General features: G+C 55.7%; 3 protein-coding genes across 8 annotated transcripts; 2 read left to right on the top strand and 1 right to left on the bottom strand.

Moving 5' to 3' along the window:
- Nucleotides 1–2,366: 2,366 nt before the first annotated feature.
- Nucleotides 2,367–14,001, top strand: SAXO4 (stabilizer of axonemal microtubules 4). 3 transcript variants are annotated; one of them, XM_014577150.4, is made up of 14 exons: nt 2,370–2,479; nt 4,767–4,911; nt 5,593–5,710; nt 6,169–6,322; nt 7,994–8,122; nt 8,464–8,527; nt 11,087–11,190; nt 11,702–11,761; nt 12,142–12,228; nt 12,413–12,520; nt 12,608–12,702; nt 13,098–13,262; nt 13,368–13,455; nt 13,845–14,001. In XM_014577150.4, exons 2-13 carry the CDS (start codon nt 4,806–4,808, stop codon nt 13,453–13,455), a joined length of 1,278 nt encoding a protein of 425 aa, XP_014432636.3. In that variant the 5' UTR covers nt 2,370–2,479; nt 4,767–4,805; the 3' UTR covers nt 13,845–14,001. The 3 variants fall into 3 exon arrangements, with proteins under 3 accessions (XP_075784560.2, XP_014432636.3, XP_025042691.3); XM_075928445.2 differs by lacking the exon at nt 5,593–5,710 and having other exon boundaries at nt 2,367–2,479; nt 6,173–6,322; XM_025186906.3 differs by lacking the exons at nt 2,370–2,479; nt 5,593–5,710 and having other exon boundaries at nt 4,725–4,911; nt 6,173–6,322.
- Nucleotides 14,002–26,087: 12,086 nt separating this feature from the next.
- On the top strand, nt 26,088–28,418 carry LRRC10B (leucine rich repeat containing 10B). The gene has a single exon (XM_075928448.2). It carries the CDS (start codon nt 26,448–26,450, stop codon nt 27,324–27,326), a length of 879 nt encoding a protein of 292 aa, XP_075784563.1. The 5' UTR covers nt 26,088–26,447; the 3' UTR covers nt 27,327–28,418.
- Nucleotides 28,419–50,203: 21,785 nt separating this feature from the next.
- On the bottom strand, nt 50,204–215,109 carry SYT7 (synaptotagmin 7). Of its 4 annotated transcripts, XM_075928449.2 has the most exons (13): nt 214,808–215,109; nt 134,079–134,182; nt 123,203–123,282; nt 117,851–117,982; nt 116,544–116,759; nt 109,855–110,223; nt 101,185–101,307; nt 91,474–91,609; nt 74,675–74,945; nt 72,820–72,989; nt 71,577–71,691; nt 70,951–71,150; nt 50,204–56,648 (listed from the first exon to the last, which is right to left on the bottom strand). In XM_075928449.2, exons 1-13 carry the CDS (start codon nt 214,836–214,838, stop codon nt 56,544–56,546), a joined length of 2,052 nt encoding a protein of 683 aa, XP_075784564.1. In that variant the 5' UTR covers nt 214,839–215,109; the 3' UTR covers nt 50,204–56,543. The 4 variants fall into 4 exon arrangements, with proteins under 4 accessions (XP_075784564.1, XP_075784567.1, XP_075784568.1 ...); XM_075928452.2 differs by lacking the exons at nt 116,544–116,759; nt 117,851–117,982 and having other exon boundaries at nt 50,205–56,648; nt 214,808–215,105; XM_075928453.2 differs by lacking the exons at nt 101,185–101,307; nt 109,855–110,223 and having other exon boundaries at nt 50,206–56,648; nt 214,808–215,103.
- Between the last annotated feature and the right edge of the window lie 5,512 nt (nt 215,110–220,621).

Below are 220,621 nucleotides of genomic sequence, written 5' to 3' on the forward strand. Positions count from 1 at the left end.
CCAGGTCCTGTTGTGCAAGGACAGAACAAAATGGGCATTTCCTGTCCCATAGAGAGAGAGTTTCTTGGCCTCTTCCCCCCGCTGGTGCTCAGATTGTGTCCTTAAGGTAATGGCTGGTGTGGGAAAGAGCCTAGGAGGGGTTTGATGAGTTTAACTTGCTGTGTATCAGCTGGAAAGGAGGAGGAGCCAACACCTTGTAACCAGTAGATCTCAGCTACTTGAACTGCTGTCCCAGGATAGCCTGGCTATTGTGTCTCCTGTGTTATCAGTAAGGCCCTGTTGAATCATGGTTTCAGGGACTGTATGGGTATATCTACACAGCAAAGTTATTTCAGGATACCAGAGGAATCCCAAAATAGCGGACGCGTTCAAAAGACGGGTAGCTATTTCGAAATATAGTGGATGCACTATTTCGCTATCCCTGTAAACCTCATCCTACGAGGAGTAAGGAATGGCTTGAAATAGGGCTTGATTTCAAAATTTGGCACTGGGTAGGCAGCAGCAAATGATGAAATAAATAAGCTATTTTGAAACAGACTCGAAATAAGCTATGCAAATTACATGTTATTTTGAGTTTCGGGTGCTGTGTAGACGCACCCTATGGAAACTGTGAAATTAGCCCAGTGCTGTGTTTTTGCCAGTAGGGAGGGAGATGGAAGTGGACTTAGGACAGCTCACAATAATGGGGTGTAGGCTGGGCAGGTTTCATCAGATGCCACTGTACATCCAGCCCAGGCTGTAGCTACAGTTGCTTGCTTGGCCAGCAGGGAGAGGGGGACAGTGACAATGCCCCAGTCTGAAGCCCTGACCCAGCAGCAGGCCTAAGGGAGACACCGCAAGAACTGAACCACTGGGTGCACGAGTGGAGGTGTGAGGGGGTCCTGTCTCCTCAGGTACTGGGGATGAGGAGCCATGCCCCCATGGAGAGATGTAGAGGAATGGAACCCATGGTCTCCTTTGCCAGGGCATGGCCCCTTCACCCACCTGGTTGTTTGCCAAGTGGCAGACCCCAGGCTCAGCTCCTTCAGTGTCTCCCCTGAGGCTGCTGTAGGTTGAGACAGCCCAGGGCTCCTAAGCACCATGTGCTGTCCCCCTCACCCACCAGCCGGGCAGTGAGCAGCAACTGCAGCGTGGACCAGGATGGACTTGGACAGCTGCTGCCGAGTGGTGGGACAGCCCTGCTGGCCCACAACCCTACCTGCTCCTGGTGCAGGACTGACCTGTCCCCTGCTGCCTGAGCAGCTGTGGCCTCAGGCGGGAGGCTGAAGCCAGACTACCTGGGCCCATCATCCTGTTGGAAGAGGTGCAGGACAGGGAGAAGAGAGGCTTAGCCATAGCTGCTCCCTGAAATTCAAACATTGGGTGCTGATGTTGCCATGATCTAAAACCCCCCACCCACCCTGCAGTTTATACAGAGCCTTCATTCCTCCTTTTAAATGCCTCTGCAAGGGGGAGACCTAAGGTGCTGGCCAGGGGTTGGTGATGGTTTGCGGTGGCCTGGGGTGGTGAATAGAATGGTTGGAGGCAATGTGTCCTGTAAGCTGTGTGCTTGGACACCCACCCAGCTCATTAGCAGAGACTGTCAACTAGCAGCATGTGTTTCTGCTGGTGGTGCACATCCGCACATGGCTCAGTGCTCAGAATATTTATTCCACATGGGGGAATGGAAAAATTTGGAGGGAACATTGGCTGGGGGCATTAGGTACCTCATTGCTATAGAGAGGGGCCTCTCTTCATTGCAGGGTAGAGGAGTAGGCCAAAGATGGGACCGTTAGCAGGGAAGGAGGGGGAGCAGACACACACACAGCAACTGATCTGTTTGCAGCTCAGCATCGGGGACAGGTGCACACTGCAAGGAGACTCCCCAGGAGCTGTAGCGGGATCGAGGCAGGCTACACTCAGCTACAGTACCAGGGAATGGGTATATTGTGCTGCCTCCTGAATGCTGGAGGGCTGGGTGTTAAGGCTCCCCTGGGTGTGGTGAGGGGGGCTATCTAAGGCCAGCCCTACCATCCCTTGCTCTCAGCCAGGCCCCCTGCAGCTACATTTGCTTGGCCCCTTGGTTTTCTGTCTTCCTAATGCCCTCTCCCCTTGCTTTGGCCATGGCCCATTGGCTGCTCTCCCTGCTCCTGCTGCCTCATGGTAATGTTGGGAAGAGGGCGCAGCTGTGCAGCACCCCCTGTGTGACCCAGCAAGGCCGAATGCCTCTATCAGCTGCGAGCAGGGAGCAGGGCTGGAAACCACTGCAGCCCCAGCTCTCCACTGGGATGCCAGCCTGCATTGTCAGGGCTTGTAAGATCCCCCTGCAGCCTGGGCCTCCCCGCCCTCCTGCTGGAAGCTATCCTGTTTCCCCAGCCGGTTGCTATGCACTGGTCACTCGGAGACAGGCTGCGACTGGGCAGGCCTGCACATTCCTCCAGCGAGTGCCTACCTCGGCTCAGCCCCTGCCAGGAACTCGCCAGAGCCCCACTGGGGGCAGGTAAGGGGGTAGCGGGGGTGGGGAAATTCGTGTGGCTCAGCCCTGGCCCAGAGGGATTGACCCCAGAGCTGAGGGGATGGCTGGTTCTGTGGCCTCTGCTGAGCATGTCGACCGAAGGGGGATAGCCAGTGGCAATAGCCATGATGGGTTTGCACTGCTCACTGAGCCCCTCCTCCCCTGGGAATAATGGCTCTGAGAAGGGGCAGTATCCCCATCGGTCTACAGCTGTTAACTCTGAAGCCTAATAACATCATGCGTGTCAACGTCAGTTCTTTCACAATGGAACAAAGCAAATGAGAAAGAAGGGGGATCAGATGACCGGGCAAGTCTTTTTGTTCTGTTCGGCTAGCACCAGGCATGGTAGGGTCCGTTACTGGGGGTCCTGGGCACTGCAATCATACAAATAATGGAGAATTTCATAATGTAGTTGTGGTAGCACCCCCTGCCTGTGTCATGAGTGGAGGGGTGGAAAGCTTGGGTTGTGGGCAGAGCCAGGGAAAGGACCAGCACATCTCTTTCCTGTGCTGACCCCTGGATCTCTGAGGTGGGTACAAGCCCCCCGAGGCCTCCCCGTAGCAGCTGCCATGAGGTAGCTTTGAGGAGCCTTCTCAGGTACTTCTAGAGTTGACGAGGACAGCTCCTCAGCAGAGCACAGCACGAAGATGCTCAGTGTGGGCCACATCTTTACACATCTGTTGGGATGTGTGTTTGTGGGGGGGGAAGGATGCATGTTCCCCTGCTCTCTGAGCCTCTAGTTATGTTGGAACCCTGACTCTCCCCAGTACGTTCTTGGCTGGGATGGAGGCGCTTCCTGCAAATTTATTCTGTCAGGCCAGATCATCCTCTGTACAGAGTTTCTTGCTAATTCCCAGCTTGCATGGGGAGAACCTGCCCCAGAAGAGATGGGGTACATAGCTGGGCTTGGGGAGCTCCACCAAGTGCTGGGGAGCTGGAGCAGAAGGGAAGAGAAGCTGAAGGATTTCACGGGGGAGAGGAGGGAAGGCAGGAGCCCCTGAAGGGCCTGGTAACTCTGGAGGGCACTTAGTCTGCAATCGTCAGAGGCCCTCAATGCCAGCTGGCAAAGGGTTTTCCTCAGCCTCTCACAGGCCTGACAAACTCACTGCACCTAGTGCCCTGCTGTCATGGGATTTATCCAGAAATAGCGTTGTGCAAGGTGAGTGAAAGCCGGCGTCACGCTGCTCACAAACACTGGTGTGCAATGTCCGTACGGAGAAGATCTCTCCAATATGATGTGCGCCCCCGGCACTCTGTCTTAACGGCTGTAACCTGGCAGAGCTGATGCTGTGTTCAGCCAGACAGGAGATCCAATGTGCGTCTGTCAGATGTAAGTGATGCCACCTCTGCCTAGGGCATGAATGGGGGCTGGAGACCAGCCTGCAGGGGCTGCTGTGGCTAGGGGGTGTGAAGACCATGAATTTAGGGGGCCTCTGGGGAAGGCAAAAGGACATATTGGTTATCCTTCAGTGAGGTAGCAAAACTGACACCGCTTTTCCCATGAACGAAGGTCGGATCCTGGCCTTGTGGCAAGTGAGGCTAGGAAGTTCCCAAGAAGGGGATTTTCACCTGTTAAAAGCTTTACACCTAACGGACTCTTCTTATTCCCCCTGCATGCTAGCTCTTAAATCTTAACCTTTGTGACTGAACTGAGAGTGCTTGTCCGGGCAAAGATATGCCAACGCTGCCTGGCTACCCTGGTCTCAAACGAGCCAGTGGGTGTCCCGTTCCCTGGAGAGTAGCAAACTGAGGGGTCAGTGTCAGGGGCTGGACACCGCAAGGGGACGCCTTTGATGAGTCTGTGGTGCACCAAGTGCTGCCCTTCAAGGCAAAGTAGAGGCTGGCACAGCCCCTGAGGGGAGAGTGAGTGTGGCTGAAGGGCTGGCAGTGTCAGGGAGCAGACAGCTACCACAAAAATGCTCCCTCAGAGACCTGCTGAGGCAGGAAGGTAACAGGCGCTAGTGTCCTGTAGCCTCTGGGCTCAGCACGGTTCCCTGTCATCTCCAGGCCCTGGCAGGATCAGTTGGAGTCAGAACTGAGATCCTGGGTCTTGGGGCTCTGGGGCTTTCTCCGGATCTCCCAGGAGATCCAGGCCTCTCTTGTCCAGGGATCCCAGCTTGGAGCTGAGTTTTGTTCCTGCCCTCTGATGTCACAGTGTCACAGGTATGACCTCACATTCCGTTACCAGGGTGACCCCAGAGGATCAGTTGAGCTGGGCAGGGCGGGTGGTGAGCTGCCCATCTCCCCCGTACCACAGCCTCTGTTTCTATAGCTACCAGGCAGCCTGTGGAGACCCAGCCCTACCTTGGCCATGGGGCGCCTCCCCCTGGGTGGCGTCTCGCCCTATGTGAGGACCAGCACTGGTGGGAGTGTGGACCCTCTGAAGTTCTATGCCACCAGCTACAGCACAGCTTATGGTAAGGGCCCTGTGGGAAGTGTGGCCAACGTGGCAAATGTGGCCGTGAAGGATCAGGGGTGGGGAGGGTAAAGTGCATGCCAGGCCTGGAGCCTGCACCCTACAGGCCATGTGAATGGCCTTCCCTGCATCCCAGTGGGCTGGCCATCACTCCCCCTGGCGTCACCAACTCACTGGAGCCAGGGAACCAGTCAGCAGTGCCTCTCTGCCACCCTGCACCACTTGCCCACAGGGCACTGCCAGCCTGGCCCCGGTCTCCTTGTCCCACCAGGGACAAAGCCCAAAGCTGCATCCCTAACAGGGCCCCGTGTCTCTGGCCAGTCCCCCGCACTAACCCCTCTAAGGACTGAATCCACAGTGCTTGGTCCCAGGCCTCAGCCACAGTCCTGAGTAGCCTATGTGCTCTCTCTAGTACCCTCAGGAGGCCAGAGCCTGTGTAACCTGTATAAGTCCTGTCCTGGTGCAGTACTACAGACTTGCTGTCTCAGCTCCATCTCCTGGGTTTAATTAACCCTTGATGCCCACGGTTTGGCTCTTAGGGATTGTCCTGGAAGAGCAAGTCCTTTCTAAGGCTCTGAATGCACAAAGGGCTTGTCCACCCTGAGCAAGAGTCTCTCTCTCTCCATGGTCTCCCCACATTGTCTGCGTGGCTGATACCTGCCCTCCCGCTGCTGTTTGGCAGGGCAGGAGAGGTTCCACCCTCGCATCGGCCACCACTCCGGAGCTGGGTACAAATCCAATTACCGGCCTGTTGTCTCCTACAAGGACAGCCTGGATCAAGTGGATAATCCAGCCATGGGGTAGGCTGTCCATGTGCACCCTGAGGAGTTGAGGGGGTCTGGGTAGAGCTGTGTGCAGGGTGGGGATTGCCTCATGGGCAATAGACCCTCCCTTCTATCGTGGAGTGTTGATCGCAACAGGGCAGCCCTAGAGGGCACTCCAGCTTGGCGGGTCTCCCTCACTGCTCCCCATTCACCCCTTGGGGAGGACAGCATGTCAGTGCAGAACTGAGATTGCTTTTGGGGAAGGGCAGTCCTGCTCAAGGCAGCCATGTGGTTGAGCAGATAGAGCACTTGGCTGGGGCTCAGGAGTTTTCTTCCCAGCTCTGCCGTTCGACCACAGTGGGCAAGTCACTTCCCGTGCCTCAGTTTCCCTAGTGGTGATGATCTTGGCCTCCTTTCCAGAGAGCTGTGAGACCTACAGAAGACCTAGCTACTCTGACCATTATCCCTCACTTGTTCTCTTCCTCCTGCTCCAGACAGCTTCTCCAAGATAACTACGATACGGTGACCACCAAGCACTTCCGGCCCCTCCAGCTGCCCGACGGCAAGTACCCCCTGCCCTGGAGCGTCTACCAGCCGGGGAGCGGGTTTGTGCGAGACAAGCCCATTTCCTTCCCCACCACCAAAGCCGTAAGTGTCCAGTGAGCCCCAGGCTCTGGGCATGGGCTAGGGAGCCATCTGCCATTGGGAATGTAACCCAGTGACATTGCGGCCAGAGGGTTGTGTAGCTGGGACTTTCCATCCCAGAGCCAATGCTAGACTGTAGGGCTGGGGGCAGGGAGGACTTTAACCCTTTAATAACCATACACAACGTGACCCTTTTACTTTATAGACTAGGGGCAACCAGGAAAATGGAACTTACAACATTAGCTTCGGTTGTATCCGCCTGTGGTCTCTTGTCTTAGCACAGGGGTGGGCAAGATACAGCCGGTGGGCTGAATCTGGCCCGCCAAGCCGCTTGATCTAGCCTGCGGCCTGCCCTGTCGCTGTCCTGCCCCCAGACCAATCGAGACCTGGGGGCGGCAGGAGTGCGCAGTCATTCGCTGTTCAAAACAGCTGGCAGCTGCCTCTCTCCTCCAGGGGCATGTGCCACCAGCTGTTTTCAACAGCGAGTGACTTTGCGAACTGCCCCGTCCCCAGGTCCTGATTCGCCTACGGGCAGGGGAGCGCATGAAGTTCCCCCCACACACATACCACCCACTAGGAGCGTGCGGTGCCTAGAGGGAATCGCCCCTTTGCACCTGAGGCCCCGCCCATTCCAGGCCTGCGACCGCCTATTAACATTTGTGAAGTGGTCTCCCTACAAAAATGATTGACCACCCCTGTCTTAGAGCATAAGGTCTTTGGGTCAGAGCGCAGCCTGGCACCTTTGGGTATGTCCACACTGCATACGAATGGCAGGTTTGAGCCCACTTCCTCCTTCCATCCACTCCCAGATCAGACTTTGGGTTGGGGCCACGCCCGGGCGTGTTGCAGTGTGGACACCACTGAAGCCACAGATCCGAGTCAGCAGGGCTGTGTAGTGCAGTCCGGACAAGCTAGCCCTGCTGTGAGACCCTGGCCCAGCTTTTGCAAGCCCAAGTTTAAGGTGGATGCTCAAGTTTCCACCCTGCAGACCCAGGTTTACAATGCAGTGTAGACACCGCCACGGGGCCGGCCACACACACAATAAGCAGTCACATGCGTTGCTTCTGTTCTGATGGGGCTGTTAATAATGTGACCGTTTTAATGGATGTCCCAGGGCCTTTGAAGGCTGGGGACTGACTCCTGAGTGCAGGCTCTGTTGCAGGCCGGGCCCCATTGGCACGAGGTGACCTCAGAGGCACGGTCACCCAGTGACTGCTTTGTGGCCTAGGCAACATGAGGGCCTTGCAGGGAGGTCGCAGTCCGGACCTCATGCAGCGGAGGGTTGGCAGCTTTGGCGGAGAGGCCAAGGACTGAATGGGCATAGAGCCTGCCCTGCCCTCTTTCCCTGAGAGTGGGCACCTCCGGGGCTTGTCCTGCAGCTGGGGGCATCCAGAGGTAGTCAGCTGGGAGGGCTGATTTAACACAGGTACAGGGACTTGTGCCCAGGCATTGTGCCCACCTCCTTGCCACGCCCCCAATTTAACCCCCAGAACACGAACCCCCCATCGCCTCCTGCAGCAAAGGTCCATACGAACCATTCCTCTGCCTGCGCCTGCCCCCCACACTGTGGGGATGCAGAGGCTCAGCAATGCCCTGTGCAGCCTAGTCCTTCCTGGCTGCTTGGGGGCCTGCACTTTGCTGTCCTGGGACTCACCAGAGGGGCTCGCTCTGCAGGTGAAGAAAGTCCACTTTGATACCCGGGACCAAGGGCCGCAAGCCATCCCGGGGCTGGAGCCCAGACACCTCCCCGACCTGCACAAGCCGCAGGGGAAAGGCTCTGTCGAGGCGGAGAATGCCAGACACGTGAGTGCAGCCCTGGTGGTGGAGAAAGGGATCTTCCGGGTCTTGACCCACCACTGCTGTGGGGAACTGTCACTAGTCCTGGGCATCGCAGCAAAGCAAGGGGGAGCCTTGGTGTGCCCAGGGAGATCCACCCCAGGGGCAAAGTGATGGGGAGATGCCCTGGCACCAGACTGGAAGGCTCCTGCCAGGACAGGTGTAAGGCTGGGCAGGCAGAGGAGGTGGGTGAGGGTCTAGTTGGGTAGGTACTAGGCTGGGGAGGTGGGTACAGGTCTCCTGCCAGGGCAGGTGCAAGGCTGCACTCCCCGCCCCCCGATTCACTCACTCTCTCCTGCTCTTTGCAGGGTCCTCTCTACATGTCCACAGAGTATAACTCCAAGTTCCGCTTCGACATTCCCGGCCAGCCAGGTAGGGTCCTTCCTGCAGCCCCTCACACCCTCTGGAGCCATGTCCTGGGGTAGCCAACCAGGCCTCCTTGGTAGGCTCTCTCCTGGGAGCGACACCTGTACTTGTGCCATGTTCCAATCCCCAGCCATACCCAGGCTGGCCTTACCATGAGGTGAACTGAGGCAGCCGCCTCAGGTGCCAGACTGTGAGGGAACGCCACTAGGATCCAGAGTGTAGAAAATTGTGTCTGCTGCTGGTGCATATGTGTTCTCTCTGCTCTAGATGCACAGAGATGGTGGAGTGCTGTGCTGGAGGAAGGAGGGCACAAGAGACATAACAGGCAGGCAGGAGAAAAGGAGACATGGGGGGGTGGTCATTTGAGCTCCCCACCTCAGGTGCCAAAATGTTGTGGGCCGGCCCTGGCCATACCCAGCTGTGTGATGAGCCAGGGCTTAGACAGGCGCACAGGGTCAGAGCCAGTGCCCCAGCTGGGGGGTCATGGGCCGTTGTGTGGCTGCAGGACTCTGTCTCAAGTACCGACTGCTTGTGGTTCCCCTGGGATTTTGCTTTAATCCCGGTGTTCAGGCCAAATTCCAATTCAGGTGCTTACCTTCTGCCTCCCGAAATCCCCCCCAGCAGTTTCAGTTGGCTTTGCTTTTTGTTTCCCCTGCCTGTCCTATGCTGTTGTGTGGCTGTGAGCTGTGAACACATGCCAGCTCAGAGGTGGCTGCGTCACTGTGGTAGGGACAGGTTCCACAGTCTTTTTGGAAACCCCCTCCCCCCGGACCCTGCCCCCGTACCGTCTGTGGGATTGAAAGTGCTCTGTGCAAGATGACACCCTGCAGCCCGCCTCTTGTCCCCTGCCTGGGAGCACAACCCCCCAGCTCTAAGGGGTGGGGTCTCCCAACCCATGAGCTATCTGACCCTGGGGAAGCCGGGAGGGGGTGTTATTGGAACCCCTGTCATGAAGGGAGTCCTGGGTGAACCATGCTGTCCTATTAGCTAGAGCTGTCTGGGAATGGAAAGGGGTGTCTGTCTCTTTAATTCCAAGGCACTCAGGCCAGGGTGGGGGGGAATGTGGTGAGCACTCTGAATTGCCCCCTGGGCATGAGCAGTTCCTGTCTCTGGCACAGACCATGCCGACTGTACGACCTCAGTCGGGGCGTTTGAGTTGTTGGTCTTTACAATCGCTCGCACTTCCCATGTAGCCCCCTTGCTGTGGTCGGCTCTCAGCCCGGGCACATCAGAGGCAGGGTTTGCATGCAGCCCCCTAACCACTTGCAGCAGGCTCCCTCGCTGCTGCTCCCGAACAGCCCAGGGCCCGCCCTGCGATCTTAGCTACCCAGGGCCCACGCCGAGATTTTTTCTTCCCTCCGACGTGGGCTGGTATCACGGTCATGAGGTCAGCTTATCTCTGCCTGTTGGCTTGGCTCATTTCCCTGCTGCAGCTCTCAGTGCCTGTGCGCCCCTCATTTTCATTCAACCATCCCTCAGGGAGGTGTGAGGCAGATGGGGAGGGGTCTCTGTCTCCCTTTAGTGACTAGTGATTGGGGAGCCAGCTCTTGGCCCTTAGTCTGAAATAACACCCGCTCCCCCCGTTCGAATTTGTAAGTGGTGCATCCACACTACCAAGCCTGTTACCCTGGAATAAGGGACCTCAGAATTCGAACTCTGTTCTCCTGCTTTTCACGAGGAATAACGCTAATTCCGAACATATCAGTCCAAAATAACGTTAGTGTGGTCACGCCACGGGATGTAGTGGGCAAGCAGTACGCTCTGTTTGGGCAGGCATTCACTGGTTGCTGTGTTTGGGCCGTGAGGGACCCCTACTGGCCTGTGTCTGTAAGCACTGCCCAGCATGGGGGGCTGCCTGAGGTCATGTAGACAAAGACCCAACCAGTCCTACCTGTTGAGGGCAGGGACTGAACAAAGGATGCGAGTGTTCGGGGGAAGGTTCGGTTTCGGCTGGGGAAAACCATGAAGGGGACAGACTAAGCAGAGGGTCTAATCCCAAGGGGTCTGAGGCAGCCTGGCCCTGACTCCTGTAGCCACATCACGTCTATGCTGTATTGTACCCTGGAGAAGCAATAAGCCCCCTCTATTCTACTGGCTGGCGGAGTCTGTTCTGGCTGCTACAGGAGTGCAGGATTGGGGGCGAACCCCGACGCGCTGTCACACTCCGGTGCCCCTAATTCAAACTAATTAGCCTCCAGAAGGCCTCCCGCCGCTCCCCAGGGTGCATCCTGGTGCTGTGAGTCCGAGGTAGCGCGTCCATGTGGACGGAGCCTGCTTCAGACTAATTTCGAGGTTTTCCCCGTAGCAAGGACACGCAAGTTCAAATGTGTTAAATCGGGAGTTCTTAAGTCGAATTTAGTAATTTTAAAATGATTTGCTAGTGTAGACATGGCCTGGATGAGCTCTGGCCGGAGAGGCAGGTGGTTTTACAGCCAGCGTCGGAGGTTCACACCCGGAGGTGCTGCGTTAGGTGACTGTAGCTGGCTTGGCTGTGTTGGTTGTGGCACAGCGGGGTCAGACTCACTCTGTGAATGTGGGTGACAGCGTATCCCCCTCCCATTACAGATTTCCTACAGAGGAAGACCATTGGAGCGAAGGAGGAGACGGGGTTCACTGAGGACACCCAGCAAAACCCCATAGTGACCCTGCCACCTCCTCCAGGAGAGCCAGTTAGTGCTGGGTCCTGCCCACCCCCCACGCTGAACTAAGTGGAGCACAGCGCCCCCCCTTTGGACCTGTATATGAACCAGCTGTGCAAGCCCTGATTTACCCAGAAGCCTGTGCAATGGGCCAACCACCCCATCCTACTTCCCTCATCCTACCCCCCCCCCAGCCATTTTGTTCCGAACCGTCTCTGAGTGGCAGCTAGCATGAGGCCGAAGGCTCCTCTGCCTCACAGGAGCACATGCCAAAGCCATTTGGAGTCCAGCATCCCAAACACCGTCCTGCTCCCAACACACACAGTTCAGCAACGGGTGTGTGGTGGGGGGGGGGGGGGGAATTGCCCACAGCCTGGCCTCATCCCCATCAACTTCGGGCCCCCATGTCATGGGATAGCTCCACACACTGGTTCCTTACTGAGATCCCAAGGGGTAGGCAGGGCTGGCCCAGCCTGTCCGAGGAGTCCCGGGCCCTCCCCGAGAGGGGAAGGAGCCTCACAGCCCAGCATTTCCCTTGCAGCGAAGCCAGCCTGGCACCAGCATCACCAAGACGGACTTCGTGCCCAGCACTCTTCCCCATGTAAGAAGGGCCAGGGGGAGAGGGGCAGAGAGGGTGGCAAAGGGTAGGCTTCCGGGTGGGAAAGGCGTCACCCAGACTGGGGGAGGGCAGGGAAGGCAGGGTGGGGATGTCAGTAGAGATGAAGTGGGGAGGGCAGAGTTAAGGCCGTTCCTGGGCTGTGCCACCATGCCGGGGAAGCCATCTGGGCTGCCTTCTCCCAGAGTCCTCCATGGGCGGCCGAGTCCCAGTGCTTGGGGGGGCTTCCCCTGTGACCCTGCAGAGGCCGGGCTGTGGCGCCCTCTGCCCTGCTCCCTCTGGGCGGGTGAGCTGGGTGGCCACAAAGCGCTTGGGACAGGGGAGGCTCTGCCCCACGCTGGGTCACTCCATCCCACCCCCGTCAGGGCGACGAGTTCCTGCCGGTGCTGTCGAAGGGCTCCGAGCGAGAGACGGGGTTCAGCCGAGACAAAGGCAACAGCCTCCACGCCATGGTGAGCGATGCCTCCCTCCTGCCTGCGCCCCTGGCCTGCCCCCATCACTCCACCTCCCACCCTGCGTGCTGCCGCCAGTCCTGCCCCAATGCCAGAGGCCTCCTCGCCACCTGCAGGCCTCTCTGCCTCCTCCCTGCCTGCCTGTGTCTGGCCGGCCATTCACCTGGTCTCCTCCTGCCTCCAGCCCGGGGCCGAGAGGGCAGGACCCCTGAGTCACGATCAGTTCCGGGGGCTCCAGAGGCCGCCGCAGACTCAGACCAGCCTGCTGGGCCGGGAGTACGTGGGGAACAAGGTGAGTGAGAGCCCAGCCTGGGCCCCCTGCTCAGCATCCCACAGGGCCCCCCGGGCCTGGCTCCTCAGCCCCGTGTCCCTCCTCCAGGAACTCTCCGGATTCAGCCTCAACAATCAGAAGTACGTGTCACCCCCCTACGACCCGGACATGCCCAGCAAGTACCTCAGCAGCTACAACTCCAAGTGAGTCCGAAACTCTGCCACTGCCTGCCTGGGGCGAGCTCCCCTCGCTCCTTCCTCCCCCGGCCCCAGGGGGACCTGTCCCTGGGCACATCTGCCTCCCCCAGCTCACTCTGCCTCCCGGGGCCACTTCCCTTCCCCCTTCCTCTGGGAAGAGCTCTTACTGCTTCCCTCTGCCCCGGGGAGCTTCCCCGTGCCTCTGAGGGGCAGTCTCTCCTCCCTTCATGTGCATGCCCTGTGTGTCTGTCTGCCTGAGCGGAGGTGCCCTGCCTGGTACGTGTGTGTGTGTGGGGGAGGGGGGATGGAAGGGAGCCCTCCGGCCTGCGGGCAGGAGGCTGGGCACTCTCAGACCCAGCAGGATGCAGCGCTCTTTGACTCTGTTTCCTCCCCGCTGGCAGGTTTTATGACAACACCCTCAAGGGGGTGGACCGCGAAGGATGGATCCGTGGGGGAATCCAGCCCCAGCAGCCGGGCGGCTTCGCCACCAACAACCACATCACTGAACTGGGCAGGGACCCCAATGCCACGGAGACCCTGAGACGGGTCCATCCCCATGTCGGCAGGTGTGGCTGGCTGGCTCCCACTGCCCTTCACCCTGCCTTCCATCCTCCCCCGATGCCCTCCTGCCCCCCTCTTGCCTCGGTGACGCTCTCCCCCTCTGCTCCCAGGGCGATCACAGCGGTGGACCCGTTCTACCGTGATACGCCTCACAGCAACTGCTTCTCTGCTCTCTACCAGACCGCTGTACCCGAGTAGGTAAGGGCTCTGCGTGGGCTCACTGGCACCTCCCAGGGCGGCGGGGCTGGGACCGGACACACCCGCCAGAGACCTGGCCAGGCAGTGAGTGCTCAGCGCTGGTTCTGGAGCCAATGAGGCCAGGTGTCAAGATCTGCTGAGCCTGGATCAGGCTTTCTGCTCCCCAGGGAGGGCTTCCTCCAGGCCACAGCTCATGGCATTTCATTTCCCTTCAGGGAATGGTGCGAGGGGAGTCCCAGAGCCTTAGGAAGAGTGGGGAACAGGACAGCTTGGGGGCTAGGCTGCCTGTTCTCATCCCTGTTCTTTCCGTGTGTGTGTGTGCGCACGCGCGACCCCCATTTCCTGCCACGCTTCAATAACTGCTTTGCCTCTTTTTTGCTTTCCTGCAGCCCTGTCCTTCCATCTGGAGGGGCTGGTCTCCTGAGGCGAGGCAGGGGCTCTGGGGCTGCTCTCCTGCGGCAAGGCAGGAGCTTCCGCATCTCCCAAAGGGTTTTATTTTTCCAAGGACATAAAGAAAAATCATCACTCAGAGAAGGCTCATTGGTCTTTATTGGCCTAGCTGCCAGCCTCCCCCCAGTTCCCGGCCCCATCTACATCCCATAAACCTCTCCTCCTCTTTGCCATGGTCCCCATAGCCCTCCCCTTTTCCTTTTCTCCATGGACCCAGCGCCCCCTTCCCTCTTTGTCACCTGCTGTTCTCACAGGTGAGGCCTTCTCTGGGAGCAGACCCCAGCTCTCATCCCTCACAGGGATGCTCCCAGGGGGTCTTTGCACCTGAGGAATCAGCAGACGCCTCCGGGCACAAATGGAAACCCAAGCCCTTCTCCAGCACAGAGAGCAGTGGTCACCGTGCTCCATTCTGCCAGCCCCTCCGGTGCACATCAGCCCCGGCCTGCTCTGGCTGCCAGGGCAGGCCTGAGCCCTGCAGTTCCATTCTCCTGGCCTTCGGGCCACATCCCCCACAGTGCTGACCAGAGCCTGCAGCGGGAGAGGAGGGTGCTGGGCGCCATACAGGATCAGGCCTTTTGACCCAGGAAGGAAAGCTGGGCCCTGAGGTGCTGCAGCCACCACCACAGGGTCCCCGCAGGGCCTTTGGGCAACAGCGTTCCTGCAGGTTCCAGGCTCTTGCCACGGGGCCTCAGGTTGTTCTCTCAGGGCCTGGGGAACTTGGAGCTTTCACAGGAGGCGGGGCTGTCTGCATTTAGCCATTTCACCATCAGCGTCAATGCCACAAGGCCCAGGGTCAGCAGCAGAGGAGCCAGTGACGTTTTCTTCAAACGGAGCCCTGTTGCTAAGGCCGCCTCAGAGCCGGTGGAGGCTGCTGAGCTCTGCAGACAGGGGCCGGACCAGCCTTGCAGAGGTACACACCTCAACCAGAAAGGCTTGGTCACACAAATCTCCCCACGCCACCCCCCCGCCGGCTCGGAGACGTTGACGTCACACAGTGTCTGCTCTCCCAACCTAACTCCCAGGCCCTTCTCGGACTCCAGCTGAGTCACTCTGGGTTTGCCTGGCGGGATCCCCTCTGCCTGCCTGTTCCTCTGTCGCAGCTCAATCTGAACGCAGCTTGGGGGGTGGGGGCAGCTGTGCTGGGGGCCCTGCCTGACTCAGGGGGGCCAGCACAGCAGTAATGCCACCTCGCTCATGTACAGGCATTAGGAACCAACTGGCGAACCTTCGCTTGGGCCCAGAAAGGAGCAGCACTTGGCCACGCTGCACTGCGGGGGGTACCCTCCTGGGGAAGGGGTGATAGCAGAGTGATGGGCTGGAACTGTCTCTTCATTTGCCAGCTGGTACATGTTCATATGCAGCTTGTCACACCACCACGTTTCCTCCTGGTCCAGAGCAATGGCCCCCCTGCCCATCCCAAAGAGCTGATCCTCAGCCTGTCCCAAATTCACCGGCACTTCACTTGCCCCTGGCATGGAGTGATGTCCAGCTAATAGGAGCTTTTCCCATGCCCCATAATCAACTGTGCAGAGCTGTGTTGCCAGGCTCCCAGCTGGGTGTGATGCACACATCGCAGTGAGATCTCCTGGCATGGGGTGATGCAAGACGTCAGCCTTTCCCCCGTCTGGTGTCGTATTGTCCCTTTGGCCCCAGGAGCTGTAACACACACCCATTCTGCGCCTGTCCTGGCTCTCAGGTTCCATCTCTAAACATGATAGCTCCCTCTTTGCGGTGTTCAGGCTCCTGTCTGGAGGATCGTTTCCTTTCCTAGTGCATGTTTCATGAGCTGGGATGGGGCCTTCAGACCTTGCAATGCTGTGCATGCAATCAGCTGGCTTCATGTTGCAGGTAACATTACCTGGCTGCAGGCCAGTTTTCCAGTACACCTGAGCCTTCCAACACCTGATCCCCTCCCCTCCACATACACTGCAGAGGGGAAGCTGGCTGGGGGGTGTAGCTTTGCTCAGCGATCCTGCTACATCCCAGAGCTCCTCGGGCAACAGTTCATGCAGAGCCTTGGATTCACACAGGCAGCCCATGATACTAAAAGAACCTGCAAGTGTGTGGGGGGAAAGGGGTTCAAAAGAGAGAGCATCACAGCCTGCCTCATGTTTGTAGTGTGGGCGGGAGTATTTAGAGATGGGTCAGTCCTATTGGCCCTTCCTGCACATACCTGGGCTGGATTCTCCCCTTGCAAGAATTGAGGCTGGTTCCCATGTCCCAAGTGGCCAACCTCCCATGGTCTGATGGATCTCACTGCTGGGAACATTTTCCTGGTTGGCAGCCTACATTTTCCCCTCCTCCCATGACTTCTACTTCCCCCTCCCTTGCTCTCATCCACAGAACTTTCCCATCCCCCCCCCCTCCCAGGAATCCTTCCCTCCTCCATCAACTTGACATGAGTGAAGCTGTCACATCTTCCACTGCTGCCCTGGCTTAACGAGGCGGGACAGAGTGCAATTCTTCAGTCTCTCCTCAGAAACTAGTCCCTACAGCCCAGCTGGTTCTTTTTGTTAGGCCTGTCTGACCTCCCTTCAGCCTCTGGTGACGTGGGACCCTGAACAGACTTCCCTGTGCTTTTGAGCACATCAGAGCAGCCACACTGTGTCAGATCAAGGGTCTATCTAGCTCAGTGGCCTATCTTCCAACAGTGGCTAATGCCAAGTACCCCAGAGGGAGTGAACAAAACAGAATCATCAAGTATTCCACCCCTCTCACCTTTTCCCAACCTCTGACAGAGGCTAAGGACACCATACCTGCACATCCTATTTAATAGCCAGTGCTGGATCTAGCTTCTGTGAATGTATCTAGCTCTTTTTTGAACTCTGTTACTGACCTGTCCTTCACAACGTCCTCTGGCAAGGAGTTCCACAGGTTGTGCATTGTGTGAAGAAATACTTCCTTTTGTTTGTTTTAAAGCTGCTATTAATTTCATTTGGTGACCTCTAGTTCTTGTGATATGGGACCAAGTAAATGACTTTTCCTTATTTTTCTCTACACCGGTCATGATTTTATAGATTTCTGTCATATTTTCCCTTAGCCTCCTCTTTTCCAAGATGAAAAGTCCCAATCTTATTAATCTCTCACCATATGGCAGCTGTTCCAAACCCTTAATCATTTTGGTTGCCCTTTTCTGAACCTTTTCCAATGCCAAGATATCTTTTTTGAGATAAGGTGACCACATCTGCATGCAGTATTCAAGCTGTTGTCATACTATGGATTTATATAGAACAGGGGCAGGGAACCTTTTTAGGGTCTCCTGACCCACAGAAGAATCAGTCAGGGGCTGCACACAAGTGAGAAGCAAAAAAAAACAAACAAAAAAAACCCCAACACACCCAAGCCCTCACTGACATGGACCCTGCCTGAGAAGGAGAAAGAACAAAAAACAGTACTATGTAGCACTTTAAAGACTAACAAGATGGTTTATTAGGTGATGAGCTTTCGTGGGCCAGACCCACTTCCTCAGATCAAATAGTGGAAGAAAATTGTCACAACCATATATACCAAAGGATCCAATTAAAAAAAATGAAGTGAACACATATGAAAAGGACAAATCAAATTTCAGAACAGAAGGGGGATGGGGGGGAGGTAAATGTCTGTGAGCTAATGATATTAGAGGTGATAATTGGGGAAGCTATCTTTGTAATGGGTAAGATAATTAATGTCTTTGTTTAAACCTAAGTGTAAAGTGTCGAATTTAAGCATGAATGACAGTTTAGAGGATTCTCTTTGAAGTGTGGCCTGAAAAGGTCTTTGAAGCAGGATGCAGGTAATCAAGTTATTGAGACAATGTCCTTTCTGGTTGAAATGGCAAGAAACTGTTTTTTCTTTGTGATCCTGTCTAATATCTGTTTTGTGGGCATTGATGCTTTGGTGAAGTGTCTGAGACGGCTGTCCAACGTACATAGCAGACGGACACTTTCGGTGCATGATAGCATAAATTATATTTATTTCCCTTGCACACCAGAGCCCAGGGGCAGCCCGGCTAGTAGATTTTGTTTGCTCCAGCTCTATGGAGAATGGGGGGAGGGGGAACTGGAGCACCAGTGCAGGCTCCCCAGTACTGGGGGGGAGCCCTGAGCCTCGAGGGCTGAATCCAGGGAAGCAGAGGGCTGCATCAGGTTCCCCGCCCTTGATATAGAAGCAATACATTATTCACTGTCTTAGTCTCAATCCCCTTTTAAATGACTCCTAACTTTCTGTTTGCTTTTTTGACTGCCACTGCTCATTAAGAGGCTATTTTCAGAGAACTATCCACAATGACGCCAAGATATCTCTCTTGAGTAGTTGTAGCTAAATTAGTCCCATAATTTTATACCTAGAGTTGGGATGATGTTCTCCAATGTGCATGAACATTACAAGGACCATAACAGGAAGTCAGACACACTACCCCATTTTACAGGTGGAGAAATGGAGGCACAGACAGACAAGTGTAATGACCCACCCAAAACCTGCACTGATTTTGCTGTCCATTTGTGTCTAATGTGCTGTCCTAATAGCTCTGGATCCCTGTCTTTGCCTTACTGCCTGCTGGGCTTCTCCTTCCTGTTGAATATCTAGCCGTGGGGTTTTATTTCTCCAGCGGGACCAGCTGCTCACTCCCGTGATGGAGCTCCCTGCGCTGCTTGCATTAGCGTGTGAGTGAGCAGCGGTTCTGGGTCTCACTCGGCATGTGCGTGCCTGCGTGAATCCCTCGCATGTTTGTGTGTTCGCCTGCACGCAGCAGGTGCTCCCAGTGAATGACGACACGTTAGGTAACGGCCTGCCCGTTTCACGGCTGTTCAGAGCACCAGCAGCTCCCTAGCATGAAGAGAGCATATGGGTGTGGAGCTGAAACGTATGCTGGTTGTTGATTTCATCGCCGAAGACAGATAGGGCTGTACATAGCTCTGAAAAAAAAATCCCTGTTACCTTTACAACCATCTGGAGTGAGACTCATTCAGAGCCAGCGTTACTCATGACAACGGATATATAAAGGACTGAGGAGGAGTTAGGACCAAAATAACTAGCCTGGGGGGACAGCCACGGAGTGAGTGTGGATAAGGGGAGAACTGTCAAGGACAGAACCAAGGTACACTGTTCAGAGGGTGTAGGGAGGATGCTGAACAGCTGTCAAACACAGCCGTTGCCTGGGGTAAGGGGCCTGCTCCAGGTCCCACTGAGGTCAACAGACAACTGTCCACTGCAGTGTGGTTGGATCAGAGCAGTGCCTCCCACAGCACAGGCTCAGGAGGGGTGTGTGAGCTGCAGATGTGCACCCCTGGACATGTGTATTTCTGACCCGCCCCCATACTTGCCTGCGTGTGATTCAGTGTTTGTACGTGACAGCCCTGTATGGTGTACGTGTGCTACCAGGAAGGACAGGGTTAATTCCCGCCCCATACAGGTAAAGCAGAGACTCACCCAAGCAGGCCAGGAGAAGAGGATTCACCCTTGTTCTAGCCTGCATGTGGGTTTGGGTAATGAATCCTGCAGAGGGATGCTAGCTGGCGAGGCTGCTCTTTCTCTTTCTTTGGCTTCTTTTGCTGTGTTGAAAATGAAAACGGTTCACAGCCTGAGATGAACAGGGTCTGAGTTACAGAGCAGCTTGGCATCCCCTAGGAAAGCAACGGAAGACTGGGCTCAGAGCTGGAGCAGTCAAGAACCTAAAAGAGTGTTACAAGTGGGGGGTGGGGGAGGGAAATCATTCTCCTTGGCCTCTGATGACAGGACAAGAAGCAATGGGTTTAAATTGCAGCAAGGGAGGTTTAGGTTGGACATTAGGAAAAACATCCTGCCTTCAGGGTGGTTAAACACTGGAATAAATTGCTTAGGGAGGTTGTGGAATCTCCATCTCTGGAGATATTTAAGAGCAGGTTGGATGGACATCTGTCAGGGATGAGCTAGATGGTGCTTGGTCCTGCCGCGAGGGCAGGGGACTGGACTTGACGACCTCTCGAGGTCCCTTCCAGTTCTAGTGTTCTATGGTTCTAAGATCTGGGTTCAGTTCCTGGCTCTGCCTCTGACATATGAGACCTTGGACCAGTCACTGCACATCTATGGGCCTCATTTCCCCATGTGCCAGTGGAGATCATGATCCTTCTTTTGTCCATGTAGACTGGGCGTTCTTCAGGGCAGGGGCCATCTTTCACAGTGCGTCTGTGCAGCACCTAGTATGCTGGAACCTGATCTTGGTCAGTACCTCTAGATGCTGCTGTACCATGAATAATGATCTCTGAGCCTGTGGAGATCAGCCCCTTGGGGACCCAGGTTGGGCACTCAAAAATAACACAGTTCTGAAATTCTGGGGCCCCTAGTTTTGTTACAGGTTGTTTCGTGACTGCACGCTGTGAGTAACACCAGCTGCTCCTGGGCATTTCCTGGATAGCAGCAGTTCTTGCTCCCCAGTCAGTCTGTGTGACAGGGTAAAACCTAGGCAGAGATACCCCTTTCCTCCGCCTGAGCACACAGGCTGTGGGTGTTTGTTCTGGGTGCTGCTCCATTAGTGAGAGTGGTGCAGAATGTTGAGCTGACCTAGGGGAACAAGGAGAGGCAGGGGCTGACCAGATATAGCCTGGGGCAGTACAGGGGGCTTGAGGGGAGTAAAAGGGGTGCGGGGCTGTCTGACCCAGGGCTGTGAGAGCGTGTTGAGTGCCTGCCGAGCAGATCTTACATTTGACTATCAAATTGAAAACAGCTCCTCCCAGCCTGAATTCTCATCTCTCCGGTGTGTTCCTGCTAGTGACAGGGGTGGGAAATGGACCAGAGGCCGTTATAGCTCATCTAAGATGTTCTGCTTGTGTGCTCGTCCCACTGTTAGCACTGAGGTGTGGTGCAATGAGATGTGATGGGACTTGGCGTCTGCGCCCCCATAACCAGAACCCACGGCCCTTGCTTGCCCCGTCTGTAGCTGCAGCACAGGAACAAATCGATGACCTGTGTGCACTCTCTCTGTACTTGAGTACCACTCCCCTCCCCCCTGCATCAGCTGAGATCCTTAGTACAGGCTCCATCTTTAGTCTGGCAAACTCCTGTTGACATCCATGGGAATTTTGCCTGTGCAAGATAACCCACATGCACTCTATGGGAGACTGTCATTTGGATCTCTGCCACTGGAGGGCTGTATGAGTCTAATGCTTCCCAGGGAAGGTCTTCTGGATAACACGGCTGGGTTGAAGAGGGAACTGAGGCAGGGTTCCCTTATGGGAATGGCTGGGTACAGAATGCGGAACTGAAGTGTAAGCAGCAATAAGAGACACACAGCTGCTGATCAGTAACTTCAGCCCAACTCTTCTTTTGTCTTGGTGAGATAAAATGTGCAAAAAGGAGGGGTAGGAATTGGGATCTGTGGTGTTGGTTCCACCCAGGATGCTCATCTGTGACAGCGGGGTCTCCATGTGGTACGTCAGAGCCCACCGGCGGGGGTGGGGGTTAAGCTATTTCTCTATCCTGAGAATGAGGCAGGGGCTGGTGGGAGTGGTGGGAGCAGATCTAGAGGGGGTGGCTGTCTTCTCCTGTAAAAGATTGGGAGCCCAATGCCACCCACAGGGAGAAGGCGAGGAAAAGGGGAGGAGAACAGACAAGAGGCTCTCGTTCTGAACCAAAGTAGCTGAACTGTGCTGAGGAGGAGAAAAGGTAACTTCTGGAGGAGAGGAGATTTAGGATGGTCAAAAGATGAGGAGATGCAAGAGTTTCCATGAGCAGAACCTAGGTACAGAAAAGGAGACGAGACTTGATAATTTAAAAGACACTTGATATGAGCGAGGCAAGCAGAGGACAGTGGTTGGGGACATTAGTGTAAGAAGAATAGGTACCTGGGGCAGAAGAGAATTGAGGACGGAAAGGAATGCGCTGAGGGAAGGACCAGACGCTCAGCTGCACGTTAGCATAAATCCATGAACTATGGGCCCCAGCCAAGCATCTGGCCCATCCTCTCCAGCAGAGCCACCAGTTCTAGAAACAGGTATTGACACAGCCCTTTGAGGCATGTTCAGAATGGAGTGGACACAAGGGTCAGTGCAGGGCACTCTGAGCCCGGTGGCTCACAAGGGATAAGCACAACTGAGTCTCTGAAAGAAACCAGTCTGGGCGAGGCTGCAGTTAAGACTGTCCCTTAACAGGCACATACATGCTTGTTTGCGTGTGCACAGCTATCTGGCATGTGTAAGCCTCTGGATACCACAGTGGTGGCCTGGCCTAGGAACCTACCTAGAACAGAAGTGCATGCACATTTGCATATTTTTGCTGAGAGTATTTAGACCCATATGGCCACAAGTGAACACGCATGAGTTTTCTCTATGTATGTATGATTGGGCATGTAGGTGAATTATGTATCTATGCATGGCATATCTTATGATTATTCAGAAATTCAGTGTGTTTGTGCTGGCATGTGTATGTGCATTCTTTACATGTGCATATTTGTGCACAAATGCTGTCTATGCAGGCATGTTTACTCTGGGTATTTAAGGACACAGGTGAGTGTGTGAATGCAGATATGTTTGGGCATGGAAGTGATTTCCATATTTGTATATGGCATATACTTCATAGATGCAAATTCAGTGCCTTTTGTGTTTGCATGTAATTTTCATGTGCATGTGTGTTTTTATGTAAGCATATTTGTGCACAAGTACGGTACACCTGTGTGTATTTGTGTGTGCATATGCCCAGGGACATGGGGTGTTTAGGTGGTGTACAGATCTGCACACTTAAGCACATACAGCAAGTAGCTGTGTGTATGAACGTGCCTCACGATCTTGTTGGAGGACACAGGAGCTCGTGTACACAGCATGTGGCTCTCTCATGGGCTACATTAAGTGAACAGAAGAGGCTATTGAAAAGATGCAGGATTCTCACCACAAATGGGAGAATTTTGTTTTCAATGTGATTTGGTTGAAAATGAATGGAGATGAAATGAGGCGGGAGGGGGGAAAGTAACAGCAGCTGCTGTGACCTCTGGTAACCTCTGGGCTAATGGGCTTCACTCCGCTGGGAGATCAATGCACTCTTGTCAGCACAATTCCTATTCCAGCTTCTCACAGGAGCTCACAACAAACCTACCAGGCTTATGAGTAACCAACAAAAATACACCTCCCTCCCCAAAGAGCTGAGGCACAGGCCTGGTCCATTTTTGGGATCAAAAAGTTCCTACGGGGAGGGGGACAAACAGGGTTTACTATTTATTTGATCACCAGCCATGTGCTCATTGTGGTACAAGATACAGCTATGACAGGCGTGGGAAAACTACAGCCTATAGGCCACATCTGGCCCAATCGGATTTTATTCATCTAGCTCTCAGGCTTCCACTGGGGAGTGCAGTCGAAGGCTTGCCCCATTCCACCTGCTACTCCAGAAGCAGTGCTGGAGGCTAGAGAGCATCTGGAACATCTGGCATGGAGATGTCCATTTTTCCAGGGCTCCTCTACTGATTAGAGCCCCTGGGTCCAGTGGCTAATCTGGCAAATCTGCCACTGGGGGAGGGAAGGTGGGGTCAAGCCAGTGAGCATTGATGGCTGGACCATTTTGCCTACTCAGATGTGGCCTTCACACTAAAAAGTTCACTCTCCCCTGAGCTATAGAAGACAGTTCCACCCCTGAGTTGGTATCCTGGTGCCAAAGTGCCATAGGATCAACTGATAAAGGAGTGCCTCTCCTGATCAAAGGAACGTCCAGGGAACCAGCTCAATCCAACCCAGAAAAGCTGTTTGGGAGAACCTTGCCTAAGCACCAGCTGCATCCAACCCATGTGAGCTGGTTGGGAGGCTCTGCCTCCATGCCAGGCTGGTTGAGTGTATGGTTGGGGGCTTGGAGGGAGGACCTTTGTTGTGTTTGTGAGGAAGAATGATTTTGTACGTGCCCAGGAAAGCTGGCTGGTGGTTGCTGGTTGGATGTGAGCATGGGGGGTGGATTAGGTGGAAGTGTCATTGTAGCTGGAGTGGGGATTGTGTGGTAGTTGTGGGAGGGAAGGCGAGTCTCAGTGTAGCTGGAAAGGGAAATGTACGGACAGATTGCCAGATGGCTCCAACAAAAATACCAGACATGCTTGATGTTACATCACAATCTGGTGTGGATGAGGGTTGTTGCGGTGGCTGTAGCTGTGGATGAGGGTTGTTGCGGTGGCTGTAGCTGCAGATAGGGGGCTGTGTGCGGTGGCTGTAGCTGTGGATGAGGGTTGTTGCAGTGGCTGTAGCTGCAGATAGGGGGCTGCATGCGGTGGCTGTAGCTGCGGATGAGGGTTGTTGCGGTGGCTGTAGCTGCAGATAGGGGGCTGTGTGTGGTGGCTGTAGCTGTGGATGAGGGTTGTTGCGGTGGCTGTAGCTGCAGATAGGGGGCTTCATGCGGTGGCTGTAGCTGCGGATGAGGGTTGTTGCGGTGGCTGTAGCTGCAGATAGGGGGCTGTGTGTGGTGGCTGTAGCTGCGGATGAGGGTTGTTGCGGTGGCTGTAGCTGCGGATGAGGGTTGTTGCGGTGGCTGTAGCTGCAGATAGGGGGCTGCGTGCGGTGGCTGTAGCTGCGGATGAGGGTTGTTGCGGTGGCTGTAGCTGCAGATAGGGGGCTGCGTGCGGTGGCTGTAGCTGCGGATGAGGGTTGTTGCGGTGGCTGTAGCTGCTGATGAGGGTTGTTGCGGTGGCTGTAGCTGCAGTAGGGGGCTGTGTGCGGTGGCTGTAGCTGCGGATGAGGGTTGTTGCCGTGGCTGTAGCTGCGGATGAGGGTTGTTGCGGTGGCTGTAGCTGCAGTAGGGGGCTGTGTGCGGTGGCTGTAGCTGTGGATGAGGGTTGTTGCGGTCGCTGTAGCTGCAGATGAGGGTTGTTGCGGTGGCTGTAGCTGCAGTAGGGGGTTGTGTGCGGTGGCTGTAGCTGCAGATAGGGGGCTGCATGCGGTGGCTGTAGCTGCGGATGAGGGTTGTTGCGGTGGCTGTAGCTTCAGTAGGGGGCTGTGTGCGGTGGCTGTAGCTGCGGATGAGGGTTGTTGCGGTGGCTGTAGCTGCAGTAGGGGGCTGTGTGCGGTGGCTGTAGCTGTGGATGAGGGTTGTTGCGGTCGCTGTAGCTGCAGATGAGGGTTGTTGCGGTGGCTGTAGCTGCAGTAGGGGGTTGTGTGCGGTGGCTGTAGCTGCAGATAGGGGGCTGCATGCGGTGGCTGTAGCTGCGGATGAGGGTTGTTGCGGTGGCTGTAGCTGCAGTAGGGGGCTGTGTGCGGTGGCTGTAGCTGCGGATGAGGGTTGTTGCGGTGGCTGTAGCTGCGGATGAGGGTTGTTGCGGTGGCTGTAGCTGCAGTAGGGGGCTGTGTGCGGTGGCTGTAGCTGCGGATGAGGGTTGTTGCCGTGGCTGTAGCTGCGGATGAGGGTTGTTGCGGTGGCTGTAGCTGCAGTAGGGGGCTGTGTGCGGTGGCTGTAGCTGTGGATGAGGGTTGTTGCGGTCGCTGTAGCTGCAGATGAGGGTTGTTGCGGTGGCTGTAGCTGCAGTAGGGGGTTGTGTGCGGTGGCTGTAGCTGCAGTAGGGGGCTGTGTGCGGTGGCTGTAGCTGCGGATGAGGGTTGTTGCGGTGGCTGTAGCTGCGGATGAGGGTTGTTGCGGTGGCTGTAGGTGCGGATGAGGGTAGTTGCGGTGGCTGTAGGTGCGGATGAGGGTTGTTGCGGTGGCTGTAGCTGCGGATGAGGGTAGTTGCGGTGGCTGTAGCTGCGGATGAGGGTTGTTGTGGTGGCTGTAGCTGCGGATGAGGGTTGTTGCGGTGGCTGTAGGTGCGGATGAGGGTAGTTGCGGTGGCTGTAGCTGCGGATGAGGGTAGTTGCGGTGGCTGTAGCTGCGGATGAGGGTTGTTGCGGTGGCTGTAGCTGCGGATGAGGGTTGTTGCGGTGGCTGTAGCTGCAGGAGGGGGCTGTGTGCGGTGGCTGTAGCTGGGAGTGCGAGCTGTGCGGACGAGGCTCGTGCGCGCGCGGTGGTGTATTGGGAGCCGGGGCGCTCCCAGTGGCCGCTGGGTGGGGCTGTGCAAGGCGAGGAGCCGGGAGCCCTGCCCGCCCGCTCCGTGCCACGTGCAGCCGGCCCGGGCCCCTGCCCGGCCAGGTTCGCAGCGGCGGCCTGGGGAGTGGGCGTGTCCGCGGGGCGGGGCCTGGGCGCAGCCCGCCCCCGCCGGCCCGAGCGGCTCCGCCATAGGCGGGCGGTCCCGCGTGGGGGTTGCCATGGCGACGAGTCGCTAGGCGCCGGGTGTGTGGGAGCCGAGCTCAGACCGAGCCGGGAGCCCCGGAGCGAGAGGCCGGGAGGCGCCGGGGGCCGCGCAGCGCCAGGGCCGCTCCCGGGGAGGGGCAGGGGTCTCGCCCCGGCAGGGCGGGCCCGGGGGGCTGGTCCCAGCCCCGGAGCCGGGCGCTCAGTCCCAGCCCTGGCGGGGGGGCTCCAGTCCCAGCCCCAGGAGGCAGGGGGGTCCCAGCCCTGAAAGGGGAGGGGGCCCGGGGGGACACGGATCTTAGTCCCAGGAGGCCAGTGGGGGGGCCGCCAGCCTAGCTGGTTGTCATGCCCCCGGTGGGCCACCCCGCTGGAGGCGGTGGCTCCGGCTCTCCCGGCAGCCCTCGGCGATGAGAATGGGCAGCGCAGGGTCCTCGGGCAAGGAGGAGCAGCTGCCCTCGGGTGCGCAGGAGCAGCTGAGCTGCGGGGACCAGACGCTGGAACTGACCGGGCGGCACCTGAAGCGGCTGCCAGGCCCAGTGTGCGCCCTGGGCAGCTTGCAGAAGCTCTACATCAGCGGCACGGGCTTGCGGGAGCTGCCCGAGGAGATCGAGGGGCTGCGGGAGCTGCGCATCCTGGCGCTGGACTTCAACAAGCTGGAGGAGGTGCCCGAGGCGCTATGCCGCCTGCCTCGTCTCACCCGCCTCTACCTGGGCAGCAACCGTCTCTTTGGCCTCCCTGCGGAATTTGCCCAGCTCCAGACTCTGCGCTGCTTGTGGATCGAGAACAACTACCTGTACCACTTCCCGCGGGCCTTGCTCCAGATGCCTGCATTACAGTCCTTGCAGATGGGTGACAACCGACTCCGGGCACTGCCGGGCAGCTTGCCACGTATGGCTGGCCTGCGGGGCCTCTGGCTGTATGGGAATCGCTTTGAGGAGTTTCCACAGCCCCTGCTCCGCATGTCCCAGCTCCATATCCTCGACCTTGACCGCAACAAGATCATCGACTTCCCAGACCTAGCCCACCTGAAAGGGTTACGGCTCTTCTCCTATGACCATAATCCAGTTAAAGCACTCCCCAGTGTAGCTGACACTGTCACCCTGGTTGGTGATGGGGCTCAGGAGCTGATGGAGGCCAGGGAGGAACGTCTCCAGAACATCCGGGAACAGGATGAGCAGGAGAATGGCTCAGAAGCCATGCAGGGCACCCTGAGGAATGACTCCTCTCTGCTAGAGGATGCGGAGGGCAGTTTCTCTGCCCTGGAATGCTCCCCAGAAGAGACATGAGCATGGGCATTACAACAACATGGTTGCTGCTCAGAAAATCTGGTGGACATTCGTGGACTGGTGGATCCACTTCTGCACTGCATGGAGTGAGAGTTTGCATGGACCATCTCTGGCTATGGAGGCCACAGTCTCCCAGCTAAGGCCATGGGCAACTACCAGTCCAGGGAGTCACTATCTTCTTGCAAGAGACAGGAAAAGCATGAGTCAAAGCGGTCGCCGTCTCCTTGCTGAGGCCACAGACAGCGAAGGGGATCAGCATCTATATGCAGAAGTGTTGGGCAATCCCTGCACCCCTGAGGCATCCTGCCAAGCCACAGGACACAGGGGTTGGCAGGGGAAATTACCACGCTGTTGTGTAGGATAATCGGATTGGACCAGCTCGGTGGGAGGATGGTCCCTGGTTGAGAAGGGCATTGAAAAGAGTTGGCCTTCTAAGAACAGCCAGCCTGCGGCAGAAGCCTGGGATTGAAGGGACTTTAATGTGACAATCTCTAGCTGCTTGGTTAGGTATCTACGAGTGATCTCTGCTCCTAACCATCCGGCCCATTGCCACGAGACTCAGATGCAAGATAGGAAAAAGCCATGCTGTTTTGTTTGGTTTGGTGTGAAGGGGCTTATCCCCCTTGGACTTCATGCCCTGGAGGGCTACTGGGTTCTAGTATGAACAGAAAAGCTTTTTGCATCCTAGAGATTCCTATTCTGCTACTGGAATTAGACTCAGAGAGAAACATCCCCAAGCAGCTTCTTCCAGCTGTCAGCTTTGAAAAGAAGCTGCTAGGAAAGCCTTGTTTGTGCACAGAGCTCACTCTCTGGCCTGGAAAGGGTTTTTGACTCCACTCTTTGTATGGTGGGAAAAGGAGCCCCGTGCGCTGCTTTGCAGGCTGCCTGGACTTTCCATTCCCTTAAATGGGCACAGAAGCTAAAGCTGGTATGAACTGGGCCACCAGGACTGTGTGCGTCTGGGGCAGTGGGGTGGCAGGAGCAGGACTCTCTCCGACTCCGACTTTCCTTCTGGGGGTGGCAGGCTCGTTCTTCCTCCCCTCTGCGGGCTAGATTTGTACCAAATCTAAGCAATAAAAAGCAGAAAACTAAGCAGATCTGGTGGTGAGAGAAAGCGGCTCCCAGGCTGATTCTCAGGGAGGCTGCTCTGGGAGGAGGAAGTGCCAGGGTGGTTTATTTGGAAAGAGTGTTGTAAACAGAATGATATGTCCTGGGGAAAGGGAACTGGGTTCTCAGGCATCTGTGTTATTTTTAACGTTTTGGGGAATCCTGTTTCCTCTCTCTGTACGTCTCTGAACTGTGCTGTCTTCTCTGCACTCTTCCTCACTGGCCTTCATCCCTCCCCCTGCTGCTGTCATCTGTGACGCCCTCTGCTACTCCTCCCTCACTTGAAGTTAGATCAGTTCTCCTTCCCTCCTTTTCACTTCTCTCTGAGCTCTGTTCACCCTTCCATCCATAACTCTCTCTTAACCTTTCTTCCTCTCCTCCCCGCTACACCTCCCTGGGCTGTGTTCACTCTCTGATCTGTGTTTACTCTCAGCAACTTTATTGGCATGGCAAAGTATACCAGTGTTGGCCAAGTTAATGCACTTCAGTCTCTTTGCTTTGGTTGGGGTTTTAAAAGAGTAACTGGGTTTTATACCAGGTGCTCACTTTTTATTATGGTCTAGTGTGGTTTTGCTGCCTGGGGGCCAGGTAGAATTAAGACATTTCCACTCTTTTTTTCCTTTCTCTCAGAGTTATGCCATTTTTCTTTTTGGCTTTTCTGCAAGGAGTCTCGCTTTTGCTAATTGCTTGGAAAAGTCTCTTTCTCTTCCTTTGGATCTCACGCAGTGGAATAAATAGTGCTGGTCAGGGTCTATCTCTCCTGTCACGGTGGGTTTCAAAATTGCCCATCCTTGGGTTTCTTGTGCAATGTGTCCTGGTTTCCATTTTTGTTTTGGGTTCACTGTTTCAATATTTGGGCGAGAGTGCAGCTCTGTTTTATGCATTGCCTTTTAGGATGATAGGAGATCTCTGGTGTGAAGGGATCTAACTATACATACAATATGATCTTGGAGTCACTGTGGGTAGTTCTTTGAAAACATCCTCTCAATGCGCACTGGCAGTCAAAAAAGCAAACATAATGTTAAGAATCATTAAAAAAGGGATAGAGAATAAACCCATGGTACTCCCACATCTTGAATGCTGCATACAGATGTGGTCATCTCATCTCAAAAAAGATATATTGGCACTGGAAAAGGTTCAGAGAAGGGCAACAAAAATGATGAGGGGTTTGGAATGAGTCCCATATGAAGAGAGATTTAAAAAGTCCTGGACTTTTCAGTTTAGAAAAGAGGAGACTAAAGGGGGATATGATAGAGGTCTATAAAATCATGACTGGTGTGGAAAAAGTGAATAAGGAAAAGTTATTTACTTGTTCCCATAACACAAGAACTAGGGGTCACCAAATGAAATTAATAGGTAGCAAGTTTAAAACAAACAAAAAGGAAGTTTTTCTTCGCACAGTGGATGGTCAACCTGTGGAACTCCTTGCCAGAGGATGTTGTGAAGACTAGGACTTTAACAGGATTCAAAAAAGAGCTAGATAGATTCATGGAGGTCAGGTCCATCAATGGCTATTAGCCAGGATGGGTAGGAATGGTGTCCTTAACCTCTGTTTGTCTGGAAATGGATGACAGGAGAGGGATCACGCAATGATTGCTTGTTGTGTTCACTCCCTCTGGGGCATCTGGCATTGGCCATTGTTGGCAGACAGGACACTGGGCTAGATGGACCTTTGACCCAGTATAGCCGTTCTTACGATCTAGAGCAACCTACCAGCTTGTGTAGTTGATGAACTCTTGTCAGTAGCCAACATACTTTTCTTCTTAGAGCTTCATCTAGTGTATGGAAAAAGGTGGGAAAATGCTGCCCATATAAGAGTGCAGGGTGATTTTAGCAGTGTTCATGTCCCTTCAGTGCAGTATGTGGACCAATTTTTGTACTCTAGACTCCCCACCCATAAAGATCTAGCAGTAGCTTTGTCAGTGGGTTGAAGATAGCTGAGGATTTTAAAGGTCTGTAGCACTCCCTGTAGCCAGCTGAACCCTTCCTGCTGCATGACGGTGAGGCCAAGTTACGGATTGCTCAGATGGGTTCTGTGGATGTCTGCACAGTAACATGTTATTTTGCCTTTGGAGCTTGGAGCTGGTGATTTTTGGTCTTTTGTAGGTGAGCTGACAGGACCTGTGTGCTGCAGTTGCAGGTGTCTTTGTAACAGGTTCATGTGCCTTGGCTTTCTCTGCCCAGTGCTGATAACTGGAACAATGTGCCTCAGTATATGTCAGTATTGCTCAGTCCCTCTCTGCATCATTTTTGCTCCGAGGGCTGAATTGGGGAGGCCCAAACTGCATGCTCTTGGTCCCAGAGCTGGCCCATCTGCACCTGAGAACCACATCCTTAGTCGCTGTTGTTCTGTCTGTGCCATGGGGTATCTCTCTCTGAGCTATGCTCTCTGTCTCCATTTCAGCTGGGTGGTCTCTCTTGGCCATGTCCTCTCTTTCTCTCTCGCTCCCAACTCAGGGTGGCACTGAGGATGTGCCGGCTCAGCTTTGTACCCATGTTTGGCGATGGGCCACAAAGTCATGAGTAGAGAGGCTGAAAGGCCAGGCCAGGGGGCAGACCCAGGGGAGTTGGAAAAATGGATTCTAACTGTGCTATTGAAATGAAGGCGGGTGGAAGGGGAGAGAACGACTCCTGGCAGCTCCAGCCCTTAGTGCTTCCTGGCCCTTTGTATTTCAAAGGCCTGTACTGAACTGAGCTCCAGAGCTTTCCTGCCCTTCTCCCCTCCCCCTGCTTTGTGAGCTAGGGATGTATTATTAACTATCTTCACAGCACTCCACAGTGCTCACCTCTCTGAGCCAGCTGCTGCCGCCTGCCCTGGCTAGCTCTGCCTGCCCAAGACTTAGCACAAACATGGGATTCTTAAACTGGGTACACTGAGGCTAAACTACCTCAGTTTAAAGGAAGGGCCTTTTATTGCTGATTTTCCAGACTCCAGTGAATGTGGTGGTGGGATTCCTATACCTCTGAGAGGTGCTTGAATGGAGTAGTTAATCTCTTCCCTTCTTCCTCCCGTTTAGAACTCTTGGGGTACGTCTAGACTACATGCCTCTGTCGCCAGAGGCATGTAGATTAGGCTACTAGACATAGGGAAATGAAGCGGCGATTTAAATAATCGCCGCTTCATTTAAATTTACATGGCTGCCGCCCTGAGCCGACAAACAGCTGATCAGCTGTTTGTCAGCTCAGCGCGATAGTCTGGACGCGCGGGTGTCGACATCAAAGGTATTTGTCGACCACCCAGGTATTGATGTCGACACCCGCGCATCCAGACTATCGCGCTGAGCTGACAAACAGCTGATCAGCTGTTTGTCGGCTCAGCGCGGCAGCCATGTAAATTTAAATGAAGCGGCGATTATTTAAATCGCCGCTTCATTTTCCTATGTCTAGTAGCCTAATCTACATGCCTCTGGCGACAGAGGCATGTACTCTAGACGTACCCTCGCTCTGCTCTCTTTTTCTTGATCAGCTTCAAGTGATTTTATTAGGACTCTTAAGGGAACTATTTAAAATGATTTCCTTTGCTATTCCTTACAGTAATACCCGGAATCAGGAAGAGATTGCCAGGTCTGGGGGAGGGGAGAAGGATTGAGAAACCAGTTACCTCCTTCCCCCTCTGCTGGAGGGGGACATTGAACTAAGTTGCTGAGTCAGACCAGGAATCTGATGTGTGGTAAGGATGCAGGCACCCACAGGAACATTGTGCTGGAGGCTGGCTGGCCTTGTTTATCTTAATCCACAGCTTCACTGAGCCTGAAGTTTAAATCCTACAACCCATTTGGGAAGGTGGAGTGAATTTTTACTGTCCTGCTCTAGCCAGGATGAGAGAAGGTCTCTTAGGCTATGTCTACACAGCAGCATTATTTCGGAATAACGTCACATAGTCCGCGTCTACACACAAGCAGTATGTCAAAATAATGTTGAGCTGGAGGGCTGCTCGCTCCAACTCCTCATTGTACAAGGAATAAAGGAAGTTGAGGAAGAGTGCTCTGTTTCGAAATAACTGCTATGTAGACAGCGCTAAAAGTTGAAATAAGCTATTTCGACTTAAGCTACGCAATTAGTGTAGGTCAAGATCCGTAGCTCATTTTGAGTTTAGCCCTGCTGTGCAGATGTGCCCCAGATCTGAGCAGTGAATCCATCTCATCTGGTATTTTACCTCCCTGCTTCAGAACAGATCAGTGATCAACTGGGCTAATAAATTCCCCTTGTTACAATATACTAAACCCATGGGCTGTGTCTACACCGGCATGATTTTGTGCAAATACTTTTAACAGAAGAGTTTTTCCGTTAAAAGTATTTGTGCAAGAGAGTGTCTATACTGGCACGTGCCTTTGCGCAAAAGATTTGCTTTTGCGCAAACGCATCTGTGCCAGTGTAGACGCTCTCTTGCGCAAGAAAGCTCCGATGGCCATTTTAGCCATGGGGCTTTCTTGCGCAAGAAATTGTTGTTACCTGTCTACACTGGCCTCTTGCGCAAGAATACTTATCCCTGAGTGGGAGCATCAGAGTATTTGCACAAGAAGCACTGATTTTGTACATTACAACGTCAGTGTTCTTGCACAAATACTCGCAGCCAGTGTAGACAGGCAGGAAGATTTTGCGCAAAAGCAGCCGATTTAGCGCAAAATCTTGCCAATGTAGACACAGCCATGGTGTCTCTAAGGGTATGGCTACACTACCCTCCTAGTTCGAACTAGGAGGGTAATGTAGGCATACCGCACTTGCAAATGAAGCCCGGGATTTGAATTTCCCGGGCTTCATTTGCATAAGCGGGGAGCCGCCATTTTTAAAACCCCGCTGGTTCGAACCCCGTGCAGCGCGGCTACACGGGGCACGAACTAGGTAGTTCGAACTAGGAAGCCTAGTTCGAACTACCTAGTTCATGCCCCGTGTAGCCGCGCTGCACGGGGTTCGAACCAGCGGGGTTTTAAAAATGGCGGCTCCCCGCTTATGCAAATGAAGCCCGGGAAATTCAAATCCCGGGCTTCATTTGCAAGTGCGGTATGCCTACATTACCTCGCTAGTTCGAACTAGTGGGGTAGTGTAGACATACCCTAGTTTAGCATCCTGTCTCTTGTGGTTGCTGGTATTCTCCCTTCCATGATTCATCTAATTGTGTAATACCTTAGCAAGGAGGTTTGGGTGATAATGTTTCCTGATCCCAAAGGGTGATCAGCTTTCGCTGAAGTGTAAGAGCCAGTGGACCTGAGGCTACGTCTAGACTGCAAGCCTCTTTCGAAAGAGGCTTTTTTTGAAAGATACTTTGAAAAAGCCTCTTTCAAAAAAGAGTGTCTAGACTACAACCAGTACTTTCGAAAAAGCAAGCTGCTTTTTCGAAAGAGAGCGCCCAGACAGTCTGGATGCTCTCTTTCGAAAAAGCACAGTTTGCATTATATAGCGCCATTTTTCGAAAGAGCACTTTTGAAAAAAGGCGTTCTTCCTTGTAAACTGAGGTTTTCCGCGGTCGAAAAAGCTGCTACATTCTTTTGATTTACTTCTAGTCACAAGGGAAGTTTTTTCAAAAAAAGGCCACCTTGTTCGAAAAAACCCTGTAGTCTAGATACACCCTGAGTGAACTCTTTCCCGCATACCATCCTCCAGCAGTGAGTTTCAGACTTTACTTTCTGGAACAGCACATTTCTGTGGCACAGTCCACAGATTTCCGGCCAAAGGTTTATATTTTTTATTTTAAAAACAGTGAGAGTCTTAAGATGTCTAGAGCTGGTAAAAAAATTACAGATGGGATGTTTTTTCTGTCAGAAAAATCTTGTTTTGTCAAACTCAAAACTTTCTGTGGGAGCATATAGACTTTGACTAAATGTGCCTAAGAAATACAAGTTCTAATGAGCTATTTCAATAAGGTCAAAGTGGAATGTTTTGACCTTACAGAAATAGAACATTTTGATTTTTCATTTTGAAATGACTTTTTATTGAGAAATTTATTTTGTATTATATCCCTAACTTTTTAAAAAGTCAAAATCTGAATGAAATGTTTTGTTTGACCTGAAACTCATTTAAAAAAAATCATTACACTGTATGCAGATAGCTTTGTATGTCTGCATTTTTGAGTCACAGTATATAGCATAGGGTTTGTATGTATATTCTGTTTTGTTTTCATGTTGGTGTAGAGCGAAATCAAATTTTGAAATGTTGGAATTTCCTGCAGAATAAAAAAGCTGAGTTTCAACCATCTCTAACAGTAACCAGTAAAACTGTAGTATGCAAACAAATTAAAGTCAGGTGCACTCTGGGATATGGAATGTTTGTGAGCTGTGAAGTTCTAGAATTGTATGGAGATCTGGGAGACCAATACCAATATCGATTCTAGGGTGTCATCCAGGGTTGGTTTGTTGTCTACATATCAGGTGTTAAACAGCTAAGCTGCCCAGTATCATAAGTTCACATTCTATCTGTGCTGACTTAGTCTTTTTTCTGAGAGATAAACTAGCAGCAGGCATTAATCAGAGTGGTCTGGTCTGCTCTGTATGGAAAATAAGACTCCTGAGCATTTTTATAAGATTAGGGTTTTGCCCCTGCTCACTGGTGTTCTAGAACAGTGATTCTCAATCCAGGATACGTGTACCCCTGTGTGTATACAAAGGTCTTTCAGGGGGGTACATCAACTCATCTGGATATTTGCCTAGTTTTAACACACTACATAAAATGCACTAGTTAATACAGACAATGATTTGTTTATACTGCTGAATGTACAATACACTGAGATGTAAATACAATATTTATATTCCAGCTGATTTATTTTATAATTACACAGTAAAAAGGAGAAAGTCAGCAATTTTTCAGTAACAGAGTTCTGTGCACTTTTGTATGTTTATGTCTGGTTTTGTAAGTACTGTAGGTACTTTTTTATGTGAGGAGAAACTGGGAGTGTGCAAATCAGACTCCTGAAAGGGGTAAAGTAGACTGGAAAGGTTAAGAGTCACTGGTCTAGACATGGGCTGGATCCCAGCTGGATCCCACCTTTCATCTCAAAAGTGGACTCTGTTCAATGTTGCTGTCTGTATGGTTTATAGCTGGGGCAGTCAATTACTTTTTGTCAGGATGCAAATTTCTTGGTCGAGGTATGGTCAAAAAGTCCAGATTCCAGGAGGACCATTTTTCACATCTCAAAGGGTTGGCTCAAAAGTGTCTGGCAGTCTGGATTTGGCTCCCAGGTGGCCTAGTCACTATCTCTGGTTAAAAGGGTCTGAAGTGCATTGGGTTGAAAAACACTGGTAATGAAAGATAGTGTCATTCACACCTCTCTGTCTGAATGGGACTACCTGCCCTTAGAGAGAGTGGCATACAGCCTGTCCCCGACTTACGAACGAGTTACGGACCAAACATTTGGTCGTATCTCAAAGTGTTCGTAAGATGGACCCCATTCATTTACACGCAACTGCTCTGTTCGTAAGCACGGATCGCGTTCGTAACTCGGGGACCGCCTTTATGACCGCTTAATGGGAGGTTTGGTCATAAGTACCATCAGTCATAAATCGACCATTCGTAACTCGGGGACAGGCCGTATATGCACTCCACTGCTTTCTATTGAATACAATCAGAAGTGGAATCTGTATGTCAGAGGCACTCTACTACTGATAGCTAAGGGAGATTCTCCATTAGCTCAAAGATTATGCTTTTTGAAACAGGAGATCTGAGTTACTTCTATCCCCACTATTATTTTGAAGGTCTGATTGGTCCCAGTGTGCAACATGACAAAGTTCCTAGATGGCCACATCTTTGTTGCAAGCCCATGGAAAGGAATTTGGATGCAGAAATAAAACTGTTTCCCCTCCTTCTTGCCCTGCTTTTTAGGGGTGGGGGTGGGGCACTACTTTTGTTTCCCAGCTCATCTGCCTGACTCCCCCACAAATATGACTTCCCCTAGGCTCTGTCCCTCTGGCTGTGCACAGGGTTTCCCTGGTGGCATTAGTTGGCCTAGTTTTCATTCCCTTGGAGGGCATTAGTGGAGAGGGTCCATAGCAAGAATGGGATCTAATCTGGGAAGCTGATTCTAGGCACAACAATTGTATCTGCACAGGGTTCAGGATTGGGCCTTAGATTCCAGGAGAGAATTTGCAGGCCTGGTTATGAGCTAATCTGACGCTGCAGTAATCCACATGAGACTTTACAGCCTTCGCATTATATGCAGATATAGCAATGGATTTGTATGTATATAAGTGGCATATTCTCCAATATCCAGGGTGCACTGTTTTGTGTCTTGTTTGAATCCCAATTGTTAGGAGCAGGCTTCTGTTTTCATCTCTTCCTGCTGGCTGCACACATAAGGCAGCCTAGCAGAGAAGAAGTCTCTCTTTAGAAGGGCATGATTCGGAAAGGCTTAGGGTAAATAAAACTGGCAGGTTCACTGCACATTTTTTACCTCTCCCTTCAGAAAACCTTTTTCGTATGTGCGTGTGTTGGAACAATCATCTGGAAGAGAAATACGAATCACTCGCACTGACTGTGACAACAGGTTTTGTGTGACCATCCCACCCTTTACACCGAAACAATCCAAGCATATGCAAGATTCTCAGAAGGTATAATTTTGCCTACTTCCATTGAAATCAATGGGGCTGCAGCCATTTACTCCAGTGGATGGTCTGGCTTGCAACTTGTACTTCAGATGTATTTAATGTCTTAGGGCAATGATCCATCTATGGCCAGTGGTCGTAGGAGGCAATAGAAAATCCCTGAGTTTTGTGGGTTTCAATCTTTGGCTACATTTGGTACTGTGGCTCTCTAGGTATAAGTGTTTCTTCTTCTGGCTAGTAGGTGATATTGGTGTGGCTGGCACAGTACGTGTTGCCATAGCGACTCACAAATTGTGTTTGCAAATAGGAGATGCGAGGCTTGGAGGCACCGGCCCAGGGCTTTTTATCAGCTTCTGGTTTGCTCAGGTAGAGTAGGGATCCTATTCACAGGTTCCAGTGCAGCCCTTTCTGCCGCTGAGAAAAGGTGTTGGCAAGTGGACGGGTGGTTTGAAGTGTGACTCCTACTCTGAAAAGTGATTCTGCAAAAATGGCTGGGGGTTGCTTGGCAGATCTATCCCCCGGGTGTATTTAGAGTCCCAGCACGCTTGGGAGCACTTGGAAATAATAATCCTCTGATTGCTTTATTGGGAAAAATATATTTATGCTAGTTTCCACACCTCTTAGCCCTGTGGTGCCTGCACAGCTCCAGAAGAGTGAGCTGGAGTCTCTTCCTTGTGCATACCATCCGCAGAATTGTCTGCACTGTAGTCAAGGGTGCGATCACAGCATGTCTAAGCTTACCCAGGCTAGCTTTAATGGAGATAGATCAAAACTATCCAGCTTGAGTAATAACAGCAGTGAATATGTGGCAGAATGGAAGCTAGCTGAGTGTGTTCCAGAGCAAGTGAGCTAGCTGCCTGGCCTTCTGTAGCTTTGCTGCTCTTGTTATTTTCGTTAGACTAAAGCTCATTCAGATCTGTCTTCACCTGCTACCATGACACCTCCTGACTGCAGTGTGAACTGGGGATGTAATAGTATAGCCGCTTAACCAAGAAGCAAAAGCTTATAGGTTAATGCTATAGACTACACACATCCCTCCCCCCCAACCCTGCCAGTACATTTTTAGCAGGCTGGCCAGCAGCCCAGCTCAGTCCTGGCTCATGTTAAGTCCAGGACCTATACCCGCTGCGGCTCTGCATTTAAAGTGTATTAGGAGCTGGGCGGGCAAGCAGCCCGGCTCAGTTCTGGCTTGCACGGGGTCCAGGAGCTCAGACCCTCCCGGTCAGGGGTTGCTGCCACACCATACTGGAAGGCAGGAAGCTGGTCCGCAAGGAGAGTTGGTTTTTAAACTGGCTCCCCTTGCGGACCAACTCCAGCCTGGCACCCCGCACTGCTGCCTCTGATACAGTGGCAGCAGTGTGGAGTGGCAGGTGGCTCCTCGTGGGGCCGGAGCACACTGGCCCTGCCCCTGGGAACTGTTCTATAGTCCGATAAGAATTCATGAAGTTATTCAATTAACCGATATTTAACATCCCTAGTGTGCCCATGCCTTCAGTTCCAATCATTTACACACATGCAACCCCATTGAAAGTGAAGGTGCTTCACCGTCGTCAGTGAGGGTATAATCAGAAGAAAGAGGGCTGCAGAGACATCAACAAAGGTCTAAGCTGGCCTGCAGGAACCTTGCTAGCTGGTGGTCATGTATGAGGAGAAAGGATTCCCTTTCAGAGCCCAGGGTGAGTTTTCAGGGCGGGCTTCCTTTAACTGGTACATGGAGCCCATTTGATCTGGATTCACTGAGCAGAGACAGATGGGGAACATCATATATAGTGTCACTTCGTCAGAGCAGAGTCACACTTTAATCACTGAATCCTGATAGAGGTTGAGGAAGGCGCCTTTGCCATCAACCTCAGCTTTGAGCAGTACCATGTTCTGTCTGTCCCTCTGGGAGACTGCTGCTTTGTGGATAACACAGATTAACTGTGCTATGTTTATTGTGTCAAGCACTGGCAACGTTTGCAGATCATAGAATCCTAGGACTGGATGAGACCTCAGGAGGTCATCGAGTCCAGCCCCTTGCCCAAAGCAGGACTAAGCCCAATTAAATCATCTCAATCACAACGAAATCATCCATTGGAATAGCGAACACCATTGTCGTAGATAATCTTTTCTGGGAGTCTGTGTCTAATGAGTGTGGCCCTTACTTTGTGGTACTTTCAGTGGCGGTCAGGGTCTCCACGTCCAAGAAGTGAGTGTAATAATGCACAACGGTTGTACAGAGGTTATTGTTTCACACAAGCAAACAAACAATGCTCCATGAGTGACCATGATCTTGCTGGCATTCCAGGAGGTATTATCGACCAATTTTTCATATCTCTCAAAGCATATTGGACAAGCTGGTCAACTTGCTGACATGTGCCCACCCAAGGGAGAAGATCACAGTGTCTTTGCTTGCCTTTCTGCATGCCCCTTAGCCAGAGGTTATGGGCCTAGTACAGGAGTGGTCTGTTGACTGTCTTCCTTCCTTCCTTCCCACCTAGATAAAGGCTGGTTGGTGGCCTCAGGACCTTGGGCCTCTGTCCACTACAGAGTATCCATCTGGGAGTGCAGTAATGAGACACTTCTCTGAACTTGTTACAGCCCCTTGACACTGAAGTTAGTCCTGTTAGCCAGTGCCTTTGAGTTTGCGCTCCTCTGGAGCTTGCCCTTGACACCAGTATGCACATACAGTCATAGAAATATAGGACTGGAAGGGATCTCGAAAGGTCATCTAGTTCATACCCCTGCACTCACAGCAGGACCAAGCACTGTCTAGATCATCCCTGACAGGTGTTTGTCTAACCTGCTCTTAAAAATCTCTGACAATAGGATGCCACAAGCTCCCTAGACAATTTATTCCGATGCTGAACAGCCTTGACAGGAAATTTTTCCTAATGTCCAACCTAAAACTGTCCTTGCTGCAATTTAATCTTCTTGGCCTGGCCTCAGTGATTTAAGCAGAACAATTTTTCTGCCTCCTCCATGTAACAACCTTTTATGTACTTGAGCTATATATTCTGTACCTGACTGGCTGTTGTATCTGACAATGATGCCACAGCTTCTTGTGCGTTCCCTTGTGGCTGTCTGCTTTCTGTGACGTGTGAATGCCTGTGTGTGAAGTCTTTGAAGAGAGGCGATTCACTCTTTTGGCTGCTGGAGTTAAAGAGCAGGGCATGAAAGGTCACTGGGAAATTCCTTAGCTGCAGTGTTGATCTATCTGGTGCCTGATTAAGCCTTACATATTCCACAGTATCGTGGTGCAGCCTTTCCAGCCATTGGCCCAAGTGGTCTCCTCTGCCCAGTGGAAAAGATTTAGTGTATTAGCTATAGGCCTGTCCCTGCATGGCTGCCTGCTAGACGGATATGGGTGTAGAAGGCGAGGTAGTATCTCTGAAAGCTGACCTTTCCGTGTGCTTCTTTTTCACTGCTCCTCCCTTTACACCCATGTCTCACCTGTGGTCCCAGGAAGCCACTAAGATGTGACAACAGCCACATGCCCAGACATTGCTTTGCTTGGTGAGCTACACAGGGAGAGGCTGGCTTTGATGCCAGTTCTCCTGGGGGCCCGGGGCAACTAGATTTTGCGGGACCCTTAAGGCAGCAGGGAGGTCTAAAATGATGGTTTCAGAGTGCAGGAGAGGGCTGCGGGTTGAGGCAGGGGGCTGGGTGCAGGAAGGGTCTCAGGGCTGAGGCAGGGGGTTAGTGTGCAGGGCAGCTTCTCTCTGAGGAGGAAAAGGGGTACTTGGGGCCAATGGGAGTTGCAAGAGCAGAGACTTCATATGAGGGAAGCACTTGGCTGGGGAAAGGAGCAGTAGCAAGTGGGGCCATATGTGCCCCCGCCCCCAGGCAAGGCCAGAATGCAGGGACGTTAGTGGTTGCAGCCCAGGACTCTGGGCTAAGGGGACCCTGCAAAAAGACCTGTACTTTTGTCAGTCGGGGATTTTTTTTTGTGCCCCCCCCCCTTAGCCTGGGGCCCTGGGCGTCAGCCCTGAGATCCCCTTTCTTAATCCAGCGCTGGACACCAGTCCAGTAACTTCTGCTGTTCCCAAGAGACTGTCGTAAAAAGGTTCTTTGGATTTGCTGCTACGACCTGCCAAGGGCCCTTCGGTTCACAGAGGAGCCATTTCAGCCACTGTTGTCCAATTTGTCTCAGTTCAGGACTTGCAGGGCCCCCACATGGTTTGCTCCTCAGTCCTGTACCAAGCAGCACTGCTTAGGCGTGGATTTTCAGCAGCAATCCAGCTTTGCCTTCTCTGGGCTTCAGCTGCCTTCCAGAGCTGGGTACTCCTGCCCCTGGAGTGTTATTTCACCGGGATACGCTCTTGCAATTGTCCCACTGCTGCATTTTTAGGAGCTATCTTATTGCTCCGTGTTAAAAATCTATTACCCTTCTAGAGACATCTGTCCCTTGTGTCACTCAATTATTACTTCCCATTGCAGGCACGAGCACAGCGAGAGTTAGTAATTTAAGAAGAGAATCAAATGAGATTGGAGGACAGGAAATCACTTGTCTGTCGTTTTTGTTCTCTTCCCAATGGATTTCTGCTCACTCTTCCTTTCCACTGACCTGGCTCTGGAGTTTCTGCCTATTAGTTGTGCTAATCAACTGGGGGGATTATTTTTGCCTCTTGCTGTGAAAGGAACTGACCAGTGAGCAAGGAGAGGCCACCTAAGCATTGAGTGAGGGGGAAGTGGGTGCATGGCATGAAACATCCCTTTATGGGCACCTAACTGCTCAAAACTTCCCAGCGAGGAGACTTCCTTACTTTATACACACAAGATCAGTAATCCACTGCATGGATGGGCCAGATGCTGCGAAGGTGTAAATCAGCATAGCTCCAGTTTGCACTAGCTGAGGATATGCTCCTACAGCTTCAGAGAGCAAGAACTGAAAGGAAATAATTTTGGTCTGGATTTTAAAGACGACGCCATTCAAAAACGAGGCTTCTTCTCTGTTTCTATTATTCAGCAATGAAGCATGGGCAATCCTTTTCTAATATCTAGCTGTCTCCCTGCTACTGCCCATTGCAAAGTTTTTATTTTGCTCTTCCCTTTTAGTCGCCTCTGTCACTTTCTCATCACTTCCTGCCACTTCAGCATTTCCCATGTGGCCCTGCAGGCTCATGCCTTTGCTAGTGTTATCCATGATGGAGCTTTGGTTTTTTCACAGCCTCTCTGTCCAGGGATGACACACAGTGGATCTGCCATTGGAGAACCCTGCAGTGGATGGTTATTTCAGGATTGATCGAAGTCATTCATGGCTGGATTTAACTCTAACATGGGGATCAATACATCTGTCAATGAAAGTGCTTGTAGCCAAAACCGATTGCCTGCGGCTTCTTTGCTGTTTGCGCATAATGTTGGGGCGAATGAGTTTGTTGCATAATAAAGGGGTGACCATTCTGGTGGAACAGAGTAAGTTCATTGTTCAATGCATTGGCTTGTAGCATCAGCTGTTCCTTTGGATCAAAGCAGATAAGCACAGGCCCTAATTCCTTTCTGAGACCTCTGCGAATGAGTTTCTTCCTTTGTCAGAGACCTTTTTACCCTGGAAAGTAAAATGTGTTCTCAGCTGAAGTGTAGATACTCTGTGTTGTAGGGATGTAATCAGTTAACTGGCGAAACCTTAGGTTTAAGTGGAATCCTGCGCCTGTCTTCCTCCCGTACATGCTGGGCTGTTGCTGCAGACCTCCCTGCACAGGGTAGGGCAGCCTCTCATGCTGGGAGGACCGGCAGCAGGAGCTGACAGCCCAGTGTGCGGGAGGGCTAGGCTTCTGCTCCTGGCCTCCCACGCATGGGGCTGCCGCCGCTGGTTCCCCTGTATGGGGGATGGCCATAGCAGCATGGGGATGGCCCTCCCTCATGTAGAGATCTGACTCATGCTTCTGCCCCCCCACACACACACAGGCGGGCAGCTAGCTCCTGCTCCCAACCCCCTTAAAGGGACTGGGCAGGGGGTACTCCTGGGTACCCGGTAACAGGTTGCCCATTCACATCTGCTGTGTTGCGTAGCTTGCATTAATGGGTTGCCTCCTACCAGCAGCTGTCACAGTGGCGTGCTGCTCTTAGACAAGCTTGAGACAAAAGCGGGCAGGTTAAGTGAAACAGGCCACGGTCTGTTTCCAGCTCTGAGCAACAGTCCTGTGGCAGTTTCTTGTTCTTGATCATAGTGACGTTAGTTTGATCTCACCTGCAGTAAAGCAACAGCCGCACTTTTCATTCACCCGTTTGTTGTGCGATTTCCGGAGCATCCCCCAACTATTTGGGTGGTGACAGCAGGGAGTGCAGCTCGGCTGAAGGATTCGTGCGTCTCCTCTGTATCTCGGGTCCTGGCATTTCTCTTATTGCTGAACTGATGCCAAAAGGTGGACAAAGGAATGTGTACAGGTCAAAGTCAGTCGCAAATAGTCACGAGGCATCTTCAGGCAGTTGAATTGCTGAATATGCTGGCCCCTACCTCCAGCGCTTTGAAGGCAGGAGCGCCACTTAAGGGAGATGTAATGGGCCAGATGCCCAGCAGAGCCATGCTGCCTATATCAACTGGGAATCTTGCCGTTGTCTGCAAAGTTTGCCCTAATGCAGACATTGTGCTGCTCACGGACGCTGCCGAGGGTCTAGACAGATGGAGTTTGCCTGTGGGGGGCTTCTTTTCTCACTGGTAAATGGCAGTATCTGTGTGCTGGAGGGGTCCAATTCCTTCTGGAGGCGATCGCAGTTTGCAAGTGGTGTTTTTCTTGGTGTGCCAATAAGACGACTTTCCTCTCGTGGTCTGGGAGCCAGGACTCAGAGTCAAGCAAGCAGCAAGGCCCTGGTTTATTAGAGGAGATCCACCCCCTGGCGCATACTCATGTTAGTGGAAGCATCTCTCAAAGTCTCCTGTAGCTGGTGGAAATGTCTCCCAGGGCCTAGCTACATGGAGGTCTTGTTTAGGTCTGAAGAAAAGTCTGCCCTATTTATACCTCTCCTGCTCAGGTAATGGCCATCTCGGCCCCAAGCCTGCCCTAACATATGCTTTGGAAAAGCGGCTTGTAGTTGGATGTGCCTCTCTCCAAGTGGTAACACAAAATTGCTGGGCACCTTTCAGCCTAAGGGATATGTTGAGCTTTTCAGTAGCAAGGGCTGTGTTGCGTTTGTAAAGGAGACATGTCCCTGGCCTCTTTGTGGCTGGAAAGCTGGCCATGTTATATCAGTGCCAAGAGTCAGCCATTTCTTTATCCTCTTGTCCTAGATCAAACAGCCCACCTCCCTGGGACAACTGCAGGATTGTCCCCGATTGTAGGTTTGTAACCACCTACAGGCAGATGTGAACCTGGGACTTCGGTGTAGGAGCCTCTACAGCTTCAGCTATACAGCCAGTTGGCGCTCAACTTAGGCTGTAGAGCTCATTCATTCTTATCTCTTGCTGTAAGTGGTCTAAAAATGCCACTGCATGGGACAGCGAACCACACCCACTACGTGTGTGGGTTACACATTCATCAGCGTTAATTTTCAAAGAGAAGCAATGGGGCCTCTGAGTCTCTGGAGAGACTGTTCTTTCCCCTTTCGCATCTCACTCTAGGGGATCTTTTCCTGATATCCAGCCTCTCTCTCGTTTTAATGAACGTTATTTTGTAGCACCCTCCTCTTTGCTAGCTAGTCTCTGAGGAGTTACCCTGGATGTTTTTTTCTCCTGGTTTTGGTGTTTACTTCTTCATATATTTGTGAAGCATTTTGCAGCCCATGCGCCTGTATGTGCACACCCAGACTGCACTGACATCAGGGTGTGGGTTCTTTTAAACAGGTTAGACAAACACCTGTCAGGGATCATCTAGATCCCGAGTGGGCAATCATTTCCGCGGGAAGGGGGCACTTTATGTATTTTGGTACATGGTCACCAGAAGGGGGTGGGGCCTCGAGCAGAAGGGGGTGGGGCCTCGAGCAGAAGTGGAGGGGCTAGAGGCTACAGAGAGAGAGAACAAATGAGTGAATGCGAAAGAGACACTCTGGCTACGTCTAGACTGGCATGATTTTCCGCAAATGCTTTTAATGGAAAAGTTTTTCCGTTAAAAGCATTTGCGGAAAAGAGCGTCTAGATTGGCATGGACGCTTTTCCGCAAAAAGTGCTTTTTGCGGAAGAGCATCCGTGCCAATCTAGACGCGGTTTTGTGCAGGAAAGCCCCAATTGCCATTTTCGCAATCGGGGCTATTTTGCGCAAAACAATACCGCGTTGTCTACACTGGCCCTCTTGCGCAAAAGCATTTGTGCAAGAGGGCTTTTGCCCAAATGGGAGCAGCATAGCATTGCCGCAAGAACACTGACAATCTTACACAAGATCGTCAGTGTTCTTGCAGAAATTCAAGCGACCAGTGTAGACAGCTGGCAAGTTTTTCCGCAAAAGCTGCTGCTTTTGCGGAAAAACTTGCCAGTCTAGATGCAGCCTCCATGTGTGAGAGACAGACTTCGTGACATACACTGAACATATGTGGCACAGAGACTGGGAGAATGTGTGTGTGAGACAATGGCCGTGTGTGTGGCACAGAGACAGTATGGCACAGACTGGGAGGGGTGTGACAGTGACCGAGCGTGTGTGTGCTTGGCTGCTGCTGGGTACGTATCTGAGAGAAGCCACGTGCTGTCTCTTTAAGACAAGGAAAGCTGTCCTGCTGTTGTCCCCCGCTCCCTCGCACTGCAGAGATGGGGCACAGATAGCAAGAGAATCCTGAGAGCAGCTCGGCTGCAGGACCGAGCAAGGTGTGGGGAGAGGCAGCTGAACATACACTGCCGGCTGTACGTGTGCACCTCTGCTAATCAGCTGAGCAGGCCAGAGAGAAATGCTTGGTGGGCCAGATCTGGCCCCTTCCCCCAGACTGATTTTGCCCACCCCTGATCTAGATGGTGCTTGGTCCTGCCACGAGTGTAGGGGAGTGGATTTGATGACCTCTTGAGGTTCCTTCCAGTTGTGTGGCTTTATGATAGGGGGTGGCAGCTGGATTAAGATGAAGGGAATATTTACCTGCAAGAATATCCCATTTTTGAAAACACTGGCATGATCTGTAAGAACATCAGGCTTTGTAACCATAGCTGGAGCTACAAAGAGCCCCAGTGTAATACACTGAAGGGACTAGAAAGCAGCCAGATCTCATCAGCCGAGAATCCCTCTGGTGCAGGTATCAGCCACTCCGCCCCCATGTAGGGAGTGTCGGAGTTGGGAGAGACACTGGCTGGGCTCAGGTGGTGTAGATTAGAGGCGTCTGTCCCAGGCAAAGAGCAGTGCACCAGCTCTCCAGGGCCACCCCGTGCTGAGCTGGAAGAAACCTTAGAAGGCCATGAAGTCCAGCCCCTGCCCAAGGCAGGACCAATCCCAATTAAATCAACCCAGTCAGGGCTTTGTCAAGCCAAAACTTAAACACCTCTAGGGATGGAGACTCCACTACTTCCCTAGGTAACCCATTCCAGTGCTTCACCACCCTCCTAGTGAAATAGTTTTTCTTAATATCCAACCTGGACCCCTCCCACCACAACTTGAGACCATTGTTCCTGGTTCTGCCATCCATCACCACTGTGAACAGCCTTTCTCCAGCCTCTTTGGAACCTCCCTTCAGGAAGTTGAAGGCTGCTATCAAATCCCCCCTCACTCTTCTCTTCTGCAGACTAAACAAACCCAACTCCCTCAGCCTCTCCTTGTAGGTCATATGCTCCAGCCCCCTAATCATTTTGGTTGCCCTCCACTGGACCCTCTCCAATGCATCCACATCCTTCCTGTAATTGGGGGCCCAGAACTGGATATAGTACTCCAGATGTGGCCTCATCAGAGCCGAGTAAAGAGGAATAATCACATCTCTGGATCGACTGGCAATGCTCCTCTTAATGCAACCTAATATGCCATTAGCCTTCTTGGCTACAAGGGCACACTCTTGACTCATGTCCAGCTTCTCATCCACTGTAATCCCCAGGACCTGTTCAACAGACTGCTACTTAGCCAGTTGGTCCCCAGCCGGGTGCCTCATTCTCATGCCGTAATTAAAGGGGAGAAGGTGCTCAGGCTGTAACAAAGTCATCCTGTCCGGTGTCCACAGTGTTACTCCACACTGCGGTTAATAAAAATCAAGCCAACCTGAAAGAAGCTGAAACAATCCAACTCCAAGTCGCTGTTTCAGCTCTGCTTGGATCCTGAGCCACACCCATGTGAGGTCAGCAGAATAACACTAGTGTTTTTTGGTTCAGGTGCTTGCTTAGCTTTCAATCCCTGGGCTCCAGTGATGGCTACCATGTGACTGGATTTCAAATCAATGGGGTATCTTCCAGGTTTAGTCCTGAATTTTGAATGTAAAAAACAAGCAGCAAAAGTGCTTTATCAATCACAAAGGAGCAATAAAACCCACAAGCCCAGCAGTGATTCATCCTGGGCCCACCCCCTACAAGCCGGACAGATGTTTGTTGGCACGTGGATGCTGGATTTGAAATGTGCCGGGCAAGGGTGTTGGGTGTTGAGAGTCTGTCTCACGGTCTGAGTATCTGACCCTAAGGAGAGATCGGTGGGTGCTGAGCTGTAAATGTGACTTATCTGTTTTGGAGGCATTGTTAGTGCCGACTATCAATCAAACGCTCAGCACTGTCAGAAGCACCGTTCATGTCACCTGCGGCTGGCTGACAGGCCTGGGTCTGTGTGGCTCAGCACTGCAGACCTGTGCAATGCAATGGCTGTTCTTGCATTTGGCATCCTTCGGGCACTAGCCGGTTTCCTCCCTGCACAATTTCTATGCCCATGCGGGGGTGAGGTGTCTGCGGCTTGCTTGAGTCCCTTCAGCAGTGGGGACCTGGCCAGTGGTTTTGCACAGCCCTTCCTTGCCGGAATGCGCTTCATTCACTCATTCCCATTGGTAGCTGGACTTTTGTGGCATCCACAGGGTGGGAGAAAGCCCTGGCTTTAGCAGCCCCATTTCATCACTGTCCTTACCTGTCCAGGCTGGTGAGGTGCCGCAGTGACTTACTCCTTGCTCATCTTCCGAGACTCTTAACAGCACTAGGTTTGTGTTGGGCCTCACTTATTTTTCCTAACCCACCTTTGTGACGGTGACGTCCTCGCCATGTCTTTTCCCTCAGCCCTAAGGAGCAGCAGTTGCTCTTCCATGTTCGGCCTCAGGGGGCCCAGGCACGTCGGGTCTGTGAGGCGTCTGAATCTTTGTCCCACTTCTGGGCAGCGCTCAGATTTCCAGGCCCTTGCCAGTGGCCATTGGCGTGGAACTGGTGGGCGCTGACGCAAGAGTCTGTTTGAAGTGCCCTCGGAAAGGGCACAGTCGGTAGCAGCGCTGCCATTTCCATCTGCTCCTTGTCGAGCAGGCGCCTAAGTGTGAGCACAGCCGGGAACAGCGCTGCGGATCGGAGGAGCCCTTTCTGTCGCACAGGCGGGAGCTGTGCAGTGCATTGTGGGCCACTGCGTAGCTCTAAGTGTTTATCCTTGTGAGAATCAACTCCCTTTGCTGAGGGAGTCAGGGAGTGGGCTTGGCAGAGCAGTAGGGGTAGGTCTCCCAAATTATCTGAGCTGGGGCAGTTGCCAAGGGGCAGGGGAGGGGGCAGGGGAACATTTGCCTTTATCCATCCCAAGTCAGCACCGTGTCCTCTTCCAGCCAAAACACAGGACTCGGTCCAGTGAAGGACCAGGCCAGGGGGAAGAGACCTGGCTTTCTCGTTTGGCATCTCCTACCTGTGCACGCCCGGCCCCTTCACTATCCCATACTCCACCCTGCTCAGAGTCCGGCTGTGGGTTTGCTCGTCTCCTTCTTGCCTGCGTTCTGCTGCTGCTGGGATTTCTTGGCGCCTCTTGCCCCTCACTCCGCACGCGTCTCCTCAGTGTCGTTCCTTTGCCACGTCCATGCTGCTGGGTACAGCGCCAGTAGCCCACTGGGCCGTAGGCAGACACAGATAATCCACCCCTCCCTGCCATCGCTCAGGCGCCACACCCCAATCCCCTCTCCTGAGCGTCTCACCCCAGGGTTTCTGACACATTCTCCAGTGACCCTCCCTCTGCCTCCAGGGCCCAAAATACTTCTCACCATGGCTCAGGAGAGGTTGGGAGGTCTGGCAAAGACAATTGTGCCAAGGCGGAGGGGGCCTAGAGGCACATTGGTAAGCGGGTACATGGGAGCCAGAGAAGGCCTAGGGGGAGTGGGTATATGGATGGTAGGCTGGGAGCAGAGGCCTTGGGGGGAAGTGGGTGTGTGGATGGCAGGCAGGAAGCAAAGGCCTGAGAGGGTGCAGGTGTGAGTGGGTATGTGGGGGGCACGCAGGGAGCTAAAGCCTGGGGACCACGTGTGCAGACTGCAAATAGGGAGTAGAGGCCAAACTCTGAGCTGCAGGGGGACTGGCAGAGCACTGCTAACCAGGCCAGGTAGCACCATAGGAAGAAAGAGCAGCCAGACAGGCCAGCACGAGCGGCTGGATTTTTTGAGGTTCCAGTGGAAGTGGGAGCAATCCATGATACACGTGGGGCAGGAGGCCAGGGTCATTGCTCCAGCTAGACATTCCTCAGCCTTTGGAGGGCGTCACCGTCTGGCGAGGCTTTGTAGCCCTGTGACTGGCCCGTTTCCTTAGCCTGCGCCCACTGCGGGGCAAGCAGTGGATTTTGCACAGCATACTGGGTCTCCTTACAGCCCAGCCCATTCTCCCCAATGCCACACCCAGGCCCTGTTTTGACAGGCTGTTTGGGAAACTGAAACCACAGGGGAGATGAAAATACTTCAAGAGGACTCAGTGGCTGTGTCTTGGATCTTCCTGAGTTGACAACACCCCTTCCATCTGTGATGTAGTGTCAGTACCTTGCTGGTTGCTGTGCTTGGGCTGTGCTACTGGCCTCTGTCTGTAAGCACTGCCCAGCCTTGAGGGCCCCCATGACAGTGACCGAACCGGTTCTACCGGTTAAGGGAAGGGATGGAACAAAGGAAGTGAGTGTTGGGGGAAGGGAGTTTCTGGCTGGAATCATGAAGGAGACAGACTATGGAGTCCAAGGACCGAGGCACCCCATCTCTGAGGCATCCTGGTCCAGACTCCTGTAGCCATGTCATGTCTAAGCTGGGCTGTATCCTGGAGAAGCAATAAACCCTCTCTATTCTACTGGCTGGCAGAGTCTGTTCTCGCTGCTATGGGGCTGCATGATCGGGGGAACCCCAACTCGTCGTCACACCATCCCATTCTCCTACCTCGTGGCCCTTGGTGGGGCTGTGCATGAATCATGGATGGCCCCCCTCCTCCCACTGTGACTGCTCCCCTCCCGCCTCCCTGGTGGCGAGCTGCAAGTGAGCCAGAGAGAATGCTGACGCCCGAGTTATTTGCTATCCTTTATTATTCAGAAGAGAGGCCGCCTCCACAAAACGAGGGGCCAGGTCTCCAAAAATATGGTTCTTCAAAGAAAACACTCCTAGCTCGTAAACATCTGAGATGATGAAATCACGCTGGCTTAGTAATTAGTAGTTGGGTTATTTTGTGTCCCTAGATAGATAGATATAATTTTTGGTGTGTTTCCTCCCTTTGCTTTGCCTATAAAATGACGGCAACGCCATGACTCGGCCATCTCTTCAAATCCCAACATGCTAGAAATGAGGCAGCAGGTGCGTCTCACCCGGCTGCTGCCGTTGCAGCTCGCAACGAAGTCCACAGTTTAGTTCTTTTCCTGCCTTGTACACACCAGTTGGATGGGTATCAGCACATGAAGAAGAGCTACCTGAACAAGATACAGCAAAGAGCTCTAGAATTAAAAAGGAACACGCAACTTCTGGGGAAATCCAGCCATACAAAAGAGACCACTCTTGGGGAAGGGAAGGGGAGCAGGTTCACCCCGGCCGCTAAGCCAGCGGGAGCACGGGTGAAGAGGCCATTTGGTCAGTAACGAAAATAGTACTTTGCATGTCGCTAGCACCTTTCATTGAAGAATCTCAAAGTGCTTTACCCAGAATCTGGCTTTGCCTCCTCACATGCGTGTTAAGTAAGCACCTTGCTCCACAAAAAACGCCCCTGACATCAATGGGGCTGCTTGTGGCAGTGGGAGAACGACTCCATGCGACGATGGGGATCCAAAGCTGGCTCTGGTTGATTAAGCCTCACAACCTCCCCCCCACCGAGGTAGGGACGTAGAATTAGCCCCGTTTGACAAATGAGGAAACGGAGGCATGGCGCGCGTCAGTGACTCGCCCAAAGTCATGCAGTGAGTCACTGGCAAAGTCAGGGATAGAGTCAAGGAATCCTAGCGGCATGGCCCCTTCAGCACTAACCACTAGACATACTGCCTCCCAATTAGGTGACTGGCAAATGTTGCCCCTCCCCACTTCCATCCTGCTTATTATCAGCCAGTGAGCGCCACCAATGCCGTGCCGGCGGCATGAAGCCAGTTTGGTTCAGCTGCCCCTCTCCTGCCAGGCTTCTCAGTCTTTTCTTACAAAAGAAGAGAGAGAGAGAATATGGAAAAAAATACAAATACTCTTCAAGTGATGATTTCTGTCAAGAGTGTCCAGCACTTTAAAGAGGGACTTTCATCGCAGGCAAAACTTTTGTTTTGAGGCTTCAATGCCTTCCTGTTGTGGCTTACATCTCCACCCGGCATTTGCTGCGTATGTCACATGGCTCCAGGCGCAGGAACGGGAGCTACCCCTGGCCCTTTGCTAGCCCCGGTCTCTCAGTACATCATGAATTCAGCCTGGGCTGGAAGTAGGACTATCTCTGTTGTAACCAAGACGAAACAGAGTCCCGGTTGGGTGCAGCAGTGTGGCAGAGCTGGGAAGAGCCCGCAGCTTCCTTGTGTCTAAGCCTGGCGGAATGGGGGTGGGTTGACGGGTGGGCTGGTCAGCCTGGAGTCGGTTTCATGGCAGGTTTTGGATGCTGTGGAGACAACCCCCAGCCCCAGGGGTAGCGAGGAGCAGAAGGCTGCCAGGGAGCAGGTGTTCCGAGGGCAGCGCCACTTTGCAGACAAAGGACCTTAATGTCTCCCCAGGTGAGGAATTTAGGCTTTCCCAAGGGAAACTGGTTGGCACTGCACACGTCGTCCCTCTGTTTCTTCCACTGCCCTGCCACGGCCACAGTGTCAAAGCTGAGCCACCGCCATTTCCACCAGGGCTACAGCCTAGGATGTCGCAGAGGCAATTTGCTGGCAGGAGCGGGAGGACGAGTCAACCACACCCCCACCCCTTGAGTCCTGAATATTTTTGTGCCTGAACGAGCCTGATTCTGTTCACTCTGCTGCCTGAGGACTCGTAGGTTGGGCGCGGCTGGCGAGTCCCCATTTTAGCACAGGCCGGTGCAAAAGTCCATCCCAGAAAGTATGTCAGTTTGTTGTCTCCTGCTGCGCATGGTTCCATCATGCAGCCGGCGGGGGCAGAACCACCACGGTGTGACTTCAGTGCCGAGTGACACGCACGGCCGCACGGTGAGGCGTTGATTCAGTTTGTGACTCACTGCACTGCTCGGGCCAAAGAACAAATCGTGTGTATGAGGAGGACTGGGGCGCTCAGACTGCGCACAGTCATGCCACCGTTGGATTAGCTCTAGCTCTGACTTTGCTGGAGGCTCAGGAAGAGGGCGCGAAAGGGCGGAGGAGAGAAACCGTTCCCAGCGACACAGCTCGGCTCAAATCCCGCCCCGGGAAGCTGCGTAGTTGGAAGTTTGCTTTGGTGCGAAAGTCCCTCTTTGCAAAAAAGAATCCCGCCGGAATGTTTCCTGGCATCTGATTGGCTGCCGGCTGCATGGGCGGGGCACAAAAATAAAAAGATGCTGTCGCCCCCTCCCACATCAACAGAGTTTGGTTTTTATTTCGGTAGCAAATCGGCAACTAGTTCACCGACTGAGTGCGGATTGTTAAATGCCGGCTCGCCTGCTCGCTCGCTCTTGCTGCCTTTTTAAATGGTCTTCCCTTCCCCGTGGCCCCTGCCCCGCAGAGCAATAAATACATTTCCTCTGGGCTCAGCTGAGCAATGATGCCACAACATGGGGGAAACAAGGAATTCGAAAAACCACCCAACCCTTCATAGGGGAGCCCAATCCTTTCCCCATCACCCATCGGCCTCCTTCCCTCCTCCCTTCCTGACGCATTATGATTTTGACAAAAACGGGCCTCTCACAAATGTCACTCGGCACAGCGGGTAAAAAAAACACCGTAACACAGCAACTACGTCAACCAAAGAAAAGACTCTTCTGCCCTAAAAAAAGCAGTGCTGTACAGTAGTCAGCCCGTCAGTCCCCCCCACTCAGGGAGGGGCCGCGAGCATAGGCGGGGCTTACATCATGCCCACCACGTTCCGCGCTTGGCCGGATGGAAGCAGACGCGTACGCTTGCGTCGTGAGCCTCCCCCCAGACTGCCCCGCGGTGTTTTAAGCTCATGACATCCAGAAGCAAAGTGGCACCTGGGGGAGGGGGAGGCTCACGAGGCCCTAAGCCATGCTGGGGATTCTAGGTTAGCACTGACACCTTGAGTCACACCTGGAAGCGCGTGGGACTCTACTGCAGCCTCTGGAAGACTAGGTGTAACATTGTCACGGCTGACACAGCTAATGGCCAGTGCGCCAACCCAGGTGAGCGCCAAGGGACTGCCAGCGTAGCGCGCTCTGCAGCAATCCCCTCTGGAGGCCAGGAGTGCCTGCATAACAGCCACGGGAGATGGTCACGCTGTGTCACCAGAGGTGCAAGCCTGAGAGTGCAGGGGAGGCAGGAGCTCTGACGGCCCCACCACACGGGACCTGTGCTGGCAAAGGGCAGGGGCCACCTTTCAATTCCCCCTGGCCATACACTCTAGCTGGTATCTACCCTACCGGCATCACTGCACCAGGCAATGGGGCCCGCGCGCCACCTGCCACTGCCATGGCTTGCAGGCCTCACACACAAAGGGAACAGGCTCGAATGGAACGGTGCCGTGGGGCAGTAACTCACTGCCCCACACCCCGGCCCTGGGCAGCCCGACGCAGGCACCAGCTCTAGCTGCGCTCTGCAGCAGAATCGCTTGAGGCTGCTGGCAGCGCTACAAGGAGCATGGTGCTACCTGACCTTTGGCCATCACTAGAAGCCTGTCTGCAGGGCCAGCACTGCCCCCATGCCGCAAACGGAAAGGCATCAAGGCAGTCCCGGGATGCTGCAGGGCCCCCAACTGTCCTCTCGCAAGCTCTGCCAGGATCACAGCTGAGAATGGGTAGGCTAGCACGAGAGCCCAGTGAGCCTGGCGGTGCCGAGCAAGGCCAGCACACGCCCGGTCCTAGCCAGGCCGCGTGTGGGAAGCAGCTGGCCTCAGAGGTAGGTGAGAAGATCTCTCCTGCATCAGCTCGGCGCACGAAGCCATCACAAGGGAACCCGACGGGGGACCGTGGGACGCAGGGCAATGCGCACAGGGGACTCCACCACCAGCCAGTCATGTGCAGCGAGGCTGTAGCAAGGCAGCCTGGACGCTAAGAAACGCAGCACACTCATGGTCTAGGGGAGCGCCCCTTGCTCCTAGCTGCACCCCTGGCCCTCCCTTGCCCCTCCAGGTACCCTAGTACCCCCCCGATACCTAAACATCCATCTGGCCCCTAGACACCTCTGCACCCACGCCCATGCCACTCCTCCCACCTGGTAGCCACGGCGCAGCGCCAGCTCTGGCCTGCTGAACCGTTTCCAGCCTGATCCCCAGCAGAGCCCCTGGCTGCTGAGCAAAGCCTCTGCCTCAGGCCTGGTGGGATTGGAAAGAGACAGCCCCGCACTGGGGCAGGGGAGGGGCCCGGGCAGCTCCCAGCCCTGGGGCTGAGTGACGATGCGGGCAGCAGGCAGGGCCACGTGGAGGCAGGGTGCTCCTGGCTATGCCAGTGCCGTCCTCTCCCCGCAGGGGGCACTGTCGGCAGTGGTGTAGCAGCAACACCGGTGTGGGCACAGCCAGGCCAGTCTGGCCCCAGGCTCGTGGGCCATGGTGGGCCACGAGCATGGGGGAGGGAGGTGGCCACAGTGGTCCCATGGCCCAGGCCGTTCTTGTCACCGAGCAGGCTCAGCAAGGCCTTCTGGGTGACACTAGTTATGCTGGGCCCGGGCGTGGGTGATGTGCAGCAATGCCCAGAACTGCGAGGGTGGGGAACAGAGACCCCCCCCCCCAGCCAGCCGCTGTGGCAGACACGGGCCAGCGAGGAGCCCAGAACGGGCCACCATGAAATGGCTGCCTGCTACCGCAGCCAACCCAGGAGCAGCAGCACCACTGGCTGGAGGAGACGAGGGACCATACCCAGCCCCACAGCTATGGGGAGACAGATAGTAAGGGGGAGACCTCTGAGGCCTAGGTCAGGGTGGGGGAGGGGTGGGCTGTGGTGAGGGGGTGTTTGGGGTCAGGGTGGGGGATGGATGCTGGAGGGGGGCTGTGTTGGGGTCAGGGTGGGGGAGGGGTACTGGAGGGGTGGGCTATGTCTGGTGAGGGGGTGTGTGGGGTCAGGGTGGGGGATGGGCATTGGAGGGGGGCCGTGTTGGGGTCAGGGTGGGGGATGGGCGTTGGAGGGGTGGGCTGTGCCTCGGAGCATGGCAGTGTTTGGGAGCTGGTTGGGGGCATTTTCCCAGTTTATGCAGGGGGGTGGGGCGCTCACCAGTGAGAGGGAGGTGAAGACGGAGTCAATCTCTCATTAGCCCTAAAGCCGAGCCCAGTTTGGCTACCGATCCATCGGTTATGGCTTCCTATCCCAAGTGCCACAGCGTGGCCATGAGGGGAGACACTGCCTGGTGGGCAGCTCCTTCCATCTCCCTCCCTATCGAGCACCAACTGGTGACAGCGACTAGCCCCTTCCCCATGTGGCATCAGTTCCTTCAAACCCCACTCCCCAGACAAAGAAACACTCGGCTCCCGCACCGGAACTGCCACGGCCCTAAGGGACCGGGGCTGCTTCCCAGGCAGGGCAGAGAGAGCGAGCGAGCGAGCGTGAGGCGAGCAGCCCGCACGCAAACACGCGACACTTACAACACGCTTATACGCACACACAGCAAACGCACAGGAGGAGTGGCACGGCTTCCCCCGCCCCTGGCCGGGATGGGAGTCTAGCCACTATTACTTATATTATTCTTATTACTCTTACAAGTTTTATTGAATTAAAAATAAACGACCTCAAGGAGCTGGAGGGCGCATCCCCCCTCGCCGGCCCTCCTGCTAGGCCCACGTGCCCCCGAGGAGATGCTGGCTTCCTCAGGGGAGATCTACCAACGGGCCCTAGGCTGGAAGAACTCGTAGGAAGTCTCGTGTGGTGGAGGCGTCTCCTCCTCTCACCACCTCACGGAGCCAGTCGTACCAACAGGACTTCCCCGCCACCCAGGGCCAAAACAAACCGGCGCCGGGCTCCTTCCCACCTAGAAGGCTGGCGCCGCTCTCTCAGTGTCACAAGTCAGAAGGAAAGGCTAAAGCAGGAAGTGGGGCACTAAAGGTGCTCCCGTTGGTGCCGGGCGCCCGGTGGCCAGAGCGGGCAGCCAATGCTGCTTCCCAGAGTTTGGAAACGTCGCCAATTTCAGTCCCTCGGTTCCTCGTCCGCCCCGAGCGCGTCTCCTAGGAGGATCCCCGGGTGCCTCTGTTGTGCATAAAGTAGTGAGAGCATGGCCAAGAAAGGTGGACTTGGAGAAACCCAGAGAGAATCCTGAGCTGCTGCCGCTCAGGCCTTCAGCTGGTGCCACTGTGCCACGGCCTGCCGGGGATGAGAGATCATATCCTTCCAGTGCTTCACCTCGCCGGGGCCACTCTTCCAGGACAGGTAAATCTACAAGGAGAGAAACCCAAGAAATCACTGACTCGCCCTATTCTGTGCCTGGGCCACAGCTCCGCTCTGATCTCCTGGACCCCCCCAATCCAACGCCGTGGCCAGGTCACCTTCCTCCCTCCGGCTCTGACCCCACAGCCTCCATTCCTGGGAGCTCCCTGCAATCCTGCTCTGAGACGTGAAGTCAGAAGGGACCGTCATGGCCATCGAGTCTGACCTCCTGCAAACGCTAACCCATAGCACCTCACCCACCCACTCCTGTAATAGGCCCACAACCTCTGGCTGAAACAAAAGACAGGACCATGCAGCACTTTAAAGACTAATAAGATGGTTTATTAGGCGATGAGCTTTTGTTACTGACAGCCTCAAATCACGCTTTAAAGACTTCAAGTGACAGAGAATCTGCCATTGACACTAGTAGTGTCCTGTTTGGCTCCTCATTCTCACCTTTCTGGTTCTGCCCAGGCCTGTATCTCTCCTCTCCTTGGCTGTGTCCAGACTCCATGCCTCCGTCGACGGAGGCATGTAGATTAGCCAGCTCGGAAGAGGGAAATGAAGCCGCGATTAAAATAATCGCGGCTTCATTTAAATTTAAATGGCTGCCCCGATCTGCCGATCAGCTGTTTGTCGGCAGATCGGGAGAGTCTGGACGCGATGCCCCGACAAAGAAGCCTTTCTTCATCGACACAGGTAAACCTGGTTTCACGAGGCTTACCTGTGTCGATGAAGAAAGGCTTCTTTGTCGGGGCATCGCGTCCAGACTCTCCCGATCTGCCGACAAACAGCTGATCGGCAGATCGGGGCAGCCATTTAAATTTAAATGAAGCCGCGATTATTTTAATCGCGGCTTCATTTCCCTCTTCCGAGCTGGCTAATCTACATGCCTCCGTCGACGGAGGCATGGAGTCTGGACACAGCCCTTGTCTTGCTCCCTGCAGGCTCCTTCCTATGCCCTTGATGTCTTCCCTCTTTACACCCTCCGTCTTATGGTCCCCACCCTTGGACCTGCCTCCCCACTCTTGTCCCCCAAACAAGCCCCCGGCCCTTGTAGCTTGTCCAGCAAGAGGCATGGCCAGAGCAGGGAGGTGGTTGGTTGGGGGAGAAGAGGACCAGCTGGCTACGCAGGCCCACTGGTGAACAGGAAGGGAGGTGGCTCATGGGTCTGCAGCTGCAAGGGAGGTGTCCTTGAGATGCTCTGGGTCCCTGGAGGGGATGCAGGCTCTGAAGGAGACAGATTCAGGGGGATGTGAAGCGGTGTTACAAACACGACACCTCCTCTGCATTGCTAGCCCCTGGCAAAAAGCACAGACCAGCCCATCCCGACAATCCAGCAGGAGGAGAGGGTTTGCAAATTAGGCCCCAGGCTCTTCTTTGGGGCATGCATCTCTGGCCACTAAATTTCATCTCCATCCCTTTGGGCCTTGTTCCATAGACCTCCTGTGTCAACCTCTGCTGATACCTTGCACCCCCCCTTCACCAAGCAAATTACTGATGGAGGCGTCAGAATTAGCTACAAGGCAACGCAAGTGAGTGAAAACCCCTCCGCACGGGCTGGGCTATTTTTATCTACCGATTTTCTGTACAGCCACGTGGAAAATGTGCGTGTCAAACCCTTCTGCAAGCTGACAGCCAAGATGTGTTACAGATGCACTAATGGAGCCTTGTGATTGTCACTCAAAGTAACAGGATTTCATAGCTTGATTTAAGGTATGCTATACTGGTAATTATTCAATCAGAAGTTATTATGATGTTGCCAGCAGCAGAGCTGGGGTTGAAGTTGTGGAGGGCAATCTATTTTCAACCTCAGGCTGCGGTTGCCTGGAACATACTTGGCAATTTTCCTTTGCAAGTTTCTTTCCAGTTCTTAGCTTTATTGCTTGGAACTTTTTCAAGAAATTTCCTTCAGTGATGAAATGGCTCGTTTTCTCTCTCCTTGCCTGCCAGATCTCCTACCTACCTCTGACATAGACATGCCCAGGCAAATGCATTATATGTGCCCAACTATCCTCCTGATATTTCAACCAAAGGGTCTTGTGGAGTCCAAAAGCTAGATACCATGGTTATTGCAGCATGTTTGTACATAAAGTGGACACTCATATTTCCTGGGCATTTTGGGACTTCTGGGAGTTGCATGGGCCTCCCCCTACTGGCGTGACCCATACCTGCTGGTGTGTGCGTGCAAGCAAGGACACAGCCATGGGGGTGGAGTGGCACACTCTTCAAAATGGTGTCCTCCATCCAAAAACAGACAAAACCATGTCCGGTTTTGGCTCAGTACCGGGCAGGGAACAAATCACCCCAAGAGACAGCTCTCCAATGCAAAACTGGAGCCCAGGCCTCCTATTTGTATGGGACACGCTTGTAGCATTATGTCACTTGTAGAATCTGGGGCTCCGAAGCTGCTGGAGGTGAAACTTGTCACGCGAGGCAGGCTGGGTCTTCAGGAACGACTCAATCAGCACTGACAACAGTGGATTCAGACGGTGCTGGGTCCTGCCGCGAGGGCAGGGGACTGAACTCAACCTCTCAAGGTCCCTTCCAGTTCTAGTGTTCTAGGATTCCAAGAATGGACATCCATTGATCCAGCCCAGCCTGTGTTGGCAGACAGAGCGGTGACCGTTGATGAAGACAAAAGAACGAGGCAAGACTGTGACCAGGGACCATCAGGACCGAGTGGAAATTAATGAAACACCCCAATTCTGAATTGAGACAAACCTCTGTGATTGGACCAGAGAAGGAAAAAGAAAACCCTGTTTGGGAGCCTGCCGAAGTGCACGCCGACGGACCGCCCCAAAAGGCTCTGTTTCTTTCAGGAGAGGGCCATAGGACAAAAGACGCATTGCCAATGGACTACCTGGCAGAGCCCCGCGTGAATCGGCCGCTGCAGGGAAAAACGCTGCGGGAATGAAGTTTATGTTCACGGAACAAGGCAAGCCGTAGCTCCCGCAGGAACGAATGACAGCGCAGGGAGCGCAGGTGTGGACATAACTCCCAGCCTTTTGGCAGGAGATGGTGTCCCTGGTGGGGTGCTCTGGACTCACTCTGAATGACGTCAGACGGGACTCTAGTGCAGGACGTCTCGCACCAGGGCAAGCCTCCGCGGCTCCCGCTCCTCCTGGGTCTGACCTGGGAGCATTCAGTGCCCCTGTTCACACCACGAGCTCCCCACAGGGAGCCCCCTGCATGGGACACTTGGGGAAGCCTCACATGCCCCCAAAGGGGCCATGTGCCCCAACCCTGCAGTCAGCTGTGGGAACCAGAAGGGTTTATCAGACGCCGGGAACTCCGTAGAGAACAAAGTTTGTCAGCCAGAAACGAGGGGCAAAATGCGGCAAACCCTGAACTCAGAGTCTGGGCTCTCTCCTCTGCAGTGCCCCATCCACAAACGGACCATTGTCCAGCAGCCCCGTCACATCCACTTGGCCACTCCTCTGGCCTTTGTCTCTTTCTGGGGCAAACAAGTCACCTGAGCGCTACCCCTTGGCTTTACTCTGGCTGGCTCTGGCAGAGAATGGGCCCTGGCCATCTGCACAGGGTGCTGCCCATTGCCTGAGCCCCATCACACCTGCCCTCTGGGGGTCCCTGTAACGAACGCGCACACAGAGAAAACAGAAGCACAAACAGACTATTCAGACAAATCGCTAAGAACGGTCCCACCTCTTCCCAGCTCGGAGCTGGTGACCCTGGAGAAGGGACGAGGGCACCAGAGGTGAATGGAGGAGAAAGCGTGAAAGGGAGAAGGCAGCCCAGGAAGCTGCCCCCATCAGAGGCTGATGGACTGGAAGACTGAAAGATAGAGACAGGGAGCAGGAGCTGAGAGAGCTGCAATTACAGAACAGGGGCTCTCAGCCCAGGGGTAATACCCCGTGAGGTCGGCTAGCTATTGTAAGGGACGTCCAGGCAATGCACAGAGGCACAGCTTGGAGAGTACGCCAGAAAACGACCCCCCTGCTTCTCAAACTGTCTAGCAAAGCTTTACACGAGTTCCATGCTACGGATCTGGGGGAGGCTACGGCTTGTGATTGATCCCGGGAAACTATTGCAAACGTTTCAAATCCCCCAAGGGAGATCGCCTACAGTTGAGAAAGCTCAGCAAACGCCAGATGAATCACAGGGATGTGTTTATCAAACGTGCAGTTATGAGGCAAGTGGCTAAGGGATAAAGGGGCAGAGGACTGTAGAAAGCTGGTTGACATGTTTGCCCACGAGCACCCCTGTAGCCCTGGCAAAGTAAGGGCTGCAGCGTGGGGCAACACCCCAGGGGCTGTTAAAGGAGCTGCTGTATAGCTGTAAGCAAGGCCATTAGTGGTGCGTACACCACAGCGAGATGGGCAGCATCCCAGCCGAAAGGAGGTGCCCTGATTTTTCCCAGGGAAGACAGCAGGAGCAGTGGGTCTAAGATGACACCACCCCATAAACTCCCACCCGGTGGGGTGGCCCGCAGTTGCCTGTGCGAGTTCCCTGAGTGCCTACTGCTCCTCAAAGGCTTTGAGGGAGCCAGCAGATGCCTCCCAGAGGAACTTTGCCCGGATGCGTGAACGGATAAAAGAATGAAAGCAGGCCCCACAGTCACCCCGCCCCCCAGCCAAACGCTTCTCCCACAGCAGAGTTGGGAGGTGGGCATCTCACAGGACCTCCCCGTAGCCTACTTGGGACAAATAAAGAGAAAACAGGGACGGGTGTGAGGGTCAGAGAGCTAGAAGAAGGGAACGGGACGGGGACACCGAGAAGAGAACCCCGGGCAGTGCCCACTGCCCCTCGAAGGCCTCGAGAGAGCCAGTGGACACCACCCCATGGAACTCTGCCCGATGCGTCAGCGGATGCAGGAACGGAAATAGGCCCCAGAGTCGCAGGCCAAGCTCCTCTCCTGCAGCAGAGCAGCAGAAGGCCGATAAACTGGGCTCCTCTCCATCCTCCCCTCTCCACTACAGAGACACCCTCTGAGAGGGCAGACAGGCCCCTGTAGACAGGAGGATGAACTGCTCCTGCTAAGATGGACTGTGGCAGTTCTTCCCCCCCCCCCCACGGCCTATGATGGAAGTGGCTCAGTTGGCTGTGACCCTGGCTGCTAGGGAGAAGGGGGCTAAGTGGAGGGTCACAGTGAGCCCGTGAGGCAAGTATCATCTGCTGGGAAGCGCCAGACCCCCTGAGGCAAGGTCTGCACTTGATCATCGCTCTCTATCTGTCATCCGCCTGCCTGTCACTGTTGCAAAGTTTGGAAGCTTTTCTGAAAACTTGGTGCATAATCGGTTGATCTATTTTTGAATTAGAGAGGAGGGAAAAAAAACTCCTCCCGCCCCTTTTAAACAACCCTGAGTCAGCCACTCAGCTGGTGCAGCTGTGCTGAGCTCACCAAGGCGATGCAGATTTACACTAGCTGGGGATTGGGTCCCTGGTCTCTCAAGGAAGGCGATGGTTAGAAAAATGGCTTGTTTGGATGCAACAGACCTTGCTCACCCAGTCCCGTAGAGCCTCCCAGCCGGACTCCATGCTACCGCTTGCACTGGCCAAATTGTTCCTAACCGCAGTTTTTGTGGGAATGATGCTGGAGGCAGCCAGGCTGCCGTTGGGTTTCCAGATACCAGGTGGGGCTTGCAACACTGCTGACAGCTAGACAACTCAGCTGGGCTGTGAGACCCTTCAGAGTCAGTGTGGAGGCCTCCAATGTCAATGTGCACAGCACACAGCAAATGGGAAGGGTCTGAAGGACCAATGAGGTTACATGCTGCTCCAGCTGCTCTCGTGGCACAGATTAGGGAGAACTACCACTGAGCCCTGCAATGAAATGAATTAGGCCAGTGGGTTTCCCCTATTGTCAAGTACTTCCAAGAGACAGAGACTGTCCCATGAATGTCTCTTCTGCCCGGGGAGGACAGTGTGAACGTGATGCTAACAGGTTATTCTCATCATGCTTTCTCAGCATGCAGTCTCCCCGCCCAGCCTGCAGCCTCCATGCCTTGCATCTCTCCAGGGCAGTGTACACTTGGGTTCTGTCATGAATCGTTCTAAATCTTTCTAGTCTTGAATCAGGACAAAAAGTCAAAATCTCACAAATATTTGTGAACCCCAAAATGGTTTTTTTGGTCCCCCTCTTTTTAAAAGCCCTTTCTTTATTCTAGTTCTCTCAGGCCACGTCTTCGTTTGCTGTGCTGGAGATTGATCTGGCGTTGGATTTAGTGAGGCTAGTTAAGACCTGCTAAATCAAACACTGAGGATGGCCCTGGTCGGCGGTCATGAGGGGTAAGGGGAGCGTTTGCTCCGGTTGGCCTCCGTCTATAGCTCGGCTTAAGGTAAGCTGACTCCAGCTACATATTTTACGTAGCGGGAGTTGTGTACCTTAACCCAACCTTCCAGGTCTAGTGTAGACCTGGTCTCACACTCTGAAAGTCGTTTCACACCACTGTGCTGGAATCTCTTGGTTTGAAAATGTTGACATGAAATATTTAAACAATTTCAAAACTTTTTCCTTCAATATTTTGCCAGCTAGGAAATGTGTTGATCCCAATCCAGATAGCTTCAATTTCAACATACTGGCATTTTCGTGACAAAAAATACTCTGGCTTCCTGGTGTGTCGGTTTCAGTCTCATAACCAGATCTGACCCTGCCTGATTTTACAGGAAAGCAGCCCATGTTCCAGTGTCTACACTGAAGCTGGGAGGTGCAGTTCCCAGTTCAAGGAGTCATACCCAGGTTGGTGTGGGTCTAGTTAGCATGCTAAAAATAGAAGTGTAGCCGCGGCAAGCAGGAGTGATGGGAAGGGCTAGCTGCCTCAGTTGGATCCTGTCTGAAATGCTAGGTATAAGAACAGAAGAGTGGTCATACTGAGTCAGACCAAAAGTCCATCTAGCCCAGTATCCTGTCTGCTGACAGTGGCCAATGCCAGATGCCCCAGAGGGAGTGAAAAGAACAAGTGATCCTTCTCCTATCATCCATTACCAGCCTCTGACAAACAGAGAATAGGGACACAATTCCTACCTATCCTAGCTAATAAGTGTTGATGAACTTAATGTCCATGAATTTATCTAGTTTTTTTATCCCTGTTAAAGTCCTGGTCTTCACAACATCCTCTAGCAAGGAGTTCCACAGGCTGACTATGCTGCATGAAGAAAAACTTCCTTTTTTGTTACAAATCTGCTACCTCTTAATTTCATTTAGTGACCCCTAGTTCTTATGTTATAGGAACAAAGTTCACTTTCCCCATACCTGTCATGATTGTACAGACCTTTATCATATCCACCCTTAGTCTCCTCTTTTCAAAGCCTAAAAGTCCCAGACTTTTTAATCTCTCTTCATATGGCACCCATTCCAAACTCCTAATAATTTTTGTTGCCCTTTTCTGAACCTTTTCCAATGCCAATATATCTTTTTTAAGATGAGGTGACCACATCTATACACAGTATTCAAGATGTGGGTGTACCAGGAATTTATACAGAGGCAATAAGATACCCTCTGTCTTATTCTCTATCCCTTTTTAATGATTCCTAACATTCTGTTTGCTTTTTTGACTTTCGTTGCACACTGAGTGGATGTTTTCAGAGAATTATCCATAATGACTCCAAGATCTCTCTCTTGAGTGGTAATAGTGAAATTAATTCCCATTATTTTGTATGCATAGTTGGGATTATTTTTTCCAATGTGCATCACTTTGCATTTATCAACATTAAAATTCATTTGCCATTTTGTAGCCCAATCACCAAGTTTTGTTAAGATCCTTTTGAAGCTCTTCACAGTCTGCTTTGGTCTTAACTATCTTGAGCAGTATATACTTGCTGTGGCTAGCCTCACTCACAGCTTGCATCCCTGGGGCCTATGATCTGGATTGGAGGCTTGTTGGTTAAATGGCTCCTAAATCACATAGGTGCTTTGGAAAATCCTACCCATGATGACACTGAAATTGCAACATAGGAGAGTTAATGCTGCTGCAAACCTTGGATGAGACTGGCCTTGGTTACGCATGTGTATCCTCACTGATGGTCACCGGGTTGTACCGGTACAAGGGAAGAGAGAATTGGGGCTCTCAAACCAAGAGTCTACTTGCAGCCACAGGAGCTGGAATTAAGAGGGTGGAGGTATGCTGCAGCACCCCTGGCTTGAAGTGGTTTCCATGACATCAAGGGGTTACAGTTAGGTTCAGTGGCTCTCGACCTCCCCCACTTACGCACTGCTCCAGCGCCCCTGCTTGCATGACTATCACGGTAGCACCAGGACACTCCAATCAAGCTGCACACACACAGCCCCTCCTCCAGAGAGCTTACACCCTACACAGATGAAGGATGAGAGACAGGAAGGATCAGTACTCTCCTCAGACCCATGGAGAACTCAGGGCCAGCAAGGTGAGGTGACTGCCCCCGTCACACAGGGGGGCCTACAGCACAGTCAAGAAGCGAATGCGTCACTGCGGAGGCCCACACCACCAGCCTCCTCTTGCTTTGTGGCTTGACTGCGCTTAAACTCCCTGCTTCCCAGCACTGCCTTCATTTTAATTTAATAGACCTGGTGTTTGTTTTATTGCAGCCTGGCACGAGGGAATAATGGACTCCCTGCAGCATGTGGTAATAATAATGAGATTACCACATCAATAGATCGTCATTACACGAGTGGGGGGAGAGTTATAGATACTTAGTGTAAATCCGATTTACAACAGATTTTTTTTTTTTAAACCCTGCCTGTAATTTTGTCTTTACAAACAGCTGGTGTCAAGTGGCTGCATCTCCATTGGAATCAGGGAGCAGGGTTCTTCCCCAGCTGGTGTAAACCAGTATCACTGCACTTGAGTCAATGGGCCAGATCCCCAGCTGCTGTCCATTGGCTGTAGCGTCCCTGAATAATCACATGACCCCATCGATAGATGATCATCTGACGAAGTGGGTCTTTGCCCACAAAAGCTTATGCTCCAACACTTCGGTGAGTCTATAAGGTGCCACAGGACTCCTCGCCGCTCCTGAAGTCAGTGGCGCTCAGCTGATTCACCCCTGTGGAGGGGCTAACTCAAGGATGCTAACTGGTTCTCTGGAAACAACGCCGTCTTGGAACACGTGTGCAGCGAGTTTGATGTAAGATCAGAAGATGCTATAGCCAAGGTGGCACCCTCTGACTGGGCCTGATCGGGCTGCCATTACTCACACAAGCAGCCCCATGGAAGCCAGTGGAACCTGTGGTTCCAAGTCCTAGGAACGTATTTTTCCTCTCTAGGGCATCCGTGTGATAGGTGGAGATTACACTCTCCCAGGAACTACAGAGCACTGAGCCTTTCATTTGATCTCCCTATAAATAGAGTTTCATTAGATTCAAGTTCACCCTAAAGCAGGGCCTGCGGTATGCTGGAGAGCCGAGCGTAGTAGAAAAGCTTAGGCAGAGAGATTGATTAGACACAGTGGATGGCTCATTTCCTTGTATCCGGGTTGTTGGCGGGCTTAGCAACTCTTGGATCATGTCAAGTCAGGAGCTACCAGGAGGAGCTGAGAGAGCGGGTGGCTGATTGCAGAGTTTAATGCCAGATCCAAACTTTTCTCAGAACGCGGGTGGCTTCTGGGGCTTGTTCCAGGGTGGGCTGGAATACAGAGGAGTGGTTTGGGAGGCTCCGCCCACCCGCATGCAATGAATGACTAGTGTTCCTACCCTGTGGCCGTTCCAGGGCCAGAAAGACATTTTGGAAGGCCTCACGGCTGTGGGACAGACTCTCACTGGCCCACAGTGGGTGGTGGGAGCAATAGGAGGTGATGGGGAAAGTGAACAGACTGAGATGCTGAGACGAGGCTGCAGCAAGTGAAGTTGTTTCAGCCTGTTTTTTAATTGACTGATGAACTTTTTTTTAGGTTAACAGAGTTAGCTGAAGGGCTCAGTGCCTGGGTATTGGGCTATGAGGCCTTCGCACCAGTTTAAATTTAGGCTGGTAGGTTCCCGTCCAACATTTCTTTGGTGGCTGGGGTGGAATGAATCAGCGGTCTTGTCTCACTCCCCAGTGAATATGCATCTAGGTCAGGAAACCCATGCTCCCTTAATGACCGTCTCAAAAGAGAGGTTGAGGCTTGAATGGAGCAGGGACCCTGCATTCCCACCCTTCCCTCAAGTGATCCTTCCAGGTCAGAGATGAGGGACAGGGCTGTCTTCAGCAGCTGTTCGCTGTGGCAGGACGAGATCGGCAATGAGGATATTCATAGCTGAACCCAGAAACTGCTCCCACCAGCAGACTTATCAGTGTGGAAGACCAATGAATTATGAAGTGTGTTTGAGCTCCACCATGTGGCCGCTTTTTCCTAGGGCCTGGCCTCTCAATCGCTTCAGCTTTCCCACGGGCTTTTGGGCCATTTTCCCCGTTGGAACTGTGCACCGCAATCGCAGGGCTCCGCGCTCTAGCTGACGGCTGACTCCTTGCTTTCGGGCGTGCCGGGGAGGGTGAGACTTGCCATCCCGGTGCAGTTTAGCCATCCCCTCTGGAGGCAGCTGTTCTCAAACGGCTGTAAAGGAAGTGGTGGCTCTTCTGCCAGTGAAATCCTACCTGAGCAGGGAAGGGCACAAGGTGCATGGGGCCAAAATCAGCAGCAGCAACAGAGTTGGAGGAACAGCTAGACCAGTGGTCCCCAATACGGTGCCCGTGGGCGCCATGGCGCCCGCCAGGCCATTTATGTGCGCCCGTGGAGCAATCTGGGCTGGCCCCGCCCCCGGGTGTGCGGCAGGTGCCAGCCCCGGGTGCATGGGTAGCTCCTGCCCCTGGGTCTGGCACATGCCAGTGCCGCCCCCAGGCGCACGGCACCTGGGCAGCCCCTGCCTAGGGTCGCGGCACATGCTTGTCCTGGCCCCGGGTGTGTGGCACCTGTGTGACCCCTGCCTGGGGTCGCAGCACATGCCGGTGCCGGCCCTGGACCCGGGCGTGCAGCATATGCCGGTGCCAGCCCCGGGCGCGCGGCACCTGGGTAGCCCCTGCTCGGGGTCGCGGCACATGCCAGTGCTGGCCCCGGGCACGCGGCGCATGCTTGGCTCCGCCCCCAGGCACATAGCCTGTGAGCGGCCCCGCCCCCGGACGCGCCGTGCGTGAGCGGCCCCACCCCCAGGCGCCCGGCAGCCCCAAAACATTGGGGACCACTGAACTAGACACTTGGGGTCCAGATTCAGCCAAGGGCCCAGCACCAAGAATCCCCTTGCTAGTGTTGGGGATGATTTACTCACTGCTGTGCAAACACAGAGCTGTCCTTGCTGGTGCTGTTAGATCGCTGGGGAGGTGGGGATACCAGATATAGTTGGATGCGACTGCCTCGCCTAGATGATTAGCAGAGTAACACTGGCAATGTGCTGGACTAGGATCCGTCGTGTCTTATGGAGCTGTCCTGTGTGGTGTAATATCTCTGGATGGACACTTGCCAGGCTGTACCGGGATAACATGCTGTGCTCTCCACATCTCTGGGCTGTCTCCAATGCTCTTCCCATGTGGCTTCTGGGAAGGGTATAGATCGTCTGCGGTCTGGATTTCACTGCTGTGCCCTGCTCTAGCTCTGTTCTGCTGTTTGCTTCTTTGGACTCCATGAGGAACACGCTATGAAATCCATGACTAGATAATGTGAAGGGGGCTGAGACTATACCCTGGCCAGACAGCTGAACCGATGCAGGCTGGAGATACAAGGAGAGCAATATCTCCCTGGGCTACTCAGCCTTCCATGATGGAATGATGGTCACACTGTGATTTTTCAGAAAGGGAAGTTCCGACGACATTGGTGGCTTGGCCAAGAGCGGGAGATAATGGGAGTCATACCCAGGAGTCTACCATAGGGAATTTCTGGAGAGGAGGTGGAGAGACATTTGCACAAGCTTGCAATTTAGCCGAACCCAAGGCATGGGGCTCACCCTCCATCCGCTGAACCGGTATCGCACACATTGCTTGATGGGCGTCTGGAAGTTCCCCGGGTCTCCCAGTGGCCGGGAGAACTATGGAATTCCATTCTGCTTGGCTGTGGCTCTCTTGTACCTTCACCCACTGGTGTCTTATGCAGACAATGGCCAGGTATCCATCCTGGTGCTCAGACTTGGCTTCCCTATTCATGGCATTTTGCTCGCACGGAAAAGGGCCAAATTCCCCTGGGGTGTCATCCATTGATCCCACTGGAGCTGCCCCTGATTGTGCTAGTGATGGATGTGGCTCAGTTTCCCTAACTGGATGGGCAACTTTTATGGACAAAGCTGAGATGTTGCTCCTGTTTCCGACACTTGGCTCTCTACCCCCATGCGCCTGAAGATGGTCCTGGCCGCGGGATAGTGAGACCCCGAGTTAAACACAGTTTCTCACAGTAACTCAATCCCTGTAGCTTTCACCTGATTCCAGGATCTTCCCTGTCCAGAATTCTCTGTGTGGCACTGGGCACTTTCTGGCTTCAGCGCCATGAGTACGACAGTCTAGACGTGACACTGTTGGTGAGCTTTCCCCCCCGACAGTGCCGCCACTCCCAGTGTGCCCTCTGTGGGGGGGACTCCTCCTTGTGCTGAGAGATGAGATTTGCGCGTCTCTGATTTCTGTTCCAGGCGCTTCCTGACTCGCTTTTGGGATTCCCCCGCTGGCTCTGTTGGCGGTGGTGGTGTGATTCCCGTGGAAAGTGCTATATGGATCCCCAACCCCAGAAATGTCCTGCTGAACCCCATGAAAGCCACAGGCATTGGGAAAGGGCCACCACGTGTCGCTCGTATTAGCAGCTGGCTGATGAACAGGGAGCAGAAAGGGAGTGCGAAGGGGGAGAGCATTATCTAGAGAGGGACCCACGGGGTCAGTGCTTGGACTCCCATCACTTGCTCTGCTCCTTGGCAGGCCAGGGGAAGGTGAAATTCACCGGATTTGCCTCCGACGCCCAAATCACCCAGAGCAAATGCAGGGGAAGGGGAAGCCCGTGGGGAGATCAGCGCTGCGGGTGCCTGAGGTTCACGACGGCCGTGTGAGGCCATCCACCTTGCAGAGGAAGAAGTGGCACAGAGGCAAATGGGGGAAGGGATCAGCTATCCACAGAGCAAAGAGCGTGAACCAGCAGTGGTGGGGCGGGAGAGTAGGGCCTCTTCCCAGCCCCTCTCCTCCCCTGCCATTGGAGGCTCCGTCCCTCACCTCCTTCTACTTCCTGCTGAAGCAAAGAGCCCCTCCCTGACAGCTGCTTCTGGCCTCCTTGCCCCTTCCCCCCTCCTGCTCCAGGCCAGCACCACCACCCCTGACACCAATCCTGGAGTGCCCCTGACCCCAGCCCCAGAGCGAGTGCTCCCAACCTCAGCCATGGAGCATTGGGTTGGTGGTCCCACCGCAGCGCCCCTGACCGGAGTGCCCCGCAGGGCTCAGCCTCCCTCTGTCTTTGGCCCAGAGACTGTCCCACTGGACCAACAGACACGGCAGAGGGGCGCCGCCGGCACTTGATGGCATAGATCGCGTCAGATGTGTAGGTGGGTGAGTCCCTATGTGGTTACGTCCTGTGAGGGAGTCGCTGGTGTAGATACATGGACAGAGTTGGCTACGGGGTAGCCTGAACTATCACATCCTGAGTCCGGCCGACTACATTGTACAGCTCCTCGGCTGTATCAGAAAGGCCAAGCCATGACCCTCCCTTGCTCCCAGTTTCCACGCGTCTCTTTTCCCTTACCCCTCCCTGGACACTTCCAGCCCCTTTGCTGACCGAGCAACTTTAGACGGAGGGGGGATTGAATGCGCTTGGCAAGAGCTACCTTGGGCGCAGTCAGGTAGCTGAAGCCCAGCTCGGAAGCTTCAGCACCTTAGCATGGCCCAGCAGGGACGGGTTAACCGTGTTCCCCCGGGCTCCGGCCAAACCCTCTCTGCTTTGGCTGTGTCTCCCCTCCCGCTGGCAGTAGTTAGTGAAAACACCAGGCAACACCAGACCCCTGCAGGATCCCACCTGACACAGCCTCCCAGTGCAGACTGTGCCCATTTTTTAGACCGGTGGCGTGTTTGGATCAGCTGCCCTGAAGGCCTCTGCCAGAGGTATGTGCTGGAGGCCTCAGCCCATAGTGCATGTCCATGGCCTACATGCATGTGCGTCACCTGTGCACATGGCCTATGGCAGTGCTGAGAGCCCCTGGCTATGGCGCTGGTGGGAGCTGGAACAGGCAGTTTAATGGAAGTGATTCAAGGCCTAAAGCCCTCTCCCTGTCCCCCAGGTGGGAATACAAAACGGCCCTCGGAGGCCTGCGCTGGTTTGCAAGTGGAGGCCTAGCCTTGGCCTCCCGTAGCCCCGCCCCTCTCTGCTGACAGAACCCACTTTCCTGCTCCCCGTGACCCGCTCCCCCACTGGACTGGGCCTTGGGTCTGCGGGGCAGAGGACCCACCTTGCCAATGACGTCGTTCCGGCTCAGCCTGTCCTTGTCCATGACGGTGATGATGATGGTCGTCTCTCGCAGCTTCTCGGTGGGGATGTCGAAGATGAAGGACTCGTTGAAGATGGGGTTCAAGCAGCACTTCATTACCACCGTCTTCTTCTTCTCCACCCTCTTGTCCTTGTACATCAGCCACACCTTCACGTAGGGGTCTGCCACCGAGAGGAGAGCTGGTAAGCCAGGGCAGGGATCCTCCCAATTCAGCTCCTGACCTCGGATTGCCCTCAGGTCCCTTGCCTCCCACTCAGCTGGCGGCCTGCAGCCTCCTGCTCAGTGCAGGAGAGAGAGGCCTGTGGGGCTGCTCCCCCTCGGTGCAGGATGTCCCGGGGTGTCTGGGAAGCTGGGACGGGACAGGGGGACTCTTGGGTTCCTCCCAGGGTGGGAGAGGAGAGACTCAGAGGTGACCATTCCCTGGTGTTGGACAGAGGGACTCTGGACTAGTTCCTCCTTGAGGAGAGGCAGAGGGGACCACGATGAGGGAGAATAGATTGCAGTGGCCCTGCGCCTTGCTATGCTGGGCTGAATGCCCCGCCAGCACCCCTCCCTTGGTCCCGAGGCAAGGCCCTGATCTCCAGTACCTGATGTCCCCCCGATGTCCATGGCTTTCAGATTCCGCGCTTTGATGATATTCACAATGATGGAGTTAGCGGAAGGGTTGTAGCAAAGGGACAGGAGGAGCTCTCCCCGACTTCCCTGCAGGGAGGAGAGGTTGTTACAGCCTGGCTGAACTCCCCAGGACACCAGCTTGCCTACCCCCTACCAAGCCGCCTCGGTGGCCCCGTCCACAGAAACCACCGTCAGGCGTATTCAGGGCTGTGACGTGCTTTGCTTCTCCGCCACATGTGAAGGAGCTGGCTGCCTAGCGGTGGGGAGGGACCTGTAGCATCGCTTCAGCTAGCACCATTATCGGGCACCAGCTCCCGTCCACACGGGTCAGCGAAAGCACCCAGAGCTGGTGCCAGCCCACCTGTCTGCCGTGGGCTCTAGCCATGGCTGAGAACTGGTTTTTGCTGGCACGGTGTCCCCAACAGGGCCTTAAAGCCCTTCTCAGCTGACAGCAGGTAGGAGCCCCAGGCTTTTGGATGCTGGATAAAGAGAGGGGGCGATCCCCAGGCTTTCAATACAGCCCCTTTTACTGGCACAGGAACCGCTCGGCTCATCATGCCCCCAGCACTGCATAGGCCACAAACATGGCTCTGAGCCCAGTCTCCAAGGCTATGTCTACACTGGCGGGTTGTTGCGCCAGAAGTATGCAAATGAGGCTAAGTGTGGAATATCGCCAAGCCTCATTTGCATACCTAAAGAGTCGCCATTTTTGCGGAAGAGGCTCTTGCGCTAGAAGGAGCCGTCTACACTGCCCCTTCTTGCGCAAGAAAAACCCTCTTGCGCAACGCTGCTACGCTGATTATTTTCAGAAATAACGGCGTTGCACAAGAGGGCTTTTCTTGCGCAAGAAGGGGCAGTGGAGACAGCTCCTTCTGGCGCAAGAGCCTCTTCCGCAAAATGGCGGCTCATTAGGTATGCAAATGAGGCTTGGTGATATTCCACACTTAGCCTCATTTGCATACTTCTGGTGTAACAACCTGCCAGTGTAGACATAGCCCAGGAGTGTGGCTGGGACGGAGCTAGACCCCCCTGCTATCTCACAGAGGTGGGGGCACAGGGGTGTCCTCTCTAAGACCTTTGCTGCAGCAGCACCAGGGTGTCCCCTGGGAGCAGTGGGCTAGTCTGGTTACTGAGGCCAGCTAGTAGCCACATGCGCTCAGCCGCAGCGTTACACGCTGGCTCGGCCTCTCTCTGCGCACAAAGCAAAGGCCTTACGCTCCCGTCGCTGCAGGGTTTCAGCTCCTTCCAGAACGTCTGCATCTGGGTCAGGTCCACCTTGTTGAGTGGAATGGACACCTCTCCAATGGGGTCGTTGCGACTGAAGCGGTCATAGTCCAGGACCTGGAGATACAGCACCCGCTGGACCACCTTCTCGTAGGGGAAACCTGCCAAGGAGACCAAAGCAGGCGGTGGCTGCCCAGGCAACATGTCCCTGTCTGGCAGAGCCATTCGCCTACAGACACCCAGGTGGCATTCATGCAAAAGAGACCAATGCTGGCACACATCTTCTTGGCCAGCCCGGCTGGGGCACGCTGCTGGGATCAAACAGCCAGTGGAGAAGGGCGACTGGGTGGCATCAGACATGCTTCTTGGTAATCGGATGGTCCCTGCTAATATTTGTGGCTACAAGTAAGCAACCCCCATGCTTCAGGGCACTGGCTGGCCACTGGCAGGGCTGGGAAGGACTCACCCTGCACAAACACCATTGCACAGCAGGTGGCGTGCATGGCGACTGGCTCTGCAGTTGTGTCTCTCTGGGGGTGACCTGGCATTGCCTGTTGGCGAGAGGCCGGGCACAGAGCAATGGCATGGTCTGATATAGCAGGAGGGTAGATACCAGCGGTTTGATCTGACGGGGCGGAAGGCACCAGGGTCTGACACGGTGCAGCAGAAGCCGAGATAATGGCAGAAACGGGCCAGAGACGAGGCACATAACCAGGTGGGATAGTGGGTTAGTGTGATGGGTGGCTCAGTATGGGAAGGCAGGAGAGGGGATCGTGGATCCAATTATCCATTGAGGTGGCTAAGAGGGGGTAGCTCGCAGAATCCTATGCTGGCGGGACAAGGAGACAGGACCAGCCAGGTTTGGTGTGGGCAGGTAGGAATTAGGGATGTAAAGGGTTAACTGGCAGCCCAGCCAGCCTCTAGCCGCCCCCCGCCTGCGAGATCCCGGTTAACCAGCTCATGTTCTAAACAGGATTTTACAGCCCTTCTAAGAATGGGGGTAATGGTGCTAACTGCTCCTGGGTGTGACCCAGCAAGGTGGGGAGAACAGTTGTGTGCAGGGATCCACACAGGGACTCCCTGTGGGAAGCAGATGTGTACAGATGTGGTCTCCTCATCTCAAAAAATACATTGGCATTAGAAAAGGTTCAGAGAAGAGCAACTAAAACGATGAGGGGTTTGGAACGGGTCCCATATGAGGAGAGATTAGAGACTGGGACTTTTCAGCTTTGAAAAGAGGAGACTAAGGGGGGATAGGAGAGAGGTCTGTAAAATCATGAGTGGTGTGGAGAAAGTGAATAAGGAAAAGTTATTTACTTGTTCCCATAATATAAGAACTAGGGGCCACCAAATGAAACTAATGGGCAGCAGGTTTAAAACAAATAAAAGGAAGTTCTTCACGCAGCGCATAGTCAATCTGTGGAACTCCTTGCCTGAGGAGGTTATGAAGGCTAGAACTAGAACAGGGTTTAAAAGAGAACTAGATAAATTCCTGGAGGTTAGGTCCATTAATGGCTATTAGCCAGTATGGGTAAGGAATGTTGTCCCAAGCCTCTGTTTGTCAGAGGGTGGAGATGGATGGCAGGAGAGAGATCGCTTGATCCTTACCTGTTCGATTCACTCCCTCTGGGGCACCTGGCATTGGCCACTGTCAGTAGACAGGCTACTGTCTGACCCAATACGGCTGTTTTTCTGTTCTTACTGTCTCTCCAGGTGGTCACACAGCCCGCACCAGCGTAGAGAGGCCCGAAGCATTAACCGCACGCTAAAGACAGGGTCCCAAAGCACCACTGATTTCCCAGGCTCCTCCCAGCTCGTGCCCCGCCTGCCGCAGCCTCCCACCTACCTTCGAAGAGGAAGGTCTCGTTCCAGTGCGGGTTCAAGTTCTTCCTCTTCACTTTGGTCTCCAACTTGTGCTTTTTGTCAGGCAGCAGGTAGATCTTGACGAAGGGGTCGCTGGTGCCGCTGAAGTCCTTGGCTGGCAGCTCCTGAGCCTTCATGATCTTGACGGTCAGGGTGGATTCCTGGAAGTTGTAGCCGACGCTGAACTGGATTCGGCCGAGGTTCTCCCGGCTGGAGCTGTCGTGCCCCTCGTCATCCTCGGAGCCTGGGGAGAGCTGAGGGGGAGGGGAAGAGTCAGCCTGGAGTAAGCAGGATGGCCAGGGAGAGACCCAGCAATCTGCCTGTTGCCTAGCACGTCCCCAGGGCATCTGTGATTTATGTTCAGTCTCTGAGAACCTCCCCTTCCTCCTGCACTTTCTCCCCTTCCCTCCTCAAGACGGGAGCTGCCTAGTGGGCCGATTTCTCCCCATCAGGCAGCTCGGGACTGTGCAGACCCAAGAGACTTCTTTAGTCAGGGCAGAGCAGGGCTGGAGGCTCCTGGGCAGGGATATCTCAGCGCGCGCGCGCGTGTGTGTGTGTGTATGTGTCTGTCTGTGTCTGTCACTGGTGGGGGGGATGAGGCAGGTTTCCATTGCCTCTGAGCAACATTACAATATTGCTTAACTGCCCAGGGCCGTAATGCAGCGCCGGCTCCCCAGAAATAGATTTCATAGGCAGCTGCTGTTTCCAGATGGCACAGCGGGTCCATTAGCCCAATTGGTAGCAGCTCCTGCTTTCGGGCCAGGTCCAATCAGCTACGGAGCCAGGCAAGGGGAGGGTGAGAGGTACAGCCAGTGAGCGTGAGGCATGCAGGGTCAAGCTCTGTCGCTTCCTGATCATCAGCAAGGCCCCCGTCCTCCCCGCCCGGGCTTCCATGGGGCTGGCCTGGGAATAGAGAAGGTGTCTCTGGCCACCAAAGACGGTGAGTTTCCTTGGGAGCGTCTGGACAGCTCTGTGGAGCCGGGCTGGCATTTCACACCGGCTTCCAGCCCAGTGCTCTCAACACGGGACGCAGTCCCGCCCTTGCCTGAGATGGGCATCTGGGAGGTGGGGCCTGGCGACTGGCAGAACAGCCTCCCCCTGCAGGGCCTGCTGGGGACAGCTGCTGCAGCCACACAGCACGGCAGCCCATGAAGGCCGCCGGGGGGGAGGGGCTGAACGCAAGCCGCCCGTATGAAGAGCAGAGGCTTTTGTCCTTTGCGCTGAAGGGCCGAAGTGTCTGGCTTGCAGCCATAGCGAACGCAGCAGCCCTGTGCCTCAGCTGCCAGCGCCCTCGTGTGCCCTGCTTCTCACCCGGTGTGGCGCCCGCTCGCGAGCCAGCTTTGCACCCTGCCTGGCCTCAGGCCCCGGCAATCGGCTTCCCATGGGCCTCTCCAAAACCTCCTTGCTTCTCTAGCACCTGTGGCCAGCAGGGATGGTGCTCGCAGGCCCCCGCACCCTCAGCTCAGCTCCCTCCGCTTGGCTCCTCCGGGCTCTTTGGGATGGGACCTTCCCGGCCTCGCTCCACCGTCGGCGCCTCCGCCGGCGCCTCATCTAAACGTGCTCTCCCCGTGCTCAGGGCCCTGGCTGCCTGTTCAACTCCAGTCACCCCCCAGCTCGTTTCTATTCTCGCCGCTCCGCTGCTGGCACCGAGGTCACCCTGCTCCCTGCATGTCTTTAAGGCGCGCGGGCACGGCTCTGAGGCGGGAGGCCTCCCAACTCTCTCGCGCTCCCCTGTGCGCTCGCCCTGTTTTACTGCTCCCCATCACGCGTGGTACCGATGCTCTCCGTTGTACCCGGGCTGCCCCCTGGTGGTGCGCAGGGGAACAATCCCCTCTCTGCTTTCACAAGCTCCCGGATCGCTCCATGAGGAAAAGCTGCCTTCCCCTGGAGCTCAGGTGGAAAACGCCCATCGATCCGTTCTAGGGAAATGGTCTTAAAAGGAGGTTGTGGCTCAAACAAAGACAAGGCAGATCTCTAGGCCACCAGGGAAATCCAAAGCCAAACGAGCCCTTGAAAGGTTGCAAACGTCAACAGTCCCCATCACAGCAATTGCAGTGACCTGCTCCACCACACCCGGGGCTCCGGGTGCCAGATGGTTTCAGAAAAAATACCAAACAAAAAAAAAAACAAAAACACGCCAGGAAAAAGTTTGTTGAGCAAAAAAAAACCTCCCAACACATCGTGACCCCTTTAAAAACTGCCTGTTGAGGCTTTTTGGCCCTAGCAGGCCGGTAGGGTTGCCAGGCGGCCTCTGTATTGAGCTGGACAACCTGGGATTTTCACCTCCCAGCTGGGAAAAAATCAGAAAGTGCCGGACATTTTAGGTGTCTGGTATATTCTGATTTTTTTTACGCGGCAGGAGGCAAAGATAATGGACTGCCCAGTTCAATAACCAGACACCTGGCGACCCTCCTCGGGGCATGCACTGGACAAGCCAAGCCTGTTTGGCTGAGGCCCAGGCTGTGAACATCTTTGACCCCGAGTGGCCTAGGCCGTGGTTTGGACAATTTGCCTGTGCAGCAGAGCAAGTGTCTGGCATCCCCACATGTTGCCTACAGCTGGGGTCTGGGCAGGTAGGAGGGAGCGGTTGCTGTGTACATGGTCTGGGCCTGCAGTGAATCACTACCCTGCAGAGGAGTGCTGGGCAACCCAGGCTGCTGAGTGGCCCACTCGAGTGTCCTGCCTTCAGCTCAGTGGGCTGTAAGTTGGCTGTAGCCAAGACAGTCAGCAGAACCGCCCTGCGCCCACGTGCCTAGAATGTGCGAGGGGAGGGGCGTTGCTGACTGAACCGGAGCAGCGCTTTGAGGGAACGCAGAGGGAGCATGCGTCTCGCACAGGTAGTGTGGTGTGAAGCCAACACGCACTTCCCTTTGCTGTGAGTTTAAAAACTATGCTGATGGAAACCAGCAGTAACGGGCAGCCCTGTGCGTGGACAACGGGAAACGAAATGTCTCGTGGGCTGCACATAGAACCCCGCTGGGCCACAGCTTGCCCACCACTGGCACAGAGAAAGGGGGAAGCAGGGGAGGGACGGTAACAAAGAGGGGAGTCTCTGAACTGTAATGCCCCTGCGGTTTCTCCAGAGTTGGTGGCACAGTTGATCTACCACCCCTTGCCTAGGGTGGTGTTTAGGGGCCCAATGTAACCCTATAGTTACCTGCTTGTGTATGAGAGTTCACCAAAGAATTAGGTAAGTTCAGAGTTAGTCAAAATGGTCAGGGACATCTGCCTGAGCTCTGGGGTCCTTGGACCTCTCACTGCCAGATGTTGGGAACGAATGACAGAGGATGGATCACACAATAATTACCTTGTTCTGTTCGTTCCCTCTGTTGCATCTGTCATTGGCCACACTCACAAGACAGGACACTGAGCTAGCTGGACCATCAATTCTGACCCAATATGGCTGTTCTTTTGTTGTTAAGTATTTGCAAACCCTTATGCTCAATCTCAGCCTGAGGTGTTCTGGCCCCCAGCAGCTGGCTACAAATTGTGTCATTCTAAGGGTTTTAAAGAAATTCTAGTGTGTGTGTGTGGGGGGAGGGGGTAGTCTTCCAGACAGATACAAGAAAGGGTTGAGCTTCCTTAAGCTGGGACATCACAGTTTAAATGCTAGTTTTTTGAATGGTTTTATATAGATATATATAGATATAGATATAAAGAGAGAGTATCATGAGCTTTCATGGGCAAAACCCACTTCATCAGATGATGAGCAGGAGAGCAACCAGAGAAGTTATTTATAACAGGAAAAAAAAGGATCTGTCAATTATAGGACTGGTGCTAATGAGGCGAATTAAGTCAGCTGGAAGTGTCCCATACTTAGCTTTTGATGTAACAATGAGGCATGGGAAATGGCTTTATAATGTGACATCCAGTTACTGTCTTTGTTCAAGCTCAGGGAAACAGTGTTAAATTTGCAGATGAATACCAATTCCGTCCTCTCTCTCTCTGTAATTAGCTGGTGAGGTGGGCCAAAAATGGAATTTCCAGCCCCCTGAAAGCTGAAATTTGGTTTTGAGATAAAAATGAGGAGAAATTGTCAAAATCTTGGCATTCTGGGCAAAATGAAATATTTGAAATATCCCCTTTCGGTTCTGCCAAAACACATTATTTCAATCAGGTCGTGCTTCGTTTTGACGAAGAGAATGGAAGTTATACATTTAGACATCCTTCCAAATCATTGACATCATTTCAAATATTTTTTTCAAGTTTTGAAAACCAAAATGAAATGAAAAATTCCAATTAAAAATTAAACAAAAAAAAACCCTTTGAAATTTCCTGTCAGAATGTGTTCAGTGCAACCCTGGCAGGAAAAGGTTGTGGTCAACCTGTGACTACCTTTACAAGCAGGTTTTAGATGCTTGGGCCTTCTGCCCCCACTAACAGACATGCCCATTCTGCTGCCATCCCCCTGCTGTCTCATAGGTAGCTCTTAGCAGCACTGCAGCAGTCCAGCAAAGACTTGTGAATGGTGCATCTAATAACTCATGAGCCCACCAGCCTCTCCAAAGGCACCAGGCCTCACTGAGACCCACACAAACTAATGCAAACATGGAGTTTCCAGACCTAGCTCTCTTTGGCTGGGTCTGTGCCCACAGAGCTGCTTCTAACTGAAGCCAAAGAGGAGGGCTGGTTTAAGCACACTGTTCAATGTATCCCTGTTGTGGAGCTGCTACAGATTTTTCTCACATCCACACTGGCCTCTAGGTATCTGTCCCACAGTTTCCAGAAGCAGAGGATTCTTGAAGATGTGGCAAGGCCAACAGTGCCATGCGGGACAGTCGCGGGAGGACTCAGATATTTCTTAGACTGTCCCATCCCAGAGTACGTCTACACTGCAACACTATTTCGAAATAACTAGTGCTATTCCGAAATATCTTAATCCACGTCCACACAGCAGGCAGTTATTTCGAAATAGAGTCAAAATACTGTCAAGCTGGAGGACTTCTTACTCTGACTCCCGTAACCCTCATTGTACGAGGACTAAGGGGAGTCGGAGGAAGAGTGCTCTATTTCGAAATAAGTGCTGTGTAGACGCTCCCTATTTCGAAAGGAGCTGTTTCGAAGTAAGATACGCAATTGACGTAGCTCACTTTGCATAGTTTATTCCGAGTTAAGTCCTGCTGTGTAGACATACCCCTAATGTTCCACGGCAGGAATGAGCACTGTTTGGGGCATTTTTGGGTGCTGATGGGAGGAATTTCACAAGTGAGAGGCCCCGTCTGTGCTCTGAACGGTAACAGGCCTGGTCAGCCCAAAAAACCTCTCCAAGAAATGAGAAAGACTTCTGTTTCTAAACCTTCAGGTCTCCCAGCTGCTTTGTGCATTTTGCATTCAATGTCCCCTTGAATCTCCATGGGCCTCTACACAACGGCCTGATACTAAGCACGGAGAAGTTCAGGCCAAGAAGTTAGCAGCATGGTCCTTACTGGGTACAGTAGCAGTCACAGCTGGAACAGACACATCTCCTGCCCATGCAGAAGGCTTTCCTTCAGGGCATCCAATAGTGCTTGGCACTAGTTTCTAAAGGACTATCTGGTTCCTAAAGGACTCAAGTAATGAGGCTTCCACAGCTGCCTTGCAACCAGTGACCAAGACAGGGTGGGTTGATCTGGTGGTCAGCATGGGGCTTAGGAACCAATGAGCAGGTCAGAAGGCAGAAGCCAGGTTTTAGAGCTGAAAATCGAAGCCTGGAGGGACAGGAAACAGGAGCTGAAGCCAAAGGCCAGAGCTGAGTCAGAAGCCAAAGAGCCTAGTCTCTGATTAGAGCTGGAGCTGTCAGAAACCAGAGCGATGGAATCCAGGGGACTGGAAGGAGGCTGAGGGCAGGAGCTGGGAACTGGAAGGGGACGCGGAGGGGACAGCAGGTAGCAGAAGGCAGGTTCATTACAGAACTGGGTGATTTCATAGTGGTTAGGTCCATCAATGCTTATTAGTCAGAATGGGTAGGAATGGGGTTTCTAGCCTCTGTTTGTCAGGGGCTGGAAATGAGTAACAGCAGCAGCGAATATAGGGCAGGGTGAGCGGGGCGGCTTCAATAGGCCCCATGCACGTGCCCCGCACACGCTACTTCTGGTCGGCTGCTGCCGAGGCGCAGGCGCAAAATTGTGCCGCCTTGGGCCCCACGACGCTGCCCTGGGCCCTGCAAAATTATCATCCGCCCCTGAGTAACAGGAGAGGGTTCTCTTGATGATTCCCTGTTCTGTTCACTCCCCCTGCAGCATCTGGCATTGGTCGCTGTCGGCAGACAGGATACTGGGCTAGATGGGCCTTTGGTCAGACCCAGTACGGCCGTTCTTATCTTCCTATGGCAAGAGAGGAGCCACCTTTTCCCACAGACAACTTCCTCTGTCTCTTTCTGGCTTAAGAATGGTATGTGGCCCAATCAGGGACTCCAGAACTCCTCTAAGCAGGCTCCTGGGGCGGAGCGGTTAGTGGCGCATAATGTCCTTCAGGCTCCCCGCTCTCCAGTCACTCGTCGAGCTGTTGAGGGGTGCTGTGGATGTGGCCACAACCTGAGGACCCGGGCCCAGGCCCTGCGGATCCTCCCACTGACAGGCCTCATTGCTAGACAGTATAGCATATGGCGGGGCAGGGGCTGGATAGAGAAGTCATTAGTGGGGAAGAGCCAGCGATGGGGTTGGGGATGGGATGGAATAAGCCAGCTGGTCTATAGTCACCCTGTCTGGGTTTCTCAGATTCCTGTTCTGGCCGAACTGAGAGGCCTTGTGGGTGCTAGTAGCTCTGTGTTAAGGGTTGCCAGATGGTTTCAACAAAAATACCGGACACACTGGACATGACATCACAATCTACATCCCATCTTATTTAGAAAATACCGGACACTGATATTTTCTCATTTATATTTTCTCAATCTGTTTCCCGAACAGAAAGCTCAAGTACCGGACTGTCTGGTTCAAAACTGGACACCTGGCAACCCTATGTGCGTTCCTCCTTCATTCATGATGAAATCCCCTTCTCTCCTCTGGCTTCTCCGGATCCCCTGGGAGCCCAAGTCACTCACACAAAGCAGATGGCCTGGTGCTATGACTTGCAGCCCAGGGCCCGTGGGGAGGGCCAGCCTTGGCAGCTCTTGAAGAGCAAGGGAAGAGGGAAGAGAAAAGATGCAGACACAGGGGAGGGTGGCACATGCCTCTGCTCCCCTTAAGAGCAGTGACACTGCCATCTGAGGTAAATAGGATGAAATTTAATAAGGACAAATGCAAAGTGCTCCACTTAGGAAGGAACAATCCGTTTCACACATACAGAATGGGAAGCGACTGTCTAGGAAGGAGCACTGCAGAAAGGGATCTAGGCATCACAGTGGACCACAAGCTAAATATGAGTCAACAGTGTGACACTGTTGCTAAAAAAGCAAACATGATTCTGAGATGCATTAACAGGAGTGTGGTGAGCAAGACAGGAGAAGTCATTCTTCCGCTCTACTCTGTGCTGATTAGGCCTGAATTGGAGTATTGTGTCCAGTTCTGGGCACCACATTTCAAGAAAGATGTGGAGAAATTGGAGATGCTACAGAGAAGAGCAACAAAAATGATTACAGGTCTAAAAAACATGACCGACGAGGGAAAACTGAAAGAATTGGGCTTGTTTAGTTTAGAAAAGAGAAGACTGAGGGGGGACATGGTAGCCGTTTTCAAGTATCTAAAAAGGTGTTCAAGAAGGAAGGAGAAAAATTCTTCTCCTGGACCTCTGATGATAGGACAAGAAGCAATGGGCTTAAATTGCAGCAAGGGAGGTTTAGGTTGGACATTAGGAAAAACTTCCTAACTGTCAGAGTGGTGAAGCACTGGAATAAATCGCCCAGGGAGGTTGTGGAATCTCCACCACTGGAGATATTTTAGAGCAGGTTAGACAGACACTTGTCAGGGATGATCTAGACGGTGCTTGGTCCTGCTGTAAGGGCAGGGGACTGGACTTGATGACTCTCGAGGTCCCGTCCGGTTCTAGTGTTCCATAATCTGCAAGCCACTCCATTAGTGCAAGAGCAGCCTGGCCCAACACAGCTGTGGAGGCCTTACCCAGGAAGTCCCCGGAGACCGAGCAGAGGGAGTTGAGCAGCTGTGTCCTGTTGGTTCCGTGCTGTCACTCTGAATGCGCTGCAGAGTAACCTTCCCGCCATCTTGTCAGCAAAGGGAAATGTGGAGTGCAGCCCAGGCTCTGCCGCCAGCGGCAACGGGACCTGCAGATCCCTTCGAGACAGGCCGTTCTCTGGCCTGTGGTGCACCCAGCTCAATGAGCCACCTTGGCCAAAGGTAGGTGCGCTGCCGGGGAGGGGAACACCGGGGACACCTCAGGCCACGGTTCAGGGGCAGCTCTGGTTAATTCAGCGGCGCATCACCATGCACGGAGATGCCCTGTCTCCTCAAGTGCAGATGCTGAGGGCCCTCCTCGGCTTGTGGCCCTCACGTCTCTGTGGGCGTGTGCTTGGCCTTGGGACAGCGCATCCCTGTCTAGCCCCTGCCTCGGGCGTTGCAGAGAACAAACCCTCCATCCTAGAGGCTGTGAGGGGACTTGGGGGTTGGCTGTGTGCGTCTGGCTGACTCTTCTGGATACACAGCGTAGCAGCAGGTGCACACACACATCTGTGAGGAAGGAGCAATTTCCTTTGTGTCTTGCCAGGGCCCAGTTGTCTCTTCCCTTTCCCTCCATGTCTGGAGTCCCCCAAGCTCGTAGCGGTCTCTGGTGCTCTCCTCTCTGTCCCCAGTGGAGAAGCCTCGGCAGGGCACAGGGGACCATTAGATTTAAACAAAGATAATATCTTTTGGATTCCTGGCCTGTGGCTCCGTGGCTGCCCAGGCAGCTGTCAGAGGGGATCAGCCTCTCTTAGTCACCGCCGTCTCCTCAGACAGCTCCTGGCTCCACTCCACACACTCGCTTCACTGGGGTCGGGAGCTCCAATTAGCCAAATTCTTCCTGACAGCCTGCCTGTCACATCACTGCAGCTATCTCCCCAGCGCCAATCCGACAGCCCAGGCTGCGCCGGACAGCTTGGCCTCCGCGACCCAACACAATGGAGGCCCTGGGACCTGGCAGAGGATGGGACCCTCAAACACATGGTGGCTAATGGAGGGGCCCAGGTGCATGAGACAGAAGAGCGCTGGGTGGGGAGAGAGAGAAATAACATGCCTGGTTCTCCATGGGGAGGGAAGAGGAAGAGGTATCTAAAGGCCCCAAACCAAGCTGGGATGAGGCTCTTCGACATCCCTGACTCAAGATGCAAGGACAAGCGATGGGGGTGGCGGGAGATGGGAATGGCGGTGCCAGGGGAGTTCGAAATAGCTATTTCGGAACAGGCGTTATTCCTCGTAGAATGAGGTTTACAGATTTCGGAATAAGCCGTCTGGTATTTCCAAATTATTTTGAAATAACGGAATGGCCGTGTAGACGCTCATAGTGTTATTTGGAAATAACGCGAGTTATCTTGAGATAATGGTGCTATGTAGACGCAGCCTCAGTCCCACATGCTCCAAACATGACGCCTCCCAGCACCCACCAGGCCCTTTCGATGTGGCATTTGCCATGTGGCCCGGACAGCCCCCTTTTAGCTCCACATTTGTGGTTTCACTCGGTCACGTCCAGGGCTAAACACTGTCTCCCCACACTCACTCTCAAGGGCTGGATCTCACCATCGTACTCTCTGGTGCCAGTGTAACCTGCACGCCTGCTGGGTGTGGCTCACTGTGCCACGGAGTGGCACTTAGACCACTTACAGCAAGAGAATGGGTTTGCTCTACAGCCTTAGCTGGGAGCCAGCTGGCTTTTAGCTCAAGCCGAAGAGGCTCCAGCGGTCCCAGGTTTGGTTCCGCCTGTCGGTCTTACACCTGCACTCCCGGAGGCAGCACAGGAGCTATCAAGGAGCCCGTCAATTCAGATTTGTAAAAAATGGATGCTGGCTTAAGAAGCTGCCCAACCGCCTCTTCCAGTGTCTGTCCTGCCCCCTCCCTAGTGCTTGGAGAGCTGTTGGATGGATGGATGGATGGATGGATGGATGGATGGATGGATGGATGGATGGACATCCACCCACCCTAGTGCATTACAGACCTGCTGGAAGGCCACACCCGTCCATTTGAAAGCCAGTGAATGGAAAGACCCCCCCCCCCCCCCGCAAACATCAGTGCATTTGGGACTCACTGGATGCCTCTCCCCCACCACACACTGGTGCTTTAGAGACACAAGGGCCTGTCTGCACTGCAGTCAGTGTGACGGCAGCTCAAGCAGACATGCCTGGGTCGGACTTCCTCTCGCCAGCCTGGGGCTGGAGCAGTGGATCTGCAGCGGCATGGGCGTCTTCCACCTGGGACAGCCCCCGGGGGTGTGGACAGGCTGGCAGGACTGCTTCGCTGCTCCAGGACTCATGCTAGCGACGTCACCGCTACCTTGGCTAGGCCTGCACGGGCCGCAGCCGAGTGGAGACGTAGCCTGGGAAGCGGAGCGGGTCAAAGGCCGAGGTGTGGAGCGGCGTTCCCTCGGGAAGCAGTGCTCCCGCGGAACCTGGCCCTTTCGTAGGATCACCGCTCTTCGGCTGCAATGGTACACGGGAGAGTAGCAAAGCTTTTCACTTGGGTGGCAGCATTTCTGCTCTTACCCTGTAGCACTAAAGACCCAGGGAAACCGCAGTCCCTTAAGGTTCTTTCAAAATGTCTCTCACGAAAGATTTCCGACTCTTCATTCGGCAGTGAGGCCTGACACTCGGACTGGCCGCTCCAAGGCGGGGATCTCGAGATGGCAAGCGGAGGGGAAGTTCCCTTTCCTGACTACTCTGCTCGGATGCAAAGGACACGTCCCCACCTCTCACATCCCGAGCTCCACGCTCTTCCGGGGGAGGGGAGGGGCGGGGAGGCAGCCAGTGAGGCTGCTCTAGCTTTTCTGGGTGTCTCTCTTGAGCACACCCAAATTACAGCTCAGGGGGCACAACATCAGGTCCTCTGGGATGCTTGGTGAGGTCACAGTGTCGGTACCTCCTTGGATTACGCAGAGGGCAGCTTGCCATGCCGCTTAGGGACACCTCTCTGGGTTTGTTTGGACATTCCCAGGTCATCAGCTAGTGTTTTGCCATCTACCTGGGAAGCCAGTTGTGCAGGGTAAGGAAACTAGCATGGTACATTTAGGGGGCCCAGCAGCAGCCTCCCTGATCTCCTTGAGTCAAATCCACAGGGCCCCTCTAACTCAGCCCTGCCAACCACTGAGGAGGGTACAGAAACACAGCCAGTCAGTGAGCTGCAGGGAGACGGGGAAAACCCAGACAGCGCTGCCTTTTAGAGTTTTGCTGCCCTGTCTCTATGGCAGAACTGGCCCTGAGTCCACCCTTAACAGCTATTGAGTCGCAGTCTCAGCTGGTACATACCAAGGCTGATGGATGCCAGCTGAGAATCCGGCCTATCATCTCCTGCATCCTTGGGACCAAGCGGGGAGTTAAGTGGCAAAACAATTTTGTTTCCTTGTCCTTCTGCTGTTCTCCTGCTCTGCAATCAGGTTATGCCGCTGGGTAATGTGTTTGGGGAAGGATACAGCTTGTCTGAGAGAGTGCTCCATATTGTTAGCTCCAGCATCCTGGCCAAAGTCCAGCTGGGGTAATTACATTCCACCTCCCTCCTCTCTTCCACGAGACCCTGCCGGTGGCACAGGGACACAACAGGCTAGAAGCATCTGAGGCATGTGAATTTTGATGGGGGGGGGACCAGTGTTTACAAGGGGGCTTTGCAAAAGCAATGGGGTGACACGGACAAGCAGCGAAAGTCTCCTAATGGCGAGGAGAAGTCACTTTGCTGGGGCCAGTTAAAAATGGATTGGACAGAGCCCTGGAGAACACACTGCAGGGAACAACCTTGTGTTGCCCTGGGAGGGAAGGGGTCGGGGGTGTGTCTATCCCAGCCAGGACCCCACAAGCCTTGTTCATCTCTCATTTCTACACAGCTGTCTCCAGCGTGGTGAGCTTCCCCTCAGCAGTGCCCTGTCTTCTGTATGGTGCTGGCACTGCGAGGTTCCTCAGAGCAGAGCCTTCATCAATGACACCTTAGACCGGGCCCTGGCTAGGTGTAGCGAGGTCAATGGGCATCTATTTGTCGTGTGTCTGGAAGTCCAAGCATTGGTGCCAGGGAACAATGCCTTGCGCCTCACACGGATGTGGACTCTTCGGAGCCAAGGGCTAAGTCTCCAGAGCTTCAGCAGTCCTGCTGTAACAAACTCCTCTCCTGCGTGGGTCGGGCACTGGGGGAGGGTCACACCCTCAGCAGTGGCCTACACCCAGCCACCGATCTGCAAACCCCTGCCTGCCGGGCTGCAGCAAGATGCCAGGCCACGCCCCCAGCGGCTAATGAGCCCCGCCCACTGGGAGCTCCGTTCCCTGTAAGGTGCGCGCCTCTGTGCGCACTAAAAATTCTCCTCCCGCCCTCCCACAGTGAGCGGCGCTGCGGGCTGCCCCGTGTGCTATGGCTGGAGCCGGGCCGCAGTGAGGGTGTCCCTGCTGGGCCAGCCTCACCATGGTCCTGCTTCCAGCTCCGGCGGCAGCCACGTGGCCCAGCCAATGGAGCTGGGTATCAGGCAGATGCCCCGTGTCCTTTCCATTGCGGGCGGCATGTTCGGGACCAGGGAGTGGAGCCTTTGCAGCCACGAGCGTCCCGGCCTTTATCAATATGGAGGCGAGGAGGATCAGGTTAGAGGCACTGAGGCGTTTGGCATGGGGGGCTGGCACTGGGGGGGGATTGGGTGCAGGGGGCTCTGAAGTCAGCGGCTGGTGCTGGGGGATGGTAGAGGGGTGGGGGGCTCTAGGGGTTAGGGCTGGCGCTGGGCTCTGTCCCTTACTGTGCTCCAGAGCAGGCCTGAGCATGGGGCCGGGGTAAGGCGGGAGATGCAGGCTGCCGCTCAGGGCTCTGGCATGGCCTGTGAGGTTTGGGTGGCATCTTCCCCCAGGGCAAGTGTGCTTGGTGGGGGCCCAGTAGTTCCTTAGCTCCTGCCTCTGACTCCACCTGCGTGTTTAACACGAGCCAGGCCCTGTCCAGCACTAGGGAGTCAGAGGGGGGGCCAAGTAGAGGCTCTTTGCTGGTCCCAGCGGCCTCCACCAGGTTTGTGCATGTGGGTGAGCTGGTACACAGGCAGCCAGAGCATAGGGGAGCAGGGCTGCGGGTGCACGGCTAGGACACATGTGACTGTGCCCAGGCCAGGGTGTATGTGCATTGGCCTGGCTGGGTGGCTGCAGCAGGGCTCTGTGCTGTGTGTAATTCTCTGGGCTGTGTGTGGGCACTGCTGCATGTGTGTGGGCCACGGCCATCTGTGTGTGGGGTGATGCCCCCACCGCTGCTCCCCGGCCTTTAGGGGGAAGCGTATCCATTCCCTAGACCGTGCGGTCAGTTCCCTGCCCTGCCGCCTGGCTCCCCTCCACCCCCCGCCTGAGCCTGCCAGGGAAGCTGAGCTGCCTGTCCTGGAGCCAGGCGGGGTGGCTGGACTGGGCCATGTGAGCGAGGGCTCCGGCAGCAGCACTAGCCGGAGGGAAACACCCGCCCTGCCAAGCTTGAGGGAGGTGGGACTCAGGTCCCTGGCTGCCTGCTGGAGCTTTTCCCCCGACAGCAGGAGGTGACATCTCATTCCCCTGGGTGGGCCCAGCTACATGGCCCAGTCGAGCAGCTTCCCCCACCCCCCACCAGCTACATCTCAGCAGGGATGTTCCCAAGGGTAACTGGACAAGGGGCAGGCTCCTCCCTGTGGCCGGCCTCTATCCGCATGCACATGAGACCGAGGGACGGAGCCGGGACTGGCGCACCCAGCTCGTCCCCTTCCCCTGCCTGCTCCAGGCCCAGGCGCTGGAGTCTCTGGCTGCCGGGGCCAAGGAGCCTGACTCCCAAGCCCCGGCCATGCAACAGGGGTGGGGAGCAGCCAGCCTGTCCTTCCCTCTGCTCCCGTATCCCCTGGACGGGGCCCGAAGGGCGTGCAGGTGCTCGGCGGCTGGCTCTGCTCTTCCTAGCTATGCCACAAGGGGGCGCCGCACGCTGCCACAATGCCCATCAGGAGAGACAGAGCATCCCGCAGAGAGACAAGCCAGTTCGTGAGCATGGGATGGTGCAGGGGCATGGGGGGTGGGTAGCGTCTGTGCCCTGCTGGGCCAGGGCCATCCCTGCCACCCTGATCCCGAACCCACTGACTCGAAGGGTGGCCCAGCGAGGGTGGGGCGCTGCCCCTGTACAGATCACCCCAAGGGGAAGTTCACAGTGGGGTCCAGGTGTCTAGACCTGGGTTTGGGCCCCTCTCTCTTTGGCACCCAGCCCCAGGGGGCACTCAGCCCCAGGTCCCACAGGGAAAGAGCCAGAGGGGCAGGATTCCCACCGGAGCAGGGCACTGTGGGCTGGATGCCCCTCTGATCCTGCCCGCCCCCCAAACGCAGGCAGAAAAGCCCCACTGAGTCCCACAGGCACAGAACTGGACTCCCCCTGAACTCCGGCCTCCATGCCCTTGCCTGGCTGCCCTTCCGCCTCCTGCCCCGCTGCTTCACAGCTCCACTGTCGACAAACGGCCCTGGACAGTCAGCCTGACGCCTGCAACTCATCCTCACCGCACTGCCGCCTCCCCTCCACAGCTCCCTTGTGGCAACTGAGACCAGGGCCCTAGGGTGCCAGGCACTGCACCGACAGCAAGCGACAGTCCCTGCCCCTGCTGAAATTGGGGACCCATTGTGCTGGGCACTGTACGCACCCCCCCGTCCCAGCTCTAAGCGATTTACAGTCTAACCAGTCCTGAGGCACAGGGAGGCAAGCGGTGACCCAGAGAGACTGAGAGAGTGACCAAGGCCTCTGGCAGAGCTAGGAACTGAACGCAGATCACCGGGGTCTCAGGCCAGCACCTGCCTTCCTCTCCGTACGCTGCCTCCCCTTCTGGTCCGAACTCTCCAGAGCCTTGCTCCCCCAGCCCTTTCTTGTCCCAACTCTTCTGTGGCTTTGGGATCAGGCCCTGTTCTCGCCCTGCACGGCCATCCTCACCGCTCCTCTCGGCTCAGCACAGCCTCAGCAGGGAGGTTCCCATGCTTGCTGTCACGTCCCCGCAGGCGGCTCCGTGACGGGAATACTCTGGCACTGCAAGTCCCTCGGTCTGGGGTCCTGTCTCACCCCCATCCCCAGCCTCTCCCCGGGCCCTTCACTAAACATCCCTACTCCAGATTCTCCTCCCCGCAAACGGCTGGTATCTTCCCGAGAGCCCTTCTTTCCTGCCCCCGTCTCTAAGGTCAGCCCCCTCTCCGTCCGCCTGGGCTGCTTGCGACTCCCCCAGTCTCAGGGTTGCACACTTCAGCGAGTCTCCTGGAGTATTTCTCCCACCCCTGGAGTCAGGGCCTTCAGCTTTCACTTAAAACACAAAGCAAGTCTCCTGCCCTCCCGGGGGCACAGGAAAGGCTGAAAGCCGGGACCCCCTGAATGCTCCAAAGCCAGACAAGGGATGGAAAGAACCTCAACTGCAGCACTTTGAAACCTCGTGATTTCTGTAGCTAATCTCGTGATTTAGGGGGAGGATTTCTGAGTCCAGTGGCCGAACCTTGTGACTGTTGAATGCACGGCAAGGGCAAGCGAGACACCGAGTGGTTTTGGCATGTCATTGGCTCCATCAGCAGTGATGGCAAATAAACCCCCTCCCAAAAGCAACTGCTCCCCAATAAACAGATGTAGCAACCTCCATTCGGAGTGGTGCCTCCCGCTCTTCCCCCTGCCTTCCTGCCTGCTCTAGAGCAGAGGTCCCCTCAGCCTTCCCAAGATGCTTGGGATCTCCCTCTTCCCCATCCTGCCTCACTCTGGATTCAGCACAGAGCTCTGGGGAAGGGTTTCTGACTCACTTCATCTACCCCAGGCAGGCGCCAGAACACACTCAGCCACATCAGCTGCATCCCGGCCTCCCATGGCAAGGAGCAGCGTGAGAGTCACAGTTACTGATCCGACACACTGGCCATGTGTGACAAGGGGGTGCCCCATGCGGGCCACCAGGAATTTGCTCGGCCCTCACAAAAGAACAGAGAGCTCTCCGGGAGATGAATGAGCCTGACCAACCCTGTCTCGGGCTCCATTATCACCACTAGGCATATGGCTGGGATAGGCTCCGGGTGGTCTGCTGCCTGACTGGGGGGGCCTGTCAGGGGAAATAGATACACAGAGCAAGGGCTGGCCTGAACCCCCACTCAGCCATGTCTCCGCTCCAGCCCTGGAAGGGACGGCAGCTTGGGCATATCCCAGTGGAGATTCCCCAGCCAAATGCGAGCCGCGAATGACCTACCCATCGTCCCCAAAGGAACAGGGAGCCTAGAACATCTCAGCAACGTCTCAGGAGCCTAGAACAATCAGCCCACCAGCCACAAAGTTGTGAGTCTAAAATGTGTCCTCGATCCCTGAAGGGAGCAGGAGTCTGGAACCACCTGCTCTTTGCCCCCAAAGCGAAAGTCTAGAACACTTCGGAAATAGCTCAGAGCACAGCAGGAGCCTCGAGCAACTTGCCCGTCGTCTCTGCCGGGTTTGGTAGCCTTCAATGAATGTCTCAACCCCAACCCCTGAAACAAGGGCCTAAAACGCCCTGCCAAGCCCCAGAGGCTTCAAGTTCCCCGAGGGCGTAACGGGACCCATGGCGACTGGTTGCCAGTGGCGATGGAGCGAGGCTGCCGAAACGGGTTAGCCGTGCTGGCGGTGGGGGAGCTCCCAGCTACACCAGGCCCCGCTTCTCTCAGCACAGTGCAGGAGAGGGAGGGGAGGATGGGATGGGGTGTATCTCCATGTGAGAGGCACAAGGGCTCCGGCCTGCACTCACCATCAGCATCTCACTAGTCAAGGAGTTCACCAGGTCCGAGACGGACGAGCGAGGCTCCGTTTTGCGGTCAGACTCATCGTGCTGAGTCTGCCCCGGCACAGGGGCCGTGTTCACCATCTTGCCTCCGGACGGTAACCTGGGGAAAGAGGAGCAGTATGTAAGCGACGGGGGCAGGGTGCCAGGTCCAAGCCGTGGGTCAGGCCGTGCCAATGGAGCTCCAGCTGCCCTCCAACACGGATGTATCCTGATGCCAAGAGATCTCCCTCAGCACCACCTGAGACATCCCAGGGTATCCCTGACATCACTGGGTGACTCCTCACACGCTGGGCCCTGAGAGTTCCCCTCAGACCGCTCACCCATCGGACTCAGGACAGTTGGAACCAGGCATGCCCCTCTGATAGGCACCCACCCATCTCCCCCGCACGCTTGCCCTCAGCCTGATGCGGATCCCATTGGTCCTGGCCTCCGTCTTGCTCTGGCCCTACAGATGGAGGTCCCCAGTCTTTCAGTAGGAACCAGGGTTCCACTCCCTGGCACTGCAGGCCTCCTGTCTTCGACAGGGAGCGGTGGAGGCCGAGCCAGCTATTGTGTCGGCTTCTTTCTGCTGACACCCTCCCCTGCCTCTCAGGCCCATTAACCTCTGCGAACACACCCGCTGCCGCGCCCAACCAGGCAGCTAACCAGAAGCGTTGTCTGCCAGCCCCAGCACATGGCGAGCACCCTGGGGAACCTGAGTGCCGGGTGGCACAGGACGTCAGCTCTGCAGGCCAGTGACAAAGGGGCAGACTCCCCCAGCACTGACAGGCCAGCAGAAGGGCAGCCGCACTGCAGCGGTGACTCCAAACCAGTCCAGCCCCCCTACGGCCTGTGACCCAGCAGCCAGGTCCCGGCAACCCCACTAGGGCCTGTGACCCAGCAGCCAGGTCCCGGCAGCCCCACTAGGGCCTGTGACCCAGCAGCCAGGTCCCGGCAGCCCCACTAGGGCCTGTGACCCAGCAGCCAGGTCCCGGCAGCCCCCCCCTGTGGTGTGTAATCCGGCAGCAATGCTGTGGCAACCCCCAACACCCCCATGTGACCTCCCATTGCAATTCCTGGTGTGTTGGCGGCTCTCATTGATGGTGCTGGGGAAAACTGCCTGGCTATGGCTCCTCTGCTCAGCACCCTGCCATGTGAGCTGCAGCACCCGGACAGTGACTGAGGGCCTCCCACATGCAGACAGGCCTCGCGCATTGCCTGTCAGCAGGACCTCACTACCCCCCTCCCCACCGCCCCGTCCATGACTCCTCTGCCCATGCCTGGGAAGGGTCTGATCCCAGTCGGTCCAGGAGGCCTCTTTCTAAAGTGCTGGATTGCCAATACCACCCCCACCTTTCCTCTCCCGCTGCCTCCCCCCCTTCCCACATCTCCCTCTTCCTGCCCTCAGAGCTGGACAAAGCACACAAGCCGAAGGATTGTCCCTCCCTCCCAGGAGCCAAGTCCAGACTGGGAGTCTTCTTGTCCCTATTTGTGAGCTGGGTGGAATCACACAGCACAGGGAGCAGGGCTGGGTCATCCAGGGCATCTACCATTGACATCTAGGAAGCCAGATCCAGCCTGAGAGCCTAGCAGGGATGAACCTATCCCATAAAGAGACAAAGGAGAGGCCGTCACTGGTTCCCCTCCCCCGTCCTGACTGCAGTGACGGCACCGGCTCCCCAGCCTGAGACATCCAGGCCCCCCCGGCATGGTGTTCATTCACAGACACACATGGGTGGGCTCAGCTATGCTCGCCCTGGTCTAGCAACCCAATGGCCTTTCTGTGACTGCCGCTGGGTCGCTAGGTGCAGCGAACAGCAGTGCTGGGGGATGCGGCTGCAGCAGCCCCGGCACAGATGCTGCAAAAGGGGGTGATGTAGGTAGGACTGGGAGGAAGGAGAGATCCAAGGGGAGAGGGCCCAGCAGTTGATAGGGAGCAGAACACTGGAAAAAGCACGGAGGGGAGACACAGGCCCACATGCGGCTGCATGTACATGGAAAAAGAGAGACGCAGGCACATTGGGACAGTGAGACACACTCCAGAGAGACACACGCAGAGACACTGACATGCAGGGAAATACACACAGAGACACATGGGGCACCCCCCCCACACGCAGAGACCCCAAAACACACAAACCCCTCAAAGACACGCACAGATTCAGACACAAGATACCTACTGACACTCACAGACAGAGCAACACATCAGTCTAGGGGCACCCACACACAGTGTCTCACACACACAGATCCAGGCACACTGATACACTCACAACCCGCTCTAGACACACTGAGGCACACAGAAACAGGCGGAAACACATACGCACACACATAGGCCTAAACGCAATGACACGCTGAGTGACACACACAGCAATCCAGATACACAGAGACACTCGCAGACAGAGTGACACGCACACCGCTGAAGAAAGACTGAAACAGCTGGAGAGGTAAAGTCATGTTAAAAACAAAGAGCGAGCGAGCGAGAGAGATTGACAGCTGGAGGTGTGAACAATTCAGAGGTATTCTGTCAACCCCGGCCCCACGACACAGCTGCAAAGCTATCTGGGAAATGGTTAGCACCGGCAACGCTCACAGAACAGCAAGAGAGAGCGAGAGAGAGACAAGAGAAGAGCAGCGTCTTCCGCCACAGGGCCTGGCCTGCCTCCTGAGGGAACGGAAAACGGGGAGGAAGAGTGAGGGGAGAGGAGACAGAGAGAGGTTAGTAAACAAAATGAAACCACCACACTGACAGGACTAGCCACTGGATTGGCACCACCAGGGCTGACAGGGGGGACAGGGCTGAGCAGCAGCAGCAGCAGCAGGGCTGGAAAGAAGAAGCAGAGAAAAGGGAAAGGAGGAGACATTACAATGTGGTACACCGCATGGCCACCGTGGACAGGAGTGCTGGGATGGGGGGTAATGGGAGACAGAAAGAGACCGGGTCTTCAGGGGGCTTTCAGCACCCATCCCTCCCACCATGCCGACCACCACTGGCTATATCCACCTATCTCCCACCAAGGCTGGAGGGGCAAGGAGTTTTTTTGGGGAGCAGTCGCTGGGCTAGGAGGCACAGGGAGGGAGGTGGAGTGTGAGGGAGAACAGGACATAGGGATTGGGGGAACAGGGCAAAAGGTGAGGATGTGGTGGGGGGGGAGCAGGAGGTGGGAGCTGGAAGGAAGTGGGGGGAACATGGAGCAATCATTGTCCTCAATTCTAAGGCCAGAAAAGACCAGCGCGATCACAGAACTGCCCCCAAAGTAAATCGGAGAGCAGAACTTTGACCAAAAAAAATCCCATCTTGCTTTAAGATCCTCAGGGCTGAAAAATCCCCTAGGCCCCTGCGTACACTGTGCCACTCGCCAAATGCCCCCGCTCTCAAAATGTTATGCTGTAAGCTCAGTCTCAATTGGTCCAGCTTCAGCTTCCACCATTGGGCCACGCTCTATCTTTCCCAGACAGACCGAAGAACCTGTTATTAAATATTTCTTTCCCGTGCAGGTTCTCGTAGACTGTCATGGAATCTCTCCTTACCCTTTTCTCTGTCCAACTAACAGATTGCGCTTCTGGAGTCGAGGCCTGGAAGGCACCGTTTCTAATCTTTTCCTCATTCTCATAGCCCTTCTCTGAACCCTCTGCAATTTATAACATCCTGTGGTAGCGGCGGCTGGGAATCCCGGGCTCTTTTGAATCTAAGGGCCCGAGGACAACTACCCTCTTCCCCCCTCTCCCACGGGCCTGTTTCTGCTCCTACTCAGGATTCCTGTTTATGCATTCATGGATTGCACAAACTCTACTGGGTTCAGCATTGCACTGGGAGCTCCAGCTGATTATCCTGCCTGATACAAACTCGCTGCTTCCCCGGATAGAGCCCCACTTCCTGCAAGCATGGCCCACGTCCTTTGTTCCTAGCTGTACACATAGTAAAACACCTAGGCTATGTCTACACTCGCGGCTTCTTGCGCAAGTATGGCCGTTCTTGTGCAAGAATCCGCAGAGCGTCTACACTGCCCGCCCGCTCTTGCACAAGGAAATTGACAGTACGGCGTGGTAAGAGAGGGCTTCTTGCACAAGAGCTACGCTCTTTTTAACAGGTGTAAGCCCTCTTGTGCAAGAGGACAGTGTGGACGCTCGGCAGGGGTTTCTTGCGCAAGAAAGCCCTATGGCTAAAATGGCCGTCGGAGATTTCTTGCACAAGAAAGCATCCACACTGCCAAGGGAGCTCTTGCGCAAAAGCACATCATGCACATGGCAGTGTGGACGTTTTCTTGCGCAAGACTTCTTGCATAAGAACCCTTGCGCAAGATGTTCTTGCGCAAGAAGCCATGAGTGTAGACATAGCCATAGGCTGTGTCTACACTGGGCCACTTATTCCGGAAAAGCAGCCACTTTTCCGGATTAAGCTGCGAGCTGTCTACACTGGCCCTTGAATTTCCGGAAAAGCAATGATGCTCTACTGTACAAAATCAGCCGCTATTCCGGAAAAACTATTCTGCTCCCGCTCGGGCATAAGTCCTTATTCCGGAACACTGTTCCGGAAAAGGACCAGTGTAGACAGCTCAGTAGTCTTTTCCGGAAAAGCGCATCTACATTGGCCACAGACGCTTTTCTGGAAAAAGGGCTTTTCCGGAAAAGCAGCCTGCCAATGTAGACGCTCCTTTTCCGGAAAAACTGAAAACGGAATAGTATTCCGTTTTAAGCATTTCCGGAAATTCATGCCAGTGTAGACACAGCCATAGTGTCTGCTTGCCCTCAGTGATACAGAGCAATCTGTACCAGACACCTCTTCATTATCTACCGCTCTCCCAACATGTGTCACCTGCAAACTTTATCAACCAGGATTGTATTTTCATAAAAATGTTTAACAGCACAGAGCCAAGAATCAATCCTTGCGGGACCCCACCAGAAACACCCCCCGACCATCACCTTTCAAAGACAATTACACTTTGAGATCTATCAGTGAGTCACCTTTTAATCCACTGAATATGTGCCCTGTTAATTTTATACTCTGTTATTTTAATCTGCCATGTGGTACCAAATCAAATGCTTTACAGAGCTGTAAGCCTGTTACACCAGCCCTATTCCATTTATCCGCCAAACTTGTAATCTCCTCAAAAAAAGATATCAAGTTAGGATGACAAGCTCTATTTTCCATCAGCCCATGTTGACTGGCATGAATTATATTACCCTCCTTTAGTCCTTTATTAATCTAGTCCTGTCAGCCGCTCCATTATCTTGCCCAAGACTGATGTCAGGCTGACGGAATATGGGGAGAAGAGAAGACGAGTTAGGAGGGCATGGAAAGGGGAGCATGAAGGGTGGGCAAAATGGAGTCATTACAGAGACGTGGGAGGAGACAGGCTGTGAGGTGAGGGCCCAAGAGGCTGAGAATGGCAGGAGATGCCTGGGCCTATCAGAGGGGGAATACAGAGAGGCAGTGAGGGGGTGGGAGATGAGAAAGAGGAAGTTGCAGGGCATGGACAGTTTGATCCCCTCCCCAAGAAGTTCAGCTCCTGAGAAAACCCCATCCCATCCCTCCACTGCTCAGGGGAGGTGAGACTAGCCCAAGCGGCCAGGGTTCCAGGTTGCCTAGACAGGGCCCACTCACCTCTCCCCAAAGTCCCCTCTGCAGCTCATTGTTTTCATGAATGACAGGGTTGCTATTAGGTCCAAGGTGATCCTTCCTAGCAGGGAGACGATGCCCTATTCCAGCGGGATGTGAAGGTGCCGCTTCCTTCCCCCTTTGCACACGAGGCCAGCCGCATGCCCCCCTGCTTGCTAACTACCATTGCAGGCTAAGAGCAACTGCCTGTGCCTACAGGAGCCTGCAGCAAAGGCCCAGGGCTGGCGGGAGTGGCTGGGGAGGAGGGGGTGTCTCTGAACTGAGTCCTTTTGTAGGCCTGGGCACCCCAAACTCACTGGCCCTTGCTGCTTAACAGTGCTGAGAACTGGCCGCTGGGGATGATCTGGGTAATAGAGCGGGGCACCGAATGGACCTCGTCCTCTGCTGAGACTGAGCATCCAGGGTAGGCTGCTTAGGGTCAAGGCAGGGCAGGAGGCTTCGGCTGGAATCACCCGTCTACACCTCTGGGCTCAGGCTGGGTGACTGCAAGCACCGAGCGGCTGTGTGCCAAGTGGAAGTCAAGTCCAGCAAAAGGTTTCCATTACGGGCCACAGTGTAAGGCCAAGAGTGGGGCCTGCTACACTGCTGAGGAGAACCTAAGCACAACCACAGGACTGCTCAGGGTCAGCGGAAAATTGTCTTTGAGATTTACACACATTCACACACTCTCACACAAACACTCACACATACTTTCTCTCTCTCTCTCTCTCTCTCTCTCTCACACACACACACACTCTCTCCCCCCCCACATACTCACTCTCTCTCTCACACAAACACACACTCTCTCTCTCACACACACACACTCTCTCTGTCACACATACACACTCTCATCCTACACACTCTCTCACACACACACACTTTCTCATCCCACACACACACACACACACACACACACACTCTCTGTCTCTCTCACACACACACTCTCTCACCCACACACACACTCTCTCTCACACACACACACACACTCTGTCTCTCTCTCTCTCTCACACACACACACTCACACACTCTCTCTCTCACACACACACACACACTCTCTCATCCCACACACTCTCTCATCCCACACACACACACTCATCCCACACACACACTCTCTCTCTCTCACACACACACTCACACACAAACACACACTCTCTGTCTCTCTCTCACACACACACTCGGGGATGAGTGTCCACTGCAGAGTTGCTTTCCTACACGCCTTCCCCCACGGGTCCATCTTTGTCTGCTGGGACGACTAGACATGCCTGGTAATGGAAACCTTTCCTCAAATCAGGGGTGGGAACCTTTTTTGGGTCACGGGCTGCTGACCCACAGAAAAATCAGTCGCAGGCCGCACTCAAGTGAGAAGCAAAAAAACCCAACCCGAAAACCACTGACCCGAAAACCACTGAGAAGGAGAAGGAAAAGACACTCTCCACGCGCCCCTCTCACACACCAGAGCTGGGGGCGGGGCAGGCTAGTAGATTTTGTGCCCTCCAGCCCCACGGGGTGATGGTGGGGTAAGGGGCTGGAGCAGCAGCACGGGCTCCCCAATGCTGGGGGGAGCCCCGAGCCTCAGGGGATGGATCCTGGCAAGCTGGGGGCCCAGTGCAGCCCCCGGGGCTGAGGTTCCCCACCCCTGCCTTAAACAAATAGATGAATGGATTGACGAGTCCTCAGGCTGTGGAGGAGGGGCCTGCGTGCCTAGCATGGGCAGGGGGTGCTCTCACCAGCTCAGGAGGAGGATGCAGGGGGGGCAGGCTATTTATTCTCCTAGGACCAAGGGGGCAGGTATAGAACGGGATCAGCAGGGGGCGCTCTCTCCATTCTGTGCACCCCGCGGGAGAGGGGCTCCCGGGTCAGCCTGCCTGGAATGGACATGTGCCAGCAGGGAACGCTCTCCCTGGGCCGTGGCGGCCTCAGAGGCCACGCTCACCCCACCCCTGCCGAGCGCGTCAGAGAGGGGACAGACTGTGCAATTAGATGATCAAATTGGAAGTGCTAAAATATGTAGTGAAACATAACCACAGCGAGGTATAAATAGCGCGCGGGTGAGAACGGCGCCAGCTAATTAACACGCTGATCATGTGGAACCGGCTCCTTCCTTCTTCACACCTCCACGCAGCTCGAGATGGAATTTAACACACACCGGGAGCCGCTTGAGGCCGCTGCCTCCAGCCGGTCAGGCCCCCTCCCCTCCTGATCCCAGCAGAGGGGTGAGATGGCACAAAACCATACAGACGATGGGGGCTTGTGGCTGTCACCTCTCTGCCCCCTGCTCCCACCGCGAGGACAGCCGCAGGCCAGCAGGGGAGCCGCAGAAGGGCTGGTAATTTGCCGGCCACGTGGCTTAAGTCATGGAAAGACGTATTGGGGTGCGACATTCTGAGGGGTGCCTGCCCCCAGCTTCCTGCCCAGGAGGCTGGAGCAGCCGGAAAAAGCATGAATCTGCCTCTAGATTCACTGCGGAGCCTGGTGCTTCCCAGGACGGGACTTGTAGCGTCCAGGCAGGGCTGTGTGGCTAACCCTCAGGGGGAGATGTAGGCTGCAGGCGGAAGGGTGATGGCAGCGTGCGGAGACACAGGCGAGTGAGCTGTGATCTAGCCAGTGGGGCTACCGATAGCAGTGATGCTGTGGCAGCACGTGCCGGCCACTTGACGCCCAGCCAGTGTGGCTACGTACTCAGGCGACTAGCCAGCGCTACCGTCGCTTCGCGAACCAAGCTAGCTAAACCAGAGCTAGCGCCATTTTGTCTGCACATGCGGTAATCAGAGCCTTTGGAGCATCACTGGGGATGGGAGAGGGCTTGGAGCAGCCTGAGGAAAGGGGCAATGGGGAAGAGGGAGCCTGGTCTGTAGGAGGACCCAGAGAGGCTTCCCCCATCTGTCCTCCATTTTGTCCCATTGCAGCCCACCGCCCCCTCCTCCTTGGGAGCTCTCTGATGGCTGGGAGAGTGGCCGGTCTGCAGAGGTGGAACAGCAGCCTGCCAGCGGTGAGGAGGCGGCCAGCTAATTAGCACACTCCTCATGCGCGTGCAACCAGCCCTTCCTTCTTCACACCTCCCTGGTGCCCTGCTGCTGGCAGCAAGAGGGAAGGAAACCTGAGCCCCAGAAAGAAACCCTGAGCTCCTGGGGCACAAAGGTATTTCTCTGACCACAGCGCAGCAGCCGGGGCCATTCTGGGAGGTGTATTTGGCAACAAACGGGGAGGCTGTCACCTCCCTGGGCCTAATGTGCAAACACCAGTGACTGGGTGCGGAGGGCAGCATGAGAGCAATATAGACCCCCTCCAGTGACCCTGCCCCACCCCTGCAGTCCACGTCTCCCCTCCCCTGCGGAGCTAGGTGAATGCACGGGGGGGAATCTTGGCCCCACTGAAGTCAATGGCAAAGCTCCCGCAACTTACGCGGCTGCGATCCCAACCATGAAGAAGTTGGTTCTCCAGAGTGTGGGGCCCCGGGGACTGAATGAAGCCAGGCGCCCCCTGGCAGGAGGCCATTCCCTGGTGCTCTGCAGAACGTCCCCAGCCAACATCGCCTGATAACGCACCGAGAGTGGGGGACTTGCCATGAGGTCCCCCTGCTTATCCCGTGTCTTGTTCTCTGGGTCTTCTCACCTGCCCTGCCTCCCCCATCGCTTTTCTTGTCTCCCTTCACCTCTTTGCTTCCCAGCACCCTTAGCTAAGCAGGGCGAGGACGCGCCAAGGCAGGAATCCGTGTGGCCACCACCCTGCTCCCCCACACCCACAGGAAGAGGATGAGAGGGGGTGAGACATGGAGGTGAATGGGGCAGGGAAGATCCAGAAGGGAAGGAAGGAGGACGAGGACAATTCATTTCTGCCCAAGGCCCAGTGCTCCCTCCCTCCCCCCCGCCCTGCCAGCAGCGACATGAACACCAGGACTAGGAGCTAGAGAAAGAGAGGGGGACCTGCCACGTGGCTCTGAAACCGCAGTGTGCCCAGCCCCTGGACTGCCTGGCATTTCCCTCCTCCTGCTGCTCCCACCTTCCACTTTCTCTGGCAATGGGACCTGCCACCCGCCTCCTCCGACCCTCGGCGGGTCCTCTCTCCTCCTGCTGCTGCTGAAGTGTCCTCTCCCTTACTCATACCTCTTGTCCCCCTGAGAGTTCTGCGCCTGCTGGTTCCCAGCGGTTTGCAGATCAGGTATATTGGCAAAGTCGTCCTGTTCCGAGAGTCCCAGAACCAGGGATAACACCACCATCCGGCCTTCCCTGCTCAGGCGGGAGCCGGCCACGGAGAGGAGAGCAGGAAGCAGAAAGGAAAGAGAGGAGAACGAAGCATAAGAAACAAAAAAGAGAAGAAAACGGCATCTTAGAACCACAACACACAGTGAGTGCGAACTACTCGAGGTTTGGATAGATACCCGCAGCACAGAGCCACAGGCCCCGCTGTTGGGGTACATCCACACAGCAACATTATTTCAAAATAACTTAGCCCGCATCTACACAGCAAGCCGTTATTTCAAAATAATGTCAAGATCCTGGCATGTTGGAGGACTTCTTACTCCGACTCCTGTAACCCTCATGGAACGAGGAGTAAGGGAAGTCGGAGGCACAGTTCTCTATTTTGAAATAAGTGCTGTGTAGACGCTCCCAATTTCGAAACAAGCTATTCTGAAATAAGATACACAATTGACATAGCTCAATTGGCTTAGCATATTTCAAGTTAAGCGCTGCAGTGTAGACACGCGCTTTGGAGATACCATGGAGTGCAGTCGATCGTTGGACAGAGAACCTCCACAAGGTGGCACCTCTTTCTGGCCATGAAGACCAAGGCTAAAGTCAACCAGCCATGCTGCAATTTCTCAGTAGGGAAGAGGGGCTTGCATTAGCCCCGGGGCAATCCATCACCCATGGACACTTGAGAAAAGATTGACAGTCTAAAGCAGGGCGCCTCAGACATCTTCCTAGTGTGGATTGCATCTTAACAGAGAGGCTGCCTCAGGGGAAGTTCCCTGTCCATCCGTGATGACGTCTCCAACTCTTGGATGCCTGGAGTTGTGACTGTGTAAGGGTATGTCTACACTACCCCGCTAGTTCGAACTAGCGGGGTAATGTATGCATACCGCACTTGCTAATGAAGCCCGGGATTTGAATTTCCCGGGCTTCATTAGCATAAGCGGGGAGCCGCCATTTTTAAATCCCCGCTGCTTCGAACCCCGTGTAGCGCGGCTACACGGGGCTCGAACTAGGTAGTTCGGACTAGGGTCCTATTCCGAACTACCGTTACTCCTCGTGAAACGAGGTGTACCGGTAGTTCGGAATAGGCACCCTAGTCCGAACTACCTAGTTCGAGCCCCGTGTAGCCGCGCTACACGGGGTTCGAAGCAGCGGGGATTTAAAAATGGCGGCTCCCCGCTTATGCTAATGAAGCCCGGGAAATTCAAATCCCGGGCTTCATTAGCAAGTGCGGTATGCATACATTACCCTCCTAGTTCGAACTAGGAGGGTAGTGTAGACATACCCCAAGGGACGCAGGTTAGCGGAGAAGACAACATGGAAGTGAAAGCACGTAAACAGGGATGGAAGGTTGGTGTGGAAGGCAGGAAACACAGGGCAACATGGGCAGCACGGGCGTTAAACTAGGACTGCTATGGCTGTGGGGGCTGTCCTAGCTCTGAGAGTGAAGAGCGACGGCGCGTTGCGTAGGACGGTCCTTGGTCGGACAGCTGGGCTTGCTGACTACCAACGCGCAGCTGGCATGTGGATGACGCTGAGTTGGTATTTTAGCGTCGCATGAACAAGTTGCCAAAATGCAGCCTGGGCCAACTCCAGAAAATCTCCCATTGACTTCAGGAGGAGTTTCACCTCTGGGGCCACAGTCGGCAGACAGGACACTGGGTTAGATGGACCTCTGGTCTGACCCGGTGTGGCCGTGCTTATGTTCTTATGGATTTGGACCTCCTTCCGGAGCATCATGTATTGGCCACAGCAGAGGGAAGATACCACGGTAGACAGCCCAGTGCTCTGATCCAGGATGGTACAACCTATGATCCGATGGTGATAATCTTCAGCGGATAATCTTCTGTAAAGTCACCCCACCTCGGGGAACATTTCTCTCTCTCAGCCCAAAGGAGATGTATTTAGTGACAAGCTGGCAGAAATTCCCCTGGCCTGTATGTAAAATTATCACCATCTCAATCGAATCAAATCAATTAAAAACAGGTGTGTATAGAAGAGACGGTCATGAGGACCCTGCCAACAGCTGTGCGCTGGGCAGTGGCCACTGGGGACAGTGGTACGTGGGGTGATGGGGTACAGGGATGTTGTTTCTAGCCAAGGAGGACACAGAGCCAGGCTGGCTTTACAGCAGCTGGGCACCCAGGCTGGTGCTGGAGATGGACGGAGCCGGAATAAGGTAGGGGAGAGTTGCTACTTGAGAATGATTAGGGGAGGCTGCTGTGGAATCAGGGTGGGCGTGGAGACTGTGATGGGAGCAGAGGTGGAGGCTTGCGGCAGAGATGGGCCCAGTAGTGTGGGTAGGTTGCATCAGTGGGTAGGATACTGGAGGGTCTTAGTCGTATGCAGCAGATTCCCATGGGAGGCAGTGAAGAGAAAGAGCTGGAATTGAAGGAAAGTTGGCACCAAATGAGGAACCTCTGGGAAGGGCAGGTTTGCTGTGAGGGGAAAGGGCCTCGCTTAAGCCATTGGGCCCAAACCATCCCTATTTAACGCCTCGGTGGTCAAAGCATTTCCCAGGGCTGGATGGGTCTGTTGTCTCCCCATCTCAAGCCCCCAAGGCCTAAGGGACCATAAATATTCTCCACAGATCACTGCTGGGTGCTTAGAAGCATGGGCCTTCGGAATGAGCCTCAGCTCCAATTGACACCTCCCCCCCGTTGGGGGCACACGGACATTCCACTTGGGGGGGGGAGCAGGACTGCATGAGACCTTTGCCGTGGGGCAGTGGTTCTGCAGACCCCAGGCTGTTGTATGTAGTGGAGACAACAAACAGCGCCCCGACTCTGTTCAAGCGCTGTGCCTTCTCCGCTGGAGCGCGATGCAACCGCTCCGACACGCGCGTGCCACTCCTCATGACAGCTGACGAGAGCCTCTCACGGAAGCTTTCGCCTCTCTGGTCTCACCGCCCTCGGCTGGCTTCAAAAGGTGCCGGAGCGCTCTGGGCACAGGGGCTGTGCAATTGGATTTGCAGCTGCAGCGCGGGTTGTGTCTGAGATCAGATGATCCAGACAGGAAAGGCCAGCTCTGGGAGCAGGGGATGTCAGGACAGACGGCACAATGCTCAGGAAAGAGCCAGGGTAGCCCTCAGTGGCTCCTTGCAGTTCTCAGTGCCTCCATTACAGGCAGGCGGTTTGCTATTCCTCAGTGAGGGAGCACTGAGCAGCGGGTAAGGCACAAAGCAGGACTCAGGCCATCTGAAGTCCCAGCTCGACCACTGACTCATGAAGAAGCCTTGGGCAAGTGACTAAGGCCATTTGGGTGCCTAACTCCCATTGACACCAATGAGGGTTAGGCACCTAAATGCTTTTGAGGATCTGGGCCAATTCTTCTGGGAACCTCAGATTCCCACTCTATCATCCTACTATTCTCTTTCAAGCTGAGGCTGGGACAAGGACCCAAACTAGGGGCCCGAAACACAAATCCACCTCTAGGCCCCCTCCACAAACGTGCCGAGCCCCTGTAAATCCCACCGGTTTTCAAGAGGAGCCGGCGCCTCTAGGATTCACGCTGCTTCAGCAGCTAGTTTTAGGCACCCGCTTTTGCCAGTGTTGGCCCGTTTGAGTAAGGCACCCAAAGATCCAAAAGCCGGTCGCTTAATTCCCTTCATCGCCTTTGGCAAGCCTGGCCCTTGACCCTCCCCGAAGCCAGGCGTTTGCATCCTGCTCCATGGCGCGGGATGCTGAAGGGTGGGACAGCGCAGCCATGTGCCCCAGCTCACCCGGGCTGTACGCGCTGGCTCGCAGAAACCTACCTGCGCTAGCCTGGATCTAGCTAGTGTGCAAAAAACAGGAGCCACCCACGTGAGTGTGCACCTAGCGCCTCCCATGGGCTTGTGTTTGGGGCAGCTAGCTCCTCCCACTGCCTGCTGCTGCACTGCCATTTTTAGTGCACCAGCTCCCGCCGTGTCCCCTCCAGCAGGAACGGCCACGCAAGTCCCATACCCAACGCGAGTCAGTGGCAGAGCTGGGCTTCCTGAGCTGCTGGTGAATGAGCCAACGGGGGGAGGTTAGCCCCCTTGGCCGTTCCCTTCTGCCTGAGGCCCTACTCATTCCCCTCCCCTTCCCCATCGGAGCCCAGAGCACACATGGCCCAGGCGGGCAGCACAGTTCCAGCCCCAGGCCTTGGGAACTTCAGCCCCAGCCTGCTTGTGCCAACATCTTGGCCACAGAAGGGCAGGGAGGGAGGGGGGACTGGAAGCAGGCAGGAGGATGCCGGGGGGCGGAGTTTTCCCTGGCCTGTAATACCCGCTGCCTATGCTGGGGTTAGAACCCAGTCCGCCCGGCTCCTTTTAACCACTAGGCAGTGCTCCCTCACTAGGGTCTCCCATGGGCTCAGTGGAGGCTTGGTCTCGCTAGAGAACATTGCAAGTCAGGGGTTAGAAGATGCTATGGTCCCCTTCCTGCCGGGGCAGTGGGATGCGCTAGGTGACCTCAATTCCCCCTCCACGTCATTAGGCTCTGAGGGCGTTCAGCACCTTGCAGGATTGTGCCTCACATGGCTGGTTTGGGCTCTAGCTCCAGCACAAGTTCTGGGCTGGGAGGCTGGAATCTGTGGTTGCCCCCCCCCCCCCCCCCCGCTCTCTTCCATGTGCTGTGCAGGAGTTCAGATGAGCATGGAAGCCTCTGGGCTTAATGTCCATCTGTCCATGCAAAGGGCTGCAGGCTGGGACTGCGCCAGCCAAAGCAACGGCCACTAGAGAGAGAGAATGGGGCTTGCTGTGCAGAAACCAGTGGCAACCCCTCCCCTGAGCCCTGGTCCTGTTGTCTCGCTCCCTGTGTGTCACTGCTGCTTTCTGTTCCTTAATGGAACTAGAAAGGTTTCCCTAGGGGAGGGGAAGGCGGCTCAGGTGGGAAAGAGGACCGAGAAAGGTCACACGGGCTGAGAGGGGCCAGGCAGAGTGGCAGAGGGAAGGCGAGGTCACACGGGCCAGACGGCGCCTGGAGTGAGAATGGCTATGGAGGTTCACACCGGCCAGACCGAGTGGGAGGGGCTATGGAGTGGGAGGGGCTATGAATGGTTGCAGACAGAAGGGGAGGAGCTAGGGAAGATCATGTGTTGCATGCCCCTGCAACGTCTGGAAGGGTTGCTTCTGCTGCATGATTTGTATCTCAAAAATGCACTGCAATTGGCAGGATGAGAGAGCGAAATTGCTCCAGATATACACGAGAGAGAAAAGAAGGGGAGGGAGAACACGGGGGCTGGGGTAAGCCACACACCGTCAAGGTGCAGGGCACTGTCCCAGCTATTGGCACTGAGACCAGTTACAGAGAGAATCCACGGCTGTGCGCTACAGCCCACGTGGTAGAGCCTCCTGCACTGAGTCCCAAGTCGGGTTCTGCCTGTTGGTGTTACACGGGCGCGAGGGACCTCCTGGCTTGACATGGTTCCCGTCAGAGACAGGGTTTGCAGTTGGGACCAATGGCTCTCAGCGCCCAACTATACAAGCTGTTTCAGCGCCCCAGAGAGAGAGTGAGGCTCCGCCAGACTAAAATGGAGCAAGAGAGACCTGGAGCAGATACTGACCCAGGTGCGTCCTCCTCTCAGCACGGAGAGACGGGGAATGCAGGCTCACCTGGGGCACAATGGGATCAGTGCGCATCATCCCAACCGAGTTCCAGCTGAGCTTTCCCAGCACACCATGCCGTTGTGTCTCCTACAGATACTGCCTGCTTTAGGATCACTTTAGAGCCGTGGTGTCCCACACACGAGCCACAGGTGGCTATTTGGCTCGCTCTCTGTAGTGGCTACTGTTTCAGAACTGGCCGGATACCCCGGCTTCAGAGAATTTTCACACTCTTTTATTGGGTCTATATTTTGTACCCCTCCACCTGCAAAGCCAAGAGCTGTAGCAGGCATGAGCCTGGCTGTTCAGGGCTCAGAGAGAGCCGTCCAAGAACCCAAACTAGCACTCACGTGTCTGCACGTGCCACAGATTTAAAGGGGCTGTCTTGTTAAAGGGACGTCCTCAGTCTAAGGGTGTTTGGATCCCGGGGCTGGGGACCCACCAAGCTAGAGAGTGTTCCTGGAGCAAGTTCGTGAGTAGGGTGCCCGGGAGGGGGGGGTTAGATCCCAGCAGCGCCACATGCTTCAGGGGACTACCCTGCCCAGTGCGTGAGACGCACCGAGGGCTCTGTGGTTCACGGTGGTGGCGCATGAGCATGAAGAGAGAGACTCACAACTGCAGAGGGCTAGAAGCAAGTGATGGGTCCCATTGGGAAGCTGATGAGGATCGCCCCTTCTGGAAGGCGTAAAGCGAGGGCTCTCCAAACCCGGGCCACCTCTTCCTAGAGATTTACCAAGCTTCCCTCCTCTCCCATTGCTGAGCACATCAAGCAGCTCCCCTCTTGGGCAGCGCATCCACGTGTTAACCGCATCCGCTGCTTGCACGGGAAAGCAATACGAGGCAGTTATTTCTGTGCTCTGCCTGTCTACCAGAATAACCCACTCAGCCCCAGCCTACTGGGTATATGTGTGTGTGTGTGGGAGGGGGCCCGCTGGCACGCACGCCTTGCTATTTAAAGGCTCGGCTCCCTCTTTAGAAGCGCGAGTGTTTTCACTCCAATCCCAGGATGTTTTGCGCAGATGATGCAGCCTCGTTAGCGTGGCCTCCTGAGGTTAATAAATGCATGTGCATTAAAATGCTGAGGAGCAAGAGTTTGATGGTAAACAAGATGAAAAACAAAGTTAATGGTTTTTTGGAAGTAATGGAACTAAATGGCAGCGGCTCCTCGGATGGCAAAAGCAGCAGAGCCGCTCAGCTCAATCTCCTTCGGTGGGAACTTTTTTCCAACCAATTAAGGGTGGAATAAGCAAATGAAGCTGAGCAAACAGAGAGGTCTATAATCCCCTGAAGGGCTAATGAGATTCATCCATAAATCAGGAAGCAGGCAAATGGAGTCTGCTAGGACAATCTTTAAGGCGAAGGCCAGGAGGCGAAAGGGCCGTGGTGCCGAGCGGGGTGGGAACAGCCATGTGAGTGGTGGGAATGAATAACAAATTAACACAGAGGCGGCTGGTCCCCGTCAGGGCTCTAGCGAGTGGGCGTCTTCCACGCGTGGATCTCAAAGAGCACGACGTGGCTGAACGTCCACTCCATGCCCTGCCATGAGTCACAGCCTCAACTGGCGTCAGGCCGGGGAACGCCTTCCCTGTCCGAGTGCTTGCTGGGCCTCTGAGCCCTGCCTGCTAATGGGTTCTCATTTCAGCACACTGCTCTGAGGACAGGCAGCATTATCCCACGTCCCGGGGCAGCCCACGCTCATGCAGGGAGTCCATAGCTGAGCCCGAAGTGAAACCAGGTCTCCTGAATCCCAGGCCAGACTCCTAACTGAGTCATGGGAGCAGCGGGGCCTTACACCAGTTGGGGATCTGGCCCATTCACTCCAAGGGCCTTACAACAGTCCCCCCCAGCGGAGGATCTGGCCCAGCATGGAATACGCGCCCTGGGAGTTAACATGTGGCTCCTGCTGTGCATGAGCCCAGCTGGAGGAAGTCTGCACGGAAGAGCGCGGCGGCTTGGGAGAGTATAGGCAGGGCCAGGCAGAAGGGAAGTGAGACTGTCACACGGAGAGCTCTGCTGACAGTGAGGGACTCAGCTCAGTCCTCGGCACTGGGCACGTAAAAGCCCTCGCTGATAGGAGATGCATTTGCCACTGATGGGAGATCACACGCCTCCCGCTGCCGTGACACAGCCGCAGTTAGGGATCACTGCCGCGGAGGACTGAGGGGCTGACAGGCAGGGCTATCAGCAATAAACAACCAGCGACAACCTTGGGGAGGGAGCGCAGACAGCCGCGGAGGGAATGTCAGTTTCCCAGTGGCACCAAGAGAGCCTGCCCCATGGAGGGAAGGGAATCCCTCACCCTGAGCTGACAGGCTCTCTGTCTCCTGAAGGCAAGATCGCGTGCGGTCTGCAGCTGCCCCGGGGACACGGCCAGGCCGCACGGGCACTTTCTCATGGGGCCGATGCGGGATTTTGGTTCAGCCCATTCTAGAGCGAGGCAGCTGCTGGGTGCGGAGCCCAAGCTGACATTCCCCCAGAGTTGGAGGGGGGGGGGAGTTGAGGCAGGAACCCAGCAGCTCTGCTGAGACAGACTCAATGGGTCTGTTCTCTGGCTTTAGGAGGCGATCAGGGATTCCCCCTGGAGTGGATGGGACTTCCTGGTGCCCAGAGGCAAGTAGGCTGGGCTGCCAAATTGACAGAGGGCTCTTTCCTGAGATTTTACTGGCTCTTCAGGGCAAAGCCCCGGGCACAAAATAGAAGTGACTGGCTTTGATGGGAGAAGAGGGGGAGGGAAGGAGGGAACGTTTCCCTAGACAACACTTGGAGGGAGAGAAAGGAGAGAGATCCCCCACCCCTCTTCCTATGTGTCCCATGAGAGCGGGGACAGAGATCCATGCAGGGTAACAGATGCCTCCTGCCACTTGTAAATAAGCATCAGAGCAGTGAGCAAGCTGGCGGCGCTGCCCAGGCGGGAGGAAAATTCCATGCCCAGCACAGCACCGGGCGCTGGCCCCCAGCTCGCAAAGGAGCAGGTGAAACAAACGAGAGAGGGAGAGAAGAGAGAGAGAACTTACAGGAAGGACTTCACATCCAAGCCTCGGTTGCGAATCTGCCCCACCATGTGGTCCCAGCTCCCGGGGTTGGAGCGGCTCCGGCCGCCAGCTGGCCGGTGCTTGGAGCCAGCCGAGACCCCTTGCCGCGACTGGCCGCTCCGGGAGCCCCGGGGGTTGCTGCCGCTGGAAGAGGAGCTGGTGTGAGACTGTAGGTGCCCCAGGCTCTGGCTGGTGGTGGGCTGGCTGTGGTTGCTTTTCTGGTGCTGGCTAAGCGGCTGCTGGAGGCTCTGCTGGCGCATCAGCGTGCGAGGGCGCTGGCATTTCGGGTCGCCTGCTGAGGTGGGGATATACTCAAGGGTAGTGGCTGTGGACATGGTGGAGTCCTCGAAACTTAGGGAGGGGGAGGGCACAGGAGAGGAAAGAAAGGAGAAGAAGGTGAAGGGGCAAAATTGGAGGAAGCAAAAGACGAGCGTTAGAGAGAAGATGCCCCACCGTGGCGCACTCTCTGTCAGGGGCCTTTGGAGCCAGCAAGCCGTCCAGCTAGGTCTCGGCCCTGTCTCTGCCTTTCCGGAGGTGCGAGCCCCCTGCCCCGTGGCCATCTTGCCTGCCTGCCTGCCCCACTCCACGACTCCCAAACTCTGTCCGGTCCTCGCGGGCGCGTCGCGTCTGTGCCCCGTGAACAGGTGCTGGGGAAACCGCTGTCCCTGTTCCTTTCCCCGCTTGGCTCGTGGGAAGCCTGCGCCTTCTCGGCACGCCGGCCGACCTCCTTTCTGAGCTAATTAGGCTGCTGTGGGAAGGCGAACCCCCCAGTGTCTGCGCTGCTTCCCGTCACGTGGGAAACACCCCTCTCCCCATTGGCTGCAGCCAGGCAGCCGCTCAGTCCCCGCAAGGGACTGTGAGGTTGCGGACTCTCCAAAGTCCTAGGACCATGCTCCTCAGGGAAATGCAGCAAAGCTGGTGGCCTGGCCAGGCTGTAGCATCCCCAGTGAAAAAGGCGCATTCCCAGCCATTCAGGTTCCAAGTTCAAGCACCACAGAGGCCCCTTGAGTGTACAGAGCACATGCCACGGGGCGGAGGAGCAATATCAGGCCTGGCGCATGCCCGGAGCCAGGACTTCCCAGTATTCTTTTTCCTGATTGGCTGCCCCTTCCTCCACCCCCGCCACAAACACGCTGCGGACGGCGCAGTGCCAACTGGGAGGCAGCCCAAAGCCCAGCCATGAGGTGACAGCCTCTGGACTCAAGCCTTTCTTTGCCCTGCAGAGAGGTTGCAGACGCCCCCTTGGCTCTTGCATCTATGGGTTTTTTTTAACTTTCAGGATGGTTCTGCATCTCTGACTCCAAAGGGATCTGGCCTTTGCAGTGTTTGAACCCGGGTGGAAAGAGTTGGAGGAACAGCTGAAAAGCACAGCCAGCTGCCCAGGTGGCTATGCATGACAAAGCCCCAGGCTGGGGCCTCATCCAGGGATGAGCTACGGAGCCCCACGGCAGGCCCAAGACAGAGCGCGGGGTCAGAAGTTGCAATGGTACCAAGAGCTAACCATGCAGCCAGCCCCATGAGAGATCACATGGCTAAACATGCAGCCCGGCACATGGCAGCACAGGACTCAACAGGTAGCCAGGCCACGGCTAAACACGCAAACAGCACATGACAGGACACACGGCCAACCACTCAGCCAGAAATGCGGCCGAGCACGGCCAGACAAAGCTGAGCATGCAAAGTAGCGTACAGCCGGGCACACGATGGAACACGGGGCGGGTGCTACAGCTGGCAATGCAGGGGAGCCCCTGGTGAAGACACGATGGAGCCAAAGCTGAGCACACAGCCAGGTGTGTGAGAGTGCACATCTGGATACCTCACCAAACCCGTCGCCGAGCACACAGCTGTTACATGAGAGCACGCACTTGGAGCACATTGCAGAGCACACGGCTGGGACGCATACAGAGTACCCAGCTACACACGCAGCTGGACAGCCAATGAAGGTTGCGCAGCATGTGGCTAAACAGAGAAGCATGAGGCCAGGTACCCAATTAACCTCTTTGTGCCCCAGCTCCTGTAGCAGCCAGCTGGGCTGAGGCCAGGGTATTCACCATCCACCTGATTGTCATTTCAAACCTAAGACCCTGCTTGGTTCCCAAGGGTACAAAGGAAGCAGAACAGCCCAGCCAGAGTGACAGCAGATGTCACCTCCGTGTCATATGCCACCCAGGCACTGGGGGACTCGCGTTCACCATGGCAGCAGCAGGAAAACCTGGTCTAATTTCCACGTGGGTTTGGGCTGTAAGAATGGCTGAAACGCAATGGTGAAGCGGCGCCTTCGTGCATCACGCAGAGCAGAAAGGAGAGAGGGCGAGAAAGAAAAAGAAGAAAGACCGAGAAAGAGAGAGATCAGAAAAGAGTAAAGGGAAGGAGAAAGAGTGAAGACCCGAATAAGCAGAGAGCCGGCTTCACAGACCCAGGTACTCTGGGAAGGTGTGCGACCCAGCTGGCATTGCCTCTGCCTTGATGTGTATTTTGGGGTTCCTTGGCCAATGCGATGAGGAAGGAGCAAAACCCTCTTGGTGTCCCCAGCCCCAGCGCTGCCTGGCATGCAACAGAGATGGGCTTTTCCCAGCTGCTGCCTTCGCTTCCATGCTAGGCAACCTCATTTCAGTTTTCTATCAAATCCTAAATTAGTCCAATTTACAACCTCTCAGTCACAGGAAACTAAAATTGGCTGCTCCAGGCCCTGAGCCAGAGGAATAGATTCATTTGTGTCAGTGGTAACTGGCACAGGGGAGCGGCTTCTGAGGCAGGGGGGCTGTACGAACCTGGTATCAAGCACACCTGGCACTCTAGCACCTGCTAGTACCTACTCCCGCCCCCGGGATACTGCCATTCCTATGGCATAAGCAAGAGAAGGTCGACCACCTCCTGACAGACAATGTAAGGGACAGCCCCATCACAAGCACACAGGTGTCAGCTACTGGAACAGCTGTGTTACTCCCCAACAAAAGTGACTTCATTAAGATACAACCAGGTCTGTCAGGCAGATCAATTCCTTCTGCTAGAAACCTTAAAACAGTGACATTGTATTTAAAAAAGGAGTAAAGACAAAGCCAAGGAGAAATTCATGACAATGCAAAGGCACGACAGTCTAGAAATTCAGTTACATTTTCTCAAACAATTTAACTCTGCCCTATTCTAAAATGTGCTAGCCACACATCATAGACCGATGCCTATGCCAAATGCCTCAAGTCATCTATCTATCCGCACTTAATCTATCTCCATACAATCTCTCTCTCTCTCCATACACTCCTGTGTATCCCCATACACTCTGTCTATCTATCCATCCATCCCCATACACTCTATCTATCCATCCCCATACAGACACTCACTCACTCACTCTCTCTCTCTCTATCCCACACTATCTATTGATCTATCTATCCTTATGCACACTCATCCATCCCATCTGTTAGATGCATATATCCGTCCTTCCATCTATCCAACACTACTCCCATCTCCATGGTATCGGAACACCAAAACTTGCCTTTTGTGGAACAGATTATGAATTTGGGGACCACATATAGAAAGTGTGATGTGTGTTATCCTGTCTTGCTTTAGTGGGCATTTGTGGGTGGGAAGGAGAGGTCTTTCTTTACTCTGTATCAAATGGATCAGACACAGGTGCCTTGGCTGAAACAGCCCAGGATCATGGATTTGAGAAGAAATTTTAGCTGGGCATGTTGTTCCAAAGTAGCAAGAATTAATTTTGCATATCATAATATAGAAAGAGGTCTCTATAGTAGGGGCATATAGTTCATATAGGAAATATATGGAAAGAGCCATTGGAATGATGTCTCAGGAATACAGAAGTTTGTATAGGGACAAAGTTAGGGTTGTTTATTATAATGAGGAGTCCTATGCCACCTTAAAGACTAACAACTGTATTTGGGCATAAGGTTTCATGGTCTGGAACCCCTGAATTTCTTTCTTTCTTTCTTTCTTTCTTTCTTTCTTTCTTTCTTTCTTTCTTTCTTTCTTTCTTTCTTTCTTTCTTTCTTTCTTTCTTTCTTTCTTTCTTTCTTTCTTTCACCTTAACTTATAACTGCCTTGCTTTCCAATTATTCTTTATAACAAGAAGGCTATGTCTAGACTGCAAGCCTCTTTCGAAAGAGGCTCTTTCGAAAGATACTTTCGAAAGAGCCTCTTTCGAAAGAGAGCGTCTAGACTGCACGCGGAATTTCGAAAAAGCAAGCCGCTTTTTCGAAAGAAAGCACCCAGTGAGTCTGGATGCTCTCTTTCTAAAAAGCCTGTTTGCTTTCAAGAACGCCTTCTTTCGAAAGAGCACTTTCGAAAGAAGGCTTTCTTCCTCGTGGAATTAGGTTTACCACCGTCGAAAGAAAAGCCGCATTCTTTCGATTTAATTTCGAAAGAACGCGGCTGCAGTCTAGACGCAGGTGAAGTTTTTTCGAAAAAACCCCTGAGTCTGGACACAGCCGAAGGCTCTAACACAATGTTAAATAATATGTTTGAGTACATTATAATTACAATCTTACTGGTATCTTAACCAAGCATTTTGTCTGGGATTGCCTTAGTTTTTAAATGAATGTACACAGTGATAGGTTAAAACTCACAGTACATCTAGATATGTTCTTCTGAGAGACTATTTTTGCTTATTTCTAGTTAGGGTGTAGAATTAAGCACGTTACTCAGAGAATACAACACAGCATAGAATCTGAGTTAAATATTGCACCGTTGGAGTCTGTAGCTTCCTGGATCTTGGGCAGTTTAACCCATTGAGAGTAGAAATTTAGGGCCAAAACCTCAGTTTGGTGTAAATCAACGTAGCTCCAAGTAAATCAATAAAGATATGACAATTAACAGTGGCCAAGACTCTGGTCCAAAACCTTTAAGCCAAACTGAGTTACAAGTGTCCTAAAGAAACGTTGTTTTGTCTAACTGAGAAACCGCATATTTTCCCCCAAATTCCCCTGTGACCTCAGACTAAGGGAACAAAATTACAGGGTCCAAAAGTCCGGACTTCAAGAAGTCACTACTGCTGTGAGCCCCTCTGCGGTCCTGCCCCGAAAGGTAGCAATGGGATGTCCCAAGCTGTTCCACCACACAAACTGCTGACTGGGTAGTGGAGTGTTCTCCCATTGGAGCAGAGTTACCAGAGCCCCGTGGGTTGGGTACTGAGTATGAAAGGCATAGAAAGCCAGCTGAGTAGCCTCCTCCCATGCTCACTCACTCACCCCCTCCCCCGATTCTTGCAGAAACACAGGCCTGACCCCTAACCTGGCTGGTACCTGTAAGTCTCCCCCTGCTTCTGGCATGGAGCCCCGAGACAGCCTCACTTCAGAGAGATTGAACAAGGGGCAGGCAATCTCCATTTCTGGCCCATGGAGCAGGCGGTGGGTATCCCCAGGATTAACTGACTCAAGCGCATCGACAGGGATGCTCAGGAGGGGGGCGGGTCCTACCCCCCCCAACACAGAAGGTGCAGCTCTGCCAGCTGGGGGAACCAGCCAACTAGCATTTGTGACACAGGGATGGGCTCCTGTGTCTGGAGATCAAATGAATTCATCTGCCCCCCACGCTTCCTAAGCTCTCCCCTCTCAGTTGCCATGGACAGCTCCGCCATCATTCCTGTCACCCAGGCCTGCAGCCCACGCCTGGATCCTCACGTCCAGGCAGGGTCTAAACATCTCCCTGCCTACGGTCCAGCCTTCCTGTCCCATCCACAGTGTTAATAGTCTCACCCACACTCACCCCAGCTTGCCCAACCTCCTCCGCTCTGGCCTTGGCAAATGCAGCCCTGCCCCGTCTTCAAAACATGGACGCAAAGATCGTCTTCCAGGCTTGCAGCTTCGACTTTCTCTCCCCTCTTCCCCTGCCAGCGCTCTGCTGGCCCCTCCTCCACCACGTCAAACATAAACGACTTGTCACTTTCCAGGACCTGTGAGGCTCAGCCCCATCCTACCCAACGTCTCTCCAATGCCACCGAGACGTCAGCTCCCCCTCCGCTTTGCCAGTCGTGCCCGCCTCCATCACCCACTGGTTAAACGATTCAACAAGCCCCTTCAGGTGCTCTCCCAGGCAGCTCCCCATGCATGGGAGGAGCTCCCCGTAAGCATCCACAAAGCCACCTTGTGGTCCTCCTTCAAACTCTCCTGGCTAGATCCACCTGTGGTCCAAAGTCTTCTACTTGGGTTGTAAGCTCTTTGGGGCAGAGACCCTCTCTGCTGTTTCTCCAGTGCCTAGCACAATCACAGAGAAAGGGGGCTGGCAGGGCCCTTGAGAAGCCATCTGGTCCACTCCCCTTCGCTGAGCCAGATCCAAGTATACCTCGAACATGGCTGTCAAGGGGTTGTTAAACCTGGTCCCCAATGGTGGGGATTCCACCCAGGGGCTCTGGGTTATGACTGGGCTGCTACTGCCGTGGAGATAGTGACAGTAATACTTAGCCAAGGATCTCATCACACATAGGGGTTAAATCCAAACCAGGTGGTGACGTGTTTCCTGTCACCTCTGCTAATCCAGACTGCCCTGTCTGATCCCACTGGGGTGGGGTAAACCGTTCACATGCTCCCACACTCTCCTGGGCCTCCTGCCTCATCCCCCCAGAATAGGCCCCTCAAACAGTGATATTCGCCCATGCCCGGGCTCGGCTGGACCCCCGGCTGCAGTGCCTCGTGGGGCCGGGCCTGTGAAGTGCTCTCACTCACTTGGATAAGCTGAGCTTCCCTGCGGCTAGATGGCTCTGCACCGTGTGCCATCGGCCTCTCCCCGCCTTCCCATTGCTGGGCTCGCTGTGGGCAGACACGCTGCTCTTCATGCCGTCCTCTCGGAGCTGCTGCTTCTCCCCCAGCCGTCCTTCTCGCTCCCCCGCCAACCCCGAAGCAGAAGAGGCGGCCAACTTAGCGCCCGACAGCAGAGAGCCACTGGGGTGGGCCAGATCCGCCGGGACGGGCGCCAGGGGGGTGGCGGGGAGGAGGCCGCACGTGTGGGGAGAAAGAGAGAGAGAGAGAGAAAGAGAAAGACGGACAGACAAGAGACAGACAGACAGAGAGAGAAAGAGAGACATCAGCACTGCAAAAGAAAGGGCTGAGGGAAAGCCTTCGGCACCAGCGAGAGGAGAGGAAAAAAACAACAGGCGGCCCCGGCTCGGTGGTGAGTGTGTGATGGCAGCAAAGTTACGTTATCCCATAGACAACGCGGGGTTAAACAATGGAGAAAACTGTTAGGAGAGGCACCAGTACAGGCAGAGGGAGAGAAAAGCCATGTTAGTGAGAGCTTACCAGCACCAGAGTCACCACCACACAGTGCAAATGCAGAGTACACGCTGAGGGGGGACTCAAACGCGCAACCCCGTCCTGTGCTGCAGAGAAGGGGGCACGGGGTGAGGGAGGGAGAGCTGAGGGGACCTGGGGCAGCAGGAGGGGGGGCAGCGCTTGCCTCTCTCAGCGAGTCACTCGGGGCAGTGGTTCCCAGCCCATGGGGGCAGCCGTACCAGTCTAGCAGGGCAAGGGCCTGAGTGGAACCAATCAATGCCAAGCTTACCGATTGGCTGGTGTAAGCTTTGGATCGGGCCCGGAGGCCACGGCTGTGCCGTTCGGCGGGCTGCACTCTAACCTGGAGGCTCAGGCCCAGCCCCAAACGGGGGCAGCCAGGAGTGGGGCAACAGGGCCCCTGTGCAGCGGCACCTTGGGAAGGGCCATCAAAGTCCCTGGCAACGCTCCCTGTGGCTCAGATTTGAGCCTAAGGGAGAGAGGGGGTGAGCCCAGGGAACCGGCTTGGTGTACCAGTACTGGCGCCAATGCCAATGGTTGGGAACCACTGAGAGAAGGGGGGAAGGGCAGGAGGGGTTGCTCGTCTCCATGGCCGTCTGCCCATGGGGGTGGAGTGTGTGGGGAGAAGAGGTGGAGCGAAGAGGAAGAGGGTGAAGGGAGGAGCAGGACGAGGAGGGGAGGGCGGGTGGCGGGTTGCGCATATACTCACTACACATGATCAAACCAGGTAACGAAAGACTCACTTGAGGGAAAGTCGTGGATCACCGTATGGGGCGTAAGGTGAAATGTTTAGTATAAACTCCTTGGGAGGGTAGGAGCTCCATTTCTGCTGCACTGTGTTGTCATTGTTATTCCAAAAGTCTCTGTCTAGATCACTACATCGGCCGGAGAAGAGGGGAGAAAAGAAAAGGGAAATACAAGAGAGAGAATCTGAATTCCTGCAAGGGGAGGAAGGAGAAAAAAAAAAAAACCAAAATCAACCTCCGCACCTCCCCCATGCCCTCAAAACCAGAAAGAAGCCAGGTTAGAAGGAAGAGCAGCGCCATCTCCTCCTGTGGAAGAAAAGCCACAGCGGTAGCCTGCCACACACATACACACCCACACACAGACGGAGGGAGGGTGGACTGGGGACAGAGAGAGGAAGAGCTGCAGAAAGACGAGAGCAGGTGCCTCCAGAAGCTGGTAGGAGAGAGAAAGAGAGAGAGAGAGAGAGAGAGATGGGTGCAGGTTAAAGGAGAGTCTGCTGGATAAGGCGACCTGGTATGTATCATCAGGCACCTCCCGAGCACCCTGGCTCCAGGAATTCAGAAATCAGGAGGCAGGCCCCCAACTCATGAGACTGGCCTAAAATTGAGGTGATTGGGGAGTGTTAAGGGAGGGGAGAGGAGTCATGCTCTCAAGCTTTCGTGGCACCCAGAAGGGCTGGGTACGTGTGATCACAGAAGCAGAGACTCTCACCGACTCCGGAGGCCAAGAGCTTAGGGGTCATCAGGAAAACAGCATAGCAGCCCGAGACTCATGATACAACCCTGAGAGCTGGCAACAGGGCAGCACAAAACGTGGCCCTCTCCGCCAGCGGTGAGACCACGGCAGAAACCACGACAGTCTTGGGGCATAACTGGAGTGCTTCCGAGACACGGGCTGCGGGGAATGCCCCCTTCAGATGCAGGGGCAATGAGCCAGCAGGACTCCACACCCTGCTCCCCAAGCGCGGGAGAATGCGGGATGCAGGAGACAGAAAGATTTTAAGAACACTGGATCACACTAGGAGTCAAGCGAGGGTGGTTGTCCACCAGGATCTCCTAAGCTAGATGCTGTGGGACGCTGGGCCAGGACTATATTCAGACTGGCTCAGCTACTTTGGGATGGGCTAGAAGGAGCCGAGAGCAGAAGGACCCGGAGAGCAACTTGAGAGATACATGGAACTAAGATCTGTCACCAGCCACTAAAAACCAGAGGGGGATGGCAGATGAATCCAGCAGAGGGCTCTTATTCCCTGTCTGTCTTCCACCATTCATCTAATACAGCAGAGGTGAAGAACCAAAGCTAACACCCTGGTCCAGATGTGGGGCCCTTCCCTGATCCAGAGCTGCTGGCACCTGCTCCAGATGTGTAAAACCCCGCCCTGAAGGATCCAGAGTACTGGCACCCTGCTCCAGATGTGAGACTCTCCTCTCCTAGAGATCTTGAGCTGGTAAGTAGCCCCCTCACACTGATCAAATGACCCCATCCGGCAGGACAAGGTCAGTCCCTGCAGTGGGAGCCAAGGAGCGTGCTCCAGCCCCGGGCATGGCGTGCAAGGCGACTGCTTGTCTGTACATCTCCTCAGATGCTAAACAGCTCACCTCAGGCCCGGGAGAGATGAGATACAAGCCATATCTAACCATCACCTCCTGACATCAGCAAGCCGCCAATGGCTTCCCGGTGCCCGACCTGGAGGACATGGGATCCGACAAGCAGCACTTTTGAAGTCAAGTGGTACTGCGGCAAATTCATCAGCGACTTCAAAGGCCCCTGGCAAGCTGCGTGCCTGCACTCAGCCCTGGCTCCCCTCATTAATTCCGCCGATCCTCCTGCCGTCCTGGCATGAAACGGCCTCTCCACACAGAGCGAGATGAAAGGCCGAGGAGAGGGGCCCACGTGTGCCCCGGAGGCCGCTGCCTTTCACCTCTGAGCACAAGGCTCACTCACAACCCGATGGAGTGAGGGAGAGGGGGAGCGAGAAAGGGAAGGGGAAGGAAGGGTGTGGGGGGAGAGAGAGAGAAGGGAGGGTGGAGGGAAGAGGGAGAGACAAAGGCTCTCTCTGATTTGCAGCTCGCTCCCTCAGCGTGGGCCAGCTGGTTGGGCATGGGCGGCTGGGCCGTCTGGAGAATCTCTCGTCACCGATGCTGGGAGCTTTGTGGGACGTGGCAGCTTCTGGGTCCCGAGGAGAGAGGCGGAGCGTCTCATGCCCTTTGGGAGTGGGCAGAGCCCCCCAGAGAGAGAGGGCGGAGTGTGTGGGGAGCGGGTAGGGCCAGTGTCTGCTGGAGGATGGTGCGTCTCAGGCTAGCTCTTTGTCCCCCGAGCGCCTCCTCTCCTCAGAAGGCAGCCCTCCCACCCCCCAAGACTCACCGCGGACTTCGTCTCTCAACACTCCACTCCTCAGCAGGGTCAGTGATCTCAGCCGAGACCGGCGTGCACAACGAGGCTGCCACGTGGGCACGGTGCGAAGGGGGCACGTTGCCGGCTCACATGAGGACAGGCGCTGTCACCCGTGGGCCTATGCTAGGGAAGGCCCCATGCACCCAGGGAACCCTGTGCACACACATTTGATCCACCAGCTAGAGCACCACTGGCCGGCCCAGGGAGGGGCTGGCTAGTCACAGCGGGTGGGGAGACAGCCTGGTACGATGTAAGCTCTGCAAGGCACCATTGGCTTGGTGGGAAGAGGAGGCAGCCCCAGCAGCCGCGGCTGCTCCTCGGGAAGGCGGTGGAAGGCAACAGAGGCTCCTGCTGGAGGAGCAATAGACGTGACAAGGCCTTTGCCAGGATGAAGTGCGCCAGTCCTCCAGCCAGCCCTCCTCCCAGGACTTCCCCTCCCCGGCGAGCTGCCTCCACCCAGCCATGCCAAGGGGATGCCAGATTTCCAGGGCACGGAGGTGGGAGGGGGAAGGGACAGGCAGAGGGCTGAGCAATATCGCTGCCCTGGCATGGTGGGTAGGAGCAACCGGGGACCCAGCCATAGTGACAGGGCCCCGGTTCCCGGAGGGCCCGTCTTACTGCCCCGGTGGGCACTGCCCCACTGCATGACGTCCCAGCGTGCCGGGCCCATCGCACCCCTTTCTGCACCCATGTGCACATGGCCTAGGAGCACTCCTGGCCACGCAGCCCAGTCACACGACAGCCCTCGGCCGCATGGCCCTGGCAGAGCGGCAACAGGCACAGCCCCACCAGGAGGAGGGCACCTCTGCCTTCTGATGCCGCCTTGGCCTCTGAACAAAGGGAAGCCAGTGAAAGAGGTCCTGGCTGTGGCCCATATTCCCTCCCTCCCCCACCTCCCGAGTGCACCATGGGATTACTACCCCCCTCGGGGTGGGGGTGGGGAGAGACCTCATGGAAACTGCCACGTGATCAGCAAGGCCCCCTCTTGATGTGAGACAAAGAGAACCTGAGATGTCGGGGGGACCTGAGCTGTCTTTCCTCCCTCTGTGAGGCAGAGGGGACCCTGGGGCACCTCCCCCTCCTCCTGTGAGGCAGAGGGGACCCTGGGGCACCTCCCCCTCCTCCTGTGAGGCAGAGGGGACCCTGAGACATCACCTCCTATCTCTGTGGGGTAAAGGGGACCCTGAGACACCCCCTCTCCCTCTGTGGGGCAGAGGGGACCCTGAGACATCTCCCTTTCTCTCTATGGGGCAAAGGGGAGCCTGAGACACCCCCTCTCCTTCTGGGGGGCAGAGGGGACTTCTGGGTGCTGGGATATGAACAGAGAAGGATAAGTCCCATTGTGGGTGGTCCAAGCCAAGCAGGGTTCTGCAGAAGGAGGTGCCCGGCAGGGCCGGGGTGGTGGGCTGGAGTGAGCATGGCAGCCCAGATTCAATTGGTTTCCCTGGGACCTGTAAATGGGAAGAGCAGCCAGGATCCCTGTCCCATGTGTTCTGGCCGCTCACTGGAGAGCATGGAAGGAGAACCAGGGGAACTACCTGCTGCAGGACCTGGGTCTTTGATAGCATCGCCCGGCTGGCGATGACCTGCCCAGAGCAGCCCCTGTGGTCATGAGCCAGCGTGACGGCCACAGCCTTGCCACGCCATCACCATGGCAACAAGCCTGGCAAGAGGGAACCGATGCCCTGACTTGGCCTGCCCTGAGGAGGCAGAGCTCTGAGCGCTCACAAGCCAGGGGACAGTTGCCTGGGAGGGGGCTGCCTGCAGCCCAGGGAGAGGAGGGAGACCGGATGCCAGGGTCTGGCTTTAGCAGGCAAGCAGGGGCCGCTCTGGAGTGTGTAGCCTGGGGTGTGCGTCAGAGGCAGGGGAGAGCAGTTGGTAGGTCGCAGGGGGGAGCACCCAAGGCAGCGGGGCATTCGAGGACAGGCCTCGGATCCGTGTGGAGGACTGTGTGTCAAGGTGGTGTCTGGGCTAGGGAGGCAGCAAGGGGCTGTTCGGGGGTCAGGCAGTTGTGTGCCTTGGGGAGGTGTGTGCGCTGAGGGTGATGTGTACGCACAAGGAGATGGGTGAAAGAGTTTGGGGGTGCAGTGATGGGCTGGCGTGTTTGGGGCATGGGGGTGTGTTGAGGTGGGGCTGTACGAAGTATTTTGGAGTGCAAAGGTGTGTGTAGTCTCTGAGCATGGGGGTACTTCAGGGTGCAGGAGAGTGGGGAGAGGTGGGATGGGATAGTCTGGGGGCACAGGCATGTGGGGAATGGTTTGGGGAGCTTTGGAGTGCAGAGGCAGGGAGATGTTTGAAGGTATCACGGGTGGGGAGATGTGCAGGTCCGTAGATGTGTGTGGAGACTCTGAGTGTGTCAGGGGATGTGCAGAAGGGGGTGGGGTTAAGGCTATGTGGGAGTGGGGTGTTGGATTGCCATGGCTGTATGGGAGCGGGGTGTACAGGGCACGGTGTGTGGGGATGGGTGGGTGTTGGAATGTGATGGTTGTATGGGGATAGGCTGTTGCAGGGATGTGGATTCTGTGTGGGGGAGGGATGTGTGGGAATGTGTGGGGATGCAGAGGCTGAAAGGGGGTGAGGAACGGATGGGGCACAGTGCGTGAGGCTGTGTGGGAGTTGCGGGGCTGTGGCGGCAGGGAGTGGGGGAGCACAATGTGTGGGGCTGTGTGGGTAAAGGGGACCCTGAGACACCTCCCTCTCCCTCTGTGGGGCAGAGGGAACTTCTGAGTGCTGAGATGTGAATAGAAAAGGCAAAATCCCAGGGGTGTGGAGGTGGGGCATGGTGTGTGGGCCTGTGTGGCAGTTGCAGGGTATGGGGGCAGGGTGTGTGGGGACATGTGGATATTTGGGGATCAGGAATTCCCAGCTCCTGGGAAGCTGCTTGGAGCAGACCCGGCGCCCCAGGGCAGCACCTGAGGCTTCCATCCCTTCCCGCGCTGTCCTGTGGCACCTACTTGATGGTTTTCTTCTCGCTGCGCCCTCGGCTGGAATCCGGGGTCCCCACTGTCTCCAGGGAGTTTTTATAACGTTTGCCCTGTGGGAAAAGAAGGGGGATACGTCAGGAGAGGGGAGGGGCAGGCTCTCCCAGAGGCAGGTGTCACTGCAGAAGACACTCTGGGCTGTCTGCTGGCTTCTCTATGGTGGCACTTCTCACCCCTGCCCAGGATTACACATACAGCCCGGCAGGGTGAGGGTCCGAAATCCGGCCTACGGTGGTCACCCAGGCTGCAGCCCTGATCTTTTCTGGGGGCCCCTCACTCCTGCTGCCATGTGTAGCGTGAGGCGCAAAGAGTTTTCAGTCTGTACTTCTGGACACAGGCTCATTCGTGCTGAAACGTGTCAATCCTCTGGGATTTGTTAATGTTTTGGAGGCCTGTTTGCCCAGTGTGACCCCATGTACCAGAACTAATCAGAGTTTACATTCACTGTAGATCAGTTTTCTCCCTATTCGTCTGGCTCTGACTGTGAGCACAATATAAAAACTTCCTTAGCTAATAGGATGGTAGCCAAGCAAATTTCCCAAAGTCCTGCTAGGAATCTGTGGCAGAGCTAAGAACTGAACCTAGGTCCCCAGCATCCTAGTCTTAGGCCTTGTCTACACTGGCACTTTTTTTCACCAAAATCTGCCTTTTGGCAACAAAACAGTGAGGCTGTGTCTACACTGGGCCACTTATTCCGGAAAAGCAGCCGCTTTTCTGGAATAAGCTGCGAACTGTCTACACTGGCCCCTTGAATTTCCGGAAAAGCAGTGACGATTTACTGTAAGAAATCAGCTGCTTTTCCGGAAAAACTATGCTGCTCCCACTCGAGCAAAAGTCCTTTCTCCGGAAAACTGTTCCGGAAAAGGGCCAGTGTAGACAGCACAGTAGTCTTTTCCGCAAAAAAGCCCCGATCGCGAAAATGACAATCGGGGCTTTTTTCTGGAAAAACGCATCTACATTGGCCATGGACGCTTTTCCGGAAAAAGGGCTTTTCCGGAAAAGCATCCTGCCAATGTAGACGCTCTTTTTCCGGAAATACTTATAACGGAAAACTGTTCTGTTTTAAGCCTTTCCGGGAAAAGGTGCCAGTGTAGACACAGCCAGCGAGTGTTTATGCTACAATGCGACTTTTGTTGGGAAAAACACTCAGTTTTGATGACAAAAAATATCTACCCCTGCGAGAGACTTTTGTCTTTTCCCCTCCCTTTAATGTGGACAAAGACCCAGAGTGGACTCTGCTGTTTGCTTTGTCAAGAGAACTGGCTTCTGCCAGGATAGCACAGTGCCTGCCCTGATGTCTCTGCTCAGTGTTTTGTGATCTCTGCTGCCCTGCAGGCAGGCGCCTCCCTCCCCTGTCAAAGCTCCGAGAAGTATCTGACAGCTGAGTGAACTGCTCCATTTGGGGAGCAAACAAAAAACAAATTATTGGAGTGCTTCTGTTCTGCCCTGCTAGGAACACAGCGGCAGGCAGAGTGCTGCTGCTGGTGAAGGATTGGAGAGACTGCTGTGCTGCTTTGACTTTCCTCAGCACAGAGAGCTCATAGAACCACAAGGGAATCCCAAGAAGGAATCTCAAGAAGTGCAGGGATCGGCTCTGCCTTCCCACAACACTGCACTGTGGGATGCTTACCCACATTGCTTTGCTCTGTCGGTCCACAGGGGAACTAGCAATGTTGACAATGGGAGGCAGACAAATTGGTTTGACCAGTTTTCACTTTTGGCAACTTTTGCACGTTGGTAGCACTTTTGTCGCCAACCCTTCCCAGTGTAGACACAGCCTATAACACAAGGCAAGCCTCTCCCCCTGTGAGCAGCTCCTATTCAAAAACACTCATCTAATTAGGGAAAAGAAACAAGGCCATGTGCCTTAAGTGTCCATCCTTTCCCACCCCAAATAATGTCTAATTAATGAGTCTAGTTAATTCTTGAGCCAACAGGTTGCCCCTGAAGTTTTCCCTGGCGCCATCTCTCTCACCCAGTGTCTGCAGGATGAGGGGAGTGTGCAGTTGAAACGGATACAGGATTTGGCCACGATTAAGTCCCATATCCCAGATTGTCAGGCATGTTCCAACCTAGTTTTTGCTTATTCGTGGCTTCCAGGGTGCTATTCACCGAAGTGGCCCACCTGGTTTTGCGCGGGAAATGCCTGAAATTGCTCAGATGCTCAACATTTCTGGCGTGTTTCCCTCGACCGCTGAAACGGGCAGAGAGCGTCATGGGAAAGGCGTGTCCCAGAATGCTCCTCGCTTGGCCATCACAATGGTCCTCTTCCAAGGAGTCAGTCTGGGGACCTGGGTCCCCCCTGCTCCGTCTGCTTAAAGGATGCAAGTCCGAGTCAGTCTCCAAGCACTGCCTTTCGGCCCGCTGCCCCACTGCCACCGCAGCAGGGGAGGAACAGGCAATTTTAAGATTAATTGAACTTTAATTAATTAAGTTCGCGGGAACAAAAAAAAAATTGCCCATGTCACAAGATAATGAAGTGTGCATTTGTTCCTAATTGGGGCTTGATAATAAGGCCACTTGGTAGTGATTTCTGATGGCAGGTTCAATGTGGTGCGCGATTCCAGGGCAGACAAGAGCACAATTAATGCTGATTAGCAAACAATTAGTGGAGGATGCTGTCCCGCACAGGTGCAGGGAAAGGCTCCCCCCCCTTTCACAGCTCTGGGGGGAATCTGCCTCAGCCAACTGAGATGCCACTAGAGCATTGTTAAGTGTCAGCTGCATGAAACGTGCCAAGGTGAGGAGATAAGAGAGAGCAGCGAACACTCTGCTTCCAAAAGGTGCTCTGGATGGGGAGGTGGAGTGGAAAGGATGGGAGAAAACAGGACAGCAGCAGGGTAGCAGAATGAGGGGAGGAAGGGAGCTGGCTCCGGGGACCCAGACAGAGCAGGATAAAGAAAGGGCATGTGAGGGGCAGGAGAGAATTTGGATCTAGGTCAAGGTGGGGATGGAAAGCAGACGGGAATCTGGACCTGGATCTGGGTGGGATGAGAGAGTGGCCCAGCAGCAGATGTGCGTATGAGGGAATCTGGGTTTGGATTAGGTGGGGACAAGAGAGCAGGATAAAGTTGGTGTGTTTGTAGGGGGCGGCCAGCAATCTGGCTATGGAAAGGATCGAGGGGATGACAGAGAACTGGAGAATGACCAGTCTGATCAGGGTAGGGGCGGGATTCAGAGGAAAGGGAGGGGCAGGCTAGCGATGTGAAATAAGGACTCAGACTGACGGCTTCCCCTCTCCTTCCCCCGTGGGCCTTCACTCCATGCTTGCAGGGCGGCTGCACACCAGCATTGCTCCCTGACGCCACAGCTGGGGTTAGCGGTGAGGGGAGGGGTGCTTTGCCCACAAGTTAAGAAAACAATCAGTCTGCTAATCAGCACGGGACAGGCTGCCCACCGGGGAAGGATCTCATTTATGGAGACCACGCTGTGCAGCGACTCCGGAGCGAGATTGTGGTTTGTTTTTTTACATCCTGCCTACGCTGTCCTGGATCTCTCTCGGTGCCCTTCAGAAACGCCACCGTTCTGCCTCCACGTCCTCCTGCGCGGCCTCCGGGCAGGGAGAAACTTCTGGAGGTCACGCAGATGGACCCAAGGGGTGCCAGTGGAGATGTGTTTCTCCTGACCGGCCTGGACGCGGCTCGGCCTAGAAACTCCAAGCGCCCTGCACAGGAGCACGTGTCCGGGAATGTTCCCTAGAAGACCCAGTCGTTCACTTCAGAGCCAGTCACCACGAACGCCTGAACTTTGGAGAACTCTGCCAGGACCCAGCCGAGCTGGTAATTTTTGCCAGCGTCAGGCTGAAATCAGCATCTCCAGCGGATGCTGGCAGAGTGCAAGGTCCAGCAGGGGAGCTCCTGACTTTGCCAGCAGCACATCTCAGAGGCTTTGTCACCTTCGTTAGCCAAACAGCTTGGGCTGAAGCTACATCCAAGCCTGCCACGTTCCTTCAGCACTTCAGCAAGGCTGCAAGCACTCCTGGTGTCGCTCGTGAGAGCTCCTAGCTCAACTCGCCCACAGGTCCGGGTTAGAGGCAGGGACAGACGTAGGAGGAGCGGTCCGCAGTACATGGAGACTGTCCTAGGAACCAATCCTGTTCCAGGTGCCCGTAAGCTCTGTCGTTCAATCACGCGGGTGCCAGAAGGGCACAGTGTCCGCAGGCTCCATTAGCTGAACTGCTCGGCTGTGAAGGGGGTAGGAGACCTGCCAGCCTGGCCTTCGGTGAACTCCATTTGTCAAAATGTTCCCACCCCAGGAGGTGGCTCGCTCAGCCAGCGCAGCAGGGCATGCTGGTGAGACTGCGCCAGCCTCACGCCCCAGCTAGGGATGTAGCAGCACTGGGGGCTAGATTCCGGGCTGTGCCCATGGGAGGGTGCAAAGGGGAACACAAATTCCTCCACGGCCCTCGCTCTGCCAGCAGCCAGCCAAGAGCCTAAAGCCCACCCCAGCAGGCTTACAAGTGGGGACTTCAAGAGGCGACTGGCTGTTGGGCCAGTCCCCCTGAGTTAGAGGAAAGCGACCTGGGGTGAATGGCACAGGGGGGAACTGGCCACAAAGGGATGGGTCTTTGGGGGAGGTCGAAGAAAATGAAACTCGCAGTGCAATGTCCACTCGGTCCAATGGGAGCTGGACTTGCTTCCAGCTGTATCCAGCCGACCTGCCAATCTCGGGCAGACGGGCGCTGAGATACATGGCACGGCTCTGGACGGGCGGGCCGAGGGGAGCTCTGCTATCTGACATGCCGGGACAGCCACTGCGGGTCAGCTTCCCTTTCCCCTTTATCCCACTTTGTCCTGCACGCGCCCCTCCCCCGGCTCTAGGGGGACTGGGACAATGTGCATCGTGAGGCACTGACAGCCACTGAACCAATGGAAACCACTTCAGACTAGGGAGTGCGGCAGCAGCCCCTGCACCTGCTCTGCCCTTTGCCCAGGTGAGACACTGTTCCCCAGGCAGCCACGTGCTGAGGGAAGCTGCGAGGTAGGGAGAGGGGAAGCAGCAGCAGCTTCTCCCTGGCAGGAGCTGGGCTCCCCAGTCACCTAACTGGCTCTTTGGGTAACTAGCTAAGCAGACCTGCTCCTTGGGTAGGGCCACACCCTCACCTGGTGCTCGAGATCCCACGACTGCCAGGCCCCCTCTGGGGCTCTGGCCCGTTGGGCTGTGGAGGGGCAGTGCCCGGCTGGTCAGCCCCTGGCTCCCTCGGCCAAAGGGGTGACTGCTCCGTCTGCCGAGGTCTGAGGGCGGAGATGCTTCTGCGACTGCCGATTCCTGCCACCGCTCCCTGGCATCGCCTCGGAGCTCGCCAACGTCACAGGGCAAGGTGGGAATTTGATTTCCCAGACTCAGTCAGTAGGATAAAGGGGCTCCCCACGCCCCCTTCCTCCCAACCCTCTCCTGGCCCCTGCCACCCAGTCCAGTCCTGTCCACGCCCAGGGCCTCATCAGAGAGGGAGGGAAACAACACCCCGTGTCTTGCCCCTGGGCGGGGTGGGAGGGCTGTGATCCCACGACCATCCCTCGGTTGTGTTCGCCAGGCGTTCTCACGGTAGCCCCACTGCAGGGTATCACCAGGCCAGCATGACTCGCTGCAGGCCGAATCAGCCACAGAGAGCAAAGGGAGACCCAGCACAAGTCACTGGAGGACACAGCGACACTGTAGCCCTGACCGTGGTGGGGAGCCCTTTGGCACTGCAAGTCCAGCCCCTCCCAACAGGGGGCACTGCAGAGAAGGGGCTGTTGGATGTGGAAGGAGCCTCCGGCTACTGCCGTGCCAGCTGCTCCCAGCTGAGGGCGGCTGCAGGAAACAGAACAGGAGCGATACCAGAGGTTCCTGGCCTGCAGTCTGGGCAGCCTTTGGCATGGGCCATCGGGTAGTGCTGCTGCCTCCTTGTCCCCCGTATTGAATGACATTCAATGAAGCTAGAAGCACATACGCTCCTGCTCCATGGCGGGGAGGCTGGCGTGGCCACAGGGCCACAGTGCGGGGGTGACGTCCCTGAGACCATCTCCGGATGAAACCTGGGCTGTGCCGGGGACCAGGGGGTCCATCCCCTAGCTTTGATGCTACAGGCAGAGCAGGCAACCAGCCAGCCCACAGCCGGGCAGCCCTCACAAGGCCTCTGGAGCAGCCTCCCTGACAAGCCGGCGGTACAGGCGTGAGCGAGCCGGCTGCTGGCTGTGGACCAGCTGGGCTTGTTTCAGCTGCGTTGGGGTGGGGGGGGACGGGAGGTGAGAGGGTTTCACCTTCTTGCTTTTGCTTCTAAATGTAGCCGGCCGGAAGAGCAGGCTGGTTCGTTAGCATTCTGGGCTGCCTGCGCTCCCCGGCGCGTGCAGACGGACAGACTGCGGCGGCTGCGACCTTCCCTCCCTCATCAGCCGCGGCTCCCGACAGGTGGCACATGCCAGCAGCCGCTGCATTAACTCTCATTAGCCCCGGAGAAGCTAGAGGACCTGCCAGGCTCTTTCTCCTTAGCCACGCAGAGGAGGCGAGGCAGGGGAGGAGAGCATGTGATCAGGGGTGGCTGCTGCTACAACACAGAGATGCTGAGCCGACACAGCTCCTCCTGTGTCTCACTGGGTTGGTGGGAAGGGTGGTGCTGTCTTGCTTGCTGCCGGCTAGGCAATGCTCTCTCAGTGTAGGGGGGCGGGTGGGTAAGGGAGGCCAGGTAGGGAAGACCATGGTTGGCTGGTGGATGGCGGGGTGGGGTGGGGGGGACTTTGATTCAGGTGACATAGGAAGATAGGGAGACTTTCCTCACTACGGCACGGATCTTCAGCTGGCTGAGCGGACCAGCTAGGAGCTGTGATTCAGCGACCTTGGGAGAGGATTCCTCCCTCTGTCCTCAGTGCCCAGTCCAGCCACCCTGGCTTGGCCCTGGCTTGACACAAATCTGACCCTGAAGTGCTTTCTTGGACAGAACTCTCCCACCTTCCAGGGCACCAACCCTGGTACTGGGAACAGGATGCGTCTGAGGGAGGCAGGGTGTGGGTGGGGGGGGAAACAGATGGGTCTTCAGCACAAGGAATCCACCCTTCACCCCAGGCAGCTGGTCACCACAGCTCCCTGGCCCCAGGGAACCAGCCACCTAGCTCCACTCCTCTGCCTGCTACACTCAGGCAGTCTGGAGAGCTGGCCCCAGGCAACAGCCAGGACTGTCCTTCCCCTCCCAGCGAGTCCTTGTTTCTTTCACGTGGCTGGCTGAAGTGTTTTTGAACCTGGCCCCAGGCCCAGTGACGGCTGTATGGGGAGCTCTTCAATTCATCTCACTTCCTCGCAGGCTGCCTGGTTTATTAATTTGGCTGCCGGCCGCAGGGCTTTACTTATTAATGTGGCTGTATCGCTGCTTAACTCTCCTGTTTGTGAATGTAAACATCCTCGGCCCGCCTCGGCGTTCCACACACCAGCCTGCCCCGGCCATAAATCCCAGGAATCAAACAGCCTGGGCAGGACTGGGGGGGTGGGTTCTGCCACCTTCGAAGGAGCGAGCTGGTTAGCAGGCATACGCTAGGGTGGAGCCGCCCTGATACCTGCTGCAGGGCTGGGGAAGGAGAGCTGGCTGTGCGTGTGAAGGTGCAGTAGCCGAGAAGACGACCCCATGCATTTTCCTCGGGAAAGACAGATGCTGTCTCCTTTTAACGCCAGTGCTAAAAAGGTGCCATTGAATGGGTTCTGGTGCCCTGCCTCTCCCTCTCGGGCCCACAGAGGCAGGAAGGGGCGGCGCTGTGATTCCTAGCACTGTGTTGGCTGTTTGGAGAGCGAACAACAACAAAAAAAAGAATCAAAAATAGCCGCCTTCTGAGCACTCGAGCCACGTTCCAATCCCAGCCGGGCAGAGAGGCTCCACGGAGGAAGGAAATCAAACGGAACGTGAATCCTGGACAGGACGGCACTGGGGCAGACGAAGGGCGGAGGCCGCAGGGCACTCTGGGAAATTTGGCCAGGGACCATGTGGCATAGTGGGTAGGAAGGGCAGTGTCTATTCCTTAGTCCACGAGGGGGTAGCGGCGCAGGGCTGTGTAGCCTGCCTCCCTCTGTGCTGCTCATGCCGATGCAGCGCACGAGCAGAGCAGGAGAGGGGCCAGCTCATTACCATGCATCACCAATAGATATATTTATTTTGAAAACTTCCCTTGATGCCGCACAAAACATTGTCACCCAAACATTTAATTATCACGTCTTTGAAGGAGCAAAATAAAAGCTGCAGCCTCCACCGCGGAGCCTCCCTCAGCAAATGCCTCTCACTGGCTGCACCACCGTCACTGTGGGGTGGGAATCTTGGGACGCCGGACCCCAGGCTGCCCACACAGCAAGGGATGACACCTCGACTAACCCTTCTGTGAACCCCAGCGACTGCCCTTCTACCTGTTACTGACACCCCAAGTGGCTCTCCTCCCCACACTACCTTCCCTCTGCCTCTCACTGCATACCCCATTGTGTCTCCACACACATCTCATCCTGCACCCCAAATTAAACTCTTCTCTCATATACCCCCATTCCTCCTCATGCTGTGCCCTCAGTATTCCCCCTCTTATTCAAATTGGGTGCAGTTTTGTTTACACAGAAGAGGAAGCATTTTATCCCCCACGCTCACACCCCAATTTGTTTCTGCTCCCTGACTCTCTCTGAATGCAATTAGATTTATTTGGCTGTGGTTGATTCCTATAACAAGCAACTTTCTTTCTGCAGGGGGAAAGAAAGCAAGCGCTGCTGTTAGGAAAGTTACATTTTATCACTCTGCTATTTCATTAACAATCTGAATGAATTAATAAGTAAAGGACCTTGCTGATACTCCAAATTAATGAAACAGCAGCTACCCCAATCAGAGGTGAATGGAAGAGCTGCTACTTCTCAGAAGGCAAGTGCGTTCTTAGAAATGGGAACTGCGAGGCGGAAAATCAAGCCTTGATGGTTTCCAGTTTCAAGAGGCATAAAGAGCAGCATCAGTGCGTGTCCAAATGAAACATCTTATTCCCGGAGATTAGGCTTTGTAAGTGCAGAATTCTGTCAGAATAAAGTGGTCTTTTAAAGTAACATTAGGGGAAATTTGAATTAAAAAAAAACCTCTACAACTCAGGAATGGATGGTTAAATTTCTGACAATCCCCTTAACTCTGCCCCAGGATCCCTGGCCATCCTCCACCAAGGTCACAGTGGCTCTCAGCAGCTGTCACATGGGACTAAAGATAGTCCCATAGGTAAGAATTATCCAAATAGCACCTTCCAACCTCGCTTCCTGCTCTGTACAGGGAAAGAGAGCTCTGCAAGGTATTAGGTGAGAGCTAGAGTGAACTGAGGGCAGCGTTTTAATATTCTTCAGATACAAGACCTAGCCAGTAAGAGTCCTCGCTCCATCAGCAGGCAGCACACAGCTGATGGTGACATGTGCCAGACATTGCAAGACTCAGGAGGTGGCTGGGTGTGATCGCCCCCCTCCTTGGGTATGGATGTGAGGGACTGTGCAGCGGAAGGCACGTGCTGACTGAGGTGTGAGGAGGCTGCAAAGCCAGGAGCACCTGTCTCCTCCATAGGGAGCGGGGAACAAATACAGGCAACCTAGGGATCTGCAGCCAGCATGGGGGGTAGGTAGACCTGGGGTGCAAAGGGCAGCTGGAGACTCTGACCCCTCCAGGAACGTGGGGAAACCGCACTGGTCTCTCCAGCCAGGCTGGGGTGAGGGAAGGTATAGTCTCTGGGCTGCACGGTGACCAAAGCCTGTTCACACTGCAGGTATACGGCAGGCCTCGCCCAGGGGAGACTGGGCTGGGTTCTGCTGAGGCCTGGCCAGTATCTTCTCTTGGTCACCTATGTGCCTGGTGGGGCATTCCCGCTCCCCATGTACACTGCTCTTTTGCAGGACCTACGAGGGGCTGGGGCTCAGGGAAGCCTCAGGAAAGCTCGGCCCTTTCGCTTGCTCTCTCGATTGCTTTCTCTGGCTGTAAAGGAAAACCCAGTGGGGCAAAGTGGGCCTGAGAGGGGTCGCAGCTGGACCGTGCTTAGTGCTCTGACCCGCCCCCTCAGGCAGGAAATCTCAGCTGAGAGAAGGCTCTTGCTAGGTTTGGGGCTTGATTCAGGCTGGGAAGAAGGGAAGAGGAAAATTTTAAAAAGGAAACTGCCAGCCACTGTACCAGGTCAAGCTGTACTGGTGTCAGCGACAGCGGGGCTCCTAGCAACTAGGCCCCGCCCTTGGTAGCTGCTCTGAGTTTGGAGCTACTCCACGTTTTGTGGGAGCAGGATGAGGCTGCTCTGAGTCTGAGGCTGCCCCACATTCTGCAGGGAGCTGGGGTGACTGCTCTGAATTTGGGGCTGCCCCACATTCTGCAGGGAGCTGGGGCCTGATGGCTGGAGCCACATTGCCCTTTGGTGAGCACACATGGGGGGGACCCTAAGGCAGGGGGGGTCCCTAAGGCGGGGGGGCCCACCCTTGTGTGCATTTGGGGGGCTGGGCTGGAATCCGACCATTACGGGTGAGGAATCACTGGGACTGTGGGGCCTCTGCTTGGGGGTGTGGCACTGCTTATTCAGGAGATGTGCCCCCCAAACTCCCTCTCTGCTTTCAACCTGCAGCTCTGCCAGCCCCATGTCCTCTCTGGCTGAGCCCCGGCCCTGCGTGTCTGCTCCTCTCCCCACTGGACTGGCTGGGACACTGTGGCCATACCTGGTCTCCCTGTCCTGCCTCTCTCAGGGTTTTCACTAGGCACTGGCTGCCTGTTCTGTCCCCTGAGCAGCGTAGCTAAGTTACCTCGGTAAGCGTTGTGTGTGCCACACGGCAGCCCCACCGCCTCGCCCCCCAGCTCCGGACCCGGCCGACCCCCGGGCAGCAGGGCCTCCTGCCTCCGAGTCACAGCACTTACCAGTTTGCGCTGGCACCACTGGCAGATCCCGCACAGGACGATGGTGACGCTAAGGCTGACGGTGATGATGGCTGAAACCAGGAGGACATCGCGGGAGGGCACCCCTGGCAAGAGGAAACCGCAAGGTCAGGCTCCTTGGGGGGCACAACAGGGCTAGCAAAAGAGGGACACAAAGCTCCCGCTGGTCTGCTCTGCCCTGAGCCGACCCCCCCGCACAGCTCAGGGCAGCCAGCAGTGTGATACTTCTCGTTTCCCCAGACAGAGGGAGTGGCATGGAACAGCCAACAGCGAAATTCCCCCCACCCTCCCCCAGACAGAGGGAGTGGCATGGAACAGCCAACAGCGAAATTTCCCCCACCCTCCCCCAGACAGAGGGAGTGGCATGGAACAGCCAGCAGCAAGATCCCCCACGTTTCCCCACACAGAGGGAGTGGCATGGAACAGCCCACCCAGATGGAGGGAGTGGCAAGAGACAGCAAGCAGCGAGAGATGCCCACCCTTGCCCAGACAGAGGGAGAGGCATGGGACAGCCAGCAGGGGAGCTGCCTGCCCTCACCCAGATATGGTGCACTATGGGATTCCCAGCAATGAGAGCTGGTCCATCCTAACCCAGACAGAGTGCATTCTCCAGATCAGAGCCATTGGACCAAACCTAGAGCATGTGTGCCGCACTGGCATTCCAATCCAGATCAGGCTCCCGGTGGGACGGGCACTCTAAAAACACTCCCTGAGAACAGCCGCTGTCTAGGAGTTTACCATCTCGCTTACACAAAGCCAAATACAGCACAACAGGAGTCAGGCCGAGCCAGGCCAGCCTTGCTTCTTCGTGGCTCTCACATGACACTGTAGCCAGATCTATCCAACCTCCTCTCCAAGGATGGGCACGGAGTAGGTAACATTGCAGTGGGAGCGCCCATCTGCGAAGCATACCCCATGCATTGCATACCAGGCATTGTGGTGAGGACACACGCTTCCACATCTGACCTGTTCATTCTCTACAATGTGCCAGCCTGCAGGGGTGTGTCTGACAAAGTACAATAGGGACAGTTCATCCCTGGACAGTCTGAATTAACCTGCCTCTCCGATCCACTGTCATTCTCTAATGGAGTCAACAAACTAATAACACAGATATTCTGGGCCTGGCAGTGTGTCATCAATAGGTAACAGGCTACTGCAGTCCACGTGCCTGTTGCATATTTCTAAACAGGAGCAGGGGACTGGCTAGACAGAAGAGTATGGAAGGGAGGCATGGCTGATGGGCTTTCTAAAGAGTCGTGACCACGTGCCTCATGAGATGTTGTAAGGAAATTAAGTCATCGCCGGGCGAGAAGTAAACTTCTGTCCTTGATTAGAAACTGGGTTAAAGACAGAAAGCAAAGGGGAGGCACAAACGCTCCAATTCTGACACAGCTAATGGTGTCGTGCTTCAATGTCCCATCCATTTGGTCGGACATCTGGCTGGAATGTGAAGTGGCAAAATGCGCAGCTGCCACAGCCCTGATTTAATTGAGTGAATACTAGCAAAAGCCGTAAGGAAGGCTTCAGTGAATCTAGGAGATGAGGACAAGGCAACGGGCTATGAAATTCAGCAGAGATAAGTGCAGGATAATGCATGTTGGAAGGAACATTTTGAACTACTCCTACCCCGTGATGAGCTCTAAATTAACCATAACCACTCAGGAAAAAGGCAGAGTGCCACCGCAGCCGTTTCAGCAGAAACCTCGCAGTGCAGAGGCAGGCAGGCAGAATTGCAAACAAGGTGTTTAGGCAAGAAAGGGATACAGAAAAAAAATGGAGTATCAAAGTGCAGCTATTTCAACGCCATTTTGTACCTCAACAAGGTGCCCTCACCCGGAATCACGTGTGCCACGCTGGGCAATCTATCTGCTCACCACATTTGTAGCCCTCTGGCCCCACCGCATCTAGCTCCTTTGAAAGGACACAGCAGAGGCGATCCAGAGAAGGACAAAGGAAATGACCCAGTGCACAGACAAACTTCATGTGCATAGAGATTACAAGGATTAGGACGGTTTGGTTAGAGGGGAGGGGAATAAGAAAGGACGTGCCAGAGACCTATGAAATGATGAATACAGAGAGGGTCAAGTCAGTGCTCACACTTGCTCGGAGCAGGAAAGATCCAGTTCAGCTAAAAGGCAAGCCAGCTCCAGCTAACGAAAGTCAACACCTTTCTGCACAAAGTGTAATGAACCCGTTGAACTCCTTGGCACAGGATGTCAGGGGAGACATAAGCTGAGCAGACTCCCAAAGGGCCAGACATGTACAGGACCATGAAGCATCTCTGCTGTTACACCCACTGCGATCCAAACAGATCCTGAGAGGAGCCAAATTCTATCCCTGAAACATTCTCCTCTGCTCTTCCCCACTCCGTGATGAGCATGCAAATCTGCTCCCCTCCCACTGGCCGGCTCCTGGCTCTGCCTCCCCGCCCCACTGAGGATCACACAACTGCCGCCCTCCTTCACACAGAAGAGTCGCATTCGGAAAGTTTTTCATGTAGCTTGAGCTGGTAAGTTGCAACTGAGCAATGAGGAGGAGAAGCCCGCTCCCCACAACAAATACAAGGGACCTGATCTCTCATGTTTCAAGACCCAGGCCCCCCTCTAAGAGGCTGGAGCTAGGAAGAACCCTCCTCGAGGGGCAAGTGAGCGCGCAGCAGGCCGTTCGGGGGAAGCACGTGCAGCCGAGCATTGCTGGACACTGCACAGCTGGCTAGAGGCACCGGTATCCGGCTGGTTCTCGTGCTGCTGAGAGTCACCTCTAGTGCAATGGATCAGCAGGGAGCGGTCCCATTAATTTCATTGCTGGTCACGGTGCATTTCCCTAAGTGCCAATCCGTCCCTGGGGGAGGCCTGCCCCGGCAGCAGTGCTGCAGCACTCCAATCTCACTGCAAATGGGCCTGATTACTCGGCTCTGGGCTCTCCCGGCTCCTTGGCTTTGGAGAATGAGTCACCCTTGTTTACTCAAGCCTGAAAGCCGGAATCTCCCTGTCTCCTGAACCCTTCCATTATCTCCCTCATTGCTTCCCTCTTAGGGAACCCAGCAAGCGGAGGCGGGACTGGGAGAAGACGCTGGAAGGACGCCAGTCTGACATTTCTCTCCCCTGGGCATGGCACGGCATGAGTCACAGCAACACAAACTCACCTGAGGGCCCCACTACCCAACCTCGCTCTAGAGTAGGACCAGCAAGGACAGAGGGGAGGGCAGGATCCCTGATCCAGAGGGGCCAGTTGCCATGGTGCCCTTAGTGACATGCTTAGTGGAACCCAGACCTTCCGCTATCAGCCTCAGCCTGACCAGAAGCAGGGACCTAGGAGTGGAAGGCTCCACACTGGTGCTCCTTGTAACATGAGGACTTAGGCGCCTGCCCTGGAGAGATTCAGATGCCACCCCGCTGATTAGCAGAGTGCCCACAGCTGCCCGTAGGTGGCAGAATGTGTTTCTACTGGTGGTGCACATTCATACCTTCCTTGGTGCGCAGAACAAAATGTATTCCACGTGGGTGGAAAAAATCAGAGGGAACCTTGTTCTGCACTCCATTCCGCATCCGCTGAGCTGTGGCCTCCTCAGCTCCGAGGGCCTGTGAGAGCCAGAGACCTAACTGCAAAGGGGTCTCTACTCCAGGCCCCTCCTTATCACCCTCCCCTGTTGGGTGATTTACATTCCCATCATGGCGAAAGGCTGCCTGGGCCCAGGAGGGGGCCAGCTTGGTACTGCGGGATCAAGGCTGGCAAGGGACAGCCAGAAAGAACTGGGCGTCGGCACTCGCCCTGGGAGCCCACGTCCTACGACAAGAAAACCCGATGGCAGTGCAAACAAATCCGCGTCGGGCACCTGCGCAAGACCCAGGCCGGGCTTACAGATATGTGGGGTGTGAAATATAGAGTCACGTGCATAACCCCCCTGTCACAGCACGGCCCGACAATCCCAAACTCCCAGAGACTGCGTGGGCAGTGCCGGCGCAGGGGAAGCTCCTGCCTCCTGGAGTTGGTTTTCTGGCTTGATGACAGGCTACAGGATTTGGCACATAAGCACCGCTGGAGACACATTGCCGCCCACACCGAAGGCTGCTCCCTGCAGCCCTTTGCCCACGCCCTGTCCGGTTTTCAGACGCCCTGAGCCGTGGAGGGCAGTGAGGGGAGGTCACGGCGCTTTCACTGGGAGGTCACTCTGCGGCCTCGCGACGCACACTGGAGGCGCTGTCTAAATAATAATCAATGCCAATGCATAATTAATGGCTGCAATAAGAGTCTATTAATAATTCAGGACTCCAGACGCATGCCACTCTTGCGGCCACGGTCCGGCCACCCCTCAGCTCTGCTCCAGGCTAGAGCATGAGACCCAGTTACACCCCCCACCCACCTCAGCTCTGCCGCCGCTTCATCAGATGCCTCCATTGACTGGGCGGGGGAGGGGGTCACAGGGGCCATCGCAAAGCAGGAGGCTTCACCCTCATTCGTGCCTCATCCTCCAGGCCCCTGCGTCTCTCCAGCCGGAGACGCACGCTGCCAGCCACACGCCTCTGCCCGGGGAGGGAGCGGGACTGACGGCGGCGCAGGAGACGCCTGTGTAATTTGTCTGCCGAGGCAGCGGCGAGACAGAGAAGCCCAGTCTTGCTTATCAGCAGCGGTGGGAGAACCAGAGACTTGTGCAGCCCCCTGTGCTCAGGCAGGTGGCGATAAGCTAGGACTGAAGCAGAGTCCCCTACCCCCGCCTCAGATCACCCTGCCTGAGACTAGCTCTTGTGTCACTTGGCTTCCTCCCACCCAAAGACGGGAACACAAAGGGGACTGGTCTCAATAACACACAGCCTCCAACCTGCCGCCCCCGGCCCATGCAAGTCATCAGAACGGAGGCCTGGCTGGGATGCTGCAGGTGAAAAGACAGCCTGGGAATCTGACTCTTGGCACGCCGGCCTTGGCTCTCCCAGGCACAGCCAGGATGAGCCGGGTCAACACTTGGTCGGGAGACCTGAGCCAGTCGGCTGATAGTCGGCTGACAGCAGCGGCGGGCTGCCGGAGGCACTGCTGGGGGGATGCAGGACGCGACACTTTCATCTTGGAGCCTGTCGGGATCCGAGGTCCCAGCATGGGGTGGGGGAACCTGTGCTGCTGGAGACGCTGGGGCAAGCGGATTATTGATGCAGCCACAAGGACACGTCGGGGGGTCTCAGGCTGAAATCAGTTCAGGGGAGTCACCCCCTGGTGAAATCGGATCAGCAGGCGGAGTAAAGTCATGGTACCCTAGGCAGCCACGTGCTGTGTATGGGCTCTGGCTGCCCCCATCCCCATCCCACGTCCACCTTTCCTGGCTCAGCGCCAGACCAGCTGCTCCCCATCCCACTTCTGGCCGGCCCTCTCCCCACACGGATCAGCCCCGCTCACCAGGCAGAGGTGAGAAGCCCTCGTGGGCTGGAGGACTCAGATGGAGCAGGAGGCTGCTAGCAACAGGCGGCTGGAGAGAAGCAGCACTTCCCCCTTAAACGTGCCACTCCTCAATGGCCGGCTGTGCCGCCGCCTGCTGCTACAACGTGCTCCAGGCCGTCAGCTCTCCTGGACTGGATGCCACTGCAGTAAATGGTCTGGGAGAGTTGGCAACCCCCTTTCCCCCGCCGTGTCAGCCCCTCTACCCTCCTGTGGAGCGGCCGGGGGGCGCCAGTGCTGGGCTGCATAGGGCAGTGGTTCCCAACCTTTTTTATGGCACGGACCAGCAAACCCATTCACAAACTTTTGGCGGACTGGTAACCTTTTATTTGCATATTTGCATACTGGTGCAAATAATGAATATGCAAATATGCAAATAAAATGTTGCCCGTCTGCCTATCCCCAACCCAGCCCCTTGCTCCCCAGTGCCTAACAGCCTTTAACCTTCGTGCCCTTTGACCTTTGACCCCTACAGCCCATGTCAACACACTCTTGGCCCGTGACCTCCCCCCCACACCCTCACCCAACACCCCTTTGTCCCCACCCTCACGCTGCCCCACAGCAAGGCTGCCCCCAGGGAGCATGGCTGTTACTGTGCGCAGGCAGGGGGCGTGGCAGTTGGTGGTGCACCCCGTCCCCAAGCACGTCTTGCACCCCCACAAGTGGGGGAGAGGCAGTATCCCGGCAACCACCATTACCGAGGAGGGAGGGAGGCACCCCCTGCCCCACCGCCTCCTGCTGCTGCCTCAGCCACCACGGCTGCCGGTGCTAAGCCACTGCGAACAACAAGCTTGAACTCCAGCAGCCGCCATGGCCCGGCAGCCAGCGGTTGGCAGAGCAGCACTGGTCCACAGATGGGTGGTTGAGAACCGCTGGCATAGGGCGTCAGCACCGAGAGGGACGGCCCTGAGCATCCTGGCCTCTGGAGGTCACCAAAGCACCTCTGCCCAGTCCTTGGCCAAATTCCAGCCACACTCTTCACAGTCGGGGTAAAGTTGTGCAGAAGCCAGAGCTTTCCTGGGGGCCAGTCCCAGCCTGTGGAACGAACTCCCCTAGGAACTATGGACCAGCACAAACCTTCCCCACCTTCCACTCCCAACTTTTCAGGCGCCTTTTTGTCACTTTGCCTTCTCTGACATGACACACAGCAACATGCACAGGGAAACCGTCCCCCCCCCCCCACGCACAAGACTCCCCTGCGCACACTCCTGTCCCCTGGGGGAGGCTGAGAGAGCAAACATGGGACATATTAGTCACACTGGGTAATGCATGGCTGGAAGGCATCCAGACACTACGACGAGGAGAGGAGAGAGAGAAAACTCTTGTTCCCTTGCAGTTACAACCCCTGGATCAGAAGTTCTCGACCTTTTCCATACCGTGACCCCGGGCTACAACACAAAAAGTTTCAGGGATGCCCTCCCCTGCCCCCAGCTAGCCATAAAGACAAGGAGGGGTATTCATGACCCCCTAAAACATGGTGTGGGTCAAAATCCGCAGGCTGAGCACCCCAGGTCAGAAGAAACTTTTTCACCTCCTGGCTATGTCTACACTCACGGCTTCTTGCACAAGTATGGCCGTTCTTGCGCAAGAATCCGCAGAGCGTCTACACTGCCCGCCCGCTCTTGTGCAAGGAAATTTACAGTACGGCGTGGTAAGAGAGGGCTTCTTGCGCAAGAGCTGCGCTCTTTTTAACAGGTGTAAGCCCTCTTGCGCTGGAGCTCTTGCGCAAGAGGGCAGTGTGGACGCTCGGCAGGGATTTCTTGCACAAGAAAGCTCTATGGCTAAAACGGCCGTCGGAGCTTTCTTGAGCAAGAGAGCGTCCACACTGCCATGGGAGCTCTTGCGCAAAAGCACAGCTCGCACACGGCAGAGGGGACATTTTCTTGTACAAGAACCCTTGCGCAAGATGTTCTTGCGCAAGAAGCTGCGAGTGTAGACATAACCCCTGTCTCTCCACACTTATGTTCCTGAGACACACCTGCCTTTTCCCACCCCCAAACTGGCTGCCTTTCAGTCGGGAGCGAGTGACCCCACTTTTAATTCTACTCGCCCCATCCCCCTGATGAGACTTCCTGTGCTGGGCGGCTCTTAGGGAAAGGTGCAGCGTAAGCGCACAATAAAACAGGCAGGATCGCAGATCAGACTCGGGTGCCCCCAGGAGGGCCCCCCCGGCCGCACCGCTTTGCGAACGCTCCCAGCTTTCCTCCAAAAGAACGGTCTCTTCTCAGTTGTCAAAAGGGCTGGGGAGGCGTTAGCGTTGGGCTCTCTTAACTGACCAGCCCCAGACGTCGCATTGCTAGAACGCTGCCCAGAGATCTGAGCCGAGCCTCACAGCCCCGCGGGAGAGAATTATCCTCCCCATTTCACAGATGGGGCACCAGAGGCAGAGAGAGCTTGAAGTGACTTGCCCTGGCTCAAGCAACCAGCAATGTTACAGCCAGATCTCACCGTTCCGGGCCTTCTTTGGACATCAGACGGTCAATATGGAGGCTAAAGTAAGGTGACTAGAGAACAAGTGTGCAGCCTGTTGATAGGGGAAGGAGAGGGAGGCAAAGGGGCCCGGGGCTCCTAGCCACCACCACTGTTATTGCAGCAGTAGCTGGTGTCCTGGGTCCTTGAAATCACCACTAGAGTGCTGCACAGCATGGTCCAGGCAGCTCTGAGGGATGGCTGCACCCGCCCCTTCTGCCTGAGGTCCTGCTCCTTCTTGAAGCATAGATCTGGCCCCCAGGAGCCAGTGAGGCTGTTAACTCCCCTGACGTGTGAAAAATCGGGATGGGACAGGGCGGGTAATAGGTGCCTATATAAGACCAAGCCCCGAATATCAGGACTGTCCCTTTAAAATCAGAACAGGTCACACTAGGCTACAGGCACACTGGAAACTGGGTTAGGAACCATTGGCTCAGCTTTCTGAGAGCGGTGGGGAAGTCTCTCGCATTCACAGTCTCTACCTCCACGTGGGGTACACGCCATACTGCAGCTCAAAGCAGGGTTCTGAGCCAGATGCTGGAATCTCTGGGGGGATGTTCTACAGCCTGTGGCTCACAAGAAAGACTAGATCAGGGATCGGCAACCTTTTCAAACCCAAGAGCCGAACGGCGTCCTAAATTCAGAACAAGCGGTCAGCAGAGAGCCAACACGCCCCTTTGCAGGACTGTAAAGGTACAACTTCATGTTATTGGTAACTGACGTGATGATTAATAACAGCAGAAATGAAACATTGTGCGCACAGACTTTATTTAACGGGACTCTTGCTGCTGCATCTTTTCGCGCCTTTCTCTGTGGTTTACATCACAACTGGTCAAGTTCAGGTTCATGCAGGCATTCCAGCTACATGAGTAATGACATATTTTTTACATTCTGAATTCATTTTTCATTTGAATTTTAAAAGTTGCGTGTATTCTGGGAATGACAAAAGGGCCAGATTTGGCTCCAAACGGAGCCATATTTGGCTGGAGAGCCATAGGTTGCAGACCTCTGGACTAGATGGCCTTTTCTGGCTGGAAAAAATCTATTCATCTCCTTGCCCTGACTCGGCTAGGACCTCTGAGGTGCTTGACATGAGTCAAAATTGTGTCAGTAGCTGCCTTCCTCCTGCAAGGCTTGGAGGTATAAATAAAGCTGGGTTTTGAGTGATCTGAGCCCTAGGGAAAAAATCAAATATCTTCCATGGTGACTCTTTGTCCCTGCACGTTTGGGTCTCTTAATGCAGCAGCAAGTTTCACCGGGAGACACTTTAAGGACTTGCTGCTGAGTGGAGGGACAGCAGCACAAACCCCACCCCAACGGGGTCACTCTTCCTGGGGCTCAGAAGCGGGGCCTTGCAAACGGAAAGGCCCCCAAGAGCCGTGTGCTGTGGATAAATCACCGGGGCAGCTGGTGTTTCGTGCCGGGCTCAGAAGGAGACAAGGACCAAAGCTGCTCACAAAAAGATGTAATTTATCACTCCACACAGCCACTCTTGCAGTGTGCTGGAGAGCAGCCAGCCCCCGAGGCCCTCTCTGAACAAGGGTGATGCTGGCGTGGACTGACCGGAGACCTACACATCAGTGCCGGGAAGAGAGAAGAAAATTTAATACAGACAGGCCCGGACTGAGTTCAGATGTACCCTTGCAATCCTGAGCATCGGGAGCAGCTGTCTGCAGCGTGTCTACTGGGGGCTGAAATGCCCAGCGGAGGTGTCCGAGTGTCAGCCGGAGCTGGGCTGGAGTCCTTCTGCGGTGCCCACGTTTGCAAACCGCAAAGGGACAAATTCCTTTGCTCTACCTCACGGCGCTCCCCTGCAGTCAATGCCTCAGCCCCCAGACTCACCATCCCCTACGATGGGGGGGAACATTTTTTTGGTTGGGGGCAGCTGACCCACAGAAAAATCAGTCGAGGACCACACACAGATGAGAAGCAGGAACCACCCCCCCACTCACGTGGCCCCCAATTGAGAAGGAGAAAGACACTCCCCACATTCCCCTCCCACACCAGAGCCTGGGGGGGCCCCCGCCTACTAGACTGTGTGCTCCAGCCACAATGGTGGGGCAGCAGGAGGGCTGGAGCGCCAGCATGGGCTCCCCAATGCCGTGGGGGCCCTGAGCCTCAGGGGGCCACATCCAGGCAAGCCGGGGGCTGCAGCCAGCCCCCAGGCCTGAGGTTCCCCACTCCTGCCTTACAGCAGAACCTGCCTCAGTTTCCCCACAGTGAGCTTCAGCCTCGACTTGCCACAGAGATGACTTGCTGCGGTGACTTGGTTCTCTCAATCAAAGTCCACCTCCCGCCAGGACATCCACATCCAACACACACGCACACCACACAAAGCCTTTGCCTTCGCTTCCACCACAGCCCGGCCCCTGCTTCCCCAGGGTTCTGTCTTCTTCAGTTCAGGAACTCTTCTGCCCACCGCTCTGGGCTCAGCTTTCACCGGGCCTGTGGTCCTTCCCATCTCTCCCCTCAGCCACTCCTGGGCTCCTCTGGGTTGGGCAGCCACCCCCAGCCTCCTTTCACCCTTTGCCAGCCTTGTGCTGTCCTCTCCCGCCCACTCACCACCACTTCTTCCGGAGTCCGACCCGCCACGCGCCACAGAGATAGCAGGGCAGGGCTAATTAACAGGGCCGTCCGGCCCTCAAACCACTGGCCCGCCCTGCTGCAGCCCCACCCTCCTGCCCTCCGCTGCACCTTTGCAGGCCCCTCCGGGGACCGTCCTGATCGTCGACTCTCTCGTCTGCCTCACAGAGGCCAGGGAGTGTCACCAGGGATTCCTGCCCCAAGCCCGTAGCACCTGGTTAAATACAGCAAAGGCTTGGCTGAAGGACTGCAGCCCCACATCCCACCAAGGCGTGCGGGTCCCAAGGATCCATGACCCGCCCCCAGGCCCCCGGGTTCAAAATCAGCACGTGCCCAACCTGCGTCTGTCGAGCTCCAGCATCTAGCCACCGCCGGCTGGTGAGGGCTGGATTGGTCCCGTCCTCTGCACAGGTGTGGCCGAGCCCTCCCCAGACACCCCCCTTGGGCTCAGCTGGCGGGGAGATATTTACTGCCTCGGGGTTGGGGGGCAGGTTATTATTAGCGCACCAGTTCCGCAGGCCTTTCGTCAACGTCGGCAGTGAACTGCCTGGGCTCAGGAATAGAGATTGCGCTGTTTCGGGACAGGGATAACAGTGAGCACCAGGGACTGTTTTAAAATACCTCCTTGAACGTGGGGTGCCAGGGACAAGCCCACCTGGATGCTGGAACAGGAACCTTCCAGGGCCCTCGGGAAGGGTTAAGCCCAGAGATGGGCAAAATATGACCCTGTGGGCCACATACGACCCACCACACATTTGGATCCAGCCCACCCTGCTCTTCCAGGCTGTTAACATGCACCCAGCTGTGCCACCTGCTGGGAGCTGTCTCCCAGCTACGGCCTGCACCTGGCACCCCTGCCCCACATCATAACTCCCTTCTGCATTCAAACCCCCTCCCAGACCTGCATCCCCTTCCTGCACCCAAATCCCCTGCCTGGATCTCCCTCCTGCACCCAAACTCCATCTCGGATCCTGCACTCCCTCCATTAATATGATAGCAAAGTGCAGCCCATGACCACTCACCAAATACTTGGAAACCCAACCCCTGTGAAAATCATTGCCCACCCTGCTTAAGCCAGTGACTGAGGGAGGAACAGGCAGCGAGTTCATGCCCAAGAGAGGGCAGGAAGCTTGAGGTTGAGAGTTTAAAGGCCTGGCATGAATTTGGAGCAGGCCAGAAATAAGGACTTGATTCAAAGCCTGTTACTTCCATGGAAAGACACCCACCGACATCACTGCAGAGTGGATCAAACCCCACAGGAAAAATAAGTTGTCACTTCTCATCAAGGAAGGCTGGTCTAGCGGTTAAGCCAGCAGACTGGGCTCAGGAAATCAGCTTTCATTTCCCAGCCCTGACACAGTCTCCCCACAGGACCTTGGTCAAGTCACTCCGTCTCTCCATATCTAAGCTGCCCGTCAGTGCAAAGGGAATCGTCCCTATTCCAGTCTCCCACCCTGCGTCTGTGCAGCACAACGTGGCCCCAATCTCGGTTGGACCCACCAGGATACAAAGGAGCACTTTTGTCATCTCTGTGTGCCAGAGACTGATGAGTCCACCACAAGCTAAGCTGAACAAGGCAGGTGTTTCAGCTCAAGCACTTGAGCATCACACATCAATATGGAGAGATCCCTGGTACCAAGCGCATGGCTAATGACCCACCTAGGGCCTGGCCTACGTTACTCTGCCGTCACACGCATTACAGCAAGCAGGAATTCAGAGCAGCGTGCCCCCATGGCACAGAACTAGGACCGGTTTGTTAATGACTTGGATCGGGAGTTGAATATTAAGGCAGCCAATCTTGCTGATGACACAGAATGCTTTCGGTTCGCAGACTCCGGAGGGCTGCGCGGCTGTCCGAAGGGAGTGAAGAGAACAATGTAATTGGCCAACAGCGTGGCAGGCCAAATTCCTGCTAGACAAGTGTGAAGAAAGGCCCTTTGGAAGGAATGATTTAAACGGCTCACACCCGGACGGGTTTGAATTACTGATAACCTCTCCAGACAGAGACCCAGGGGCACAGCACACAGCTCAGTCGAGCCGCCTGCTGCTGAGTGCAGAAGCGGCCAGTGTGGGGTACAGGAGCAAATAACGTGCTAGGTGCAGTGTTAATATGAGGCCAGGGCATAAAAGAGCAAATACAAAAGGAGGCGAACCCATGACCCCAAGCAGCAGTGCGACTCCACACAGGGCACCGGAGCAGGGAGAGGAGAGGAGGCAGAAGGAGGGGCCCACAGGAAGAGCCTGCACCAAATGGCAGGGATCTAATGCACAGTGGGGCAGGGTTGGGGTGGCTTTCTGCCACTTTGTGATGGGAAAAGCTCTCGGTGGCTCCAGGCCCATCTGATTTACAAAGTCAACACCAAGAGTGCTGGTGTATACACACCCTGAGGTGCATGGGAGAGGAAGGCTTGCCCAGTGGTTAAAGCACCAGCCTTCCCTTTGGGAGACGGGGCGGCCAGTTCCCTGCCCTGCGGTATGCTGCCTGCTTGACGACAGGCAGGTCATTGCCCCCTCTGTGCCGTGGTTTCCCAGCCTGGAAATGAGGAGGAGAACACAGCTCTGCCTCACAGGGGTGCACCAAGCCAGTGAAGGTCTCAGGGATGGAGGGCTGGAACAGCCTGGGCCCGTACGGCTGGGGGGTGGGAGCAGGGCTGGAACAGCCCGGGCCCATACGGCTGGGGGGTGGGAGCGGGGCTGGAACAGCCCGGGCCCATATGGCTGGGGGGTGGGAGTGGGGCTGGAACAGCCCGGGTCCATACAGCTGGGGGGTGGGAGCGGCGCTGGAACAGCCTGGGCCCATATGGCTGGGGGGTGGGAGTGGGGCTGGAACAGCCCGGGCCCGTACAGTTGGGGGGTGGGAGCGGCGCTGGAACAGCCTGGGCCCATACAGCTCAGGGGTGGGAGCGGCGCTGGAACAGCCTGGGCCCATATGGCTGGGGGGTGGGAGCGGGGCTGGAACAGCCCGGGCCCGTACAGCTGGGGGGTGGGAGCGGGGCTGGAACAGCCCGGGCCCGTACGGCTGGGGGGTGGGAGCAGGGCTGGAACAGCCCAGGCCCGTACAGCTGGGGGGTGGGAGCGGGGCTGGAACAGCCCGGGCCCGTACGGCTGGGGGGTGAGAGCAGGGCTGGAACAGCCTGGGCCCATACGGCTGGGGGGTGGGAGCAGGGCTGGAACAGCCTGGGCCCGTACGGCTGGGGGGTGGGAGCAGGGCTGGAACAGCCTGGGCCCATACGGCTGCGTTGTGGGCGCGGCCCTGTGCCCGCACAGCAAAGTGGCGGGAGCACATCCACTGCTGACGGCTGTCATGTTTCTCTTCGTAAACACTCTTCTGCCGGGGGCTGGCTGTCACCCTCCCAACTTTGTCACATTCTCATGCCCTCCTGGGATGCCAAGACCCAAGAGCTGATTGGCCGTGACACACGGAGAGCTGCCCACGGCTTGTCCGCCTTCTCCCCGGAGCTCCCTATAGTCTGTGCTGATCTTCTCCCGGAGCCGATGTGTCACCACTTCTCCAGCGCTGGCCCGAGGGGGCAGCCTCTTGGGACCTCAGCGAATTACACTAATGACTCCGTCGCTGTGTCACCACAACAGAGGAGCTATTCCTAGAGCACAGACGCAGCTTTTATTAATAACCCTCTGCAGAAGAGCAACCTCCCACACCCCTTCCATCACGTTCTGGGTGCTTCTCGCTCCTTCTGTCCTGTTTAATCTCATCTTTCCGCTGCTCCTCTCTTCTGGGCGGAGGGAGGAGAAGAGAAGTCACACCCACAGCTTTCCAACTACAGAGACTTTAGCAACAATCTGGATGGCGCACACGCCCTGTGAGCCAATAACTTTTGCAAAGCTCTCAGGTCTTCTGGCAGGGATGGTCTCTAGAAGCATCAAGTATTACACCCAAGCCCAGGCCAATCCGGTAATGATCACATACATCCCGAGGGAGGAGGGGAGTGCAAATAAAACCGCTCATTCAGCACAGACCCAGGGGCAGTTCTGGTATAGGAAAACACGACCAATGTAATCTGTCCATCAGGGCTGAATCTGGCCCCTGGGATACGTTCTTGGGAGAGGAGAGCCGAAAACAAGTTCAGAAGAGGCGATGCGACTGAAGGGGAGGAGCCAGGGTGTTGTGGGAAAGCACGGTGGAGGGCTGAGAGGATCTGGCCAGGAGGTGGCATTCTGAGCAGGGTATGCTGAGGATGGGAGTAGGGATATGACGGATTAGTCGACAGGTTAGTCAACTAGTTGCTCCCCTGCTCCCTAGCTGCCTCTATCAGCAAGGGGGGCGTGGAGAGAGGAGAAGGTGCTTCAAAGCAGCCTGGGACCCCGGTCTCCACGTGACACTTTCACCTTTGAAGCTACACTTCAAAGGCGGAGGCACCCTATCAACTAATCGAATAGTCGATGCAAAATGCATCGACTATTCAATTAGCCCATTAGTCGATATTTAACATCCCTCGCTGGGAGCACAGAGTGATGCTAGACAGGCTATTATAGGCTGGTGGTACACGATGAGGTTTGGGAGGGAAGGGTTAGGGTTGCAGACTGACAGAGCTGAAGGGGTGGATGAAGACATGTGGCCTTTGGCAGGGTGTGTGAGGTTAGATGGGGTGAGAGATGAGCTTATACATTTATCCTCATTATGAGCTCAACTGTAAAAAGCAAGTGAAAGTTCATAAAATGTCACATAACCTATAACGACAATGGTTGATGGTCAAAGGTGCAGAGACAGACCGACTTGCGTCCAAACAATACGGCCTCCTGCCACTCCCGGGCGGTGTGAAGATCATGGCTGGTAAACAAGAGAAGTGTGAGACCAGAAATAAACAAAGTGACACAGGTGTGCTGGGAAAAAAAGGCTTAAGCACTGGATAAAATGAGGGGACGGGTCATTCCTCCCTCACTTCGTCTGGGCCCTTAAAGACTGAGACTTGGAGGGGAAGATTTCTGACAAGAGCAAGCTGCGCCTGGCTGCCACCTCCCCAGTCTCCTGGCGCCCTCACCCTGATCCTGACATGTCCTGTCCGACTCGGCCACACAGAGGGATACAGCCGACACTGCCAACTCCACCATCTCGGGAGCACCTCGGATGAGACTGTTCTCCTCCATGAATCCTTTCCCTTCCCCTCTCTAACCAATCTAACTTAGCTGGCCAAAATAGTATGTTCTGCAAACGGGCTGTGTGTAAGCCTGGATCAAGATGGCTGGGGCATGCAGGCCTGGGCAGGGTGTGTGGGGCTGGCTGGAGCGTGGAGGCCTGGGCAGGGTGTGTGGCTGGCTGGGGCGTGCAGGCCTGGGCAGGGTGCGTGGGGCTGGCTGGGGCGTGCAGGCCTGGGTAGGGTGCTTGGGCTGGCTGGGGCGTGCAGGCCTGGGCAGGGTGCTTGGGCTGGCTGGGGCGTGCAGGCCTGGGCAGGGTGCTTGGGCTGGCTGGGGCGTGCAGGCCTGGGCAGGGTGTGTGGGGCTGGCTGGGACGTGCAGGCCTGGGCAGGGTGTGGGGCTGGCTGGGGCGTGCAGGCCTGGGCAGGGTGTGGGGCTGGCTGGGGCGTGCAGGCCTGGGCAGGGTGTGTGGGGCTGGCAGGCCTGGGCAGGATGTGGGGCTGGCTGGGGCGTGCAGGCCTGGGCAGGGTGTGTGGGGCTAGATGCCACATCTTGCGCTCTCGGAGGCAGGCTCTGCTCCCCGGCTGTGCAGCGAAGCAGCCCCTGGCTGGGGTGGTGCGTGGTGGAAGGCAGAAGGCAGGAGAGGGGTACTGGGAGGCACAGCTCTTTCATACACTCACACCGGGGGGGGGGGGGAGCGGTGGGGTTTGGCAATGAACAGTAAACCACTGAGATAAACAAGCAGCCCACAAGCAGGGCTGAAACTTCAAAAGGAAAACAGCACTGAGCACAGCGCCCTGGGGGCACCCTGCTCCTGGCCACCCCTCTCAGCACTACAGGGCCTGGTAGGCCCAAATCCCTCCCCGGCCTCTGACTCCCCCTGAGCCCAACTCCCTGAGGGGCCGTAGGCTCAACACTCCTGAGCCAGGACTCCGGGGAGTGCCCCGACTCCCTCCGAGCCCCCCTCTCGGATGGGCTCTGAGCCAGACTCTCTGAAGGCCTCAGAATTTGAGTCTTGCTGCACCTTTCCCCCCAGCTCATCATGAGCCTGACTCCTTGAGCGCTGGGACCTCACGGCTGCCTGGCCTTAGTTAGCAAAGGCTGAGACTCCCTCCCGGACGTGCCCTGAGCCTCCCCCTGAATCCTGCCATGGGCCCAGCTCGCATGCTGGCTCTGAACCACTCCACATCCAGATCCTGCTGCCCCACCCGTCTCAATGGGACAGATCCTGTAGGAGAACGCAGCAAAACAGAGCCCGAGCCACCGCTGGAGGGTTTCTGGTGGCCTCTGGCCCTGCCCCGCCGCAGTCTCCGCGCAGAGCTCTGTGCTCCCCTGTGTGGGGCTGGCAGCGTGCTCCTAACTCCCTGGCACACACGCGGGCCTGGCGCTGGCAGAGCTGACAGAACACGGTGTAACAAAAGCGGATGGCTTGACTGGAGCCCAAGGAAGGCTGCAGCAGACGCCGCTCGTTAATGGGGGACAGGGAGAGCAGCAAGCATGTCCCCCACGGGAAGCCAAGGACTGAAGGAACTGAAACCCCTGCCTTGGGAGGGACAGCCCCTCCCCACGCACACCCCTGTGGCAAGTGGGAAATAGCAGCCACCAGGTGTGGCCAACATGGTCCATAGCACCCACTCTAGCCCCTAGGGAGCCGGTGAGTGTGTCAAGCCCGGCTAGGAGGCAACAGAGCGAATAAGCCCCGTACTAGAGGCCTCCCTGCAGAAGGGGCTCTCAGCACGGTGATACAGGAACTGGGCCGGCCCGGGCAAGGGACACGCGTCGTCAGGGTCAGTCGCAGTTGTGCTGTGGAAGGGCCAACGACGGCTGGTGCCGACCCAGCCCAGCCCAGCCCAAGGCGTCCAATTATGGGCCAGGCCCACAACCATCGTGAGATGGGCTTAAAGGCCATCTGAGCTTTAAACAGAGGCCTTTGGGCGGCAGGGGGGCTCCTTCGTAGCATGCGGGGTTTGGAGCCAGAGGGGCTCCCATGAGGAACCGAGCGGCGTTGGCGTGCGCCGGGCTTCAGGGGCTGGGGTGTGATGCCTGAGCCGAACGGACCCGACGCCCCCTTGGACGGCTGCTGTGCTCACAGCTGGGCTTGCCACGGATCTGCCGCAGCATCGGCACCTGCACTACTGCAGGAGAGGATCAGCCCCGCGGGGACTGGGTGGGGGAGGCTGAGACAAGCCCTGGATCCAAGCGGCCACAGGAGCAGGGCGCCACGGGGCTCCCAGGGCGTGGCTTTTAGAGGGGAGACACTTAGAGGAGAGAAAGGAGGCAGAGGCCCGGATCCAGTAGGTTCCTTGGACCATCTCAGCCCTAGGTGCCATTTCTGCCCCCTGGCTCGAAGCCTTCAGGAAACCTTGGCAAACGATTCCCCCTGGAGCTGTTGCCCTCCAGGATTCCCATCAGAGCTCTGCCTCCCTTCGGCTTCATCACACGAGGGCAGGGTCTGGCTGAGATGTGGAGGGTGACCGCCCCCACAGCCCTCCCTATGGCGGAGGACTTAGACCCGTGCTGTCCAACCTGCTAGCCGCTAGCCACACGTGTCTCTGTGGAGGGTAGTATGTGGCCAGTTTGCTATAGCAATAGCCACTCGAGTGGCTACTGCTTCAGAACTGGTTGGGCACCACGGACTTAGACATTGTGTCCCTTCCCCAAACACGAGGCACTGAACTGCTAAAAGGAGTGCCTCCAACACAGGCTGCATTTAGGCTACAAATGAGGGATTTGTCCCTGTGCTCATGAACCATGGGGTGAGGGGGAGAGATGAGCGCAGGGCCCATGGGATACAGGAGAGACAGATGCTTGGCTGCTTGGATTAGAGGCGGCTCTGCCTGTGTTTCCCCTGCAAGAGAATTTGTACCCACAGATGTTAAAGTGCCTGCTAGCTGGACCAGGGACTCCCCCCTCCCCAAGCCCACCCCCCCCCCGCCCCCAGTAGCTGCAGGTACCCCCTGCTGGTGCCATGGAGACATCGCCATTCCCAACAGATGGGCCAAGGGATGACTTCATCCCAAGCAACTGAGGGGGTATCTAGTGGACAGTGTGCCTTTCAGGCTCCCACTGTGCCCTGATCTGCCGTGGATAAGAGTCTGTTACAGCTGCTGCTAGGGAGTCCTTGGCTGGTCCACTCCTTGGCTTGGGTGACCACCCAGGAGAGGTTCGGGTGCCACCAACTAATTAGCAAAGCATCCACAGCTGGCAACATGTGTTTCTACTGGTGGTGCACCTCTGCACATACCTTAGTGCACATAACAACATTTATTCCACACATGGATGGAAAAAAAATTAGAGGGAACATTGGTGGCAGCTCATGCGTTTTAGTTCCGTAGGTTGCCTGTTCAGTCCCTGCAGCTGGCCACGAAGGTGGCCCTTTGCTTGCTGGATTTTGCAGCCCTAAGCTACTGAGAGCTCCCCTTGCTGGTGCCAGAGGGTGCGTCTAGACTGGCAAGATTTTGCGCAAAAGTGTCTGCTTTTGCGCAAAAACTTGCCAGCGGTCTACACTGGCCGCTAGAATTTGCGCAAGAGCACTGACTTTGTAATGTACAAAATCAGTGCTTCTTGTGCAAATACTTTCACGCTCCCGCTCAGGGATAAGCCCTCTTGTGCAAGAATACTTGCGCAAGAGGGCCAGTGTAGACAGGCACCTTAATTTTTTGCGCAAGAAAGCCCGATGGCTAAAATGGCCAACGGAGCTTTCTTGCGCAAAAGCACGTCTAGATTGGCACGGATGCTTTTGCGCAAAAGCATCCTTGCCAATCTAGACGCTCTTTTGCGGAAATACTTTTAACGGAAAAACTTTTCCGTTAAAAGTATTTCCGCAAAATCATGCCAGTCTAGACGCAGCCAGAGAGATACTGTGTTCTAGCCCAGTGTTTCTCTACCTTTTTTTTATAAAGTACCCCTTTAAAAAAATTATAATAATTATAAGTACCCCCCAGTCCCTACAGTTTTCAGACATTTTTTTCTACCATTGCAACACATTTGTTTAAACAACTTAATCGTAGCCGGGCAGGCGATGAAATTTGAGTGTAAAAAGTACAAAAATAATAAAGCACTGTAAAACTTAACACAAAAATTCAGTTTTCTCCAAATTTCAGTTGTGTTGTCGTACATCCCCTTCCAGATTTCTCTCGAGTCCCCAGAGGGTACTCGTACCACTGGTTGAGAAACGCTGGTCTAGCCCGTCTTCCAGGTCTGCCTTGTCTATTTAGACAGCAAGCCTTTCTGGGGCATCTACTGTACAGCGCCTAACACAATGGGACCCCACTTTTCATTGGCCCCACCACTCGGTCCTGGAGAAATGCTCTTCCCTTTGCATTAGAGCACAGACCCACGTCCGCCTCATGGGAGCGCCCCTGCTGCTAATAGGGCTCCAGCTTTTCAGTGGCGAGTCTCCTCTCCCCCAACGTTCTCAGAGCGCCCCCAGCTGGCGCAAGAGGGAAGTTTCCCATCCTTTAGTCACTGCTGCAGCCCTCTGTCCTGCGGTAGCGCCCCCTGCTGGCTCTGAACCACCCTACCCCATCAGATGCCCCAGGACCAGGGCTCAAATGGCCTTTGTTTCTCCGGTGCCCAGCTGCTGTTGCCAAAGCAGAAGGGATCAGAACCCCTGGAAACTGAGCCAGCAGCTCCGTGCCAGATGCCGCAGCCTAGCCCGCAGAGGACTGGGGAGGGAGCTCTGGTAGAGAAAGCCACTTCTGACACCCTCTTCCCGGAGCAGCCTGGTGTCTGGCAGAGGAAGAATGTGTCCAAGCCGATCCCTGCTATCTGTTCCGCCCGCGTTTTAAGGGGAGACAAAGGGAAGGGAAGAGACGGGAGAGAGGAGAAAAAAAAGCCCAGCCCGTCAGTGACATTTTGAAACACGGTGCAGATGATGGGTACCAAATGGAGACAATGGCTCCCGTCTGTTCCCCTAATGCCTCTGGCAGCTGCGGTGCCGCCTCCCCTCCCTGCCATTATCACATGGACCGTGGTGACATTTGAAAAGACGCACACACAAAAAAAATCAAGACGATGCGGGGAGGGGGCTTTTTTTTCCAGGTGGAAGCGCCGCCTGCCTTGATCCAGCAGGACGCGTGCAGTCCTCGGGAAGCTTAGGCAGGGAGCGGCTCTGCCAGCACCACAAGCCATTGAATAAGCAGGGGAGCAAAGAAGATCAGGCCAGGAGCAGCACAGCTGAGAGCTCCTGGAGCTGCGCACAGAGCTCTGAAGAATCGGGGCAGAAGGGAGACAGGCCCAGACAGGTTGAGGAGACCCAATAGGGAAAGGTGTGATGAAACTTTTTCTGTAAAAAAAAAATCATGTGTCCAACCCCAAGCTTGTCACAGGCGATCGGGTCCAATGATGCTTTCACTGGAAAGGGGCTCGGGTCCAGAATGGAATTTCTGGTCGCCCCACAGACACGCAAGACGGAGGAACCCGGGAGCAGTCACTAGGCCAGAGCGCGGCCACTCAGCAGGGAAATGGGAGCCCTCGTTTCCCCTGCGCTGCCTGATTCAAAGCCGAGGTTTGATCTGGGGTCTGCCAGCTGCGTGCCGGGATGCCAGGCCCTTGGCGATTCAGAGTCTCTCTTGTTTTTCCATGAAAAATTCGGCAGCATCCTGGTTTCACCCTCAGGGACAATGAAACCCGGATGTTCTTCCTAAGCCAGGATTCCTCTTTTCCACCAGCCCTACGGTGAAGGGGCTTGTGGGAGCACTGAGAGTCAGAGCCCAACCAGGCCTCACAGCAGCAGTGACCAGCCCCCGGCTGACCAGCTGCAATTGGCAGGCTCTTTAGAGAGGGCGTCGGTGTTTTCCCTAGCACGGAGAGAATTATGCCCGGCTATGCCCTGCCATCCTATCGGGGCAACAGGGAGCATGCACAAGCAGCACTTATCCTGCGGCTGAGCCAACTTGCTTCCTCACGAGATGATCTAGGCCGGGGATAGGATCAGCTCCAGTAGCCTGAAGCTAGACGAAGCCCGTTCTCAGGCCCCCAGGACAACCGAGATTAGCTGTTTGGGACTAGCCCAGGGGGAGCCCCGTTTCCCAGAGCCCAGTGCAGAGATCAGATGCCTGCACCTGAAGTGGCTAGGGACTGGTCCTGGGTTGCCTGATGTGCCAGGTTTCCAAGAGCCGGCCTCTGATAGCTGCAGGAGCGGGGAGGTGGTCTCCTGCCACGCCAGGTCTGGAGGAAGAGGTTTCCTGACCTCCCAAGCCCAGGGAGCTGTTCTCCTGTTGTCCTGACACAGCAGGAGACGTGTTCCCAAGGACCCAGAGCAACCGCAGACCAGCCCTGTTGGCCCAAAGAAGCAGGAAGGCAGGTCAGTGAGACCCGGTGCAGAGACCAGCTCCGAAAGGCCTAGCACAGAGGCCAGCAGCCCTAAGAGGAAGACGACAGGTGGACAGACACGGATCAGATCTTTGTCCTAGGCCTTTCTCTGCCACTGAATCAGTGTGTGGCCATGCGGGAGTCACTCCTCCACCACGGGCCTCAGTTTCCCTCTGAAAGGACACTCCTTGAGCTCAGTGGGATTGAGCCATCTCTCTTCATCCGTGTCTCCCATTGACGGTGAGATCCAAGCACTGCAGAGCACTGGGATCTCAGTCCCACCAGTTTGGCATCCCTCTCTGGCTTGCTATCTTTCAGGCCAGCGTGATCCTGCAGGGTGTGTGTGTGGCGGGGGGGGGGAACAGGAGGCCGTCTCTCTCTCTCTCTCTCTGCTCCACGATGCTCAACGGAGTCTTCGCTGGGATCACGTCCTCGCCTCACACCCGGCCTTATCATCAAGGTTTCTTCCCTTGTATGTTATGCGGTGAATGGGATTTATTTTTGAACCAACCCAAAGAGCCTTCACAGAGCCTGACAGCGCAGCACTGCTGCGGGGAGCGTGTCTTTCTGGGACAAGGCAGCCGCGGCGCTGGGGCTGGCTGGAGCACGTGCCCTTCCTTCCGCCTGCCCCTTGCGAAAGCGGCTTTGCTTTTGCGCACGTGGGCCGGGCTCTCAGAAGCGAAAGCCCAGGGGTTCTCTTCTTTCATCACCCATCTTTTAATCTCCCTCAGCACATCCATATTCCAAGCTTCTGCTTTTTAATTGGTGTGTCCGGAGATCTCTATTAGGCCTTGCACATCACACCCCGCTCCCTTTTCAAGTCGGCCTGACAGAGATTGGTAGCTAATCTGCCCGGCTGCTTTTCACTCCGCTCCCTCAACCGCGCAGTCCCATAATTCATCTCCGCATCACTAACTCCTCAATGGACAGGAAAACGACCACCTTGGCGAACCCGGCATAAATCAGAAGCCAAAATACGCTGCGGATCGTGGGGAGGGGAAAGAGAAAAAGAGGAGAATTTTTAAAGGCACTAATGAGCGGCCGTCAATGAAACTGTCAGCCTCGTTAGGGCTGGAGGGGGAGAGCTGGAAGAGCGCCGTAATCGCTAATAGAAAAAGTGTTGAGATTCAACGCAAGCGAGGGAGGTAAGCCCCAGCCTGGTGTGGAGTGAGCCAGAAGAGCGAGCGCTTGCTGGTGCTTCTAGTTGGCATCAGGGGGTGTTTTGTATGACCGCAGACAATCCCGCAAGTCAGAGGCAGGGCCTAATGGAAATCAAACCCCACCACAAAGCCAAGCAGCCCCTTGGAGAAAGGAGGGTTTCGAGCCATGCATTCCCCTCCCCTCCCTGTGCGTGCAGTACTAACAAGCTGAAGATGTAATCGGCAGTACAGGTGAGGGATACGCTGCCGGAGAGGCTAGGAAGGCAGGGCAGCGAAGAGAAACAAAGAATTGATTAAGCATGGAGATGCCCTGGCAACATGGCTTGGGCTGGCCGATGCAACTGGACAGAGGGGTTTTTTCCACAGCAGCAGCAGAACACAGTGGACCCCTGAGGGCCAGGCAGGCTACTGGGCTCCTTAGGAGAGTAATGCACCAGGGTCTGGGCCCCTCCCAGCCATCCTCCCCCACCAGCATGAGCTGGGGGAAAAGCGAAAAAGCCTCAATTGCATCAGTAATACCAAGGCTTTGTGTAAAACACACGTAGCAACTGTTGCCGGGAAGGGAATTGGGAGCAGCCCTTAATTTCAAACATTTATAACCTGAAACCAGATACGCTGTTGAGGGGGATGCTCCAGCAAACTCAACCAGCTGGCACAGCCAGTGAGAACAGCCCCCCACCCCACCTGGGGCAGGGGAAGAATGCAGCCTCTCTCCATGGTGCTGAACGGAGGTGGCGTCCCTAATTCGCTGTACAATGGAGCCGAGCTTGGAGTTACAGTGTGGCCTGCACTTGCATCGGGAGCATGCGTGAGGCTGGCTGGGGTGGGAGTGATTTGGAGTGGGAGACGAGTGGAGCAATACCCCCCAGTGCCGCACTGGGCACAGCAACATGCTGCTCTTTTGATCAGAGGGGCCATTGTGGTCATATAGGTCTTTTTTATAGAAGACAGCGCAAAGAATGCCCCCCCAAGTCATTCCTAGAGCTGAGCTGTTAGGAAAACAGCCTGTCCTGATGGAAACATGGCCAGTGTGCCATGTCCCCTCTGATTTTTTCCAGCTGTGTGCAGAATACATTTTGTTCTGTGCACCAAGACATATGCAGATGTGCACCATCCATCAAAACACATGTTGCCAGCTATAGGAAGCTGTGAGCACTCTGCTAATCAGCTGGGCCACATTGGAATCTCGCAGCTTCCAGGGAACTCAGCTTCCAGGGAACACTGCTAGTGATGGAGAATCCACCCCACCCCTAAGGCAACTGTTTCCAGGGTTGATTACCCTCCCTGCTAAAAAGAGTTACTCCTTATTTCCAGGCTGAATCTGTCATTGTCCCCACCCTCTTGCCTCCGTGTGGCCAGTGGCAGCAGCACTAAATCCTCCTGGTAGCTCGCAGAGGTCGCCTCTGAGATCAGGGCCTCGGAGTGAGAGTCAGTCCCTGTCCCCAAGAGCTCACAATCCAAGGAGTGGGAAACAAAGGCAAAAGAGACTTGCCCCAGTTACAGGAAGAGCTGGGGACAGAGCCCGGCTCTTTTGGGTCTCACTGCAGTGCTCTGCCCACGAGGCTGGGGCAGCTGCATGGTCCTGCGGATACACCCAGCCCTGTTGGGAAGCAATGCAGAATCCAAAACAGCAGGTCCTGCCTCTAAAATTATTTCTGCATGGTTGGGAACTCCTTTCCCCTTCATCCCTTCTTCAAACGCCCTCGCCCAGGTGGCCTGGCAGAGCTCCTCCACCAGCCGAGGCAGGGTAAGATCTGGATGATGTGCCCAGAGCTCTCAGCAGAGATTAGGCTCTAGTTGTGCTTGGTGCTGTACAAACACAACGAGGTACAGTTTGTGCCCCAAGGCAGATCAGGGCCCCATTGTGCCAAGCGTTGCCCACAGTGAGAGCCAGCCCCTGTCCCAGCTGAGATCAGGGCCCCACGGCGCCAGGCACTGCCCAGACACACAGTGAGAGCCAGCCCCTGGCCCAGCTGAGATCAGGGCCCCACGGCACCAGGCACTGCCCAGACACACAGTGAGAGCCAGCCCCTGTCCCAGCTGAGATCAGGGCCCCATGGCGCCAGGCACTGCCCAGACACACAGAGAGAGCCAGCCCCTGTCCCAGCTGAGATCAGGGCCCCACGGCGCCAGGCACTGCCCAGACACACACTGAGAGCCAGCCCCTATCCCAGCTGAGATCAGGGCCCCACGGCACCAGGCACTGCCCAGACACACAGTGAGAGCCAGCCCCTGTCCCAGCTGAGATCAGGGCCCCATGGCGCCAGGCACTGCCCAGACACACAGTGAGAGCCAGCCCCCGTCCCAGCTGAGATCAGGGCCCCATGGCGCCAGGCACTGCACAGACACACCGTGAAAGCCAGCCCCCTGTCCCAGTTGAGATCAGGGCCCCATGGGGCAGGGAGCTGCCCAGACACACAGTAAGAAGCAGCCCCTCCTGCCCTTCAGGTTTTACCATCTCAACAGAAGAGACCCAGGGTGGTGCAAGGAAGGATTATCCCCCCTATGGTGCAGATGGAGAACTGAGGTCTTGTCTACAAGGCCAAGTTGCACTTCCAAGTGATTTGTAACCAGGCCCAGCAAGCTGGCGGAGATGCTTTATTTCAGTTTCCAGGCAGCTTACTGTGGTTCAGCTTACACCTGTCCCAATTAACACCATCTAAAGCAAATGGAGCTACGCGATCGGGACTCAGCAGAGCCACGCCGGGGTCTGCCTTTGTTTCACTGAACGGGAGCCGAGCCCAGACTGCTTCCATCGCCAGCCAGAGCTCACGCAGGAGCCTGCCCAGACTCTCCGCTGGGATTTGGGCAACCAAAAGATTTGGAAAAAAATTCAACTTTCCCCACCCCCAGCCCTTTCCCCAAAGCAACTCGCCCGATTCCATATTCAATCTGTTCTCTGGCCACCCACTGAATTTTGTGGCGGGTTTGTATTGTCTGCTCTTTCTTTGTCTACTTCGATTGACAGCTCCTTGGAGCAGGGACCATGTGACCGTGTCACTCTGGGCACCCTTGAAGCTAAACAAATACATCAAATAACGGCAATAGAACCGCAGTTTCTATAGCATCTGTCCTTCCCCCTTCCACAGGGCTCAGCCTGCCATACAAAGACAGTACAATGCATCCAGCCCGAGGCGCCAAGCAAAAGGGGGATGGATTCAAGGCGAAAAGTGACCATTGTGTAAGAAGGAGATGAGTAAGAGTCACCCGTGCGTTTGAAAAGCCATACGATTCGTGTGCCACATTCCTCAGCTCAAGGTCAATTGGAGAGTGACAGACACACAGGGCTGGAAGGGACCTGGAGAGGGTTGCACAATGATGGGATGAATGACCCTGCAGCATAGCACCCCCACCCCACCCCACCCCAAGAAAGAGGAAGTGGGGCTGCTCTGGGAAACGAGCGTGGGCTTCTGCTCTGAAACGTGGCTCTGTCAGCAGGGCTCCTTGATACTCAGCCGTCGCGCTCCCAGGCTGGATCCAGGGTCAGGGCCGACTCTACGGCCTTACTGCTTTGCTAGCCCAGCAGCGCCAGCACAGCAAAGGGAGAGGGAGCTGAGCTGAGAACGAAGGCCCATACAACAGCAGCCGAGCTGAGAACGAAGGCCCCAATTCTGCAGGGAGTCGGGGGGAGGTGTCCCTGCCGCTGCTTGGTGACCCACCGAGTTCAAAGGGGCACTGCGTGGGGAGTGGGGGTGGCACTGTCTGTGAGGAGCTCACTGCAGCACCAGGCCCTAGCTCCCAGCTCCCAGCCATTTACCCCTGTGTAGGCCCCTCGGTGACAATGGGGTGGCCCAGGGGCCACGGGGGCCTAATTTGCCCAATCAAACCTTTACTCCAAAGCAGGCGGGGCTCAGGGTGAGTTTGTGGCGCTGGCCGTGAGGTCGGAGTTTTACCTGCAAACGAAGTGCCGTGGCGCTAGAAACCACTGAGACACAGAGAGCCAGAGGCACTTTTCGGATCAGAACCAGAACCTCGCTAATCCCAGGCTCGCTCCACGCCACACCTGTTTCTCGGGGGGACCAAGCCCTGCCTTCACGTGCTCCCACAGGAATCAGGAGGTGTCCCCTGGACTTCAGGTGAGGTGTGAAGACGTGTCTCTTGACAGCCAAAAAGGAGCTTTTACTACCAGCAGCGCCAGACCCATAGTCTGCTGACAGAACCGGTGAGACTCCCATTGAGTTTTGTAGGGGCAGGATTAGTCCCTTTGGCACCAAACCTGCAAACCTTTATGCACCTGCCACCAAAATCATCCCACTGTCTTCCAGCGAAGGCACGTGGGACCAAGGGCCGTGGCATACAGTCCGCAGGGTCACGGAACAGCAAGCTGCAATCTGTTTTGCATTTGCCCAGCCTCAAAGCATCAGGCATTTGTCAGCGAAGTTCTGATGCCAGAGTCCTTCCGACTGATGTTGAAAGCACAAAAGCGCTCGGATGCCGGGCTGAGCTCTACAGGGCTGGCAGGCAGAAAAAAAATCATCTTTTGACTCATCAATCGAGTGCATCCAAGGCAGAATCCCCCAGAGATTAACAGACACACAGGGACTCAATACCATTCAAGAGAGCCGACGGCCAGATCTGGCCTCAAATTCCTCCCTTGAACTCCGACATTCCTCCGTCTCCCCAGCAATGGCAGCAGCAGTGCTGTATCACGAGCTTGTATCAACTTGACCCACTTTATATTTCAAGGGCAAGAGAGGGAGCAAAGATCCCATGTCTCCAGCAATAGTCTGACCCCAGCAAAGCGGGACTGGAGGGATTGAAACGTCACCTCCTTAAAAAGACAGGCTGGGTTTGTCTTCTAACTTTTCCACACACAAAATACGCATGTTACTTCTGGGCTAAGAAGGAGGAGATGTTGGGCTGGAGACGTAAAGGGTTTGGAAAGTTGTCCGCTTGCTTCTGAGCCCTTTCTCCATAGCTGGGTCAGCCAATCGCCATAACAACAAACAAATAATTCACACATCAATAACAACCCCACACGCCCAAGGAAGGAAGGTGACACCGTGCCCTAGGCATGGGGTTTAAGCAGGATTTCAGTTATGTCTAGTCCTTGCATGGGCCAGTCTCACCCTAAGTGCATTCTGGCAAGAGACAAAGAAAAACCAGATCTGTTCACTGCAGAAAGGGATCCAAGTGCAAATGAAGGATTGTCCCTCCTTAGGAAGAAGCCGTTCCAAGCTAAAATCAAGCCAAGTTCCTTTGCATCCAAAATCTCAAGGGCTACCCACCAAAGTGAAGGAGTCTTGGCTCTGTCCATCAGAACTGCCTTCCCTGAGGTTTTCAGTGACGCACAATCAGAGGTCGCCCCTCGGTCTCCACCCACAACAGCCTGACCTCCCAGCCTGCTCCCGTCCTTCAAGCAACGTTACCTGCTCTTCTCTTGCATCAGGGACCACAAGCCTAACTCTCCATGCCACTGGGTCAGACAGGAACCTCATCCCCCCCGAAGGTTCTATACCCGCCTACTCAGCCGGATCACATGACAAACAGGAGGCCACTGATTGGATACACTGAGTATAAAGCTTCTGGTTCCAGCCCCACCCCTTGTCAGAGCAATTCATTTTTCAGGCCTGTCGCTGGCCAGACCTGCTGAGAACAAGCCTCTGCTACCCAAGCCAGTCTTCCGAGTTGCCCGTACCCCTTCCTGCCAAGCCTGCTACCTACACTGCCCTAGCCTACCCACCTACTGCCACCCTCCAGCGGACTGATATCCCTGCTGCTGAACTTACCAACACCCTGCACTACAACAGCTGACCTGCCCTTCAAACAACTGCCCCTCCCTGATCTCCACACAAGGCCCAGCTGCCCTGCGACCACACGCCTCAACCATGCTCACCAGTTATCCGACCTCAGCCCTGGTCTCAACCCCCTGGGTGCTGCATGCTCCTAGCAGACCATGATTTTCCGTGAGTCCTATGACTGATTTATGGCAAGGCCTTCGGTACAATTATTGGTACCACAGGGCATCTGGGTGCTTCCAACTGACAGCAGGGCCTTGTTGGGCCAGGCACTGCTGCCCCCAAAGCATTTACAATCTCGTAAGACCAGCATTAACCCTGTTTTGCACCTGGGGAATGGAAGCAACATGCCCAAGGGGACCCAGGTAGTCAGTGGCAGAGCAGGGCATTACCTCGGACCTCCTGACTCCCAGCGTGGCGCCTTCCCTACAAGCCGCACCATTCACGGTGGCGTGGCACCCCCTGCTGTGGCGGTGACAGGCTCAGGAGGGTGCGCTGGAGAGGCACCTGCTTGGGAGTCAAAGCTCCTTCACAGTGAAGTATCATGGCAATGCAATTCCTTTCTGAGCCTTAGAGCCTGCCACAGACAAATCCCCCTGACTCCTGGGTATCCCGTGGGAGTGGCAAGTCCCAACCCCCTCCCTGGAGCAGGGAGTTAACGGAGGGGAATTTTGCAGCAGGCCTTTTTGTGCAGCTCACCAATCAAGTGAGCCTGGACTCAATGAGCTGGGCTGGGTGCCCTGGCCCTGCTTGAATCCCTTGGCTCGAGGGAGTGGAGAGCTCCCTTTTCCCCTGCCAGTTCCCAAAGCGAAAGGACAGACCAACCAACCACAGAGGTCGCCTTGAATCCAGCTCGGGAGCTCTAGCGCAGTCTCATGACTTGGGCTGGCAGCGTCTGCCTCGTCCCAGTGACGGGGCAGCCCTCGTGGTCCCAGAGAGGATCAGGGCCCTGCTGCACCAGGTGCTGCACAGTCACACAACGAGCATCCAATCACAAGAGAGGGAAAGCGTCAGGGTGACGGGAACGGTCCCTGCCCCCTTTATAGGCAGGATGTGAGGCACAGAGGGATTCAGCTAAACCGGCCTAGAAGGTGGGGAACCCTTTTTGGGCTGAGGGCCACTGACTGACAGAAAAAAACCAGTTGGGGTCCGCACAAAAGTGAGAAAAAAATCCCTCAAACCAAAAACACCTCCCGGATGTGGCCGCTGACTGAGACGCAGAAAGAGGCTCCTCACATTCCATTCACGCACCAGAGACTCGGGGGACCCAGGCTAGTAGAGTTAATGGGCCCCTCTAAGCTCTGGGGTGGAGCCAAAAATGAAGGGCTCTGTGGGTGGGTGGAGGCTGCCAGGAAGCAGGCTTGGGATGTGGGGGGTGGGTGGGACAGGGAGGGTGAAGGCGTGGGCTGGGGGTGGGAAGCTTGGCAGGAGGTTGGGTAAGGGAGCAGAAAGGGGGTTCATCAGTGGGCTGGAGGTGGGGGTGCTGCAGGGCTAGAGCACCAGCACTGGCTCCTCAATGCCGGGGGGACGGACCCCGAGCCTCAGGGGCTGGATCCAGTCAAGCTGGGGGCCACAGGATCCCCACCCCTGAGCTCAACCCTGAGTCCTGCTCACTCCCCTGCAGGAATCCCTTTTCCTGTGGGTGGGCAGCCAGCAGCCCTGCGCCTGCTTAGCAGGGCAGAACAGCCACCACCGACGTGGGTGGGGAGGAGGATGGGTGGAGCCACCCCCAGGCAACCCACTAACCAAGGCAGGGGCAAAGTCAGTGGAGGCAGCAGAGGGCCTGGCACAGAGCATGCCCACCTTGGCACCAGGGGATACAAAGCCCAGAGCCTCAATTGCATCCTTGCCCTGCCCCTTCACTGGGCTGCACAGCAGGTGACAGGCCAGCCCTGGGCCAGCGGCCCCAGGTTTCTTGACTCAGCGCTGGCCACACTGTTAGCCTAAAGGCTGGCTAATGGGGATGGGCCTGGGCCGTTCTGTTTGCTGCCAGTTTTGCAAGGCTGGACAAGGACTGCAACTACAAACGCCACCTCAGCAGCGGTTCAGAGCACGGAGCTCAGGTGAGCGCATAACACAGGGCAGCGTGGACCTCGGGCGAGCGCTTACCACAGCGCCGGGGTCAGCCGACGTGCACAACGAAAACGCTCAGGCCTCGGTTTGCGTGTCTGCCTGCGAGGAGGCCACACACGGCCCGGCTGACAGCCCCATCTAAAACCCTAACCGCCCCAGCACAGGGAAGCATCCAGGGGTTATTGGGAAAAGCTTGAAGAAGGCTTGTTTTCAGCATGCCCATAACTCAGAGCTGTCTGAACAGATCTCCTCGAAATGTGCTAGCATCCCTGAGCTCCAGGCTCAGGCCAAGCACGCCACATTTCAGCTCCAAGGTAGTTGGAGGAGAACCTCGCACGACCCTGCTCCACAGCCCCCCTCACTCACATACGTCACCCTCACTCACGCATGCAGTCGCGCAGGACTCAGGGGGCTAGCCAGAGCTCGATTTGCAGGACCAGGCATCAGAAACGAACCGTACGCCGGTCCAGTGCCCAGCACAGCCAGCCCCAGGCGGCAAAGATCTCCAGGCTGTACCTTGCTGCAATAACCCCATCAGCAAGAGAGGCCCCCCATGGCCAGAGCTAGCACAGCCAAGTCCAGACACACCCCGGACAGTGGTGTGTTTCTGCAGCCCCCTACCCCTCCCATGCCTCCGTAGCCCCCCATGTCCCTGCAGTCCCCCTACCCTCCCATGCTCTGGCAACCCCCATGTCCCGGCAGCCCCCCAGCCCCAACATGCCACACCAGTTCCCCCACACTCTCGCAGCCCCCTCCCCATGCCCTGGCAGCCCCCCTCGCACACTCCTGCAGCCCCCAGCCACCCACACGCCCCTGAACCCCAAACTGCAACTTTAACAGACTGTGGCCACAACCTTTCCCCCAAGCACCAAACTTTTTTACAGCCTTACTGAGACCCACTCAGGACCTGATGGAGCAGGAAGGCTCCAACTGACCCCAGGTAGCCGGATAACTCCCAAATGGGTCACCCAGCTAGCCATGCCTGCAGCATCCCCCTGGACCCTGTGCACCTTCCAGCTCTGTTCTCCTCCTTGCTCCCCTGCCCCAGGTTACAAACCCTGCCCAGTCCATCAGCTCCCCAGCAGGGGAACCGCCTGGGGCCAAGAGGCAGGAGTGACATGAAGCCCATCTCCTCCCTATTGCTCCTCAGTAACCCCACCCAGCCCCCACTCCCTGCCTCCATTTGACTGCAAGCTCTTCAGGGCAGGGACTCCCCAAAGGACTGGTCCATCAAGCACCCGGAACGCCTATGGCCAAGGCTGAACACCTCCCAGGGAGCTCTCCGTGGTGCTGATGGCTCTGCAGTCTGCCTGGCACAGAAGGGACCTGACCCAAAACTTCCTAGAGCAGCGTTTCCCAAACTATGGTCTGTGGACCGGTATGAAAAAAAATACCAGGCCTCAGCATGGCTGCTGGGGTGTTCCAGGCTCCTGGAGTGCCCGTGTGGCGCCGGGTCCCTCAAGCCCTGGGCCGGGTGGAGGATGTAGCTGGAAATTCCAGGTTCCCGGCAGAGGAGTAGCAAGGGGGAGTGTGTGTGTGTGGGGGGGGGGGCAGTTGCCCCTGGGTGCCACGGTAGGGGGGTGCCGGGCTGGGCTGCAGTGGGGGAGGGCCCCCTTCGCCCTCTCCCCCTGCTGTCAGCCTGCCAGGCCGGACGAGTTGTTCTGAAAAGCGGAGCCCTCGTCTCTGCGATATGTGGTGCGGAGCGTGGGGGCGGGGGGATGCGCTAGGCACGAGGGAACGGATTATTGCTGTTCTCGGCTTGTTAATTTCATGGCTCTTATACCCTAGCGACTAAGAAAGGAAACGTGCCCATCTTCTCTCTCTCTCTGTCCCTCCCTCTCGCACACTCCCTTCTTAGTGCTCCCCCCATTCATGCATGCTAATACACTGCCTGCGCCCACACCCAGCCTCGCGCACACCCAACACATTCACACCCTAAGCCATGTTTCTGAACAGGCGGCATCGGCCTGCCCTCCATGCAAGGCTGCTAAAGGGCCACGAGCCACACGACATGTGCCTGAAGGGGAAGGTACGTGACAAGCCTGGGGATTTTTCCTGGGGTGGGCAGAATTAAGTTCCCTGTATACCTGGGGGAGGCGGGGACGGGGACACAGCAGGCTTGCTTCTGGACGAGATGGGAGGGGCACGCATGGTGACATCCCCTCAGCTCTGTCGCACATTGGTCTGTGCTCAGTTTCCCTCCCCACAGCAGGGCTCCAGCTCTCCCTGCCCACTGCGCCTGCTTCTGATCTCCCCCAACAGCTCGGTGTCATGTCCCTTGTCAGCCTGACCGAGCCCTGAAGGGTCTGCGGCTTCCACACGTTGCCGGCATCTGAGCCCACAGCCTGGCACGGTCAGGGAGATGGGCTGTCCCCACACTCCTTACTATGGGGCCTTGGTGACAAGGAAGGGAAGCTGCAGCTGGAATCCCCTCCCAGCCTGCCTGGGGATGATGCTGGACTACCCCCGGTAGGGGGTCTCTCCCAGGCAGCTGCCAGGAGTGCCCCTAGTGCACAGAGTTAGCACTGGGAACTCCTGTAGGTGCAGCAGGCTGCTCACTGGCCCTGCTAATAGGTGCCAGCCCATCTCCCACTCTGCGCCCCTCCCCCCCCCAGCTCCAGACGGGATTAAGGGGGCTGCGGCGGGATGCTCGTTAGCGGACAAATCAAATAGGGCACCTGTCACGTTACTGGAATTTGAGGGAAGCAGCCAGATCATGGCTGCACCCATAGGTGGGGGTGCTGGCCCCAAAAATGATATAAAAGGGGGCCATGTGGGATGTTGAATGGGAGCTTATTGTTTGCTGATCCTGTGTACGTTATTTATGTGAGTGTATAGTGTCTGTGTGTATAGGTAGGAATCTGTAATCTGTGTGAAAGCTGAATATTTCTCTGCATGTGGTTGAGCATTGGGCAGAGCCCGGCCTATGGACATGCTAATTAGCGAGGCCCTATGGGACAAAGGCACTCAATGGGCCAAGGACACACCTAAAGCATGAGGGTGGAGACCTAAGAGATGCCAGGAGAGAGAAGCTGAGGGCCAGGTGACCGGCTTCAGCCAAGAAGAGGCCAGGAAGGAGGTATAAAGAGGCCATGTGGGGGACTCCATTTTGTTCTCAGCTCAGCAGGGATCGAAGAGCCCGGAAGACCTGTGAACCCATCCTGATGCTAGGATGTGCAACAAGAACTGTTAAACCAGCAGCTGTAACACCTCTGCTAGAGCCTGCATCGAGGACTGGGAGATTCGGTGCATGTAACGTACTATTCTTTAACAACCTTACTCTCATTCTTTTCTTTCTTGTGATAATAAACCTTTAGATATAGATTCTAAAGGATTGGCCCAGCGTGATTTGTGGGTAAGATCCAGAAGATAAATTGACCAGGGATCTGTGGCTGGTTTCTTGGGTCCGGACAGGACTTGTTCGGGGTAGGTGGGATTGGGTGCTAGGACCCTCCACCTGTGTATGAGGCCCGGGGCCATCTGGGACATGGATATTGCTGGGGTGTCGGAGGGGTTTTGCTCGTGAGGCTTCAGGCAGGCAGCTGAAGCGCTCTGTGGGACTGGTTTGTGGCCTGTTTGGAGAGGTCACCAGTCTGGGGGCTGTAAGGAGCCCTGGATTTGAGCAATTCGCCCTGAGCGGACGCCCTTAGCTGTGCCCAGACATGGCCTGGTCCGTAACAGCACCGAGAACACAAAGGTTCTAAAAGCAAAGACCGGGCCGAGGGGTCGCCTGGGCTGGAAGGGGAGGGGAGCCGTGTTCCATCCGTCCCAAGGCAGGGCCCACTCGTGTTCCTGATGAAATCCAGAGCTGAATTCCCACGGGAGCCGGCTCCGGGTGGCGAGGAAGCAGCAGGCCGGTGCCATTGCCCTCTGGCGATCAGAGCTGCTCAGCTTCGTGTCCTAGACCCTAGACTGTTGGCACCCAATGGGGAGTCTCCCTCAGTGTGTGGGTTTAGAGATGGAGGGGCAGGGTTCTCCCTGCACAGTGTTCTCGGCCCGTGCTGCAGCGACCGCCATAAAGCCCACGGTGGCAATGGGCTTGCTAATGTGTTATGACCAGCCCCCCTTCCACCGATGGGGAAACTGAGGCACCAAGTGGGGCAGTGACTCAGGCGCAAGGCTACACAGTCAGGGGCAGAGAGTGGAGGCCCTGGAGCGCCTCCTCACTGTGCTGTGAGCCAGCCACTAGCTCCCACCCCCCTCTGACAGCCGAGGGTACTCATGCCAGGGGCGGGGGTGGGGGAGAGATGCGAGGCAGGGCAAGCCAACGGGAGTAGCCCTGTTTCAGGCATTTCCCTGACCCGCATCACCCGGGAGCTGAGCATCTCCCAGAGAGCAAGGCCACCGCTGCGAGGTCAGGCAGGGCTGGAAACTGAACCCAGCCAATGGCCCCGGCCACCAGGCCATCCTGGCGCTGTCCTACTTTTCCGTGCTCATCGCACTCGGCAGAGGTGGAGGTTCGGCTGCCGTTTTCAGGCTGGCTCTAAATGAATTTTTCCAGGCGATTAGCACTTGTTAATTAGCCAGCGAGGCAGCTGCTGCGCAGCCCAGGGGGCTGACCCCCAGGGCAGCGCTGGAGAGATGCCCTGCTCTGTGCTCCCCAGGGCGGGGGGGAGGGACGCTACGTAATGAACAGAGGGAGGAGCAGCACAGAGGCAGATGAAAGGCCCAGGGGAAAGTGGAAGGGGTGGAGTTCGGGGATGGAGGACAAGGGGGGCAGGGGAAGCTGGGGGGTGGCAGGGGCCAGCTCAGCCCTGCCTGGCACAGGACAGGGGACAGGCTATGGGACACACTGGGGATAGACAGGACGGGGTCAGGCAGTGTCCTGCCCGGCCTTGCCCCCAGGAAGGCCCCTGACCCTACACGCTCCGAGGCCTCCCAGGCCTGCATGCTGTTGGGGCTGGACAGGCCTGTGTGTGGGGCTCCAGGTGCCCTGTTCCCTGTGCTGAGACTGCCTCCCTGAGCACCACACAGGAGCCGCCAGCCTGGGGCAACTGGAGCCCCAAGGAAACCGGGGACAACCCAGAGGTGTCTGCTGGGATGTGAGGCCCACGCAGCCAGGACCAGGCCGTGGCTGAGCAGCTGCTGGCCAGGTGACCAGCCCAAGCCACCGGAGACTACGTCCAAGGACAGCCCCAGGAGACCCAGTCACCGGCTCCTAACAGGAGGCCCAGCTGCCGGGGTGGGGGGAAGCAGGAGCGAGACGGAGCCTGTCACTAGGCAGCGCACATACCAGAAGCCCAGCCCAACAGTGAGGAGAACAACGCTCACTGCCTGGGGGAGCAAAGGCCGAGGGGGGGGGGGGAGCCTACAGAAACTCCCCACCTTGCTCAGCATCCTCTGCTCGCTCCTGTGCAACTGTGGGGCTGCCCCTGCCCGCCGCAGCAGCTGGAGTGGGGGGCAGAGCAGGAGAAGGCAGGGGAGGGGCTGGCCCAGAAAGGGGCAAAGGAGAGGCCAATGGGGCTGCAGGGGAAAGGCAGGGGCAGGGGAGGAGACAGGGAGAGAGAGACAAACTGGAAAAGGCTCCAGGGCCACCTCCGCCCTGGCACGGCCCCATCGGCCGCAACAGAATTAGCATCGCTTCACACAAGGACTCCGTTCAGCCCTCTGGCTTTTCAGGGTGAACCCCAGCTGGGCTGCCCCCAGGGCCGGCCCACCACATTTTGGCACCTGAGGCGGGGAGCTCAAATGACACCCTCATGCCCCCTCGCTTGGGCCAAAACTTGGAAAGGTCTCAAGTCTGCTCATGAATTTTCTTAGTTTTATTAGAGAGAATACACCTGCACCAGCAGCAGACACAATTTCCTACACGTAGGATCTTTTAATGAGGGCTGCCCAAGGAACAGACACCGACTGGGTCCCCGGACTGTCAGCAGAGCCATGGAGGGGGGTGGGGCAAGCCGAGGGAGGCACCCCTGGAAGGAGCAGAGCCATGGAGGGGGGTGGGGCAAGCCGAGAGAGGCACCCCTGGAAGGAGCAGAGCCATGGAGGGGGGTGGGGCAAGCCGAGGGAGGCACCCCTGGAAGGAGCAGAGCCATGGAGGGGGGTGGGGCAAGCCAAGAGAGGCACCCCTGGAAGGAGCAGAGCCATGGAGGGGGGTGGGGCAAGCCGAGGGAGGCACACCTAGAAGGGCGAGGGTCGAGGGCGAGAGTCGAGGGCGAGAGGAGCAGAATGGGAGCCAGAAGCCGGCTGTTCGCAGACAGCAGACGCCTCGGCTCTGCTGCTCACTCAGCCTTGTGACAAGACAAACTGTAACTACTGCAGCCCTAAAGCACAGGGCCCAAAACTGCTACAGCCGCCAGAGACGAGAGGGACAGTGGCACAGGCGGCGGGGCGGGGGAGGAAAGGCTGAATGAGGACAGGCGGCAAGCGGGAAAAGGGAAATACAACCGCCCTGGGAGAGGGAGACGTTAAAGGGCGGGATGGCGAGAAGGCAGGCCTGGCCCTCTAAGAGCAGCCCAGGCTGAAGCTGCTCAGGGTCTGGAAATGGTCCACAATGGGGGTGTTTGGATGCTTCATGCTGACACGGCTGTAGGTCCTAGAGCCCCAGGTGAGATCAGGGCCTCTACGGAGAGGTCTGGGGGAAGGTGGTGGGAGCAGCTCAGAGGGCCGGCTGCATGCTGTGCAGCTCCGTCCTGCCATGCCAGTGGGGAGAGCCTGGGAGAACACGGCCCGGTGCGTGTGACCCTGTTGCCCTCTAGCCGGCAGGCCCAACAGGTTCCTCCTCCTTACAGTCAAAGCAGCTCTCCTCTAGTTCCAGGGGGCAAGGTCTGTGCTTGCCCGCTGGAGCTCAGAGGTGCAGGATTGGGGTGGGGGGGCAGGTCCGGGTGGCTCTTCCTGGAGGTGCAGGTTGGGAGGGGGAGAGGTGTGGCAGGCCCGGGTGGCTCTCCCGTGGGGTACAGGTCTACATGACTCCCCCCTAGCTTGCAGTTCCTTTGCTTTCGCCATATTCCAGGGCTCCCTTGCCAGAGCCGTGTCTGTTAGCAGCGCGTGTGTAGCGGCTCTGACGGATGCCATGATTCATTTACCAAGCTGCTCCTCTCGTCAGCCCGGGCTTTTTCTGGCGGCTGGTAATTGCTTCTGGCTGGCGGCAGCACACGCGAGGACAGAGACGAGCGCACATGATATATACAGTGCTCGTTTGTTCTCCCTGCCCCTTCCCTTCCCCGACTCTCCATAAATCTCTTTTTATCTGCTGGTGCAGACAGAGCTGGGCGCATGTGAGAGAGACGGCCAGTCCCGCGGCCCGCAGAGACCCCGCTTGCCTGGCTACCCGATTGCGTGGCGGTCGTCTGATGTAATTTGGGGTAGTTGGCTCTGACAGGGCCCTGCGCCCGATCAATCAGGAGAAATGAATCGTAATGTCAGCCCCTCTCTGGCTCCACACCCGCCTTGACAGATGACAAGGGCACTAGGGCTGGGGGAGCAGAGGCCTCCGTCTCCTGCCAGCGCTGCTGGCCGCTCGCTGAGTTCCTCGCACCATACGCTGTCCACACCTCCTTCCCACGCCGCCATCTCTGCCCCCAGAGAAAGAGGGGAGGAAAGGGGCTGCAAGGGGGATGCCAGCTACCATAGCAACCCTGCACGGGAACAATGAGCATCTACAATGCATCAGGGAGCCCAGGGGTCACCTGAACTCATGGAGGCCCCACCAGGCACTTTGAGGAAAGTAGTGTCAACATTTGGTCAGCAATGCCAGAGGTGCAGGAGATGTCCCACTCACAGACCTCCAGGGTCCCCCACGGCCTGAGCGAGCGGCTCCATCATCCAGGCTCCAGACCACCTGGTTCCCCCACAGCCTGAGCGAGCGGCTCCATCATCCAGGCTCCAGACCACCTGGTTCCCCCACAGCCTGAGCGAGCGGCTCCATCATCTGGGCTCCAGACCTCCTGGTTCCCCCACAGCCTGAGCGAGTGACTCTATCATCCGGGCTCCAGACCCTGTGGCTCCCCACAAGCCTGTGCTGGCTGCTCCGGCTCTGGGTTCCAAAGCACTCCAGCCCCTTTCAATGGGAAACCGGGACCTGAGCAGCTCAAGTGTGAAGGGGAAGCTGCCTCTCGCTGCTCAGAGTGACATGGAGCTGGGGCAGAGCCGAAGGCACATGGTGCCGACATGTTTCTGGAATCAAACGGGATCGGGGCACCTCATTCCCAGCTGCGATCCTCATGCCCTGGCCTCTGCCAAAGGCCCCATTCTCCATTCTCCCAGGGGGCCTCTGGAGCTCCTCTGACAGGCCCCACTTTCTTCCTGAGGAGCAGGACGTGGGCGCTGGAGCTGAAGAGCAAGTGGGAGACACAGGGGAGGGCAGGCAGCTGAGTGGTGGGAAACGGAGCCATTATGGGTTGGTAGCTCTCTCGTCAGTGCTCCATGTGATTTGGGGTTTTGATGGAACATAATTCCATTTTGACTGCTTGGTACTGACGACCTGATCACCAGGCTCGTTAGCCCCTCCACGGCCCACAGGATGGTGCCATCCAGCTGCCCCTTGGAACTCACGGCCCTGCACCCCCTGGCTTGAAGCAGGAATGACTGACAACACGGTTTCCATCATACACAGGGTGTACAGTTGGGTCAGTGACTTCCAGCTTGCCCACCTGCGCACGTTAGCACCGCTGGCCACCGCTGCAGGCACACACAGTGAGCACTGGGGTCTCCATTCATGGAAACCTCCCCATCCCCCCAGTGAACAAGGCTCACAAGCGCGTGTGCAAACGCGCACACAGTCACATGCTGCATCCCAGGCCTGCATGCACACGCTGCTCTGCCAGGGCTGGCGCACACGTTTTTCAGCAGGAGTGAGATGCAAAGGCACACTATCATTACAGGTACCCACAACGCACACTCACATCCACCAGCCAAGGACTCACACACAGGCTGCCCCCAGAGCCTGGCATGACCCTCGCGCATGTCCTCTTCCAGACACTCACCCCACCATGCACCCCCTCTGGGGGCTTTTCAGCATTCCTCCCCAGGGGCTAGCCTCTCTGTTGGCATCTTCTCACCATCGCCCATTCCACAAGAGCGCTCTGCAGAGATGCGCACCCGGACCTCTTGCAGAGGTGCACGAATAGGGCACATGGGTGAGCACATGCATTTTGCCCCTTCTCCTGATTCCTCGTGGAAACCAACATACCCACCAGCACAGGACACAGTAGCCATTACAAAATGACCGGCCTAGTGGGCCCATATCCCCAACGCAAAGGACGGATCTGGAGAGGAATCCAGGCTGGTGAACTTAGCCAAGAATAAACCACGTGCTCAGAGAAAGCAGTAATATCATTTATGGTCCAGAGAGCCCTACAATACTCCAGGGACCTTCAGAAACTCCGGCTGAAGGAGAGAGGAGGCCTAGATCAGGTGGCAATGCCTGTACTCACAACTGTGTAGAGAATCTCATTGTATTTGATGGTTTTCTTCAAACCCTGACTCCTGGAGGCATGTGATTAGGTGAGACTGTTTCAGTTTAGCAATATAAGTGCGTTTCTAACTAAGAATGTGATGGTGTACATGTGTAAACGTGTGTACATGTGTAAAAAGCCTGGCTCATCGGTTAACCTTCACAGATACATGCAGCCCCCCCTCCCCGCCACGCTGCTGCCTCTGTATCAGAGGCAGCAGCATGGGGGGCAGGTGGGAGCCAATGCTTGTGGGGAGCCTACGTTTAACCCCACCCTTAAAAGTCACGTCCCTGCATGAACCTGCTCCTGGGGAGCAGCCTCCCCCTGTGTAAATATGTAACCGCTGAAATGTTCAGTGGTTACACGTTTACCCTAATAAACACATTTTAACATCTCTATTTCTTACCTTGGTAGTGGTGGAGAAAAACTGGAAGATCTGACCTGTGACCTAAAAGTTCAGAACCCAGCAAGCAAAAGAAAAAGCCCACCCCACACTTTTTTTTTTAATTTCATGGTTCTGGGAGGAGCTGACTCCTGATTGTTGAATTTGGGGGTTGGCTTGTACTCCATGGGTTGCCAAATCCCAATATCTAGAAAGCCCCATTCAAGCTGTTTAATCGAATGCTTCCCTGGGACCTTTCCCTTAAGCTAACCATAGAACACTAGAACTGGAAGGGACCTCAAGAAATCATCAATTCCAGTCCCCTGCCCTCACAGCAGAACCAAGTACCAGCTAGATCATCCCTGACAGGTGTGTCCAACCTGCTCTTAAATATTTCCAGTGATAGAGATTCCAAAACCTACCAAGGGAATTTATTCAGGCTTTTAACCACCCTGACAGGAAGTTTTTCCTAATGTCCAACCTAAACCTCCCTTGCTGCAGTTTAAGCCCATTCCTTCTTGCTCTATCACCAGAGGCCAAGGGGAACAACTTTTCTCCCTCCTCCTTGTAACGCCCTTTTAGATACTTGAAAACTATTATATCCCCCCTCACTCTTCTCTCTTCCAAACTAAACAAATCCAATTCTTTCAGTCTTCCCTCATCGCTCATGTTTTCTAGACCTGTAATTATTTTTTTTGCTCTTCTCTGGACCCTCTCCAATTTCTCCACTTTTCTTTGTCTACTTGTGCTCTGAGCTCTCCAAGGCAGGGCCTGTGTCTGACTGCAGGCTTGCAGAACAGAGCCCCTGGCATCATGGCTTTCTCATCTCAGGTGGGGGGATAATAAGGCACATAATAAAGCACACAGCAGCAGAGATCCACAGCTGGGGGCGGCGGGGATCTGTGCTACCGGCAAGCTATTATTGTGTTATTTCCTCAATAAAAGAAGAATCTAACCTCTGAGCAATGACAGCTTATCGCATGAGAGTCCAACTGGCACCTTGCCTAAGAAACGCGCCCCCAAATGCCTCTTTGCCCTACAGGTCCCCATGAACAACCGTGAAAAGAAAATACAAAAGCAGAAAGATACCTGTCACCTGCTTTCTGGGCTTTTGGTTCACTCCGGCACCCAGCACGGAAGCGGGCACCGTCACAGAACGGAACGGGTGGGAAAACAGGTGCCTGAGTCCGATGTGCGCCTGAGTCCACCCGCCGGAGAGGAAACAGACTTGCAAGTGCCCGTTTCCCTGAACCGTGTGTTGTCACTGAGCCCAGGGAAGAAAACAAGTGAGTGCAGTCCGGAATAGGGGACCCCACGGCAACCCGCCCTACTTCGAGCAATCAAGAGGAGCAAGGACTAGATAGAATCTGAGCCCTACTGTTGTCAAGATCCACATCAAAGACCTACCAGGCTGGAGCAACCTCCGAATTCCCACATACACACAGGGCCTGATCTTCAGGTAGCAACAATCATCATCTCTCCAGCGACATTGATTTCCTCCTGCTGAGACTCTGCCCGGAGCGTGCCCACTGGGTGCCAGTGACCTCCTCCCCAGGTGGCTTCCCCCAAGAATGTCTTACTTTGGAAAAACCTACCACAATCTGTGGGCTCTCCGGGGCCCCTAAGAAGAGGGCCCAGCGCAGACAAGCAACAATTTCAGCTAAGAGCCATGGAAACAGAGCACATGCTAAATTATATATTCCTGGGCTTCATAATGAATGCATCAGAGAGCTTCAGTCTGGCTATAAAAGCCTTACACTGCAAAGAAAACACTAGGTAAATACAACCCCCGGATAAAACAACGGTAGGAACACTTTGGTGGTATACGGCACCTCATTCGGCCCTGCAGCACCATCGGCTGAGTCCAGACTTTGCCTAACAGGGCAGAAACCTGGTGGAAACCCAGCCCTTTGCAGTTCCGCCAACCTGAGCTGAGCATACACGGACACGCTCGCAAAATGAGCCACAGAGCAAAACTAGGGCAATCCCCTCAGCTGATTGCTATTCTGCTACCACCCCAATCCAAGCAACACACACTCCATTCCTACCATCACAAGGCGCTAGCTGGCCAAACGAATGGACTCAGGGGCAAACACACTCCACCTCCACTCAGCCTGCCTCTCAAACAGAAATAATACCGGCGGCAAGAAGCACGAATGAAAACAGTCCCATAGAGAATTTAAAAATGTGCGGAATGCTACAAGTAGACTGTGTTCTGGAAAGGAAGGGATCAAAGCCTGCACGAAGCTAAAATGCTGTACGTCTGTGCACAGGAACTTCATGCCCTGCCAGCTAACTTTCTACTAAGAAACGGGCAAGATACAGGCTGGCCCACTGCAGTTATAGAATCAGCAAGCCCCAAGTGGGGCTAGACACGAGGAGGCCCATGACTCACTGGAAACCACGCGAAGAAATATGTAATCACAGTGACAGAGAAGAGTGAAACTGCGTGTCTCTTTCTAGTCCACTTTTCCAAAGATCAAGACATATCAGGGAGACTGCTGGACAAAAGGGAGCAACGTCCCCCAAGGCCGCGAGGGTGAAAAACAGAGTCTAATTCTGGGGGACATCAAAGAGACGTCAGGAACAGGCTGACAATGTGTAGCAGCCAGCCACTGGCTTCGAAACGGACGATGATATCAAACGGACATATGACGCAGGAGCCCCGCGGGGCTCTATTTTGAGCAGATATTGAACTCTATTGTGTAGAAATTGGGGGACTCTCAGATCCTTTCCCTTGCCAATAAGGTTTATTGATTTGAATTGCAATGCACTGCCGCCTGCTGCTTCACACTATGGGTGGACGGATGAGCAGCCCCAGTGTTCACAGTTCCCATTCGCTCCCAAAGGCCGCCAGCGCAGACACGGGGCTTACTGACAAAGGAACAAGGAGTGTCTGTGGATGTCTGTAGAGGAGGACAATGAATGTCCCTCCGTGAAGCCAAGAGTCTGACACCTCCCAAGGAACAACTGAACCGTCACTTCCAAGAGCGGGCCGGACCCTCAGCTGGTGAAGTCACTAGGCTGGCTTACACCATGAGAGTGTGGCCCAGGGGTTTCACCCAGCCCAAGCTGCCACTGCTGATCAGCTTTTCTGTGCCTCAATCTAGAGGCCTCTTCTCATGGATGCAGGAGCCACAGGACCAAGCACAGCGCTTGGCATGCCCACCGTGTTACTGCACATGGGCGCCATCCTTAGCCAGACAGATTGGTCGCTGTTGCCTCATCCCAGACGAGCCCTCAGACCTCTTGACTCCCAGACAGGCGCAGGTGAGAGCCCCACTTCTCCACCCACAGGCACAAAGACGGGGAGACCCAACCAGCAGCTGCGTGGGGCAGAGCTTTACAGAGAGGAGCCAACCTCCCCTTCCATGAGCCACCAAAGGCGATGGAGCAGGAATGCAGCACATGGAGGAAGACAAAGCCATCCCCCTTGCACCACACCAGCTAGAGCAGGGGTGGGCAACATATGTCTAGTAAACTAGATCTGGCCCACCAAGCCACTGGATCTGGCCCATGGATCTCCCCTCCCAGCCAGGATCCTCAAGCACATAGCAGCAGCTGGTTTAGGTGCAGGGATGCTCCATGTGCCTCTCTGGCTCTGCAGGGAGGGGGAGGCTTCATCTGATCTCCCCCCCCCCCCCCCCCCCAGCCCAATCTCTCAGCTCCTATTGGCCAGAAACAGTCAACAGGAGCTGAGACTCATCGGGGGGTAGCACAAGTCTGTTCCCCCTGCCGGAGCGGAGAGCCACATGGAGGGAGCACCCTGCATTTTCAAGCCGGGAGCCCTGCCTGCCTTGGGGGTGCTGCAGGGCTGCTGGCCAGGAGACACTTAGGTAAGGGCCTCTCAGCCAAAGCCAGCTTCTGGCACCCCAGCCCCTCCTGCACCCCAACTCCCCACCACAGGTCACCCTCCAAACCCTCTGCATCCCATCTGCCCCAGGTCACAATTCCCTCCCAGACCTTGTACCCCTTCTACACCTCTCCCCCAGGCCAGAATCCTCTCCTGCACCCTTATCCCTATTCCCCTGACCCAGGTTACAAACCCTTCATTCACCCAAACTCCCTCTCAGACCTCACACCATCTCCTTGACCCCAGTCCGTGACCTGCGTGCCCTTCTGCACTCAACCTCCATCCTAGACCCCGGTCCCCCTCCACAGAAAGTGCAGCCCTTAACCACTTTTCAAAATCTTGGAGTGGTCCCCCACCAAAAATTATTACCCACCTTTGAACTAAAGGCACTGCTGAGAAAAGGGTCAGAGCAAAACATGTAAAAGAGACTCCAGCTCCTACTGCCCCATTCATGCAGAATGCAATATAACACAAGACCCAGCGCTGGGGGGGGACGGTACAACAGTGGGGATGGGACTGTGTCTCAGTGCTGGGAGTTCCTAGGGGCTGAGATAGAGCAGCGGGGTGGGGCCGTGTCTTGGTGCTGGAGGTTCCTGGGGGCTGGGCCATGTCTCAGTGCTGGGGGCTCCCAAGGGCTGGGCTGCAGCAGCCGGGGCAGGGCCGTGTCTTGGTGCTGGGGGTTCCTGGGGGCTGGGATAGAGCAGTGGTGTTGGGGCTGTGTCTTAGTGCAGGGCAGGATAGGGGGTTCACAGATGCTGTTTGCCTGGCACGGGGCCTCTAATTCCTCCTCCTCATTTGCCAGCCATCTCCCACTCTGTTATTTTTAGGCTGCAGTGCCAAAGCTGTGAATGTGCAGCTTTCACACCTGTGCAAACTCATGAGTAGCAGAGGGTGTCAGCCAGCCTCTGCCCACTGCGGTCAAGACGCAGGCGCACAGCGCTGCCTCCCGACTCCTTGCAGCGCCAGACCTCCGAAACCATCCCGGATGCAAACCAGCAACGGGGGCTGGGTGGAAGAGGAGCAGAATCTGGCAGGCACAGAGAGAAAGGTATGGCCTGAGGAGAGCGTCAGAACATTCCTAATGCTGCCCACGACAGAGCCAGGAAAAACAGGACTGCTGCTGGTGCCCAGCCTGTGCTGCAAAAGTCCAACCGGCCCAGAGGAAGGGACATACCTGACCCCAAAGGCTGTGGCCCCTTTGAATACACCCTGCACCTTGTTTGCTTCTAGAGACAGAACTAGTCCTAGACCCTCCTCCCGCCTTTCAGGAGAACTGACAAGCAGGGAGATGGTCCTGTCAGTCCCCATGAGAACCCAGCATGCGCTGGGACAGAGCTGCGTCGGATTTGGGTAGGAACCCGTTACATAGATTGGGCCTCCCTGCCTTCTACTGCGGAAGCCGCCCGAACCTACCAAAGCAGCAGTCTCTATACATAGCCAGGACGCCGGACTCGCGCGCTGTAAACGTGGGTGTCTGGAACCCAGCAGGCTCCGCAGAGTTCCCCCGCGCTCAGACCGCTTTGTAAGATGTAACAACACAACATGGTGTCTCCAAGAAAACGAAATCCTACGCCATGATCTACAAACAACCATCAGACCCTTCCAGAGCACCTACTATAAGTGAATGCAGAGCATCCAACGCACGTGTGTGTCTCTCCTGACAGAGTACGTATGCTGAAGGGGCCCATCCTTCGAAATGTGCCTCCTATCTCAGCAATTACTGTTCTCCTTCCTCTCCTTTTAAACACTGGTGCCCATCCCCTCTCACTTGCAGAGAGAAACAGAGTGAGCTTGTCCAGAGAGGGAACAAGCACCCCTTTAAGAGCTCAGCGTGGCAAACTCTGGCTGTACGAACTAAAGGCACTGACTTAAGAGGACTATGCTCTGGCATGTGTCCTGGTTTTTTGTCCCCTTTTCTGTGTTTGCTGGGGCTGTTCATACACAGGCCATAGCTATCTTCCCCACACCTTCGGTCTTGGCAGTTCAATGCTCATCCCCCCCCCCCCCCCCACACCCATCATGCCACTTCCACATCTCCAGCCACGAGCCACCTGGGACAATCCCAGAGTTGTCAGAATCCATAAGCTCCTGAGCCACCATCGCCATGGAAACAGAATTTGCCCAGAGCAAGAGATTAGAGGATCGCAAATCAAGGCCAGAAAACGTAACCAGTGCAAGTGGGCACCGCGGGGGGACCTCAGGGTCCCTGACAATCTCACCCCGGGGCTGATGCACGCTGTGGGGTCAGGCTGGAGAAAGCCAGAGCAGCACGGGGCCCAGCCAGGACTTAAGAGCTGGAAGCTAGGCTAGGCACCATGTGAAGTCCCGGATGGTGAAGCTTTAGCAGTGACTGATGCAGGCTGAACAGCAGGAACTGAAGGTCGTGGTCACTGCTTGTGAAGAAGCGTCAACCGGTGCCTACACCGAAAGCACAGTCTTCTCCTGCCGGTACCCATGGTGACCACTCAAGGGGTGGTGGAACATTCCATGCTCTTGACCCATGGCAGCCCTGCTCTCCCTTTCCAGCCACAACAGCCAAAGAGGGGGGCCCCCTCCCAGCTGCTGAGGGAATCAGACGCCAGCTGGGGTCCGAAAGATGCTTCGAAAGCTCTTTTGCTCATACCTCCCACGGCACAAAAGCATTCGGAGCAGCCACGGCCCCTGTCCAGGCCCAGATCACAAGGACCCAGCATGAAACCATCACATGCTGCTTCCCCCCTCAGCTCACCTCTGACTTGGCCATGTTTAATAGGCAGCAGGTTTAAAACAAACAAAAGGAAGTTTTTCTTCACTCAGCACACAGTCAACCTGTGGAACTCCTTGCCAGAGGATGTGGTGAAGGCTAGGACTTTAACAGGGTTCAAAAAAGAGCTAGATAGATTCATGGAGGTTAGGTCCATCAATGGCTATGAGCCAGGATGGGTAGGAATGGTGTCCCTAGCCTCTGTTTGTCTGGAAATGGGTGACAGGAGATGGATCACATGAGGATTACCTGTTGTGTTCCCTCCCTCTGGAGCACCTGGTACTGGCCACGGTCAGCAGACAGGATACTAAGCTAGACGGACCGTTGGTCTGACCTAGTATAACTGTTCATGTGCTAGGGAAGGGCTATTCCTGGCCAGTCCTGTGCCACTGGGCTCAGACAAGTGACATATAACAGCGCAAGGGCGCACAGTGAGGGACACTGCTCTACTTGCCACTTCTCAGTGCTTCCACAACCACCCCCTAGCCCCAGAGGCCCTTCTCGGCCCTGCCCAGAGAATGGTCTTTACTCACCTTCCATGAACGGTGGAGGGAGAGAGAAAGGTAGGGTGGAAGCAGCGATGAAGCCAAGAGATTTGGAGAGTAGATTACCCAACACCAAGCTCACATGTGAGAGCACTGGAACACGAGCAGCAGGTGAAAGCCCAGCTGGGGAAAGCAAGCCCCCACCCCACCCAACTCCTCCTGCCCAAAGCCCACCCCTGGAGCCAAACCTCACCTCCCCACAGTCCAATCCTTCCTGGTCACATGGAGGGCTGGGGCTGCCTTGCTGTGGCCCCAGCCCGGCCCTCCCTGGTGGTCAGGGAGGAACCCAGCCCCAGAGAGGGTGTGTCTGAATAGTTGTTACCACAGCAAATTTTAGTGGTTACACAACTATTCGGGGGGGGGGGGGGGAAGCAGCCAGCGTGCTCCCAGCCTCATTCCCGGGGAGCCCCATGCCACCCTGCGCTACTGTCTCTCAGAGGCAGCAGCACAGGGTGGCAGGGGGTAGCTGGTCTGTGAGGGGAACTGGTTTAAAAACTAGCTTCCCACGCAGACTGGCTCCCGCCTGCTGCCCTGCGCTGCTGCCTCGTCTGCGACGAGCCCAGGCCCAGTGCAGACAGAGGTTGCTTCACAGCAGCCTCCCTTGCCCCCTCATAGAGGCAGCAGTGTGGAGGGAAGGGGAGCAGGCAGCACTGTGGAGCTGGTGCTGGGGGGTGCTGCCTCTCTATCAGACGCAGCAGCATGAGGGTGGGGGGAGCAGGCAGATCCAGTGCTCATGGGGAGCCTTCTTAAAGCCAGCTCCCACCTCCTCCCACCTTGCTGCCTCTCATATAGAGGCAGCAAGGGGGGAAGAAATGTGTGTAGAAGACAGGAGTAACCGATAAGCCCAAGCTGATCAGTTAATCGTGAACTCATCTACACATTGACATCCCTAGCGGCAGCTGCAGCCTTTGGCAGCTGGGTGTGTAGGCAGTTTTGGGAAGGCTGTGCCTTCCCTTGCCTATATTACCAGTCGCCCATGAGCCTGAAATAACACAAATATACACATATGCCAGCCTGGGTATAGGCAAGGCCCTACCAAATTCACTGTCCTTTTTGATCAATTTCAGAGTCATAAGATGGTCAAACTCCTACATTTCACGATTTCAGCTATTTCAATTTGAAATGTCACAGCCTTGTAACTGTAGGGTTCCTGACCCAAAAAGAGGAGCTGGTGGGTTGCAAGGTTATGGCAGGGGAGTCGTGGTATTGCCACCCTCATTTCTACACCGCTGCTGGCACAGTGCTGCCTTCAGAGCTGGGCACCTGGCCAGCAGCTACTGCTCTCTGGCCATCCAGCTCTGAAGGCAGTGCAGAACGGTGGCAGTGCTGCAACCCCTTTTACAATAACCTTGCAAACTCTTTTTTGGGGTCTGAGCCTCACTTTGAGATACACTCATCTGCCCTATGAAATTGGTCTAGCATAGCGTAAAAGTACACGAAGGACCAGATTTCACAGAGGAGACCAGGTTTCATGCTCTGTGACTTGTTTTTCGGGGCTTTGAATCTGGTAGGGCCCTAAGTATAGGTGTGGGACTGTTTGCATGGGTGAGCGAATGCATGCCTAAGAGCTTGGGTGACTGCCTGTAATAACAATACCTATGTGGGTGTGTGTGCGGGCAGGTGCTTGTTTTGGTTGTATTAAAACTCTACCCTTTACAAGGGCTTTTTTATGCATGTAGATACATGACTTAAACAATGCAAAATTAGCTGCCTGACGTCAAACTAAATCCAAAGAGACACCAGCCCGCAACGTGCTGTAGGCAGCTACACCCCACCATCTCCCCTCCAGCAAAAGCCTCTCCAAACAGATGGTCTTTACACTGTGCCTTGAAGGTCAACAGACCTGAGCTCTGGCAGATCAACAGGGGAAGCAGATTTCAAAGTCGAAGGCCCTTTGCTGACATTCAGATCTAGGAGGGGATGGGGAAGCTTATCTCAATTGCCACCAGGGTGCCAAGGGACAGGTGCTCACGAAGCCAGGATTCAGACAGCCAAGTGCATCTGGGGTGAACACGTACAAGGGCCTGTAGTTTTTATGTTAGAATATGTGCATGTTTGTGTATCGTGTGTGTGTGTGTGCACCTACATTCCTACAGCCATTGCACATCTGTGTCATGCTGCAGGGACACATACCCGTGAACACAAGCACTGCACATCTACATGCATTGGAGGTACAAGCGGTGCAGGTGTGGGTGTGCATGTGCACTGCACATCTACATGCACTGGAGGTACAAGTGGTGCAGGTGTGCACGTGCACTGCATGTCTACATGTGCTGATGGTACAAGCACTGCAGCTCTTCCCAGTTGCTGATGGGATCAGTTGTAGTCAGCAACCTATTTGCTTCCATAGCAGGTCTCGCTGCAGCTAGGAGCAGTGGATTTGTAGTGATGAGCAGCTGCCAGAGCCCTGCACACCTGAGTCAGTCATGACCCATGAGGACCAGGGCCAGGTTTAGCAAGCTGCACAGGCACCATTCGCCTTGGTCAGGAACTTAGGAGCCTACCAACATCTGATGCAACAGCGGCGCAGCCCCAGCAGGTGCAGAGACTTACTGCATGAGTGAGGAGCAACAGTCTGGTGCTCTCTCCAGCTGCCCCGGCTCGCCATGGATGGCTCCCAGCCCCACGCCTCGGGGACAGGAGGGGGAAGCGAGGTCACCTGGGAAATAATCTAACCAGTTACACCTGCTACTCCAGAGCAGGTTATGGTCACTTTCTGGGGATGAGGCGCACCTGGTTTTTGTCACTAGACATCCAGACAGTGCGGCACCACAGAGCTAAGACAGGCGCCCTGCCTGCCAGCCCAGGCTCCACACAGCTCCTGGAAACAGCCCCTCCGGGCAGCCAGAGAGGTGCAGGTGCTGTCCCTGCGGGGCAGTGCCCAGGGGCAATGGCAGAGTGTGGAGCTGTCCGGCTGTGCCTCCATCTAGGAGCAGGACATGATGGCCACTTCTAGGAACTGCCTGAAGCACGCGCCACCCAGCCGGAGCCTGCCCCCTGCCCAAGCCCTGAGCCCTCCCTACCACACCCAAGCTCTCACCCAGAGCCTTCACCTCCTACCACACTCCAACCCCTTTGGCTCCAGCCTGGAGCCCCCTCCTGCACCCCAAACCTCTCCTTTCCAGCTCCACACCATAGCCTGCACTCCCAGCCAGAGCCCTCCTGCCCCCGACCCCCTGCCTCAGCCTGGTGATAATGAGCAGGTGAGGGAGGGGGCATGGAGTGAGCGGGAGGGCAGGGCAGGGGAAAGGCCTCGGAGCAGAAGCGGGGCCAGGATCTTCAGTTTTCTGTGCTCCCAAAGCTGGCAACCCTCCCACTCCCGCCCCTGCAGGGAGCAGTCCCGGAGCAGCTAGACGTTGCCTGTCGCTCTGGATCGGCGTTGTCCGGGGCCAGGAAGGACCGCGGGGTGTCATGCTGATTGGAACGAGTCAAGAGCCCTGGTCCTCCTCACTCGCGAGGGAGTCTGGGAGAACGGGGGCCAAGAACCCCACTGGAAGCGCGAGTCGATGGAGCAAGGGCACAGCTGGGAGTCCGGACACCTGGGCTCTCTGGCGCTGCCTCACTCTGGATGATGGGGTTTCTTCTCCAGCGCAAGTCAGGCGCCTCCGTGTGGGTTTAGTCTCCTAAAGAAAGGCCCTGACTCAGAAGTGCTGAAAACCCTGACGCTCTGGTTTGAATGAAGGTACTGGGAGCTCAGGCTCTGAACACCAGGCCTTCTCAGGGACCCGGCTTTCACCCGGCCAACAGGACTGCCCAGCCTGGAGAGGAAAGTGCTAATTAGGGCTGGTGACTTGTTTGGCAAATGAAAGCAAGCGAGCGAGCAAGTTATAACCCTAGAGCAAGAGTCCTGGGCAGCCCCCCTTGAATCTAAACGCCCTGGATGTGGCAAAAAAAAAAAAAAAAAAACCCTGCTTTTAAAACCATGTCATAGCATTTAACTAAGGTGCTTTAAGCCTATTTAACACAGCATGTGGGAGGAAGTGAATGATCACTAGAGCCTCTTATCTCTTCCCCCTCAGCCTCCACAAAGCCAACAGGCGCTGCAGGGACACTGCCAGCTGTGCGGGTCCCTTGCACACACACCCTCGCACAAGAGATCACCAAATCAATAACACCCCTTCCCGACAAAGTGCTCGGCCACTTGTCTTTGCTCCCTCTTCCAGAACTTCCCCTGCAACTCCCCCACCCCAGCACCCGCTGTCGAACCGGGCAGCGGCCGGTGGCACAGGTCCAGCTTTTGCCACCATCCGCCCACCTAAATCCCACCCGTGTCAGCAGGCAGAGGGGTTACTAGGAAGTGCCAGCCACAGTATCCAGGGTGCCGGAGTCCAAGGCGTTGCCTGGAGAATATTTCACGGCACGCAGAGAGCTGCGGAGGCAAAGTGCTACCCGGCGTTAAGTGGTACTGATTTATTCATTATGATGATCAGCTTGCCCAGCCGCAAGCGAAGAGGGCTCGGCCTGCTCGCTGCTTGGATGGGAGACTGCCAACAACCCCCCCCCCGGGCTTACGGAGGGAGGGGAAGGCGACCAGTGGCCCATCCAGGTTCTACGTGTGGCCCACGAGACATCTTGTTGCTTGGGGCTCACGCGCAGGGTTGCCAGATTCCGCGGTTTTCACTCCATGTCAGGGGTTTTCCTACCGGTCTTACTGACGTGACACTCACATAAAGCCAGGGCACGTGAAGGGAGGTGCATGCAGATTGCACACCACACTGACTGTGTGAGCCGGGCGCTCCCTCTGTGTCCCCTCACAGCGCTGCTCCGGTTCAATCGCCCCACCCCAGCACATTCTAGCAGAACTCCCCTATCCTGGCAGAGCGCCTTGGCTGTGACAATCTCAGGGCCACACTGAGCTCAGGCAGGGCCACTCACTCGCCTGGGTTGCCCACCGCTGGCTTAAGACCCTGGTGGCGTTTGATTCCTCCAGGGACGCTCTTCCCCATCAGTCTCATCTGAGGCAGGGCACAAGCCCAAGGCCAGGGGGTGCTGTGCTGCTGCAAGTTATTTTTTTTATTACGCTAGTGTCTGGCTCCCACTGAGATCAGGGCCACAGGGTACTAGGTGCTGTATAAACCCCTAGTGAGAGACAACCCCTACCACGCAGAGCTTACAATCCAGGGAGAGCAGGTGGACAAAGGAGGGGAAACTGAGGCACAGAGGGGTCATGACTATCCCTCCCACCACCTCCATACACATCTGTCTGCCCCTCCCCCTCATACAAATCGATGCATTTCTCAAACACCTAAAGCAGCAGAGAGGGATGACTACCAGTGGGAACAGTGGCACCTAAGAGCCATTTGCAAGGGACAGCTGTCCTGCCCCTTCCACTGCCCCAGCTCTGCAGTTGGCTGGCAGCTCTTTACAGGTCAATGAGTCCCAGCAGGACCCAGAGGAGGCAGCAGGTACAGCCCGGGGTGTGCGCTGGAGTGACAGGGCCATCAGGGCACGTGTCAGCTCGTCAGCGTAAAGCCATGTACAGCAGCGAGGGCGAAGGCCCGCAGCCCTCCAGGGGCTCCACTCACATCTTCATTCCGCCCCAGCCTGCCTGCGCTTTGCAAGGGAGAAAGCCAGATTGGCTCCATCCAAGGCCGGGCAAGCAGAGCCGGTGCCGGGCAGGGCAACCACCGCTCTTGTTCCCGCCAGGGATGCTCGTTTGCCAGGGGGGTAATTAGACGGCGCTGGCGTGGCTCCCCGTGGCTGGGGCTGACCACACAGAAGAGGGAAGGCTCTCGCTGGACACACTGCAGCGAGGGATGGAAAATCCCCTTTAACTGGCTAACTGGTTAAACATATTGTTTAACTGGTTAACCCATTAAAGCGGGGGCCACTCCAGTCCGGCTGGAACAGCCACTGGGCTGGAACACTCTTCCCCCCCATCTCACCAGCAGCCCGCTGCAGACAGGGGCTGCTCCAGCCCCATGGGTTAACCAGTTAAACCTTCGCACCCCTAATTGCAACATCTGTCCCTAGCCCCTCATGGCTCAAACATCCCTATGCAGCCCTCAACCCCAGAGACTCTCAGCCCAAGCCTCTTCCAGGCCAGGAGCCGGGGTTCTCCACTCACCTTCGTCAGGGGCATGAGGAAATCTCTCCCCCTCCATTTCTCCTCTGCATACCCAGATCAGCTCCCTCCATGTATCCCGCCTGAGCCCCCCGCTCGCGTCCTGTCCCTACAACGCCCCCTCCTCTAGGTGGTCTCCATTCCGAATCATCTTATCCCCCCACCCTGCCCCCGGCACCCTCATGTCTGTATTAACAGCCCCACTGCTCCCACCAGGTGCCCAGTGTCCGTGTGCTCGGGCAACGCCCCCTGCCAGCTCTGAGCCCACAGGTGCATGAGTTCTCCAGCAGTCTCTGCCGCTTGGCCAAGCTCTGATGGCAGCCTCCTCTCGGTCCTTCTTCCCTGCTCGCTGGGTGCTCAGTGCCAGGTGACCCTACCCCACTGCCAGCCGGGGGCAGGGACTGTCAGCGAGGGTTGTGATATACCCACCGCTCCTCACATGCCCTGGGGCTCGACGTTCCCCTCCCCCCACCACACTTTCATTAGAACCCAGTTCCAAACATGTGTCCCTTCAGGCATCCACAAGCATCTCATCTCTGCCCCCTCCCTCATTGCTGCGCCCTTCCCATGACCGAGCCTGGCACAGAAAGACCCGTCCCAACCGCTGGGCAGGGAAGGGCAGGTTAGCGGCGCGAGAGAGCCCCTCGCTGCGGCCTGCATTCTGGCCCCCCCCAGCCACGGCCCCAAGCTCTGCCACGTTGCTGGTCAGACACACGCAGGCTGAGGAAGACAAGGGCTGCAGGCCAGGATGGATCCTAGCCCCTCCCTCGCTTTAATCCCCCTGCGGGCAGAGTTACCAGCCAGGTCATTTTACCTGCCTCCTCTCCTTTGCCATCTGAGTCCGCGTCCACCAGTGACGACCCCAGGGAATTCAGCCACCAGGCCTGTGCCTGGGAGCAGGGAAGCAGGGTACCCGTCAGGACCTCATCTCAATCACTGGCTGCGGGCCCTCCTAGCCAGGGACTGAGCCAGGAGCCCTGGTCATGCGTGGTGGTACCTGGAGGCAGTCAGTAGGCCGGCATAGCACCCTAGCCCATTCATGCCTTTCCCAGGGGGCTGAATGTGAAGCCAGGCCCTCCGGTGAGGATCTTAGGGGTCTCCCAGATGAATATCTCCACAGGCAGGGATTGTGCTGCTCCTCCTGGGGGGCTCTTCTGGTTGGGGCTCCCAGAACAGCACCAGACCCTCAATCCTTTGGCTGTTTCTGCCACTCTGCCGCCCGGACAGCCTCTGTTTTCCTGGGACAGGCTGTGCACAGGCATGCCCCAACGGGATCCCGTTCCTAGGCTCCCTTGTGCAGCCAATCCCCTCACGGAGATGGGATTTCAGTTCCCTCCCCCTCAAGTCCAGCAACCAAGGGATGATCTGCAGACCCGCCCTGTCCAGCGCCAGGTCCCTGTTGCTAATGAGCCGGTCACCCTAAGAGACAGAGCCTGGCTGTATGGAAACGATGCACAAAGTTGTGCAAAGAATTCACTCTTCCTCCCTCATCCCCACCAACACAGCCCAGCTCCCGGCTGAGAAAGGAGACAGAACGTCACTCAAGTGGCAGCTGCCTGGGGCTGAGGCAAAGGAAACTATCATCCCCAGAGAGCACCCCAAAAGGCTCTACACAGACCATGTCTCCAAAAGGTCATTCCCAGAGCGCTGGAATGCAGCCACCTCTGGGGTGGAACACAGTCGCATGCATCCAAGAACAAAAGACGAGCTTCTAGACCTGAAACTCCTGCAGCGTTCGGCCCAGGCACCAGAGTTAAACCACAGCAGGGCATGGACTCTATGAACCACAAAGGGTTAAGACATAAGCGGCAGCACCGCATCCCTGGCTCTGCAGGGGAGAATGCCACCTACTGCCCCCACTGGTACCACTTCTTCAGACCTTGGCTTTGCCCCTGGGGCTCTCCCCTCCGCTCAACCCTGTTTCGCTCATGGGAGATGACAAGGTCACCGCTGGGGGCAATGCAGCCGCAGCCAGGAGCTAGCGTGGGGCAGGCCGAAATGGAGGTCACCCAAAGTCTGGGCTCCCGGCAGGCAATGCTGCAAGGGGAGCGAGCGTGGCTCAGCTCTGCTCGGGGACAGGCAGGCGGAGAGGCTCGCGGGTGGCCTGCAGAGAAATCTCAGAGGGGAACAGGTTTCCAAGGAGCATGCGGGCCAGTGAGGCTGGGGGAACAAGCCAGCTCTGCAGAGAGTAAGTACTGGAAGAGCAGAGCTCAGAGGCATCAGCTCTTAGCACCCTGACCCGTCCACTGCTGGTGTGCCCCCAAATCCTGCAAAGGAAGGGGGGGGAGGGCGCCAGAGGGCCACCTCCGAGAGGGGGGGCAGTGCTGGGCCCCATGCAAAAGGTGCCCTAGGAATGTGTGCAGTGGCTTATGGGGCATGGGCGAAAGGCGCTCTAAGGGGGATGACTAAGCAAATCCCCTTTACCCAAAGACTGGAGACCAGAATCTTCCCTCCCCTCATCTGCTGGTGCCCCCTGACTGAGAACCTACCAGGCAAGCAGCCAACAGGCTGGGGATTGGTGCATGGCTGAGGCTGCATCCTTATGGGCCAGCAGGCATGGTCCTCCTGCTGCAGCCCCACCGACCGGGAGCAGCAGCCAGCCCCGGGCTCTCCCCCGGTCAGGACGGCAGCCCAAGGTGGCAGCAGCAGCACATGGCCCAGCTGCATAGATGTCCCAGGCAAGGCCCTTCTGCTCCTGTCGCCCCTGCACCCAGCCCTCTGGCCTTTTTCTTCCCGGCTTCTGCGTGCTGCCCAGAGACCAGGCTGGGGCAGCAGCCTCCAAAGAATTGCGGAGGAAAGCGCAGCCAGAAGGGGGTTTCCAAACACTGCCCCCCTGCGGGGCACCCGGCTTGGCGAAGACGACGGAAGCCCTGGGAGCACACAGAGCTGCTGCCCGCAGACGTGGCTCCCCGCCTGTGGCCCACGGTCACCCGCCCGGGGACACGGGAGCCAGGTCGCCGCCTACTGACTTCACAGAGACACCCCAAAATAAATTCATTCCTTAGAACGTGGCGTTTGCAGATCTCATTGCTCCCCAGAGATCACAGCCACGCCGAGCTTACTTACAGTCAGCTTATAAACACCCCTGCCCAACACACACACACACACACACACACACTGCACAGCAACGCAACCCTACGCCCACTTCCTCATACACACTCACGCACAACCCAATCATTGTACACCGCCCTACCAGACACACCCACCAACAGCTACACAAACAAACCCACAGACAGACATGTAACACGACCTACACCCCCCAATGCAGCGCACCAATACACACAGGGCAATCTTTACATACATACATAAACCAACACAATCATACACAAGACCCAGTACTCGGGTACAGCCTCGTACACCCCTACACAGGACACATACATCGCAACACAACCTAACACCCCTCCATATTCCCATGTATGTACACACCCATGCCGAACAAACTGCCCTATGACTATACCAACCGGCACACTCCCCCACAATGAACACACACTCTTATGTCCACCTGTCTAAAGCAACCCTCATCCACACACACTGCTGGACAGAGTACACACAGACACTCTCCCGTACAGGGTGAGCTCCTACACCTGCACAAAGCAACACATATACGCACGCCTACCCCCCACCCTAAACATGGCACACCCCAACACACACTCACATACACACACAGAGCGAGATCAGGAGAGTAATCGAACCAGCTGCACCCAGAGCCATCGTCACCCCAGACACAAGGGGTCTGCCCTGCTCCCTGGGCCATTTCTCCCTGCTAGCAGCTGCAGCATGTGCCACTCTGCTAACTAGCTGCCCTGAGCCTGAACTAGGATGACTTAGTCCCAGCAGGACTCTCCATGGGCTCTAGGCAGGGCAGTGACCCCCAGGGCAGGCGCTGGTCCCTGAAATGGACCGTTGTTGGGAACACATGCAACCCCCCTAGGACTAAGCGCCTGTTGAGGAAGCAACAGGAAGAGAGGCCGGCTGACAAAGCAGCCGGCAGGCCCCCAGGAAGTCAGCTCCAGCACATCCCTGGGTGCCACTTTCCAATGGCCCGTCCTTAGCGCTCAGGGAGTTTCAAATGCAGCTCCACAGCGGAGGGGCCACGGCAGCTGGACCAGGCACACATCTGCCCTGCCCTGCCCGCCAGCGTGTGCACGGGGGCTCACAAGGGCACCGACTCGCTTTCCCGCTTAGCTCATGGAGGGCTGAGAACACGGGAAAGGGCCCCCCTTGGGTGGGGCTAGTGTCAAAGCCCAGGCAGGACTGAACCCGAGGGGTGGGGAGCAAATGGAGGGACAAACGGGCTTGACAACTGAATGGAAGAGAAGGGAGGGTCCAGTGCAGTGACAGGGAGAGGAGAGAGGGGACCGACAGAGCCTGGGAAAACAGGGTCAGGGCAGCAGTCAAGGGTGCTGGGAGAAACGGAGGGGAGAGGGAGGGGAGGAAGAAGGAATAGCAGCAGCTCTTTCCGTCTCCATCCTAACCCAGCTGCCTAAAACCTCCAGGGTTCGGCTCTGCTCCATCACAGAGCTCCTGTTAACACTCACCCCGCGCCTGCTTGGTCACCTGATCGGGGAGTCCACGCACCCCTGTACACACCTGCTCATCTATTTCCATGCACATCCACCTCACTCATCCCTCTCAGGTGCGTGCCCCTCCCCCACACATAGAAAACATAGGCAGCTGTTTCGGCTGGGGCCAGTGCTGCTTGGCTGCGGCCAGGCCAGAGAGAGAAGACTCGTCACCGCACAAGGACACCTTGTGATCCAGCCACACCCCCCATCAGGAGAGAGCCTGACGTCAGGTAAACCAGCCCTCTCCCCGCTCTCCCGCTGCCTTCAGATCTGCAGGGCCTTTTAGTTTTCACTTAAGCAAACCACAGATGGGTTTGTGCCGAGCGCTGCTCCAGCTCAGGGTCACTGCCACGTCCCCGGGCAGCCCTGGCCCCTTGCGCAGCCAGCTAGCGGGATCCAGGAGCCCAGGCTGAGTCAGAGCAACGAACCCGGCGACCTTCCTCGGAGGCACCAGGGGAAGCTTTGAAGTCACTAGAATCAGGCAGGAATGGCAAGAAGCATCTCGCCCAGCGAAACCAGAACCCTGGGCCTCTGCCACAGCCGGCACGGAGCTGGCGCCATGCAGTGAGCGAGCCCCATGACAGCCACCCACAGCCACCGCTCAGCAAGCGGCCAGCTCCCCCCTCCCCAGCCTGCAGACGTTCCTGGCGCGCGGCACCCCAGCAAGCGCCCTGTCCGATCCAGCCAAAGCCCTAGGGCCTTGGGGAGCGAGAGGAGAGAAAGGCTGCGTAAAGACCCCTGGAGAACCAGAGACCCGCATGGGATGGGTCCCTGCACCGTGCAGCCCAAGGCTGCGTCCAGAAGGAGTACTCCAGGGTTGCAAGGCGTAGGATAGGGAAAGCGGCCCCAAACACAGGCCGACTGAACCCCATTGATTAGACCAGCTGTTTTCAAACCACAGGGCATGCCCCAGCACTGGGGGGTGGGATGTCAGGTGCTGGGTCTCATGGCTGCTGGGGGATCAGGTGACCAGTGGGGGGTGCTAAGGCAGGTGGCTGCGTGTCCTGGAACTGCAGTCTGTGCTGCACCCCAGAAGAAGCCGGTAGCAGGTCCAGCTCCTAGGTTGGGGGGAGCACAAAGGGCTCTGCGCACTGCCCCTGCCCTGAGCACTAGCTCCAAACTCCCACTGGCTGGCAACCTGCTGCCGGCTGCTTCTGGGGTGCTGCATGATCTGCGGTGTCAGGAGAGGCAGGAAGCTGCCTAACCCCCCCCCCCCCCCAGGGAAACCCGTGGGTTAGGGTGTGGTACCCCTTCGCTGGCCTGTAGCACCTTCCCAGCAGGGGTCACCCAGCGCGCTGTGGATTAAGTCTCACAGCACGAGAAGAGTCAATGGGGTAATAAGGTGATAGGCACCACCACCCCCTTCTGGATTAAAGTGGAACTGATTCTCCATATGCGGCTGCTGCCAGAGAACAGAGACTCTAGTTCCACGGGTAGGTGCTTTTGGAAGAGTAGCGTTGAATCCCTGCAGGCACTGGGAAGCCACACAAGGGGTGGCCACAAGGTACAGGACAGGGGCGACTTTGAAGCACTGGGTGGGAGGAGTTCCTTGAGGGCGGTAGCATCCCTCTTAACTGGTTGGGGAAACTGAGGCACGGGGTGGTCCTTGTCACATGCTGACGTAGTGACAAAGCAAGAGCAGACACCATTCCTGTGTGGCAGCCAGAGACTCTCTAAACCCCTGCAGGTGTCAGCCAGAAGTGCCTGGGGAGAGGCGAAGGAACTAGCCCTACACGCTGCTCCTGATCGGCCAGTTTCTGCTGGGCCAAAGGGATCCCAAGACTCCGAGCGCTGCGGGCAGGGGGCTTGGCACAGATTCACAATTCCATAGCTACTCTCCTCGGGAGCGGGGCTCAGCCAACCAGCCAGGCCTTCAGCAGCTTCCACCTGTCAAGAAGTGATGCCCTCTCGCGCCACCCCTGCTGAGAGCACCTGGGCAGGGGCAGGAAAGGGCAGGGACGGGGAGCAGGTTCCTCACAGCAGGCAGCCGAGCCGCCAGCTGGGCTGGAGCCGCGCTGATTGCAGGAGAGAGGCAGGAAGGCCACACGGCTGTGCTCATTGAAGCCCAGACATGCCCTTTCCATCCACATGGACGTGAGCCCAGCCTGGTTCCCACCCACTCCGCAATCTGCGAGCTCCTTCTGTGCGATCCTCCTGCCCCACGGCACTCCCAACCAGCCCATCCCCACCTGCTCTGCTCTCCCTGGATCACAGGCTGACTCCTGGGCTCCTCACTCTCAGAGCCAAGGCCAGCTGGTCTCCCTGTTATGCCTCGCCAGGCAGCCAGCGGCTGCCCTTTCCTCTCCCCCCTTCCTTGCTACCCCTGGGGTCGTGCCGCATGCCAGCGTGGGCAGGCAGGTAGCAGGCTGCAGCCCTCTGCGGATGCTCGCCCCACTCAACGTGCCAGCCCGCAAGGCCAGTGACAGGCGGGGCTTGGAAGCAGACAGGCTCCGCAGACAACGGCGCCAGATTCACAAAGAGCTCAAGGCCAGATTTCAAGGGCTCAGTGCCCGCGAGCAGAGCCAGGGGTTCACAGCAGCTCCGCTCCCACGGAGGCACCTAAATAAGAGCCAGAAGGAGGCACCTAGTTCTAGTTCACTGCATCAGGCCTGCTGTTGGCCGTATACTACATCTGGGGCATAAAGTACATGCGGCATGGCCCACGGCATGCAGCACTGGACTGGGACTCAAGATGTCTCGGCTCGATCCCCAGCTCTGCCACTGGCCTGCTGGCTGACCTTGGCCATGCCACAGTCGCTGCCCCGTGCCTCAGTTTCCCCACCAGTAAAATGAGGATAATGACCCTGCCCTTCCTTTGTTAAGTCCTTATCGATGTACTGATGAAATGTGCTAGACAAGCGCTAGGTGATATGGCTACAGACGCTACATAATTTGTGCAGCTCCGCGTGGTGTCGGATGGGTTACACTGTCACTACCGGCTGTAACAACAGGGCCCAGCTTACGGGTTACACACACTGTCGAGGCTATTGTAAAAAAGCTGCGGCCAGGTTAGGATTTCACAGCTCTTGCTGAGTCACATAATGAGCAAAAGCAGGGGCCAGCAGAGCACACCCCCAAGCTGAGCAGGCCTCTCGGACCTCCCCTAGTTCATGACTGCATCCACATGTGCACCAGGCCCAAAGCCAACAAACCAAAAAAACCCCAGTCCCGCTGGAGCTCTGGGCGTTCGGAACGCTGGATCGCAAGCCGCATGCTTCAGCGCAAGAGCTTCTCCACTTGATGCTCGGCGGAGGCTGGCCAGCTCATCTAACCTTCCACGCCAGCAAGGTCTAAGCAAGCCCAGGCATTGATTTCCAATGCTGTCCAATCCGCCTGATTGCAACAAGGAGGGGGGGCGGTTCTATTTGCCGTAATGGGGCCTGTAACGGCATCCGCGGGGCCAAGCATAAGGCGGCTCCAAATCCAGACTCGGACTGATGGTTGTGTCAGTATTTTAGGGGCACCTTCCCTCCAGTGTGTGAGCTGTGGCCCTTGCCTCCTCTCATGCCCCAAATGCCGATTTGGCATCAGATTTCCCTTCCCATCAGAGTTATGCTCCCCAAAGGATCAGAGGGGAGTCTCGCCTGGTTAGTCCTTGACAAAAACTAGAGCAGCACCCGTGTTGCTCTGAGTTACACCTGGCTACAACAGCCCACAAGGGCTCCTCTTTCCCCGCCACACTCCCTGTGCTAGGGTCTGTCACGTAGGCATGTGAAGGGCTATTCTGCTGGCTCTCACAGAGCTCCATGGCTGCCAACACCTCCTACTTAAGCACTTCTTGGATAAACAAAATGCTTGAGTCCAGTCCTAGCCAGAGTCTGCCAGGTCTCAGCATGGCTAATAAGATGGTGCACATTGGGTGCGTTGCGGAGATTTTTCCCTCAGCTAAGCTGTAAATGAGAAAGCCAGGAGCTGCATCATCTTTATCGACTTCTCCTCTTGCCCCAGGTGTGAGTGTCTTTGGTCTACAGCAGAAAGAGGATCGGACGTGGCGGAAAACAGTCACCAGTGCAAACGGATTCTGCCAGCTTGCTCACACGCGCCTGTCCATCTTAGCTCTCCCTAAGCCAGTGGTGGGCAACCTGCGGCCTCTCTGGCTGCCTCTCACACACTGGGGGCACCAGAGCCCAGCACTTCCTATGCTTCCCCCCTCCCTCCCAGTACTTTCGGAGGGAGCCGTGAATCGCCTGATTCACGCTCTGTCCTGCTCCTCCCCCTCCCTCCCGGAGCTGGAAGGCTGCGAACGGCTGATTCGCAGAACTCCCAAAGTGCTGGGAGGGAGGGGGAGGAGCAGGTAAGTGAGGGACTCCGGTGCCCCAGAGATACGTGCGGGAGGGGGCCGCAGGGCCATGAGCTACTGCGGCCCACTGAAGTGAAGGAGGGCCACTCATGCAGCCCACCAACTATTCATGGCTGCCCATCCCTGCTTCCCATTAAGCTCCATACAGGGGCTCAAGGCTACAGCTGGGGGGTATCCCTCCCTGCAGACCCCAGCACTAACCTGCTGTGGCCAGAGGAAAGGGGCCCTCCCCGTAGTCCCCAGCAGGGGTAAGACTGAGTCCCAACCCACTGCCCTACCTTGAGGCCCCCCCCATCTCTGAACACCCTCCTGCACCCCAAAGCCCTCATCCCTAGTCCCATATGAAGCCTACATGCCCAGCCAAGAGCCTACACCCCCAGCTGAGCCCTTTGCACCCCAACCTTCTGTCCCCGTCCTGAGCCCCTCAACCCCAGCCCCAACCTGGAGACCTCATGCTCCTACACCACAATCCTCTTCCCCAGCCTGAGCCCCCTCCCCCACTTAGAAACATATGGCCCCACCCCTGCCACATGAATTCTGTTGTGTGCACCAATATGAAGGTGAGGTGTCCCACACCACCTCCAGAATGGTGCACGTAACAAAATTCATTCCGCTCAGAGGTGGTAAAAATCAGAGGGAACACAATGCTGTCTACTCACCCGCTGCCCTGCCCGCTCTCAGGACCCAGATCCGAGGATCCCTTTGACAGGGTCAGTCAGAGCTGGCGTTGCAGGTGTGAATGCAGCTCAAGCCAGGATGTGCAAGGGAGTGGGGGGAACGTCCAGCTGGGTTTCAAGGCCTCAGCTAGTCAATGTGACACTGGACGGCTCAGGGCCCGCTACTGAAAGTGCCCCAAGAGATCTGACCCTACAGCAAGCATGGGGCACCCTCACCTGAGATGGGGAGGAGCCCCCCAGGCCAGACAGCAAGGCTCTCTCTCTCTCTCTCTAAGTAGCCAGCGGAGCTCTCCCCAGGCTGGCATGTCCCAGTGACAAAGGGAGAAGGATGGACTCTCCCTGGCGGCAGCGGGGGCTCTGTGCTATTACCATCTCTGCATGCAGGCGAGCATGGAAGCTGCAAGCCAGCAGGGAAGCTTGTTTGGCTTGTACTATCTCTGTCCCCTGCAGGCACGGTGTGTAGGGCCCCGGCAGGGGAGCTGGATCCAGTGCGGACATGGGGAGGGAGGCATGTGGAATCAGTGACCCATGTGGCGAGCCATGTTCCTAGCCCCCCAGCTGGCTCGCCCAGGCTGCCGCTAAACATTTGGCGCAGCCTCCATCTGCCCCGGCTGGCAGCAGGTTTATGCCACCGGGCGGCGTGACGGCTCCACACTGGCATTGCAGCCGGTGCCCTCCAGCAGCAGGGCGCCTCCCGGAGCTGCTTCCTGCTTCCCTGTTAGGGCTGTGAGGCAGGAGAAGGAGCCACGTCCACCTCCCGAAATCACTTCTCCGCTCTGGCTTCCATTATCCCTACATGGATGGAGTGAGTGAGTGACAGGGAGTGAGGGATGGAAAGTGACACACAGGAGAGGAGAAACCAACTACAGGGCTACGCCAGTACCAGCTTCTGCCAGCAGGGGGTGCTATAGGGAATGGAGTTCCGACACCAACACTGCGCATAGAGGGAGCCAAGAGGTACCCGAGTCCCAGTCTTTCCCAGCAGGAGGCGCAATAGGACATGCAGAAGGGGAGCTAGTTCTGTAGCACTCACCTGTCCCCGTGATCACCTCATCTCTCTCTACACTGCCTGCTACGCGCCCTGATCACCAAACCGGCAGGGAGAGTCCCAGCCTGTGACGAATTTCGCCGCAGCAAAACTCCAACCGAGCTCGACAAGTCTCCCATAGACTCAGCGCCCCCCAGACTTATACACACACCCAGCACCTCAGCCTGTGCCCCACCTCACACCCACCAGTGCCTCTCACTCCCACCAGGCTGACAGCACGATGCGCGCCCAACCCCTGGCTCAGCAACATCCAGCTCACAAGCCCTGGTGCCACAGACGCAGTGTAGACATCCCACACATCCCCAGCCTCCAAGAGGCCTGGTCCACCACAGACCCCAGAGAAGGGGGTGGTGACAGACTCCACAGAGGAGCAGATTAGGAAGACATCCAGGTCTTCAAAAAAAGCAACTGTGCCAGCTTCTAATCCAGTGGTTCCCAAACTTTTTGGCATCATGCCCTCTTTTTGATTTTTGAGAGACTCTCATGCCCCGCCTCCCCCCCCCCCCCCAAAATAGCAGCAAAACTTGAGCAAAAAAAAAAAAAAAAAAAAAAAAAGGAACTGATCGGGGCCAAAAAACAAAAATAGCAGCAAAACTTGGGGGGACTGACTGGGGGGGGCTGGGTTGCCCTGGAATTTATTCACACCCCCTCAGAGGGCACCCCTCCCTCCCAGTTTGGGAACCCATGCACCTCTCTGAGCCAGGCCATGTCAAGGATTTGGAGGGGGGAGTAATAGACTCATCATAACTCAAAACCAAGAGGCTGCAGCAGGTGCTGGGGCAGCCTCTGAGAGCCCTGATGATGGATCTGCAGTCACCAGAGGGCGGGGCACATGCCCAAGCTGTGAGTCAGTCACCCGGGAAATAAAGGCGCTTGCTACCTGGCCCCCCCACCGCCAAGCCACCCCCTTCCAGAAGTGGGTGCACAGCTGAGGAGCGAGCCATGGGGACAGAGGAAGGGGCAATGGTTAGAGGCAGGTTTGGGGAAAGCCGGGCTGTGAGGAAAGGGAGAGGTCCAGGACACTCCCGAGGGTGCAGACTTGAGTGAAGGGCAGGATGGGGGAGTGCACAGGGATGATGGAGAAAGAGGGTTTAGTCTGAAGGAGAGAGACACAGGGATGTGGGCAAGGCAGAGGGAGAGAGTAAGAGAGCCAAGAGAGCGCGGCCCACAGGGTGACTGGGGCGGATCACAGAGCAGCCGACAGGGCCACGGGGCAGATAGCAGGGCAACCCGCAGGAGACAGGGCCCCAGGGGCAGATCACAGAGCGGCCTGTGGGGCAACAGGGCCACAGGGGCAGATCACAGAGTGGCCTGTGGGGCGAGAGCAGAGGCGCCAAGGGTAGTAGATGAATGGCAGACTACTAGGAAACAGTACACAGAGGGACAATGAAGAGGATCCATCAGTGTTAACACAGAAGAGTGGGACTAGAGCAGGGGTGGCCAACCTGTGGCTCTGTAGCCACCTGTGGCTCTTCTGAAGTTAATATGTGACTCCTTGCTCAGGCATCGACTCCAGGGCTGCAGCTCCAGGTGCCAACCTTCCAGTGCTCAACTCGGTTCCACCTCCTCCTCCAAACGTATCACACCCTCCCTCCCTCCCCCCCCACAGAGCCTCCTGAGTGCCATGAAACAGCTGATTGCAGCGGGCAGGAGGTACGGGGAAGGAAAAGGAGGCGCTGATCGGTGGGGCTGCTGGTGGGCAAAAGATACCGGAGACGGGAGAGAAGGCACCTGATGGGGACAAATTCCTGTAGCACTTTGGCTAGGTACATTGGTAAACTGTGGCTCCTTCCCAGGCTCAGGTAGGCCACACGTGGACTAGAGAAAGACACAATCAGAAAACGCAGGCAGGAGAGGGTCTGGTCAGCATGTACAAGGGAGCAGGAAATGCAAGATGCCGAATACAGTGGAAACCGCCTTAGACTTGGCAACTGAGTTGCCAGTGAGTTTCTCATCTCAAAAGTGTTTTATTCAACCTACACACACTTTATATGGGTAACCTTCAGGAGGGATGAGTTAACCAAAGTGGCTTCCAGGCCCAAGAAATAACAAGGATACAGGGAGGAAATGAAGAGGTGAACACCAGCCTGGAGGAAATCATCAGGCCCACCAGGAAAAGGACAAGGCTCAGATCTACTTCAGCACCATCAATGGGACCACAGAAACATGAAGGACTTAGAGGTATAAAAGGTTAACTGGTTACCCGGTAAGCATTCGCCTGACTGGCATTCTTACTGGGGTAACCAGTTAACCGGTGCTCACCCTGTGCAGCCCCTGCCCTGGTGCAACCCCATGTGCTGGTTAACATTTTAAATGGGATTTCACATCCCTCGTAGGACCCAAGAATCTCCAAGGTCAAGGGAAAACAGATTAGAAGTGGGGCTGGCCCAGACCCTACACTGGATAGATGAGGTGACCTATGAACCACCCAACTCAGGGGACTGGGGAACCTGAACTATCCAGAGCACCCCCATAGATGGGAACAAACTCATGGCTGGAGCTAATCGGGTCCTACTAGACTGGAACAAAGCCCAGAGAATCCATTGCCTCCAGGGCGGCATGCGCCAACCCATCTGAGCAGTGATGCAGATGCTCAGTGAAACTCCCAATGACAATTGTCTGCAAGGAGAACTGAGTTGCTGCGTGCCACAGTTTTAAGGGTCACTGCACCTGTATTTTCCCCCTACGCCACCCCTCCAGGAAATGGACTTAACATGTTCAGGCTTCCAGCCATCACCTCTGCACTCCCTTTTGGCCAAGGCTGCACATTTCCCAGCTTAGATGGGACATGCCCAGCAAACCAGACTGCCCAAACATTCCAGTACTTTGCTTTCTCTCCGCAGACTATGGCCAGTGAGTTGCCAGCTGTTCCAAGTCCCCACACTGCTCTTTCTAAGCAAGCACATTTATCCTGGAATGCTTTTACATTTAGAGACAGCGTCTAAAACCCACTAAAGAACCCACACGCTCATGCTAAAAAGCTTGCCAGAGGACACCTCTATCTCCAACACAGGGCTCTGGTATGTGTCAGTCCTTCAAACTCCACAGCTGGGTTTTCCCCGATCCGTCTGTACATCAGGTAGGAGGTAGGAGCGGGTTTTCCTCGTATCCGTCTGTACATCAGGAATCAGAACGAAGGCTCGAGTGAGTTAAAGCTTATGCTATTGATCCAAAAGTCCTTTCCATTGCTTTCTGGAGAATCCAACTGGAATCAGCATATGCAAGCCTCCCCACCCGCATCTAGAAGTGTTATAACCTCAGGGCTAGTCTGCACTAGCAGCTTACATTGGCATAGCTACGGCTCTCAGGGACATGAAAAATCCACACCCCTGAGAGCCGTAACTATGCCAACCTCACCCCCGGTTGCAGACAACACTAGCTTGATGGGAGAAGTTTTCATTGACCTTGTAATCCCCCTCCCCATGCTTTATGAAAATTGGCTTATGAGCATGGGCATGCATAACTCACAGATGCTTTATGCAAAACAGGTCATGTGACATGTCATTTTAAAGGTTGTATTCCCCTGAATCTGTATTTCCTATTTCTGTGCATGTGTTATTCTTGTATGTGAAGAAATACGAAGTGTGAATCTGTTTATAATTCTAAATGTGCTAACGGGAGCCATTGCTGATGCTCCGGAAACTTAATGACTCAGTACTCAAACCAACAACCTATGAATAGTCTTGTTTGTCCTGTAAGCCCAAACTAGAGTTGCCCACACAAAGACAGGTGGCCAGGCCTCGTGACGCTGAAACCCATTTTGGCGCCTGTACTTTTTCACTTGAGGTGAGAAAAGTTTGAACTGAGCACAGAGAATTCCCACCTTGGGAAAAAGGGATATAAAAGGTGGGAAACCAAACAATAGGGAATCGCCAGATGCCAGGAGACCCCACTCTTATTACCTAAGATGCCTGCTGGAAACATCTAAGATTGAACAGGGAAGAAGAACTGTGCCCAAGGTAGGGGGCTGCTTAGCTTGGGAAAGATGTTTAGATCAACTATTTAGGGTAAGAATTTGCACATAAATTTCTTAATGGATTAGGATTAGCCATAGGTCTTGTTTATTTTAATTTAGTAATTTACTTTGATCTGACTGTTTTCACTTGCAACCACTTAAATCCTACTTTTTATACTTAATTTTTATTAAGTATAATACTTTTGTTTATTATCAAGTCCCATGTAAATAACTGTGATCCAGGGGAGGAGGAAGCAACCACTGTGCATATCTCTCTTCCATTGATAAAGAGGGCTGACCTGACCTTATGAGCTTTCTCTGTGCAAAACTTTTACACAGATTAAGATAGATTTATTTGGGGTTTGGTCCTTTTGGGTTCCTGGGTGCTGAACCCTTATAGCTGAGCTCTCCCAGAGTTGAACTGGTTCAGTGCTTGTATTGCTCTTGCAGGGTGTCGGTTACCTCCATTCTGTACCTTTGCTGGGGAAGACCAGAGCTTCTGGACCAGTAGGACAGGATGGCGGGGAGCCCCAGAGAGCAAGAAGGCAGGTGTCAGTGGCTTGATCAGCACGCCACGGGGCAATCCCAAAAGGATTTCTGTGATCTAACCTGTCAGACCTAGCTACCGCCTCTCAGGGAGCTGGATCAACCATGAGAGAACCATGCAGCTTGTTCTTGGCCCAGACCACAAGCTTTAATAAACTTTGCTGCTCAGTTGCTCATCCCCCCCCCGATGAATACATCTCCATACAGATTGGACCTCTCCCTAGTCTGGCACCCTCAGGAACTGAGCAGTCCCGAACAAGGGTGTTTGCCCCCCTCCTGGTCACAGCCCCAGCCAGTGCACTGCCCCCAGCCTGCCTGCCACGCTCTGCTGCCCCCAGTCCACTGAGGGGGCTCCTCTCCAGGCTGCGGGGCCAAGTGATGCTTATTCACTGAACCACGAAGACCGCTGGTGTTCATCAAAACAGGTTTGTCAGAGGCCAACTGAAATATCCCACAAGGGGCATCTGGGCCCCTAGCATCTCCTTAGCCAGGAGTATCTCACTGGACCTAGAAGAGCTATTAAAGGAGTCCAAAGGGAGGACCTGGTGACATCCTCAACGCTTCTTTCCCTGCAAAGAGTCAGTTGAATGGAGATCTCCAAAACAGCCCCACGAACTTAATTCACTCCTCTCTGGAGCAGCCTGTCTGGAGAAATCTTCCATCCATACGGATGAAAGACGACACGAGAGCAAACAGGATGTGCACAAGCACACTCCAGGTGGGGGGCACTCAATCCAAATGGCCATCACTCATTCACACACATCACCAAAATCCCACAGACACAAGGACACAGAGATGGGAAGGGAAATGCCCCCAGAGCAGCAAATGGGCAACTGGGCCTGGGCTATGAATAAAACATACATGCAAGGAACGTGCCGAGGGTCTAGAGATGAACCCATTTCTAGCAGGAAAGGAAAAGATGGACAAGGACACAGGAAACAAAGCATCTGCCAAACCCAGTCACCAGCTTCTCATGGTCACCTGCTGCCAATTGTCAGAAGTCAGGCAGCAACTTCTAGCCACAGCCTCTTAACAGGAAGTTAATGGGACAGCTAAGTAAACACCCCAGGGTCCAATCCCAGCTTAAGGCACAGACATTAACATTTGGCCCACTCCCAATGAAGTCTTGGTCCATGGAGCTGTAGCTACTGGCCAGTGCTCCCTGTAATCTAGGAGCTTGTGAGGCCGCTCAAGAGAGATTCTAATGCCGCCTAGCTGATTAGCAGAGTGCTCACAGTTAGGTCTGTGTTTTTCCTGGTGGTGCACGAACACACCTTGGTGCACATAAAATTTATTCTGCACGTGGATGGAAAAATCCGCACCTAGAGAGAAAAGATTAGAGGAAACAACTGCTACTGACCCATTGTGACAGAGTGCTGGCAAAGCCAGAGCTCTGCCACTGTAGCCTGGCTAAAGAGGCTGAGAGGAAACAGCTGAGCAAGCCCAGGCCTCAAGGGCTATTACAAGCAGCTGTGGGCCTCACGGGCAAGGAAGGAAGCCAGGAGGAGCAAGGAGCCAGGGTGTGGCTGAGTGTGCTCCCAGGCAGATGGAGCAGCTGACTGAATGTACTGTAAGCTTTGTACATAGACAGTGGTGGGAATGAAGGAACAATAAAAGCACGGGTGACTGCACCAGAAGCTTCTCTGGCTGATTCATGGACCAGAAGGTGTCCCAGAACAAGGGGCCTCAGCCACACCCCATATCACGTAAAATAAAGACTGATCTATTACCAGCCTCTCTCCTTTATTACAGTCCATACAGGCCTCCTCTTATTGGGCAGGCTGCCTCTTGTGGATTGCCTCATGGCAACTCGGAAACTGACCCTTGCCTCAGTTTCCCCCTTCAAGGGCCTTCTTTAATAACTCACAGCCCCCTTGCATCCATTCACAGCCCTTCTCAGGTTTGATTTCAAGCATTAACAAATGTTTAAACTACAGTTCCCAAGTTCCTCCATGTACTACCTCATAGGTCACTCCTCATAGGCCTCTCCTCTCCATGGTTTCACTCCCCAAGTCCCAGGTGCCTCTGCTGGAAACTCTCTGCTCCCAGACACACAGGTCACTTGTCTCCCACCTCCCTGAGCATTTCTCTTTGTAGCTTCCTGCTATTCTTACAGCTGATTCCTGCTGAGAGGGACTAGTACTGGCGGGGCCCAGGCCTCCAGCCTTTCAAGGGCAAGCCACTCTGTTACGTCTCCTCACAACTGCTGCACTTGTCTAGACCAGCCAGTCTCAAACTGGGGGTCAGACCCCAACGTGGCCTGTGACCCGGTTTTCATGGGGTCACCAGGGCTGGTGTTAGACTTGGTGGGGCCCAGGCCTGAAGCCCAAACCCGATTCCCGGGGCCAAGGCCGGAGCCCCACTACTCAGGGCCGAAGCTGAAGCCTGGTTCCCACCACTCAGGGCCATAAGCCAAGGGTTTTAGCCCTGGGCGACAGGGCTGAGGTTACAGCTCCTCTCCCCCTGCCACTTGGGCTGAAGCCTTGGGGCTTTGGCTCCCCCACCCAGAGCGGTGAGGCTCAGGCTTCGGTCCGTCCCCCCCACCCCGCCCCAGTCATGATTTTCACTGTCAGAAGGGGGTCGCACACAATGGAATGAAATATAAGACCCTGTGGTCTGTGCCTCAGGTGAAGATTCGTCCATCCCTGAACTGGTGCAGAGGCAGGGTGGTTTTAGTCAGTCCCCTCCTGCCTCAGCCAGCCACCTCGGCCTTCCCTCCTCTTGTGAGACAGGCCACTTCCCTTTTAAACCTCATTACACTCCCCACAAGGTGACCTCTCCCTCCCGCTCCTTCCTGCCTCGCTCCCTCTTCTCCTGCAGCATCCGTGGCCAGCTCACCTGGGTGCCCGTCTGGCTGGCTTCCTGACGTCCCTAACGAGCCAATCGCACAGATGTCCGGGGAAAATGAGACAGATGGGACTGGGGGGGCGAAGGAGGGGGACGAGACATCAGAGATGGGACGAGAGGTGCTTGGGTGCCATGGCGATGAGCAGGGGAGGAGAAAGGGAGGGAAGGGAATGAGACACATAAGGCCCAGAAGCAGGTGGGCAAAAGTGGAAGGGAAAGACACAGGAGGCTGGTGGAGGAGGGCAACCAAAATGATTAGGGGGTTGGAGCATATGACCTATGAGGAGAGGCTGAGGGAGTTGGGCTTATTTAGTCTGCAGAAGACAAGAGTGAGGGGGGATTTGATAGCAGCCTTCAACTTCCAAAGAGGATGGAGAGAGGCTGTTCTCAGTAGTGACAGATGGCAGAACAAGGAGCAATGGTCTCAAGTTGTGGTGGGAGAGGTCCAGGTTGGATATTAGGAAAAACTATTTCCCTAGGAGGGTGGTGAAGCACTGGAATGGGTTACCTAGGGAAGCAGTGGAATCTCCATCCCTAGAGGTGTTTAAGTCTCCGCTTGACAAAGCTTTGGCTGGGTTGATTTAGTTGGGATTGGTCCTGCCTTGGGCAGGGGCTGGACTTGATGACTCCTGAGGTCTCTTCCAGCTCTATGATGGATCCAGAGGACAGGGCCATGAGGGTAAAAAAAGAGGAAGAATGGATGGAGGAATGAGTTCATATTACAGGAGACTTGGAGCAAGGAGCCCCCTTTACTCCACTGACCCTCTCCACTGCACATCACCTCTTCTAACCCCTAATTTCTTCAGCCCCTACCCAGAACTCCCTTGGACAAAGTAGGGGCAGGGTGAAGCAAGTTCATCATCTCACTCCTTCCCTCTCTCTCTGCCACACCCCTCCCCCCCCACAGCAAGGCATTCCCAAGCTCCGCCACACAACCCAACAGCAGTGCCTGGGGATCCTACTGTCTAACGCATCCCACCCGCTGGGTAAGGCCACAGAGAGAGAGGGCTCTGCCTCCCACCGTCGAGCCCCACAGATGCAGGGCAGGCTGGCGGGCTGACTGAGAAGCAGGATCCCACAGAGAGAGGTCTCCGCTAGTCAAGGTGGGGAGCAGAAACCAGGTCTCCTGGTTTCTCTCCGCACCTTCCCATGGAAGTGAGCACCAGACCTGTGGGTCATCGCACGTCAGAGAGATCAGGAGGTCTGAAGAGGTGGTCGTCATCATCCTAAAAATCTCTGAAGCCAAGAGAGGGCTGGGATGCCTGGGTGGAGCAAGAACCCGCTCTGTGCAGAGGGAGAGGTGGTGTTAGAGTGTCCCGCTGTTTGGAAGTGAGGGGTCCACCTCCTAGGGCAGAAGGGGCTTGCATCTGCCCCCTCGCTATCCCAGCACCTGCCTTTAAACCCCCTCCACCTTTTAGGGAACAGGCCATGCCCTGCACAGCGACCCCGCTCTATGCCTTTTGAGCACACAGTCTCTTATTGCCAGCCCTGCCGTCTGCTCTTCGAAAGCCCCTCCCTGCTGAATTCATCCATAATACATACTGTAGCTGAGCCCCCAGGGGCTTGGGGTGGCAGCGATATTATCTACATCTGTCTTCATTTCCTCCTCTCCCCCTGGCAGGCTGAGGACTGACAGACTAGACCACGGAAATCAGCCCCAAGCTCCATCCATTCCTGGCTGGGGAAGAGACATCCTCCTCCGCTCCCTGCGCCATATCTCCTTGGAATCAAAACTGAGGCTGGCCTGCCCAGAGCATATTCCTGTCTGAGGGTCCCCTGGCCTCCACCCTGAATCCTTGCAGCTGCAGCCAAGGCAGGTTTAATTTTAGTAACCTGAGTTCACCTGTCACTGCTAGGTGTGTGCGCCTGTCTCCCTCCCCACCCCTCTCTTGGCAGGGGAGCTATTCTGGGAGGCACCAGCACCTGAGAGCAGGAGAGGAGAAATTTTACAGATAGTAGGCGGGAAGGGACGGGAGGAAGAGAAAGAAAAGCCAGCAGGAGGCCAGTGGGAGGAGGAGGGAGGGAGCTTGTGATGCAAGGGTCTCACACAGCCGCCTTGCAACCCAGCAGATCCGGGTTCAAATGTGAGCTTGAGCCCAAGAAAAAGGAGACCCTGGGTCTTGCTTTCATTTGCCTACAAGCCACTGCAGCAGGAGCTGGCAACAGTCAGCATGGTCTCTGCATTGGAGGGACTCGGGGGAGGGGGGGGGCAGGAGGAGGAAACTGCAGGGCAGGATGGAGGGGCAGAACTGGATTAGCAGGGTAGAGCTGCAGGGCAGGATGGAGGGGCACTAGCAAAGCTCTATGGGAGCCCAGGCCTGGACCAGCAGGGGATAACAAAGGGCAGCACTGAGGGGATGGGCAGACAAAGCAGGAATCTCAGGAGCAGAAGACGATGCGGGAGTGTGGGGCTTCGGCAGAGGCCCATGGGGGCAGATGCACAGTGCCAGGCCTGACATGACAAGATGCGCTGCACCAAGAGGCCTGCGGTGAAGATGGTGGCAGGAAGAGCAGGGCATTGCTGTAGGGCAGGACTGAAGGGCTCCAGCCCAGCCAGCGAGGCGGGGGGAGAAGAGGGAGGGCAGACGCTGCACAGGGGGGAGGCCCAGGAAAGCGAAGGTGGGAAGGGTCCCCCGGCCGCCCAGCCCGAGGAGGAGATGGAGAGCCCCGTGCAGAACGGCAGTGGCCTGGTTGAGCTCCTCGCTCTTTGTCTGCTTCTCGGCTGGTGACTTTCCCCAGCATGTACCCCCCCCCCCCTCTGGGCCGTTCTCCTCCTGCAAGTTCCGAGCCCATTGTGCTGTCTGTCCCAGAGCCCCAGGCGACAATCTTTTTGATGGTGTTTCATCTTATTTTTAACCTGCCCCGCTTTTGTCTCCGCACCACCCGCCCTGGGGAGTCACCTTCCCTTCCACTCCCCTGCTCTGCCATCCCCACACCTGCCGCTCCGGCACGCAGACCTTTTTATCCCAGACCCAGGAGCTGCCTTCCCTCCCCTGAGAAAACAGCAGGCGCTTGGTTATTTATTCACCACCTCCTGAGGGGCCATCACTCAGGCTGCGGGGCTCTGTCAGTGCAGCTGGTGATCAGAGGCACCAAGGCACAAAAGCAGCAGTGGAAAGGGCTGCCCCGGGGGCAGAGAGAGCTCTGCCATGTGGGGACAGAGTGGGGTGCTGCCCCCCCCCCGGACTTACTCACGTAGTGAAGGGGGACAGCCATTATCAAACTGCCCTTCCCAGAAGTGCTGAGGGCATCAGAGAGCCTCATGCTGCCAGGCCCCAGGAGGGGATAACTGGCATGGACAGTCTGACGCCACAGGCTGGGCTGAGATGGAAAGAGTCGAAGCCTCATAGATGGAGGGAGCGCCCAGAAATCTCACTCACAGGGCCAGAGGGGGACAGGGAGAAATCTCACTCTATAGTAGGAAGAGCACCCTGGATCGCAAAAGGCCGACTTGCTTTTTCCAAGAGATCAAGCCCTCCGATGTGCTATAGGAAGCATAACTCCCATGGGCAGCTGGGTGTTGTGTGGCAAAGGACCCATCACCCATTCCCCAAATCTCCCAGAACCATGACTACCCCCCCTTGCCATAATCAACCAGAGCAAGACCCTTCTCTGCTACTCCTGGTCTCTGGAAAAGCTCTTTGAAAACCACATCTAGTTGTTCTCAGCTCCTGTTATACCTGTAATGTTTCTTTTCACCTTAGACAATTTCCCTTAACAGCCCACAGCTCCTCCCATTGTTTGCCAGACCGTGGATTGTTTACAATCAGGTAATAATTAATACTTACATGCTGGGCTTTAAAGCACCTTTCCTCCAAAGGCCCCAAAGCATTTAACAAGTCCTAAAGAATGACATTTCACAAATCCCTCACAAGGCAGACTGTATCCTTTGTTACTGAAATGCAGCTACTTCTAGAGAGAGGCGCTACTGCTGTTCAACAGCATACAGCAACACTACCCACATTTGCATCAGGAAACAAAGGGTAGAACTCTTGCTAATTGAAAGTGGAACAGGAATTCATTTTTGCAAATATAAGCACCTGCAGAGGAGTCTGACCAGGATATAGGGGCCCTGCCAGGAGATCTTTAATGACCACAAGTGATCAGCACCGCAGTTTTATCACACCTGAGCCAGAAGATGCTGCTGCCTGTAGCAAAATGCCCCATGCTGGAGCACTGGAACAAGTACAGAGAGAAAAGCAGCATCTTACTCCATGGGGAGACCATCATGAGAGGCAGTGGGTTGGTGGAGGACGTGGCTGAAATCTCCGATCTGAAAACAATCCCAAGGAGACACTCTGCGTAGAAGCCTTTGGAGGAGTGTGTCCTGAGGCAGAGATAGTATCTACAGCAGCAAGAGCAGGAGGAGCAGTAGAGAAAGGAATACCAATGCCTGCCTCCATGGCCTCAGATCTCGTTAGCGCTCATGCATTATGCAAGGTGGGACTGGACTGGTATGTGGCTGGGCACGTCCCTGGACACTGGGTGTGAATATTTGTAGGGGAGATGTCCAGGAAGCAGAGAAGTGCTACAGGAAATACTGCTGGTGACTCAGTCCGGTCCTGCCTACCCGAACGGAGCTAGGTTTCTTGGCGCTCTGGCTGAACTTGCGTCTGAGGAAGCCACACCTGCCGTCATAGCTTCGGTAGCTGGCTGGCCTGCTTCCAGGCCACACAATGGAGAGACGCATCACATGGAGCTGGATCCTGCAAGGGGCTGGATGCCCTCGACTCCCGCGGACTTCAGTGGAACCTGAGGATGCTCAGGACTCCCAAGAGTTGCTCCTTGCAGGATCAAGCCCACTCAGAATAACCCTTATTTGTCCAGGGCCTGAGAGAGAAAATCTATTCTGCCTTATTCCTTCCCCTGCCTGGCTCCCTCCACCACACCGCGGGTCCCCGACCTAAGGCACCCATTCCGCATGGCATCTTCACATCCCAGTAATTGGCCCTTCCACAAGACAGCCCAGGGCAGGAGGGGAAAAGGATGGAGGTGGGGCTGTCTATATGACATGGAGAGGCAGGGACGGGCGACACGGATGGGATGACACGGAGCTCAGGGAGAGTCATTAGTCCAGCAGCAAAGCATGGGACAGTCATGCATAAATCTCGGGGAAAATCGGGGTCAGGGCAGGGTCATTTGTAGAAGGGAGGCAGCGGGGCAGGGTCATGATGTCTCAGGGTGGGGCTATGTCAGGCCCAGTGGTCTTTGTTCAGAACACTGGTAGGAGGGGCTCAGAACATTGGGGGGGGGTGCGATGTGGGGAGGCACAGGGTAGGGGCAGGAGCCTCATTAGTGCATTGGAATAGGGTGACACACATTTCATGGTGTGGGGAGGAGCCCAGAGAGAGTTACCCACATAAAGCGGTGAGGGTGGCTCATGGCTGGAAAGAGCTGCCAGGGCCAGGCAGATGCTGAGCTGAGACTAGTTCACGCTGAAGCTACCTAATCCAGGGGCAAGCAGTGGCAGTGGATTTCTCAGCGGGGCAGAGGCAAGCAGAGCGCTGGATGCAACAGACTCAGAGACTCAAGTTCCTGCTAAGTGGCCTGGACAACGGCCCACAGCAAGAACTACTCACCCATTGCCGGGCTCGGCTTCAATTACCCGCTCAGGAGAAAGACACAGGCAGCGTAGTAGAGAGCGCAATGGAGATATCTGCTCAGTATGCAGGAGTGGAAAAAGCAAACAGCACACTCGGGTCCCCAAGGAAGGTGATGGAGAGTAACACAGACTATTATTATGCCAGCGTGTAAAACAATGGGATACTGGTATTGAATACGGTGTGTCAGGCTGGGGCCACTGGCTCCAAAGGGATAGGACAGAAAGAGAGAGATTCAGAGACAAGACTGATTAGAGACCTAGGAAACTTCCATATGAAGAGGGACTGCAAAGACTGAAACTGTTTAGAGAGGAGTGGGACAAGAAGGGGAATGATGAAAGATCAAGTGCTAGATAATTACAACTGGCACAGGGGAGGGAGATCAGCAAACCTCACTTCCCCTTGCAGGGTCCAGCCAGCCAAACAGAAGGGCTGCGAATTTTAAAATGATAAACCGACATGTTGTTTCACACAACACCTGATTAACCAGCGATCGCAAGGTACCACTCTGGCCAGGGGTTAGCATGATTCACAAAGGGATGGCACATTTGCACCGCTAATGAGAATATTAGGCAGGATTATAAAAAATAGATTCGGAAGGGATATAAACGCTCTTCTTCAGAACACAGTCAGACTAACTGAGTGAGTTAAGAAGGATGGTCCAGAGGCTAGGGCGCTAGCCCCAGGATTGGGAGATCTAGGTTCAACTGCCTGCTCTGACACAGACTGTGTGTGTGACCCTGGGCAAATCACTTGTTCTCGGGGCCGCAACACCAGGGATGCTGGGTGCACCAATATATTAAAGACTAGAAAGTGCTCAGATAGTGTGATAGTGGGGGGAAGGACAAGTAAGGTATTTAGGGGCAGCTAGAGGGCAGGTTATTTCATAGCTGCTCTCTTTGGGGATCATGCGGTACTACACACACTGCAGGGGTTCCCAACTTTTTGCTTTCTGAGCCTGCTACCCGCAACACGCTATAAAAACTCCATGACCCACCTGTGCCACACAACTCTTTTTCTCCATATAAAGCCAGGCCCAGAGTTAAGGGGTAGGAGGAAACAGGGCCACTTCCCAGGACCCCATACTACAGGCGGCACCAAGAAGATAAATGGCTCAGGCTTCAGCATCAGCCCCGGGTGCTAAAACTGAGGGCCCCAGGCTGCAGTTTTGTGTGTTAGGGCTTCCGTTTTCTGCCCTGAGCCCCGCAGAGTCTAATGCTCGACAGACGTCCTGAAACCTACTTACGGCCCCCAAGGAGCCCCTGGCTGAGACTGTTGCATACCAGATCCCTGGTTGAGACCCACGGACACACAGACCACTGGGCTAGATGGGCTCACGTTCTGGGTCTGCCAAATCCTACAAGCCCAATTAGCCGAAGCACGAGCATCTACTTCAAACAGAATCGTGATTACTTAGAAAACCTGACCCACCATTCTGAAGAATCCTCTGGAGACCAATCCACTCCCTAACTCCACTCCTCTCCTGCAGCTCCCCACATCTCAGGAAAACAGCCCGCCCTGTCCCAGGCAACCAGCCAGTCATTTCATCCTTATTAGCCACCTTGGCAATCAGAGCCTGCAGGTAACACCAGGCCACAGCCAACCACACAGCGTAAAACAATGCCCCTTCTTTGCATGTCCTAGCCCCCAACACTCGCCTGTGCCAGATTCCTAGGTAGAGAGTCGGGGGCCTCCTGGGAGCACAAGCGCACCAGAGGAACTCTGAAAATCCTTGTCTTCAGAGGGTAAGACTGAGGCTGGTGGGGGGAGGGACAGGAAGCTGTGCCTCAGTAGGACCCCCCCCCCCCAAAGCCAGCCAGATGGAGAGGTTCTCCTCCCCCACACTCTGGGCTAACTGCTACTCTCAAAACCGGCTCAGTGACTCGGGAATGTTTTGCTTGTGTTATGTTTATTTCTTCCAGGAATAGCAGGTGCCACTGCTCAGGCAGCTCTGCAGGGTGGTGACTCATTTGAAATGAGCGGTGGTGACTCCCCCCCCCCCCCCCAAAAAAAAAACTACCGTAACTCCTGCCTGGGAAACTCCAGAAAGCCCACAATCCGGAGAAGGAGAGGGAAGGAACAGAGAAGGGAGGAGGCAGCTCCAGGGGTGGAAGAGAGGGAAAAGCGGAACAAGGAGAGGAAAAGAAAGGGGAGATGGGGAAAGACAGGAACACGAGCAGAGATCTGACAGAGTCAATTGGGAGTAGATAACAGGAAGGAGGTAACGGGAGCAGAACGTCAAAGAGGGGAGCACTGGGAAGAAAGAGAAAGGGCTGAGAGGGAGGGATGGAGCAGAGGTGAAGGAGAGGAAAGGGGAAGGAGATGGGGCAGAGGGGATGGAGATTGGACGGAGGGAAGGAGAGATGGAGCAAAGAGGAGAAGGGAAGGAGAAAGGGAACAAGAGGGAGGAAAACAGGGGCAGAGAGGGAACAGGAAGGAGGAGGAATAGGGGCAGAAGAGGAAGGAAAGATGGGGCAGAGGGAAAGGGAAGAAGGCAGAATGGGGCAGAGAGAAAATGGGAAGGAGGAGGAAGGGGAATGGAGATGGAAGCAGTGATGGGGCACAGAGCAAAACAGAAGGGGCAGAGGAGGAAGGCGAGATGGGGCAGAGAGGAGAGGAGGAGGAGGAAGGCGAAATGGGGCAGAGAGGGGAGCAGGAGGAAGGGGGCGGAGGTGGAAAGCGAGATGGGGCAGAGAGGGGAGCAGGAGGAAGGGGGCGGAGGAGGAAGGAGAGATGGGGCAGAGGAGGAGAAAGGGGAGATGAGGCGGAGGAGGAAGGGAATTAGAGGAGGAAGGGGGGCGGAAGAGGAAGGGGGCAGAGGAGGAAGGCGAGAGGGGCAAAGAGGGACCGGGAAGGAGGCGGAACAGGGGCAGCCAGGAGATGAAAGCGGCAAGGGAAGCGGCGCAGGCTGGAGAGCGGGGCGCTGGAGCCTCACGCTGCGGCCGTGCCCTGTCTCCGCTCCCCACTGTGGGGCTCAGAGAAGTTCCACCAAGTGGCTCAGCCCCGCGCTCCAACCCCCCCGGTCCCCCGCCCAGCCAGCCCCGCAAGGGCCGCGCCAGCAGCGCCCAGCGGGCAGCGCAGCAGGTGCGCGGCCAAGGCGGCCGGGGGAGGCAGAGCTGCCCGCGGGATGAGGCGGCGGGAGCGTCCCCCGGCCAAGCCCAGCCTGGCCCCGCCGCCCGCACGGCCCCAGCCGGGGAGCCGAGCCGCGGGCAGCAGCAGGGGCCGGACGGGATCGCCCCGCGGTGCTCGGCGCTGCACAGCGCCCAGGGGCTCGGGCAAAGGCCCCAGGGAGGCGGCAGCCCTCGGGGCCGGGGGGGGGGGCTGGCTCCTACCTTTGCCGGCAGCCTCCGGGTCTACGTACATGGTCCCTTCCCTGCAGCCGCGGGCTCCTCCCGGGCAAGGCGGTCCCCGGGCTGCGGGCTTTGTACGGTCCACGCGGGGAGCAGCGGGGAGGCAGCGCGCCTCAGCCGCAGGCGGCGGGGAGCCGAGCCCCGGAGCGGCCGGGAGCCGGCATGTGGCGGGAGCCTGGCTGGCGAGGGGCTCCGCGGAGTGACTCACGTCCACACTGGGGCATGCCAGGCTCCGGCGCGCTCCCCTCCCGCCGCGCGCGCCTGGGTGTGTGTGTGTGAACGCGGCCCGGCCCGCGCCTGCTCCCTGCTGGCGGCCCAGGGGATCGCAGCCGGAGCCAGCCCCGCCGGACCGCGGGCCCCAGGCGTGGCCCGGGCACCCGCCCTTCTCCCCGAGCTGGCAGAGCGCACAGCAATCCGGCTCTGCGCCTTCTCCGGCGGCCCCCGGAGCCTGGTGCCGTGGGGGGAGCGGGGCCACCCAGAGGGGTGGGGGCAGCCCAGTTAGCAATTAAAATAGTGGCAGGTTTCTAAGGGGGCAGGGCACCCCCTGAGCGCGACCTCGTGTCACCTGTTCCCAAAGCGCACCCCCGTGGGCATCGAAATCCAGTTCTGGGTCTTGCCCTGTGGAAGGGCACCCAGAGTCCACTCCAGGGACACACAAATCCAGTTCTAATTTTTTTCCCCTGCTGGTAAATTCACGAAGGGCAACCGCTTATACTCTGGACACTAGTAAGGACTTTCCATATCGTCACAGGTAAAGCCAGGCCTGGAATTCTGTGCCCTGCGGGAAGGTGTTTGGGAGCCATCGGGAAGCGGGGGCAGAGGATCTCCGGATCATTTCCACTTCCCTGGAGCAGGTAAACACAATCCCCCTCCCCTGCTTTTCTTGTCTATTTCGCCTTTGTTAAATGCATCCCATGGGGAAGCAAACAGGTCAAATGAAAGGGACTGCTTTTGGCAAATGGGCTACGCTCTGTGTTGATAAATAGGCCCAGAGGAAGGTGTCAGGGAGAGGAGGACCTCTCCCTAAATAGATGCCAACCGAAAACATCTCCTGAGACCCAAGAACCCCCCCCCCCCGCCACATCCCTGTGTGTGTGTGTGTGTGTGTGAGCGCTGCAAGGGATCCCTCGTCCCTAGGAAGTGATCTAATCTAATCCTAGTCCCTAGGAAGTGATCTTCCCCACTGGGGAAATGATCCTGGCCCACCCCTTACCCATGTCCCTGCCAGGGGAGTCAAGAGAGTCAGGGCAAGAACAATGAACAAAGGTAGAGAAGTTGCCCACTTTGGTCAGTCAATATTAACTCCCTCCCTCGTATAAATACACCCTCCAGCCGATTGTAGAAGCTTGCGCTCTACTGACCTCTCTTGACTTTTACATACGCTATAGCCAGCTCTCCTGCCCAGCTCTCCAGACTGCCGATGGCTGCCAAAGGTCTCAGTAGCCTTTGACTGACATTTCACTGCCAAATCAACAGGAGGGTTGGGGAGCTCGCTGCAGCTCTGTGCCAGCCCTGGGGTTTGTACAACTCACCTTTGCCTTTTTGGAAGGTATCAGAGATGGCACCAAGTGCCATAAAAAGGCACCTTCTCAGCTGAAGGTGCCTTAACAGGGCCCACATGCACATACCAACTTTCACAACCCCAGCTGTGCACCTTCCTGTCCCGGCTGCTCCGCGTGGTGTTCCATCCCTCTAGTGTTGACCAGGACCCAGGTTGATGAGACTACAGTATTCCAGCCTTCACTTGAGCTGGGTCTCTTAGCCCAAGTAGTGGCCCCTGTAAGCCGTGCGCTTGAGCAGCCACCCAGGAGAGATTCAAATGCCACCCAGTTGTGTTTCTATTGGTGCTGCACCTCTGGACATGGCTGGGTGCGCATAACAAAATGTATCCCGCTCATGGGTGGGAAAAGTTAGAGGGAACATCGGTGGAGGTTCATGCTTTTAAAACCAGAAGTGCTAGGTGCAGGCTCCCCCCTCCCCCACTCAAACACACCTGGAGACTCAAACATGTCCAAGCAGAGGGCACACACACATGTCAAATGCATGGTGTATATTCCTTGCAGGACCCAAAATGGTCTCAGTTCCTTTGCTTCTCAAGCAAGAGAAGATGACGCCCTCTGGGAGGTTACTAGCTGATATTTGGAGGAGTGCTCTCTGACCTCCAGAGAAGGAGGTGAAACATTTTGAGTAGCAGGCACAGAAAGGGCGGTCTCCTATGGACATGGCTCCTGCTGTGTAGAGGAAACTATTCCATTTCCTTATTGCCTCGTTTCCTTATTTGTGCTGTTCACCAGGCTTGGAATAAAGCGCCAAGGCCTGGTCTACACTACAGCAGAAGGTTGAATTAAGATGCACAACTCCAGCTACACTAATGACGTAGGTGGAATCAACATATCTTAAATCGCGTTTCCGCGCCGTCCACACAGCAGGAGGTTGACAGGAGCAAAGGCTCCCATCAGCTTCCCTTACTCTTTGTGAGGAGCAGGAGTACTGGTGCTGACGGGAGCAACCTCTGAGTTCGATTTAGCAGGTCTTCATTAGACCTGCTAAACCGAACCCCGGAAGATCGACCGCAGCTGTGTCGATCTTCCGTATAGTGAAGATGTAGCCCAAGAGATTTATCTTTCTGAAGAGATTTGATTTCATGCTGGCTTTTAATTCAGGGTGTACTGTTCTGTCCACCCCAGTATAGGGGTATCAGTACAGATCCCCTTGGGTGGACAACTGCAGCTATATACCCCCTCAGGTGGACAGAGCCTGATATCAATGTAGGTTATTTTGTGCAACAAAAACTGTGTTAAGACCAAGCCCTCTTTCTCCTTTGTGGCAAAAGGGTCATAGGCTGTTCTGTATACCTCTGTACACCTCCACATCTCCATGCGCATACCAACTCCGAAAACAAGTTAAACACTGGGCTGGCCACTTAGCAGATAGCCCACTTTCCAACAATAAACATTTCCAGCAAGTGCACTCAGTGAAGTTTGTTTTCCCATTGATCGTACCCACTGTCCTGGGGCTATGAAAGACCAGTTTGGTTTAAATGGGGGAAGCAAATGTGTCTCTTGCCCTTCCTCTGAGAGCTCCCACGCCCCGGCATGTGGGGTGGATTGAAAACAGAGTGGGGGAACCTTTCTGTGAGAGCCTCTAATTAAATTCTTGGCAGCAAATCACTGCTGCACTCCGCTTTCTAAACCCGCTTCCCACATGCTCTTCAGCAGGCTAGAAAATGCCACTCCCCCCATGCACAGAAGCTCCCGGCAGCTCCATAACCCTGCACTCCCACATAATAGGCTCTCCACTGCTTTGCACCCTGCACAGGCATTTTCACGGATGCAAAGTGGGTGTAAAACGCTGTTGACTCAGAACAGTTTCATGCCCTCACTATGCCCAGGTCACAACATTGCTGCAAGGTGGAGATTCGGGTCCACAGGTGCGGTCAGCGCTGCACATGCATGGGAAAGAGACAGCCCTCATCCTGAAAACCTTGCAGGGGAAAAAGAGAAACAGGCAAAAAGAGTTGTCTGCCCTGCTTTTAAGCACCAAATGAAAGTGGCCAGATTTTCTAGAGAGCTCAGCAGCTTGGGTGCTGGGCGCTGATGAATCTCTGCCCATGCAGGAGCTGCTGCATGCTGAACACTTAAGGTATGTCTACATTGCACGGCTATTTCCGGATACTGGAGGTATCCTGAAATAGCTACCCCACATCTACACAAGCCACCTGTTATTTTGAATATTTTTTGAAATTTCACCATCCCGGTAAGCCTCGTTGCATGAGGGATAAGGGATGGCTCCAAATAGTGCATTATTTCGAAATTTGGCGCCAGGTTCACATGCCAAATTTCAAAATAAGCGATTTTGAAATAGATTCAAAATAAGATACTCAATTTGCACAGTGCAAATTGCATCTCTTATTTTGATTTTAGAGTGGTGTGTAGATGCACCCTTAGGATAATTTGGCCCATGGTGTGGGGCCTAAAGAATTGGGTTCTGATGGAACACCAGCCTCAGGTGAGTTGCCCAGGGTTACACAAAGAGTCTGTGTCAGAGGTAGGGTTGGAACGCTGATCACCAGAGTCCCATCAAGCACCTTAACCATCATTCTTCCCCCCCTCACTTGTGCAATCCCTCTCAACCCAGAGCCGCTCCTGTGCTCCAGCTACCGATATACCACTCCCTTGTGCCTCCACTTTATAGCTCTCTGGTCCCTCCCCCCCTTACTCCCTCTTCCCTCCACAATCCCTAGTCATCTACCTTGCTCTCTCCACCACGTTCCCTGGGCCAGCTCTGAAACCTGGCAGACACATCACACTCAAACCCCATGCAGGCGTCACTCACCCAAAACTTTATTTCTCAGTCAACTGCTTCTGAAGGTAGCAAAGCCACCTTCTTACCTGGGGCTATGCGCAGGCCACGTTTAAGGTCCTAAATCCAAACAACTTACTAGTGATCAGAGGCAGAGGGGGCAGCAGTTTTTAATGGCAGAAGACATGCACAGATGACTGAAGTACTGTAGATACCCTCGTGCCCATCAACTGGCCTCAAACCCCTTCCTACTTATGCGAGTATAACGCACACACCTACAGGATGTGGTTCCACTGTCCCATGGAATGGCACCTAGACCAGCGGTTCCCAACCCCCAGGCCGTGAACCGCTGGCTGCCGGGCCGTGGTGGCTCTGGGGGCCAGGGCTGGGATACACCACCCAGCACCTCCCCTCCCACCGCAGCTGTTGGGAGAGGTGTATCCTGCCCCACCTCCCAGCCAGGCAGGGGCAGGGTCTCCTCCCAGCCTCAGAAAAGCAGTTTGCTGGGCGGTGGGAGGGTCGCATGGAGCACAGCACAGCAGCCTTGGAGCTGCCACAACCTGGGCAGCAGCGCTCAGCTGGCAGCTGGGAGGCAGCACAGTGCTGGGAAGGGCTCTAAGAGGCAGAAGGCACTGGGGCATCCAGGGTGGGGAGCTGGCCCTGGGGACTCTGGGGACGGCTAATGTTCAGGACTGGGGGGATTGGGTGCAGGGGACTGTTGGGTCAGTGGCTGGCACTGGGGTGTAGTGGAGGAGTCGGGCCTCTAGGGGTTAGGGCTGAAGCTGGGGGCCAGGGATTTTTATAGCACAGACCGGAAAACCCATTCACAGACTTTTGGCAGACGGGTAACATTTTATTTGCATATTTGAATATTCATTATTTGTGGAGGTGCAGGGTCTAGCCAGGAGGTAAGGTGCAGGAGTGGGCTGGGAATGGGGGTCTGGGCATGAGGGAGGGGTGCTAACCAGGCTCCATGTCGCCCACCACTCCCAGGCACTGCTCCCATTGGTCATGATTCCGGCCAATGGGAGCAGCAGGGAAAACCTCCAAGTGAGCAGTTTCCGGTGCTGCTGTTCCCCCAGCTGGGGGAGGGAAGGGACAGTAAGCAATGCTGCTTCCTTCCCCTTCGAGCTGGAGTCCGCCCACGAGGCTCGCCCCTGGGCGGTGGGTAAAAGAGGCAGGGGACGGCATTGCCTTCCCAAACTGGGAGGCATGGCCCCACCCATACTCCACTCCTAGCTTCAGCTGTGTTCCGCCCACACTCCCCATGCTCCAGGGCCGGGAGGCTCCTATGAGGGGCTGGAGGCTTGCCCCTGCAATGGGGGGGTAGGCTTAGCTCCCATGAGGGGGGGTGTCGGACAGAAGGGCTGGGGACTTGCCATTCCCAGCTCTACGTTCATCCACCACCCCTGGGCCCTCCTCCTTCTCCCTCGCAGTGGGAAGCCAGCACTGGCGCTTCAACCTATGGCGGGGGAGGGCTGTGGGGCTGGAACG

The sequence above is a fragment of the Pelodiscus sinensis genome, chromosome 5 (assembly GCF_052426305.1).
Source record: "Pelodiscus sinensis isolate ZL-2025 chromosome 5, ASM5242630v1, whole genome shotgun sequence".
Taxonomy (NCBI): domain Eukaryota; kingdom Metazoa; phylum Chordata; order Testudines; family Trionychidae; genus Pelodiscus; species Pelodiscus sinensis.

Coding starts and splice junctions, on each gene's coding strand:
- SAXO4 (XM_014577150.4), top strand. CDS start 4,806: ATGGGGCGCCTCCCCCTGGGTGGCGTCTCGCCCTATGTGAGGACCAGC. Junction 8,123..8,463: donor AGGCGGAGAATGCCAGACAC/GTGAGTGCAGCC, acceptor TGCTCTTTGCAG/GGTCCTCTCTACATGTCCAC. Junction 11,191..11,701: donor CACCTCCTCCAGGAGAGCCA/GTTAGTGCTGGG, acceptor TTTCCCTTGCAG/CGAAGCCAGCCTGGCACCAG.
- LRRC10B (XM_075928448.2), top strand. CDS start 26,448: ATGAGAATGGGCAGCGCAGGGTCCTCGGGCAAGGAGGAGCAGCTGCCC.
- SYT7 (XM_075928449.2), bottom strand. CDS start 214,838: ATGTACGTAGACCCGGAGGCTGCCGGCAAAG. Junction 116,760..117,850: donor GATCCACGACTTTCCCTCAA/GTGAGTCTTTCG, acceptor GGCCCACCCCAG/TGGCTCTCTGCTGTCGGGCG. Junction 72,990..74,674: donor CGAGACCTTCCTCTTCGAAG/GTAGGTGGGAGG, acceptor TCTCCTTGGCAG/GTTTCCCCTACGAGAAGGTG.